Below are 243,793 nucleotides of genomic sequence, written 5' to 3'. Positions count from 1 at the left end.
GGTTTTCCTTAGTGTCTGACCGTCACCTGGCTGTCGGGTGCTTGGTAACCACAGCATAAGGGGTGTTGACAGCCCCATGCTTAGTACTTACTCTGGGAAGTCTAAGGACCAAAACATTGGCAGGATTTAAAAAAAAACTCTCACAATGTAGTGAGAACTATGGTAAAAACTGAGTTTTAAGAAAATATGGAGAATATAATACAATGTACTTGGAAAAGAATATCTTGGGAAACCATGGAGGGAAGTCCTGGGATTCAGAGAATCCTATGTGTAGAGCGTCTAAGATTTGAGTATGATAATTGTTAAAAGCAAAAATGCACACACACACACACAAAACATTAGGAGGACACCAGATTGGGGAGATGTGTTTTAACTAGGGGTGGCCAAAGCATGCTCCCAAAAGGAAAAAAAGGCAATGCATCTAGAACATACCCATTTATTGATGGGAAGGAAATGCTCCAACAGCAACACGAAATATAACCTCCAATCTTACAAAACCATAAACAAAATGTCTTAAAAAGGCAATATAAAGCGATCCCTATGAAACCTATGTACACTTAGTTCAACGGTCTTTTGAGAGTTTAGACGCGACCAGCTTCCTGGAATTTCTTCAGCAGGGGTTCGTCTGCCCGGAGGGCAAAGGTCAGGGTGCATTTCTGGTAGTACTGGGAGTCACGCTCCAGGTGGTCTATCACATCCGAGAGGAGGTGGGCTCGCTCCACGGAGCATCCAGGAGCGTCGTAGCTGAGGGCGGTGAAATGCACATGAAGGTGGTAGTAGGAGGGCTGGTAGTGCAGGTAAACTCGCAGCTGAGCCCCACCAATGCCAAAGCGCTTCACTATGGCTTCCTGGAGGGAGGGGGAAAAAATGCTTGAAACCAGCAAGAGCCAACCTTTTCTGCAACTGCACCACAAATCATGCCAAGATTATGAGATGTTCGCCTGCATTTCATACACCAGTCCAAATACTTTTTAAAGTGGCCATTACATCAGCACAAAACAGAAGAGTAAAAAGTGGTCTCAGTAAAGACTCTGGCCCCAGGAGTTAAAAGTCCAGGGCAAATGAAAGCAGACTCAGCTGGCACTTAGAGGACATCTAACTTTGGCCTTCGGCCACACCCACCACAGGTGTATGGCCTGCAGAAGCCACCCCTGGTGGATCACTTTGGCAGGAACAAGAGACAGAGCCTTTTTGGTGGTGGCCCCAGATGTAGAGAATGCTCTTCTTAGGATGGCGACCAGATGTTGGGGGGAACGCTCCCAGACATTGACGGACTCCAACTCCCACAATCCCTCACCATGGGCCACACTGGCTGGGGCTGCTGGGAGAACCACAGGTCACATTTCCTTGATCTAGATCATTTCCCCTGATCTGATATTGTATGTGTAGGTTGCATTTTATGTGTGCGGAAGTTTCACAAACACAAACAAACTCACTCATTGTCTCCCTGATACTCAATAGCCGTACAAAGCAGAAAAACCCTGCAACAGACGTGTCACGTGGGGCTCCTTCTGTTCTGCTCATCTGTTTTAATTCTTATTTCCCTTTGGCTACCTCAATCACAAGGCCCACTGGGTTGAGACCATGGTGGGTGGAAAAGATGAATTGCTGGCATATTTCCCTAAACAGGGACCTTGCTTGGCTTTTATTGCGTTCCATTCCAACTTTTATCACACTGGAGGGTTTGGCGAGTTACAGGCTCCAATTACCGGAAAGTGTAATCAAAGCGATAAACAGCCGCACTGAACTTGTCAGATCCCCTTCAGAAATACCAGGGCTCTTATTTTGCTTGAGAATGCAGTGAGCCTTGGCCCAGTCTCAGACTTCATCTCCTGGGAACTGTGTTGCAAGTCTAGTCTGAATTCTTCCAGGGGGGTAAATATGGGGGGTGGGAGGAGAATAACTACCCACATTGGTTTTAGTTCCCTGACCCTAACTATGCATTTTACTTGAAAGTAAATCCTATCAAATTCAAGAAGGGAATCGATTCACACCACTTGACCCCCCAAAAAGAGGTTTGAGGCAGCACAATGGGGCAAGGAACACAAATAGCTCAGTGCATAGCCAAGGCCATCAAGCAAAAACCATTTTTGTCTGCCTCCAAGCGGAGGCAGCGTATGTCAGCTGACCCCTACGAAAACTCAATTTGAAGCTATATTAGGGAGGGAAAGTGAGAGAAAAGCAGTGCATTCCAAAATAAACACTCCATGGACAATCTCATTGGTTCTGGGAGGGGCAAACTCTGTTCTAGCTGAGGATCCCAATTCCAGCTTATTCCCCAGAATGAACCAGAGAGGAACTGCGTCGTTTTCGCTCTACAGCCTGATAACCCTGAGCACCGTCTTCTTCTTCCCCAGCCACTCTGGGCGGCTCCAAATCAAATGTTAAAAATACAATACAACATTAAACATTAAACACTTCCCTAAACAGGGCTGCCTTCAGATGTCTTCTAAACGTCAGATAATTGTTTATTTTCTAGACATCTGATGGGAGGGCGTTCCACAGGGCGGGCGCCACTACCAAGAAGGCCCTCTGCCTGGTTCCCTGTAACCTCACTTCCTGCAGTGAGCGAGCCACCAGAAGGCCCTTGGCACTGGATCTCAGTGTTTGGGCTGAACGATGGGGGTGGAGACGCTCCTTCATGTAGTGTTCTGTAAAGTAAAAACCTTTTTTTTTTTGAGGGGTTTGTGCGTCATTAAACCATCACCTTGTGAGAAAACCTATATATGTAAAGTATGTATAAATAAAACCTTGGCTTTACAGTGAGATGATAGGAACAGACATGTAAAGGAGGCAGTTTTATGCACACAGGGATCACAGGAAATAGCCTGGGGCGGGACACAAAGGTGCTGTCAAACACGCCAACAGAGCAGAAAAATACAGTAATGGTGTGACTTAAGGCTACAACCCTCTGCTTGCTTGCAGCCAATACTTCCCACATTTACATATAAATTATTTTGTTTGGCACATACCCTTTATGCCCCATAGATTACTGTAATTTATGTGTAAAAGCGGAAAGGAGTGGCTGAAAGTCTCCAGCACACAAACGACTGTGGGGAAGGAAGGAGGCAGAGAGGAGTTTGCACGTCTGGTACTTAGCCAGGTAAGTCTCTGGAAGGAAGCCTGTCTTTTATGTAAAGAACTCTCCTATGTACAAATCCTCTCCCAGCATGACAGTCTAGGGCAGGCATGTCCAACAGGTAGATCATGATCTACCGGTAGATCACTAGACATCTGCAGTAGATCACTGGTAGATCATTGGCTCCCCCCAAAGAAGCTGAACAACTGTGGCTCCCCTAAGAAAAGCTCAAAATTTTACCTCCTCCTTGAAAAAACTCAACAAATTTGGCTAGAAACCCCCCCCCAAGGGGGGTAGACCACTGCCAGTTTTTAACTCTGTGAGTAGATCACAGTCTCTTGGGAGTTGGCCACCCCTGGCTAGGGTAACTGCTATCAGGAAAGATAATCCCTTGAATGGGACATCAGTTCTCTGACTTGCTTTGGAGATTTTCCTCTAAGGCAACAACCTACAGGAAACTGATCATGTTGCTCTATTCCTGGGATGCGTAACCTGCCCTGTTGACGTTTCAACTTTGCATAGAAATGTTGTAAAGTAGAGCTCTTGCATCTCTTAGTATTTTGGTCCCACGCTCCACCCCAGCATACACAGCGAGAACTCTTGTTCAGATGGAACTCTGCTCATATCCTGAGACTATGTGTGCTTTTTGGCTTTCCCCTGAACAATGATAGTTTCAAAAAACCCCACAAAACCTGAGGAAATCAGGATAGCTCAAGCTAAGTATTTGTGGGAGGAGGGTATTTTCCTGTCTCAGCCAATATGCATAATGGAGTGCCCCCAGAATTAGTCCCCAGAATGTAAGTAAGTACGTCCATGCCCTTTTTCAGATATTAATTAACTCTAAGAACATTATAATCTAGCAGGCACCTTTCCCAGAAATTGTATTAAGCCTGGGGTACCTCAGTCAGCTGGCTGGGAGCTCAGATTGTTCCGAGGACTCTTGTGACCAAGCTACCACTGTATGGTGGGAAAGTTTCATTGATACGGCTGTAACAACTCTGTGCTTGATTTAACACAGTTGTCATTTGCACCCAGCGTTGTCCTCAACAAGATCCCCTTCTATGTCTGACCCCAAATCCATCAGGAAGTCGCTTTCCTTTAAAGGGGCATTTCTCTGAACCCACTGTGTCCAGCCTTTCCCCACTGAGGCTCTTTCAAGCTCCACATCTCTGTCCAATTTAGCTTTGCAGAACACTCAAGAGGCTGCTCTACGCTACTCTGTTCCAAGATTCTCTGACCCTGTGGATTACTGCCAGAGGTCTGTCTTCAGATTTAGTTGGATCCCTACCCTTGCCTCCTCTCCTAGGTCTCTCTGTGATGTTTGTTGTTTCTCTGGAGCCAGTGAGGACCCTTGGGGGAAGCACAAACCAACAATGTCCCAAAAAGAAACTTTCTTCTATACTGAAACTACGTAAGTGAAATTCCAAGGAACCCAGAGTGGATCTGGATGTGGCTGAAAGAAGCAAAGATGCTGGCATGAAGGAAGCCTGACAGCTTGTTGAATTTCATGGCAGGAAGCAGAAGCAGATTGATCTGGCTCTGTTTAACTCCACTATCACCCAAATCAACAATTTAGCCATTGTTAGGACCCAGTCATAGGTGATGGAGAGAAAAAATGTGGAAAATGGAATAAAGGCTACTTTTTGGTTGCACTGGTTCCAAGTTGCTACCTGTCATTTATACAAAGGCAGCCCCCTCCCACACTGGATAGAATATTTAAAAGACAAGTGAAAAGCTCATACAATTTTCAGCTGTGTGCCTCTACTATAACTGGCCGAACAGGAAGCTAAGCAGGAAGAAGGAATTAGAGAGGTTTTCCCACTTGTACACAGGACAAGAAGGGGATGGATACATATTAAAGCTTCCATTTTTGTTCCCACAGATCACTTCAAAGTATTTTAGAAACAAGTCTACAAATGCAACCTAGAGAAGGTAGACATTGAAAGTAGTACGGTTGCAAGTAGGAAAAACGTATCTTATTCCGTCTTCCTGTTCAGCTATGTGCCAGAATCCCTGGGATTTTATTGGTACTTTGGAGCACCTTGTGGTCAGGTTCGAAGGAGGGAGCAGGTCTCAATCAGGGTCTCCAGTAAACCATCTTCAGCTCCTTGCTTCCTGCACCACCAGTGCCATAGCCCCTTCTGTTCCAGCCTGAGCACTGTCAGCTGACCTCACAGGCCAAGGGGGACAACATACTTGTGGCTGATTGATTCAGAAGAGCACAATGCACCTACCAACCCTTGCTGGACATCTTCTATATTCACAGAAATAACCAGAAGACCTTATCAATGATATGCAGCTAAAATACACCATTAGCTAGGAAAAACCTCTAGGTTTCTAAAGCGATTTAGTGATGCACGTGTCATTTCCAAAGCACAGATGAAAGCTGGGTGAACAAGAGGGTGGATTTCTTGCACCTTTAATACTGTAGTTGTACGCAAGAGAGAATTAAAATTAAAGAGGCAGGAACTCAGTCCTGCTTTTCACCTGCCCACCCTACACACTAGGTGGGCAGAGAAGGGATAGTTTTTTTGCAAAACAGATTTATGCAGCTCAGTTCTATATCCATGTTTCCTTCAATGCAAGCCCCAGAGCTTGCTCCTGAGTTCAATGTGCACAGGATTGCCGTCTCTCCCAGCCTTTAAGCCAATTATTCCAGAATTTCCATGTGGGTGCCAGCTGCTTGGCACGGTGCCACTCAATTCTGAAGAGTTCTGCGCAACATCTGGCCCCAGAGAGACACATTTCATTTTGTCAGTTTTGTCTGGCAACAGGCAATTCATCACTAGGGAAAAATAATTGTCCCCAGAAGACTAAGAAGTGGTGGCAGAGAGAAAGGAAATGGGGAGGCGGCAGAGGGGGGAGGGCAGACCATAGACAGGAGAACCGGTAGATCCATACCATGGTGTAGAAACTGCTGGGTCTGAAATATTCAAAATAAATTGTGACGAGTAAGCATGAATTCTTCTGGATTGCCAGCTGAGATGCTGACATGGGCCAATGCCTCAAAAAATTCACAGGAAATGAGTAAGCAACTAAAGAGGAACAGAGGGCCTTTCAGATGCCACCCCCCCAACCCCCAAATTTCCTCTTGCTTCTGGTGCCAGTAAAGTTGATGTGCGTATCACACATGTATGCTGGGGGATGGGGATATGCTATAATCCTTTTCACAACCTTTGGCCCCAAATGCGGGTGGTGGTAAGATATGCTTTCTAGCCCCAAAGAGGGAGCCCCAAATAGTCTTTCAAAAGCAAAACCTTAAAGAAAAGTTCAAGGTTAGCACTGTTGTGAAGGGTGGAGAAAAGATGTAATGAAGAAAGCTGTGCTGTACCAAGTCAGATTTTATTGGTCCATCTAAGCTCAATGCTGTCTACATGAACTGGAAGCGGCTTTCCAGAGTACAAGGCAAAGGGCTCTCCCATCCTTATCTAGAGTCTCCTGCGTTCAAACAAAGTGCTCAACCACTGAGTTGGACCCTTCCCCAACTAGCATGCAGGTATTCACTACCTGTGTGTTTGTGGTTACTTACGTTGCGTGCAATTAGATCATTCATTTGGTCCTACAATGGAGAGACACAACACCACCTGCTTGTCTTCAGAGGAGGTTTCCTATCACAGCTCTGGATTCATCACTGCAGTGGGGAACCTCCTCCGAGAGCAGATCTTGCTGATCATCTCTGCATTTGGAGCCACTAAATCAGGTAGGGGAAAATTTTGGTCCCCTGGATGTTGCTGAACTACAACCCCCACCATTCATGGCCATTGAGTCTACTTGCTGGGGCTGATGGGAGTTGTAGTTCAGCAACATCTGGAAGGGCAATGGCTCCTCACACCTGGTCTACATGAATTCCTCTTCTTCTTGAATACCCCCGTGTGCTCAAGCAGTACAGTGGTGACTTAAATGGCCTTTAAAAGTAGCATAATACAAACATTTTTTTCAAGCTGTAGTAGGGGTCCAGTATCATACTAATGATGTGTGGAAAGCAGGACTTTGTCACCACGACACTATCATCTTAATTGCCTCCAAGGTGGGCAGCTTCAGTTGCAGCTCTCTGTTTAACAGCAGTGTGGTCCACAGCTATGAGCTCCATGCCACAAAATACTGTTTCTTCCTGCTGTTTTTTCTTTCTTTCTACATCAGGCCACTGTTAAATGCATAGCAGTAGGCTAGGGTCCCCCCTCTTTCATTTCCTTTATCTCCTTCATCAGTTGGCAACTCTATTATCCATTAATTTTGGGGGAGCAGAGATTGCAGTTCCCCACAATGAAACAGATTTGGTAATTGGAGGGAAAAACACCCTGTTACTAAAATGTGACCTTCAGGAATGGCACCTGGATTGCCACAACTGCCTGCTTATTTCGTATAGAAGTGCAAAGGTGTGAGAGAGAAAGAGAAAGCAAGCAGATAGTCAACAACGAACGAGGGAGCTGGTGTGAGCTCCGCTAACGCAGAACCAGGAAAGGGGGGGGTCAATTAAAAAGAGATGAGGAGGCTCACCTTCCCTTCTTGTGAGATGTTCCTCAGCAAAGGCAGGTGCTCAGCAGTAAGATCCCTGAGTGACTTGATTCCCCGGCAGTGGCAGATAGCAATTAAGTATAAATCGTGTACCTGTAGAGACAGAATAGACGACAGAGCTTAAGATACACTGAGAAAAGATTATTAACTTCTGCCAAAGCAAATCATGAATTCCAGGCACCCAAATAAAGATGCAAGGCAGAGGCCACCTACCTTTTCGGACCCAAAAACATATTTACCATCCAGAGCACGTTTATTGGAAACCACACAGCAACTGCAACCAAGCACACACTTTCACCTAGAAGTAGCCAATATGGTGCCTTCCAGATGTTGAGGAATACACCTCCCACCAGCCTCAGCTAGTATGGCCTCTAGCCATGCATGGTGGGAGCATAGCTGTCAAGTTCTCCCTTTTTTAAAGGGGAATTCCCTTATGCTGAATAGGCTTCCTCGCGAGAAAAGGGAAAACTTGACAGCTATGGATGGGAGTTGCAGTCCATAGCATCTGGACAGTTACCTCTGCTGTAACCTATTCTATTGGCTACATGAGAACGCCTCTTTCAAGCCTACCCCAAAACACTCTGGGTGCCAAGGAAGGCCTCGGTGGCAGGGAAGGCCCAGCTGACCGTACCCCTTGGAAGGCTCAGCATTAGTAAGAAAGGGTCCTTTGGCAGCATCATAGCTGCCAAGTTTTCCCTTTTCTCACGAGGAAGCCTATTCAGCATAAGGGAATTTCCCTTAAAAAAAGGGATAACTTGGCAGCTATGGGCAGCATGTTCCCCTTCACCTGAATGGGATGAAGACACCCTGAAGGCAGGGTCAATGACAGCTAAGACAGTGGCTCCCAATGAGTGATAGTTGGCTGTTGAATGCATGCATAAGTGTCTGCATGCAGACATACATTAAACACTCGCAGCAGCAATAATAGAAACTACCTTGTTAGGAAGACAGACTGGTTTTCTAGACACACGGGGTTGTATCAAATGTTAGTCATACAAAGACGCACTGAAGTTAACGGACATGACTAATTTAGGTCCATTAATTTTAATGGGTCTATATTGAATAGAACTTAAGCAGAACCCACTAACCCAGCAGGCTAGCAGAAGCCGGTCCAGGGGCTCCTGCTAGTGCAATGGGGCTTCCCCTGCTCTCCCCCAAATCTGCTCTGGAGGGTCAGGAGAACCCGCAGAACAGTGGATGGGGGAAGAAGGAAAGGAGGATTATTCTGTCCGGCAAGCAGAAATAAAAAGTGCCATGCTGAATTCCTACCATTATGTTTTTTTAATGGATCAGCACTTAATTCTGTAATACCATAGCAGTTTTACCATAGGATCTGCTGTTTGCGCTAAACAGGCCTCGGCGGATTGCGGAGGTTTCCCTTGGTGGCATTTGCAATAAAAGTTGGAGAGGCATCTTTGGGGTTGTGTGAGTTGCAGCAGGTGGCATGAGCGAACATCCCTTTTCCTGGGTAACGCTGCCTTCCTGGACGATAAAGGCAGAGCTTGTTCCCCAGGTATTTTCCAGCAAGATCTCCAACATTCTGAGAGAGCAAATGCGGAAAGTGAAACATTTGATATCTTCTGAGATTGCAATACTGAAACTCTGCGATGGGCTCCAATCACTAGGGTGCTTTAAATAACTCTTCTCAATAATGAATGGATCGTTTGACAATGTCAACTTTGTCAGAAACGTTGCTTAAGAGCATATTTTGGCTAGACTTCCAGCATTTCCCTGAATACGTTCAGGAATGAATGTTAAAACATCTGGATATAAAAGTTGTTTAACTTCCAAAGGAATGCTGCACATCACCGTGGCCCACTCAAGGTGCACAAAAGTTGCTACAAGAAAACCGATTACAATAATTAGAGTGAGGTGGTGCTGACAGCACATGTAATTTGCCTAGCTGGGGTAAGCTTTCTTAGCATTTTTCATTGTCCGGTTCAGGTTTCTAACCTCTAGGCATGTGGGAAGTAGGTTTGGTTGAGAGCATTCTTCAATCACTTAGCTTGGAAAGGCTTCCAACTCATCCTCCTCTGTTGCAATATTGATATCTTGCATGGTTTTGATTGGTTTTATGACCTTTTATTGAATTTTACCAGGTTGTTTTTTTTAAAAAAAACTGTTGTCCTCTGCTTTGGGGGACTGCCCCGTAAGCTTCACCCCTCATTGACCCTGCTTCCCCCCCCCCAAGGTTTTTGGCTGGTTGGAATGTGTGTAGAAGCTAACCAACTTATCAAGGTACATATTTACATATTTTGCTCTGCCTACTTTCCCCTCTGCCGACCCCCCACCATGTCGTATAACCCCCCCATAAAGGAATGAGAAAAAAACCCTACTTCTGCAACAACACAAAATATAGTTGAAACATTTCCCATCATGTCAGAGAATGGGCGACCCAACATCTGGGCTGAAATACCAACTTCACTTTGGACCCCAATATGGTGGCATTGGGAAGAAGGCCACCTTTCAGATTATGTTTCCCCACTTTTAAATTGAAAGCATTAAAAGAAAGGCTTGGAAATCCCGGGCTAAGCAAGCATACAATGAGATGATGCTCTGTATCCAGATAATCTGAAATTCTGTGTTGGGAAAGCTGAATCCTACAACCTGTACCTTAGCTGCCAAGTATCCCGTTTTTCACAGGAAACCCTCGGATTTTAATCCGTTTCCTGCTGTTCTCCCGAATGGAGAAAAATCTCAGAAATCCCCCGGATTTCCTACCTGCCAGGGAGCCTCCATTTTGGGTGCTGCTTTGCCCATGTGTGGGCACCCGAAATAGGGTAGAGCGGCACTGGAAGTTGCTTCTACACAACTTCCGGTGCCGCGACGCCGCTAATCCCACATTTTTCAGCAGGAGACTTGGCAGGTATGACCTGTACACATTATGCAAATTATGTCTTTCTTTCTAGTGTATAGTTGTTAATTGGGCGTAACTTATTCTGATTTGGCTAGTCATGGAGCAAGGGGGAAGGCAATGAAACCATACCCTCAACCATTAGCTATCTTATTCAGCTTTCCTCTCCAGCTTCTCCGATTTCAGCAGGATTGTGCTCCCTCCAATCAATCTTTCTGTCAAGTCTCAGAATCAATAATAGATTATTCAGAAAGCCTGGAGGCACCCTCGTGAAAGGGTTTGTTGACCATGCCATACAGTACCTACTCAGGGGCATAACTTGAGATAAGTGTCAGAGTGTGCGTGTGCAGAGGAGGACTGTCTATGGAGTTCCTTGGAGGAAAAATGGAATATAAATGTAATAATAATAATAATAATAATAATAATAATAAACATTCCAGTGATCTACATCGCACAGGCAGCCTCCATGAGTAGGGGAAACTCCCTGCTTCAGATAGCTGCCCTCCAGCTTGCAGAGGACCAAGGGGATGGGACTGGGTGGGGGGAAAGCTATCCCACTTCTCTATGCAGTCCCCTCCCCAAATATATGTGAAATTCCCAAATCAGAGTAACTCCTGCAGAGGGCTTAAGAAAGTGGGGTCGGGCACACACCTGTAAACCAGCTGGGAGGTTTCTTTTTTAAGCAAAAAGGCCTTATGGTGGGTGGCTGGAGGAGACAAATGGCTAAGCTTCCTGGGAACTACCGGTATTAGGCAATGCAGAGGCAGAGGAGCATGACTGGAAAGTTAAACCATAGAAATTGGATGTATACATAACACAGGTATAGAAATCAAACACTAAAGCACTTGATGTGCAGCCAAGTAGGCATATAAGCTCTACGTACAATGGCCACACTCTGAATGTTAATCTATGAAGAAGTGTGCATGCACACGAAAGCTCATACCAATGACAAACTTAGTTGGTCTCTAAGGTGCTACTGGAAGGAATTTTTTTATTTTATATAATTCGCAGTGGGTTTTGAGCAGGGGCAGATTAAGACTTTTAGAAAAGGGGGAGGAAGGACGAGACACATAGATATAACAAGGGCAAAGAGAGCCATCCAGTTTCCTGGCTCACACACCAAGAATCTATATTTGGATATTCCCAGGGAAAGAGCCGTCCAAATAATCCAATGGAAAAATCCAAGTTTCTAATGTAACTGAGATAGTATACCTCTCTCTCTCTCTCTCCCAAAAATCTCAAAATGGAGCATAAATATATTCCCAAAACGGCACCATGAGGATTGTGCATGCTCAGTAGGTACAGAATGCTGTTGACTGTTGGAAGGGGTGGGAGGAAAACAGGGACTGGGGCTGCCAGGGAGAACAGAATGCAGCAGCTTGAACCAGGAACAGAAGTATATGACATGGCAACTTTTTGTTGTTGTCGTTATTCTTAAACGCAACTACCGAAAATTTTCTTAGTGCTATAGAGATATTAAAATATATCTGTACAGTGCTCCTACAATCCTTGCTTGCGGTTCACAATCTAACAAACATGATACAAAAGGGGAAAAGGCAAGGGGAAGGAAGAGAAAAACAAGCATTGAAGTCTCTGGTCCTTCGCTGGAGGACGGATAGGGACAGGTTGCCCTCCTTCTGACCACAATACTTTTCCTGGGGGGCAGGAGGTGGCGTAATGGCTGCAGATGACATAATGTGCAATGCTAAAGGCCTCATGCAGCTTGAGGGGGTTGGGAGCTAACTGTGAAAACTACCCAAGGGGTGTGTTATTTGCTGTGTTTCACAAAAACAAATAAACCATGTGTAGTCCAAATTTCATGTGCCGAAGTCTTCTAGCACTGAAAGAAGATTTCTACATTTGAGGCCATCAATGTGATCCAGCAGAAAGTATGCAGGATCTGGGAGCTCTTCTTTCAAATGTGGGTCTCCCCAGGATTTCAGGAGTTCCCCCATTCTGATCCCCACTGTCCTCAGTCCCACCCCCACCCCCAATTTCTGCACTGTAGTTGTAAAATCATGACATCCCTCCTATAACAAATGGGATAACAAAATCCTGTTAACTGGTCTGAACCCAAGGGGAAAAGGGGGGTATTCTTACCTGTAAGCACCCAGAGTGGCTGAGGAAACTCAGCCAGATCGGTAGGGTATAAATAATAAAATTATTATTATCATTATCATTATTATTATTAAACTAAAGTAAATAACTATTTTTAAAACCACCCAAATGCAATTGCTCTTTGGGTTATTTCTTTTAAAAAAACCCCAAATCAGATAAAAATGAGGAATGCGGTCTCTATCCAAAGTGTTAGAAACTTACATGAAAGAGAAGTGGAACTTCCAGCTGTTGCTCAAGCACTTGCTCAATTCCTAGAAGCGCTTGCAACTAAAAATACCTCTCACCCTTTCAAGTCTGGAACTGGCAACAATCCAAGGTGAGATTTGGAGCTCTGACCGGATGCTGCTCTGCACTGGAATCAGGGTAACAATTAGTCATGCTGAGAGAGCAATGAACCAGCAGCTAAGTCTGAGGAGTGTGAGAGACGACCCTTTGCAGAGTTCAGATTGGTCAAGTTCCAGCCAGAATAAAATTATATATTGGCCCCAGATTGGGTCCACAAAGAAGGGCAGTTTACAGCTACTGCGAATGCTGTTTATTTCACCCTGGTAGGTCCTCAATGAGCCTTCAAAAAGCTTTACAGAGCAATCCAATTCCCACCTTGCACCATAGCTGCCAAGTTTTCCCTTTTCTCACGAGGAAGCCTATTCAGCATAAGGGAAAATCCCTGTAAAAAAGGGATAACTTGGCAACTATGCCTTGCACAGGGCTGGGGTGGAGGTGGTCCTCCCTTCACTGGCGGAGGAAGAGGAGTGCTGGGGGAGTGCACCGCCCCCAGCAGCACAATCCCAGCAGGGTGCCATCGTGCCCCCCCCAACTGCTCTCCACACACACACCCCAGTGCCGGAGCATAAAGCTCCGCCACTGCCTCCCTTCAGCTCTCTGGCCTGAGCTGGCTTCCCACTGGCTGCCACAGTGGCCACGGCCACCATGAATGACGAGGCTGTGGCATTGGCTCCTTCCACTACTCCACAAAACCTTGGCAGTGGAAGTTCTGATTATGCCCTGAATCTGATTGGTCTCCCGTTCTCCCTTCCCCACTGCATGGCGATCCCCTTGTTCGCTTCCTAAAAAGTAAAGGGACCCCTGTTAGGTCCAGTCGTGGACGACTCTGGGGTTCCGGCACTCATCTCACTTTACTGGCCGAGGGAGCGGGCGTACAGCTTCTGGGTCATGTGGCCAGCATGACTAAGCCGCTTCTGGCAAACCAGAGCAGTGCACGGAAACGCCGTTTACCTTCCTGCTGGAGTGGTACCTATTTATCTACTTGCACTTTGACGTGCTTTCGAACTACTAGGTTGGCAGGAACAGTGACTGAGCAATGGGAGCTCACCCCATCTCAGGGATTCAAACTGCTGACCTTCTGATCGGCAAGCCCTAGGCTCTGTGGTCTAACCCACAGCACCACCCGCACCCCTTTGTCCTCTTCCTAGTCGGAAACAAATCACAATTTACTGTTTTGCCTGACCAGCCATTTTGCCTGGTTTGAGAAAGCAGAGCCCACCGTTTCAAACTAGCTTATGATGGTTCGCATGCGCTCTACAAACCAGGTTTGGAAACTGCAATCAAACCCTGGTTTCCAAGGCAAGCACAAACCATAGTTCACTGGCTGATATGACACAAAACTATACTATTTGCTTCAAGCTAAGTGTAAGCCAGTCACAGGGAAGGGGCACCTAGGAGATGCTGCGATCCATGGCCCTATTGGGAATAGGCCAAAATGGAAGAACCAGTTAAGAGCAAGATAGCTTAAAGTACAGAAACTTCAGCTATTTATTGAATTTAGGCTCTTTGTACAGATCCAATCTCACAGTCCATTCCCTGGGCAAAACAGGCTCCATTTCCCCCTGAGAGCAATAGCAAGCTCTCCCCAAACCTTTCTCCAGGCTGGGGTCTTCTCCAGTAAAATCAGCTGTAGATTCCAGGAATTCAGTCTTGTCCCAGTAAGATGGACAGTTCTGTGAAAGGAATCACCCCAGCTTGTGAGATCTGTGGTACCCCAATAGTCTATTTCCCAGAGCTATACTACTTAGGGATCAATTGGTTCAGTGGATCTCTTGTTGGCTTTTCCTTGGGAGATCCTAGGTCACACCTAGTGACCCTGCCCCAGGTTTTTCTCTGAAGAAAGCTGGGGTGATAGGGGGAGATTCTTATCAGAGGCCCCCAAAACTCCTTGCAGCTTCAGTGGTGTCAAGAAATGACACCCTCGGGGCTCTGCTCCTCATCCCTCCTCCAGCACTCAAAAACATCCATAGCTGCCAAGTTATCCCTTTTTTAAAGGGATTTTCCCTTATGCTGAATAGGCTTCCTCGCGAGAAAAGGGAAAACTTGGCAGCTATGAAAACATCTGCCTCTGGGCTATTTAAATCCAATGGCTTTTCATCAGTCCAAGGTGAAAGCTACTGTTCCCGGTCCCTCCCATCTCTTGACTGAGCTGCTGCTCACTCCTACAAAGGTGGATTGGGGACTTCTTAAAGGGGCAGTCATGGTTGATGCCAGTCTGCCTGAGATGATCTCCTATGATGGTCTACTACAGGCATCCCCAAACTTCGGCCCTCCAGATGTTTTGGACTACAATTCCCATCAACCCTGACCACTGGTCCTCTTAGCTAGGGGATCATGGCAGTTGTAGGCCAAAACATCTGGAGGGCTGCAGTTTTGGGGTGCCTGGTCTACTAGGAAAGAAGAGAGGGGTGTCTGTGCATGAGGGGATGAGAGGAAGAGAGTGAACAAGCTCAAAGCTCCTTGAAGGCTCATCCTTGTAGTCTGAACCAGCAATGCATGAGCAATGACTGCTGAAATCCAGATCAGTAGCTGAAATGGATTTTCATGGTGGGGCTTTGGCTTCCTCCTACATCAATGTCCCTCTAGTGAAAGGTAGCAAGCCTTACGACCACATTACAACTATCAAAAATTAGGAAATGTTAGCTCCAACCTTAAAAACTGCCAGTGTTTAAAACTAATAAAACTGCTAAATATTACTAAAAAGATCCAGGGAAAAGAAAGAAAGAAAGAAAGAAAGAAAGAAAGAAAGAAAGAAAGAAAGAAAGAAAGAAAGAAAGAAAGAAAGAAAGAAAGAAAGAAAGAAAGAAACGTCTGGCGCCAAAAAGATTGCAAAGAAGGCATCGGGTGACCTTAATTGGGGAACAGCATTCCATAGGCTGCATCTGGGGCGATTGACCATAATTTATACAAGTCACAGAACTGATCTTTTCCTGGTACAGAATGCTGCTGGATTTTTTTCTTAGCACAAAGTACACACATCCCTGAGCACAAGCTGTTCCTTACTCTGGGCAGAGTTCAGTAAGTACTCCAGCTGAATCTCCGCCACACATCCTTCCCATTTTAGCTTCAGAATCTGCTGTTGGCCCAAGCCCACACTAATGGCATGGCTTGGACATTGGACCATTGGCCGCCTGCATCCTGCCATGGCAGAACTGGCCGCTTTGGTTGCCCTTCAGGCCCCTGGATGGAATAAATCTCCTTTTTCTGTAGTACAACTATTAATTTGATTGACGTGGACTAATCCCCTGGGATCCCACCTCAACACACGGGCTGGATGAGATGTCTTCTAATTCCACCCGGCAACATCTGTTGCTTTGTTTAGCAAGCAGCTCCCGTGAAAACAGCTTGTAGAGATCGCTTGACAGTTCAAATAACATCAGCTCCAAGGTTACTCTTCTTTTATTGAGGTCACAGGTCCTCTGAAGAATTTCAATTGTCAAGGCACACACACACACACACTTATTGCTGCCCTCCAACAATTAAAGGCCTGCAATAAAGTCCCCTGCCTTTCCCAATTACGCCCCCCACCCACCCGGGGAAAACTCCCCAGTGGAGTATGTTTCGAAACCCTACTGTATTAGGCTTGCTTTTGAAATTCTTCTGGATCCTCCCCTGTCAACTGGAAGCTCAGAAAGCCATGGGAGCAAGGTGCGCCTTCCCCCAGCTCCAGATGATTTGTCAGTTCCTGCCCCTTTCGGAGAAAAATGACTTAGCCACGTACTCCATGCACTAGTAACTCCCAGACTGGATTACTGCAATGCGTTCTGAATACTGATCACTGACTGTAATAAAGAGATTGACTGCAATGTGCTCTATGTGGGGCTGCGCCATGGGCTGTTCGCATCAGGAGGATGCAGGTGGAGGGTTTGCCAAACATCCAGGGAAGGGCTCCAGTGGGATGTGGAAGCCTGACAATGAATATCCAGGATGTATATCCTTCAACCTCCTCCCTTGCCTCATCCCACCTCCTTCTCAGCTGTCAAAGTCTCTCTCTGACACTTCCATGGTGCCTGTCACGCCACCTACCCTGGTGGCATCAGACACTAGTTGTAGCCCTGCCTCTCCGGGGATATTTTGCTGGCACCATCTGCCTCCCTAGGGAAGAGACAACTTTCCCATTACCTAGATCCAAGAAGCGCCAAAGGTGGCAAGAACAGATGGCTCTGTCTATTAGGCATAGAAGGAGATTGCAGAAATGCTTGCTGTTGCTGCACTATGTTGAGCCTGCCCCATTCCTATATATAGGATACCAAGAGGGTGTGCCAGTGTTGGATCAACATCTAAAGCTTTGAGTTTTGGATCACCTGCTTTTGTTGCAGCTGTAGGTAGGGTTCATTATGTGCATTGCCTCAAGTGCCGCATGCCAGCGATTTGCATATGCATTGCAGCAATATAAACATGGAAGCCTTTTGAAAGAATTCTTGTTCTTCAGCAACTGGGAGCCAGGACAGGCTGCCCTTTGAAGATGACTTGGAAACTTCAACTGGTCCGAAAGGCATCAGCCAGATTACTGGTTGGGGTTCCACTTGGAAGTCACATAACCCCTGTTTCAAAGCAGTTACATTGGTCACCAGTTCGTTTCCAGCCCCATTTTGAGGAGCTCATGCTAGAGTTTTAAACCCCAAATGACTTAGAGAGACCATGTCCTTCCCTACAGACCCTCCTGGGTGTTAAGGTCAGCAATGGGGGAGCCCTCTTGGTAGTTCCACCCCCCTCAGAAACTTGTGGTGTGCTTGCCCAGGAGAGGCCATTCTCTGTGGCAGTCCTAAGTTTTGGAATTCCCTCCCCGCAGAGCTGTATCTGGCACCTTTATTGTACGGATTTCATTGTATGCTGAAGGCACACCTCTTTACCCTGACCTTTTGACACTTGATAAATATGTTTTTAGGAGCCACTCTACTTGTGATTGCAATTCATTTTAAACTGTCTCTAATGTTGTATTTTAAATTGTTGTGAGCTGATGTGAGGGACTGGCTGGACGATGAGGAGTGGTGGGGAAGTCTCAGAAGGGAAAGGCTCTGAGCCAGGAAAGTGGTGGTGGTGGGACACTGAGGACAGGTCAGAGGAGGAAGGAGGGGGCAACAGGCAAGCAGCATGCTTGAATGAGAGAGCAAGGAGAGGCAGAAAGCACTGCAGATGCAAGACAGGCAGCTGAAAAGGAAGTGGGGGCTGAGACTGCAACAGATTCACAGGAGCCTGCCGGTCCTACTGTATTCAGCTCCCCATCCTCCCTTGTCTCCAAGGGCACAGAGGGCTTTGCATGTAGCACAGCAAAGAGCACAGAGAATAGAGAGGGCCACTCCCTGATGGAGTTTAAGACTGCTGGGAAAACAGCTGAATGGGTAGGAGATTTAGGGAGGCACAGATCATCAGTTCGGGCAACTGCTTTACTGGAGCCAATCCTGCCCGTAGCTTTCTCCGTTTGTATTCTGTTTCCTTGAATGAAGAATCAATTTGCCTGCTCTCTGAGTCTCCGTGCTGACCTGCATCTGAACCAGCCCTGACACCCACCTTGGGACCTTCTGGAGAAGGGCGTGTAATAAATCTAACAACAGCAACAATTTGTTGCATGATCGGTACCCGGATTTGAGGCTATCCTGGGCAAGCAGCCATCCAGTGCCTACCTCCAAGGTTTACAGGGGGGGGGGGAATGGGAGGGTAGAAGGTTATGGGCAGCAGTGCTGAAAACCCTTAGTCCAGTGCTGTATTTATCTACACAGGCTGGTAGTGGCTCTCCAGGGCTGCAGAAATGAAGTTTCTCCCTGTCCTAATTGAAGATGCAGGGCATTGAACCAAGGACCATCTGCTTGCAATGGCAGCTGCTCTACCGCTGAGCTACACCCCTTCCCCAGAAGCTGCAGAAGTCGCCGCCCTCATTTTCTACATTGTCCCGGAACTTCATCCTAATGTAGTGTGTGTTGGGGCTGGGACTGGAGAGGTAGCCAGTAAATAAGGTATGGCAGCAGTCACCACCTGATACAGGGGTTTTTTGTTCATTTTTTTCCAGTGCCAGCCCAATTTTAAAAATGGCAAGGGCTGGGAGAAGTCAGCATCAAACACAGTGGCCTCCTGAAACCCCTGGGAGCTTTCCACGTGGATCTTTCCACTTGTGCAGCTGACAGCACTTTGCCAGACTGAGGCCACAGTGCCTGCTTTCTTATGGACCAGCCTCTTTTCCAGGGCTTAACCTGCAATGCCCATTATGTTGACATGATCCAGCAAGAAAGTAATTAAGAATTAGTGGCACAACCTCAGCACCATGTTGGGAAAAAGGTTATTACTTAATGCCATTTTGGATGTATGGCATTTTGGTTCCCCAGAAGTAAAACATTTTCATTCTGATGATTGTGGAAATCTAGTCTCCACTGTTTAGGAAGTAGAAAGGGGGTGGAGGAGGAGAGAGAGGAATTTCTGTTCCACACAGGCAGGCAGCACTCATTATAAAAGGCACATTTAGAACAAATTGAAATAATGAATCAAAAATACAGGTACAATTTCCCTGTGTCTCTTGCTACTCACAAAAGCCTTTCAAACCCAATTTAAAAAGCAGCAGCAGGTGTGTGTAAAAATAATAGTTAGAGGCAGGAAAATCCAAAGGTGACGTACAATCACTGTTAGCAAAAAAAACCCTCTCAGCGGACCAAAATGATTTTGATGGAGAAGGAGCATAAAGGAGATGATCTCTATGATATAAAAGACCCAAGCTTATGACTGCTTGTTTGTTGAGAGTGCAACGGTGCCAATTGGTCATGGTGAACTTCTCTAATCGAGAAGACCAAGTTATGCTTTTAGAAACAGGCAACCTTTTTTTCTGGTAGTACAGCTGTTTATAGGGCACCTGTCCTTCTATATAATACCTTAAGGCAGAGTGAAAAGCTCTCAGGCATTATCAGGAATGGAATGATTAATTTGGTCAATTAAAAGCATTGCTGCAAATCCAAGCAAGCACTTTATGAAAATGAGGCTTTGGCAAGCCAAACATTAACAGAAATTGTAAGAGATAAAATAAAAACAATATTTCTGTTAGATCTGTCAGGATCCTAAGAATGTTACCATATGGAGCTTAAATGGGCATCTATACGGATGACCACTTCCTAAACTTAGTAACAGTCAAATTTCGTTGGTTTTTTTTTACTGGAAGTTGGATGCATTACACAACAAAAAGAAAATGCAGCATATCTGGTACTGCATGCTGCTCTATATAAAGGAGGTTTTTCCGCAATTAAACAGGCAGCTATAAACAGGTATTTTCAGAAGTCTCATTCTACAGATGGCAAAGCATTGTTCCAAAAGAGCAGGGGAAAGGGAGTAGAGCTTCAAGTCAGGACTCGTGCAATGTCCTCAAGAGATTGAAGGGTAGAGTAAGCACAATGAATGCAAAACCGCATGTCCTCCAAAATTACACAGATCATCAGCAGGGAGACTCATTGAATTCCTAGGATCCCTGTTCTCCTATCAAGGACAAGCACACCCCACGAGTCCATTTCTCACTGTTGAAATCCCCTCTACCTACTGTACCCTGAAGCAGCCTATCTCAAAGGGATTATAAAAGCAAAGAGCTGTTCTGTCCTTTTGGTTAAAAGAACCAGATAACCTGTTTACAGGCTTCACATAGGCATCTGTTTGGCCACTGTAAAAACAGGATGCTGGACTAGATGGGCTTCTGGCCTGATCCTGCAAGGCTCTGCTTTGGTTTCCTTTCAAGGTGTAGCTATAAAGGTGAAAATATCCATATTCTGGAATGTTATCTTCCACAATTAAAGATAGCAGCTGTCCCTTCAAAGAATAAAGAAAAAAATCTTAACTAACCTGCTTTTGATTCCACTTAAAATCTGGTATGAGAACAAACCCATGGGCAGGATCCGGGTTTTCGTAGATTATTTGATCAGTCTCAGCCTTCTTCTCCAGGATGTTGTATACCCACTAAGGGAAAAAGAAACACGGGAGGGGGGGACGACAAACCTTATAAATTGTCAACATCAAATAATGCATCTCTCTATCCCGGGCTATTTATTTATTAGATAGATAGATAGATAGATAGATAGATAGATAGATAGATAGATAGATAGACGATAGATAGTTTTGCTCTCTCGCTTGTGGAAACCTCATTACAGGTATAAAAACTGCATTTGGATTCACAAAGGAGCCAAACGATTTAAAAGCTAATACAATTTGAGGTTAATTATCCACAAAACAATCAAATGTCATGTGTCAGGACCCTGGTCGACAGCTAAGGGGCAAGAGGGAATTACTGTTCAGGGAGGCTTTTAATGTTTAATAGATTATTGTGTTTTTATATTTTTATGTATCCCTCTGATGCCTTCAGTTTTATATGTTTATCTTTGTATTGAGAAATGTTTTTTTGTTTCTGACTATCGGTCGAATAAAGTATATTGATTGATTGATTATTGTGTTTTATTTTTCTGTTGGAAGCCGCCCAGAGTGGCTGGGGAAGCCCGGCCAGATGGGTGGGGTATAAATAATAATGATAATAATAATAATAATAATAATAATAATAATAATAATAATAATAATAATAATAATAACAACTCTCTTCATGTGCCATCATTGCTCTCTTGGACAGATGAATTAGTGGGGAGGATGTATTTGCCTCCCTCCAAAGGGTTATGCATCTGCTGTCTCTGAAAGCAGAACCCCCACACTGAATAGATTCTTAAGACAGCAAGTTTCTGAAGCACAATTGCAGCAGTCCTGTGCAAGAGAGTTTGGAAAGGGATTATCCTTGAAATTGACTTTGCTGCAAGAGAACTGCTTAAGTGCAGTGTGTGGGGAGGAATAAGAGATCGTTTTGTGAAATAAAACAGTAATGACCAGGGGCTTTGTGCCAGTCATAACCCTGGGATGAAATTGAAGACTCTTGAGTCAGAAGGGGAATTGCAGGAGGCTGGTTTAAAGAGAGAGGATTCCAAGAAGGGAGAGGTGGGACTTTTGTCTGCTAACAACTAGCACCTGGATCACAGACTAGGCAGGCATAAGGGTCACCTTGTCATAGTCTTGCTTCCCACTATGGTGGCAGGTGCTACTGTATTTCCATTTAAATGGCTGTGATATGGAACTATCTTTGGAACAGCACTTTATGTAAAAATATTGTTCGATATACAGTAGACCCACGACTTACACACATTTAACTTGTGTGCATCCAGCTTTATGCACTTGGCATAACAGCAACAGCAACAACAGCAACAGCAATAGCAACAACAACAGCAACATTTGAAAGGGGATGGGCATCTGGGGAAAAAGCCTTTGGGAATCCCACCTGCCATTGCACCTAATGTGTTTTTCGACTACTGTATATACAATTTTGGCTTTAGATGTTACCCCTGGAACGTAACTGCACTGCCCCCCCCCCCAAAGTTGCGGGTCTAGTGTATTTACTCAATGCCTACTTTATAAAAGATCTCCGTGGAAAATATTTGCCGGGTTTATTTGCAAGAAGAGCTCTGTTACACCTAGTGCTTTCCCCCCCCCTTTCTGCCTGATAATGAAAACTAAGATACTTTGCATGTTTCTTTATTTGCCCTCTTAGACAGGAAAGTAATAACTAAATTTGTAGCTCAACTCTTGAGTTTTTTTTGCTTTCTGTTGCCATGGCTTATAGCTAAACAAATAAAAGCTATTGCTTACCTACCTGCATATTTAAAGGAAAGAAATTGTTTCTAAACGTCATCTCTACATATAAATTAGGACATGCAAATTTTATGCATATCTGTGCCCTCTTTCGCCCTGTTTTTTGGTGACGAACCACCGGCCACCCGAACTAAACTTGTAGTATGTGAACTGTTTTTGCATCTGCCCCCTAATGAGAAACACACACGGAGGCTGCTCTGTTCCTGGGACTTAAAACAGTAATGTGAGGAACAGGCCTTGAAGGGGGGGGGAGTGCACAGAGCCCAATGTCTGAGCAGCCTGATGTCACTTCCTTCCAGTGTCAGCACTCGCCTGTCTCTCTGTGGGAGGCTGTTTCCTGCTGAGAATTAGCATCAGTAAACACTGTAAGAATCGCCACAAGTATAGTTGCAAAAAAATCCCAACAAAAATAATAAGGGAAACAATGTTTGAGAGCACATTTGGTGACTGCGAAACCAACTCCATTACAGACTTTTGCAGCAGCAAATAATTAGAAACATATCACAACAGTGATGCTGCATTTAGCCATGGGGAGAATGTAAGCAAGAGAGAGGGAAATATGTTTTCCCCCCCTTCCACATTTTCCTAGCAATAAAATACTCAAGTTCGTCTGCAAGAAAATGCAGTATCTCTATGAGAGAAGGTCGGAGAAGGGAGGGTGGATCTCGATCCTCTGAATTAAACAAGCAATAATTGCACATTTATTATGATAAAGATTTTTCTGCAAAGGTCTTTAGAAGATACTTGCAGGGCTAGAATTACAAAGTGGCGGAAGAGTGGGGAGGCAGCAGTAGCCATCAAAAATCACAATGGAAGAGGGCTAGGTGTCTGGAAAGATGAAAGAACCCTCATTATAATTAGCCTAAAATGTGCCTTTCTTCATCAAAACTCTGTGCAAATAATAACTAATTAATTAATCATGCACCACAGCGGTGTGGCATTTCTGAAACAATTATGCTCCCCCTGGCGCAATCAGCAAGCGCTTCTCCCATAAGAGCCACCTGCCTTATTCCTGTAAAACTCAAATGTTTGTGTCCTTTTAGTCTTTAAGGAGAAAGGGAAGAAAACTTATCAGAGTATGGAGGCGCTAACTGATCCCACACACAGCCTCCCCACTAATCCCTCACCCTGCCCTGTCCTGGAGGGAAAAACAACAACCCACAAATCTTTACAATCTAAGAAACTTGTTGCAGAAGGAACAACGAATGGAGAAATAAAGAAAAACAAGTGAATTCAGGCACCAGCTTATGACTGTTGTAATGAATGGGGATCTAGGAAAACATTGTCGCAGGGTGGGTTTGTGCAGAATTACAGCCAGCCAGCTACACTCCCTTTCAGGATACTCAATTTCAGCCCCTCTTCCCAAGGGCTTTCTGTTTCCCCTCCCTGTCAGCCAGCATTCTGTGGTTCTTGAACATGCTCACCTGACTGCAGTTGCACACGCACACACACACACACACACACACACACACACACACACACCCTTGCACATGCTGATACCTGCCTCTTGGGTGCAGATGGCGACATCTTGGCTTTGCAAGGATCCACACTCGGTGGATGGGTTTATGAACAGGTAGAACAACCAATGAGGGACACATTTCTGAGACAGGAGGAGCCACTGGAGTGGGCTGTGCTTTCTCCCCTGCCCAGTAGCTGTCAGTGGTGCTGTGTTGACCTCGCTGCAGGTTATCAGGAGGAAGAGGTGGAGACAGAAACGAGGTGCAAATGCACAAGCAGAGCCAATCCAATGCTCCTGATCTCTCCTCCTCCTTGCCCATCCCCTTCCCGATAAACCACAGTGATGCAAGTGATAGGAGGTCAAGGAAGTGCTGCCACTCTGCTGACTGCTACTGCTAAAGACAAGTGGAATATTTGCTGTTGGTGTCCCTGTCTGACTTTCTCGTTCTTCCTTCTTCAACCCCAGCTCATGCCCCACCTCTCCCTAAAGTTTTTAGCTCTCAGCCAAATTAGAATGGATTGCATTACTCATATTCAGCCCATGTTCATCTTCTCTTATCCCTCTCCTCTTCCTTCCCCCAAACACTCTCCCAATTCCCACTTATTGCAACTGTAAGCTCCTAAAGACCTGACTATTTAGCCATGTGTGAGCCAGTGTGGTGTAGCGTTTAGGGTGTTGGACTAGGACCTGGGAGACCAGGATTCAAATCCCCACTCACTGGGTGACCTTAGGCCAGTCACCATCTCTCAGGCTAACCTGCATCACAGGGTTCTTGTGAGGATAATATGGAGTTGGGGAGAGCCATGAATGTCACTTTGAGCAGGATATAAAAAGTATAAATAAAATATTTTTATGGCACTCAAAGATAATACAGACTTCGTGAAAAGACACAATTATTGTGCATCAAATATCTACCCATGGTCTCTTGCTCAATGCAGAGGGCACAGAAGTCATATCCAAGTGGGAAAATATATCAGGAAACAAAAACAAAACCTACTGTACACTGAATAGTGCCAGAAGCCTGATGAAATTACATCCATTAGAAGAAGAAAAAAGCCAAACCAACTGCTAAATCTCGTTAAGTACTCATAATTATTCCTCTAAAAGCCTGAGTCACAAAAGCCTCTCTGAAAAGCCTGAGTCAGACAAAGTCTGCTTGCTAAACTCAGCGAGATATCCCCAAAAACAATTCATTAAAGGCTCACCCAAGTGATGTTTGTGCTTCTGAACAAGAGCTCTCCCCCCATCCTGTCCCATCTTTTCTGAACTGAGGGGAGCTTCATAAATAGCTTGTGGTAGAACTTTTGGGGGGGGGGGTGTCAAAGTAGGAAAAATCTGGGTTTTCCCCCAACGTCTTGGGCGTGCCCACTTTTTAATCTCCTTGAATTGCAAACAAGGACCGTAATGAGAAAGATTTATAATGAGTGGTTACATTCCATACCTGAATGCTGAAGCTCTGCGACTCGATAAAAGGAAGAGTAATTTTTTTGTAATCCTCCCCAGTCTCCTGGATGAGACACAGTTCCTGACGCAAATATTTCTGAAGGTGTTTCTCTGTTGCTGGGTAAACCACAGTGGTTTTTATCTCTGAAATTGTAAATACAAGATTGCTATCAAAGAGTAGTAGTCTACATTCTTCCTTCTGTGTTCTTGATCAATTTCTCAGAATTGTCTGCATGGCGTCTGAAAAGCTAATGGTGTGGTTGCCACTTAATCCTGCTTCCCATCAGGCCACAAGTTCACAAGTCCTATCAAATGACTGAATACGCCATAAAGTTAAGCAATAAATTTCAGGTATAAAAACCACAAATTGGTTTTTGGACAGCATAGGAGGGCATAATGGGATGTGAAACCGGAAATATGTCTTACCATTCAGTTCTGGTCAATGGAAGGAAGTTCAGAGAGATCAGCCACAGCCAAATGAAGCCCCAGGCAGCCTTCACAGCAGGGGTGGCAAACCTGCAGCCCATAGGCCAAATTTGGCCCACAAGGTCTTCTCATCTGGCCACAAACCATGCCCACCTGCCCCACACTTGGCACCATATGAGACATCAGGTGTGGGGTAGGTATAGACACAGTTGGATCGCTTGTGCTCTGCAAAAGGTAGGACTGGGCTCCCCGTGCACCAGCCGATACCTGGGGAGTTGAATCCTGCGCCATCGCTATCTTCTCACCACCCCGTGAGCAGTCTTTGACAGAACACCCACCTGTGAACCACCTGGCATCATATAATTGACAGGTAAGCGGCCCTGCTCTCCTCTCATAGTTGACATTTGGGGTGGGGAGAGGTAAAGATCTGGCCCACCTGGACAAAAAGGTTTCCCACCCCTGCCTTACAAAGTTTCTTCTCAAGGAGATATTGTAGCAATCGCTTTTAAGTAATCAGTTTACTGGGCAGTTTTACAAGGGCACAGAAACAAACACAGAGTTAAGTGGTGTCAATTTCCAAAGCAACAACAGCACCATGGAGCCCCCAAAGCAGCGCCTATCAAACTTTGCTTGCATAGCCTCTGCTACACCCATCAGGTTTGAGTTCCCACCCTGAAAAATGGATCTGGCTCGCAATCCCGGAGCTAGAAAACGGACAACATTCTGTTATCACCTTCTCTGTTAAGAGGCTGGGCAGCATAATACACTACACCAGACTTCCCCACCCTAGTTTCCTCCAGATGTTTTGGACTGCAAGTCTCATCAGCCCCACCAGAACAGGGAAATGGAGCTTGTGGTCCAAGAACATCTGGAAGCCACCTGGTTGAGAAAGGCTGTTCTAGTCTACACCATTCATCCTGTTAATCATGGTATCCCTTCTGGGCTTGTTGGGTTTGGTGAGCACTGTTTTAGGGTGATTCCTGGATAGCATATCTCAGAAGGTGGAGCTGGGGGGACTGCTGCTCTAACCTGTGGGCTTTGGCTTATAAGATTCTTCAGAGTTCTACAATTTCTCCCATGCTATTGACAATCTACATGAAAAGGTTGGGCACAAGTATTCAAAGATCTGAGGTGTGCTGGTTTGATAGGCTTTTATTATACGGTATTTGGGTTCTGCAAGCTAATTTGAGTATCTTTATTTTTTAAAAGGCAGAGCAGAGATAGTAATGCTAGCAAAAGGAAAAATCAACAACAAAGGCACCTTCCAGCTATAGACCTGTTGGGAAACTTGCACAAGACTTTCAAGAACTGGCTGCCCATGACAACTCAGCTGTGCTCCTCACAAGGACTATGTGATATTCAAAGAAGAGAAAGGAAGGTTGCCTCCACCCTAGATGCAAAAAAATGCTAGTTTGCTAGAAAGGTTTGCATAGATGTTCCCAGCGAAAGATGGGTGGGAAGGGACAAACTGGGGAGAATTATTTGTTTGACTCTTATATTTCCAATGAGCAAAGCTGAACAACAACAAATTATGGACATTCAGGACAGGACAGGACCACTTCCAAGGGAGAGGCTCTTAGACATAAGATGGATAAAAAATGTATACAACCCAGCCCTCAGAGAAAACAGTTGGTCCAAATAAAACCCAACTCAAATCCCTAATGGCACATGAGTACATGGAAATGGACACATCAAGCAGATGTCCAGCCTGGATTGGCAAAGGCTTCGCTTTTGTTTGTCCTGGACTTGATTCATGCGGTCACGTTCTTTTGGTGGAAATCCAACCCAGGTGCACTAAAAGCAAGCTGTCTGAAGTAAAAGCAGCAGATTGGACATGTTCTCTTTTTACTCGTGAGGAGGGGGAGCAAACTATTGCCACATACATACAATAGGACAATTCATCTCAACCCCATGGTGGTCCCCACAGCTGGGTTGCTGTGAGAGCCCAGATGCGCGAAGCCAGTTCTGCCTTCAGGAAAGGAGATGCAGAATTTGCCATACTATTCAACACCTTCCAATTCATAACACTGTTAGAGGAGGTTTAGTAACAATATTAAGATGGTCCACACGGCTTCAGCATGGAATCCTTTGTTTCCTCTATATAGAACTCTTTGTTGCATCTCAATATGTGAAACGTATCTTGCTTGACACTGAGATTCTTGATTGATGGATGACAGATGGGGTGCTTGTTTTTCGACCTCAGGTTCAGGGTTGAGTATGGAACAATATTAGATCTTGCTTGTTAATTACAAGCATTTATCCAATAAGCAAAAATCTGTTAATAACCTTTTTAAACTTTCTGACAGCTCAGCAAGAAGGACGATGCAGATGGCAGGAAGGAAATGGTGAAACTAGAAATTTGTGAGAAGTCATGCCGAAGTTTAACATTTCTAGGAAGACAGCTCAGCAGTGAGGAAAAGACTGGCGTCTCCCACATGGGCTGCGAGGCATCTGGCAAAACCCTGCTTTCTTTTGTCCATGCTGCAGATCTGTAAGGCTGGGTGGTTTAAACTGTGTCATTGATAGGAAACCTGATTGGGCTGGGCTACCCAAGGTGGTCCTCATACTTACATAATTAGCCATAAAATCACAGAACTGGTAAGTACCTTCAGGGATCATCTAGTCCAGGGTTTCCTAAACTTGGGTCTCCAGCTGTTTTTGGACTACAATTCCCATCATCCCTGACTACTAGTCCTGCTAGCTTGGGATGATGGGAGTTGTAGTCCCAAAATAGCTGGAGGCCCAAGTTTGGGAAACCCTGATCTACCCAACCACCTGCTTGGGATCGTTTTCTTTTTGTAAACTGCTTTGAATTGTTGATACGGTATTTCAATCAAGCGGTATATATATTTTTTATTAAATGAATATATAAATAAAGTTTAGTGCAGAAAGCAACTACAGCTTTCCTGACAGAGGCCTGGACAGCCTTTCGTTAAATACCTCCAGCGCCTGAAAGCCCACCTCTTCCTGAGCCAGTCTGCTCCACTGTCAAAACAGTTTGCACTGCTACCGTAGGAAAGTATCTCCTGATGTTTAGCTGAAATCTGCTCCCCTGCAGTTCCCACCTGTTGGTTCTAGTCCTGGCCTCTCAGCAAAAGAGAACAAATCTTCTCCATCTTTTGCGTGACACCCTTTCAGATACCTGAAGGCTGGTATTATGCCTCCCTCTAAATTTCATCTCTCCCACCCCCAACCCTGTGCCCATGGTGCCAAGTGACCCAACTCCAAATGAAATAATTGTTTACAGTGTGATCCTAATTCCTTTCCTTCGTTCCTCTGAACTTAAACCGGGCTGCAAAGGAAGATTCAGTTGCAGGAATCAGCTGTGCTTGGCAGTTCCTGAGTTGGTCTGCCTTGCTTGCCAAGAAACAATTTGGAGTGCATTTTAAGGCTCCTGTTTATTCCCTCATAGCAGCAACTTTACACTTGACCTCATGTAAGACATCAAGTATAGATGGGCACAGTGGAAATGGCTTTGTAGACCAAATCAGAATTCCTATGGAGAGTCCCCATTGCTGTTCTAAACACACCCAACTTTTTCATCCTTTCATCATAAGGACTTGTCTTCCAGATCTCTCATCACCCTGGCCACCCTCCTCTGGACACAATTCAACGATGTCTTCCTTAAAATGTGGCATCCAAAACTGGACCCAGGACTGCAGACATGGACCAGTGCTGAGTAGAACAAAACTATTACTATGAGACTGAGAGCTAGGGCAGTGAAATGGTTCGGGTGTCGGACTAGGACCTGGGAGACCAGGATTCAAATCCCCACTCATCAATGAAGTTCACTGGGTGACCTTGGGCCAGTTGCTGTCTCTCTGTCTAACCTTCCTCACTGGGTTGTTGTGAGGGTTAAATGAGGAAGGGGAAAACTGTGTACGCCACCTTGAGCTCCTTGGAGAAAATGGTGGGATAAAAATGCAATACATACCTACATACTTCTCATGATATGGACACTATTCTCCTGTTAATGCAGCCTAAGACTGCTCTAGCCTTTTAATGCCAGAAAATGGATGTAATACCTTCAGAAATGTAGCACGATTAAAAAAAAAAAGTCAATTCTTTCCTTTCCGGTATTACAGTTTCTTGCAATCCTTCCTCTTTGTCCCATTTCTGCTTTCCGTCCTTGCACATGTTCCTTCATTGCTTGGAACCAGCTGCCATCCCTTCTGACCAGAGTCAGTTGGGTGACTATTCTTACACATCTGATTCCATTTGCTGCACTAATAAACAACAAAGAATGCGCCTTTTTGCATGCGCTGGAATGCTCATTCAGCTGCTGCTTGCAGGTCACAATAGCACTGGGAACATGGAAGCCCCATAACTGTTTCCATTTCAATGCAGAAATGCATTCATTTCATCTCTAGCTATCCGTTTAACCTGCAGACCAAGCTTGTTGCTAATTAACGTATTTCTGAGTATCCCTGAGGATTGCTAGAGCAAAAAACTGAACTATCATGACTGGAGGCTGCTTGCTACCAGTCCAGACTGAAAATTCCCAGTAGGAAACTGGCAGGCTCTACTAGCAAAAAGAGAGGGCCAGGGCAAATGTCAGCACCCTTCATCATAGCAGCTGCTAATTAGCTAGGCTGAAATAGAAGGTGGAGCAAACCCCTGGGTGAGTGACCCGCCCAATTTCCCAAAATTGCAAAACAGCTAATGTGCCAGAGGAGCCTGAAAGTGTTTGCTACAGTCTGCAAAATAATCTGGACATTTCCGGACCCAGAAAGTGCAGCTGAGTGCTTTTTCTCTTTGGTTCATCCCATTTATTCTGGTGTGGGGCTTGATATTTATTTATTTATTGTAATTTTAATGAATGTTTTGTTTATATGTTATGTATTGTACCCTTCCCAAGTATTTGCAAAGATGAATGGTGGGTTAGAAACATTTTAAATTAAAAAATAAATAAATTTATATTCACCTTCTACAGAAATCAGAGCAGCACACCTGATAATGCCAGGTGGTCTCTTGTACTGGCTCTGTTCAGACAGAGACTTGCTGAGGTTAAGCAAAGTGGCTGTATAAGTCTAAGCCAATTTGGAATGTTTCTTGGCAACAAAGAAAGAGAAGGGAAGAGCAGAGCAATGCAGTGGGAAATGCTAAGGCAGGGGAAATTCACTTGAGGGATGGGAAAGGGCCATAGCTCTGTGATAGAGCACCTGTTTTATATGCAGAATGCCCCAAGTTCAGTCCACAGCATCTTCATGCAGGACTACCATAGGAGGAACTCCTGTCTGAAACCTTGGAGAGAGGCTGCCTGTCAGTGTATGCAGTCCTGAGCTAGATGGACAAATGCTTTGACTCCAAATAAGACGTCTTCCCATTTTCTTCCTATGGATTATGTGGAGAGAGCTGTCCTGCTCACCTAATATGCCAACAGAGCCCTCTAAGTTTAAGTCTTTAACAGATACTTGCTACTCATTTTCAAACTTTGCCTTCCATCAATGAAGACTAGGATCTTGAGCCTACATGAAGAAACGCTGAGGTGCCCAGGAGTCCATATACACCTCCCCTCACATACTGTGATACTGTATCTAATTACTCGTTAATGGCATGGGATTTAGCACCCTGCCTTTTCCACTCTCATTTGCTCCAACCTCTGCACCGTAAGAAACATGCAGCATGATTTAATAGATGCCAAGAGGTTGTTTTGTGCTTAATGAAACACAGCTAATATTCTCAGTTTATGAAACCATCAAACTCATGCAAGTCAACCTTGGATAAATCACAAGGCATTTTAATTTCCACAGCTACACGCCGTTGGGTTCAGATTAAAATGGAAGCCATGGAAAGCACACACAGATTCAGCTAATAGCAAAAACAAAACAAATAGCCCCATATCAAAACAGTGCAGAGAGAAGCCATGCCAAGCAATCTCTTCCCTATAAGCAAAAAGGCTGCCACTAATACTATTAGTGTTAGAAGTACAGAAAGGATTGCAATTGGAAAAAGTCAACAGGATTCCAGGGAGATGCAGAGCACAGCATGAACTTATAGAATGTAGTATTGTAAGATGTGGTGATTGTCCACTGGCTTAGATGACTTTCAAAGGGACTCAGACAAACTCATGGAGGAAGAGAAGTCTTTCAATGGCTATTAATCATGATGGCTAGATAGACCCTCTAGGTTTAAATCCAGCATCACCTGAGCTCTGTGAGTGCGGCTTTCTCCCGATTGAAGTGCAGAGTGTTTGAGGACTGGGACATTCGCAGGGAAACCAAAATGCTTGTTTACAAAGTTATTGTGCTACCAACCTTACTATATGCTTGTGAAACATGGACCACTTATAAATGCCATCTCCAACTCCTCGAAAGATTCCATCAACGGTGTCTCCGAAAAATTCTACACATCACTTGGGAAGACAGGCAAACTAATATCAGTGTACTGGAAGAAGCAAAGATCACCAGTGTTGAAGCAATGATTCTTCAACATCAACTTCGTTGGACTGGTCATATTGTGCAGATGCCTGATGATCGTCTTCCAAAGCAACTATTCTATTCCGAACTTAAACATGGAAAGCTGGTGGTCAACAAAAGACTTTCTCAAGGCAAATCTAAAAAAAATGTAGTATAAACACTGACAACTCGGAAATACTGGCCTGCAAGCGCTCCAGTTGGAGAACAGCCTTTACCAAAGGTGTCATGGGCTTTGAAGAAACTCAATCTTAGGACGCAAGGAAGAAACGTGCTAAGAGGAGGGCACGCTTGGCAAATCCACACCGTGATCAACTCCCGCCTGGAATCCAATGTCCCCACTGTGGAAGGATGTGCAGATCCAGAATTGGCCTCCACAGTCACTTACGGACCCATTGTTAAAACTGTGTTTATGGAAGACAATCTTACTCACCAAAGAAGAAAGAAAGAAGAAAGAAGAAGAAGAGTGGCAGTACAGAAGGGAAGGGCTGTTGCTTTCATGTTCTTTGGGCTTCCTGGAGGTCTCTAGTTTGGCACTGTGAAAAACTGGATGCTGGAAAAGATGGGTTCTTGGTACGATCTAGAACTCTGTTCTTATACTAGATCAGAACTTCTCCTTGCTTTTGCCAAGAAAGTAACCAGGGAGTGATTGCAAAGAAATAACAAATGTTCCAGGTCCAAAATGGGAATGTGAGTGATGGTTGCAAATTAGACCTTTCCCCAATATTCCACCCTTGCCTGTTAAGGCTCACTTGCAAAGCTGCAGCTGCCCTCCAAGAAAACTCCTGATAGCAGATTGGAGCTCCACCTGATGGAAAGGCAAGCGAATGGAGTTTCTGTCTCTTTGCCATCCATTATCTCTGTGCTGTTACATGTATGCTCAAATGCATGTAAAAGTTGTAAGCCAATTGTCTGCCCCTGAATCTAGGTTCCCACGCATATAAGCTGCTTATCAGCTCTTGTATCTAAAGGCTTGGGTGTACTTCAAGCATAATTTATCACCCAGACAGATAATAATCGGCAGAGTATTTGGAAACTGTTCACCTGTACCAGCACACAAACCATTAATCCTTTGGAATCAAGTTCCAAGTTTAGGCAGCGTGCTTTAGGTTCGGTCCTCAAAGACTTCAGCTGAAGAATCAGCCAGAAGAGGGAAGAGATACTAGCCAAGACCACAAATCCTCCTGCCGGTGAACCCTTTGTCTCGCTTCTTCCTTATTTTCCATTGTTTACAAAGTTGCAAATCCCTTCAGAAATAACTAGAAAGTTATGAGTACTGCGGAAGAGTACTGTGCCACAATAAATAAAACAATACACACAGAGAGAGGAGGCTGCCTGGTGTGTTTCTGCATGAGTTAGTGTTTGCTGGCCTTGCTCTTTCCAACTAAGTTGTATCCAACTAGATTCACTGGAATTAATGGAACCAAGTTAGTTATGTCCATTATTTTCAGTGGGCCTACTCTTAGTAGGATTAACATTGCTAGGGGTGGGTTATCCTGCTGGTTTCTCAGTGCTGGGCATGATGGGATAACTCAATTGGTCTTATGCACCACAACTGTACAATCACAAGGGAGGCTGCCTTCTGCATCTCTGCACGAGTCACTGCTCCAGCCTGGCCTCCTTCTAGCCAGTCTTAGCTGTGAGCAGGCTATTCCGTTGTGCTCCCACACTGGGTGTGATTAGAGCAGGGGTCCCCAAACGAAGGCCCGGGGGCCAGATGCGGCCCAATCACCTTCTAAATCCGGCCCACGGACGGTCTGAGAATCAGCGTGTTTTTACATGAGTAGAATGTGTCCTTTTATTTAAAATGCATCTCTGGGTTATTTGTGGGGCATAGGAATTTGTTCATTCCCCCCCCCAAAAAAAATATAGTCCGGCCCCCCACAAGGTCTGAGGGACCGTGGACCGGCCCCCTGATGAAAAAGTTTGCTGACCCCTGGATTAGAGCATTCAATCACTCCATTCAGGAGCAATGTTCAGAACGGTGACTCATGCAGAAAAAGAGCAGGTGGGCTCTTGCAGTAGGAAGTATTATTATTACTTTTACATTCACAAGAAGTAGACCTTTAAGCTCTAAAACTCAAATCTAATGTGCTATTTTATTTAAACCCTTTCCCCATGTTCTGTACCCCTAACTCAAATTATCTCTCTTAAACACACTATTATTAATATTGGGGGGGGAGGCAGCAACAAGTAGGAAGGAACATCAGAATCAACCTAATTAGGGCAGTCCTCATTGCCCAGTATTGTCTACTTTTACTCTTCAGAGTTCTGGCAGAAGATGCCAAGGACTGAAATTTGGACCCTGATGATAAGAAGTCCCAGGCTCATATGCTCACCCCTTGCTGGGGCAGCTGCAAGGAGGAGTTTAGCAGCTTCCACTTCTCGCTTCAATTAACCACAGTTTAGCATTATGTCTACATCCGAAAATGCGGCTGATCTAAACTATGGCTTGTTGAAACAAAGAAGCTTCCACCTTGAAGTTAGCTTGTTTCTCCCAAAGAGAGAAATAGTTAAGATTAACCAGTTTGTTGGGTTCAAACATCACAGCTAGGTGTGATGAATAAAAAATGGAAGCAAAAGCTTCTGATTTTCCTCCTTGCAGCCATGCCAAATGAAACATTTATAAAGCTTCTTTGGTTAAAAGCGCAGTTAACCAGGATTCTGAAGGATGCATCTGTGTGGTGTGATTATCAGATGCATGTTGCTCTCCTCATATCCACTCTTGGTAAATGCATCAAAGAGAAAAATCAAGCTCATTTAAGGGACCACTCCAAGATTAATGCAGGTACAGGAAAGTCTCGGGAACTGCAGCTGCAGCAATTGGACGAATGCTCCCAGAACATGTGGAGAGTGTTTGTAGCGAGTTTACAGTAGGCAATGTAAAAAAACCAAGGCCCGTTTAACTTTAGATTAAAATTCTTGGCAAGTACTTTTGCTGGAAAGGGGATGTAGGCTTTTACCTCCTGAGTCTGATTGTTCTGACTTCAGGAAGTGTAAACCAACTAAAGCATTCAACCAATAAAGAAATAACAAGAGGGGTGAGGTAAAAAAGCTTGTTGAGCTCTTCTAAGATGGAGATGATCCACAGATGACTGTGGCTCCAAAGGAGCTATTACTAGCTGCAGGGGAAACGCCATAAAATTGAAGCGCTGTACATGGAAAATATACACAAATACAATAAGCTATCCTGTTCATTTTTTAAACAAAAGCAGTGGATGTTTTCATTCATTCTGGAAAAATGAGCAGATTTCAAACAAAACCCACTTGCACACCTTACAGCAACTCGCAAGTGTCCTCTTCTTAATCATTGAATAGAGAGCAAATTTTGTGTGTTAATTCCTCCTGCCATCAACTTGGCAGCAACCCTTTCCTCACGCTGCAGCAGAGGAAGGGAAGGGAAGCAGGACCACCATCAGGACCACTGAGAGACAACATTTGACTTCCCCGCCTCTTGAATTTTTCTGCCCAGCTGGTTATGATAAGAACTCTGCTTTCCCCCCTCTTCTCTCCCATTCAGGGCCTGCTCAATACCTGAGGTGAAGGACAAGATGGTGCCCTCTCCCAAGACACATACAGAAGCCAACAGGACTAGTAGTTGAATTTTACTCCAATATTGATGAAAGGACTTTGTCTTCCACTGCACATTATATCTTCCATTTCCACTAGCACAGGAGGTACAGAGCAGGCTACATGGCACTCATAGCTCTGCCCACTGCCTGCACCACAACATCTACCACCTGCTTCACCCTGCCTCATTGTAGGGCCAGCCCTGCTCCCAAACCCCTTTCCTTTTATGTCATCTAGGTTTGACTGTAAGCCTGAGGTCAGGGACCATCTTATTACTGTTCTTGGTCAGGTGCTATGGGAGCCTTTTTAATCTGTCAAGTGAAAATTAACAATTCATGCTAAAAACAGGGTTGCTGCCTTGCAACATGAAGATGGGGAACACGGACTTTTCCATTTTCCATTGCCCTCTTTTACCAGGGCAATTAATGTCTATATGTAGCATCCAGGTTGCAAGGTGTTGCAGTTGCACATTTGATCCAAAAAGGAGGGCCTTGCAGGGAGACCTATGCACTCATCGGAGTCATTTTAGTCACAGGTCACAATGGCCCTATGCATGATTGAATGAAGCTCCTTTGAGGAAAGATATATACGGTAACAAGCAACCCAGGTGCACATGATTTTGATTTCTCTTATAACCCCGCCCACCTGCCCCAAATCACACTTGATATTGTTTCTTTACCCCAATGAATCTGTTCATTCACATTTCTTTATTCCTATAGCTCAAGTGACATCAGTAAGAGATAGCTCTATTCTGGAACTGGCAGATCCTCCCTGGGGAATTCTCACTTACATGGGGGTTCTGTTCTGGGTTGCCATGCGCATCCACGGGATGTGTGCAAGTCCCTTCCTCCCTGTTTCCCACCCACCCCCCATCCTGCTAGCTACCCCTGAATTGAAATATGGAGACTGTAGAAACTACTAGCAGATCAGAGAGAGCCAGTTCTACCCACCAAATATGCCAGCATGTATTTATAGGTATCATCAATACTCATTTCTGCTGCTGTCTCCCCAAGTTAAGTTCACACCAGAAGGTGGGACATTACTACACAATCCCTTTCCCTGGAGCTTCTTGCTCCCACTAGAGAGCACCAACCAGCCATTCCTCCCCCTGTATTTCCTGTCTCTGAGAAGTTTCCCCTTTCTTGTCTCCTTGGACAATATAGCCAGGATTGGGGAATAGCTTGCGAGTACAAAATGGAAACAATTTCGAGGGGTTTCTATGTGGTAATCAGATGTAATGCATATGTATAATGATGTGCTAACCTAAATAGCAATTTGTTTCAAAACCAGAATTTCATGGGGGAGGTTTCCCTCTTAGCCCAGAGTCAGACAGCCTGGCAGGGTTGAGCTTTTTCATTCCGTGCCAGAACTCTGGCTTGATGGAATTCACAGGAAAAATCCTGCTAACGCAAAATGCAGAAAAAGCCACAGAGGCAGTCTGGTCCAGTTCCCACCATCCACGTGTTCGAGGGACAGCCTCCCGGCGTCTGTGAATTCTTTTGGAGGAAGTTGGAATGAATGAAAGGCAAAGCCAGGCTCCCACTCGCCGGAACATAGCTATAACAGAACATGCAGAGACCAGGAGCATTAGGGAGCAGGGCGGTGGCGGGGAGCCCTTGCTGTCATGGCGTAGACTAGAGCAGGCATCCCCAAAGTTCGGCCCTCCAGATGTTTTGGACTACAATTCCCATCTTCCCTGACCACCGGTCCTGTTAGCTAGGGATCATGGGAGTTGTAGGCCAAAACATCTGGAGGGCCGCAGTTTGGGGATGCCTGGACTAGAGGGATGGGAACAGACATTCCTGTAGGTGGGAAAACTGGAGCTCTTGCCTTGAAGGGAGGGAGGAAGAAGGGATGGAGAGCAACTGAAATCTCAGCAGAACTAAGCTACACGAGGTCATTCAGGCCTGGTCTACACTGGCGTTCTTCAATCTTGGGTCCCCAGGTGACTACAATTCCCATCATCACCCTTCAAGAACACATTTCAGCCACACACAAATGCTTGAGGAAAGCATGGAATAGGGCTGGTGACGGATGTGGCCTAGGGAGAGTTCTGAGGGCCAGGTAGAGAGGGCTGGAGGGCCGCATTTGCCCCTAAGGCCCGAGGATCCCCACCCTGGCTGAAGGCTCCTATTTTCTCAACATTACCAGGTCTGCTCAATTGTTCCTGCAGATGACACAGCCTTATTATTATTATTTATTACCAAAGCAAACCTGGGCAGTAGGCAAATCATAATTATTTAGAGAGCCGAAAGTGGTCTTGCTCAGGCAGATGCAGAGGCCTATAGTGTGTGCATTTCATACTACAGACAGCTATCAACCCACTGTCATCTCTATTGATATGGATTTTACAGGGGGGAAATCCCATACAAATTAGAGCAATGGACATAGGAATTTTTTTCTGGTTTGGACTTCAACTCTCACCATCCTCTATGTCTGGCCATCCTGCTGGGGATCCTGGGAGCTGTAGGGCAAAGCAGGCTCTGCATTGTTTCCCCCAGCCTTAGAGTAACCTAATTTCACATGTTTATTTTGTTTGTATTTACTAAACAAAGCTAAAAGCCTCGGAACTGCAGGGCTTCCCATTATGTGCTTGCAATTGGCACATGTTCATTGTCGCTAATGAACTTACGAAATGGAAAACATTCCACCACAGTGTATAACGTTCACCCCCCTCCATTCCCATTTTATCTTCACAAAAGCCCTGCCAGGCAGGTTGGGCTGAGAGATATTAAAATGGCCCAAGGTCACCCAGTCAGCTTCATGGCTGAGTGGGGATTCGATCCTTTTCTTTCCAGTCATAGCCTGATACAGAAAATCCATTATCTGTCTTACCACTTTTGTCTCTAGCCACGGAGGCAAAGAATAAGGGGTCGTGGCCAACTACTCGGAGTAGACCCATTAGTCATGTCCATTAATGTCGATGCATCTATTCTGAATGGGACTAGCATTGGGTGCAGTCCATGATTAAAAAGCACCAAGGAGAAAAACCTTTCATGGGCCACCAAAGTCGTGTCTCTGGCAAATCTGTTTCTATGATTCACTCTCTCAAATGTTTCGATGCCCTCAATGGAAAAGGGGAAATTGGCACTTGCCATTTTGGGACATCTTACATCAGTGGAGGTTGCCATTTGATGTATATATTTAGACCACCAGGGAGTAAAGTGGAGCAAGAATAGCCCATAGCCACGCAAGAGCATCTCACATAGCAAAAGATGGGACAGACTGGTTTTCTCTGATTATGGCTTTTCTAAGATTATGGCTTTTCATCCTCAACTGCAAAAACAACCTAAGACCACTAATTAGCACACATGACTCAAGCAAAAGGTGGCAGCCAGCTGGGGGGGATGGTGTTTTAAAACAAGAGCCCATGTTCAGACAGGCACTTCACTTACAGACCTCACGGCTGGCCAAACCTAACCACAGTAGCAGGGTAGGACAGCTTTTTAAAAAAGAAAATCACATTTGGCAACCAATGCACCCCTTTGGTTTCAGATAGAACATAGGTAGACAAGTCTAAAAAGCCTGGGACACAAATGTTCACAGCCCTCTAGCAGCTATGGTGGCTCATTTAGCAGAAGTAAAGGGTTTAGCGATAACTCTGGACGTGTTGGGTTCTGACCAAATTAAGCCTCCTGAAGTATATTGTGCTCTTGGAGGCTTAGTTTGGTCAGAATTGAGTATACACTTCTAGCAAGAGTGTAAATACATTACAGTTGTACCTTGGTTGCCGAACGCCTTGGAAGTCGTACGTTTCGGCTCCCGAACAATCGAAAACTGGAAGTGAGTGTTCCGATTTTTGAACGATTTTCGGAAGCCGAACGTCCGGCACAGCTTCCAATTGGCACTCCTGCAGCCAACTGGAATCCACGTCTTGGTTTTCGAACAGTTCTAGAAGTCGAATGGACTCCTGGAACACATTCTGTTCGAGAACCAAGTTACGACTGTACTTCTGGTAAATGAGTCACCATAGTCGCTAGAGGGCTGTGAACATTTGTGTCCTGGGCTTTTTAGACTTGTCTACCCATGTACTATCTGAAACCAAAGGGGCAAATTGGTTGGCCAGATGTGAAATATATTGGCATTATTTTCAGCTCTCCTACCCCACCAGAGGAACAGTTCACTTACAGAAATCACAGAGGCTTTGCTGCCATTAAGACTCTCCATATGACAGTAGCCTAAAGTGTCAGTACCTAATTTTTAAAAAAAGGAAAATGAAAAAGGCACTTGTTTAGCTCCAGGGAGCCTAGGTATTTAAGAAGTACTGTCATACCTTGGTTCTCGAACGGCTTAGTTGTCGAACAAATCAGTTTCCGAATGCCGAAAACCCGGAAGCAAGTGTTCCAGTTTTCAAACACTTTTCCAGAAGCCAAACATCCAACGCGGCTTCCACTTGAGTGCAGGAAGCTTCTGCAGCCAATTGGAAGCCGTGCCTTGGTTTTTAAATGGTTTCGGGAGTTGAACGGACTTCCTGAATGGATTACGGTAAGTTTGAGAACCAAGGTATGACTGGGATCCAGTTCTCCACAACCACATTGGGAATGCTCTGTGCGGTTTCGGGAACCACCTCTCCAGAAAGGAGATTACAGAGCTGGATGGGAAAGGCAGATGAAAGGGCAACTAAAGCTACAAGCCTTCATCCACCTGCTGCCCTCCAGCTATTTTGAAATACAATTCCCATCAGACCCAGCCAGTTTGAGTGTGCTGATGGGAGTTGTGGGCCCCAAAAATCTGGAGGGCACCAGACGCAGGAAGGTTGTTATTCACATTTAAGCAGAGAAAAAGTTCCAGAAAATGCAGTGGGTACAATCCTAGGCCCAGCAATGCACTGGATATCGGCCAAGGGATTGGAGCATCTTCCCTGCAAGAAACGCTAAAGCAGGGGTCAGCAAACATTTTCAGCAGGGGGCCGGTCCACTGTCCCTCAGACCTTGTGGGGGGCCGGACTATATTTTGGAAAAAAATATGAATGAATTCCTATGCCCCACAAATAACCTAGAGATGCATTTTAAATAAAAGGACACTTCTACCCATGTAAAAACATGCTGATTCCTGGACCATCTGCGGGCCAGATTTAGAAGGCTATTGGGCCGCATCCGGCCCACGGGCCTTAGTTTGGGGACCCCTGTGCTAAAGCACCTTGGAGCTTGTTAAAATAGAAGATGGGTTTTTATACAGGATTGGAATTTTAGGATCCACTGTGGAATTTTTATTGTATCATGTTCTAACTGATTTTGCCAAAGTCTAGAAAAACTTGTTTTACAAGGCGCCCCACAAAGATAATAAAGGCAGAGCATTTTTCCTGAAATACAGCTTTCCAAAACATGCACTCCTGCAATGCATATTTGCAGGGGGCTGTAAGTTGGGTCAGGCTTTCAATTAACAGGAGTTGACCGCAAGGTCAGGCAACTTCCATTCTGTGTCATAAGTCTGTCTCTTATTTTCTGTGGATTTTTCAAATTGCACCAAAATCCACATATAAATGGAATACGTTTTATACACACTTTCCCCTAAATACACATTTTGTACGCATTTCCCCTCAAATCACACATTTTTGTAAGCTTTTTAAAGAACCCCCCCCTCCCCAAGTATGCATTTTGTGTGCATTTTTCCTGCAAAAAAAACCTGGAACTCACAAAATTCTGAGAAGTGCAGAATCGAATTAGCAATTGCATTCTGATTTGTATGTACGGTAAGTCTTGGAACTATGAATGAGGCCAGCTCACTTTAAAATGAGGACCAAATAAAATTATCCTCCATCCCTAAACCTGAATGCCTATCAGGCCATATCGTTTGAACCTATGCTCAGCCAAGAATCCTCCGCAATCTGGAGATCTGTGGCAGATATAGAAAGGTTCCCCAATTGTGGCAGATGTTCTGAAAAAGGCTATTCTACAACCACTGACTAAACATATCCCTTCCCCACTGGGTTAGGAGGTATGGAGGGATTCTAATAAACAGTAGGCATCATTAGCTTCAATTTATTGATGCTTCAATTTATTTAGCTTCAATTTATTTAGGCTTGTATCCCATCCCACCAGGTAAACATTAGCTGTGGTAAGTACATAATCAAACCAAGTACAGGTACCCAAAATAGTGTGTCAAGGTAACTGTGGTCAACAATACAGGGGACCTCTTGATTTGACTGCTGAAATAGGTATCATGTAAACCTCATGTTGATGAGAATGTAAACCAAGATCAATATTTTAAGCTGCAACAGTACACCTGTTTGCATGGGCTCGTGTCAAAAATAAGTGAATTGGACATATTTAGGACCAGAGTGGTAGCTTCGGCTTTTAAGCAGATCCTATTTGGGCAGTGTAAACAAGCCCCTACTAGGGAACAGAACAACTACAAAGTCATTCTAATTTCAGATGATAGGGGAACTCATATGAACAAGGTGGTGTGTATGCTGTGATTCCACATGTCCAAACACACACAAAGGGAAGAAAAGACGGAAGTTCGATATTTAATTGCTTAAGCTGCATCTCTTTGGGGTTATTCATTTATTTAAAGAATTTTTATCCCACTCTTCAGCCAAAAGAAGCTTTCAGAGCAGTTTAAAGATCAATGAAAGCAAGACAGTCCCTGCCCTCAGGCCTATACTCCAAACTACACTACAGAAAAGGAAAATAGATTGGGAAATATGCATACCCAGGTACCAATTTTTATTTACAAGTTCCTCTAATGACCAGCTGGGTTAGAAACTATTCTAGATGCTTAAATGATAACTGTGTTAAATAATGGTAAATGATTTGAAGTGTTAGTAAGGTTTGATTAACTATGTGTAATTATTAGAAAATTGGGTAAATAGATATGGAAATGTAAGAGAGTGGTACCTCGCAAGACGAATGCCCTGCAAGATGTATTTGTTGCAAGACGAATGCATCTTGCGATCTGATGGTGACTTGCAAGACGAATTCGTTTTGCGAAAAATTTGTCTTGCGAATCGTGGTTTCCCATAGGAATTCATTGGAATTTAATTAATGCGTTCCTATGGGCAAAAAAAGAACTTTCAATGCATTCCTATGGGAAACTGCGATTCGCAAGACGAATTTTTCGCAAAACGAATTGACTCGTGGAACGAATTAAATTCATCTTGTGAGGCACCACTGTATAAAGAACCCGAAGAAGGGATGGAAGGAGGTCCGAAGAAAAAAAGGTTTTGAAAAGATATTGCAACACATGGGGAATGGGGGGTAAAAATGTTCCTTTTTTTATTGGTGTTAATGTGGAATTAAATTGTGGAAAATAATAATAAAATATTTAACAAAGAAGAAGAAATTATTCAAGGAAAAGAATGAAAGGATGAGGACCCTACTTTCTCTCTCTCCCTCCCCTGCCCCGCTCCCAGCTGATCTGCATGTTCATCCAGGAAGTGCAAATAAAGTCAGTTTGTTTAAAAATGTGGATTGAACAAAATGGTCAAGGATCCTTAACCTCCAAATCATCATGCCACAAAATTATAAAAATGATGAATCTCCTTGTTTTTAACTTAATTCTAGCTACAGGCTCTGAATTATGCTAGGTAATTTGATGCTTTTGGCAATGGCAGTGGGAGGCAGCACTTTGGGAAAGCACAGCAAAGGTTGGTGGACAAGCAGAGCAATGGCCCTGAGAAGTAAGAAAGCTTTGGGGAGGGACTAGGCATTTGTTGAAGGAGAATGACTCATGAGCTGATGTTGCTGTTCCTCCCTCTGCCCAGCCAAGGACAATGTCTGGATTTCCAAAAGGTTTGTCTCACTGCCTGCCTGATCCTTCCAGCTGGCAACAGCTGTTGAGTCTTAGCACTCATAATGTGCAGCCACAAGCACTGCCTTGGAAAACGGAAAGAAAATTCTCAAATTCTGCCAAAATTTCCAAGACCACAACTATGGTTCTTCTCTCCCTAATGCAAGCAGAGCTTCTCACTCTTCTGCTGAGGCACACTCATTTTCTCAAATAAGACTGGAGTGACGCTTCTCTAGTCTTACTTAGACTGTGCAAAAAGGGCACAGAGAACTGCTGGAGCCCAGGGGGAGACCAGTCCACTCTGTTTTGGCATGCATCAGGGTTCTGGGCATGCCTCCACTTTGGAAGAAGGGAAGCCATGTGCACCAAATCGTGCAGAAGCACAACAGGGAACCTCCCCAAAGAGCAGGTTGTTTTGCTGCATCATTGCATTCAGAATGACTAAATGATCCTGTCTTACTTCATACTGAGATGCAGAAGAATTACTTGCTCCATATGACCAGAGCACAGCAAGGCCAGAAGGTGCAAATCATGTAGCGATGCAGCAGACAGCCTCCCCTGGAGATGGGTTCTCAAGTACAGTGGTGCCTTGGTTCTCAAACGGCTTGGCTTCTGAAGAAATCGGCTCCCGAACGCCGCAAACCCTGAAGTAAGTGTTCCGGTTTGCGAACGTTTTTTGGAAGCCAAACGTCTGACGCAGCTTCTGCTTGAGTGCAGGAAGCTCCTGCAACCAATCGGAAGCCACGCCTTGGTTTTTGAACGGTTTCAGGTGTTGAATGGACTCCCAGAATGAATTAGGTTTGAGAACCAAGGTACCATTGTACTTCTAAAAGGAGATCATGATCCCAGTTGGTATCTGCATTGGATTTGAATTGATTTTATACATGTGCTGGAGCTGTTTTAAACAGTGTTGAGATCTAGCTAGATCTATCTATCTATCTATCTATTTTTAAGAAGTGTTTTTATATATGCAATTGTTATTAACAGTTTTTATATACATACCTTTTTTAAAAAATAAGTTCGTATTATACATTAAATTGAAGTCATCCATAAACAAACAATTTAGACAAATTCGCAGGGGATAAGGCTATCAATGGCTACTAGCAAGGATGCTGTGCTCTGCTTTTGCAATTGGAGGCAGTTGCTGGAAGCCACAGGCGGGGAGAGTGCTCTTCTGCTTGGGTCCTGCTTGGTTAACCACAGGCATCTGGTTGGTCACTGTGAGAACAAGATGCTGGGGTCAATGGGCAACTGGTCTGATCCAGGAGGCTCTTCTTATGTTCTTCATAGCAGCAGGAGCAACACAGCAACCTTTAATTACTTAATTTATTTCTTGGATCATGCCGTTAATTCTCTTAGGGCACGTAGCTGTGGGTTACTGTCCCAATTACTAATGTCTACATGTTCAAATCTGTACCCTGGGGCCTCCCCCCCCCCTATTTCCCCCCTTCTGTATTAGGTGTAGGCATTGTGCAGACCGTTCTGAAAAGCTGGAGTCTTTCTCTTAGGTCCCGCCTAGGAAGATTTAGACTTCTCCCCACAATCCAATATCCTTTAACTGCAGCACGGTACATCAAAATTGCACGCAGCTGCACACTGCTGCTTACATAAGCCTGCCGTAATGGGGTTCTAACATACGCCAGTGCCTGGCTTTTACAGAGCATTAACCACCCAGTGTTTCTCCTGGACACACTGTACCTTTCTACGGCTAAACTGGATTAGATTGCCTCTTGCTGGAAATTGCATCTACTGTTCACAAAACACATGCTGTCATAACAGGGAAGTGTGACAGACTCTGGAAGCTGGCCTAACAGAAACCAGATGTTAAGTGAAACAAATGGACTTGTGCAACTTAAATATTATTAAGAACCACGTTGCTTAATGGATCTGACGTTTACTGATGGATGATGGGAGTGCTGAGCTGTTGCTTTTTAGAAATATATCATTCTGCTATTGACCGCCAAGTTTGCCTGCTTCTTAACTCAGGAAAGCAAAGCTACAGCCTTGAGCTTGGGTTCAGCCAGCATTTCAAGCTTTCCAATGTGCCCCATCAAATTGGAAATTGGTCGAGGGGTGCTCAACTGCGTCCATTTAGGGTAGTAACTGCTCCCGGGCATTGGTTTCGGGAGGGGAGGAATCAATTCATACCAATTTTCTAAATGGGTTGAGAGAATATCGGAAGTTTGCGTTGACAGATCCATATACATGGATTTGCAGTGGTTGAGCCACACTGACCCTGTTCAAAAATCAATGCCTGATTAAAAGTAATAATTACAAGAGCACAAGCTTTTAAATGTTAAATAGTGGTGCCTTCCGCTGGATTACTTCAGCAGTTGATGGCTGGAGCACAGCTAAGAGACGGCCCCTGTCAGGATGCAGGAAAGGACAGAAGAGGACAGAAGTCAGGTGGAGGCAAACTTTAGAAAGCAAGAAGAGAAGAGTACCTCTACTTGCTTGACCTGGAAGCTTTTATACAGGCCAGGAAGCAACACCTGATCCACTCCAGCATGTTGCATTAAAGAGGCTCTTTCACTGATCTATTACCGGTATTTCCACCTTTGTGTAAAGCACAATGGGAGCACAATGTCAGAGTTCAGGAACGTAGCTGGGAGTCAAAGTCAAGGAACATGCAAAAACACACCACTGAGTCAGGAAGGCGGCTGTTGCCCAGGAAAGCCCAAAGAGAACAAAAGAAGTGCCCTTACTTGTCTATCTAGTCCAGCATTCTCTTCTCACCATGATCTATGGGAACCATGCAGCAAGTGGGACCTGAGTGTAACAGCACTCTCCCAGAAACCAGTATTCAGAGGCATAGCACCTCTGACAGCGGAGGAAAAACATGGCCACTGTGACTAGTAGCCATTGGAAGCCTCATCCCCCACGAATTTGTCTAATCCTCTGCTGAGGCCACACAAATTGAGGGCCATCACTACCTCTTGTGGGAGCAACTTCCATAGCATGGTTGTGTGCTATCTGTCCTTTATCACCCTCCGAGTCTAGAAAAGCCCAATGGCCTGCCTGGGAGGGCAGGGCATGTCTCTAGTCTGCGAACACTTTGCTGGCCTAACAACAGCCCCAAAACCTGCAGCTCTGATAGCTCACACCACACACACAAAGGAAGGCTCCCAGTTCTAGACCTGGCAATTCTAGCTTAATCCATGCAAGAGGAATCCCCATTTGACATCATGTTAAGTCCTAAATTCAAGATGAAATATGGGTGCTAATCCTGGCACTAATCTATGCTTTGATGTGTAAGGCCAGCAGATGGAAAAGAAGGGGGGAACCGTGGGCCTCTCTTGCATCCCTATGGTCTTCTCCATTTAGGGTGTTATTTTCACAGACCCGTACTAAGTGTGGGGGGTGGTGGCAGGAGATGGGATTTTGTCTGAAGCAGCTCCGGGTTTACTTGCTTCCTTTACACCAGTGCAAGTCACTGCTTTCCCAGCTCATGAATAATGTCCAGTTTCCAGAACTACCAATCAGTTCAGGTGCCAACTGCCATATTTTCTGAACATAGCTTTGGGAAATTGAGCCAAATCAGAAGCCATTCGGAGGCAAGGTGTACACACCAACAGGCACGCAAACCAGGTTTTTTGTGCTTTTAAGAGGAGTTTCTGCTGGAGCAGGAGGTAGTTAAGTGGCACAGCAAATGCTTTGCATACGCAAAGGTCTCAGGTTCAATCCTAGGCATCCCCAGCTAGAGCTGGAGAAAATTCCAACCTGAAAACCTGCAGAAGCGCTGACAATATTGAGTTAGGTTGGTCAATGATCTTCCACTGTTCCCATCAATAGAGATCAAATCAGGCATGTACGGTGTTTCTCCTAAAATAAGACACGTCTTACATTTATTTTTCCTCTAAAAAAATACACCGCGGCTTATTTTCGGGGGATGTCTTATTGTTAAGTATGGTACAGGGCTTTCTTGCGCCGCCCACTGAGCCTGCTGCTGGGTCCCAGGGCTTCACGCGGCACGGCTGTGGCTGCTGCCGGCTCCTGCCGTGTCCTGCAGCTTTGCGCGCCGCCCGCTGCTGGGTCCTGGGGCTTCACGCAGCGCGGCGCGGCTGAGGCTGCTGCCGGCTCCTGCCGGGTCCTGCGGCTTCACCCGCCGCCCGTTGAGCCCGCTGCCGGGTCCTGGGGCTTCGTGCGGCGCGGCTGAGGCTGCTGCTGCTGCTGGCTCCTACGGCTTCGTGCGCCGCCCGCTGCCGGGTCCCTGGGCTTCACGCGGCGCGGCTGGGGCTGCTGCCGGCTCCTGCCGAGTCCTGCGGCTTCGCGCGCTGCGCCGCACCGCACCGCATGAAGCCCAGGGCCCCAGCAGCGGGCGGCGCGCGAAGCCGCAGGACCCGGCAGCAGCCCCAGCCGTGCCGCACCGCGTGAAGCCCAGGGACCTGGCAGCGGGCGGCGCGCGAAGCCGCAGGACCCGGCAGGAGCCAGCAGCAGCAGCAGCCTCAGCCGCGCCACGTGAAGCCCCAGGACCCGCTGCTGGGTCCCTGGGCTTCACGCAGTGCAGCGCGGCGCGGCTGGAGCTGTTGCCGGCTCCTGCCGGGTCCCGCGGCTTCGCGCGCCGCCCGCTGCCGGGTCCTGGGGCCCGTTCAGTCGGAGCTCCGCGCGTCGCTGGGCTGGGGCTCCCGCTGGGCTGGGGCTCGGCACGGCGCGCGCTGCTGCGTTTGCCGGCTCCCTCTGGGTCGTCCCGCTGGCTCCCCCAACACGTCTTATTTTGGGGGGATGTCTTACATTTTTTGGCCTTTCAAAGATCGTGCCATGGCTTATTTTAGAGGCACGTCTTATTTTAGGAGAAACACGGTATATACAACCACTTGTGGGCAAATGTGTGAATGGCCTTTGCTGAAAAGTGAGGGAACAATGCAAAAACTCAGCCTATTTAGTTGGACTTGTTTCACGCCTGCAAGTTTACACAATGCTAAAGTCATCAAGTGATGGAACAGGCCTGCAGTAATTCATACCTGAAGTCAATGCCAAGAGAGATGACATGGAAGAGAGAGGTTTTCCTCTATGTCATGTGACCAAGTCCAAGTGCCAGTGAAGTCTAGCCTCCCGCTCTTTGGGAAGAGGCGAAATACCTGGAGCAGACAGAGCAAACAGCCACCAGGCAACCAAATCAGAAGTGCAAACAGACAGACACTCTAGTGGCTTTCCTTACTGATGAGTTGCCCAGACTAAGGAAGCAATCCTCCGCACACGTATCTGGGAATCAGGGATTTACTTCTCAGTAAACATGCACAGGATTGCATGGGAAGAGTGTAGCAAAATTTGGAATTTTATAATCAGACAGAGGGACTTGACTGGCTCCCTGGGATGACCAGGTTCCCAAGCCCTGGAGAGTTTTCGGGTTCCCAGGCTATGGTCCACAGATCACTAGTGGTCCACAAGCTTCATTCAGATGCCTGCGGCATGTCCACATTAGATATTCATATTAATTTTTATCTGTTCTATTACAATTTGAATTCTGTGGAATGCCAATTGTAATAAAAGAAGCAATAAAGATACAATTAAAAATCATACAGCATCTGGTACAATGCATTAAAATCACGAGAACAGGCAGAAAAATCAGTAAATGATCTGCCAGGACCCTGACCTATTTTCAAGTGGTCCATGGAGGAGTGGGGGACTTGGGAATCAGCCGTCTATGTTAGGATCTTGGCTTTAAGGGCTTACATTTCTCTTATCAGACCTGGTTAAGTAAGGAGTATGAAGTGGGTCTATGGATCCCGGTTCAAGGCCAAGGGCACCAAACATTGCCGCTGCTGCACCTTTCACATACGTCAGTTCGGTGTAATCTACCATCTGTCTCATGGAAATGAGCTTTTCATGAGATATTTTAGGCATATGGCTGATGCAAATGCTAAATGGGATTCTCTTATGGAAAATATCCCTTTGCGGTGAAGCCTTGCTGCCTCTCGAGGACTAATCAAGATTAGCTTGTGCTGATCAGCTTGGAGTAACAAGACCTAATCACAGGACGAACTGATAACAATTGGCTTAAACAAAAAGACAGGCTTGCTATTCAGATAACGTCTGAGTCAGTTACTAGAGGTGAGAAACCAAGCGAGTGACCCCACCACACACACTTCACCTCCCTGTTGCCATAAATTTATCTCCTTCAGATAATTGATTTAACAGCAGGCACTTAGATTTGCCAAGACTTTGTTAAAGCAAATCCCCAGCAGAAATGTTTACAAAGGCTTACTTCATTTTGATTTCAAAAGAGAGGCAAAAAAGTAACACACCTACTAAGTCCGGAAGCTGCTTTTGCATAAGCCCATAAGCGAAATAGCAACTTTCAAATAACTCAAAGAGACAAGATCGTCAGCACATGTGTGTTTCAGAAGATTTCTGTACTAAATAGTGGATCATGAGGCATTAATCTGCGTTTCCCTCTAGCCATCGGTGCCAAGAGTGTCGGAGTGCAGAGAGAAGTAGATAGATAGGGGCAACAGTTCTTTAACTCCCCCCCCCATGGACCACTTAAATTGCTGTGGATTTCAGCAAACCACTCAATTAACTCCCCCCGCCCCCACTAGAAATCAAAGCACTCACATTTCAAAAACTGTAGCCCTGTCTTTCTAAGCAATGGGTATGCCTGTTTTCATAAGCAAAGTTCTGTGAAGTCCATCTCCATCACCATCAGAAAGAAACATAAGCCAAGCACAGCTATTCGTGGCGGTTCCACAACCTATCGTACCTACAGACACAACCTCAAGGGACCTAGCAGACCACAAGCAGTCCATGGACCATAGTTAGAGAACTAAAAGATTATTGGTTTTGTAGTATGGCACCCATTAGACCACAAAGCATAACCTCAAACCCATTTTGCAAACTTTTCCTGCCTAGACATTTTCGGCCAATTCACAAGCCTGGAGTTCCACTCTTATTTCAAACCATATCATTAAACAAAACAAAAAGGTTGAGGAGCTATAAATTCTGGATCAGCTGTGTGCAAGCTCAGATGAGCTTTAAGAAGTCTCTCTCTCTCCCACCTTTACTCTCCCATCCTGCACAGGCAAGTGATTAAATGCCATCGATTTCTGAAGCCAAAAGCAACCTGTAATAAATCCTGGGGAAATCAAGAGTGAGCTGCAGGATTCAAGGCAAGAGGAAATCTAGGTTTACAGGCTCTACAGGGAGCTGAGCAGCTGGCACCTCAAGGACCCTTTGCTTTCCTGACAACTCTCCCCCCTTTTGGGGGGGGGGCTAAAGGAATTAAAACTCTGGAATGATCCCCAAACTGTTAAAAATGACTGGAGGCTGGGCAGAGCCTTACCCTGGCTGAGTTCATGATTTACTCTGCCTGCACACTTTCCTCCCTGAAATTTTAATGAGAGGTTTTTAACGTCAAAAGCCAAAAGAGATTACAAGCCGTCCCATAAGTCATCCATATTCTATTAAGAAAAGGAAAAAGGAAAAAGAGGCTTCCCAGGTTCTGGAGCTGTGTCACAGCAACAGCTTTGGAGTCAGAAACCAAGGGCAGCTGCAGACAAATGGCAGGGAGCAACTAATTCACAAACTACCGTACAGCTTGCTGATCAGACGCTGGCAATGCGGTGGGTGGCTGTCTAGCCCCTGCTCCACTGCTGTGCAGGCAATAATATATGCAGGCAAGACTTTGTATGCAAAACAACCTCATCTGTTTAAAAACAGCCTGGGAGAAAGCTGAAACGTTCGGATAATCAAATATTTGGATAAATGGAAGCGCTGGAGAGCAGCCTTGGAGATAAAACTCCCCTTCCTCCCACTGCATACATACAGCAACTGCACCAGCTCAGCGGCTCATATTTATTTGAGAGTTACAGGATAGCTTCAGCAGCCTGACAAGCCACTTAATCATAAAATAGCTTTACTTGCCCTAGAATAATGGATGAGGGCTTCCTAACTTGAAAGCAAGCTGCCAGGATTGCTTTCATGTGGCGCACTTCCACAGCACTGGGGGGGGGGGGGTTTGAGAGTGAATAGTACAGTCATGTCACTGGAGCCCATTATGTGGGTCTTTCTTACCTGACTGGCAGGGCCTAAGCTGTGGGATTTCCTCCCCACAGAGGTGTATCTGGCACTTTCACTGCACCACTTTTGACTAAGCTGAAGATGCACTTCTTTCCCTTCTTCTTTCCCTGGCTTTGAACACCTAAGAAACAGCACATATATTTTAGGACCCACCCTAACTGGGATTGCAATTTGCTTTAAGATGTAATTTGTTTTAATTCTGTGTCTTGCTATAATCTGCCTTGGCACTTTCTGGGGAAGGGCAGAAGTGATCATCATCATCATTCAGGTGAGAAACAGCCACCCAAAAAGACTTGTCCATCTGATTCCAATAGGGAAACGCTCCCCGGAACTGTGGAACCACAGCAAACAGAAGTTAGGACAATCCACTGTGTGTGTATGTGTGCATGGGAACACAATGTAAGTGAGGAGCTTCAAGAGCCACTATTTAAATTTACACACACACACACACACACACACACACACACTGGTTTTTCAAATTAGAATTTTATCTAACATACAACATAAAAACAAGATTCCAAAGAATTTCCTGGACTTTCCTCCTCCCCTCTGTGGGTCCTATTATTAATCATTTCCTCCTGCATCTTTTATAATAATCCAAATATTTTACATCTCCATTATATCCAAAATTCCACAAGAGCCACCATTTCTGGGAGGCACCAGCTGCCCTATCCAAGGCTATGCATGGCAGAGAAAAGCTTTGAAGCCAGGTCTCCAACTTGGGAGCAGAATTCTAAATCGTGGGGAGAGGAGGCTCCTACAAGAGGCAGTGATGGCCACCAACTTGGATGGCTTTAAAAGAGGATTAGACAAATTTAATAGAAGACAATGCTTTTGCTGGGGCGAGTCCTGCAGCACTCAGATCCTGCTTGTAGCCTTCCCATAGGCAGGTGGCTAGCCACTGTGAGAACAGGATGCTGGACTAGTGTTGGCCTGATCCAGAAGGCTCTTTTGTTTTTCATGAGGGCCTTGAACCCAAGTCTTGACTTGCACTCACAGGATCTTACTAGCTCTGTCACATACACAAAAAAGAGGTAGACATCAGTTCTAACCTAGGAGAAGAAGAAATGGTATCCCCTTTTAAAACAGAGGCAGAGAGCATAATGGCTCTCTTCCAGCTCGCACAGTTAAGTTTGGTCTAGCGACAGCAACAGTACCAAGGGTGCATCACAGGCAACCGAAAAACAACAACACACCCGCAAAAGCTATTAAAAATTAAAGCCGTGCTTTATAGCCTCATAATGGCTTCATTATACCCGTTAGGTTATGTAAGCTCAGAGGAGACACACCTTAAAAGGAGCATTAACTAGATAATAAAGTAAGTGTTTCACACATGCCTCTGAGGGATGCTGGCGAACAAGCAGGAAGGTGGGAGAGGCAGAAGGCTGCTAGAACTTGCAACTCTTCAATGCCATCAAAAGGAGAAAAGTGTTCTGCTTCAAATGTCCTGTGGGCTTGGCAGCTTGGACAGGCACACTTTTCACTTTCGGCCTACCGACCGACCAAAGCCAAACCATTGCATTGTAAGAAGCCAACTAAGAAGCCAAACCATTGCATCGTACTTTTTGTTGTTGTTGTTCTGGTTGGCTCAGCACCAACAAAGTTCTGTTCTTCTCCTGGTTCAGGCCTAGACAAGGTTCCATAATCAGTACGGCATACTTGAACTGGTTCAGTTTTGCTTCCCAAACCAGGCTAAGTATTCAGAAATACTACCATCTACCCTATTCCTCCAGTGGTGGATTTATGTTCCTAGTATCGCTTCAGTATGTGTATGTGTGTATAATAACCTGCTTTTCCTGCAAGGAGCTCTGGGCAAAGGACATAGTTTGTCTCCCTTTTTAGTCTCTCACCAACCTTATGAGGTAAGTTGAGCTAAAAGACAGGTTTGCTCCAGGGTTACCCATTAAGCTTTATAGCTGAATGTGGATTTGAGCCTGAGTCAATTTAGCGGCATCCCATGGTTGATGCTCTGCTTTAAGCTGGATGTTGAAGCCACCTTGGGTAGTATTCAACTAAGTTCCACGCAGAGTAGACCCATGGAATTTAATAAACCTAAGTTGGTCAAAGCCATTCATTTCAATAGACTTACCCTGCACTGGACTAGAATTGCAAATAACACTCCGCTTTCAAACTTCTAGCTCTGTATCCAACTGTCAATGCAGACCATTTCATGCTAATGGAGCAAGCCACTCAGAGTGGACATTCCCACCACCAATCAGCCCTTCCCCCTCCATCAAAGTTGACCAGCAGAGGGTGGAGAACTGCGGGATCTGGCCCACCAGCTGAATCCAGTCCCCTGACCCCACCGTATTCTGTAACTGCAGTATCACCAAGGGAAAGACCTTTTTTGTAGCACTGTCCTGTCATACTTAACATAAACCTGGACACCAGCTTGACTCAAATCTAAAACAGTGGTCACCTTAAAACCTGGTTAAGACCCAGGGGAGGTATCATCATACAGGCCCATTTCATCTCCAAATCAAGATCAGAAATCAGTTTGTCTCTATTTTTGCCGCCAGGCTGAATTCCATTGTTTCAGATCTCGTGGACATGGAGCAAAGCAGTTTTACCTGTGGAAGATACTTTTTGACTTCTGTGTGTAGACTCCTTAATATCACAGGGCACAATAAATCCACAAAACAACAGTTGGTATTATATACCCTGGACACCTTGCCCTTTTCAGATTAAATCCAGAGCATGCCTGTCTGTCCTGAAATGGATCTCAGAGAGGTTAATGGGGCTTGATCCAAGGGAGTATCCTTGGAAATGCCGACTTAGTTGACTAGCATGCACCTGCAGGCCTTCTGGACAGTTGCACCGTTGCTTTACCCTCAAGCTGCTCATGTATTCAGATTTTGTGGTTTTTATTCAGTATGTTAATTGTTTGTACTGTACAGTGGTACCTTGGTTCTCGAACTGTATCTGTTCTGAGAGTCCGTTCGATTCCCGAAACCATTCGAAAACCAAGGCGTGACTTCCAATTGGCTGCAGGAGCTTCCTGCAGTCAAGCGGAAGCTGCATCGGCTTCCAAAAAGCGTTTGCAAACTGGAACACTTACTTCCGGGTTTGCAGCGTTCGGGAGACGATTTGTTCGAGAGCCAAGCCGTTCAAGAACCAAGGTACCATTGTATTTTATTGTAAGCTGCCCAGAGATCTTGTGTATTTGGGTGGCATATCAATATAGAAAATGAATAAATTAATGTTACAGAAATCAAATAACCCGGGGGGGGGGGGGGGAGAGAGGACTGAACCAGCAACAGGTCATTCTTCCTGCCATTCAGTAACAGTTGCGGCTTAGAATGGTTCTTGGATTCTTGTCCAAGGATGCCACCTTGTGGAAATTGCAGCATATTGTTAGAAGTCACTGAAAGGGAGAAAAGCGCTCACAGTTGCAAACAGGATGCCTGTCTATTCCATTGGTCTGCACAGAGGTCTTCTGAACAGCACAAAAAGATGTGCCTGTTGTAATAATACCACTAACACCTAGTAGAATAGCAGTTGAGAACTTTACCAATGTCAAGCCAAGGTTTAAATTCTGATTCTTGCCTGGACTAAGGATTGATAACAAACAGAATTATATGGGATGCTAAACTAAAGCAAGTGCTTTTCCCCAAATGAGTCATGTCAGAATTGCTAAAACTGCAGAGTTAGGGAACATCCCCCAATCCAATACAGTATGTTAACAGCAGATATATCTCATGATTGAACACCTGTGTCTCATTGGTGACTGCCTTGATGTTTTCCTACATGCTTCTCTCAAGCATAGGAGGCAGCGTTCTGGATGAGTCTTATGTCCAATAAATGATTTAAATCCTTGGGGAAAGCATGCAATGTGACCCCCTGCTAGGAATATATCAGTTCAAGACACAGGCAGGGAAAGGGTACATATCTAAAGGCTTCCTCCATGAAGGTGGGGAGGATCCATGCCTATGGAAAACTAGCATATCAAGTTCCTAGCCTAGTCCTTCCTCTTGACATTCCGTTTTTTTCATATGGGTTTAAATCAAAAGGTGATCCTGCACTTGCATTCTGAAGTGACACAGTTCTAACAGAACTATGCCATGAGGGCAAATCTGAACCAGGGAATAACCAGCTCACACTTGCCCTCTACACTACATGCTAAAATATATTGGCTTCTACCAGAATATATGAGAACATGAACTGTTCCTGTATTTCACTGCAGAAACAGCAGGCACCTTTATACACCTGCCAGGGTCCCAGTACTGTCTTGGAACCACTGCATTATGTAACTAAGTCTGTGAGCTGCCCTTTTATATTTCCCCATAAGGCTTTTGATTGGTGCTTATGTTGGATCCTGAAGCATTGTGCAAAATTTTAAGTGCTGGCTTGTAGCTGCCCACTATACAGTACACCAAGGTTTTTGGGGGTATGTGGGTAGGATTGAGGACAGCTTGCCAAGTGTACTCTCAAACCTGGGGCCAGCCCTAGAGAAGAATTCCAACTTTCAGGGTAAGAAAACCGTTGGCTAAATTCAGCATAACGGAAGCAGGACATAACCTATCCCAGATAACCCATTGATAGCAGGGAGGGCACCTTAAATGGTATTTTTTTGTTAAGACCTGGAGGAACCTCACTGCAATCAGCCTGCATAAACTGATGGATGTCAGGGAGGCAAGCCTCCCTAGCCAGTCACTTACCGTTCAGCTCAGGAGGCAGGTAAAGGTGGTAAGTGCTGTAGATGTCATTGGACATCTGGAGCTGGAGCTTGGTGTGTTTCTTCAGGAGTTCAGCTATGTTCTCCTCCTGGAAGGGTGTCTTCTCCAGAATCACCACAGCATCTGTCCCGTCACCAGAAGCGCTGTTCACCTAGAGAAATAAGAACAATAAGAGTTGCCTTACTGGCTTGAACCAAGGAACCTGAGGCCATCCAGGTGTTGTTGGAATTCCAACTCCCATCAGCCCAGGCAGTACAGTCAATGAAGGGAAGGGCCGTAGCTCAGTGATAGTGCATTTGTTTTTCACACAGAAGGTCCCGGGTTCAATCCCCAGTATCTCTAGGTAGGGCTGGGAAAGACGCTTGTTTGAAATTCTGGAGAACTACTGTTGAACACTGCAGACACAGTGTATGATCCTGTTCTATGTGGCCAAAGAAGTGAGCCCAAGGAGTAATAAGGGAAAGTCAGTATCCTTACCAAAGTAGTTTCACTTTCCATTCTTACTCCACTTTTTGACTTACACCTGAATTGGACACCACTCTGTTTCCAACCATTGCTGGTCAGATGAACTTGGAAGCTCAAGGCACCAATGTCATTCCCTGTTTTAACCCAGCAAGTGGTAATTAATAGGATGATGCCTTTTGGCCACTGGAGGTCCTATTCAGCTATTAGTCATTTAATTTTCTGCGTCACCCTTCTCCAAGGAGCTCAGAGAGTTCCATGGCTAAGTGGGGGGGGGGGGAACCAAGGCCTCCTTGGTCCTAGTCCAACTACTCTTATCAACTACACCACCCTGGCTCTAAAGCAGGCACTCCCAAACTGCAGCCCTCCAGATGTTTTGGCCTGCAACTCCCATGATGCCTAGCTAACAGGACCAGTGGTCAGGGAAGATGGGAATTGTAGTCCAAAACATCTGGAGGGCCGAAGTTTGGGGATGCCTGCTCTAAAGCATCATGACAACCACTGATGAACCCATTCTCTGTGAAATAGTCTCATCATTTCTTAAAAGCCATCAAAACTGATGACTGCCGCTACATCTAGTTCAGGGTGTGCCATATCCAGAATCACTAGAAAGAGCCAAGAGGAAATCGGGACCTTTCCTTAGAACTAGTTCTGCTGTCACAAGATGATGTCGACATGAAGAGAATGGTGTTTGTGCACATCCAGCTGAGCAGAACTGCAGGACAAAGGGGCATGCTTAGTCCCACCAACTTTCTATGAGTAAACCTGCATCCATACTGCAAGGCCCTACTTTATCATGAGGGACTGATGGCTACAAACGCAGCCTAAATGTGGGTTGTTGCCAGGCAGCAAATGGGGATGGAAAAGAAACAGTGCCATTGCTTCACATTAGGAGGTGTGTGTGTGAGAGAGAAAAATGGGATATATCGTATTTTTCGCTCCATAGGACGCACCTAGTTTTTAGAGGAGGAAAACAAGAAAAAATTTTTTTGCCTTCTTGAATTGTCCTAGGCATAGCAGCCAACTCCTGGAAGCCTAGGTGCCTTTGCCCCCCATTAAATATTTGAGGAAGCTTCTTTTGGATCAGCTCAAAGTTGTGCAGCTTTTTTTGCAAATGGGAAAAGCACCGTTTTGGGGGGGGGGGTCAGCTCAGAGTTGTGCATCTTTTTTGCAAAGGGGGGAAAGCTCCATTTTTAGGATCAGCTCAAAGTTGCTGAGTTTCCTTGCAAAGGGGAAAAATCCTGTTTTTATGGGGTTCAACTCACAGTTCTGCAGCTTCTTCTAAAGGAAAGGAAAGGGACCCATTTCTACAGTTTCCAGACAGATAATCTAATCAGCCAGTCACATGTCTCCCTCTGCAGACAACATTTGAGGCCTAGGCAAGGGGCCGGGAAGGGAGCTCGCTCTCTTATCTCCCTCCCTGATCTCTTGCAATCAGCTGCTGAGCAGGTTCCTTTCAGCTCATTTCCTCTTGTTAGCCTTTAGCTCAGGCATCCCCAAACTGTGGCCCTCCAGATGTTTTGGCCTACAACTCCCATGATCCCTAGCTAACAGGACCAGTGGTCGGGGGAGATGGGAATTGTAGTCCAAAACATCTGGAGGGCCAAAGTTTGGGGATGCCTGCTTTAGCTCTTTCTCAAAAAACACACAACAACAATCTGCCTTTAGCCCCTGGGCTATTCGGCTCCAGGGACCATGTATTTGCTCCATAAGACGCACAGACATTTCCTCTTACTTTTCAGGAGGAAAAAAGTGCCTTATGGAAAGAAAAATAAGGTAGTGGATGAATGGAACTGATTGATGACATTTCACACACATTAGTCAAGTTTGTACAATCAAATTATGGCTTATTAAGCATGAGCTTCGCGGAACAAGACCCAGGAAGTTGCATTTCACCACAGCTTCCCATTAGTATGATTCACGGCTTCCAAACACACCAGGATCCAGAAGCCAAGGGAGGGAGCAATGGGGGAAGCAAGCAAGCTGGAGCATAATTTACCGTACTAAGAATCTGAAGCAGGCCATCACATGGGTCATCCCAATCTTTACAAGAGCCCTCTACAAGTGCAACGAAGATGCCTGGGATCCACAGGACTGTAGGAAGCTGCCTTCTATAGAGTCAGACCATTGATCCATTTATTTTAGAACTGTCTACACTAGGGGCAGTAGATGTGTTGCCTTCCCATTATTGTGGACTCCAATTCCCATCGTCAGGGATGCTGAGCGCCCAACAACATTTGAAGAGCAACAGGCTCCTCATCCTTTCCCAGCGGCTTAAAGTGAGCTTCTAGGAGGTGGGGGCTGATTAGGATGGATGGACATGTGTCATAAGGTTCCAAATTCCTATACTATACAGGGATGCAACCTGGTGGGGACACAGATAGACTGCAACACTTTGTTGCAGGTCCCACTTACATCTATTAAATCTGACCTTGGCTGTTCCAACGCACACACATTATCTGCTGCTGCTGGTGCCTTCTAACTCTGGTTTATTGATCCTCCACACCTTGAAAAGTTTCCCCTCCTCCTCCCCACCCTGAATTTGACCTAGAGAGTCTAATCCATTTTCAAGTCCTTTCGAAAAGCCATTCATCTAGAATTTACATGCTACTTGGAAATTATAGAGATGCCGTGCAATTTCCTGACACTTCATCATGTGCCTTGGCTATCTGGGAAGAGGATTTACAGAGGACAATAAAAGAACTAACCCAACTGTATACCCCCGCCTGCACGGAAGAACCTGCCTCCTGAACACTGTACAGCTGTAAACGGTGAATTAAAAGAGTACTTGCAAATTTCCCATTTTTATGGCCTCCTAAGTGACAACTCCATCCATCTTATTTACAGCATTTCAGTTAACTGCTAGTTTGCAATTCAATTCCACTTTAAACACTAAACATGAAAAACTGATCTCCAGGCTAAAAGCAATAGATATGCTAATAAGAAAAAAATAATCTAAGCTTCAAGATAGGTATCTAGTGCTTTTGTTAGGTGGAACAATGCAACCTGTACCCCCTTCCACACACAGTCCCCCCTCCTGCACTGCACAGTATAATAAGATTGCCCTCTAAACCTCTCATTTATTCCTGGCTGCCAAACCCAGAAGGCTGCCGAACCCGATCCAGTTCCTGAATTTCAACAGCAGCCACAACTGGGGAAAGATGCTTGAAAGGCAGTGCACACAGAGATTTAGAGATGCTTGAAAGGCAGTGCACACCCAGATCAGGATCAGACTGACCAGTACCTTTGTGGGTGGCTTTCCTCTGTGTGAAGCCTGGCTTATTTGCATGAGCCATCCTGAAGTACTTGCTCTGAAATAGTAGCACATCTGTTCTGTCTTCCGCAGCAACTGCTAAGGGTAAAAACAGAACAGGTGGATCTGGGGAGGACGGAGGCTGGTGAGCGAATGGATAGCCCTAGGGAACCTTTTGATCCTCTCCAATATTACGATGATCACAGTTCCTCTTCCACCTCTTTCTGGTGCCCATAGAACAGGAGTAGGAAACCTTCTTGTCTCTATGGCAGGCTGCCTACCTGTCAAAATGAGCCTGAAGTTGAGACTTCAATGCACCATGTGCACTCAATCCAGCAGGCTGTGCTTCTACAGATCACTGGCTGGTGGGCAGTACAGCCAAAGCCTGTTTTCCCTTGTACTTTAAGGCTCCCGGCTGGCATCCAAATCTCCACTATGCCAGGTATGAGGCAGGTTTAGGAAAAAGAGCCTTGTAGGCCAGGCTATTCTTGCATCCTTGTAATAGGATGTTCCCCTTTCTTTGGATGTTGCAGACAGAGTATGTACAGTATTCCACATCTACTTCATTGCAAATACAGTGGTATCTCGAGTTACAAACGCCTCAGGTTACAAACACTTCAGGTTACAAACTCCGCTAACCTGGTAAAGTTACCTCGAGTTGAGAACTTTGCCCCAGGATGAGAACAGAAATTGTGTGCCGGTGGTGCAGCAGCAAGAGGCCCCATTAGCAAAAGCATGCCTCTAGTTAAGAACAGTTTCAAGTTAAGAACGGACCTCCGGAACGAATTAAGTTCGTAACTAAAGGTACCACTGTATGTAAGTGGTTTATAATATGTTTATAATAAATATGGTAAAAAATGAGAAAGAAAATATTTTTGCATCCAAATTCTGGGGCCTATATAAAGTGTGCTCCCTAGCCTTTGCAAATGGGTTGGAAATCAGTTAAAAATTTAGAGAGTGAAGAAGATAACGTTGCATCTCTGCCCTGACCACAGCAGATGAGGATTCCCTTCTGTCATTATCCACTCATTATCACAGAGATAAGTACCCACCATAAAAAAGAGTTAATATTATAATAACCACAGCTATAATTCTACAAATTCCAATTATAACTTATTACCCATGATGGCAATAACCATAATCGGTGTTGCTGCGTGACCACATAAAAACCAGTGGTGTTCAATTATACTAGTGCCACTTATCTTAGTGCTACTAAACAAAGTACACAGGGTCTCAGAGCTCCATAGCTTCTCTAAGTAAAGTTTTATTGAAAAGTAGTTTTATTTATGAAGGAACAAGGGGTGGCGGTGGTGGGTGGAATACCTCTGAAACACCTTTGAGTTCTTATGCGCTAGCATCAGATTTGTAAGTAGCAGCTCCTAACAACTGAATCAGCATTTCACATTTGTAAGCACAAAGATAACATTCATTGGTGCCTGGTCAACCAGGGTACTGGGATTTTCCACAACCCTTATCCACAGGAGGTAAAGATGATCACTACCTTACAATTGCTATCATTTTAGATGATTAGGACTTTGGTGTGGTTCTATTTTGAAATACTTCCTGCATTTATTATTTATTATTTTCATTATTATTTTCGTATAAGAAATATCAAAAGGTGGCATACAACCTAAAAAGACAGTATTGCCACAGTAAAAAATATTTAAAATGTCAAATGTTTAGCCTATGTGTGTCTCTGGCAATTTATCCTCTTTACAAATGTGCCTATGGGCCCTGAAAGGTTGACAGCACATGTCATTATCTATGTCCGACAGTTTACATTTTATACCGTATCCTGAATGCATTTAGTTATATTTCAAGGTACCACTCTCCGTACAAATATGCCCCAGGGCAGTTTATTATGAAAAAATATAATACTATACAATCACACCAGGCAAAAGCATTACTCTTCTCCTGGGCCTTTGGCTATTTAAACAATCTATGGCCTTTTAAAACTGTGTATGTATGGGGATATTGTTTTTGTTTGTTATTACGGTATGCATATTTGCGTTTTTATATTGTAAACTGTCCTGAGATCTTCAGATGAAAGGCGGTCTAGAAATAAATAAATAAATAAATAAATAATAATACCAAAATACCCCAAACAGGATCAAACATATACACACATTTCAAGTTCACTGTAGCGCACTGGCTACACTGTAAAAATACTTGGCGTGTGTGAATGTTTGTAGTATCTCATAATCCGCACCGGCGCTATTATAATTTTCATGCAGGGAGATCTCTGTGAGATCAGGAAGGTTGTATGCATAGAAAAAACAACTTTATGTTTACTCACAAAAAAGTCACCTACTTTATGCAAGGGTATAAATTTGGCACCCGGGGGCTCCTTTGGAAGTAAGGGCAGGATATGATAAATGCAATAAAATAAAAATAAGCACAGCATCCTCTTAGAAAATAAAATTGTCAAATTTCTCAACCTCCCCCCCTTTTGGCACAGTCCACTTTCCCACGGCTTCCCCTGGAGATAAAGAATGGGATCTTCCTAAAGAGGTGGGGTAAAATAGTGCCGTTACTTCTAGCCCCGCCCCTTGAATTTGATTGGCCCTCAGCGGCTCCAGAACCAAACGTTACTACCTGTCCGTGAAGAAAGATGGCCTTGTCGCGCGCAGACTCCCTAAGCACTTTGCGCACGGAGATCTCAGCCAAGGGGAAGGTGCCAGCGCCGGGGCCTTCACTTTGGGACTCGGTGGTCCCGTTCTCTCCATCTTTCGCCTCACGCTTTCGCTTAGCGCTAGGGGACTCCGCCATTTCTCTAAAACCTGTTGGCGCGCATGCGCTGTGGTCTCGAACTCTTCCCGCGCTCGCTCGACTATGGAGCGTCAGGGCGGGCAACTCCCTCTGCTGGCAGGGAGGTCTCAACTACCAGGGGTGGTGGAGAAAGGGGCTTTACCAAGTCATTGTACGCATGCGTTAGAGTGCGGTAACATTCCTAATGTAGATGCAGGAAAGGGTGGAGCTGAAATCCAATGGTATGCACGTAGAACTTCAGGGCCACTTTAGGCACTTTTCAAAACTTCTGAGCTGGGCAGGAAATAACAGCGGTACATAAACAAAAATCTCAGGATCTAATTGTGTGTTCAGATTATTTGCATGCAGAAGCCTTGAGTTTCATCGGTTTGTGAGCAGGCGCTTTGTGATTTGAAATTATTAAAGCAAAACTAATCCATGCAAACTAAAGAGTTAGGTTGATTTTTACCGCTATCTTTTTTGGGGGATAGAGGCAGTGCTGCTATCCAAATCACCATTAGGCTAGGTTCCGTGTTTTTCTAAGCTGTTTTCAAAAAGCAGCTCTCACTTCTGTCCAGGAAAGACCAAATTTTGCAGGCAGATTCAAACGAGAAGCCACAAACTCCATACAGTGGTACCTCGGAATCCATCCCAGAAGTCCATTCAACTTCCAGAAACCAAGGCGCGGTTCCGATTGGCTGCAGGAAGCTCCTGCAGCCAATCGGAAGCTGCGCCGGACATTCGGGTTCCAAAGAAGGGTTGCAAATCGGAACACTCACTTCCAGATTTGCAGCATCAGGGAGGCAAAATGTCCGATTGGCAAGCTATTTGTCAACCAAGGTACGACTGTACATACATTCCTGGTCGATCTAGTCTAGCATCCTGTTCTCATCAGATGAGCCCATCAGGTGCCTATGGGAAACCAGAAGGCAGTATCTGTGCAGGAGCACCACTTGTGATTCCCAGCAACTTGCATTTAGAGGCATACTAAAGTAGGGGAAGAACATAGTCATCCTAGCTAGTTACCCCTATTTTCCAATAATTTATTGAATCCCCGTTTAAAGTTACCACTGCGTCTTGTAGGAGCGAATTCTATCGCTTTAAATAATGTATTGTGCATGAAGAACTACCTCTTCTAACATTCAGCTTCATTGGATGACCCCAGGTTCCGGTTTCAAGGTGGCAAGTCTCTCCACTTTCTTTAGCATCTCTGCTGTATTCTGTGGTACAAGATTCTTCCTTACCACCCATATCCCTTGGGCATTGGATTAAGAACAATAATTTTCAAATTTCTTTTGGAATTTATTTCTTAAATTTCCAAATCGTTTCCATCCCCCTAGGAGTCTTGCTTTCTTATCAGGACAAACTACACTGCAACCCCTGCATATCTACTCAGAAAGCAGCTTGCAGATAAATTGGTATAGGACTGGATCCTTAATTTCATGCAACACGCAGTACAACCATATGCACGTTTTGTTGTGTCCAACAGGACTTACTCCCTAGAATTTCAATGGTACCGCATTTATATGTTGTCTGAATTTTCTTCACAACCTGGACCACCACCCTGAAATAAATAAATGGTAAGCCCACCTGGGACCGTAGAGTGAAGAGCGAGTAATAAATAGTAAGTACACTATGGATTGCAGACTACGTGCCAGCTTTTTAAGAGTTGCACACAGCCAGAACTTCTAGTGCATCATATAGAACTGTCCTCTCCAGGGATCCCATTGACCATGAATTAGTACAGGGAGGAGGAGGGAAGGATTTTATCCCTCTATCTCCATGGTGAACATCCTGTTTGCCAATAGTAGGCAGGTAGAGTGGCACGCAATTCAATAAAAGTGCCAATGAAGAGTACTGTAAACTGAAATCAGTTCCAAGTCACACAAGTCACAATGCACTCAAAGCGCAATCTGTGGACATATTAGCTGATCTGTTCATTCATAATTATTTACATGTAACATGCAACACGTTTACAGTCCGTGTACACCGTTGCTTATCTGTACCAATAAAGAAAGATGTATTCCTTTGCACAAACAATTATACATGTGTACAGAAGAGCCTGTAGCTGCATTCAGTATAATGCAGGGTCCCCAAACTACGGCCCCCGGGCCGGATGCGGCCCAATCGGCCTTCCGTTCCGGCCCGCGACGACCCCCGCCGCCCGCTGCCGCCGCCCGCTCTCACGGCGCGCGGCGCAGCGACGATCTAAAAAACCGGCAAAAAATCGCCGAAAATCCTTTGTGCGCATGCGTATGGGCCTCTCCCGACCCGGAAGAGGTCATTTCTGGTGCACTTCCGGGTCGGGGGAGGCCCATACGCATGCGCACAAGCGATTTTCGGCGATTTTTCCCCCGCGCGTGTGCGTGTGCGCATGCGCATGGGCGCACACTCCCCCGCCCTCCGGCCCGCTGCGCGCGCACTCCCCTGCCCTCCGGCCCACTGCGCGGTCGGCGCGGCGGGCACCGGCCCACTGCGCGGTCGGCGCGGCGGGCACCTGTGTGCACAAGCCTACAGACTTAAAAGGGTTGGTGTGTTGCGTTGTCTCTGTCATTTATAGTTGCTCCAAGGGTTTAACTGGGCCAGTGATGAATTAGAACAGGGTGGGTGGAGGAGGTTTGAAATAACTGCTGGATCTGAAGAGTTTGGTGCCTGAAATCACGTGACATTCCAACAAGGTTCCTTAGTTATAAGAGGGAAATCTGGGCTGTTTTTAAGCCAGTCGGAAGCTCTGTGGGAGAATCACCAGAACTACATTCTGAAGTTTTGGTTTGTTTAAAGACTTTGATTTGCCTTGTCAAAAGATGAGGTTTCTACCGTTGCTTTCGGTATTACTCAGTGCTCCGTGTTACACAACGGCCTTCAACTCAGAGAAGCAAAAAGGAACCAAAACTGCTATGGTTTCATAAGGGTTGCTAAGCAAAATCATGTTAATGCGCCATGCTGTCCAGAACAACAGAGGACGACACTAAACGGTCTATTCCAAATACATTTACTTAGAGAAAAGTTAAGTGAATGAATTAAGTTTTGACTTAAACAAACAAAAATCACATTCTATAACATTACAAAAATAGGCACCGACAGCAAAAAGTCTGCCCTTATCTCTGCTTCTTGGCGAAGTGGCCTGCAAAACAAACTAAACATCCAAATAATACTTTGAGACACCCATTACATAGGCTGTAACAGGGATGGAGAACTTCTGGTGCTAGACTAGAGTCTTTGTCATCCTTGGCCACTAGCCATGAGGGCTGATGGGAGGTCCAACACCATCTGGAAGACCACAGGGTCCCCACTTCCTGGGCTAAAATTTGTAGCAGACGAGAAAATTGTTAAGTATTAGATGGAGTATTCACTTTCTTCCCACTCTATCCACTCACTGGCCGATTCATCCAGGTCATGTGGTAGGGAAGAAATGCAGAACGCAGCTTATTATTTTCATCCAAATTTGCATGTGGTGGATTGAAGGAGAGGTCAGAATAGATTAAACATGTCAGGGGTGGGGAATGTCAGGCCTGGGTGTCCCCAATGTGGCTCTCATCTCTGTTTGGCCCTAGAATTTGCTCCAGGCCACACCCCTCACAGCCTCTCCCTCACAGCCCATGTGTTTTTGCTTGGCTCAACTGTGTCCTTGAACTCTGATAATGCCCCTTTTATTGCCTGGATGGAGGACAGAGAGGGGTGTGTGGGAGAGTCTGCAGATACTAGCTTAAAGGTGATACAGTATTTTTGTTTATTGCTCCTCCCACTTTTTCCTCTGCCCTCGGCCATCATTAACACTTGGCCTTTAGAAGGCTTCCTAGAAGGGAATGTGGCCTTTGGGCTGCAAAGGTTTTCCCACCTATACAATCTTGAACAGCAGCATAAGGTCATTTGGTCTTGGTATATATCAGGGTGGTCCAACCTTTCATACCAACTGGGCTGCAAGGGTAATTTGACACATAACCGGCAGGTCACACACTGCCTTGTTGCATGGTGCAAGGAGGGTGAATGGAGCAAGGCCAAAAATTGACAGCCCTCTCCCAGCCCTCAAACTGCCTTTCCAATGCACTGGGCTTTGGAAAGGAGGTGCAAGGCAAGGCTCGGACAGGGTCCCAGAGCCCTCCTACCTCCTTCCCAAAGCTGGGAGAGTATGCTAACTACCCTTTGGGAAGGAGGCAGGAAGATGCTAGGACCCCGTCAGAGCCCTCCCGCCTTCCTTTGGGAAGGAAGCGAGAGGGGAGGGGGATCAAATGTTGCCGAAGGCTGCCAAAAAGGGCTTCGAGGGCCATGTGTGGCCCTCAGTCCACGTGTTGGACTGCCCTGGTGTACAGTGGTACCTCGACTTACAAAGGCGATCCGTTCCGCGGCGCTCTTCGCAAGTCGAATCCTTCGGTTGTTGAAGCATCCATTTTGTGCATGCGCGAAGCGAGATTTTGCGCTTCTGCGCATGCGCTGACCGCGCGCACCACTTCTGCGCAGGTGCAGAACATGCACGCGACGAAAAGACTTCCAGGTTTGCCGACTTCGTAAGTCGAAACCTTCGGAAGTCGAGTCATTCGGATGTTGAGGTACTGCTGTACGTATATGATAAAAGGCAAGTGGGGGAAAATGAATGTGCCTTCAACCCAAGCGTGATAGATAAGGTCCAAATTTCAGATACAATTTAGCAGTCAGGCCTATGATGAAACCTTGTGTCAGATAAGACTTCTTTCAAATTTCTGGCTAGTCACAACCTTTCTGGAGGGATTCTGGGGCAAAAATGGTAATCCTTCACCGAGGGAGATACAAACTTAAAAAAAGAAGAAACTCAAGTGTTTGCTTTCAGGGTTGAGAGAAGCTAAATTTGACACAATGAGAACCTGGTATCTACAATGGGCACAGAATTACTGTTGTGGCAAAGAGTGAGAAATTGGGGGATGAGAGGGAATGGAATGGAGTATCATAAAGGAGGGCAGGGCTGGAGCAGCTCACACTGCAATATTTTCCAGCACGGCCCAAGTGTTAATATTAGTGTCCCTATGGTTGTGGTGGGCAGAACTAACACTATCGTTCCAGTTAGGACTATCAGAGCATAAAGCACACCAGAATGGTAACCAGTTTGTGCTCTTTCCAGACTGTGAACTGCAAACTAGGATGGGATCTGCCCTTCAAAAGGTATGAGAGGCCAGGCCCACTAGAGAGAGAGAGCACCACGAAGACTTCTTCACCAATCCCAGTTGCACAACGAGGTGTTCCTTTGGCCCAGCCTTTATTTCTTCTGTTGCAGGATGTCCGGTTCGCCTATTCTGCTTTTGTTCTGACAGAGCTCCTGAAGATCTGAGAGAGACACAAAAGCTGTTAGGAGCTTTGAACCAGGCAGTTATGAAACCTCAGACAACCTTCACCCATTTATAAAAACTCCATGGTTAGCACCCAGTAAACAGGCATTGCTTTCTACCATTTTGCCACAAGCAGTTGCATCTACTAGCTTGCAGGGCTGTACGTAGGAAGTTGTCTTAAACCAAGGTGGAGCATTGCTTTCTTTAGCTCGGTACTGTCTACAAGGGACAGGGAACCTGTGGCCTTATCAATGCTGTTGGACTAAAACTCCCACCATCCCTGACCATTAGCCATACTTTTTTGAGTTCACGGCTCCCAACTACATTCTTTCTGCGGCAACCCTGTGGGGCTCAGGAGCCCAGCTATGTCACCTCTTGCCTGCAGAGCTGTCAGCCTCTCACCCTTTCTCGAACACCCTTCCTTGTGGAGTGTTCCCTCCTCTCCCATCTCCTTGGGAGTCCTCCAGGCAGCCGCTGCTGCCGCCCCTGGTCTCTGAGCTGCCCTCCTCCCTGGTCTCAAAGAAAGGTGCCTCCTCTCACTGGGACTTGTCTGTCCATTCCCAACAGCAAGGGCTGGTGGACTGGCTGGCTGGGCTCCCTCAACCACTTGCTTGCTTACTGTGAGGGGCCGCTTCAGCTCCTGGCAATCAGACTCACCCACCCCCAACCAGCCCCAGAGACACCATTCGCCTGGGGAGCTTGTAGCCAGAGCTGGTACAACAAACAGCTGTGCAAGCCTTTGGGAGGCAGAGACACAATAAGGCATTTGGGGGGGGAGGAAAGAAGGACAGAGGCCAGTGTTGCCCACAGCACCCCTGACCATCATTCAAGGCACCCCAGGGTGCCACAGCACATTGGTTGAAAACCACTGATGTATTCCATAAGGTTAGTTACCTGGTAAAACAGGAAATTAAGGGTGAGAGTTCTGGGCAAAGTGAAAGTGCTGGTTTTGCCATAAAGGCTTTAGTGACTCAGGGCCACAATACCTCAAGGACCGCCTCTCTCCATATAAACTGGCCCGGACTCTGCAGTTATCATTTGAGGCCCTTCTTCATGTGCCTCCTCAACATGGGGTCCGAAGGGTGGCAACACAAGAATGGGCCTTTTCTGCAATAGCTCCCCGTTTGCAGAATCCTCTCCCCAGGGAGGTTCGACTGGTGCCTACGTTATGATTATACATCTTTCAGCACCAGGCAAAGACATTCCATTACAACCAGGCCTTTGGCTAACAAACATCCTATATCCTTTTGAATGTGTTTGTGGGAATGGGTGGAAGAAGGGTAGTTATTGTTTTGTAGGGTTTTTGTTTGTTTGTTTCTTGCTTCTTCTTATGCATTTTGTGGTTTTATCTTGCGTTTTTATGTTGCGAACCGCATAATTTAATAAAACAATAAATTTAGCCACCAGACTGGAATGCTGAGAAAGGGGCAGCTGAGGCAGTTATGACGGGGGGGGGGAGAATAGGACTGTCAGACCAGCAAGGAATAAGAAAGTATGGTTGTGAATTTGTGGAGTACAACCGATGCGCTGTCAGGCTTCAGGGAATCAGCTTCTCCACACACACCCCGTGGCAGTAGATAAGCAGGACAAAGGAAAAGGAGTCTTCTTACCAGTTAGAAACTTTAATGATCACAGCGAGAGAACTAAGAACCCATCTACTAGGAATGGCGGTGCTCCCAACTAAGAATTCCACCCCCTTATGTCCCTATCATCCACGTCACTCCTACATCTTGTAACCCGAGCTTGTACCCTCTGTGCTTTCTGTTCTGCCACTTTCTCAGCTCTTTTTGACCTCGGGGAAAGCGGATGAATGCTTTCCAGAGACAGTGAATCTGTTAACACACACACTCTCTCTCTCCCAGTCTTTATTCTCCTTGCTGTTCCCCATCCAGTATTTCCCAGCTTCTGCCTTCTGAACTGTGCCCCTCTGCAAACCACTGTTCCAAATCCATACTGTCCTCCTGCTCCTGGGAAGATTCAGGATCCTGATCAGGAGCAGGGGGAGGCTCCCACTGTTCTTCCTCAGTACAGCCCTCCTCAGCACGGTTCCTGACATGCACCCACAGAAGTGGTTAAGCTGCTAAGAAACCCTCTCTTACTTACAGCGCAGCACCGTCTCTCTGATTTGCCTGAAGCTGGTATCTTGGAGCGTTACGCTGATGTAATAGAGGCATCGGAGCTCCCGGGGATAGTCTTTGCGGTCCATGTCCTTCAGCACCGGTATGGTGCGCCCGTTTGCCATGGGCGCCTCCGTCAAAGCGTGGTGCATTTGGTAACGGCACCAGGGATCCTTGAGGAAGTTGGGTGTAATGAGCAGCACCCAGCAGTGGCTGTTCTGGACGGCGTCGCACAGCTCCGTGACGATGGCACCCCCCGGAGCAGAGTCCCGGGGCTGAAGAAAGCAACGGAAGTGTTCCGGCTGGCTCTCTAGGTAGGAGACCAGCTCCTCCACAAACCCAAGGTCGCCCTCGTTGTGGCAGATGCACACGTCATACAACTTGTTCCAGCGGGCGCTGCCTGAAATGCTCACACTTACCTGAGAGGCAGAGGGCACCTGTTTGGGGCTGGCTGTCAAGTTGCTTGTTGGGGTGCTGGAACTACTCAACGGAGGAGGTGAAGGCGAATGTTTAGAAATATTGTTCAAGTGGCATTTTGTGGAGCTGGAAGTGTTCCTGGACTTCTGCAGAAGTGCCTTGAACCAGCCTGTAAAGTCACCAATTCAGAATCAGGCTAAATTGAACAGCAGCCAGCAGAGAGAGATCTAACCAAGACAGGTCCATGTAATGGTTTTAATTCTTTGATCAACCAGTCATTTCATGGATCGTTTTGCCCTTTCTTTATGGTATTTTACATTTTATTGTTAATATCGTTGTACACTATGTTACACTGTATGACTTGGTGGTCTTAGTGTGTGTACACACAGAGATAGAAAACAAACACAGATACAGTGGTACCTCGGTTTAAGAACAGTCCAGTTTAAGAACGATTTGGTTTACAAACTCCGCAAAACCGGAATTAGTGTCTTGGTTCAAGAACTTTACCTCGGTCGAAGAAAGGAATCCAAACGGTGGAAGGGCCCCGGCGGTGGGAGGCCTCATTAGGGAAAGCACGCCTCGGTTTAAGAACGGTTTTGGTTTAAGAATGGACTTCGGGAATGGATTAAGATCATAAACCGAGGTACCACTGTACACACAAAATGAGTTTGACATACTGACCTGCCATCCCAATAGCAAGACTATCTTCTAGGGATGGACTGATCAGTTCTGGCTCGCAGCCGTTTTGCGTGTATTCATTCACAAGGCTGTTCCATTCCGTTTCTGCATCGATCTGTAATTTTTAAAAAAGCACAAAAATTATCATTATTTCTGTTCATGCTTTAACCAAAAGTTAGAATTTTTGTATGCTATTTTCATTATTATATGCCCTTTGATGTGCACTTGATCTCGGTATATGAGTTTTTATATGCCTGTGCTCCAGAACTGCATTGCAAAATTCAAGGAAGTGTGAATTTTGAAAGGTGCCTGGGTTTTGATCTGCGCCCTATTTCAGATAGTGACATTTAGGTAGGTTTGCCTTTAAATGTGACCTGAATCAAATTTCTCCCCATCACTATTCAAAGCAGAACTTTATTGTTTGTCTAAATCTCCCACCCCACCAAACCAGCTACTTGAGCCAATTTCTACATCAGGGATGGGCAACCTGTGGCAGTAGGGCTGCCCTGGCCCAGTTTCAAAAGACCCCTGGAAGCAATCAGTTCAGACCTGAACTCTTGGAAGACAGTGAGCTAATTCATCTAGTTCACTGGGCAGGGAAGAAAAGGGTAGGCGGGGAGAAAAAGATCTGGCCCCACCCACAGTTGTCTTTGGTCCGCCCACTGCCACCACATGGCTCCCTCAGGTCCTCAACAGGCTTGCCCTCTGACCTACACAAAAAGGAGCCTGCAATAAGGGTGGGCAGTATACTGCAACCTATGGATTATCGTTTGCTGTCAGGTCATTTTTAGTACAGACATATGGAGTGTGTGTCAATTCCCAATTTTCTGTTTTAGACTTCCAATTGCAGAGAAGAGTGTACTGCAATAAAGTCTAAAGATTCAGGGGGGAAAGGCAAATTATAAGCCCTACACCTCTCCGAACTAGCAAAGCAGCTTGATATTTAAAAAATAAATACTGTATCATAAACCAAAATCTTAACAACTCACAAACAAATACACTCAATAAATCCTACATGCCCACATTCCTGTTTACTCAGCATCCAGCATGCTCCCATTGCTGATTTGGGAAGAGGTGTGCCGTAGGATGGAAAGACATGGCTGAGCCAAAGAGGTTTTGCAAGCACCACCAATCAGCTGATCAGCACCACCTCCAAAGCACAGGACTCTGAAAGGGTGAAGATCAGCTGACTGCCAGTGCTTGCAAAGCACTGCCCAGCTAGTGGTACAAACTTCAACATGACGACCAGCTGGTTGTCAAGGCTTGCACAACTCTGGGAACCTTGCTTTGAGTGACAAAACTTTGTGGGCAAAAACAGGTTTGCCCGACATTATAACCTCAAGCGCATAATCCCACCCATCTGTCAAGCCTGGTCCAGGCAGCACCCAGTTCAACTCTAACCTAATTGAGGTGTCTTTCTGGATCAAAGGGCACATTTGAAAATCTGAGCAACTTTTTTGGACACCACAAAAAAACACATTTCGCAGAAGAAAAATTGATGATGCTCAGAAACCTGTCCCTCAGCGTGCTCTCAAACTAAAAAAACACAGGGGAAAAAGCATGCTGGACACCCCAAAGGCCAAAAAGCCACCCCCTTTTTTAAATGTGGGGGCAGGGGTCCTTGGGAAGAAACAATGTGGGAGTGGTATCTGAGGACAACATGATGGGGCCCCCGAGTCTGAATGCAGCAGAGCAGACTTACTTGGGTGTAGGTCTCACAGGCTGCAAACACATCATATATTTCAAACACGTGGCTTCCCCAAAGAATCCTGGGAAATGTAGTTCACCCCCAGAAAGATACAATTTCCAGCACCCGAAGCAAACTACAGTTCCCAGAACAGAAGTCATGTATGTAATTTATGTATGTGATTTATATGTAATTCGTATAATTTGAATTAATTAATTAATAATGTGTTTTAAATGCATGGTGTGCAGATGCAGCCTCCGTGGACCTAATTTTAGGCAAACATGCAGAGAATTGCAATGTTGTAAGATTTTAATTTTATGACTGTTATAAATCTGCTTCCAAGGGAAAGTTTAAAAACCCTTATCTAAATGGAAGTGCATCAGTTTGCATTCCAAGGCATACATTGGGGGGGGGGGCTAGTGGAGTTTTAGAACTGTGTACCCAAACTGCTGCAATCCGTTACAGTATTTCATAATTAAAGTCAACAGTAGTTTTGCTATATGGGGAAAAAGTAAGTGCTGCACCCAGATTTACCCCCATCTGGCTGCCTTATGTCACCATTCAATCTCAACCCTGAACTACTTCTGTTCCTTCTAAAAAAGGAACAGGCTCCCTCGCCCCCCAGCGTGGACCCGAATGTACACGACTACCGGTAATATCGGTGCATAGATTTCAGTGGGTCTGCTCTGAGCGGGTAGACTTTGAGCAGAACTTCGTTGGCTACAAGCCATTGGATTTGAACGGCGCGGTCTACGAATGTGTGGCACAAAGAATTAAAAAACTAAAAGCCAGGAAGAGAGGCCAAAATTGATTGGAGTCCTCCTCGCCCGCCTGGGCGCGGAAGGCAGCGCTTCCTCCTGCATTTTGCAACTTTATTTAGGAAGTACTGTACAGTAACTGCTCAAACCGCGGCTCTGCGGCCGCCTCGCCCCTCTTGCGTAGCGGAGGCATTGGCGAGAAACTGCGATCAGAAAGCGAGAAGAGGAGGATGGACCGGCAGCCGGAACCCTATGCAAGTTTACTCCGGAAAAAAAGGGCAGTCTAAATTCGATGAGGCGTACTCCCAAGCAGGGGTGCCAACTTGAATATGGAGGGGGGGGTGTAAACAACCCCTACCCTGCATAAATCGACGTGGTGCACGGACACCATTTGAATGACAATGCCAATACAATTGGGGAGCCTCGGCCCCCAGGAGTTGGCTCCTATGCTCCTATGCACAGCATCCTAACTAGCCGGATTAACCAACCTTTCCTTCTGAAAGTGAGTTCGGGGCACAGCGAAGCTGCGTAAATTCCTGCGCGATGGTCACAATTCGGCCCGGTTGCCTTTCCTTCTGGCGATCGTGGAACCGGGGCGAAGCAGATCCCCTCCGAAGTGGGCGCGCGCGATCGGTCTCTGCTGCCTCCGGAGGAACTCGCCTGGGCTACTTCCCTCTTCGCCTGGGTGCTAAGGACCTCTCGGGTGCCCCCTGACGCTGCTTTTTTTTTTTTTTTTGCAAGGAGGAGGATCTTGTGGCGCTTTGCAGGTTTTCCAGACTACTCGAAAGCGCTCAAACGCACGCCTACATGGAAGTAAACTCCGTTAAACTCGGTGGGACCTACTTCCGATAAAACACGCCCAGGAGACTGAACTGAAGGTTGCGATCCTCTATATCCATTTTTCTGGAAGTAGGCGGTCCACTGAACACAGTGACTTGGCGGACAAGCCTAACAATGCCTACTCAAATAAAAAAATTCCTTCAGTAGCACCTTAAAGACCAACTAAGTTTTTTATTTTGGTATGAGCTTTCGTGTGCATGCACACTTCTTCAGACGAAAGCTCATACCAAAATAAAAACTTAGTTGGTCTTTAAGGTGCTACTGAAGGAATTTTTTTTATTTTGCTTCGACTCAGACCAACACGGCTACCTGCCTGTAACTAATGCCTACTCAAAAGTAAGCCCTATTCAGTGTAGTTTTCTCCCAAGCAAATGGTGTTAGGGATTGCAGCCTTCCTTCTGAGTTAGCAGGTATAGAATTACACTACTGTATTGCTACGTATTTGCTATTCTTGGAAGTTCCGGGGCGATCACTAATTTAAATAAAAATTCCAGAGCAAAAAAACAACAGCACCTGAAAAGCGGTGCATTTCAATCGCCTTGCACCCCGCCTTTTTTGGGGTAGCATTTTAAAGCTCCTCTGGCATCGCTTCAGCCCCCTTTTCGGTGGTTAAGTCCAACCGGTTGCTGGGCATCTTTAATCAGAAGTACGTGCCAATGAGGCCAATTGGACCGGCCCCGATATGTGCTCTGGGCTGCAACTGCAAAGTCTGCAGCGGTGAAAAGAAATGGCAATCCTATTTTGTCTAGCGAATGGAAAAGAGTAAATTCCATTCCAGCATGTGATAATCTAACTCTCCCCCCCCCCACATCCCTCTTCATTGCATTCAAAAGACACGGGCTCTCTTTCACAAGAGACATTGAGGCTGCAAGTCTGCAGGCTAGATTCAGGAGTACAAAAACCTGTTGGGTATATGCAGTGGTATATTTCCTAGAAAAGCAGTTTAAGATCAAGTTGCCAAGGCTGCGATCCAGAGCACGCTTACCGAGGACTAAGGCTCCATTGAACTCAGCGGGACGTCCTGTCGCGTCACTGTGCCTAGGACTGGGGCAAAACCCCGATTTGCACGGCACGTGTGAATACTACTCATGCCCGATGACTCTCGAGTAACGGGCGGGAGCTCCGTTTATTTAACCAATTCAGAGTAATGGAGTATGCGGGAGGGGCAAAGGGTAGGGAGAGGCTGCAGTAGCAGGAAGTCACGCCCCAGAGTGACGGCGGCAGTTGTGTAACTTCTCGGATGCTGTGAGGTTGGGCATCACTAAGTTACGCAAGTATAGCCGGTTTGCAAGAGCCGAAGTGCGGTCGGAGAGGGTGGAGAGAGAAGTTAGAAATGTCTCTTTATAAGATTTTTCTCCTCTGCCTGGAAGAATCAAGGTGGATTAACCTAACCCTGCAGTCCTATACATGCCTACTCAGCTCTGAATCCTACTGAGTTCAATAGATCTTACTCCCAGGTAAGTGGAGATATAGGCTGGCAGCCTGAGGCTGGTTGGAGGTGCGTTGCAGTTGCAGAATAAGCTAGCTGAGTGCTGTACTGCTTCAGACTGCAGATGGGGAATGTCCCTTTTAGCAGCTGTTCCCCGCAACCTTCCAGCAGTTTGACTTCACCCCAAAAGGCACACTCCTCCATTGTCTCCCCAGAGGGAGGGATTGCAACAGTTGCAACAGCAATTAAAGGCGGGGTGGGGGGAGCCTCCCAGCTCAACTAGAAAACTAGCACATCAGCAAGAAAGTTTCTAGCTCAGCTCTTTTCCTGATGCTTTTGTCTTGCAGGAATTTATTATTAAATGTGTAGAAATATAAAAAAATATGATTTCTCCGCACACTTACAGTCTGAAGTTGTACATGTTCAGAATTCTACTCCCTCATTTCTTTCAAGGAAAGGGAGCCTTAGCTCTGGGATAAGGCGCTTGCTTTGCCTGTACAGATTCCAAGACTTCTGTCTGAAGCCCTGGATATTTGCTGCTAGTCATTGTGGATAATATTGACCTAGGAAGCTGCCTTATTGGCATTGGTCCATCTAGCTCAGTACTATTTACACTGACTGGCAGCTGCTCTCCAGGGTTTCAAGACAGGTTTTCTCCCCTCCTTGCCTGGAATTGCCCAGGATTAAACCCTGGACCTTCTACCTGTGAGGTAGATGCTTTAACCACTGAACAATGACCCTTTCTTGACCAGAACAGAGCAGTGACCTAGGCTTCAAATCCTCATAAGTATTCTGTGCAGAATAGCTCTGAGCGTCTGCTCCGCAAGGGTCAAGTGTAAAACAAGATTTTGAACTTGTGGAGGATAGATGATTTAGATGCACACAATTGCTGTTGGCATTGTGTAAGCAGAAGATCCATTTGACATCGCTGTGTGCATCGCTTTGTTAATGCTTGCATAAGACTGAAGTTTTGCATGCCATCAAAACATTGCTGAATGTGGGCTGCCAGTGGTTTGCCAAGAATGAGAGCCCGCACATGCTGGATCGTGCACAACTGCCTCCCCGTAGGCTGATGGCAGAAGAGGCGCCTGCTGGAATATTGAGATTTGGTTAATTAATTTGGGCTCCGCAACTGTGAATCCAACTGCACACAAGCTGAAGCTTCGAGGCTACTGTGTACGATGCATATACTGCTATTTATTTTTTTCAATGTCCTAAGGATCGTTTTCAACTGGCTTCCTCCCTGTATCTGCAATGCAGAAGTATTTTTTAAAAAATATATTTTTATTAGTTTTCCAATATTACCCAATAAAAGTTCAAATATAACCATATCAATTAATTTGCAATGCAAAAGTATTGTCCACATGCACCATTGCTTTTAATTTGTATTTCATTTAAAGCTGAAGCTCTAGTATTTCTCCGTTTAAAACATCCGCCCATTTCAAAGTAGTGCAAAATATGTTCAAGTGCATTTTTAAGGCAGTAATTCTACACCCATCCACCTGGGAGCAAGCCCCATTGAACTTATTGACATGTATTTCTGGGTGAACACATTGCACTGTGTTATATTTTTTGGGGGGTGGGGAACCCTACTGGAGCCTAGTCTTGAAGAAGATGAAGCTTATTACACATGTTGCTTAGCTTCCACATCTTTTTACTGCATGTGGAAGACCATCCTTTTGTACTTGATGTTAATCAGACATACTGATTGGCCTCTTATTTTGGTGCTCAGAGCAAACAGATTAAACAATCCACAAGCATTCACTGAAAGGGTTGGGAAAATTCACTCTTTGATCAACCAGATTGTGAACATGGGCAAAGTGAGGCAGCCACCCTGGGCATATGCCCGCCAGAGTCCTGTGCTGACCAGGATTCATTTGAAACCAGGGTTGTAGCAAGTTTGAAACCCTAGTTAAGAGCATAGCTGCCAAGTCTCCCGTTTTTCATGGGAAACCCCCTTTTTAAAGTAGTTATCCCGAATGGTGGAATATCCCATAATTCCCCTGGATTTTCAAACCAGCTCCTGCCGACCAGGGAGGCTCCTTCTGTGCATGTCTGGACATGCGCAGAACCAATTTTGGGTGCCGCTCTGCCATGTCTGGGCACCGGAAATAGGGCAGCGCCGGCACTGGAAGTCGCTTCTACACATGTCTGGACATGTGTAGAAGCGACTTCCGGTGCCGCACTGCTGCTGATCCCGGATTTTTCACTCCGGGAGTTGACGGGTATGGTTAAGAGGGAACTGGGTTAACCTTCATTGTGACTGGCATCAGTGCAGACAGCAAACAGAGGGCAGAATTTGAGATGGAGCATGGGAACCTCGAGCTTCCTCGCTTCAGAACTCTTTTAACTACAGTGGTACCTTGGTTCTCAAACTTACTCCGTTCTGGAAGTCTGTTCCAAAACCAAAGCGTTCCAAAACCAAGGCACGCTTTCCCATAGAAAGTAATGCAAAATGGATCAATCCATTCCAGACTTTTAAAAACAACCCCTAAAACAGCAATTTAACATGAATTTTACTATCTAACAAGACCATTGATCCATAAAATGAAAGCAGTAAACAATGTACTGCAGTCACACAATCAATCAGTAGCTGAACTGGTTTCCACACAGTCGCAAAAACAAAACAAAAAGAGCCACAAAAACGCAAAATAGGGAGAAAAAACAGACAGACCTCAGCATAACACTCAAATTGGAAGTGTAACACTCAAATCAGAAGTGTGGCACTTAAATCGGAAGCGTAACACTCAAAACGGAGCATGTTCGGCTTCCGGAAAAAAGTTCGCAAACCGGAACACTTATTTCCCGGTTTGCAGTGTTTGGGTTGCAAGTTGTTTGGGTACCAAGGCGTTTGAGAACCGCTGTATTGTCTTTAAGTGCCTCAGTGTATGTGCCTTTGAGTTTGCCCATCTGAAAGGTCTACAAGTTAAATCCATGTGTTTCCCTAAATGTTTATTTAGTGGGGGTTGAGTGAGGTCAACCTTTGTGGCAGGACAGGGAAGTTGTGGCCCTCTAGATGTTGGGTCATATTGCATCACCCCCATCCTGCATGGCCAATGGTCAGGGATGATTGGAGTTGTAACTCAAGAAACACTTGGAAGACCACTGGTTCCCCATTATTGCCTAATGAGAAAGCTTGTGTACCACTGTCTTTGTAAAAAAAGTAAGAATATTCTCCTGTTCCCACCTAGCTTTTTCCTGCTTGGACACTGCTCCTAATATAAAGTGGGGAGAAACAGGCTGGTGACGCAACAGAATGACTCATATTTCGATCCATTGGTTCCGCAAGGCACTTCGCCTCCATGATAACCCTGCCTTGCTAGCAGCTATGAAGGATAGCGCTGAGGTCTACCCTATCTTTATCTTTGACCCCTGGTTCCCGAAGAATATGCGGGTCAGCGTTAACCGCTGGAGATTTCTGGTTGAATCTCTGAGAGATCTGGACGAGAGCCTCAAGAAGCTGAACTCAAGGCAAGTACCAGATGGGCCAGTTTTCAAAATACTGTACACCAGGGTGATTGAAGGGGCCATTTCTACAGTACTTTCCCCAGACCTGAATGGTTTTCTATGGAGAGGCCAAATGGGGAGGCGTGGGGGTCAAATTGGCCTACTAGGATGCAGGTGCTAAAAATACAATTCTGGCACACAGTGCTCTCTGTCAGTTTGCCATACTGTCCCCTCCCAGATCCTAGTCCTCTCTGTCTTGACCTCAGAAACTCACCTAGTCTTGGGTGCTTTCTTGGTTTCTGAGCAATCAAAGGTTGTGTTGTCTCCTCAGGCTGTTTGTAGTTCGTGGCAGTCCTGTAGAGGCATTCCCAGAACTATTTAAGAAATGGAAGGTCACCCTGCTCACATTTGAAGTCGACACAGAACCTTATGCAAGGCGCCGTGATGCTGAGGTGGTGAGGGTGGCAGCTGAACATGGAGTCCAAGTTGTTCAGAAAGTGTCCCACACTTTGTACGACACTGAAAGGTGGGTACAAAGAGCAAAGGCCATTACAATTTTGCATGCATTTCTGGAATCCACCAGGTAAAAGTTTCTTAGAGATTATTATTAATAATTGTGTATATCAGTCATTTTTATTTTATTTTTCCACAACAAAGGAACTCCAAGCAATTTCCAAAGGGGGAAAAATCCATTGCTGGACATTCCTGATAATGTATTGTCATCATTTCCAACAGAATCATTATTGAGAATAATGGCAAGGCCCCTCTGACTTACACTCGGCTGCAGACGGTCTTGGCTTCTCTGGGTCCTCCAAAACGGCCTGTTCCAGCTCCTAGTTTGGAAAACTTGAAGGGTGAGTACAAGTCTCTCTGGACTTGGGGATGCAGGCAATGGGTATTTATGGATTCTGACAAGTACTGTGGGCCCTTTGGAGTGTGTGAGAGAGCTGTGACTTGGATAGAAATGCTGTGGAATAATCTGCCTTCTTGGGATGGGTGGCCTAAAGGTAAAGGTACCCCTGACTGTTAGGTCCAGTCGCGGATGACTCTGGGGTTATGGCGCTCATCTCGCTTTACTGGCTGAGAGAGCCAGCGTATAGCTTCTGGATCATGTGGCCAGCATGACTAAGCCGCTTCTGGTGAACCAGAGCAGCGCATGGAAATGCCATTTACCTTCCCGCCAGAGCAGTACCTATTTATCTACCGTATTTTTCGCTCCACAAGACGCACTTTTTTCCCTCCTAAAAAGTAAGATGAAATGTCTGTGCATCTTATGGAGTGAATGCGTGGTCCCTGGAGCCGAATTGCCCAGGGGCGAAATGCAGGGCTTTTTTTTTTTAAAGAAAGAGCTAAAGGCTAACAAGAGGGAAAGATAGTGTTGAAAGGAACCCACTCAGCAGCTGATTGCAATAGATCGGGGAGGGAGATAAGGGAGCTAGCTCCTGCCCTGCCCCGCCCTGCCCCCTTGCCCAGGCCTCAATTGTTGTCTGCAGAGGGAGGCTGTTTTCTCAACGACATGTGACTGGCTGATTAGATTATCTGTCTGGAAACTGTAGAAATGGGTCCCTTTCCTTTCCTAGAGAAGCTGCAGAACTGTGAGTTGAACCCCATAAAAACAGGATTTTTTCCCCTTTGCAAGGTAAGCTCAACAACTTTGAGCTGATCCTCAAAAATGGAGCTTTCCTCCTTTGCAAAAGAAGCTTCCTCAAATATTTAATGGGGGGGGGCAAAGGCACCTAGGCCTCTAGGAGTTGGCTGCTATGCCTAGGACAATTCAAGAAAGCAAAAAAAAATTTTACTTGTTTTTCTTCTCTAAAAAACTAGGTGCGTCCTATGGTCAGGTGCGTCCTATGGAGCGAAAAATACGGTTCTTGCACTTTGACGTGCTTTTGAACTGCTAGGTTGGCAGGAGGAGGGACCAAGCAACGGAAGCTCGCCCCGTCGCGGGGATTCAAACTGCCAACCTTCTGATCGGCCTACCCATACCCAATTTACATTTTTCAGTGCTTATGTTTGTTCTAGGCAGCATTTCATGGTTAGCAAGGGAAGAGCTTGACCATAAGCCTAACCATGGATGATGATAAGAATAATAATTTTATTTATACACCACCCATCTGGCTGGGTTTCCCTAGCCACTCTGGACAGCTTACAGCACATGCTGTGATGACATGCTAAGGTTTGTCTGAGCAAAGCATGAGGAGTAAAATAGAACAGAGAGGAGCAAAGTGGTTGTGAACACCTCTCTGGGAATCCACATGTTTGCACAGGCCCAGTAAGCCATAGTTGGTTCACTGTGTTGTGCAGATCAGGCCAGTGAATAGCACGTCACAAGGGTGCTTAGCTAATCAGATCTGGCGACTGCTGAAGGCAAATAATACTAAGCCAAAGTGACAATGAATGGACAAATATTTTGCCAATGTGATACAAAAAATGCTGAAAAGAGGTGCGTGATTTACAACGTAGTCAAAAAAGTTAGCATAAAAGGTACTGGTACTTTGACTTGGCCTTGTTATGAATAATTAGACAAGTTCTTACATTGATTGAGTCATCGGGGATTGAGAGCGGCAAGATTTGGGCACAGGGAGCCAGACGAACCAGAGATGCCCTGTTCCGTACGAGCTTTGAATCTGTCGGATCAATGTTCTAACCTAGAGTGCAGCACATCTGTCAAAGAGGACCATGATAAAGAGTATGGCATCCCTTCTCTTGAGGAACTGGGACAGGATCCAAAGACAGCTGGCCCCCACCTTTATCCAGGAGGAGAATCTGAGGCCCTTGCTCGGCTGGACTTGTATATGAAGAGAACGGTAGAGTGACTGAAATGTCTGTTGCTTTTGCCCAACAGACTTAGCTTCGCTGGTGGGGAATCTCTGGCCTGGTGGCCAGATTTGGCTAGGGTTGGCATACATCCGGAATTTCCCAGACATATCTGGAATACTGCAAGTCGGAAGCAGTGTCCGTGCAAAAAAAATGTCCGGGAAAATCCAGACGTATGGCAATCCGTGTTGGCAACGTCGTATTTGGGGATTTTCTTTTTTGCTCAACAAATTTGGGCAAAACTTTAAAAAAACTCAACAACTTTGCAAAAAAACATAAACAAAACCAAAAAAAAACTCAACAGCTTTTTTCTGGCTGTTCCTCCCTGCATGGCCTGAACATTACCTGAAGTCGTGCTCCAGATTCATTGACCCTGGAAAACATGAGTGGCGATAGCTAGTGCTATGGCCTCTTCGGTTGCTACACCCACCCTGTGGAACACATTGCTAAATGTGAAATGCTGGGCCCATTCACTGTTGTCTTCGGCAGCTAGTTAAAAACATGGCTGTTTGTCACGTGCCTGTGTGATCAGACTGCTACCTGATTTTGACTGCTGTGGCTCTATATTGGCTTCATTGGGTACTTTGGATTTTGCTACAGTCAACATTTGTGATTTTAATGGGGATTGTTATGTTTGATTTGTAAGCTTTCTTGAGTTCCTTCGAAAACTCAGTGGGGTATGCATTTTAAAAATAAGTAAATAAAATTACAGGGACAACAGAACAGGGTGTTCTTTGGTGCCTAAAATATAGTAAAGAAAGCAACTGGCACATACAAGGCACAGAACTGTCCAATGCAAGGGCCGCCACCAAAAAGCCCTCTTGTCTAATAGCCACAAGGCAGCCCTTGGGACATATCTAGCCCCTCAAAACTCTCAATGCATTATTCCCCCCTTTTTCTTTACAGTCATGGGTATGCAATTTTAAGAAGCCTGATACATCCCCCAATTCTTTGACTCCTAGCACCACGGTGCTCAGCCCCTACGTCAAATTTGGGTGCCTGTCTGTACGGATGTTCTGGTGGAAGCTGACTGAAATCTACCAGGGGGTAAGAAGAGGAGCTTTTTTATATATATTCTAGAGTTGTCATATAATCACAGAATACTGCCTTTCTGTTTTCATTGATACAACTGCTGGATACTATCTGTTCCAACAAGTGCCATTTCAGAAATCTGTAGGCTGTGGACCTAGATGGGTGGGTGGGGGGTGTTCCGTTGCATATATGCTGCTTGTAGATTTCCTCAAAAAGACTTTTTTTAAAATCTGTCCCAGACCAAGGCTGTCAAAACTCTCTCTGATATAAAGTTGCTGTGACAAATCTACATGGCTAGGGCTTCTGTGACACTAGAGGCAATCAGCCACCCAAGGCAAGGTGGACTGCAAAAGCTACCTGCAATATTTAATTCGACCATATGCATGGCTACTGTGCAGGTGGGACCTTAGACGGCTGCATTTAGAAGCTCCTCTTGCTAGATTGTACCACTGAACATCACTCTGCAGTAAATGTGTCTTCTTCCGACTCTCTGAAAAGTGGTCCTCCAGCTGTTGTTCGACTCCAACCTGCATTATCTCCAGCCACCATGACTAGTGGTCGGGGTGGTGGGAGCTGTGCTCTAGGGCCCTGCTCTAAAACAATCCAAAGAATAATTATGGTTCCTTCTCTACTGTGCTTCTCTAGAGGAAACACTCTGACCCACCGGTATCTCTGCATGGGCAACTCCTGTGGCGGGAGTTTTTCTACACGGCAGGAGCTGGGATCCCCAACTTTGACAAGATGGAGGGCAATCCAGTTTGTGTGCAGGTGGACTGGGATGACAACAAGGAGCATCTCAAAGCCTGGCGTGAGGCATGTTCTGTTTGGCAAAGTTCACGACCTACCCAAATATTTGCAGATTAAGGCAATCTCCTCCCTTGCCACCAGGGTCAAACATATTACCCACACTTATATGCACTTTTCATAGCACTGTAAAAAAAGGTAAAAGGTAAAGGACCCCTGGACAGTTAAGTCCAGTCAAAGGCGACAATGGGGTTGTGGCGCGCATCTCGCTTTCAGGCCGAGGGAGCTGGTGTTTGTCCATAGACAGCTTTCCAGGTCATGTGGCCAGCCCAGCATGACTAACACTGTGACGGAAGCCAGAGTGCACAGAAATGCCATTTACCTTCCACTGCAGTGGTACCTATTTATCTACTTGCACTGGCGTGCTTTCAAACTGCTAGGTTGGTAGGAGCTGGGACAGAGCAACGGGAGCTCACCCCATTGCGGGGATTCAAACCGCCAACCTTCTGATCAGCAAGCCCAAGAGGCTCAATGGTTTAGACCACAGCGCCACCCACATCCCAATATAGCACTGTAGACCAATGGGACTAGTGGTGTTGCTATTTCCTACAGTAGAAAAGGGTGAAACTCGGGTTGTTCCACGTAGGGCTGAGAAAGATTCCCATCTGCAATTCTCAATGCACACAAGGGCTACAGAGGTGGCCCTTCAGGCTTCTCTGTCTGGCCCTCAGAACTCTTGCCCTAGGTCACAACCACCCAAGTGCTTTTGGCTTGCTGGAATGTGTGATGGTGCCTCACTTTGCATGGATGGATGGATGGATGGGTTGGTGTGCATGTAGAAACCCAACTTTTGCATGGCAGTAATGTAACCTACTGTACCAAGAGCGAGTCACCCACTTTTGTATCAAGCCCCACCCAAAACAGGTATGCGGCCCTTGGAAGGTTGACCACAGGGGAATGTAGCTCTCAGCCTTGGTGTAGACTCTACTAAGCTTGACATGCTGGTAGTTTGTCTCTAGATAAAGTCAGCTTTCTTCATTCCTTCTTACGTCAACTTCTCTCCAAGTTTTGACATGATATTACAGTAATTCTGTTAAACATATTTTGCCTTGCTTCAATGAAATTGAGCTGCAAAATTGATATTATCTGTTTTTCCACATTTGATCTAGAATGGTTTATTTCCTTTTATTTGGTACATGTGATCAGAATTTCCTGACTGATTTAACATTTTGGGGTGGCATTTATGTTTAAAAGAATGTTGCTATATATAACATGCACCACTTAAGTTTTGCTTGAGTGAAGAACTGGGAAAATATGAATGAAAATAGGAGCGGGGTAGTGGTAAGGGAAAACCTGAGCTTCCTCTCCCTTTCTTGCTGCCAGGGCCGGACAGGCTACCCCTTTATAGATGCTATTATGACGCAGCTGCGCACAGAGGGCTGGATCCATCATTTGGCACGTCATGCGGTGGCTTGCTTCCTGACGCGAGGAGATCTCTGGATATCCTGGGAGGAAGGGCAAAAGGTGAAGGCAGAAGTTGCAGAGTTCAGAACATTCTCTGTAGCCAGAGGAAAGCTGGATTTATTGGCGGGTCCATAGCTAGTTAGTGGCTGAACTGTTAAGTTGCCCCTGAGCACACACTCCATTCAAAACTGGGAGATCTCCCCTTACGCCATTCCTAGCAACATGCTTAAGTTGCCCTGCACGTTTATTCTGCATACAAACTAGATAGAAACCTCTGACTTACTGAATGACAGGAAGACAGGCTAACGTTCAAAAGGGTAAGTGTCCTATCCATTGCATGCCGACTACTGGCATGCAAACCCCAGAATGTTGCCTGTGAGGGTTGGCAGCCCTCAGGTTGAAAAAAATTGTCGCCTCTTGCCCTACGGCTTCCTCCCTACTGAATTGTGGAATACATGACAAGGGTTCACCGTCCCTTTAAGTAGTCAGGCCACTGTGACCTCTTGATACAGATGCCCCCATTACACCCGGAGCGTAGTTAAAATGTAACATTACAAAAAGCTTGTCGAGCATGCGGAAGCTACGACTCTTGGACTGGACTTCTTTGCGGTTCCCAAAAGGCGTTCGTTTTCCAAACTTCTCCTATTTCAGGTCTTTGAAGAACTGCTGCTTGATGCCGATTGGTCCTTGAATGCCGGTAACTGGCAGTGGCTTTCTGCAAGTGCCTTTTTCCACCAGTTCTTCCGTGTCTACTCACCAATTGCCTTTGGCAAGAAGACAGACAAAAATGGAGAGTATATAAAGTAGGTGTAAATAATATAGCATCACTGCACTTAAAACAAGCATTAAGTTATCCGGCAGAGTTTATGTTTACTACTGGGAACAGTAATCATGTCTATAAATGTGATTAAGGGAAAGCTAAATGGGTGGAATGGTGAGAATCTCTTTTTAGCTTTGCCTGTGCCTAAGAGGCAACTGGTATAAGTGCAGGAGTAATCTGGCTGATTTTTAGGTATCTACAATCTGTAATTTCAGAATTCTTTGACGTCGCCACGCTTAAAAAATTAATCCAAATTCTGCATTGAGAAAAAGAATTTTGCTGTATGTATAGAGCAAAAAGTGCATTACTTTGTCCAATTCCAGGTTTTCTAATCATAGAAATTAGCAAGGTGCTATTCTCTGAACTACTGAAAGTATTATTCAACCACTTCTCTGACTTCTGAGAGCCAAGTGCACAAGGCTCACATATTTTCAAGCATATACTGTACACTACATATATTCTCAGGCAAATTAATTCTACACCCACAACATTGTACACATTTTCCTGGACTCCAGTAGACCTGCATGATAATCACATTGCTTTGGATCAGATGTAATCTCCCTTGCAGGTGCTATCATGACCACAGAGGGCTGTTACCCTGTTCCAGTGCAGACTTGGACGTAACAATATTGATTTTAACTCTGCAAAGCATCAGGCTGTCATACTATGCCACTAAGTCCTGAGCTTTCCCCCGTACACACCTGACTTCCTCCTTTATCATTACAACCTATGCAGGAAGTACCTCCCCTTCCTCAAGAAGTTTCCAAGTGACTACATTTATGAGCCTTGGAAAGCACCACGGAGCGTGCAGGAGCGTGCAGGCTGCATAATTGGCAAAGACTATCCCAAGCCCATCGTTGCTCACGAAGAAGTGCGGAAAAAGAATCTCGAACGGATGAAGGCAGCGTATGCACGGCGATCACAGAGTGCAGCTGCCGAAGCGCAGGATGAAAGAAGTAAAAAAGGTAAGCTTGTCAAAACAAGAGTGCTGTTATGGCTTGGGGTACCTGTACAGGTAATGTTTAAAACGACAACTACCAGCTAAAAATCAGGAAGAGGAGTAATAACAATTTCAGCCTCCGCACTGTGCCCCGAGTGTCACAACCCATCTTTCCAATCTCAGCAGGTGGAGAATTCAGTGGCCACATTGCTCACCAGGGCATGTAACACCAATCTTAGTCCAACTGCATTGGCTGTCAATCCGTTTCCAGGCCCAATTCAAAGTGCTGGTTTTGACCTATAAAGCCTTCAATGGATTAGGACTGCAATAGCTTAAATACTGCCTCTCCCCATATGAACTGACCTAGACTGACCTGGAACTAGCAATCATCATCTGAGGCCCTTGTTTGTGTGCTCCCTCAACGAGAGGTCCAGAGGATAGGAGAGAATAGGAGATTTTTGTGGTGGCTCAGTTTGTGGAATGCTCTCCCCAGCAAGGCTCACCTGGTACCATCATTATACAGGGTGAGTCCTTTAAAAGAGGCCCCATGGATACAAAGTACACATGTTCCACGGAGCCTCTTTTAAAAGACTCACCCTGTATATCTAGGTGCCAGCCAAGAACTTCCCTCTATATCCAGGCCTTTCACTATGGACTTTTAGAGTGGGTAAAAAGGTAAAGGGACCCCTGACCATTAGGTCCAGTCGTGACTGACTCAGGAGTTGCGGCGCTCATCTCATGTTATTGGCTGAGGGAGCCGGCATACAGTTTCCAGGTCATGTGGCCAGCATGACAAAGCCGCTTCTGGCGAACCAGAGCAGCACACGGGAACACCGTTTAGCTTCCCGCTGTAGTGGTACCTACAGTATTTATCTACATGCACTTTGATGTGCTTTTGAACTGCTTAGGTTGGCAGGAGCTGGGACTGGGCAACGGGATCTCATCCCGTCGCGGGGATTCGAACCGCCAACCTTCTGTTTTTTTTTTTAAATATATTTTTATTAATTTTCCAATTAAAACCAATTATATCACATTCGTTATTTCAAATTATACACATATATATCAATCAAACCGAATATTATGCCAAATCATCTAAAAAAATTTTTTTTTTTTGGGTTCCCATGCTTCAAGAAATTGGGAATTCCTCGCAACTGTCCACTGCCGTCTTTTTTCTAAAGTTCAAATCGTCTCTCCAAGTTCATAATAATCCGTATCTTTCCCTTATAATCACATAGATGTTTTCCACTTTCAACCGATTGTTTCCCAGCTGCTGAGATAAATATCAAACAAGGTTTCACAAATGTTCTTTCTCCTGTGTGGGTTAATCAGTCCAGCCTCCCCATAAATCTTCTTGGTCTGGAGCTCCCTGTTGCGTCAACACGAAGCAGCGCCATCTTAAAAAAAACTCAAAACACTTTCGTTTTCTCTCATAACCGGGTAGATTAACGATCTTTATAAAATTTACAGCTTTTCCAGGCAGAAGACCCAAACATCAAACCATAGACTCTTGGTAAATTAATGGATCTCCTTGCCCTATAGCTGAACTTAGCTTCAGGTCGCTGCTCCAATTCAAAGTGCGTCACAGCTCATAAATCCTCCGAACGCGTCCAGGACTCCTTCCGTCCAACTAGAGGGGGGCTTTTCTCGTCGGCAACTCCACATCTTTAAAAAATATGCTCAGTAACAACAGTTTATAAAGTTGAACTCACACAGTCTTTTGCTTCTCTTTCACTCCAAACAAACCAGGACATCGCGTCTGGGAAGGTACGAAGTAACTCATATGAAGAAAAATAAAAAAGGACTCACTTCCCTTATCGCTCCGTCCCCATCAATCCTTCTTTCAGATGAAATACAGCCTTTGACTCCTCTCCCTCAGCAGCATAAATTTCTCAGCAGTAAACAGCGCTTCTTCCCCTCCTTCTGAAGTATGTCCATAGATTTAAGCCTAATTATCTTCTTTAACCATGGAAATCCCCGCCATGCAGATTAGCGTCCGGGAGTCCTGGCCCTCGTAAGTGCTCAGCCCAAGCTCCCCCCACTCCAAAAACAGTCGGAGTGGGTCTGGGGGCATCGCGGGCCAGCGGCCCCTCTCCGTAACCCCCGGAGAGGGTAGGGGGTTGCCATTTACTCCCCTAGCAACCGCCAAATTCCTTACGAAGGTCAGAGAGATGGAAAACAGGTCCGCCATTCCTGCCGGCGGAAACCGGAACCCTCGAACCGCCAACCTTCTGATCGGCAAGCCCTAGGCTCTGTGGTTTAACCCACAGCGCCAAATGTTATTTTCCCCCTCCGCACACCTTGGTTTTAATATATCTATGTGGGTTCTTTGTTTTTAAGTTGCTTTGGGTTGTCTTGGGCAAGATAAAACGACCAACAAATTTAATTAATAATAATCTCTAATTACTGTAGTTCTCAAACATCTAAGACCGGTGACACCCACCAACAAACTTTTAGGCTAAATTCTAATACGCAAATGATCTGGATTATTATTATTTAATTGTGAAAAGGAATTAGCCACCTTTCAAGGAGGCAGGTCTCCATGTTAATGCAGGAATCACTGTTTAGGAAACAGGCTGTGAGCAGTGAGAAATAGTGAGGCAACCTCAGAGGGCATGCAGTTAGTTTGCATTCGGTAGAATGGAATTAACGCTGTCCAACCTGGAGATGTAGTGCAATTATCTGCCCTAACAGAGGCCAGCTGGAAGCCAGAGCAGATAATCATGCACAAGCACAGCAGCAACCTATGAATGCTTTGAACTCATTGACCTTTAAGATAATACAGTTCCTTAGTGCAGTGTTTCCCAACCAGTGTGCCTCCAGATGTTTTGGGACTACAACTCCCATCATCCATAGCTAGCAAGACCAGTGGTCAGGAATGATGGGAGTTGTAGTCCCAAAACATCTGGAGGCACACTGGTTGAGAAACACTGCCTTAGTGCATGGCACACTGAGGTCTTGCAGCTCAGTGTGGTTATTGGAATTGATGGCCTTTCCCCCCAGATATAGGTTAGAGGATTCCAGCAGAGTGACAGAAATGGTAGTTTAATTCTGATCTTCAAGCATCCCTATGTCAAATTTTGGAGCTTCATTTGAGGGAAGTTGGATCCCAGCTGTTTGCATCAAGCTATGAACACAGCGTGATCTAAATGGAAAACGGAGAACAGGGGCCTTATGGCAGAAGGTGGCTGGGATCAAGTATAAGCCAGGCTGTACATTGAAAAGTGCTACACAGAAATCAACTTGGATTGTTTTTCTTTTAGATGCCAACCAGAAGCGGCCGGAGGCTCCATTGAAAGCTGAAGTGCGAACAAAGAAAATGAAGATCAAAAGCACCTAAAAGTGGCTCATGTTGAAAACTGTGGCTTAAAACTAAAAAGACAACAATACCCACAGTATAATAACTTTTCAAAATGCTAGAAGTGGTGGTGAATGGCTAAGCTAAATACTACCCCTGTGTTATACTCTGCCTTTAGATGGCAAGCGCAACTAGGGAGAAAATGAGGTCACACAACCCAACAGGGTTTCCATGCTTATCTTCTATGGGGGGGGGACACACACCTTTGGCCAAATTTGGCCTGGCAGGGTAGCGTCAATATGGCCTGCAGGGCCATTCCCTGAAGCCCACCAAACACCTGATCTTAAAGTGAGTTTCCAATTGTTCATTTGCTGGAGTACAGTATGCTTCCGCTGACCATCAGCTGACGGGTGCTGGGAGTGTGGCTTGTTCAAACAGCACAAAGCTACTAAACTGCTACTAAAGGCAAATCTTGTTTCTTCTGTTTTACCAACAGTTTCAATGCAAACCACTTCATGCTACTGAACTACAGGAAGGTTTTGTTTTGTTTTTTTTTAAAAAAACAAAAACATTTAAATTTTAATATACCATATCCCTCTACATCCTAAGCTACTATTCTCCCAAAACAGGTATATCTTGTGGATTTTCAGATTAAGTGACAGAAAGGAACAGCTACTGAGAAGACACACTAGACTGCGATTAAGTGACAATTTTTTAATTATGAAGTCACCTTGGCATTTGGGGGGCTGGAAAGGTAACTTGCAATATTCTAAAATAAAATTGCTCAAAACGATATCTTGTATTCACAACTCTCTCCCTCGGTTACCTTGTGAATATCAATTTTTCTATCATAGCATGTTTCTGAGGAACTTTTCCTTCCCTCATTAAACTCTTGTTGCCATTAAGCTTTTTATGCAATCTTCCCTTCTCAACCAAAATTAGCAAGTGCCGGTTAGGCTGAAGGTACAGTTCTTCAGAGCTGGAACTGTTTGAGAGAGACTGCTTCCCATAGTACACCCCCACATGTCTTTTGCCTCACTGTCAGCTCTTGCCGGGAAAATGAATCAAAATTGGTTCTCCGTTTTAAACTGCCTTCCACTCTTTGAAATAACTTTACAGACCTCCTTTCCTTTTCTACCTCCAACTGTAAAAAAAAAGGAAACTCATTCTTTTAACCCCCAATAATGCTGCTTGTTTTTTTTAAAATGGTATATAGAAACAGTAAAAAGTCAGCCTGATTTCTGGGATAAGGGTGAAAAAAGTTCAGTTCCTGGAAAGGAAGGGCACCTTCACCATGCAAGGGAATAAAAACATCAATTATTGTACAAAGCTTAATTGCTCAGGTCATGACCATTTAGTCATTATTTTATTCATTCATTTACTGCATTTATATCCCACTTTTCCCTCCAAAGAATTCAAGGTGGTGTGCATGGTTCTCCCCTTCCTCACTTAATCCCCACAACAACCCTGTGAGGTAGGTTAGGCTGAAAGGCTGTAAAAAAAGGTGCTGTTGCATCTTCTCCATGCCCCCAAACATACTGACAATCTCTTGCTCAGTAGGCTATTAAAAACCCCATCACAAATCTTTTAATGGCAGGTAGAACATAACAGCACAAACTCCATATTCTGAGGTGGTTTACCTCTAAATACCAGATGCCAGCAAAAAGCAGAAAGCTATTCCTTCAACACACTGCTTTTAGGCTTCCTAGAGCCACCTGAACAGCTGCACAACAGCAGCAGACTTGAGGGACCCCATTAAGAAGGACTCATGCTCTTAGCCTGTAACTGGCTCAATGGAGACACCCACTTGGCTCTTGCGGCCAACGTGGTATGAAAAGTTGGATCACCCTGATTGAGAGCGTCTTGATCTATAGCTGTAGTCATACCTTGGGTTACAGCTGCTTCAGGTTGTGTCTTTTCGGGTTGCGCTCTGTGCCAAACCCGGAAGTACTGGAACAGGTTACTTCCGGGTTTCGGCGCGCTCACATGCGAAAAACTGCTAAATTATGCTTTGCGCATACACAGAAGCGCCGAATCGCAACTCAAGCATGCACAGGTTGCGATCACAGCGGGTTGCGAACGTGCCTCCCGCACGGATCACGTTCACAACCCAAGCGTCTACTGTATTGGACTTCCTGTTTAGGAATTTTTTTAATGTTTGAAGTTCTATTCTGTTTTTAGTCCTCTGTTGGCAGCCGCCCAGAGTGGCTGGGGAAACCCAGCCAGATGTGCGGGGTATAAATAATAAAATGTATTATTATTATTATTATTATTATTACTTGAATTTTCAATTGTTTCATGGGTGAAAATGGAGAAGCGACAATACTACACAAGGAGTTTATCCTGTCTGAGGCCCACTCAAATGATGTGGAGCTGTGCAATGTAACACTTGTAGGAACAGTATGGGAATCTGAACAGTCTTCACGAACTGCTGCATGGGCATGTAGCCATTAATCTGGGAAAAATAGGGAAGAAAATAGGAAAGAACAGTAAGGGCTGGGACTCACCATCAAGATACCCAGCTCTCTAAAGCACTTAAATGATATTCCTTTCTATAGCCTTGTTTCCTTTAAAAACCCTGTTGAAGGAGAATATACTTAGGTCGATGATCTTGAATCTCCCATCAATTATGAGCTCAGCTAGGGCTTGGCCCACAGCTGGTGACTGCTGGAGTCCATGTCCACTGAAGCCTGTGGCAAAATAGAGGTTTTCCACCAGTGGGTGCACACCAATCACAGGACTCTGGTCAAAGATGTTGTAGTCATAGTAACCAGCCCAAGAATTCTTCACCTGTCATGAGATAAAGATAAAGCTCCGTCAGTCGCAAGATACAGTCCCTAAACTGTCAACAGCAGGACTAACAGCGGATCTCGGGGACAGATCTACAGAAACAGACAAGGCTGCCCTCTTAAACCCACCAGTAAAATATAATATACTACAGTACTTAGATATTGAATCCTAGCCAGTTATTCCTAGCTGAACAAGAGGGATAAAAGGCTATGTCTAGAACTCAAGAGGAAAAAGGAAAAATAGAGATGAAAGGTCTAAGACCTTTGTGATTTGGTGATAACCCACAAGAATTGCAGAGTTCGACATCCTAAGAATGTGACATTTACTTTAAATATGTAATGGATGGATGGCCTACAATTGCCCTGGGTAATCCAGAAGGTTAAAAACCAAATTATTTTATTATTGGAGTGGTTTACAAGATGTGCACAAACATGAAACAAACTGCCATTCTCACAGCTAGGAGAGAAGGAACACCTGAGCCCAGGAGTGGGGAAACTGCGGCTCTCCAGAAATTACTGGACTCTAGTTCACATCAACTAGCATTATGGCCAATGGCCAGGGATGATGGGAGTTGAAACCTAGCAACATCTGGAGGGCTAAATGTTTCCCGCCCCAGAGGTTTAGTGTAATATGTGAAGTGAAATAGTGTCAATGGCTGCGAAACACCCTAGAAGACAAGTCTTGCTAGCTAGATTGCAAACTCACTGTGGCTAATGCACAGCAATCAACTCACCCTACAGGAACAAGGAGGAATAAGTTGAAACAGTTGTATTGCTTGCAGAGAAGGATTATACCAGCAGAGGACCACTAGTCCCTTCTGAGCTCATCACAAAATTCACCGAAGGAAACATACCCAGTCCAAATTCAAAACCTATACAGTCGTACCTTGGATCCCAAACGCCTTGTGGGTCGAACGTTTGGCTTCCAAACACCGCAAACCCAGAAATGAGTGTTCTAGTTTGCTAATGTTCTTTGGAACCTGAACGTCTGACACTACTTCCGATTGGCTGCAGGAGCTATATGCAGCCAATCGGAATCCGCACCTTGGTTTCCGAATGTTTTGGAAGTCGAACAGACTTCTGGAACCAATTCCGTTCAACTTTCGAGGTACCACTGTACTGTCAAAATCAAAGGCAACGAGGGGCCTGAAGACTAATGATGTAGAGGAAATGTTGATCATAGTTAGCTCAAAACAGAATAAACAGAAGGGCCACACAAGATAGGAAGAAGTGAAACCTGCAAGGTACTCCTGATTGCTTAACCGTAAGTGGACAATATGTCTGCACCAGGCCCCAAAATAAAGTTTAAGGCGTTAACTCCTTAAACACCTCCTTGAGATAGCCAAACATTACCTTCAAGCTTTGAAAGCTTGGCACCCGGTGAGCCAGCTTGGGCCAGACTTTATTCTGGAAGAACTCATGATCTACTTCCAGGTCCTGGATATCTGGCTCTTCCTCCTAAGAAGAAAGCACAAGCAGCTGAATTCTGGGCACCAGAAAATTACAATCATGGCAGTTGAAAAACTTGTTTGCATTTTGAACCTCCCTAGAAAAGTGCAGCCACAGGGCAGATAGGAACTCAAAGGCAGTAGCCAAGTCCCAAACTCCAGCATGCTCAGGTAGGCTTTGGGTAGATTTCAGCTGTCAGTGTGGAGCAGCGAATAGCATTGAGCTTTGACCAGGACAGATATGGATTGAAATCCCTGTTGAACCGCAATGCTTATTCAGTTCTTACCCATCGTTCTGCCCGGACACTGAGATCCAGCACCGAGAGCCTTCTGTTGGTTCCCCCACTGCGAGAAGTGAAGTTACAGGGAACCAGGCAGAGGGCCTTCTCGGTAATGGCGCCTGCCCTGTGGAACGCCCTCCCATCAGATGTCAAAGAAATAAACAACTATCGGACTTTTAGAAGACATCTGAAGGCAGCCATGTTTAGGGAAGCTTTTAATATTTGATGAATCATTGTATTTTAATATTCTGCTGGAAGCAGCCCGGGGTGGCTAGGGAAACCCAGCCAGATATAAATAAACTATTGTTGTTGTTGTTATTATTATTATTATTATTATTATTATTATTATTATTATTATTATGCCACTAACTCAAAGCCTAGCCTTCATCGGAATGGTGGTGGAGAGAAGTGACAACATGTGTCAAGTCATCCAGAGCTCTTTAGAGAAAAAGAGTGATAAAGACTTAATCAAATTTTAGATGCTAATCAAATGATAAACAATATGGTCAGTATTCCAGTGGTCCCATTCCACTACTGCAAGACTTGTGCTAGCACAACAGAGCTTTCCCATAATAAATCAATTCCCCTTGCAGTGTTCTTACAGGAAGACATCCTTACATGCGAGTTAACATGTGCACCATCAGAAACACCCAGAGCTCTTCCTCTCTGGGGAGCTGGTGTCCCTGCAGTGGCTTCCTAAGAGTCAGCTCCCAATAAAATAATGGTAAACTCACTTCCGCAGGGCTTAAGCCTCCAAGGTAGTTGCCACCCATGCCTTCCCTCCGGAAGTAAGCTCCTGTGGTGTCGATTAGCATAGGACACTCCAAGCCAGGTCCATCAGGGCAGTGCCAGACATAGACATACCTAGCAGAACAAGGACAAAGAGAAAATAACTCCTGCATTTAATTAAGACTGAAATACTAGATCTCCATGCAACCAAAGAGGGATAAAGAGTAGCTACAGAGCATGACACATGGGCTTGGACATTGAAATTACAATAGGCTAGGTAAGAGCTGGCTTTCATTTCATTTCTTCTTATTAAATTTCTATACCATCCTCCATCCAAGGATCACAGGATGTTTTACAATATGAAAACACAAAAATGCAGACCGTAATAACAAAAAAACCCAGTTTAAAAGCCCATAGATTGTTGAATTAGCCTGGGAGAAGAGGAATACTTTTTGCCTGATGCATTCCACAAATAGAAAGGAATCTCAGCAAAGACCCGTTCTTCATGTTATCCACCTCTGGACCTCTTGTGGAAGAGGCACACAAAGAAGAGCCTCAGATGATGATTGCTAAAGCTGCCTTAGAAACAAAGCTATCAATCCTTCTGGCCTGGCACTGTTTAGTTCAATTAGGAGCAAATCTCAGGCAAAGGCCTCTTTTCCAGCTCTGCAAGCAAAGATCCTTTCAACTGGAAAATCCGGGACTGAGCAAGGGAAATCTTGCATACAAGGCTCTTGGTATGGTTCATCACACACACCACACACACACACACACACACACACACACAGAGAGAGAGAGAGAGAGAGAGAGAGAGACAGACAGACAGACAGACAGACAGACTCTGAGATTTAAGGGTGAAATATGAAAGAAGGCAGGTGTTCTAGGAAAAGTTACCAATTCCAGTTATCTATGTTTTACTAGCAAAGTTTAAATAAGAAGGAGCAGTAAGTATCTAACCATTTGGATCAGGGGCAGGGAAGCTGTGGCCCCACCAGATGTTGATGGACTACAACCGATCTGCAGAGATTTAGATCTCCGATTTAGAAAAATAAGTAGTGTAGGTCTATCATGTGTGGCAACAGAGGAACAGGACAAAAACTTTGGCCCTAACTTCAAAGTGAATCATGCTGGCAGCCCTCACAAATCTGAGCTTCACAACATATGGTTACCATTTAACAGGATTTAATAGGTATTTAACATATGGACTACAAAGCGGCATAAATACTATGTTTAACCATACCTTTTCTTGGGCTCCACAGGAAGCCTGATGCCCAGCATTGAGTCTGGCCTCCCAGTTCCAATGCCAGCCATCTCTGCCACTCTGCCTGACCAAGCTCCTGCTGCATTCACTACAAAACCACATTCTATTTGGGTGGATTCTATACTGTCGGGCATCTGGACCTAGAGGATAACACAGTAGGGAGGACCTGGTAACTGTTTCATTAGGCAAGCAAATACCCTCTCTGATACGGGTTTTCCAGATGACAATGGAGAATACAAAAGCAAGAAGGAAAAAAGCCAGAGAGATGTCATAGGATCTATGACCAAGCATTTGCTGTATCGTGGAAGCAACCGAGAGCTTTCTGATTTACTTCTTGTTCCATTACAAAAAAAGTTGGGATTTCCTGTCTAGTTGCTATTGTGCATTCCACCTCCTTTTCATGTCACACACAAGCCTGGCAAAGTACACCCCAGGGGACATGCCAGAAAACTCCACAGAACACTGCCAGGCATTGTTGGCATCCATGTATACCTTCAGTACATTTGCATGGCAGTCTTAAACTGAGCTAACATTGGAGCCACGTTTTTTTTTTGGGGGGGGGGGAGAGTGCAGACTATTGAACACATACCTGTATCTTGGATTGGCTTTTCCTTTAGGCTAGTGGAGCAAGGCTGGGGAACCTGTGGACCTTCAGATGTTGCTGGACTGTAACTCCAATCACCTGCAACCACCAGCAACCAACATCTGGCAAGCCACAGGTTCCTTAGCCCTGTAACAGAGCCAGGGGAAGCAGGTGGCACTGCAGCATGGGATAGACAAGGAGGCATGAAAGCCTGAAATCACATCAAAGCCCCATTTCTATCCCTTCTACTGCCCAGTACAATACTTGCCCTTGAACAATTGTTAATATGTAATACTGCCTTCTAGGAAGTCAATTGCCCCAAGCCTGCCTACTTTATCTGTTCTGTCAAAAGTTCAAGGGCAGATCATACTGTACTACAGCTCCTTTTAGTTTTGTAAGTTCTCGTTAGCTCTGCAAAACTACAGAAGAACCTCATAGGAACAGGAGTTTTGAGAGGCCCTCACATCAAACATAAATGATAAGTAGAAAAGACTACAACCTAAAAATAGAGACCATGAACGTATTTTTGTAACCCAATAAAACCTTTAATAAAAATTATATATATATTTTATTTTATTTTTTAAAAATGAGGGCTTTCTGTGAGCTTCTCCTTGGAACCTTCTACTCAGAACATCTTGCCCTACTTTTAACTGAAGTAGTTCAAATAATGACTTACATTAACACCCTTGATACGGGAGAAATTAATACGATCCCCCTCATGCGTCACCAGTTCTTCAGTATACAAGTTGAAAGCTGGGGAAGAGGGAAAGGAACATACAGAAGCAACTTTGCTTTGGCTCAACTTTGAAATCTAGGACTTGGAAGAATGATGTCTTCCAATCCCATGGGTAAAATATTTGAAACATTTTTGTAGCCCCCCCCCCCCAACGACTTCATTCAGATTTCAGGATGGTATATGGCAGCTGTGTGTAACCTTTGGTCCTCCAGATGTTACTGGACTGCAGATCCCATCAACCGCAGCAAGCATGGCCAATGGCTAGGGATAATGGGAGTTGTAGTTCAGCAATATTTGGAGAGCCAAAGACTCCCCACACCTAGTATACAGCATAAAACAAATATAAAAAACAGTAAAACCTTTAATTTTAAAATGGACTAATACTTGCTCAGTTTAATCATTACAATCTACAGAACTATCTGGTAAATAATAATGTTTCTGCCTGGTGCTTAAACGATACGGTTGGAGGGGGGCATTCCACTGCTCCTGCAGCCAATTGGAAGCTGCACCTTGGTTTCTGAATGGTTTCGGGAGTCAAATGGACTCCCAGAACGCATTCTGTTTAAGAACCAAGGTAAGACTGTACTGAATAGGGTTTCTGCCCCCTGGTGCCAGGAGGCTGAGCTGCTCAACACAATTCAGTGCTAATGATGGCATGTGCTTGCAATAGCAAGTGGGGGGGACGGACTCACATGTCACTTCGCCGCGGCTTTGGTAGACGCCCAACGATATTGCTTTGTTCCGGAAAGCGTTGAGTAGAGTCCAGGGGTCAAACCACCCCTCATTTTCCAAGCCTTAAGAAGACAAAACAGAGAATGCAAGAAAGACAATCTAGTTTAGAATTACAATGCCATGACAATTATTCTGCAGCCATACTCTGAACATTTCTGAATAGCACTCTTGGTTAGCTAAGAACAATTGATCTTTCCCAACAGGCAAACTCAGTAAAAAAAAACCCAGAACAAAACAGAACCCCACCCTGCAACCCTGCAACATTTCTTGTACAGTCAAACCTCTGTCGTTGAACGTAATCCATTCCGGAAGACAATTTGACTTCGACAACTGAGGCGTGGCTTGAGAGCTTCTTGCACTCAAGTGGAAGCCCCATTGGACATTTGAGTTCCGAGGAACGTTTGAAAACCAGGGCATTTACTTCCGGGTTTTCGGCATTAGGGAACCGTAATGTTTGAAAACAGAGCTGTTTGAGAACCAAGGTTTGACTGTAACAAGTAACCTCCATCGTACTTTGCCAAACAGCTAGCAGTGTCAGGAGAGGCAGATTGGTCCAGGTTTGCTCTTATCTGCAGCTTTGTCTCAGCTTTCAGTGGTTTAATTGCCTTTGCAGCCATTGGATAGATGTGTGAATAAAAGCACATCTTATGAAAATGTATTTTTTCTTTAAAATTATTGAATAAATGAGATAATTATGCTTATATCCATGGGTTGTGCCATTTTGCCCTGACATAGGATTCTCCAACATTTGACTATGGATCTGAGAATGCAGCTCCAGATGGGGCAGGGGTTGAAGGACTAGGACTGGACTAGCTATTCATGAAGAAGCTGTTAGGAGAAAATAGAAGAAATGGGGGCTTGTTCATTCGAGAGTCCCCGTAACTTAAGCATACAAAAAAGAAGAACAGAGCATTCTGATTTTAAACTGTTTACTTGAGATAGCAGTGCTATTAATCTTTAGGAAAGATGGAGATTTAGCAGTCTAGTACCAATGGAAGCCAAAGCTACGCCATCTGTATTCAACCACGGATACTTCTTTTTCAGTTGTGCTGGTGACAGTAGTGAGATCTCTGCTCCTTCCTTCCTGAAAAAAGCAAGCAAACAAACCATGAAAGAACTCTCATCAGAATGCACAAGATGGGAAAGAACATTTTGTCAATTTAAAAGTTGCTCTAATAAAGGCAGGAAGGGGCAATTTATGTTATTATTTTTAAAGTCAAAAAGTCTACTTTCCCCCAAAAATATTAATTTTCAAATAATCTGTGTGAGCAAATAGGTAAAATTACCACAGGTGATCTCAATGCTGGGGGAAGAAAACCACTATGGCTTTACAAGAACATAACATTCTCATTCATACCTCATACATACATACATGCCTATCACTGTTTCTTCTCCCTAAGCACCTTTCACCAAAAGGATCCTCAGAACCCCATACCTTTGAATTCCAACATTCTCCTCCAGCACAGCAGCTCCATCCTCTGAAGCCAGGAAGAGATAGCCCGATGGGTTAAACTGAATATCTATGGGTGGCTGCGTGACAACACCAAGGTATTGCTGGAACAAAAAGATAATCTGTTTACATTTCAAGGATTGCTGTCTTCAGGATGGGATGAAGTGGGAAAATTACAGGAATACATATCACTGCTATAGCTCTTTTCTTGAGAGTTTAAAGAGCTTTATGGTCACTGTAGCCCTTACACAGCAATGCATTATTTTTATCCCCATATTCTAGATGAGAAGCTGTGGGGGAGGGGGGCAATGGCTTACCTAGGACTACCTGATCAATTCATGGCAAAGAAAATATCTGAACTCTTAAAAGTGTGATTCCAAGCATGTTTACTAAAAAATAAGTCAGAGAGAGTTTTTTCTTCTTATTCAAAGCATTTGTACTCTGCTCGTCAACGGGACATTCTCTAATAAGTGTGCTGAGGACTGCATACTTGACCATTATGATATGCCAACTCTTAGCATATCTCAAGCATGGTGGTGTTTCCTGCTTGGCAGGGGGTTGGACTGGATGGCCCTTGTGGTCTCTTTCAACTCTATGATTCTATGATTCAAGCACACATGATGTAACAATGACTGGAGGATTTAAGAGAAAAATAATAGACAAAAGAAACAATCCATGTATGTATATGGGGCGATAAATTAAAACCGAGAAGCTTCAAGAATGTCACTTATGTCCAAAATTCCCAAGATTATATAAACAGAAATGTACAACTTTAACTTCTGATCTAGAAAGTGTACAGTGCATGGGTACTGGGTAAGCAAACTAAGGCCCGGGGGCCGGATTTGGCCCACAGATGGTCCGGGAATCAGCATGATTTTACATGAGTAGAATGTGTGTTTTTATTTAAAATGCATTTCTGGGTTATTTGTGGGGCATAGGAATTCGTTCTTCGCCCCCCCCCCAATAGTCCACCCCCCAAGGTCTGAGGGACAGTGGACCGGCCCCCTGCTGAAAAAGATTGCTGACCCCTGGTATAGTATACCCTACAGCACTCTTAATGGAGTTAAGACCAAATCAGGAAGAAATACCAGTATTTTCTGAGTGAAGAGCTTGCTACTGGGATGCCAATTGATAGATTCAGTATCTGTATGTGGATGCTAGGGTGACTAACTTATTAGGACAAAAGCAGTGGTGCAAACTGCACAGTGGTTATTTAATGCATTTAAGCACTCTGTAGATATCTAATTAGTTGCACATTGTCCTATTTTGTCTCCTTAAAGATGGCCCGATGGCCCATTTGCCTGTTCCAGAGGTTGCAAGGCAGGCCAGTGACAGAAGCAAGAGTGAGACTCCTCCACTTCAGCATTCCCACAAACACCCAGACATCATGACATACGTTGATGGTGCGGAGGAAGTTTGCTGAAAACTGGCTCATCTTGATATTCTCTGGCATTGAATACTGCTGCCGTATTCCCCCCGCAGAGAGTACTGTAGATGCTTTGGAATACTGCAAAGAAGCAAAAGAGAAAATGATGCTGTCACGTAGCTCCATAGTCAAATTCCCTCTCCCAGAAACATTTCAGAAATGTAAAGAACAGCAAGAAAATAAAAGGCAACTGGGGAAGAGATTCCCTGGCAGGACAAAATGGTGAATGCCCATTTATCCCTGTTGCAGCATTATCAATCTGCAATTCAATAGGTCACCTACTATTTCTACATTTAACATAATGAACGGCCGCCCTGATTACTTATTACTTTTTTATCCTGCCCTGGCTCCAAGAAGTACAGGGCAGAATGCACAGTTCTCTCTCCCTGCCCTTCTGTGAGGCAGGTGAAGGTGAGAATGTGTGGTTGGCTTTGAGTCACGCTTGATGGCTGAGTAGAGATTTGAAGCAGGTCTCCATCGGCCAAGTCTGACACTAAGTACTACAGCACACCTTCAGCAATGCACTTTAATGCAATTCATCTTTCTGGAAGGGACCTGAATACAGTCAATGACCATTTTGTGCGGGTGTTCTGTCCCTGTTGGTGGAGGGGGTATAAGAGCCCTCTTGCCCCCTTCCACACCAATTCCTCCCTATTTGTGACGTTGTCCTGTCACTTCCGGGTCTGTCACCATGCATGTCTTTTGGATGCACATTAATCACTTGTTGCCTCTATTGCACAAAGCAAACCCGACACTTAACAAACTTGATGTTTGAAACCGTTCCCCAAGCCCCCCATTATTGATCTCAGATGGTAAATGACCGTCATGTCTTTCTCCAACACCACTACTCGATAGGCATTTCTCTGTGGTTCTTTCATCTTCAGCCAGAAGGCAATAGACCAGCCTATTACTCCACCCCCAACGATGACCACATCAGCATGATCAGGAGGTAAACCTTCGGTAACATGCCCGGGCTGCCAGTCACTGCCGGGAAGGAAGTCTTTCATCTTCTTGTAGGCATTGATGACTCCCTTCTGCATATCTGAAAGAAGCCAAAAATAATACCATGCAGTTAGTGTTCAGCAGACTCAGTTGAGAAAAAAGCCACCACCTTATTGCTACCAAACGTGTCCAATATATCAAGTTTGGAGAAAGCAGAATCGAGCATTTCATGAATCTCAACCCTTATGGTAGAAAGGTATGCTTGAAAGGCTTGGCAATTCTCAGATTCAGACAGATGTCAAATCCACGCTGTGCACTATTTTAACAGTAATGGCTTCGCCCAAAGAATGCTCAGCTCTGTAGTTTGCGAAGGGTGCTTCAACTCTGTGAGGAATCTCCTAACCACTCTCACTCAATGAACTGCAGTTTCCAGGATTCTTTGCGGGAAGTCATGATTGTTAAAGTGGCATGCTACTGCTTTAACTGTATGGCGTGGCTGAGAACAGAATGGTTGAATGTGTTTCCCAGTGGCTTCAAAGCCTCAGCCTCAATGCTCCATATAACTTATTCCCTTTCCCCCACAAGATACAGTGGTACCTCATGTTGCGAACGGAATGTTCCGGCAGCCCGTTCGCAACATGAAAAAGCCGCCAATATGAAGCACTGCACCTGTGCACGCATGTGACACAATGTGGTGCTTCTGCGCATGTGCAAAGGGCGATTTAGTGCTTCTGTGCATGTGCGCAGGTCACGGACGCACCAAACCAGGAAGTAACCCATTCTGGGACTTCCGGGTTCAGTGCGTCCATAACCTGAAAAGACGCAACATGAAGCAGACGTATCCTGAGGTATGACTGCACGTAGATTTATGAAGAGAGAAAGAACATCCATGTTCTCCACAACAATTTACGCAGGTTGTAGAAAGCAGCTTTTCATGTTAAAAAATAAAAGCAAAGTTACGATGGCTTTTCTGTTTATAGAACACATCATAGCTCTAATTTAAACCATACTGATTGAAACAACTAAACAGTTACCGGGTATCAGTCTTCGTAATGAAAAGCCTTTCAGGTGCCCTTTGCACTTTATGCACCAACAGTTGTACTCCTGGCATTTCTAATTTCAGCAACACAACCAGCAGTTCAACCGTTAGGTTCAAATTGCTGTTTGCGTTGCTTAAATTTTTACCTTGAGATGCCAGGCATGAGCCAGGACTACAATTATTGGTGCATGACATACCGTACAAAGGGCATCTAAAAGGTTTGCCTTCATGAAGACTGATAACTGTTTGGTTGTTTCAATTATTATGGTAACAATTAGAGCTATGTTTTGCTCTAAAAATGAAACGGCCATCATAATTTTTTTAATGACCTATTTGTAAAAGTATACTCTGCTAATGAGGCAGTCTTTTTTTTGAAGACTAGTAATTATTTTAAATACAAAAAACTTACAAAAATGCAGGTACGTGGTATTACCTTGGAATATGTGTTTTCCTGCTCACTAAGGCTGAAATGCTAAGCAGCATACCAGGGAGGTAAACTCCATTGAACAAAGTGGAATTTATTTCTGAAGAAGCATGGACAGAATTGTGCTACATTGCTTTTACTTTTGGATTCACATTACATACTTACTGAATTCATTACTGTCATTTTATAGGTTCAAACCAAAGAAACATGTGATAGTTATTGTACAATGCACTATATCTTTTATTCAATTAAATAAGGAAATAACAGACTTCAACCTCCTCACTTGTAGTTATCAAGTGTCGTGAGACACACTTAAGAGCAACTGAAGCAGCCCACTTTTTAAAGTACTTACGGTACATTAAAAATAATTGAAACAAAATAAAATTTTCCTTCCAGTAGCACCTTAGAGATCAACTAAGTTTGTCATTGGTATGAGCTTTCGTGTGCATGCACACTTCTTCATATTTGAAGTATGCATGCACACGAAAGCTCATACCAATGACAAACGTACTGGTAGTTGGTCTCTAAGGTGCTACTGGAAGGAATTTTTTTTATTTTGTTTCGACTATACCAGACCAACACGGCTACTTACCTGTAATTAAAAATAATGTAATTATGTGTTGTTTGCAAAAAGGAATCAGGAATCATCTAAAAAAGGCATGAAGAGTCTCCCACTTCAGAACTCTTCTGTTAAGATGCACACTGCACAGATTTTAGTCAGTTAAATCATTCAATTAATCAAATTTGATTTTAATAAGCTGACAATTATTTCCAAGTACTTGCATTAATCATAATTTTTTTTAAAAAAAAATTCTGTATGCACAGGTATGTAGATTTCAGCCAATCGGCCATCAAGTCAGTCAATTAATTAAACAAGGCACACCTGTAACGGGGATTAAAAACTGTCCCTTTTTTTTAAACAAACACTTAAAAAAATTACTTTAAGTTCTATTTAATTAACATCCACTACCAAAGAGATCTTAGCCAATCAACCATTCCAATAAAGTAGGAAGGATTGGATGAAAATGCCAATACCAACCCACTCGTCTTTAATTCGATTTTTACTTTTCATCGAGAGACTCTCAGCCCTAGATTATCCTCATGACAACCCCGCGAGGTAGGCCAGGCCGAGAGAAGCCACCCCCGCCTGATTCGCACCTTGGACGGGGTCGTAAAGCCGGGGCTCCCCTGTACGAAACGGCCGGCGAGGCTCCGCCGGGCTCGCTGAGGGACTTGCCGCCCCTAGCAGAGGACGCAGCCTGCCCAGCAGCCTCCGCCCGCGGATCATGCTGCCGAATCTACTCCCCTCAGGTCGACTGAGACAAGCCCGCGCGGACACCGAGACGCCCTCTTTTTACCTCACCGCCTCCTTTTTTAACGCGTCACAGCAAACGCCCCGCCCCCTGTCTGCCCTGATAGGACCTGTTGGGTTCAGAGTCCGGGAAGCACCGCCCACTCCGTGGGGGACCTCCACCCCTTCTCAACTGGCCAATAGAGGGCCTCCTTCTTTGCCCCGCCTCGCTAAAACCCGCCGGGGTCAGAACATCGTAAGCACCGCCCACTCTTCAAATAAGTCCCCGCCTACTTTCCTCCGTCCTTGACCAATCCGCCGCCGCGATGCAATCCCCACCTCCTCCTCCTCCACAACCAATCCTGTCTCTCCTCATGACAGGCCATCCTTAGTTTTGACGTGGCCCTTCCATACTCACCCACCGGAAGCTCTTATCACCTAAGAGCCAGTCGGCTCGGCTCTTCTCGTTCCCGCCCCTTCCGCCGTCAGTGTTGTGTCAGACACAAGCGCGTCGTGCCTCATCATCGCAATCCCCTCTTGGGTTTTAGACTACTGTAGGTACTGTCTCTATGTTGCGACAACCTTATTAAAAGTTGTTGTTTTAAAGCACATTTGCTTCGACCACTCTATTGTTTTGCTACGTCTATGGTCCTCGCTTCCTTTTCCGGAAGCGAGGCCCAATCGCTCTCCCCCTTTCTCCCCTTGTTCCCGCCTTCTATCCGGAAGCTCGCTTCCGGCGGAAATGAGGCGCGCAGTGAAGAGAATAGCCTGACGTGGGTAAGGAAGTCGGGCTGGTTTCCCGGCGTCTCAGGCTCCCCTCCCCGGTTCCCCCCTCTCTTCCCCCCCTCCCGGCTCCACCATGCTCGACTTCTTCACCATCTTTAGCAAGGGAGGCCTCGTCCTGTGGTGCTTCCAAGGCGTGCGCGGCCCTGCGGCGGCTTGCACTGCGCCCGTGAACGCGCTTATCCGCTCGGTTCTACTCCAGGTGAGTTCTCGCCACTTTCCCTTTTACGCGTCGGCATCCTTCCGCCGATTTTGGGTGCCTCCCTCTCTCTATTCCCTTCCCGCCGCCATCCCTGACTTTATGTTATTGTTGTTCTTTAGTCGTTTAGTCGTGTCCGACTCTTCGTGACCCCATGGACCAGAGCACGCCAGGCACTCCAGTCTTCCACTGCCTCCCGCAGCTTGGTCAAACTCATGTTCGTAGCTTCGAGAACACTGTCCAAGTGGGGAGTTTGATCCACCATCAAACTCCCCACCTTTATTCTCTTCTGGGGGGGGGGCAGGTAACGATTTCCTCTTAAAAAAATAGAAACAGGAAACATAAACTCAGCAGCTGTTCGACAGTGGAACGGTCTCCCTCGGGAGGTTGTGGAGTCTTCTTCTTTGTAGCTGTTCATCTGCCGTGGATTCTTTAGCTGAGATTCCAGCTAAAAGGGGGCTGGACTAGATGTTCCTAGGGGTCCCTTCCGACTCTTAAGGTTCTGTGAAATAGCCTGGAAATGGTGGACAGCCCAATTCTGTGCAAGGTGCATTCACTACAATGTGGGAATCAATAACCTAGCAGGACAAGACAATTCCCATGCTTTCCCCGTGTGGAGAAACAACAACAACATGGTTTTCTTAATTGAATGTGCTTAATTGTGATGCCCTATGGAACGTTATAGATCCACACGTGCTGAAAAGAGAAGACTTTTTTTGAAAATGTCAGTTAAAATCTGCTGTCATGGAAGAAATCCGCAGGTGGGTCACCTGTGGCTCTCCAGATGTTGGATTCCAGACCTAATCAGCCCCAGCTGCCAACAGCCAGTCTGAAGGGATGATGGGAGTTGTATGGTAGTCAGGCAACATCTGGAGGGCCACGAGTTCCCCAGCCTTACCTTACAAGCTTGCTAATGAATGTGAAACGTCTTAAACTCCTGAAAGTGAAATTCAAATGGTAAATATGCCATATATTTTGTGAGTGAGAATGTAACCCAAGTGGGATGATCCAAACACAGAAGAGGGGGTGGTATCCTTAGCATTGGGAGAAACTCAGTGTTTGAAGAAGTGCACCGAATCTTTAGGTGGAAATAACTCTTAATGGTGGAATACCCACCCACCCCCGCTCAGGACTGAGTATGCCCAGTGGGCACAGCATGATTACTTGACTGCTGGGGTGTGTGCTAAAATCCAGCGAAGAAGGGGTATGGAATAGGGTATCTTGGAAAAGAGCGTGATCTAGGAGCAGTTTGTACTGCAACATTTTGTTGCAAGCTCTGCTTGTTCATTATTACAAACTGCTTGAGTTCAATGGGGCTTGTTCCCATGTAAGTGCGCATAGGATTGCAGACTTTAATCTTAGGAATGCCTACGTAGATGTAAGGCCAGCTTAGTTTAATGGAATTTACTCCTTAGTATTTGTAGCCCCTTAAAATACCAGCACATTTATTTTGGCTAACACAGCTACCCTTCCAGATGCTACACTTCCAGAAAGCCTTATGACAAGCACTACTTGTTTGCTCCTGACCCTGACCACTGCATTTTGCAAGGAGGTTTCAAGAGACAAGACCCATATGGTGCAATTGTTACTTAATAAGTAATTCCCAATGTGTTTAAGTTGTTTTCATCTGCAGAAATTATTTAGCAGCTGGCTAGACACAAGTTGCATTTCCCTGTAGAACCTCGTAAAACATATGTTGTGTTCAAGATTCCCTGTTGAATTGCAAGCCCAAACAGGAAAATATGTTTCCTATTTTAGTAGATTTCCTGTTTTGTAGTGCCTGTTTCTTATTTCAGAAAGTCACCGGTGCATAACTTATATTTCCTTTTTTGTACTTATGTGCATGCACCTGCTATATTCCCAAGGACCTAATACAAAATACAAATTGTTGTTCCATAAGCTAATAGTCTGCGCTAGACAATATGTGATGGGAACATAAAATGAAAAGGTGCAAAGGATGATGCTATCTAGTCATCCCTCTCTCCCACTCTTTCTGGCTTGGATCTCATCCCGTAGCCATGGCTACTACAACCTTCCATTTCCCCTAAGCTTTCTCTAACTCTTTATCTGTTTCCATACACTAATTGGAATTGGAGAATGGATACTACTTAAGCTGATTCCAGGTACAGGAGACAGGATGATCTGATAGTACATCCAGTTCTGGCAGCATGTTGTAATCGGGTCATTTGGATCCTGTCATGGATCACAACTGTAAGCATTAAGATTCCATAAAAGCAGGTCTGTTTAAGTCAGATAAATAACTTAAGAGTTCTATTTTGTGATTTTGCATCTGTACAGAAAGTTGTAAGTAGTTTTTTAAAGCAGTTTTTAAAATTTACTGGGTTTAAAACCTGACTATTAGCTATAATTTGTCTAACTTCTAAATATTCCTTTATATTATTGGTTATATCAAGCTCTGCTGTCCATATATTTCAGAGGTTAAATAACCATTCAAAATACTTCTTTAAAATAATGTGAATGTCAGCGTTTTCTTGGTGTCACTAAAGCTCATTTTTTCGTCATATAAATTGTGCTTTGGGGGTGTTGATATTTATTTTTCTTAGTGTGTAGTGTTTCACAGTTGGCACCATGCTGGTCCTGTTTTTCTTTATATGTAAGAAAAGGACATTGGATTGAGCGTTGATTTAGCTACCTTTTGTGTCTTGCCCAGGTCTTTCAGGTCTGAGATTAAACACTATTTGCCATTCCTTTTATTTCTAAATTTCAAAGACTGTTTTCCAAGCCAAAAGGTGATATTTAATCAGTTTCCCTCTGTCCTGGGGTGTCCCGTGGTTCTTTGTTCCATATTTCAGAGCACTTTTTCATGGATTATAGAGCAGTGCAGTATTTATCTTTGGATGTTTGAAAGCTTTCTTGAGTAGCCACTCATATTAGTAGTTTGCACATCGATGTGACTCAACAGATGGTGGGAATTGCCAGTGTGGTGTAGTGGACTTGTAATCTGGTGAACTGGGTTCATGTCCCCGCTCTTCCACATGCAGCTGCTGGGTGACCTTAGGCTAGCCACACTTCTCTGAAGTCTCTCAGCCTCACTCACCTCACAGAATGTGTGTTGTGGGGAGGAAGGGAAAGTGAGCCGCTTTCAACTCCTTAGGGTAGTGATAAAGCGGGATATCAAATCCAAACTTCTTCTTCTTCTTCTTCTTCTTCTTCTTCTTCTTCTTCTTCTTCTTCTTCTTCTTCTTCTTCTTCTTCTTCTTCTTCTTCTTCTTCTTCTTCTTCTTCTTCTTCTTCTTCTTCTCTGTTGTGTTGTGCAACATGGGCATGTTCTAGGTAAGCTGCTAGTAGGTGGTACTTGCCTACTTCTGGATTTCTTCACTTTGCTGGTATTTTCTCTGCCTTTTTGCTTCTTGTTCAAGAAGACATGCCATTGATGGGTGGTTAAGTGAAAATGTAGCTGTTTCATACTAAGGCAGACTAGTGACTCAAGTAGCCTATCAGAATCTGTCTTGATTTATCATAGCTCTCCAGGGTCTCAAATAGAGATATTTCCCAGATTTATGGCTAGGGTGCCGTTTAACTATAAATTCTGCTTCAGAACATTTCCCTTAACTTATATTTTCTGTCTGATTTCTGTAGAAGCAGGCTGCTGCTGCAAGATTCTTTGTGTTAATTATAGGAAGTCAGGGCTGTTCAAAGAAGTTGTGTGTATGCTAGCTAATAAGGTATTTGACTATTCTGACAACAGAAATAGGAGTCCGGGATATGATGGGAGATATCTCTGACAGCATGTGAGCTACTGTGTCTGAACAGCAAAAAGTCTAAAATATTTGTGTGGTGGAAATGCATATTGCTGAATGAATTACAGTATAGCTGTAGTGTGAAGTGTACTGTGTGTCTTGAAACAGGTGCCTGTAAACATGTATAGAATATGAAGATTGGACACTGTTTCCTAGAATTTGAATTGTACCCACAGTTCTCTTGCAAAGCTATAGCAGTAAACGGGATGATTATTCTTTACCAGAAAAACACTGAATCTCTACAACTCCTGTAATGTAGGGTTTCTATCTCATTAGAGGTGCTGCCAATGTTCTCTTTCTCTCTCTCTTGCCTTTTCAGGAGCGAGGTGGCAGTAACTCTTTCAACCATGAAGCCCTTACGCTTAAATACAAGCTGGACAATCAATTTGAACTCGTTTTTGTGGTGAGTTATTCTGTGTGAGATAAAGACCTCAGACAGGTGGAAAACCTGTCTCCAAGAGTCTCCATAGCAAAGTGAATAGAAAACTTTTCTCAGCATTGATGTATTGTTTTCGATGTTGTGGAACATTACTTCCTTTTCCTTTGATTGGGATCAGAAGAGCTTGTTCCTCAGTCTTGCATCACACACTGTCATTACAGCAACACCTTAGAATTGTTCCTTAAGAGCAATGAGGCTTCAATCAAGGAGCAGTTTCTCTTTCACAAACAAATATGTAGAATTGTAATGTTGGAAGGGGTCCCGAGGATCATGTAGTCCAATCCCTTGCAATACGGGAATCATAGAACGCAGAATCATAGAATTATAATGTGGTTACTTTTGCTTGTCTTTAACACCACTGCTCTCCTTGCAGGTTGGGTTTCAGAAAATTTTAACTCTAACCTATGTGGATAAGTTGATAGATGATGTTCATAAGGAGTTCCGAGACAAATATCGAAACGAGTTCCAGCAGAAGGGAGCTCTTGGGCTTCTCAATGGCACCTTTGATTTTAAGGAAGATTTTTTACGTCTCCTACGGTAATAGGATATTTTCTTTCATCTTTTGCTGCTGATCCTGTTGTTTTGCCTCAGATACCTTGTATTTTGGAGCTGTAAGTTGGGGGTTTGGCTCAATAAGAGTGACACAATCTCCCTCAGTAGAGGTGGGCAGGAAGGAAGTCTGCCCTGGTAGAAACTGCTTGTGTGAACTTCTCTGTGCTTAGCTTTTGGCTGCTTCCACCCGCAAAGCTGCATATGTTACTTATGGTTTTGGAGGAATCCATTGAAACCTAACCATGGCAGCATCAGCATCCCTCCCATAACCCAACATGACTTTATTGTACTCCGCAACATGGGCAAGGTTTGTTGATGGGTATTGGCACTACAGTGCTAGCTAGCCAGCCTAGATGTCTCATTCCTTTGGGGGCAAGGGGTCCTATGGCCACAAAGCCCAAGATCATATCTTAAAAGTTGCTTGTTAGAAGAAGCTAGGGAAACAAATTCCATGCAGTAAATATGCATCTGTGCTGCCTCCAGCCAGGCCAGCTCTAAAATACATTTATTCATTGTCTGGCATTGAATGAGCACGATTAGGTAAACCTTTTCCTCTTTGCAAACAGGGATGCAGAGGAGAGCAGTAAAGCCCGAGCTCCCACTGCCATGAAATCGTTTGAACAGTCGGCAAAATCCCAAAAAACCGTGAAGTCTATGATAGAAAATCGAGGGGAGAAACCAAAAGAAAAAACCAAGAACAAGAAAAACAAAGGTCCCAAAAAGGAAGGTGAGTTAGTGTTGTGATGCAAGCAGCAGGCCATGCCAAACCATAGGCCTGCTGTGGTGAGGAACTGTGGAGTTTGTGCTATTTCTGGTGGCTTCCACTCGGGAGCAGAATCAGTAGCAGTCATATCGCATGTCCTGTTCGTTAAAATCAGTTTTAAAGGTTCAGTCTGACATGCAGTTGCTCATTTAGTGACAACTGGGGATACCCTGTTAGCTGAGGAGTTGAAGCAGAGATGGAGGTCCTCTGGCTCCTTCATTTGTTGTTGGACTACAACTCCCATTATCCCCCGGCCATTGGCCATGCTGGCTAGGGTTGATTTAAACCCCATCCCTGGTTTAAATGTTTCATTTTACATGTTTTTGTTTTGGTGGAACATGGAATTTGCTCAGCACATATAGTAATTAATTATAAAAACTTATGGTTACCTAAAAACCTCAAAAGCAGGACTTGACCCTTTTCACTTAGAACATTGGATGTTATTAAAACAGTGCTTTCCGCCTCCCGCCCAGCTCCAGGAAATGAAGCAGCTACCGTCTCTAAAGCAACCGCAGCTGTTAAGCAGGATCCTCCCGTTGCAGCTGGAGACAGGGAAGAACTGACCAAGGATGAGATCCTGCAGAAGAACCGTGAGGAATTCTTTAGGAAGCGCATGAAGGGGGGAGAGAAGTCCAAGTAAGTAAGGCCATTGCTAATGAATAATGCTATCGGATCTTCCTTGGCTTTGAATCCAGAGAGGTGAAGTTGGGTGGTTACATAGAGGAAGGACTATGGCTTGGTGGCAGAGCATTTGCTTTATATGCAGCAAGTCCCAGATTCAATCTCTAGTAGGGCTGGGAATGTCCTCTCTCTAAAACCCTGGAGAGCCACTAGCAGTCCATATATAGCCCAGACAAAGGTTTACTGCTTCATTGAGGACTAACTTAATTTGAGCTGTCTTCTTGGCAGGTGACTATTCTGGAATGAATTGGAAAAACAAACCCAAAACCTATTTTTGAGCCAGGGCTTGAGGGAGGCTAGAATCACTTTCTGAACTGGGCAGCAGCAGGCCTGGGAGCAAAGTGGACTTCTGAGCACCAGTTTGTTTTACAGTCTTGGGAGTACACTTCCTTGTTTTTCTAGAGAATGGTGTTTTCTTGGACTGATAGGTAGAAGAAATTATAATGCACAATGCACACTCAGTCTTTCCTGCTATGATTGTTTGTGACCCAGCAAAGTTCAGGGTTGACTGATGATTCAGAGGAGGAATTTTGTTCAGTTTTTTCCTCCTTGACTGCTAAGATCTACTGGAGTTTCTGTTCTGTCTTCCTTAGCAAGTCTCCAAAGCCAGACACTCAGAAAGACAAGGGGAAGAAGCCCAGAGTGTGGGAACTGGGAAACTCTAATGCCAAAGTACTTGACTATAGTAATTCCACTACCAATGGAAACACAGATACTTGTCCCATGGAGGAGTATGATCCAGAAATGGTAAGATCCCCAGTCACTAGACATCCTGATGGTTCTGTTTCATGCCTGTGCATAGTTTTGCAGAGCTACATTAAGATGCCTTGCTCTCAAATCTTCAAGAGTTTACCAGGGCAGCTTGATTGTGGGGTTTTCATGCAGTTCTTGTCATCAAAGCAGATTTGGTTTCCTAACCAATGACCAAGCCACACTGTACAGAAGATTAATTGGGGCCATTGATTAGTTAAATTGAATGTAGGAATTTACTGGGAAGAACTGCAAATGGATGAAGTATAATTCTTAGTGTCTCCCTTTCACAAGTGCTGCTGCTAGCAGTAATCTTGTAACACAATAGTGTTGCCAAAGTAGCCTCAACTGTTAACACGATGTGACTTGGGGCCCCATTCGCACAAAGACTTGACTTTTATTTTGCCTATCACATTTTGTTTTTTGATCCCCTTGATTTTTAAGTCTTTTGTTGGGAGAGGGATAAAAACAAAAAAGGAACAGAAGTGCAGGTTCCCTTTTAAAAGAAGAATGCATAAGAAGAGCCTGCTGGAATCTGACCCATGGCCCATCTATTCCAGTATCCTGTTCTCACAATGGCCAGTCAGATGCCTGTGGGAAGCATGCAAGCAGGTCTTGAGCTCAAGAGCTCTCTTCACTTGTGATTCCCAGCAAACTGTGCCATTGTGGTTACTAGATGCGGATGGCCCTCCATGAATTGGTTTAATCATCTTTTAAAGCCATCCAAGTTGGCAGGCGTCACTGCTTCTCATGGGAGCAAATTTCAAGTTTAACTACTCGTGGTATGAAGTAGCAGTTCCTTTTATCGGTCCTAAATCTTTCAGGATTCATCTTCACTGCGTGCCCACTCCTAGTGTTATGAGAGAGGGAGAATTAACTTTACCTACTTTCTCTGGGCTATGCACCACTCTGTAATATCTGCACTATGAAACAAAAGTATGCAGGTGTGCCTGTGCTGCTCTCTCTGCTTCCCAGAATTCCCTGTCCCATCATAGAGCAGAAGGGGGGAGGAGCCTTTTTCAGCCAAGAGCCACATTCCCTCATGGGAAACCTTCCTGGGGCCATAGAATGGGAGGAGCCATGGATGTGACCCTGAGCTTCCAGACACACAAATGCCAGAGGGACACATTCCAGTTGAGCAAAAGCACTTGATGAGAGCTCAGAGCAGAGATACTGAGGGGCTTGGCCTGGGGAGACCCCTTAAGGCTGGACAGAGACACTGAGGGCACCATATGATCCACAGGCCAAAGGTTCCCCATCCCCTATAGAGAATGTGGGGCAACTTTTACTATAGAGCACTGATTCTGGGATATCCTCTGCTGGATGTGCTCATCAAGAAGAAACAGCACCGTGAGCCTCTTGTTCTTAGAACTTGTGTAAAGTGTACAGAAGGAAGATGCACCCTCTAGAAGTAACTTATGGTTCACATGGAGGCAGCCTGAGCTGCTTAGAGTAGTGAGACACAACAAAGAAGGCTTATGTAATTCCTGGCCTTTTTTATCCACCACCACAGGTGCTTGGGGACCGCAACCGTGAGCCTGGCCGTCTCCGTGATCTTGAATATGAGAGTGAAGAGGAAACTGAAGAAGAGAAGGTGGTTCAGAACTCTTCAGGTGCAAGGTAAGTTCCCTCACTAAAGCTGTTCTTCTGTGTCGACTTAAATGAAACTTTTTGTTTAATTGACATTTCCCCTCCTGTAACATCATAACACTATCTTCTTGTTGCCAGTGCAAAGAAGGGAGGCCTTGGAGGCATGTTTGGGATGCTTAAGGGTCTTGTGGGCTCCAAAAGCTTATCCAGAGAGGACATGGACCCTGTGTTGGAAAAAATGAAGGATCACCTGATTGGTACGTTTGGCTTCCTCTGGAACTAGGCTGATGGGGGCTCAATTTGGTGGCAATGGGCTGGATGCTGCCCACTTCCCATGCCATTTGTGCTGAACTGTGCTTATGAAGGGTCCAAGGTTGACTATGTCGTTAGTTGGGTTTTAGAAAAGGTCACGGAACTTTCTGAAGGCTAAGCAGAAGGAGACTTGGAAGGAAGCCTGGGACAAGGATGGCTAGTTGCTGAAGTTCTTACAAAGTAGATTCTGTGCTGTTCGTACCCTAAGCTCCTTCTTTTATCCTGTTTTCAAAACCCCATTCTCTACTTCACATCCTTGTCAATTGTAGCACCCAGACATTCACACCGAGATGGCTTTAAGGCTCTGCAGGCTGTCAGAATTGGCCACTCCGGCGCTGTGGTCTAAACCACTGAGCCTAGGGCTTGCCAATCGAAAGGTCAGGGGTTCGAATCCCCGCAATTGGGTGAGCTCTCGTTGCTCAGTCCCAGCTCCTGCCAACCTAGCAGTTCGAAAGCACCGGTACTGCTCCGGCGGGAAGGTAAACGGCTTTTCCGTGCGCTGTTCTAGTTTTGCCAGAAGCGGCTGAGTCATGATGGCCACATGACACGGAAAAACTGTCTGCAGACAAACGTCGGATCCCTCGGCCAGTAAAGCGAGATGAGCGCTGCAACCCCAGAGTCGTTCGCGACTGGACATAACTGTCAGGGGTCCTTTACCTTTACAATCCAAGCACATTGGATGTTGGGCTTGTAAGCAGCCACCCTAGTGCTTAGTGTAAGCTTATTTGTTTTGAAAGCTTATTTTTACAATATCAGAAAGTTCAGCAAGTGGGCTGTGAGTGCTCCACATTTCCCACACCGGTCATAAGTAAAGTGGATTGAATTTCAAACAGGGGTTTCATACCCCTTTACTGGAGACTTTAGGTGTCTTTTAATAGAGCATATCTGTTGGTGACAACAGCAGCTTAGTAGAATTGTCCATTGGCTGCAGGTCCTTTTCCTCTCTTGGGGGCTAGTAACGCCTTCTACAGCCACCTGTCATATCTTTTTCTTTCGTTTCTCATAGCAATACTTCACACTTCCTCTATGGAGCTTGAGGCAGCCTACATATGGACCCTAGATGCTTTTTGTAACTACTGTCTGAATTTCTGCGTCCTATGATGCCTGGCTGAATTTTGCCTACTAGGTTTGGAGGTGCAGTGGGATGACTTGGATGTGAATATTCTAAGTTCAAATTGCTGTTGAGCATCTCCCACCCTAGGTTAGTCACCACAGGATGCTGAAATTTAGGCAGTAATTGCAGGTTTCACCTAGGGCCCCTACGTAGGCTGGATGTGAGCAGTGTACTGTCAACATTGCCATCCAGTATGGTTGCTATGTGATTAAAATGTCATCTCCCACCCTTGGAGAAGCATAAACTACCAGAGTTAATATAAATTTTCATTTTAGAGAACATTAATCATTCACCAAATAGTGTGAACTTAGCAGCATAACAATCTTAACTTGCTGTTTTCCCTCCCCCCTCCTGCCCAAAGCTAAGAACGTTGCAGCTGAGATTGCTGTCCAACTCTGTGAATCAGTTGCAACAAAGCTGGAAGGGAAAGTGATGGGCACCTTTACCAGTAAGTTCCCCTTTGTTTTGCTTTGTTTTTTTTGTTTTTTTTGCATGCCTTAGCGTGTACTGTAGTCTGGTGACATTACTTTCCTCGGATATATGCCCAAATGCTCATGAATTCAAAACAGAATCCTTGGGTGGTGCCCAACAAAGTAAATTCACTAGAGCCAAGATCACAGCAGAACTCCTGCTTTCTCTCTTTTCCCAGTGTGGTGTAGTGGTTAAAACTCGTAGACTCCTTAATCTGGGGAACCGGGTTCGCGTCTCCACTCCTCCACATGCAGCTGCTGGGTGACCTTGGGCTAGTCACACTTCTTTGAAGTCTCTCAGGCCCCCTCACCTCACAGCAGGCACCCCCAAACTTTGGCCCTCCAGATGTTTTGGACTACAATTCCCATCTTCCCCGACCACTGGTCCTGTTAGCTAGGGATCATGGGAGTTGTAGGCCAAAACATCTGGAGGGCCGCAGTTTGGGGATGCCTGCCTCACAGAGTGTTTGTTGTGGGGGAGGAAGGGAAAGGAGAATGTTAGCCGCTTTGAGACTCCTTTGGGTAGTGATAAAGCGGGATATCAAATCCAAACTCTTCTTCTTTCCTTCCCAAATCTGCTCTGGAGAGTTGAGGAGAAACCCTCAACCTCACAAGAAAAGGTTTAGTAGGGCCCATGGGGAGAAGAGAGAGAGACAGGAAAGTTGTGTTGCTCAGCCAAAAGCCCTTCTGCAAGCGGATCTACTTCACTGGATACTACCCGTTGTGTCTAAAAAACCCAAATTAGATTGTGAGAGCAGGTCTTTAGTGAAACTGACAATCTCACACCAGGAAAGTCTGTACAGCAGCCACATACTCTATAACATGTGATGCCAGTGTGCCAAAGTCCACTTGTATGTTTGTGTGTGTCGTTATTGTTCCATCCCTGAAAAGGATTAGGAAGGGTTGTGGAAGTCCATGACATCATGCACAAAAGTAAGATGGTAGCACTACACATTGTACAGTATGTGTGGGACACTACACATGCCTAAGCCCACTTATAGGCACAGTGTTTCTAGAATGTTACCAGGCTGTGCCTTCGTTTTACTCCAATATATTTTGTTGGTACCCTGTACCAATGTGTTCCTTCCCAGTTTCACCATTTTCTGCTCTTGTGGAAGCAAATTCCTCACTCAGTAAATGTGGGCAGGGTCAGGGTGCAACTGCTGCTCACCAAATGTGAGTAGTTACTATTTTTATTATTGTCTTTCCAGCTGCCTATGCTAGAGTTTTGTTGCTTGCTTAACCTTGTCTCTAGTTGGCTTGTTTGACTTCTGCTGCTGCTGCTGCTGCTGCTGGGATGGGGGAAGAAATAACCCAAAGTGGATTTGTCCATTGGGAATCTGCTTCCCTGTGGGTTCACGAATGCTTAGCCTTCTGCATTTCCGGATGCCACCAGTGTGTGGCAGACTCATTTGAAAGCACGCCCTGCAGGATTTTGTGAAGGGCAAATTTATATCCTTGGCATTAGTAAGTTTTGACTTCTCTCACAGAGAAGAGAGATTGATTCCTCTGGCCAAGAAGGCTGACATTGTCAGAGAATGCTGATGCAACTTAACATGTGGTAGAAATGGATTTTGGACGCAGAAGCATTTGATTCAGATGGCCCATTTTCTGTTTTTCTGTTTCTTGTGTTGTGAAGCTGCTTTGCTTGCCCAAAGGCCACAGGAGCAAACTGTACAAATATATCACTTATTAAAGAAGAAAAATCAATGTTACTCCAGAAAGGTGATGGCTTGTAAGGGGCTGTGAGAGTGACTGAAAATCATGAGCCCTGGAGTGTCCTGTCAGTTGAATACTTGCACAGAATACTGAATACAATCAGATGCTGATACAGAGAGAGTGGTAGGCCAATGGTCCTCAGAGAAGGGTAGGTCGAACCTAAGACCAGATGTGGAGAAACCAAGCTCGTTTGGAGAGAAAATGGGAACTTTTGCATTCCTGTTGTCCAGATGCTTCATCCTAGTCCTCCTGAAATGGACACAGCAACATTTCTGCAAGGAAAGCAGAGCTGGGCCTGTTCACATCACAGTTTACTTCGATTCACTTCTGAGTATAAGTGTGGGAAAGAGTATGTGGGGCCCTTCAATCTAAAAATGACAATGTGCTTCCAACTTCCCAGCGGTGACCTCAACTGTGAAGCAGGCCCTTCAAGAATCCCTGGTGCAGATCCTGCAGCCTCAGCGCCGGGTGGATGTCTTGCGCTCTGTGATGGAAGCCCAGCGTCACCGTCGACCTTATGTCATCACTTTCTGTGGTGTCAATGGAGTTGGCAAGTCAACTAACTTGGCCAAGGTACTTGGAAGGGGCTGCATGTGCGTGGATTTTGGGAAATGGGTGAAGTTGGGAGGGGAACCAGCTCAGGTTTGGGTAATGCAGGATGGTAGAGCACCGTTGCTATTGTGCAAGGAAAAGAGGAAGATGGTGGCATGTCTGGTTATATCATGGAGATCTAAATGGAACCCTTGCTCAAGAGATCTCCTGATATATAAAGCATTGCGCTAGCAAACATTGGTTTATCCAGCTCAGTATTTTCTGTGCTGATTGGGGGGGACTCTCAAGAGTTTCAAGGGAGAGGCCAGGGATAGAACTGGGAATCTTCTGCGCTCAAAGCAGATGCTCTGTGACTGTACATGTTGTCCACTTTTCTCTCTCCCTGTTGAAATCTAAAATTTATTCTGTCTAATTAGGAAGCATCAAGAAGGTAACTTGAAGTTGGACTGAGACCTGAAGTGCTACAAATTAGCATTTTCCTGGGTGGCCACCTAGTAGCCCATATCTAGCTTCTGAAGCAATGTTGTTTCACCCACAGCTTCTTGGTAGAATTCTCAGTCTCGGCTTCTAAAGTACTATGGCATTTGCAAATGTCGCAGCTGTCAGTGCGCCCATAAAATCTCTAGTCTCCCGTTCTCAGCATTTTATGTTCTCAGACATAAAATTCATGCGTTTATCTTCTTCACACATCGACTGCAGCATAAACACATGGCTTGGCTGCATGGATGTGATGCTACCGACGGAACATTCATATCCATCACCATTGTCCATTGTACATTCACCTAAGTGTCATCAAGTGTTCAGTAATTCAGTGGTGCACATGCTATGCACCCACCAGCCCTCGCCTGTGTGGGGGCATGTGTTCATTTTCACTTTCCAGATTTTGCAAGGCTCTCTGCCCATATTCCAAGCAGATCTTTCTAGCAATAAAAGTTTATTTGGACGCCAAATTTCTGCATCTGACCAGCTTTAGGGGGACTGGCACAGCAGATGTGCTGCATATCTACAGCCTTGTTATTACTTGGCAGGAAGCAAAGCTGCGAGGTGCCAATGGGAAGTCGCGTAGAGATGCTGGATGGTGGGTGATGGAAGAGGTAACATTCTTCTGCCTGCCCCCCAGATCTCGTTCTGGCTGATCGAAAATGGTTTTAGTGTGCTCATTGCGGCCTGCGACACATTCCGTGCTGGTGCTGTAGAGCAGCTGCGGACTCACACTCGCCGCTTGAATGCTCTTCACCCTCCAGAAAGCCACAGCGGCCGCACAATGGTGCAGCTTTATGAGAAGGGATATGGGAAGGATGCGGCCGGCATTGCCATGGAGGCCATTTCGTATGGTGAGGCCTTTCTCCCCGTTTCCTCCTTATTTCTGAACCCCTTATTTCTTGTCTTCCTTAGCAATTCTAGTCACTGCATGCCTGTAGCTGAAATCTCTTTTTCCTGTTGCTTCCCCCTCCCCTCAAAATCTGGGGATATTCCAGATGCTAAATACTCTCCTCTCCAGCTAATAGGAAGCAGTGGGACTGGCCTGTGGGAACATCTCAACCATCCTAAATCCAGTTCCTTCTCGTCCTCTGCAAGAGAAGGAATCTGATTTATAACTCTGCCTAATCTGTCATTCTAGCCATAACCAGGAAGGCTTCAGGTTGAGTGAAAAGAAGGGTCTCTGACAGTCATAAGGGATAGAAACATCCTCAGTTTGGGAATCATGTATAAAGAACAGTATTTGGCATTGTGAGAAACAGACTTTTTTTTTAAAAAAGTTAATATTTATGGCTATGAGGGCAAGCCTGAAAACGTTTGGACAATTGGCTTGAAATCTCAGAAGAGAGATTTGAGGAAGGTGTAGAGTTTTAATCTGTGGGTAGGAGAAATGAAACATTAGGGAGATCTGATTCATTTGCAGAATATTGCAGTTTCTGACATACCATAGGATTATAGAAAAAAACCCTCGTTTTGTACTCGTTTCCACTAGAAAATTTACCAGACCTGCCATGCCATACACACTCAGAAAACTTACTTTGGAGGTTTGCTGGCTCTGCTTTGCACTTACTCTCATTCAAAGCTGTAGGCTTGGATATTTCCCCCCAGCTGTTGCTGGATTTATTTATTCCTTCAAATAAATATATCCTTTTTATCTTCTCAGCACGCAACCAAGGTTTCGATGTGGTCTTGGTGGACACAGCAGGCCGTATGCAAGACAATGCTCCTTTGATGACAGCTCTGGCTAAGCTCATTGCAGTCAACACCCCTGACCTTGTCCTGTTTGTGGGGGAAGCCTTGGTGGGAAATGAGGCTGTGGATCAGCTGGTTAGTTCCTCAGATTACTAGTTAAGATTCAAAACTCAAGAGGTGACAAATGCATACCTCCTTTTGAGTGCTTCTTTACACAACAGTGGTATACCTAGAAGTAGTCATGTCTGTTTGCATGCAACAAATATGTAGTACAGTGGAACCTCTACTCACATACGGAATCCTTTCCAAAGTTCCGTTCGTGAGTCGATCTGGGTCACTGGGAGAAGCGCCGTTCTGCATATGTGTAGACAGCGGCAGCTGCTTCTGCGCATGTGCAGTCTGCAGAAGCCGCTTCTGCGTATGCGCAAAACGCAGCAAACCCAGTATTGGCTTCCGGGTTTGTTGCGGTCGCGAGTTGGATTGTTCGTGAGTAGGGGTGGGGGTAAGTTGTGGTTCTACTGTACAGTCATACCTTGGATCCAGAATCCCTTGGTCCTCGGACGTTTTGGCTCCCGAATGCCGCAAACCCGGGAGTGTTCCAGTTTGCGAATGTTCTTTGGAACCCGAACATCTGATGGGGCTTCCGTGGCTTCAAATTGGCTGCAGGCAATCAGAAGCCACCCTTTGGTTTCTGAATGTTTTAGAAGTCGAACGGACTTCCGGAACGGATTCCGTTTGACTTCCAAGGTATGACTGTACAGGCAACCCTCCTCTTACACTGGGGACATGGCCCAGGGGTAGCGCCTAAAGCACTTTGGGTTCAATGACATGTGAGATTGTGAATGTCCCCCCACCCCCTTCCAATTTATTTATTTATTTGCCAGGTATGTAAAACTGAATGCACCCAAGTCAAATGTGTGTGTGTGTGTTGCAAGTTGCTTGTATGGGCACATGCATCATAGCATGGGGGAAGTGCTGGGGATCGCCAAAGGATTCCCCCCCCCCCGCATTTGTATTTGGTGGCAAATATGACTGCAACATGAATTGTGTGTTAGGAGACATGCATACAGCCCATCAGTGAGCCTTGTGCAAGAACATTGCCAAACCTGTTTCACCACTTGCTTCCCCTACAACCAGGTCAAGTTCAACAAAGCCCTTGCCGATCACTCCATGGCTCAGACCCCACGCCTCATTGATGGAATTGTGCTCACCAAATTTGATACCATAGACGACAAGGTAAATGGGGCCCATAGGTTGCAATTGTTTGGGGCTTCGGTGGGAGGAGTTTTTCTTTTTTGATGAAAAAAGCAGCATTTTTTTTGGGGGGGGGTATGGCTCCGGGGAGGTGGCCAATGTTAGGCCTTCAGGCCTCCTGTCTGCTACGGGCAACCTCCACTCTCCCCAGGCTGCACCTCTCACCGGCTTTGCTCTACTCTTGAGTGCTTTTGCCTGGTTGGAATATGTGGTTGAACTGTGATAATGCCTCTTGCTTGCCTGGATGGAGAGGTGTTGGGGAGGGAAGACTTGACCTTCTCATATGGGTGGAATGTAGCCATTCCATAAAGGGAGGAGTCACATGTTGCTCCGCCCACACACGCCTTTGGGCCTGTCCACCACTGGCATGCCCCCCCCATGCTCAATGGATCGCAAGGTAATGTGGCCATTGAGCTGAAAAGGTGTCCCCCCCCCTCCTGCTTTGGCAGTTTTTACCAGCTAATAAGCTTTTTCTGTGGATATTTTAGTAAACACAGTTCTCTGAAGAACTGAATAGAATCAAAAAGCACTGGATAATTTTGGAAGGCTTACTAAATACATCTTTCTCCCATCCATAGAATTAATCCCTTCCAGTTTTGTGCTGTTCTGCCACCTGGAGCTTTTGATGGCTTCTAGATTATGATCCGCCAAGCCTCTTTTAAGTTACAGAAGGGCTTTTGGGGGCCCGTAATATGTTTCCCTTTCTAAAATGTTCAGTTAAGTGCTATGCCACATACTGTTGAACCTTTCTCTTGGATTTTTCTTCTTCTTCAAGCAGCCTTGTGATATGGCTGCAGGGGAGGCATAGCTGGAACCTATACACTAGGACCGGGGCGACATTTGGTTTTCAACATTGAGATAGATCGGCAGCTAAATACCAGTATATGCTGATTTATCACGCTGTCTGGAATGTTTGTCAGCTGTTTCTTCCTCCCAACCTTAGAGTAGGAAGAACAGCTGAGATACATTGCCCAACCCTATGACAGTGAATGAGCCCCGGAGGCCTTTTTGGCTCATGCGTGAATTGGAGGGTCACTGGAGCTTCCTTGTTGGGGAACAGTATTCCACAGTGGGGGCCATCTTCTTTTATCGAGGTGGAAGTCTGAGCAGATGACTAAGGATCAAGGCAGGTTCATTGGGGGGGGTGCCTTTTTAAAATCCCCATATGGTAAGAGATGTACCTTTAGGAGGGGGAAAAACTGGCTAACATCAGTGGGTGTATCTCCCACATCCTAGACCAGCCTTCTCCAACCTAGTGGACTAGACACAAGGCACATTTAGTTTTAGTAGCTTTTTTTTAAAAAAACGAGAGGCTGTAACCATGGAAATAGCAAGGATTTCTTTAAGAAAAAACCAATGCAATTTCACTGTACACAAGGATACTATATCGTCCTTTCCTACACTAACAGCTGCTTCTTTTCTCCCCAGGTTGGCGCAGCAATTTCCATGACATACATCACTAGTAAACCAATCGTGTTTGTGGGTACTGGACAGACCTACTGTGACCTGCGTAGCCTTAATGCCAAGGCTGTGGTTGCTGCTCTCATGAAGGCCTAACCACCAGTTATTGCACCAAATTCCTGTCTGCAGATGTCTCAGAATGTGCTTTCCGGCGTGACTGTTTTTAGGAAACCCCCCCCCCCGCCCCGTTTTTGGCATAGTGCAACACAAAATGGAGGGATGCTAGAAAAAAGCTGCTTACCTGGCTTTCGGTCCTTCTCCTCTTGATTTTGCTAACACACACCTTCCTTGATGTGATGCGTGGGTTTAATTGCAGCAAGAGGTGCCTGTCTTCCTTTGAATTCTACTTACTTTCATACTCATTGGCTCTAAAGGTGTTCCGGGGTTGTCTTCACTTTTCCCACTGAGCCCTCTTTCCTGTTTCCCTTCATTCTGCCTGCTTGGACAGTCCAAAGCCAGAGCTTTGCCCCCCCCCCCTCCACCCCAGGTTAGCAGGTGCGATAAAGTCTTTGTGGGGCGGGGGATTGTTCTGTCACTACCTATGAACTCTGCTGTCTTTTAAAACCCTTCTCTCCAGCCATGGGGTAGAGCGGATACTGCCTAAGGGCAGCTCTGCTCTTATCAAGCTTCACATTTGCTGATTTCAGTAGATCACAGTAGTTCACCAAAGCTTTCAAACCAAAAAAAAGGAAGATAGATACCAGAGTGAATTCCTGCTTAACAGGGTGGCTGTTGATGCCTTAAAATGGTCCTCCTTTCTACTGTCAGTGGGACTCCTTACAGCAGGGCCCTCCAGACACTGCCCCAGACTGTAGCATTTGTGTGAAAAATGCAGGAACCCGTGATGCCATCCTAATGACATATTTGCAAGTGGGTGTGGTGTGTGACATCCCTTTCTTTTTCTAATGATGTGTCTCCAGCTGATCAGTGAGCTGCTTCATGGTGCATTTTTTTTCCTTTTTTTGTGGTGGGAATTGAATTACAGGCCCATTCTCATACAACGGTAGTGCTTGCTGCTGGCTATCAAGACTCTTCCGCCCACATGCTATAAATTTGCACACTATTGAATGTGTATGCAAAATGGAAGCTTGCAGCTTACGATGCTTCAGATAATCCCTTTGCCCAGCACAGTCCTGATTCAAACCAAGGGAGGGGGAGGAAACATCTCTGCCTCCAGGAAGAGCTGGTTGTGTGAATAATTTGAGGAGGAATTGCGGGTATATTCTGTACTGAACAACTGCCCTTGCTGCTGACACAGGATTCTGGTCCCATAACTCACGGCCTCACCTCCCACCTAATCATCAGAGGATGGAATGAAACTGGTCAACACAAGCCTTTGCATGCTCTCCCGCCTGCACTGGCTTTTGCTTTTCTAAACCAGTCTGTGACAGGAATTTTCTGGTGGGTGCTTGCTGCTTTTCTGCCCCCCCCCCCCTTCAGAGTGCCTCTTGATCCTGGTATAAAGTGCTATGTTAAATACTACAAAACTCTCTATGAAGATGTCTCGTAGCGCGGTATTGCAGATGTGCTCTAGTGCAATAAGTTGAATGCTGTCTGCTAAAAGGTAATTTATATAATAAAACTTCATTTTAAAAAAAGAAACACACTTGATTTCCTTTGTTGTTAGGCGCAGCAGCATAAAAATCCAGGGCTTCAAACTGTTCCAGAAAACCCTCAGCTAGCTTCCAAGAGACCAGGCAACAAGCTTCCTAGGGATGATCCCTTTCCTGCTGATCTTTTCCCTGCAATGCATGGCTGCAGGCAAGTTCTCTGTGAACCTGATGTACATCTTTGAAAGCTCCTCAGGATCCTCTGCAAACAGAGGTTTCTTTTAATGTGTGGCAGTGGCTGGTTTGTGAATTTAAAGTCTGTTGCCTCAACTCTTGTTTCCCAGAAGAAGGCTTACAAGACCCTCTCATTTAGCCCAGTTTCATGTCACCAGTGAGCTTCCATACAATCCAGAGAATGTAGGAATTCTGCTGCAGCAGATGAAAACTGCACCACATGTAACATCACTTTCCCACCCTTCATACATTGCCTCTCTAGCCATCGCTTCCACCATGAATTTGTCTAAAGTGACTCTTAAGCCAGAGATAAGTGAACATCCTTTTTTTATTATAGCTCCAAACATATAAAACACTGTATAAAGAAAAGACTTAGAAAACTAGAGCTTCAAGTAATTTTTTTAAAAAATGCTTGCATTTTAGTTGAAACCCTTACAGAATACAAAAGCACTAGTAGCAAACTCTTGCTCAGTGGGAGAGAGGACGGATCTCTCTGCAGATACAACCTTAAATAGAAAAACAAAACAAAACACGACATCACATTGATAAGACAAATCTCCATGCCCAGATCCAAAGGGTCCAAGACGAGTTGCCGAGTCCAAAAGTATGCTTTACAGTTTCATGTTGATGGGGCAGCAGCTATAATAAAAAATGGGCCCTTCCAAGAACCAACTGCGGCAAAGGCAGCGCTTTTTCTTCCCTAAGCAACGTTTGAGATAGTCATGTCTTACAAGGAGCTTGTCAGCATCTTGCTTTTAAATCATTAGCAGAAGGGTTAACCTGTACGACGGTGTTGCTCTGCGTTCTCGCCTGTTGTACCCTGTGTAGAATTAGTGTCTTCAGATGTCACCTGGGCGGATATTTTGGACACTGGCCTTAAAACCGAAGGCAGTAGGAGAGATCCTAACAAAACCCATGGACAACTAGAGAGGGTTAGTAACAAAAGGAGCTGGTTAAAAGGGGGAACGGGGTTGGATGACAAACCAGCTCTTGGAGAAATTAAAACGGCAGACACTCAAGATCACATGTGACTGGGCAAATGCCCCCCTCCGTATTAAGTCACATTATTCATATGGCTTCCATTCTTAAACATTTGGGACTAGGCTTGGCCCTGTTCAAAGCACAACTAAGGGGCACTGGGGGCGTGCATCCCCACCCTGACCTCCCAGCATTGAGCAGGAAGTCTAAAGGGGATTTCCACATGCACCTGACTGCTTAGAGGCTTATGTGAGTATGAACCCCACCTGCTCAAGACTCATGATTATGCAGAGGCTCCTAAGAGCACTAGGTCAAAGGCTCTTGCAAGCCCCTTCAAACCACCATTCAACACAGAGGTTTTTTTTTTTTTTTGAGTGGGTGGTAGGAAACATTGGAGCTGGCGCAGACGGGAAGGCTAGGAGCAGGGCTAGCATGTGTGCTCTCCCTACATTCCCTGCTAGTGTTTACATTCCCAATTCAGGAATAATGCCTGCACAGGGGTTTGTGGAGTGTTATTCAGCCTTGCAATGGGTACAGGAAGACATCGGAACACTTGCCGCACATGCTCTGTTGCATCCCAACTATAATGTGCACTTCCTGTTCCCATGCCCATAAGGAGGGAGAGGATTCACTAATCTGGAACAATATGGCTCAAAATGGATGCAAGTTGCATCCAACATAGTGCTAAGTTAGAAGTTGCTTAGCGGTATGCTTGTCACACAAGGAGAACACAAGCACACTACCAAAGGTGGTTGGGCAACAGATTGCACAAGAATCGGCCATTGCACAAGTTTCCACTAGCCCAAGTGTTGCACATTCTTTAACCTCTGATCCACTGGTGTTAGGGCCCTTGTGCTAGTGGATAAGAGAATGCCAGATAGGATCCTCAGTTGCTAAGTATCACTCCACAAGGATTTTCTATGGTCTAAGGGGAATCTTTGCCTCTCCAGATATTGTTGCTCTCCTATCGGCTCCTATCATTCCGCACCATTCGCCATGCTGGCTGGGTTTCATGTGAACTGGGAGTTCAACAACATCTGGAGGGCCACAACTTCCCTCTTCTCTGGCGCAATCTGGCAAAATTAGCTGCCAAGGCGTCCCACTGCTTCCAGCTTTAACAAAGTTCTTACCCAGGCCGAGCTGAATTGTGATAATGTGGAAATTCCCTTTTAAAAAAAACCTTCCACCTTAAGAAACAAGACAATTTTCAAATTAGCCCACACGAATTGCAGAACGAATCCTCACTGGTCTCACTACTGCTTTCCTTTCCAGAAGCCTGCTACCACCACAGCTTGAACACTGCATGTTGCAGTTTGGAGGCAGGAAGGTGTCCTCACACATTCTTACTAAGGAATCTTCCACTTTCTGCAAGATACCTTCTTAAGTCATGAGCTCTTATCATGCATGAGAGAGCACCCAATTCAGGGTGGGTGGTGGTAGCTGCAGGTTAGCAAAATTTGTCTCTCCAGAGCTGGCCTTAAGGAGTGTCGAGTATTAAGTAAGCTCCCTACCTTTGATTTCCGTGTGCGCTGCAGCCACACCATTTAGCTGGCCCTCCCGAGGTGGACCTGGAAAGGGGGTTGGGAATCAAAGTTATTTGGAGGTGACACGTTAGCAGTGACCCACAGAAAATGTGTGAGAGCATCTTGCATCTATGCTAGCCTCCCAAACTTCACCAGCAGTCTTGAGTTGTAGCCGATGCTAGTCCTACTCTGAGTAGACCCGTTGGGAGTACATGTCTTGACTTACTTGGGTTCAGGCATTTCTATGGTTCTACCCCAAGTAGAACTTAGTGGGATACAACCCCTTTCCCCCCAGAATAGTTTCCCTTTGGATTGAGCCCATTTATAAAAGGTACTATGGGGGGCGGGAAGTGGTAAGTCGTTTGCTTAAAATATTGTGACAAGGAGACACCCACAGGAATCTTTGGAAAGGCTGCGTCCTGTCCCTTTTGGCAACTTCCAATTCTAAGCTGTCATTCATTATAGAAAGGGAGTGTGTTGGTGTGGGAAGCTTTCCATGCTTCTGGAATTTCATTGGGAATATATTTATTTTACAAAGAACAGGTGGTATTGGAGAAAGGAGGTGGTAGCTGACAATTGGCAGTTGGGGGTTGGTTAGTAATCTTGTTCTATCATGACTTTGAAGGTGAGAGGTTTGGAGACTCAATTTAGACTGCCTAGAGGAGTTTGCAAATAATACTTGTTGTCAGCCTGACAAGCAAAGATTTATTTTCAACTATTTGTGTAAGGCACATATTTTTCATAATCACAAATAGCTAACAAGTGTGTCGGTGCAGGAAGCATTCCATGCTTCTGACCTCTTGTATAAAGTTGTGCAAATGCACTTAATTTGCTTAATGTATACAGCTTGCATACATTGTGCTGGTTTTGCTACGATGAGGTGGAGCAAAGAGAAATACAGGACACAGAAGCCCCTCTTTTTCCACCCAACCTCTAAAAGTCTTACTTTGTTCACCTGTCTGGCTTCTTGCTTTTTGTTTTCAATGAAAGCAAAGGTGCTCAGGGGAGCTAAATTGTGGGTCCGGTACTACACATTCGTATTGCCCACACATAAGTTTCAGTGCTCTGAAGGCATGCGAGGCCGTAACCTGGCTGAAACTAAGCAGATCTGGATCTGGTGAGTGCCTAGACAACAGACCCAGGGGGAATCCCTTCTAGGCCACCTCAAGTTAAAGGGAAGCAACATGAGTTATGAATGTGATAAAGTCAAAATCCAATAAAAGACGCAATGTTAGAGGGCTACAGATAGGTTTGGGACTTCAATTCCCATCAGCCCCAGATGGAATGGTCAATGGTCAGGGCTAATGGGAGCTGGAGTTCAGCAACATCTGGATGTCTGCAGGCTCCCCTTCCCTGCACTAGGAAGACTGCCAGTCCTCTTACCTGCTCGACCCCGGTTGGAGATTTCGTTTGCCAGCCTCTCAAAATAATCAGGCAAATCTGCATATTCGTTCCCGTATGAGATCACTTTAATCCCTTTGTCCAGCATGTTTTCTCGGAGCTTCTTGAACTCATCCACGTCCCCACGGCGCACTAGCATAAAATGCTCCAGATCAGATTTGTGCTTCACAGCTTCTAGGAAGAGGGCTTGGAAAGTTGTATCGTCCACAGTCCAGCCACAGCCCAGGAACAGGAACGACTTGGCTTCATACAGCTTTTGGATCTCTTGCTTTAGGAAAGAAAAGGGGAAAGGGAAAGTGTACAGAATCTTGACTTTCATTAGGACTGTGGAGTTTTAGAATTGGAAGGAACCCAAAGGTCAGCTTGGCTAGCTCCATGTAACAAAAGCAAGAATTATATGATGCAGGGATGAAGAACCAGTGGACCTCCAGGTGTCCTACCATCTCCCAACATCCCTGACCATTTGTCGTGTGGGCTGCAGCTAGTGGGAGTTGGATTCTAGCAACAGCTGGAGAGCCATAGGTTCCCCAATCCTTCAGGATCAACAAGAGCACTACAACGTCCTCATCCCTGATTTGAGTGGCTAGAAAGCCCAGCAAAGCCTTGCCCACTTTTGAGAGAAGCCACGGTGGACAGGAGAAGTCTAACTCTCCTTATATCTACACATAAACAAAAACAAAAAGCCGTCGAGTCACTAGTCAATCTGAACTTGATAATTCCTTTCTGGCCTCAAGTGCAATAAATTAGTAGTAGTAGCAATGATGATGATGATAATAATAATAATAATAATAATAATAATAATAATAATAATAATAATATTGTTTGTATGTCACCCACCTGACTGGGTTAGCCCTGTCACTCTGAGTGGCTGCTAACAAAATTAAAACACAGTAAGACATCACACATTAAAAACTTCCCTATAGAGGGATGCTTTCAGATGTCTCCAGTTTGTGCAGTTGCCTTCATGCATCAGACCATCTGCCATTCCAGTCACTTGCTACTGAGCTGTTAAATTTGTTGATAGTTAAAAGCACTAATTGGTATCAACTCTATATCCTGATCCAGCTCTCTGTATGCATAAACAAGAAGTTAATATGCGACTTAATTACGCAAGAAGATGCGTGTGTGTGTGCGCACATTTGAATTAAAAACCAATATAGTGCAGATAAGACTTGTACTCATAGTATGCACACCTGGCATAAGCAGGCGCTGCACATGTGTAAAGTCTGTTTATGCACAATCACTTTTTTTATATATTTAAGGGAACCTGTCTTGTTTGGCAGGTTCTTTAGAAGACATTCCTAGTTGTTTTGAAGCATTCAGGGCTTGATACTCATGTCAGCAATGAGGAAATGGTACCCTCCAGATGTTGTTGTATCATCCCCAACCAACAGCCTTGCTGACTGGGACTGATGGGAGTTGGGAGTCCAACAACATTTGGAGGGCCACAGAGTCCTTATCCCGGACTTATATACTGGCAGCACTTGTCCTTCAGCAAGAGACAACAAGGCCCAGAGACGGCTGCAAATCTCACCATGACTTCTGTGTTGCGTAGCACATTCTGGTAGCCGGCTGGGTGGAGCACTATCCCACTGGGGTTTGTGTACACACCGTGGATATGTAGGACACTGAGCTTCCTTTTCTCCTGCGCCCACTCCAGCACCTGTATGGGATTTCAAAAGAAGCGCTCAGCATCAACACTCCCAAAAAATACAAAAAAAAATTAGAACCCTTTGGCTAAAAACCTCCCAAAAAATTAGAACCCTCCCAAAAAATTAGAATCCTTTGGCTTCTACAACCTACTGGGCTTTGGTTGAGTGAGAAGTGAGTGGCCAGTAGGGCAGAGTGAAGAGAAGGAATGCCTTTATTTATTTTCAAGCCCACATTCCAGGAACTGAGCACCCTGCAAATATGTTTATAGACTTCCTGCCTCAGGGGTGGGCGGGAGGGCTCTCGTTATCTATAAACACAATAAATTTCACACACATGCAAGCTATCTCAGCCCAGGGAAGTATTTATCTGAACTTCTCGGCATCAGACCCCATGCTGCTGCACACAGATGGGTTCCTTTATGAAGGATGTTCTCAGGATTATGGTGGGACAACAGCTGCAGCCCACGCAGGGTAAAGAATGGGATCCTTTGACTGCTACAGCTTGAGTCAACATTGCTGCGCAACATTGACATTTGCCCCCCCCCCCCTAAAGACTTTCTTGAGGGAAGACCCTCCAGTTGCCTTTTATTTCTATAGCCCTTTCCTGTATACTAGGTTTCGAGCTAATGAAAACAGAGATCCAGATCCATCGCCAGTGCGGCACCTGTCCATCTCTTCCACTCTGAGGATTCTCTACAATGTTGTGTGCAGCAGGAGACTCTGCTGGGGAGAATTCTCCAATTCTCCAAACAGCAGATTTTCAGAGTGTGCTGGGAGCTGCAGGAGAGGGGAAATTGCATTGTGCAAACAGAAGTCTGCTATGCTAGTGGAACAGCACCTACTCTTCAAATCTTTGCTGTTCCGTTTCTTGCTCAAAATATTGTTTTCTGCATTTTGGAAGCACACAATAAGCAACTCTAGGTCCATTTGTTTAATAAGCATAATGTTATTATTATTATTATTATCTAATTTTATCTTCTTCTTCTTTGGCACAAATGCATCCCATTCTGGGTTTTTACCCACTAGTACATTCATGACTGTTGAAGGCAAAAAACTAAATTCAGAATTGCACACTGTAGGGCAATATTCTCCCCCAGCTCTCTTTACATTCCTTCCCTGAATTTTAGTACTTTCCCTCCCTAAAATAGGAGTTGCAGAGCCTTCTCTAAACCAAGTTTGGCACAGGGGAAGTTTTCCAAATGCACTTCAACAGGTACTATCATTACACTTCCACGATTTATTGTGTTTAACATTTCATTCTCATGTAGCTCATCTTCTGTTTAGTCTCCCTTGCCCCAGTCAGGAGTATTATCACACTGAAAAGTTACACAGGAAACAGAAATCAAGGACGTGCATGGAAAACTTTGCCTAGTAGGCAAAGGAACTCGCAAGAAATAACTCTCCTTTTGCTGTTTACATGGCTTTTTGGAGTAAACCAGGCACTCGGTCTATTCCAACAAAAGAGGAGCTGGTTATAGGAATTTCAACTTTTGGAAGCTGAAAACAGGGATGAACTTTGGAAAAAGGCCCAAGCTCAGTGGTAGAGCAGGCGGAAGATGTCTGGTTTAATCCTCATCCTCTCCAGGCAGGGTTGGAAATGTCCTCCATCTGAAACATTAGAGAGATGCTGCCACTCCACGTTGAAAATACTAAGCTAACCTGCCTCAGAATAAGGCAGCTTTCCCAGGTTGCTTCTAACTTTATAGGGTACTTTGTTAAGCTCCACTTTAAGTCAACACCATAAATACCCCTGGAATTTGCCAAAGTGCATTAATAGCCTTGGGAACTGGAAAAGGAAAAAGGAACTTCCCATGAGTATTAACACTTGCAGACAGGAGAAGATTACGAGAGAAAGCAGAGCTGCGGGGTGTAATCATTTGTGTGTGTGTGTGAAAGAGGCTGCTCGGTAAGGATGCATATAGGGGCTTTAGTATTGGATTAAAGTTACATTAATTGATTCTGCTTTGGATAAACTCAAAAAGGTACTCTTGACTCGTCTAGCAATATTAATTAATTAATTAATTGAATGATTGATTAATTGCCGACCACCCTCCATCATAAGATCTCAGGGCAGTTCACAGAGTAAAATCCAGGATAAACCAGCCCCCAATATTTTTTGAAAATATTAAAACTAATTGTCACAGTGGCCGGATGGGGCTACTTCAGAGTAACGACTCTACACCGCTCTGCATTTTATCTTTTTATTGGTGCTGCGTATTTACAGTGCTAAAGGTAGAGCTATTTACAGAGACACATCTTCTCAGCTTGAATCAGTACCTCCGAATGGCGTTTGGCGCGTCTTTCGCCAGCATAACAACTTGGGGAGACCCATCCTCTTTCCCCTACGCTTTTTGCGCAATTCCGGAGTTGGGGGGATGGGTCTGCCCCCCTTTCTTCCTCCTTCCTGTCCCACCTGGGACGATGGCTCCTCTACCCTGCTAGAGCCTTGGACACCACTTCCTGTTTCCCCACTTGAGCTGGAGCTTTCCCTGCTTTCAGCCGCGCTCTGGGCTGGGCTGGAACTCAGGAGGGGAGGGACTTCGCGATAGCCCCTGTCCCTCACACTAATGAAATAGGTTTTTTTAATAAAAAAAACCAACCCTCTTTTTTATAATAGAATGTGCCACTGTAGGAGGAAAACACCATTTAGAAGGGACCCTGCCTCCCTTCTCTTCTCTCCCCCTGCCTGACAGTGTTGGGGTTAGTCCTGTCTTCTTACTGAAAGTGACACAACACAGTGTGTTCTACCACCACAGCCAACAGCTAAAATGGCACTTAAGGCCTGAGCTGCGGGCACCATTGAGAAATGAATGGGCTCACACGCTAGACTGGCCACCATTCGGAGGCATGAGCTCCCGCCAATTACCTTTTTCTCATCGGTCAGGTCAAGCGATTCAAGCCTCTTTCCTTGGTCTGCCGCGTAAATTTCCAGCAAGTTGTCAAAGTTTGTGGTCAGCACGAGAGCGCCATTTTCCATCAAGTGGAGCACGGACTGAAGGAGCTGTTTCCCGGTGTCTTCCATTTTGGACTCCAGGTCATCAAAGACCTCGTATAGGCAGTCCTTGAAAAACGTGGAACGGACATTGCTTGTGCGCTGCCAAGAAGATTGGGGGGATCTAAGATCAGAATCGATTTATTTGTATTTATTTTATTAAGCGACCATTAAAAAAAAACAGCAGCAGGGGACTTGAGATGGGTGAGGCATAAACAGTTGTCTGAACTGTTTGCTGAGATTCAGCAGAGGCACAGCTGGAATTAAGCTACTATGCTGTGTCCACTTACCTGCGAGAAAACACCCATGGGCTTACCTCCGAGTAAACACAGAAAATCACATTACTGGAATTGCAATTCTTGCATTAGAGTCCTATTTCTGCCCAAACCATCACACCATAGAGGGTTGTCCAACAGCCCAAGAAAGTGCTTGGACACTGAACCTTCTCAAGAAGAGGAGGACAGTATAGATTCAGAACAGTGGTTTGCAGAAGGGCATAGTTCAGAGGCTACAGAGGGGAGAGGCTGGGAAATATTGGGAGAGTAGCAGCAGGAAAAAGAAGCACCAGGGGAGAGACAGCTGACAGACTCGGTGTCCTTGGAAAGCATTCCTGAATCACTCCCCTCTCCCAGGAAAAGGCGAGCATTGAGAGCAGCAGAACAGAAAGCTCAGAGGTAGAAAGCTCAGATTAGCCGACGCAGGGGTGATGTAGAATAGGAGAGATGGAGGGGGTGGGACTTTACTTGGAGCAATGCCATTATCTTAGGGAGGCTGCATTCCTTCGTCTCTCTCTGTGAATAGTGAACAAATTACATGGTAAGAACTCTTGTTTATCTGCTTTTTGGCTGCCACTGTGGGTGGGATTGAATTCCCTGAAACCGGACAGATGCCTAACTGCCTGCCTCAATTCCCTACAATAGACTGGAATGCCTCATGCTGCCTTGTTGGACCTAACTGGGAACCTGAACAGGAGACCACTGCAAGCCCCATCAAAGCAGCGGGATAGAAGGTCTTCAGACTGGAGGAAAGATGATGCATTCTGCCCAGTCCGATACGGGGTTTTTTTATAGGGAAGGGAAAGCATAGAACAAAAGGGAAAGGGTCATAGCTCAGACATAGAGCATCTGCACCAGAGTAGATAAAAATCAATGATTTTTTTAAAAATGGATTTTTTAAAATTTAAATCTGATGTTTAAAATAAGATGCTTTTGGAGGAAAAAATCTTTCTAAAGATAATTTTCTATTTAAGTTACATTATAGTCCAAAGGCTATTCATCAGGAAATAAGGATTTGTTTTTTTATAAAAAATGGAAAAAAGTTTAACCACATCAGTTAACAAACATGGATACATATGCTATAATGTTATTGTTCTAGTTAAATAAATTGTTTAAATTGTTATTAAGGAAATGATTATTTTCTCCTTCCAATAAAGCACAGCAGAAATGTTGTCCAAATATAAACAGTTAACTTATTAAACCTCACAATAATTTCATAATTATCTGTCTATGTATTTCTAATAGTATAACCAAATCAGTAATTTTTGATGTAACTGTAAATGCTACTCTGAAAATTTATTATTCCGAAAATGAAACCTTCATCCAGTTGTAAATATTAAGATTATACCAGCAAGAATAAGTCTGTCTGTTAAAAAAATGATTTAAATCAAGTCTTAATGACTAGTGATTTAAATCATTATTTAATTCGATTTGATTTAAATCAAATCCACCCTGATCTGCACACAGAAACTCCCTGGTTCAATCCCTTGCATCTCCAGGCAGGGATGGGAAAATCTGCTGGAGAGGTGCTACCTGTCAGAGTGGACAACACTGACCTAGATGGAACAGTGATCTGACTCAGCATAACACAGGTTCCCATGTTCGTAAAGCATGGGTGGGCAAACTAAGGCCCGTGGGCCGGATCAGGCCCAATTGCCTTCTGGCCCGTGGATGGTCCGGGGATCGCCGCGTGGATCGCCGCGTGGATCGCCAGTGCACACGTTCTTTCCCTCTCCCTCCCTCGGCAACGGCGGCGGAGCCCTTTCCCTCCTTCCTCCTGGCTTCTTCCCACCCTGCCTAGAGGAGGAAGGGGGCTGGGCTTAGTTGGTGCCAGCAGCAGCAGTGCTCAAGTGGCTCCCATTTTAAGCAGCCCCTCTCCAGACACCTTCCACGTGCTGCTCATCATCCCTCCGCCACTGCCACCAGCCCCTGCGGCTCGCAAGACACAGGTAAGCAGCCACAGGGGCTCGTGGTGCTCTTGCATAATTCCCCCCCCCAAATAGTCTGGCCCCCCAACAAGGTCTGAGGGACAGTGGACTGGCCCCCTGCTGAAAAAGTTTGCTGACCCCTGTCCTAAAGCTTAGAAGAGCATGTGCTATCAGACTCGGTGCCGTGAACAGAGGCAGGCCCTTCCACCACCGCACAAAACAGTACAATCTATTAACACTTTTTTGCCTGAAGCTTGCAAACCCTTCGCTCTGTGGCTCATCGACTCACTGGCGACAGCTTCTGGATAAGGTCGTGGGCAACGTGGATGAGGTTCTTATCGTCGCGGAGGCATTTCTGAAACTTCTTCCGCTCCTCGTCTTCCAGGAGGTCAAAGTCTATAGCAGCATCCAGCAGGGCCTGGATCAAGCCCTTCCAAGACTTCAGGGCTGGCACTTGGGGAGCGACTGCGGCACTTATGCCCGTCCCAATCACCAGAACGAGCTCCTGGGGCTTCTTGGTTTTTAGGCTCGGCAACAGTTTCCTGCAACCAAAAAGAGAGGGAAAGATGTCTATGACCTGCCATCAGCATGCAGAAATTTATAGGGAACAAGGCTCGACATGTGCCGATACGGCCAAGGCCCTTAGGCTAGCTAGTGGGGTGCCTTCCTGATGGTGTTGGGCTCCAGATGCTCCCATCATCTCAAAACAGATTAGCCATTGGTCAGGGATGATGGGAGATGCATTCCAGCAACATTCGGAGGGCACTACATTGGCTACCACTCCCATATACGGTAGCTAAGCTTGCAGAGGACCACTGGCCGAGTAAGGATTCACGCCAGGCAACTGTGAAGGCAAGCTTTTCAAAATGTCAAATATTCGCTTAGTTCTTTCAGCTTAACAGCAGGCTGTACAAATGGCTAACAAAGCAACATGGGGGCACCAAAGAACCACCCTGGGATCTCTTGAGAGAGCGAGTGTGGTCTAGTATAGAAAAAATTGCTAGAATTTTGTTCCGTGTCAGATTCCTTCCCCTTGTCTGTGGGAAAATTTGGGTCCATCTGAAGAGGCAAGTATATTAGCACAGTTACTAGCTAACCTTGTAGAACCACCCAAGCCTGCGTTATGGAAGTTATCTTGATCTTCTTTTATACTTTTGACTGTGATTCTCTGTCTTTCTTTGTGTCATTATTAATAACAGCACTTTCCAGTATCTAGGCATGCTCATAGGAACCAAATCAGGCCACTGGTCCATCTTAGCTCAGTACTGTTGATATTGACAGGCAGCAGCTCTTCGGGAATCCAGGCTCTGCTTACCTAGGTTTCTTGGCAGGTGGCACCCCATCCTCCAGCAACGTTTCTTTATCCAGATTCAGGCTCACATTAGAAGCCATCCAGTTTCTGGAAAGAAAAGGAAAAATGAAAGGCGATGGAAGGGCAAAGTTACAAAGAGAAACCTGGGATGTTTGCACGTTGAGCAAGAATAAATTTGCCAAAGTTTACCCAGACAACTTCGTCGAGGAGGAACAAACACACTGAGCCCATTATCTCTCATCACATCACCTGTTGCAGTGTGTCTCTCCTCTGTTGCTAAATACACCATGCAATGCATAATGCAAAAGGTTATCTTCAGGAAATGTGGGGCCAGTTTCAAATTATAGTATGAATACCACGGCAATTTTATTTTCAGTCCTTTTCCTAATGATACTTAGCATAACATTCGCCTTTTTCATAACTGCCACATACACTGGTTCAACATCTCCATCCACTACATCTCCAAAATCTCATTCCTCGTCAATCACTGATAGTTCAGACCCCAGAATGATAAATGTCAAGTTAGGATTTTCTGCCCCAGCATGCATCACTTTATACATTATCCATTTTACTGCTCATTCTGCCAGTTTGGAGATATCCTTTTGGAGTTACTCACAATCAGTTTGGTGTCATCAGCAAATCTGGCTCACTGCTCACTCCCAACTCTAGTAGATCATTTATAAAGATGCTTAAAAAATGCACAGCTCCCTATACAAATCCTTGGGGTACTCCATTTTCTACATCCCTCCATGGTAAGAACTCTCCATTTATTCTGATTATATATTTCATATTATTTAACCAGTCACCAATACATTAAATGATTTGTCCCCTTATCCTATGATTACCAGTAACTTTTCTGCAAACCTAAAATCCTTTGCCCAAAACTTTTTGAAAGTCTAAACATACCATGTTTTCTGGATCCCTTCTATAGAATGAGGTGAAAGTAGCACAGTCTGCTCTACTTCAGACTGCAGGTGGGAGACGCCATATTTTAATGCTCAACATAAATACCATGAGCAAAAGTCACTCAAATAACTCAGATGGAGCCCAATGCCTTGGTAACACTTTCCTGGGCAAACTGGACAAAAACAGTGCAATTTGAGGAAAAGGGAACACACAGGTTTTTTCTCTCTTGCTTCAGGCATACATACAACCAAACACGCAGAGACATACAACCAAACACACAGAGGAAAAACTTCCTCAGAACTATCAGAGCACATGCTAACTCAGTGAAGATCATGCCACGCTGCTTGGTTGCCAAGCAACACCTGCAGCTTGGTTTGCTGACTTCAACACTAACAGAATTAACCACTAAGTTGCACACTGAATGATATCTGCTGTTGCATTTCTACCAATTTCTCTTAACAATGGAATCCCTACCTGCAGTCTGAAATGTTTCAATCTGTTCTACTCCTTCAGGATTCTTTCTACCCCCCCCCCCAATTCTGTAGCATGTGTAAAAGATGCCTATGACAAGTTGAACACATTATATCAAAATTCCTTCTTCTGCACATCCACCCAAAGAGTCCTTGTCCTCCTTTCTACCTGGCCAACCCAGCAAAAAGCTATTATTAGCAAAGGATTACTGCTCTTAAGAAGCTCTTAATTCTTGAGTCAAGAAACTTAACTCTGCTAGTTGTTTGCCAGGGCAGAAAAGGCTGCTCTGCAGAAGCAGAGAATGGGGAGATTGCGTGAGAACGAAGGATCAGCCCTTTGACCAAGTTACCAAGGGCTGAAATTACATTGAGACCCAATGCACTTCTTCACAAGGAAACCAACAACACAGAAATGATTAAACTTCCCACTGAGAAGATGTTGCCTATCGCTTCTCACTAACCAAAATTATCTTGAAGACTGAGCTATCCAAGCTCATTTGCTTGCTTCTGTTCCAAGGCCTTAGAAAATGTCTTCCCTCATATAACCAGCTGTCCACCAAGGATCCCCAACTGCGCGATAGATTTAAAGCATGATACCACTTCAAACATGGCTTATCCCAAAGAGCAGTACTTTGTTAAGAGTTGTTCAGAGATCCCTAGACCCCTCATAGAGACACAACCCAGGGAACTCAGAACTGTAGCAGGCTTCTCCTAACAACCCTCAGCACCCTTATAACAAACTACAGTTCCCAGGATACTTTGGGGGGAAGCCATGACTGTTTGAAGTAGTATAATACTGGTTTAAACCCTTTGTGCAGATGGGACCTAGATTGGGGGTGGAATGGTGAGGACATTAACATAGGAAGCTAGTTTATATTAAACCAGACCACTGGTCCATCCAGCTCAATACTAGTGTCTACAACAGGGGTCAGTGAACTTTTTCATCAAGGGGCCGGTCCACTGTCCCTCAGACCTTGTGGGGGGGGGGCAGACCATATTTTGAAAAGGGGGGGGGATGAACAAATTCCTATGCCCCACAAATAACCCAGAGATGCATTTTAAATAACAGCACACATTCTACTCATGTAAAAAAAAAACAGGCAGGCCCCACAAATAACCCAGAGGTGCATTTTAAATAAAAGGACACATTCTACTCATGTAAAAACATGCTGATTCCTGGACCATCTGCAGGCCAGATTTAGAAGGCGATTGGGCCGGATCCAGCCCCCAGGCCTTAGTTTGCCTACCCATGGCCCTCCAGATGTTTTGGACTACAATTCCCATCATCCCTGACCACTGATCCTCTTAGCTAGGGATCATGGGAGTTGCAGGCCAAAACATCTGGAGGGCCGCAGTTTGGGGGTGCCTGGTCTGCAATGACTAGCAATGGGTTTCCATGGTTCTAGGCCAGGCACCCCCAAACTGCGGCCCTCCAGATGTTTTGGCCTACAACTCCCATGATCCCTAGATAACAGGACCAGTGGTCAGGGAAGATGGGAATTGTAGTCCAAAACATCTGGAGGGCCGAAGTTTGGGGATGCCTGTTCTAGGCCTACCTAGAGAGGCCAGGAATTGAACTTGGGACTGTCAGAATGCAAAAAAGGTGCTCTACAGCCATTCCCCCAAAGCTATAGCTGAGTAGTAGGGGTCAGAGGCAGCTTGGCCACATCCTCTGAACATTTTGTGCCTGTTATGTGTTCCTTTGAGCACACGACTGCAGAATTTCAGGATGTCTTCTGCAACATTTTATTACTTATTATTTATTACTTATTATTACTTATTATTTCAAGTCATTCCCAGGTCACTGGTGTTTTCAGAGGATCCCGCAACTCATTTACCTGTGGGAATCTGAAGTACATGATATGTTTCCCTGCACGAGGGGGAATCAAGTAAGTGAATCAAAGAGCCCTTGATTTTTTTCAGGAAGCAGAGAATCTTTCCCTCTCCTTCAGGTCACTTCAGCTTCTGGCTTACCCCTTGATACTAACTCACAGTTTAGGTTCCAGAAAGTTACAGTAATGGCTAACAGCCAGCACAGGGTGCGGTAGATAAGAGTGCTAGAGTTTGTCCCGGGAGCCCTGGACAGCCTAAAAAAAAGTCACTTTCTCGCAACCTCACTGAGTTGTGAGGATAAAATGGGATAGATCCATTTTGCCACTCTGTGCTATCTGGAGAGTGGATAGAATAAAAAAGTGATTTATTTTATTTATTTATTTATTTTAAAAAGGATAGCTATCCCACAAAAACAGCTCGTAATAAAATTCTAATTATACCATGATTCTTATAAATGCTAATAAGAATGTAAAAATCTGGTGCATTTGTTCACAGCCGTATGAGGTTATAGTTATCTACCGTAAGAGAGGTTCTTTGCTCCATCACAAGCAGATCTATACAAAACATTTTTAAAAAACATGGAAGCAACTTGCAAAAATGAAAAAGTGAAGCCACTTCCCCCTGTATTTTAGCTTTTAACAAGTCAAATAAAGCATTAAGCAAACTTGTTAAAGTAGATCATACTCAGGAAAATCAATGCTTCCGGAAGGAACAACTTGTTATTTTTTAGCTGCATGAGTAATGTTGCCAGGAGCTAAATAGATTTGTAAGAATCTGTAACTGGCCTCGAAACAGATACAAATGAGGAAACAGTATTTAATGTTCAGAGAATACAGGAAAAACAAAAAACCCCAAGCATAACCTTTGCAATACAAGTAATTAAAAGAGAACCGTGCCTGCTATATGCAAATAACTTTTAACCAGAAAGCAAATGAAAATACTGATGTAGTACACTTCCTGGTTAGAAATGTGGAAATCTGTCAATTTCAGTTTCTCTCAGTTTTCCTAATTTTTCCAAACTTCTTCTTCTTCTTTTTAAATGATATTTATTCATTTTAAAAAAATACAGCATACAAAAAAATACAAGAAATAAATTTAAAAACAACAGCAAAAAAGAATACAAAAAGGAATAGGAAAAAGAAGAAGAAAAACGTATCAATAACAACAATCTTTCTTTTTACTTAACATTGTGGACTTCCTCGACTTCCCCCTCCCTGGGTCCATTTTTAGTTCCATCTTAGCAATTTTCATATTATATCTTAAATCATTTTCAACATCACCTTTAATCATCAAATATTCCTCACCCAGAAATTAATTTCCCAACTAACCATCTTCTATTTCATCCCTTAGCCTAAAATTAATTCCCGAAAATATCCATAAAATCAAACATTACTTCTTATATCCTAATAACATTTAAGCACTTACATCTAATTCAGCCCCCCCCCTCCCCTGGTCCCGGTATCTCCCAGACGGCTCAGCCTGTTCCATTTATCAATCCGGTTTCAGACGTTCTTAAGCATCTCTTATTACTTCCCATCCCACTCCCACTCTATTGCCTGTCAGTCACAGTTACTTCTCCCTCCCCTGCTATCTCCCCCAGTTCATTAACAACTGCACGATGCCAACCACTTAAGTTACCATGATTCAACCTTCCCTGCTGTCTCCCAAGTTCCCTAACTATTGCACGGTGCCTTTCTCCTAAATTTCCACTTTTCATTCCTTTCACCACTTTTATTCCCCTTAAATTCTGACCCCTCTTCTATAGGCTGGGTGGCTCAACTTGCTTGAGGGAAGCAGAGGCTAGTTCAGGGGTCAGCAAACTTTTTCAGCAGGGGGCCGGTCCACTGTCCCTCAGACCTTGTGGGGGGCCGGACTATATTTAGAAAAAAAATTGAATGAATTCCTATGCTCTACAAATAACCCAGAGATGCATTTTAAATAAAAGAACACATTCTATTCATGTAAAAACACCAGGCAGGCCCCACAAATAACCCAGAGATGCATTTTAAATAAAAGAACAAATTCTACTCATGTAAAAACATGCTGATTTCCAGACCGTCCGCGGGCCAGATTTAGAAGGCGATTGGGCTGCATCCGGTCCCCAGGCCTTAGTTTGGGAATCCCTGGGCTAGTTCATCAAGGTTCATCATTTTTAACACTTGCAATGAAAACAATCACCCAGCTGAAGAGGCAAGGTGGTTTTAAACAAAAACCAATTTGCCTTTTCTGCAGCAGCAACAACTTTCAAAGCATCTGCAGCTGAGCAAATACTCATCTGTATATACGGCATATCCTTTGGCATATCTACACTTTGTTCACTAAAGTTTTTACAGCGCATCTGCACAATGCTGTGAACAAAACATCTCCCTCCGTTTCCCCCTTTTCAGCTTCCTTCCCCTCTCCCCAAGGCTGTGAAAATCCAACTTTTTAAAACCCAGTGGAATAGCTGCACAATTTCCTTAGGTGTCCTATTTCACTGCCATTCTGGCCAATAATGGCTTGCATATATTGCTCTAGCCCAGGGATAGGGAGTCTGTGGCCCTCCCTATTTTGTTGGATTTCCATCATGTCTGCCTGTTAGTCATGCAGGATGAGGCCCAAAGAACCCTAAAACACCTGGAAGGCCACAGATCCCCTACCTCTGCTTTATAGCCTTGTGCTGCCTTGTACTGGAAAACAGAATGACATTTGACATATCCATACAGGATTTCTCTACAGTCACTGGGGAGCAGGACACCTAAAATACATTAAGGGTACCTCCTACATTACATTGCCCTAATGGCGTTTTTGAAAAGGGTACAGAGACGGAAGCTGGCGAAGAACAGGCGCCTTAGGGTGAGGAACTCAGCCATGAGCCACACAGTGCTTTAAAATCTTGACACGCCTGCAATCAGTGATGGGGGTTTTCAGGAAAAAAATTGAATTGGAAAACTCTGTGCAGATTAAGAGTAATTTGCATTGGCAACCACTCTCATGCCCTAGAGCATGATCTAATCAAGAATACTTTACTTGCGGTTAGCAAGCAATGCTAAAAACTTTGAAACTGCCAATCTTGCCTAATAATGTGTGTTGCAATTTGCAACCATTCATTGCCACCGATGAACTTATAAAACAAGAGATTTTCTGCCCTGCATCACTGCCTGGAATAATTATCACTTGTCAGAAAGCTCTTGGAATCGTGGAAGAGAAGGGGGATGAGAAATGGGGGCAACGGGATACTTGTGGTGGGATACAGGTAACTATGTCCTTGTGCAGTTACAACAGACACCTGGTAATTTTTCATGCAGGTCCTGTGTGCTACTCCAGATGTTGTTGGACTAAAAAACCCCATCATTCCTGTTCATTCCTCCTGGGACTGATGGGAGCTGGAGTTCCGCATCTCTGATTTAGTTTTGCATTTTCCAGAGCCCACCTGCTAACAGGCAAATGGAAGAGCCCAAGATGAATGAAGACCTTTGCCAGATGAAGTTTCAGTGCAGAGATGTACATCTTGGGACACAATTCTCTGGTCCCTTGCCTGCATGTGTTTTTTTTCAAAAACACATTGGGAAATATCTGAGATGGGCCTCCAGAAGAAATGTTTTCCAAAGCTAAAAGCTCCAGCTTCTTTTCCTTATTCTTAAAAAAGATAAAAACTAAGAACACCGTGTATTCTGCACATGACCTTTTACCTTTTTAGGAGGAGAAGTCGTCCTCACAGGGAGATGAAGCCGGTGTTATGCTAGATAAAAGAAATAGATAAATCTGATGTCAGCAATCTGAAAACTCTACTCAAATTTATACGTATAATTTAAAGGGGGGGGGAGACGAGGCAACTCAGGAGCCTATCTTGTTTCTTTTGTGAAACATTCATCCAGAATTAAACATTACAATTCATTAGACAATGCGACTCCTGCCTTAAAAGCAGAGGACCCTGCAAAACACAGGATCTACTCTATAAAGACAATGCTCAGCTAGATAGTCCAATGGTCTGACTCACAATGGCAGCTTCCAACGTTACTTCTATTCCCTGACTATGATCATTATTTTTCTCAGATTGAAAGGCTACAAACACGTGTGCTGTGCAGGTCTCAGTGAATTTAGATACTTAATATCAGTATTAATAATATTTATAATAAATTCATTTATTCAGGCATTGATCTGGAAAAAAATGAGTTAATAGGTTTTAATTTTACTCATCATGTAGATCAGGCATGGCCAAACTTGGCCCTTCAGATGTTTTGGAACTACAATTTCCATAATCCCTGACCACTGGTCCTGTTAGCTAGGGATGATGGTAGTTGTAGTCCCAAAACATATGGATGGTTAAGTCTGGCAATGCCTGGTGTAGATGGTCTTGTAGTTTAATGAGTGGTTGGAAATGCCCACTACTAGAAAGGCTGAAATTGTAATCTGATGGACACTTGTCAAGTCGGGAAGGGGCAGGGTGACCTGTGGCCCTCCAGATATTGGTTGAGCTCCAGTTCTGATCAGCCCCAGCCAATAGCCAGGAATGGCTGGGGATGGGAAACAGACAACATCTGGATGACCATAGGTTCCCCACCTCTGGTTTATGAACAAGTTGAACTTTGAACTGCCAACTTCTAGCTCATAGCTCATGCTCTGAATCAACATGCTCTTCTGGTTCTCTTTCCCTTTTTTTTTTGGAAGGAGGACAACAACCAGAGATTACTTACTGCTGCAGAGGATGGAAAGAGAATAAATTTCTTAGTTTCAGGATTAACCAGAACAATAACCAGCCCAATGTTGATGGAGACTTTCTTATTACAAAGTTTTTCCACTTCCTGCACTGGAGAGAAAGAAAATACAATTTCAGCTCAGAAAGCCTTCTCTTCAAAAGAGGCTTTTAAACCCTCCGCACAACAGACAAATACACACCACAGAAGAATGAATGAAAATATATTTTCCATAATGAAGTCATTTTTCTGCACAATGATGGGAAGCATAAATTCTAATGAGGTCCTTCCCCCGCAATTCCACTATGTTTCTTCCATGGCTCCTATTAATTCTTGTGCCAAAACACATTGTTCATTTTTATAAAGCACCTTGGCAGATGCATAAAGTGTGGATATGATCACATAGAGGAGGCGGTGTGTCACCCTGGCTTGCAGATCAACTCATAAAAGTTATGAGCACACTTGCTCATGCAAATCCAAATTCAGGATTTGTATTGCACTAATGCCTGCCTGGTTACCCGGAGGTACCCTTTGCTCGCCACAAACAGCCAGGCAAGAGGCTATTTATGAGCAAGCAACCATCACTTCTCCAACAGCATTTTAAAAGAAATAATTGTGGCTGTCTGTGCAGGACTGAGCACATGCTCGCCTACAGGAGCAAACATGTGCGTGCAATGGTTCTTGCCTACTCAAAGAGAGCAAATACGGAGCAAGACTAAGGGGAGAGAAGGAAGCTTGAATTTTAGGGTCAATCATCTGCCTCATTCTGAATCTTGCAAAAGAAGTCATCAGGAAGGAAGATTCAACTAAAAACATTTGAAAACTTTCCTTCAGGGCTTTCAATAAAAAAGCTGGACTAACCTTTGTGTTTGGGGTTGCTTTAGATCCCTGATTAGCAAAGTGTTTTACCAGATGCTCCCTGAGAAGATTGTAGGTGGCGGGCCAACCCCTGTCCCTTATTCCCCAAAGTTTAGTACCACAAAGTGTAAAACACATGTCTCTGCGTGGGCTTCTGGTTGCCAATTCCTACTTTAGCTATAGGAATCCTGCCTTAATGCAGGGGGTGGATTTGATGGCCTGTTTGGCAAATTTGCTTTGAAGGTGAAGTTTGGACCTGCAGTATTTACTATGAGGGCACAAATCTTACATTTGTAATTGTGTCCATTGTCCCAATTAAAAGTCACCTACTCTATTCTAGCCAGGAGCTGGAGGGCTCTTTTTCTTCACTCTGTCTGAAATTGCAGTAACTGTTGAATCAGGCAGTGTTTGTATAGAAAAACAGCTGACTAGGATCCTCAAAGGCAGCTTCATTTAAGCCATGGACATGATATGGAAAAGAGGGCCCCTGAGCATAAACAGAGAGCTCCCTACACACCAGTGTGCAATGACAAAACTCAATGGTGGGCCTCCCTCCCTCTTTCCCCTTTATTACTATCATAATGAAATATGGTAGAATGCTGATACCATGTCGATTAAGGATTGGCAGTGTAAGCTTTGAAATATAGCTGTAAAGAAAAGACCGAAGCGATCACCGTTTATACCAAGGGTTGAAAGCAATCCACTGAACCCATTTCAAAACAAGAAGCATTTATCCGGAGACACTCCAGACAGACCTAGGCTTTGAAAAATGCAGTTACACACGTGAGGAAATGCTTCACCGTCATGTAATGCAACATATATACAACATCAATTTTTAAAAAAGCAGCACAGAAATATCCTACCAAAAAAAGGAAAAAAGCTGCAAGAATTCAAATCGAAATCTGTTTAAGATACATCCCTAAACCCACTTAAGTGGAAGTAAAGCTCATGGGAGGGGGTGGGATTAACAATGAATTACACTTCCTCCAGAGTAAGGCTGGAAACGGTGGGAGCAGATGACGGCTATGCACAACATTATCATATTATAGGGAATGAGGGGGCGGGAATCAAGATAATGGGAAAATTTATCCCCTGGAGGGGAGTACAGTATAGGAATCAGGCTACCGCATTTCAGCTGCAAGGAGGAGGCCGGCTGCCCAATGCAACCAGAGAAGCCTTGGCCAAGCCTTCTCCTTGGATTCTGCAAGAAGCCGCACCGGCGGCAGCAAGCGGAGGCTGTTCCCTCTCCGTCTTCCCACCGACCCGCAGCTGCTGTTCCCCACCGAAACCGGCTGAGCCCCTCTGGGTGCCCCTGGCTTCCCTCTCGCCCCGCACCCCTTCAGGGCTTCAGCTGCGGCTGCGAATGCCTCCGGGACGCCTGGGAAAGGGAGGCGGCGGAGGAAGAGGACGACGACTCACCTGCCAGGACAGCGCGACCGCCAACAGCAGCAGCAAAACAGCGGGCAGGAAGCAACCGCATCTCTCTCCCTCTCGCGCCCGCTGTCTCCGCCTAGGCATCGAGAGGACGGGGCTAGAGTGTCCTCCCGCCCTCCCACGCCGCCGGGCACTTTCTTGTGCACTTCCTCTTCTCCTTTTTCCGTTAGCCGAAAGCCGAAGTTCAAGTCTCTCCTACTGCAGTAAAGAGCCAGGAACTTAGAGATAGGAAAAGGGAAGAAGGGGCAACCCAACGGTCTGAAAACGAAACTCCCGGGTTCCTTTCCCCCCCACTTTCCCACACACCTTGCAAGTAATATTTAGAAAGGAGGAAAAGAGAGACAGCCAGTCTTCAAAGTGAACCCGGAAGGTGGTACGTCTGCAGCTAAAAGGCTGCAGTCAAATGGTGGTGGTTTCCCCACCCCAGATAAGCGAACGTAGCTGTGTTGTCCAATAATATTTCTGAAATTATTTTAATTTCAGTGTCTTTATTGTGCAAACCGAAACAGTATGCAGCTCTCCAGAATTCTTAGTAGGATAGTAAGGGTGGGGTGGATCATGGGACGGGGGAGAGAAAAGTAAGGTGCAGCTGATCATCATTTCCCTCTTACAGTATTTAGTTTTAGAGAGCATGGCACAGCTGCTACCTCATTCGTTCCACCCCTTTTTGCATACTGCTTTCGCATAAAGCATATCACAGCAGTTTAATTAAAGTTCCATTAAATCAGTAAAGCAGCATGTCACTGTTAGAAGAATTCTAAGGTCTCAAATATAGAATAAATATTCATTAATGCACACAGGCGTAAGTATATAAACCACATGTCTGAAATGGTACAGGAGAGCAATCCTGAAGCCATTTTTACTCTCCCAGTGGCCTCAAATATTCCTCTGCAGCGAGGGAGCCAAATGGGGAAAGCTTTCCCATTGTCTTTTCACTTAGAAATCCTTCAAATCCTGTCAAGGGTGTATTTGTGTATGAATAGAGTGAGCTTGTGACCTGGATTCAGGAACTAAAGTATTCACCGCCACAAAAGAATAGCCAGGCTGCCCAGGTAATGCAATCAGCAACCATTATCACTTATCCTGGCAGACAAGATTTCTGCTGCAGACTGACTCCTGTGATGTATGTATGACGATTTTAGGGTGGTCTTTGGCTAAGGAGTTGGGCAATGTCAAAAGTCCTTAAAGGTTCCTGCACACTGTGTTCTTGAAACAAAATAAAAAAATTCCTTCCAGTAGCACCTTAGAGACCAACCAAGTTTGTCATTGGTATGAGCTTTCCTGTGCATACACACTTCTTCAGATACACTGAAACAGAAGTCTCCAGACCCTTATATATAGTGAGAGGGTGGGGAGGGGTATTCTCAGAAGGGTGGTGGGAATGGGTGTTTGACTGATAGGTGTGGAAACTCGTTGTTGACTGTTAACGACTGCAATTTGTCTTACAGGAAAAAGCAAGGGGTGAGACAGCTAAATATAGCTTTATCATGTATAATGACAGGTAGGTAGCCATGTTGGTCTGAGTCAAGCAAAATAAAAAAATTCCTTCAGTAGCACCTGAATGACCAATTGCAGTCACCAGCAGTCGTTAACAGCCATCTACAGGTTTACCACTCCCATCAGCCCATCACCCATTCCCACCCACCCCCACCACCCTCTGTATATACATAAGGGTCTGACTCTTCTGTTTCAAGTGTATCTGAAGAAGTGTGCATGCACACGAAAGCTCATACCAAAATAAAAACTTAGTTGGTCTTTAAGGTGCTACTGAAGGAATTTTTTATCATGTATAATGAGATAAGAATCCAATGTCTTTGTTCAGGCCAGGTCTCTCCATGGTTCCAAGTTTGGTAATGAGTTGCAGTTCAGCAACTTCTCTTTCCAGTCTGAAATTCTTTTGTAATATACAGGTACTTTGAGATCTTGTATAGAATGTCCTGGGAGATTGAAGTGTTCTCCTACTGGTTTCTCTGTCTTGTGATTCCTGATGTCAGATTTATGTCCATTTATCCTTTGGTGTAGGGTTTGGCCTGTTTGTCCAATATAGAGAGCTGAAGGGCATTGTTGGCATTTGATGGCATTCACAATGTTAGAAGATGAGCAATTAAACAGTCCTGAGATGGTATGTTTGATGTTGTTGGGGCAGGAATGGTGTTGTCTGAATGTATGTGGCAGCAAAGTTGGCATCTGGGTTTATTGCAGGCTCTGGTACCAGTGTCCATGTTAAGTCTGGTGGTTGTATTATTGTGGGTGAGGAGTTGTTTAAGATTGGGTGGCTGTCTGTAGGCAATGAAAGGTCTTCCTCCCAGAGCTTGAGAAAGAGAACTGTCATTGTCATGGAGAGGTTGTAGATCTTGGGAGCTGTATGTGATTACTAGTAGTGTTCTGTTATTTTCTTTTTTTGTTTGCATGCACACGAAGGCTCATACCAATGACAAACTTAGTTGGTCTCTAAGGTGCTACTGGAAGGAATTTTTTTTATTTTGTTTCGACTACGCCAGACCAACACGGCTACCTACCTGTAACTAGAACTGTGTTCTTGGTCTCTCTTACCTCCTTTCAAGGAGGGGAGGGAACTCTGTTGCAACAGAAAAATAAAGATCTGCCTTGCTTTTGCTGCATCCTGCCTCCATCCATTCATCTCTGACCGATCGTGGACTTAGGGGACTCAGTCCCTTGGACAGCAAAAGCCAACCCCCCCCCCATTTTTCTATAACATCACTAAAACAAGGCAAAGAAATCTTACCCGAGATCAAGTGAATAAAGTGAATAAATTATGGGAAAACTAGTTGCCCTTTGTACAATATAGTCAATAATTACTTAATATGAAGGCAAATTCAAGCAGACTTTGATTATTTATTTATTTTAGAATGCGTGCTATTGTGCTAACCCACATTTATTTGTGCATTACTGTATTATGATATGAAGTAATTTCGGAGGGACAGAGCTTTGTCGATGACCAATCAGAACTATCAAATGAATCAATCAAAACATAACATAACAACAGACAAAGAGAAAAACAAACAGCAAAGCAGAAGAGTTATAAGACATGAACTCCAGCACTCAGCTTCAGTTTTCAAAAAGGCAAGCTGGAATGCACAGTTTCTTATGAAAACCCCAAAAAGGAAGAGATGGTACCAACTTGTAAGGGAGTTCTCTGTCTTCCTTGTGGGTTCCCCTTGGCCACTCAAGAACAGTGTGTTGGATGAACCTCAGAGAGATTCACCCCATATCTCAGAGAATCTCTCCTCAACACTTATTAAATAATACTGCAGTCGAGAGAATGTGGTAGCAGAGAGCACAATCTTTCCATTTTTTCCTTATATTTCCTTATATTTAACTGCCTGCTTCAGTAGGGCAGCTAGGATTAGACCAGGCATAGGCAAACTCGGCCCTTCAGATGTTTTGGGACTACAACTCCCATCATCCCTAGCTAACAGTACCAGTAGGCAGACATTTGAAAAAAAAAATTACACAGGATATTTTCATGAATAGAAATAGAACAAGTGTAACCTGCAACAAAATGTGGCAGCATGGATTGTGTGCCAGTTCAGGATTTCAGCCAAGTCATGCCCTTTTCAGGATACTCCGTTCCCTAGTTTTATACCCCTCAAACACTTAGCCAGCATTCCATGCCCACTAAATATAGTCTGAATATAGTTGCTCCTCATCAGACTGGGTTCACCCTCACCTCCTTTTTAAAATATTTTTTTTGGGGGGGGGTACTGATACTGATACGTACTGAGATTCCTCCAGGCCTCCTGATACTTCCCTTTTGTGGATGGATGGTGCGGTTTAGGCCGTGTAAAGACCCACACTTGAAGCATTAGTGCACTATTAGTATATAGGATTGCAGAACTGAGAAATACAGACTCTGTTAATAGATCATTTTGATGCAGAAATGTGCACTCGCCACACACACACACACACACACGGTGTCTTTCTGCACTTCAAACAGCAGCCGAAATCGGGGTGCATTTTTCCCCCTTTCATCCTCTGAAAGCTAAATGGGCCTCTGCATTCTATGAAGACTCTTGCTTGTATTCTATCCTCTCATGATGATTCTACTGTTGCATAGCAGCACCTTGTGGCTCAATAAAAGCACCACACTGTCTTAGAACACTGAAGGAAGGTGTTTGTCTACTTGGGATGGAAGCACAGAGTCCACAGATAGAAATGTCAGCTTCAAGGACCACAGAAGCATTGATTGATTGATTGATTGATTGACCGAACTTTGTTATATCCCACTTTAGGAAGCAGTAAATCTACATACAATCTAAATCAAAGCCTGGGAGAATAGACTTCACAACAACCTGGATGATACCAATGAATGCATCATATGAGCACTTTCTGAGGAGCGTGTCCCCAAGCTGCAGCACCATCACAGGAAGCTGCCTTATATTGAGTCAGACCATTGGTCATTTAGCTCAGTATTGTCAGCACTGACTGGCAGTGGCTCACCAGGGCCTCAGAAAAGAATCTTTTCCCGCCCTTCCAGAAGATGCTAGACATTGAACCTGGGACTCTTTGCATGCAAAATATGTGTGGTTCCAACAAAACACATGCCCCCCCCCCACGAAAGGCCTTGATTCTCACTTTTCTCCTGCCTAATCCAGGACAGGCCCTGTTATATATAGCAAGGTGAAGTGACGTGATTCAGTTAGCACCATTAGTGTGGGATAGATAAATTCAGGAACTGATACCTGACAAGTGCAATAAGCCCTTTTTTTGGAATAAATATTGATCCTACTCAAACCGGAGGCAGGACGAGGAGGATAGCCACGTCATTTGGGCTGGCAATGAGCTAACGTCTAAGGCCGAGGCATCCAGAGTAGGGCTCCAGCAGTGATAAACAGGATTATATGACAAAGGGAAGAGGGAGCAATCTGAGACAGCTTGAGAACTGAAAGATAGCCATTTTGGGAAATTAGCACTTCTTTGAATTTTGCCATTCAGTTCAATAAAGTGGTCCTAAAAACGCACATTTTTCTGTGAAAATAACATGTACAAAAATGCATTATTTTAGGAGAAATTGCTTTGTGAAAATGTGTATAGTAGGTAAAATTGCATATAAATATGTGTATATTAAGATAAATTCACATTGAAATTTTTATGAGACCTTTAATTATTATTATTTAATTATCAGTATTTAATTATTGTTATTATTATTATTATTATTATTAAAATTATTAAAAAACACAAATTGATGTGGAAATGTAGAGAACTGGAACTTAAGATTGGGAAACTGAGAAGATGAAAGAAACTGAAATTGACAGATTCAACCATCCCTAATATTAGAGGAGAAAATTTTAGGGATACCCTTAACACAGGAAGTTTGTAGAAGAACACATACTTATTAACATAGACTTGTGTTGTTTGTTTGTGGACTGAAACAGGATGTTCACATGAATTTTGAAGTACTTGTCTTAAGAACTGGCCCTATCTGTAGCCTATCTTGATTTCAGCAAGGCCTTTGACAAGGTGCCCCATGATATTCTTGTAAAGAAGCTGGTAAAATGCGGGCTAGACAATGCTACCATTCAGTGGATTTATAACTGGCTTACTGACCGAACCCAAAGGATGCTCATCAATGGCTCCTCCTCATCCTGGAGAGTAGTGACTAGTGGGGTGCCACAGGGTTCTGTCTTGGGCCCAGTCTTATTCAACATCTTTATCAATGACTTGGATGATGGGCTTAAGGGCATCCTGATCAAGTTTGCAGACGACACCAAATTGGGAGGGGTGGCCAATACCCCAGAGGACAGGATCACACTTCAAAATGACCTTAATGGATTAGACAACTGGGCCAAAGCAAACAAGATGAATATAGCATCTAGATCAAGGGAAGTAATAGTACCACTGTATTCTGCTCTGGTCAGACCTCACCTGGAGTACTGTGTCCAGTTCTGGGCACCACAGTTCAAGAAGGATACTGACAAGCTGGAACGTGTCCAGAAGAGGGCAACCAAAATGGTCAAAGGCCTGGAAATGATGCCGTATGAGGAACTGCTTAGGGAGCTGGGTATGTTTAGCCTGGAGAAGAGAAGGTTAAGGGGTGATATGATAGCCATGTTCAAATGTATAAAAGGATGTCATATAGAGGAGGGAGAAAGATTGTTTTCTGCTGCTCCAGAGAAGCGGACACGGAGCAATGGATTCAAACTACAAGAAAGAAGATTCCACCTCAACATTAGGAAGAACTTCCTGACAGTAAGAGCTGTTCGGCAGTGGAATTTGCTACCAAGGAGTGTGGTGGAGTCTCCTTCTTTGGAGGTCTTTAAGCAGAGGCTTGACAGGCATATGTCAAGAATGCTTTGATTGTGTTTCCTGCTCAGCAGGGGTTGGACTGGATGGCCCTTGTGTTCTCTTCCAACTCTATGATTCTATGATTACTGGATAATATAGTGCTATATTAAATCTGCTGTGTGGAACTTCATTTTAATTCCACTTCTAATTAATGAAAAGCAATGTGCTTTGTGGTGTTAAATGGCTCTAGGAAGAAGCAGTCCATCATTACCCCTTTACTGTAGTGTGATGAAGGCAATGGAGTTCTGCAGATAAATTGAGAAGCGGAGTCTGATAGAAAGTCCCATTTTCGTGTGGAATGCCATGGACATGGTGTACTGCAAGCATCCCCAAACTGCGGCCCTACAACTCCCATGATCCCTAGCTAACAGGACCAGTGGTCAGGGATGATGGGGATTGTAGTCCAAAACATCTGGAGGGCCAAACTTTGGAGATGCCTGGTGTACTGTATCTTGATTTCAGTAAGGCTTTTGACAAAGCCCTCCATGATATTCTTGCAGAGAAACTGGTAAAACGTGGGTAAAATGTGGGCTGGATGAGGTTACTGTCAGGTGGATTTGAATCTGGTTGACTGACCCAACCTAGAGTACTCATTAATGGGTCCTCAATAGGGACAAATGTAAGGTTCCGTACTTATGCGGGGATAACCAGCTGCACAAATAGAAGATGGGACACCTGGCTTGCTAGAAGTATATGCGAAAAGGATCTAGGGGACTTAGTAGACCACGAGCTTAACATGAGTGTGATGCAGCACATGGAGGAGGGAGCAAGCTTGTTTTTTCCTGCTCCAGAGACTTAGATTTCAACCAATGGCATCACGTTATAAGAAAGGAGAATCTGACTAAACATCAGGAAGAATTTTCTGGCAGAGCTGTTTGACAGTGGAACAGATTCCCTCAAAAGATGGTGAACTTGGAGGCTTTTAAGCAAAGCTTGGATGGCCATCTGTCATGGAAGCTTTAGTTGAGATTCCGGCTTTGTAGGGGATTGGACTAGATGACCCTTGGGGTCCCTTCCACCTCTACAATTCTATGATTCTATATATGGTCAGATTAGCACTTTGTCACAGGGACAGTATTAAGCAGAGTTTAAGAATCAGAAGCCCTCCACACAGCAATCCACTTCTTTGTGCTTTGTGGTTGTTCTGGAAAAGAAGAAGAAGAATTTACTGGAGTGAGGAGTTGATTCCCATTTCCCATTAATAGGGCAAATGCCATCTGCAGATGAAATGTAAGATTAAAGTGGCACTTGATACACAATGCCATGGCAAAGAGGAGCCAGGGCAGTCAAGGGAAATTTCTTCTGGATTGGTGGCCTACTGAAGTTGCATATAGTCAACGAACGCATGCTTCTTATCCTTTGAGTGGATTGTGTACACAGCCCTATCTGTATCATACATTTAAAGCAGTAATATACCACCCAGTGTGGTATAGTGGTTAAGAGCGGTAGACTCGTAATCTGGGGAACCTGCTTCGCGTCTCCGCTCTTTCACATGCAGCTGCTGGGTGACCTTGGGCTAGTCACACTTCTCTGAAGTCTCTCAGCCCCACTCACCTCACAGAGTGTTTGTTGTGGGGGAGGAAGGGAAAGGAGAATGTTAGCCGCGTTGAGACTTCTTCGGGTAGTGATAAAGCGGGATATCAAATCCAAACTCTTCTTCTCTTCTTAAACACTCATGGCTTTCCCAAATGATTTATGGGAACTGTAGTTGGTTGGGGTGCTGAGAGACCCTTATTCCCTTCATTGAGCTACAATTTCCTGAGTCGTTTAACAATCAGTCCATTTCTCCATCTAGTTCAGATATTATGGACAACAACTCCCATCATCTCCAATTGTTGGTTGTACTGGCTGAGGTGTATGGGAGTTATACTCCAGAATACCTGGAGGGCATCAGTTTCCTGCCCATTATCCTGTTGTTATAAGAATTTTGAGGTCATATCTATATATATATAATAATGGTTCATAAAACATGTACATGAATGTACAGAAACATGTCTGAAGCAGCACAGGAAAACAGGCCTGACTGACACCATTTTGACTCTCTCTCTCTGACCAGGTGTTCCTCTGCAAGGAAGAAGTGGGGTGGGGGGAACCTTCTCATTGTCTCAGGAATTAAAGTGATAATCCCTGGCATCCTGATACCTGAGTGCCAGACAAAAGGGTGTGATTAACTTGGCTGGGAAACAGGGAAATGTAAATATCTCTCAATTTTGTTGATTAGATTTTGGGGGGCAGGGGGCAGGGTCCAGACTGCTCAGATTACTGCCACCAGACCTCCCCTTTCATGATGTACCTATGATGAATCTAGGGAGAGGGGTCTTGGGCTACACCCCTTCTGTGACATATGGATGATGCTTCTGGGGGGTGGGCTGAAACCAATTTCAAATCTCTTTTTAAGGGCAAGACGTCTTTGTTTGGGGTTCCTTCCTTGTTCTCCTGTGTGAGAGGAAGGACCCTGTTGCAACAGCAAAAATAAAAGTGCCTTGCTTCGCACGTCCTGGTTTGGTCTCTGTTATTTGGTGGGCAGGAGACGCTTAAACTTTGTCTGCTTGCCAGGATACCTGGACTCTTCCTGGGTCAAGGATCCACTTAATTCTAGGGCCGTGTAGCTCTGCAAAATTTTTACAACAGTTTGGCGACCACTTCGGGGACCCAGTTTTGCCTTGAGCTCCGGGTTCACTGAGGAAGGGGAGCCCAGCGCGCCCTTGCCTCTTTTGCAGGGGGGTAAACCAACCTCAGGACCCGAGGCACTTGGTAGTAATTGAGAGTCCAAGCGGGACCCCCAGGACGAAGCAACGTTTAAAGGGACAAGGCTGTTTTTTTTTAGGAACCAGTTGGAAGCTGGAGACAACGGGATTCGACTGAAAGGATCGGTCGTGAGTATTAAAAGGGGACACCTTGGGTGAGCTAAGAACCACAGCAACTAAAAATCTATTTCTCCACTTGGACTATCCTTTTCTACTCTCCTCTTTGGACCTTAGTTGCAGCAAGGCTGCCAGGCACAGTTACAAGGTAGAACTGAGGTCCAGGGCAACAGTCTTTACGTTAAACGCAGAGCTCAGAAAGACTGTCCCAGCTCCCTTCTGCCAAACTGAGCAGAAGTCTGAGCAAACTGTCGCTTTTCTACCAATCTGGGAATCTGGCTATCCCAGCTCTGTTTCCTATTCCTCTGCTCTTAATCTTCGGGTGAAGACGCCCCCCTGCCATGGCGACCCATTGTTGGGTATGACCCATGACCAGGGAACGCAAGTGCACCCGTTCTTTTCCAACCTTTTATTCCTCAGTTCCGACCTGGCATTGCATAGGCAAGCGTTCAGTAGGAACTGAGTTTAGTGTGTAAGAGGCAGGGAAGTTGCTGTGGAACCCTCAGGCAATTGATGACCAGTGGGAGGGTTCCAATAGGGTTTTAGCTGCACCAGGCCGCCTAGTAGTTAGTGCACGCGAACGGCAGGCAGGAACACCACTAGGACGTGGGGGTGAGTCATAGACTCAGGAGGTTAAGAGTGTCCAGGAACAGGGTCGGGGACCCAGAACTGCAGTATAAAAAGGCTTAAGTAAAATGGGTGCAACCCACTCTAAGGAATTCCTTTCCCAGACTCCCAACCGAGGCAAAGCACAACTGAGGCTTGGCTCCGGTAAGGACTTTGAGGATGAAAGTCCACTCCAATTCGTTCTCTTAAATTGGCACGAAATCCCCGGGGCGGACAAGCTTGAAGGGAACCAATTGCAAAAACTTTGTAAGAAAAAAACACTGGGTCCGCTTTACTATGGACCACCCAGATGAGGGGAAATGGCTACCAGGAGGTTCCTTTAACATACAGTGAATCTCCGCTTTAAAATTAACCCTGGTGAACTCTGAATGAGAAAAGTTTTGTGAGGAATCCTACAAAGTATGTTATGGTATAAAATTATATATGTTTGCATGTTACATGTTGTCTGTGTTGTCTGTGAAGTGTATGTGCGTCTGATCCTTGTGTCTGCTATAGTTCATTGTTCCCCTTAAAGTAAATGAGAGATATAATCCAGGTTTAGGAAATTAGGGGTTTGTGTTTAAAATTTGGCCATGACACCCACAGACTGCCTTTTTTAAAGCATGCATAGTTTAAAATAATATAAAAATTAAGGCAAGCTTGCTTAAATAATCTTATGTAAGGGCTTGATCAACCCAAAAACATGGCAAATATTTAAAAGAGTGGAGGTAGTGTGTAAAGGTTTGTTTTAAAGAGGCTGTAGAAGGCCATTGTTTCCTCTCCAAAAGTAAAAAGAGGGGGCAGGATGAAGGAAAATAACGAGCTGTAAGTTTAAAAATGCTTGCTCAATGCTTTGAAAATATTTTAAACTTGAAAATGTTCATAAACTCCAGCTATAAGTGGATAAGAGATGTACTCAAGGTTTAGAATGTTATGGGGTGTGTTTAAATTGGCTACAACATCCATAGACTGCCTTCTTAAGTGTGCATAGTTAAAACTGCCAACTTGTTTAAATTTCTAGTATAGAAACAATGTTGAACCGATCAATCTTAAACATTATAAATATGAGAATGAGGTGTGCAAATGTTTGTTATTGAGAGAGGCTCCAAAGGGGAGTCTTTCTCCAAGTGACTAGATGAATATTGACTAAAGGAAAATTGAACAGCTATTCCAATAAAGGTGATTTGTTTGTCAAAGGTAGAGCTTCCATAGCCAGGAATTGTCTATCTGAGTCTAGTTTTAACTTCAATTGTGTTGGACAGAAGGGTTATTGTTGGGCTCCTAATATCAGTCTCTTAAGGAAAAAACTCATCTGCTAAAGGGTTCTGTATAAAGTTGGTATTTTCATTCAAATCTTGTGAATCCTGTATCTTAGAGGGTTAGACTAAATGACCTCAGGGTCCCTTCTAACCCCCATTTTAGAGCTATGTGAAAGGCAATGTGTCTGATGTGGTGATGGGTTGAAATTCAGCCCAGCTCTGCTTTCTGGCAAGGAAAGATTATTGGTTTTCAGAGTTGGAACAAGAGTGTCATTGTTGTTTTTATGGAGTGATTATATAAGTTTTTATCACTTTCTCTATTAAGGTTTAAAGTCTAAGCACATATGAAAGTCTTGAACATTTCCCAATCTTTCTCTAGAGAGTAAAAGAGGGGTGTATGTGCATACCTACCCCTTTCTGTACAGAAAGGGGGAGCGGGAAGGGAAAAGGGAGATTGTAACCTTGAAAATGTTTGTTTGTGAACTCACAATATTTAAGGTCTGTGTCACAAGGGAGCCATGTGCTCTGTATGTAATATTTCACCATGTGACTATGAAATATGGTGTTCCTTCTAGGGAAATGCTCCATAGCCAGCAAATGTCTATCTGAGTCACTTTAACCTTGATTCAAATGGACAGAATGGTTTTAGTAAGGAAGTAAATTCCCTCTTAAACTGTTTATCCAATCTTAAGGTTTGCTAAAGGCTTCTATATAACGTTGGTACTTTTAATCTTCCCCTTCCTTATTTTTCCCTTAGTACACACATGTGCTTCCGTGATAGGGCATAGCCTGTGTTTCCTTCCCAGTCAGGCGTCTGTACTCAAATGTATGTGTATCCTAAGGGCAGTGATAGTGTTGAGATCCCCATATTTCAGAAGGGGGGGACTAGATTACTCAAGATCCCTTCCAACCCTTTCCAAACTTAGAAAAAGGAGGGAGAGAAAATGTGTTTGTAAGCACTGAAAAGTGAGTTTAAACCCTGGTGGTATAGTGAAATGGCCTGAATTCAGTCAAGCATTACTCTTTGGTGGAGAAGGATGGAAAGATAGATTTTTAAAGTTTGGCATGAAGAGTTTGAGGTGCCATTCAGAAAGAGGTAGAGATGGTATATCATGCATTGGAAATGAATGTCTGGTGTTATTTTTTCCACCATATTGTCAGCTATTTTTTTTAACTGCAAAACTCCAGCCAACAGTTCAAGTATTAATTAAGAGGTTCAAGGTTATGCTTTGCACATGAAACTTAAATTTAAATTTCTTTATGTAAAAATAAATAAATAGATAAAGAACCATTGAGAACCATCAACTGTTTAGAAGCTGCCAATTCCAGTTCAACATGCAAAACTCTGTACATTTTAGGAACATTTCCTGACTGATTTTCACATGAAATAATTTTCCCTTTCCAGCAGGATACTGAGATTCAGTGTGCAGAGAAATTCTTTCAGAACCTTAATGCAAAATTATCTCCCAATGGGGGGGGGGGACGCCACCTAAACAAGCCCCCTCCACACTTGGAAATTCATAGAAAATTGCTGTCTACCAGTTGACAGACTATGCAAACAAAAGGCTCCATTTCTTTCCTAGCAGGTACTCAGGATGGATACTTATCTCTCATTTGCATTTCACCCCGAAGCATTACCCTATGTTAATATAACCCTCCCTTTTCTAATGTAGCAATGATTGAGTGTTTTGCCAATTTTTTTCTTCCACAGCACAAAAAAAAAAAAAGAAAGAAAAAGTGAGGAGTGAGGAGATACAAACAGTAATTTCATTTCTCTTTGGCGCTTCTCTTTAGCTTATAAATAATCTGCTTCCATTTATTAAATCAGTTTTTCCATTATGTCTATGAAATTATTCTAACAATAACCAGGTATTGTTTTGTGACTGTATTTTGTCAGGTAGTCTTGCCTGAGTATTTCTTATTATGATGAATTTCAAAGCTTTTTCCGTTATTTTACCATTTTTCCATCTTAATTGGATATTTCACCTTCAGATCTTTAAGGTTCCTCTCCAATTTATAATGTCTTTGTATTATTTAATGATAATTCTTTTTTTAAAAAAATCTGATATCTTTGTGTCAAGTCCAATTTCATTTGAAAAATTGTTGTGTGAGTGGTAATCTAAATTTTATTTTGTTTTATTTTTGTATCTTTTTTTTTGGTATTTCTACTTTTTCTTTCTGTACATACAAATGTAGCATCTAACTCATTCTTTCCTGTAAATAATAATAATAATAATCCCTTTCAAACAAGATACATGAACCTCAAAGAGAATTCAGAACCACATAAGGAAAATGTTAATAACTTATCGATTGTGTCCTAATTAACAAATTTTTTGTCCTTTGTTTCCTCCACAGCCAAACTAGGTGAAGTAAATTAAACTGACTGAGTAGACAATAACAGCAGTAATTAAATAACTATGATCTTATATTATTTGCAGCTCCCCAAGAAGAAATTTCTAGAATATTCTCCCCTTTCTTGACTATTTATCATTATTATTTTTTAACTAATTATATCTTCAGGCCCCAACCCCCTGCAGGCCTATTTTCAAAAGGATGTTTTACAGGAAATCAAATTGACATTTTATCTCTTTGATCACAACCTAAGAAGGAGGACCTAGAAAGCTATAACGTTTCAGCAAGGTTTAGAAGTGCTGTTATAGAAGTACTGTTAACTTCCTCCCAGTGACTCGAAGGCAGACAAGAAAACCCCCTTGTTGGAGATACATGCAAAAGCAGCAAGAATTATCTCAAGTTCACCTGAATCCTCAAGATATACAAATGGCGTATAATTAATAATTTGAAGGTTTTGTGCATTATGTGTTATATAGGAATACTGAAATGTGTCAAATGACTTTGGGACAAAGGGGGAAAGTGAATTGCAAGGACATTCTCTCTCCTTGACCTCAAGACTCTGTGCCCTAGGATTTAAAAGCAGCCGGAATTGTCTCAAGATCATGATGGCCTCAAGACATACAACTGATATATGATTATGTTTTATGTTGTGTGATATTCGACAGAAACATTGAACTATGTCTGACAGTATGTTATTTCCACAAGGAGGGGGGGGGGTGAACCAATTTTGTGTTTAATTGTTTTTTTATGTTTAATGTATAGTGTCCCAATGATTTTTTTTGTATTATTGTATGCCTTTTAAAGGATCAGGATATTGCATAGTCCAGTATTTAGATTAGATCAACTTATGACCACGTTTTCTTGTCCCACCTGGCACTCTGCAGTGTGCCAGCCTTCTTACACAATTTTAGATTGTTTTAAATCATTTTACCAAGAATAAGCCCCAAGATCCATGAAACACCAGATAAATGAAGGTATTTATGTCTTGATTTAACAGGAATGATCCCTTTTAGAGTTAAATTTGACTAATTTGGACATGTTTTATGGGGCTGTATAAATTCTAATTGGGTCAGTTCTAATTGGGCAAGTGTATCCAAGGTGCAAGTAGCTTTCTTCCTTTAAGAGCAACTGGGCAACTCCCTACAGTGCAAGGCCAGAGCCTATAATAAAGGCCCATAGGAAGCCCAAGGCAAAGGCATCTCTCTCATGACATGTCCAAACCTGTGGCAGCTATGGGGGGTGCCAGGCGACATGGTCAATATGAAAGCCCTAAGGGGATTCACCAGGGATTGTTGCTGTTGTGCCACGATGGAGGTGTGCAACCAGAGGAGAGCTAGCTTTTGACACCTGAAGAACACACAAAAGGGTAAACAAACAAACTGCACTTTCCAGTCAATATTGGTGGACCATCCTGTTAAATGAAATACGTAGACCATTTTTGAGAAATGCTTCTCCCAAAGTACTAAAACAACACATCTGGTTATTCTTTTGTGGGGCAACAATTTTTAAGAAAAATTATAGCCCCAAATGGGGAATTGTTATAAGAATTTTGAGGTCATATCTATATATATATAATAATGGTTCATAAAACATGTACATGAATGTACAGAAACATGTCTGAAGCAGCACAGGAAAACAGGCCTGACTGACACCATTTTGACTCTCTCTCTCTGACCAGGTGTTCCTCTGCAAGGAAGAAGTGGGGTGGGGGGAACCTTCTCATTGTCTCAGGAATTAAAGTGATAATCCCTGGCATCCTGATACCTGAGTGCCAGACAAAAGGGTGTGATTAACTTGGCTGGGAAACAGGGAAATGTAAATATCTCTCAATTTTGTTGATTAGGTTTTGGGGGGCAGGGGGCAGGGTCCAGACTGCTCAGATTACTGCCACCAGACCTCCCCTTTCATGATGTACCTATGATGAATCTAGGGAGAGGGGTCTTGGGCTACACCCCTTCTGTGACATATGGATGATGCTTCTGGGGGGTGGGCTGAAACCAATTTCAAATCTCTTTTTAAGGGCAAGACGTCTTTGTTTGGGGTTCCTTCCTTGTTCTCCTGTGTGAGAGGAAGGACCCTGTTGCAACAGCAAAAATAAAAGTGCCTTGCTTCGCACGTCCTGGTTTGGTCTCTGTTATTTGGTGGGCAGGAGACGCTTAAACTTTGTCTGCTTGCCAGGATACCTGGACTCTTCCTGGGTCAAGGATCCACTTAATTCTAGGGCCGTGTAGCTCTGCAAAATTTTTACAACACTGTTGTTGTTTTTTACAGTAGCCAACTAGATGCTTCTTGGAAACCCAAAAGCAGGACCAGATGCCAATAGGCCTCTCCTATGGAGTCGGGGGGAGAGCTAGTCCTACCATCAGTTAGAATGAAGTTTTGGGTGTCACAAAAGGGCAGATTCTTTATTTAATTCTTTATTTTAGCCTAATTTATTTTCCCCTACGCCCCATCTCTTCTTACCTGTTCATATATGATTAAAAATAAATTAACAAATTAATGATAAATTTTTTTTACACATATGCCTACATGTCCCTGCGTCCAGATGTCCCGTGTGTCCCTGGGTCACTGCGCATGTGCCCCAGGGATACAGGGATTGGACAGCAGAGACTGCGCGCGCGCACTCTCCCCCCACTCTGCCTCCTCCAACCGCCGCTCCCGCCGGGGTGGAGGCCGGCGAAGGCCTCCTCACAACCCTCCCTGGCCGTGAGGAGCGGCGGTTGGAGGAGGCGGGGGGAGGAGAGTGCGCGCGTCCTTCCTGTCGGCGGCTGGGGGAGAGGAAGGAAGGAGGAGAAAGCGCCGCTTTCTCCTCCTCCGTTCCTGTCCCCCTGCCGCCGACAGCAAGGACAGGTCCCAGGGTTCGGAGAAGCGCTGCGCAAGCGCTTCTCCGAACCCTGGGATATCTGCTTCCTGTCGGCGGCTGCGGGAGAGGAACGGAGAAGGAAAAAGCAGCGCTTTCTCCTCCTCCGTTCCTGTCCCCCTGCCGCCGACAGCAAGGACGGGTCCCAGGGTTCGGAGAAGCGCTGCGCAAGCGCTTCTCCGAACCCTGGGATATCTGCTTCCTGTCGGCGGCTGCGGGAGAGGAACGGAGAAGGAAAAAGCAGCGCTTTCTCCTCCTCCGTTCCTGTCCCCCTGCCGCCGACAGCAAGGACAGGTCCCAGGGTTCGGAGAAGCGCTGCGCAAGCGCTTCTCCGAACCCCAGGATTCTAGCGCCCGTTATTGAACGGGCTGAAAACCACTAGTGCTTACATATAGTTCACACTGAAATAATCCTTACTTTTGATATTATTTCATTGTCACTTGGGTTCCTCTGACTTTTTCTTTTCTTACTTACTGGGGGGATGGCACTATGCCGTTAATCATTATAACTTGATCTTTTCAGTGAATGTATAATCCAAAAAAATGGCAGTATTTTACCTCAGCCCAGTATACAGGGACATCACTGCAGAGGATATTCACTGTGGTTCCTAGAATTGTGCGATCTGCCAGTTCTCCTTGCTTGAAGCTGTAGGACACATGGTCCTCTCCTGAGCCCTTGTAGGAAGCAAGGTGAAATTTAGTATATGGGTAATGCAGATTTCCACTTAGATGTCAAGGTGTCAATGCTTTGGTTCCTTGGTTTTGAGGAAGGCTCACAGTGGTGCAGCTAATTTTAGACCTTGGATTTAGTGGTCTTATCCCCCCACCTGCGGTTTAGACAGTAATTTATTTTGTGAAGCATACAATTAACATTTCTCTTCTCCTCCCGCCAACCAACGCTTGCTATTCCAGCTTTACAACTTCTTCTACATTCCTAAAACATTAGTGCAAAAAACCCCGCAAACAAATCTGAGGTTTTTTTAAAAAAATAAATAAAAAAATACAATACTTTAAGCACCTGCAGTTTCATAATTTCAACTCCCTTAAATTATAGCACCAGCACTAGCACGGGAATAAAATGGGGTTCGCTTCTCCTGGCCTGATGCTTAAAGGTACATTTAGCAACGTTTCATTGTTGTAAATATATGTGTGTGTGTGTGTGTGTGTGTGTGTGTGTGTGTGTATACACACACACACACACACACACACACACACACACACAAATGAGGATCTGCAATTATGTCCATGCCTACCAGGCCATCTCCTGACAATACAGTGCTTTTTAAAATAGGAAGAAAGGAAGGATGCTGTAGCGAACAGTGCCAGGAAGAGAGCTGATGATGGGAGGCCTGTTTGCTGCTGCCCCCATTATCTTCCACTCTCTGGGCTTCCAGACCCTCCAAATGTCCCTATTTTTCAGGGCCAGTCCTGGAGTTACAGAAGCCATCCCAGTTCTGATCCCAGAATGTCCTGCTTTGTCCTTAGGACATCCATATTTTCATTGGAGAAATGTTGAAGGGTATGAAGTTATGCGATCCCTGAGCCAAGGAGATAAGTAACTACTATACAACACTTAGGAGACATCTAAAGGCAGCCCTGTATAGAGAAGTTTTAAAAAAATGTTTAGTGTTTCATTATAGCTTTACTGTATATATGTTGGAACCTGCCCAGAGTGCCAGAGTAGCAGATGGGTGGGGTATAAATGATAAAATAATAATTATTATGGAATAGGATATCCTGATTTTCACTGCAGAAATTTTGGAGGGTATGGGCTTCTGGCTCAAGGTCTAATCCAGGCATAGGCAAACACATCCCTCCAGATGTTTTAGGACTACAACTCCCATCATCCCTGACTACTGGTCCTGGTAGCTAGGGATGATGGGAGTTGTAGTCCCAAAACATCTGGAGGGCCGAGTTTGCCTATGCCTGGTCTAATCCTAGCTGCTCTACTGAAGCAGTCAGTTAAGGTTTATGGTACACATCACAATCTACATGAAATATAAGGAAAAAATGGAAAGATTGTGCTCTCTGCTACCACATTCTTTCAACTGCATTACAATATTACTTAATAAGTGTTGGGGAGAGATTCTCCATGCCCCATAGCTTCTTACTTGTTCATCGAAGTGCTCTATTCCTTGGGTGATTTCATGTAGGCTGGGCACATCAACTGAATCCATTGCCACCACTGAGCACTGTTTTCTGTCCTGAATTCGGAAGCCGATCAGACGCTAGGAACAAAGCAGGAAGCAGAGAAGATTTTGGGATAAATTAAGGAATGCCCTCCTCCAAGTGTGCAGCTGGGGCTGTGCTTTAAACACAGGGTGGGTGGGTGGGAGGCAAGTTCCTTGCTAGAGATGATTAGGAAATCACAACCTCCAGTTTGTAATTAAAGGTAAAGGGACCCCTGACCATTAGGTCCAGTCGTGACTGACTCTGGGGTTGTGGCACTCATCTCATATTATTGGCTGAGGGAGCCAGCGTACAGCTTCCAGGTCATGTGGCCAGCATGACAAAGCCACTTCTGGCGAACCAGAGCAGCACACGGAAACACCGTTTACCTTCCCGCTGTAGCGGTTCCCATTTATCTACTTGCATTTTGATGTGCTTTCGAACTGCTAGGTTGGCAGGAGCTCACCCCGTCACAGGGATTTGAACCGCCAACCTTCTGATCAGCAAGCCCTAGGCTCAGTGGTTTAACCCACAGCGCCACCTGGGTAATTAACTTTCCATAAAAAATAACTTTTGTGTCCTGAATTTTACTTCTAGAAATATGGCAACCCTAAATTACCGGTAACACCAAGCCACAATTCTTTGAAAGCAAAACTAAACTCAGCAGAAGTCCTCCTCCTGGGAGGAGGAAAATGGAGGAGGCAGCACGTGAGCTCAAAGCTTTGTTTGGACGCATAGAAGCTCATCTACATACTGCTAAACCAAGCTTTAGTGCCCCATGTGTACTGGGCTGTGAATTAAGAAAGGCACCATGGGTTCCAGTGTAATGTGACAGAAGATCCTGTAGGGACAGAACTCCAAGACTATTCAGTTCAACCACCTGAGATGGTAAAATGTCTTAGAACGTTTTGATGTCCACCACCTAGAATATATTTGACACTTACGTGTTTATAGTCGTAGACAACAGTTGCTGAGGTTGCATTGCTCTGGATATGAAAGGCAGCAACACTTTCCTGTTTGTTCACCATCACAGTTTGCTCAACCACTTCGCCATCTCCTGTACTACTAATGGTTTTAATTATCTACAAAGGAGACAAGTTTCAACAGGGAAATGCATTTTCTGTGGTACTTTGCATGGTTGATCTCAAAGCACAAATCTGAAGCATTTTAGCTGGTGCTACAGAGTCATATCAAAATAAAGGAGACATGGCGAGAGGGTGTGATCCTGCTCCCCACCTCATGCATTTAATAAACACACCAGCACTTTCCAGATGATTAATATGTGTGTAGCAGTGATGGATTAAATTTTTAATCACTAAATAAATGCCGAATTAGCAATCATAGAGAAGGGAAGTTGTCTGTTCCCATAATTCCTCCTGTCTCTGTGTACATTACTGAGGTCCAATTAAATTCCTTAACAATGATGTAAGCATTTATTAAAGAGAGACTTAATTCTGGTGTTACTATTTCCACCTTCAAATAACTTGTGGAGGGAGGAATCATACTATTCCTTCCACCGTGTCCCTGTGTGCAAGGGCAAAGATTTTCTCCACTTATGCTGCTAGAGATCTTTTAGTTGGAGGACCTGGTATTTAGAACTTTGGGCTGGTATCTGGCAATTTGTGCACTTAAATCCTAAACTAAACAAAGTCCCAAATAACCCAATAGACCAGGGAATAGGGAACCTGTGTCCCTCCACATATTGTTGGACTACATTTCCCACCCACCTTGACCCTTGTCTATGATGACTGGGGCTGATGGGAGCTGGAATCCAACAACATCTGGAGAGTCACAGGTTCCCCACCCTTGGTCTAAGGATTGCAGAGATAATAGGTTGTATCCTGCTAAATTCTTCTCAGATTGGATCCATTGAAATTAATGAACCTAAGTTAGTCATGTTCATTAGTTTCAAGGGATCTACTTGGAGTGGGATCAGCACTGGATACAACCCAATGTATGTGAGACACTTTGAGCACCCCAAAACACTTTATGAAATGGTAATATGATGATATCCCGATGGAAACCCCACATTGAGAGGACGTATACCTCTGAATCTCAAATACCATCAACAAAAGTCAGTTGACTACATGACCTCCTTCTCATCCAAAACTAGACTGGCAGGGTTCATCGGCACCAACGCTGGCCCTGCACCTCACCCTATGGAATGAGTGGCTGGTCTGCAGGCCAATGTTTAAATTTCCTATAATCTGTCAGAGTGATTCTCCCTTGGACACTGCGAGGAATTTCAAAGGATGATCAGTAGCTTAGCCGCTGCTGTGGCCAATGATCAGCCGACATAGGAAGGCACTTCACCCAGTGTGTGGCACAGCCTTACACTTTTGCATGACACTCGCTTTCTTTTCATTTTTTTTTAAATTGATTTTTATTATTTTTTTCCTTACATCAGTATAAATCAACACAATACAAACACAAAATTATAAACCAATCTCGTGAATACACCAACTAATTGCACCTTCTCTTAAAACCGTTCTGCCGAACTTGACTTCCCCTTTACATCGTTTTGGTTTTATTTGGTCAGAATCTTGATTATCCGCTTTTTTACCTTCTTTACACATTATATCATCATACATAATCCAGTCTTCTAATCAGACCATATTTTAACAGCTGTAGATATTATGTCAATCCTGTAAGTGATTTTACCATATTACAATGCCTTCTAAGATATTCCCAGAATTTACTCCACTCCTTGTAGGTCTTTTGATCTTTTTGCTCTCTTAACCTTCCGGTCAACCTGGCTAATTCTATATATTCCGTCATCTTTCCTCTCCACTCTTCTACTGATGGTATTTCTGTTGTTTTCCATCTTTGTGCAAGTAGGATTCTAGCAGCAGTGGTGGCATACATAAATATTTTTACATCCTCTTTTTTAATTTCATTCCCTATTAAACATAATAGAAACAGTTCTGGCTTTTTAGGGGGAATGTGTACTGTAACATTTTTTTGATCTCATTATATATTATTTCCCAGTACGGTCTCACTTTTTTACATTGCCACCACATGTGGTAAAAATTACCCATTTCCTGCTTGCACTTCCAACACCTTTTGTCCTTTATTTTATAGATTTTTGCCAGCTTAACCTTTTTTGCTGCCATAATACCATAATTATTCTGTAATCTCTCCACCTCTTTTTTGCTTAGATTTTTAACCAACATTTTCGTTTTTGTAGTGTTCAGTTTGAAGCCCGCGAGATTGCCAAATTCGTTTAACTCTTTCAGAACCTCTTTCATACTATCTTGTGGGTCCGCCAACATCAGAACAAGGTCGTCGGCAAAAGCCTTTTGTTTAAATTCCTTCCGCCCTACTTTTATTCCTTGTATACTCTTGTTTTCCCTTATATTTTTCAATAACACTTCCAATACTGAAATGAATAACAAAGGTGACAAGGGGCAACCTTGTCGAGTGCCCTTACCAATGCTCAATTCCTCGCTTAACACTCCATTTACTATCAATTTAGCTTTTTGTTCTTTGTAGATAGCTCTGACCCCTTTCAAAAAAATTTCTCCCACACCCATTGCCTCCAGAATTTTTTCCATAAATTTCCATGAGATATTGTCGAACGCCTTCTCAGCGTCGACAAAAATTAAGGCAGCTTGTATATCAATTCTTCTATCTAAATATTCAATTACATCAATCACGGTTCTTACATTATTTCTCATTTGGCGCCCAGGCAGAAATCCTGATTGATCTTTATGTATAGTTTCATTCAATACCTTTTCCCACCTGTTTGCCAAAATGTCTGCGTAAATCTTATAGTCCGTGTTAAGCAGCGAAATAGGGCGATAGTTTTTAACATTCATCAAATCAGTATCTCCTTTTGGGATCAATGTAATGAAGGCACTTTTCCAAGAGTTCGGGATCTCCCCCCTTCTAAGAATATCGTTCATTAATTTCAACAAAGTCGGGGTTAATTGTTCTGACAATTCTTTATAAAATTTCGCTGAAAGGCCGTCAGGCCCTGGGGCCTTTCCCACCTTTAGCCTTACAATTGCTTCAAGTAGTTCTTTCATTTCAATAGGTTCATTTAGATATTGCCTTTGACCTTCAGATATTTTCCCCAACATATGAGATTTTAGATACTTTTCTATATCCTTCTCCGCCTCTTTACCCTTTTGATATAAATCTTTGTAAAACTTCTGAAATTCTTTTCTAATTTCTTTGGGGTTTTCAGTGATCTTACCACATTTCATTATTTTATTCACAGTATTGTATTTCTGTTGTTTTTTAAGTTGCCAGGCTAGAAGTTTACCACTCTTATTAGCATATTCGAAGTTTCTTTGCTTTATCCATTTCAGTTTCCACTCAAGCTCTTGACCTACAAGCACTGAGTATTGTGTTTGCAGTGTTACAATGTTTTGTTTTATCTGAGAGTCTCCCGGCTTACCAGCTAGCATTTTTTCATTTTCTTTCAACTGTTGCAGTATTTCTAATTTTTTCTTTTCTCTTTCCCTTTTCTTAATACTGCTTTGCTGAATTAGGAAACCCCTTGCGACAGCTTTACCCGCATCCCAAACAATGTTCAAATCTGTTCCTTTGTCTAAATTTAACTCAAGGTATTGTCTTATCATTTCTCTCGCCTTCTCCACCACAGTTTGATCATTAAATAAACTTTCGTTCATTCTCCATCTATATGATATCTCTTCTCTTTTTAGTTCTAGATATATAGGATTATGGTCGGAGAGGGTTCTTGGCTGAATTTCTACTTTATATATTTTTGATATCAATTCTTTTGACACCCATATGTGGTCTATTCTCCCTGCACTCTGATTTGGATTGGAGTAATAAGTAAATTCTTTTACATTAGGGTGTTTGTACCTCCAGATGTCAATCAGATCCATGTTTTCTACCATCCTAAAAAAACTTTTGGGTAACTTCCCCTCAAACATATCTTTACCCCTGGCAGTTCTGTCCAATTCTGGGGACACCACACCGTTACAGTCACCCATCAGAATTATTTTTTGGTCCAAATACTCTTGTAGGTTTTTCTCCATTTTTTTGTAAAATTCTGCTTTCCTTTGATTGGGAGCATAGACTCCTATAATCAAAATTTTCTCTCCTAGCACTGTTACTTGAACAGCTATAACTCTTCCCTCATCATCCTTGTAAATCAAACTGGGTTCATATTTCTCCTTTATATATAAGACAACACCTCTCTTTTTTTTCACATCCAATGTTGCAAAATCTAAGCCTAATTTCTTATTAACAAGAATTCTTCTATGTTTTTTTGAAATGTGAACTTCCTGTAAACAAATAATATCTAGTTTTTGTTTTCCTAATACATATTCAAATTTATTCCTTTTACTTTTACTATTCAAACCATTAACGTTCCAAGACTGTATTTTCAATGCCATATTTTTTATTCAATTAGTATCAATATTATATTTATTTTTCTTCTTTTTCGTTTGGTTATTACACTTCATTTTCCTTATCCTTATTATCTTCTATTTCTAATTCTCTATCTATGTCCTCGTCCTCTGGTACTTCCTCTCCACTCTTTTCCCCTGCATCCTCTTCCTCTCCTCCAATTGCCCCTTCTTCCTCCTTTCTTACCCATCCTAACACGTCCTTGTATTTCCTTCTAAATTTTTCTATGTCAAGGGAGCTTTTAGGTGTAAACCTCTTTCCTTTAAAGTAAAATGAGATCCCTTCTAAAATTTCCCACCTGAAGCTGATATCATTTTTCCTTAGAACTCCAACAATTTCACGATATTTTTCTCTCTTTCGAAGGATTTTGCTTGGGATCTCTTTAAACACAATAATCTCTTTCCCATCTATAACCAATTTTTTTTACAAAGCTCTGACTTAGGATGGCATTTCTTAGATCCATAGAGTTAAACATTACCAAACAATCCCCCGGCAACTTCTTGGCCTTCACTTTAGGGGACTTCACTTTGATTCTGAATGCATTCAGAATTTTTGCCTCTACTTCATCTTTATTTAAGCCCATCCAATTAGCAATTTCTACACACAACTTCTCTCTAATATTCTCATTTGCTTCTTCCTTTATCCCCCTAAATTTTAGATTCATTTGTTTCTGTCTTTGTTCCAACAAGGCTAAATTGTCCAGGATATCTTCCTTTATCTTATCTAGTTTTTCTATTTCTCCTTTTACCCACTCTGTTTCTTTCTTATTTTCTCTTACCTCTTTTTGAACTTTTTTAGTGGTCTCTTCCACTGTCTTTGTCTTCACTGATAGGTCTTTAATCTGTTGAGACATTTCCTCCACTACCTGTTCAAACTTTTGATCAATAGAGCTTTGCATCTCCCCTAATCTCTTTTCTATATTCTGCTCACTTTGTCTAATTTCTTTTTTAATCTCTCCTAAAAGCCCTTCCCAATCCTTGACTTCTTTGCCCTCCTCCTGCTTAGATCCCCTTCTTTCTCCAGGGGTTACTGCTTTTGCGCCTCTCATCTTAGTTTTTTAACTATCTTCCTGTGTGCTTTCCAGGAAGGAGAGGTTTTAAAATTTAGGTGTAGTTATTCCTGTTGCCACCAGGGGTCACTTCCCTCTTTCTATTATACACACCTGCTCTTATTTCCTCTGCCTTGACCAATTAGTTCTTGTCTTTTTTTTGTTACTCTTATTAGAGTTATTGCCCGAAGCAGAGTTTTAAGAAACCATATAACTCTACCATATAACACTATTCTAACTTTGTTGCCCAGCACTCTGTAAAGATACAGTTATTACATATAATGTCATTGATACAAATGAAACAAATGTTTCCCCCCCCTAGTCACTTTTCCTTGCAATAATTTGTTTCTTTTCCAGGTCTCTTTCTATCGTCCTTCTTCTCAGTCTTCCTTCTCTGTATCTCTGTTTCCTTCCCCTTTCTCTTAGCACACAGTCTCTTTCAGCGCACAGACCCCTTTAACGCAATTAGTTCTTTCTATTACCGTAACTTTGTTACCATCCTCTGTGAGCAGTTCTTCTTTTTATTTTGCAAAGTCCCAAGCCCGCCGTCTAAGAAGCAAACAGTGGACCTCACACCAGAGGCAGACAAGCAGAGTCCAAGGAGAGTTCTTTTAAGTCAACAAAACGAGGCAAAGGAAAGGAGAGTTCACGCTTCTCCCTTAAGGTTCTTTTACAGACCTCAGCATATAAAAAGATGAGAAAATTGTTCGTCTCAATGGAGTTTTGAAGACTGCCTCCAAATCCTTTCCACTTTGAAGTAATTTTCGGACTTTCAGCCCTTTCAAACCTCCTTTGGATACCGATTAAACGGTATCAGCTCAATTATCATCCGCTTCTCAGTTCATGAACCGCAATCTTTTTTCCAGACACCCCCAAAGTTCTTCATACAGTTTAAGCAGGACAGCCATGGGAGCTCCTTATTTCAAGGAAAGGCTTTTCATGAGGAAGGTTATATTTTAATACTAAAAAAAAGAACCCTTTCTTGAAATACGAATCAGGTAACAAGACTAGAGAAGGCAGAAATCATTGTTTTAATTTCTGTGCCTACCTTAGAATGGTAGGATTTGCAGGATTGTGCCTTGCACACAATTAAAACTTAATATTTTGGGATAATTGGTGAGTAATTTTAGCTGCAATTCTATGGCCCATGGGATTGTGCCCAAGGGGCCATAGGATACGCCAGAGCTCCTTTTGCAGTCTTGGAGATTGAGACTAGCAGTGGCTTTTCATGTTTTCAGGCAGGATTTTCCCCCAGCCCTAACTGGGGACATATGGGAATTGACCCCAGGACCCTTTGCATGCAAAAAATGTGCCCAACCACTGAGCTTTCTCCTGTGCTCTTCAGGGAAGCAAGCTAGTTTAAGAGGGTGCAGACCAGGCTACGTAGGACGCGGGTGGCACAGTGATCTAAACCACTGAGCCTCTTGGGCTTGCTGATCTGAGGGTTGGCAGATTGAATCCCCACGAGGGAGTGAGATCCTGTTCCTCTGTCCCAGCTTCTGCCAACCTAGCAGTTTGAAAACATACTAGTGCAAGTAGATAAATAGTTAGGCTACCGCTGTGGCGGGAAGATAATCAGCATTTCTGTGCACTCTGGTGTTCCATTGCACCAGAAGCGGTTTACTCATGCTGGCCACATGACCCGGAAAGCTGTCTGTGGACAAACGCTGGCTCCCTTGGCCTGAAAGCGAGATGAGCGCCACAATCCCATAGTCCCCTTTGACTGGACTTAACCATCCAGGGGTCCTTTACCTTTTACCTTTTGCCTTTACCTTTTTACACAGGACACACAGCTCTGTCACCTTCATGGCTACCCCTCATCCTCCATCAACTGCAACCTGAAGCTGGTGCCTCATCCTGCCTAATATGGCAGACCATACTTGGCATTCTGTGTCAGTACTTACTATGGGTTCTGATGACATGTTGACCTGACAGCCGACTTTGGAGTCCATCTCTGCTGCAATGTCAGATGAAAACTACCATAGACAGTTCACTTTTATAGGAAGATCTATGGGCAGGATGAGGCTAAAGGTTCCTGACAAACTCGATTATGGGAAATATGATCACTAGTAATTGCATTTGACCTGGCATTTGACCTTCCTTTAGCTGAAGGGGGACTTTCTATTTGAGCAGTATACCATGGAGAGAGCTTTAGAGAGCACAGGAACCCCCCCTCCCACAAAAACTAGAATTTTCACATTTTTAACAGCTGAGCGAGAACATTGGGAATTATAGGAACAGAACTACCTAAATTGTACATAAATTTATTTCTGTATGCTACTACAGCAGCAAGAATGCTGCTTGCCCAAAAGTGGAAAGAAGCAGAAGTCCCAGCAAAGGAAAAATGGATACAAAAACTGATGCAGAAATGGCAAAATGGAAGAAATCAAGATAACAAGCTTTTTTTAAATAAAAGAATGGAAATGGTTTATTGAATACTAGCTGTACCCGGCCACGGGTTGCTGTGGCTCAGTCTGTTAAATGGAAAAGAAAGAAAAGAGAAAGCGCACGTTTCTAATACCATATTTTCCGGCGCATAAGACGACTGGGCATATAAGAAGACCCCAACTTCTCCAGTTAAAATATAGAGTTTGGGATATACTCGCCGTATAAGACTACCCCTCTTCCTACGATCGTTTGTGGGCCGAACATGCCTGCGCTGCCCATATCCAAAATATCAGCACCGCCAAAAATAGTTTCTGCGCATGTCCGGAAGCCAAAAATCGCGTTTGGACATGCACAGAAGCGATTTCCAGCGCTGCACTGCCCATTTCCAAAATGTCCGCAGTGCCAGAAATCGCTTCTGCGGCTTCGTATAAGACGGCCCGGCGTATAAGACGACCCCCAACCTTTGAGAAGATTTTCCTGGGTTAAAAAGTAGTCTTATACGCAGGAAAATACAGTATGTTTAATTTCACAATGGTTGTGGGTATGCAATATTTTTTGTTGTTCCATTGGCTGTGGAGATATAGATATTGTCTGGTTTGCCAACTCTAGAACATGCAACATAGAATTGTCAATGCGAGAAGTAATCGTGTCTAGATGTAAAGCGTACAATTCCAAAGATTGGCCCTGAGCTTTGTTATTAGAGAAGACACACACACCAGGCTTCCATTGAAAGCATAGAGTGCCCCCTCCCACCCCCACCTTCAGAGTCCCCCTTCATTTTTCAGACTACCTCACCCACGCGTGTTCTGGAAAATCCACCCACCCAACCCACCCCAAAAATAAACCGTGGGGAAACCTCGCCCCACCCTATATATTTTCCCCAAATCCACTCCCCTCCTCCACTCAACGCCCCTGTCCCCCCACCCCAGCCACATTATGTCACAACACCCCTCTCTCTGGTCCCCCTGCTGGGTGACACCATCTTCCTACCGAGTGACGTCACCTGCCACCCCGACCCCCCCTCTCCCTCACATACCCCATGAGCATCTTGGGGAGGGCCTGGCCGCTTCCCCCAGCGGGCGAGGGGGCAGGCGGCCCAGCTGCAGCTGCTTCTCCAAGGTGGACATAGAGAGGACGACGGGGAGAGGCGAGGCGGCAAAGCGGCAGGGTCTGGCCCCTGCCCTCCCAGAGGGAACCGCCGGCCAGCCGCTCCCAGCAGCCTCTGCCCGCTCGTACCGGAAGGACGCCACCCAACACCCCAAGGCATCCTGGGAGTAAAATATTTAGTATAGTGTGTGTTGCTTTGACATCCAACAGGTGGCGCTGTTTTTCAAAAAAGCATGTTTTTACCTGTCACAAGTGTGACATCTGTATAATATAGGTATATAAAAACACGTGCGTATTCGAGTGCAACTTTCAAAGATTTAAGATTTTGAACAAACGAACATTTACATTTGTATTTATTTATATAGATTTACAGATAAATTGCAAACGGATAAAAACATTGGCAGGATCATTGTAATAATCTGCAGTTCCATAAGAGCATATATTCAAAGTAGATAATGAAATGAGCAACTTAAATGAATTTGGATATGCAGAAGGTATTAAAAAATAAATTTAAGCTGCAGAGAGAGGGGGAAGGAAGTCAAGCTTTGAAATGTTCAAATGATTGTAAAACTAATGAAATGTATAAACCTGAAAAGTATAAATACATTTTTTAAAATAATAATAATAATAATGATAAAAAAGCAGGCCCAGCCCCTTTCCCACAAAGATCGAAGGGGCCAGAGACACACCTGGCCCCTAGAGTTGGTGCACCTGCGCAGGGTTTGCATCACACCTGTTTCAGCCCTTGGCAGACCCTGCCCATGTGTCAGGAAGACTGCAACCATGTCGTTGTTTTCCCTTGCTCCCTCTCAATACGCATATCAGCTACAATACTGGGAAACAAGAAGAAGTTACAATGGTTATCTTATCAGATGGCCAGTTTAGCAGCTTTTACAGACCTAATTATTGGGAAAATCTACCTGTATACACAACTGATAAGCATATGTTTATGATGCTGAGTGCAACCAGGAAGTCTTCCATGTGGAACTGTAAAGCGTCAGCCTTTACAAATGGAAATTGCTACCTGCATACAAAACCGACAAGGTTACATATTTTGATGCCGCACCAGAGGCTACAGACCTCCATTTTCTGCGTTCTTGCTGTCACACGGAAGAAGAGATTCTGCACACATATCTGTCTACTCCTGTAGATAGCTATTTTATTGGACACCTCTATATACAGGCACACACACAAGTGGGGGTTTGCCTGTATATAAGAAAAGCAATTCAAATAATTATCCACCACTTTTCGGTAGTCGCACCCACCCTCCTGGCAGATGTCAAGGAGTTAAACGACTATACAACCTTTTGTAGACATTTGAAGGCAGCCCTGATTTGGGAAGCTTTTAATGTTTGATGTGTGTGTGTTTTCTCTTTCACTCTATATTTTTGTTGGAAGCCTCCCAGAGTGGCTGAGACAACCCAGTGAGATGGGCAGGGCATAAGAAATAAATTGTTGTTGTTAGATGTATTACTCTCTGTCTCACAAAGCATATTATGCTAGCAAATGTGTTTGTTTTTTGTATGTTTTTTATTTTTATTTTATTTTATTAGATTGTATTGTTACCATTCACATTAACACGCCATACAGAAAAAGAAAATAAATTTCCATCACCACCGAAGAAAAAGGAAAAGAATCAACACATCAACTAATAACCTTCAAAACATAAAATAAAAGTGGTCTTTTTCTATTGACCAAACTTCCCTTCTATTCCTTATTACAGATTCTGTATTATTTATTCATTGTCATTGAATAACTAGTTTTGTTCAAATTTAATATCCCTTGATTGATTCATATGTTCTACAACATTCTTAATACTGCTACTGAAATTATTTGAACACTGCGAATGACCTTAGACTACAATTATTATCTTTCAAATATATTTTTAAAACTTCCCATTTTGAAATAAATACCAGTTTTGGTTTATTTTTTATTTTTTTCTGACATGCTATCTAATTCCGCGTATTCATCTAGTTTTGGAATCCATTCTAATTTGACAGTTAAATCCAGTCGCGAATGACTCTGCGGTTGTGGCACTCATCTCGCTTTACTGGCCAAGAGAGCCAGCGTTTGTCCACAGATAGTTTCTCCGGGTCATGACTACGCCGCTTCTGCCGAAACCAGAGCAGCACACGGAAACGCCGTTTACCTTCCTGCCAGAGTGGAATACTTATTTATCTACTTGCACTTTGACATGCTTTCGAACTGCTAGGTTGGCAGGTCAGGGACCGAACAACGGGAGCTCACCCTGTCACGGGGATTCGAACCACCAACCTTCCGATTGGCAAGCCCAAGAGGCTCAGTGGTTTAGACCACAGCGCCACCCACGTCCCCGTCTGAAATAGTACCACAGCACACTGGTTGAAAACCACTGGCTTAGCCAAATATGAGACGTGAGAATAAACCAAACTTTATTGCTGCAATAAAAGCTGAATGTACAAGGCACTTATATGTTGGTCTTTATAAGAGTAGCTGGACATTTATATTTCTGTTCCTATCTTACCCTGTCCTGCCTAATCTACCCATTACTCTGCAGCACCCACACCAGAGAGGAACAGAAGGGCACGGGCGCTGCATGACAAAAGAACAGGTTTATATCAATACCCTGACACGGAACTGAAATTCTTCCAGGCTGTTTTGGTCTTCTGTGGATATAATTCAGAGCTCCAACATGTCCCGAGCTGAGGCAGAAGAATACTTTATTGAGAACAGAAAATTACCTTGTAATTAATAGAGTAGATCCAGATTGTCCCTAGATATTGCTAACCTGATTTTTCATGCCCAGATGACTGCCTCTATTTCCTTAAAGAACACAATATAGCATCCCTTCCCTTGGTACTGGACATTCCCATTGAAGAGTCGCCATGCAGTGTGGTCCCTTCATCCTTCTGTCTCTCATTGTGGGCCTTTTCATGCCCTGGCCTGAGCTGCTGGGCGTCTCTGCATCGGATACAAGTATGAGCTCTCTTTCCTCTTACAATTTCTAAATCTTATGTGTATCATGGCTGTACCTCCCCCTATCTCTCTCCAATTCTTTAACCTGCCTCTCTACATAGGGTTGCCCCCTTCCATAAGGCCCAAGTGATGTGGAACTTGCTTTTTTGTAAGCAACACATGCACCCAATTATATTGATCATGCTATGGGAGTTTGAGGGACAAGGTAGGAGCTTGTGTGCCTACAAAGATTCCCAGGGCTGACTTTGCCCAGTGAGTGATCATGTGACCTTAATGAAGCCTGGATTTTGAAAGGAGCTCAATGGATTCTCCATGGTGGCTCAAAATGAAGAGCTGTGGAGTTGTATCCAACATATTTCTACTCAGAGTAGATCCATTCAAATAGATGATTCTAAGTTAAACATGACAATTCATTTCAATGCATCTATGCCAAGTATGACAACTTTGTATGTCCTTGCTTGTGGTCTGTGTCAACACCTGGAATTCTCATAAAGATGCTGACATTCTAGCACTCTGCCCAAGGCCATAGTAGACCAATGATACTCTGGTTGTTCTGTGAGTCACTCTTTTAAACTTTATACTATGATCCCAGGGAAGCAACATTCTGGGAACACTCAGATTTGGAGTAAACCTACCCTTGAATAGTCTGATCTCTCTCTTCAGCAATCTTTGCCAACTAAGCTCAAATGGGTCATGGCTCAGGGTGTGGATATATGAGTCTTGTTCATGGTTAGTGTTGACTTCTGGCATCCTCAGGAATATGGTGTTGTTTCACTATGCCAGCCTAGATACCTGGCAGGTGGTACTCACCAGAGTGGCAGAGAGCGGCATGATGTTTGGCCCATGTTGGTTTTGGCACAACGACTCCCATGAGGCACAACCTGGGAAACTCTCCGATTTAGAATAAACTTATCCTTGGCTCTGCCGCTTCCCTCAGTTATCTGTCTCAGTCTGCTCAAAGGACTGGAACAGAGCTTTTATGGAATCATGCTCTTCTCAATACAGGACCTGTGGTTTTAATTTGTTGTTGTTTTTGGTCACTCAGTAGACAACTTGGTTTCTTCCAGAAGTCTTGGATTTCAGTTTACCAGCTGACGTCCAATGCTAAACTATTGAGAACCGGAAAGTATCTCTCAGCTAGAACTGGACACAACCCTATCCTCCTTCATTCAGCCAGATGCTGAATAACCAAATTATAGCACTGGAAGAGAAGTGTTTTTTGTTTTTGTGGGGTGGTGATAGTGGTCATTTAGCCCAAAATTGAAGCAACCTCATACTTTCCATTTGAAGTAACTTTCATCTAGCTCCAGACTATCTATTCTTGTTACAACTTTCTCCAGACCCTTTACAATCCTGGTTCCTCTATTCTCCCTAATGACTCTCCAGTTTTCAATCTCATTCTTAAAATAGGGCTTTCAGACGTGGACACAGCCCCATCCTTCTTGATTCAGACAAAACCTGAATCACCAAATTGCACTGGATTACTATTGTCAGGGGTTCACTGAGTCCAAAGTAGTAGCAATCTCATACTTTCCATCTGAGTTTGAATGTTCCCATAGGTTTGTAGGATTTGAGGGTGATGGTCTCTGAAGCCTTTGTCCTCCCATGTATCTCAGTGGTGTTATGCTAAATCCATTTGAAGGGCTATGGAGAAATCACAACAGCAACCTAGTCTCCAGTGGGTTTCTGGTGTGTTAGCAGAACCATTAGATCCCCATTTAGAAGTTCCTTCATTGCATACCTAGATATCTTCAGGAATTGGAGTCACGTGGTCTATGTCATTGCTAAGTTTCAGACTTTGATATTATGTTTATATGAGGCTTGCCTTTGTTTCCTTTTACCCACCAGCTTCTGGGAAATGATCTATAATGAACTGAAGAAAATGTTTAAAATAACTTTTGTTAAAAAACTTGAATCTTTTTCAGTAGGACTGATAGGAACTGAACTCCCTAAAGAACAGAAGAAAATATTTATCTATGCTACAACAGCTGCCCGAATATTGTTAGCCGAAAGATAGAAGGAAGAAAAGATAGTGACTGAAGAAGAATGGCAAATCAAGCTAATGGACTATGCAGAAATGGAAAATTAATGGCAAATCTCAGAGACTATGACAATGAGAAGTTTAAAAAAGAGTGGGAATCGTTTGTTGTTCATGTGCAAAAATACTGTAAACAGGTTGATACATTGCCAGGGTTTTAAGTAAATGCTTGCAACTAGCAGAAAATTAGAGAAATCTAAAGGAAATCATAATTGAAAAAGTTTAAGAATGGATATGCCTTACCTTCCAAGTTCCGGACTGCAGAATCCAGGACCGGCAGCCATTTGACACCGGAAGTTGCGTCGATTTAACTTCCGGTGTCGCTTTGCCCTTCTATGGGCACCCAAAATGGCTGCCGCCGGCTTCGAAAATCGCTTGCGCGCATGTCAGGAAGTGCTCCGACGCAACTTCCGGTGACGCTCTGCCCATCTATGGGCACCAAAATGGCCGCCGCCAACACCGCACTTCCGGACATGCGTACATGCGGCTTTTGAAGCTGGCGGCGGCCATTTTTGGTGCCCATAGAAGGGCAAATCGGAAAGAAAAAAATGGCCGCCGGCAGGAGAAAATAACGGAGAAAAACGGGAGACGAAGTGATACGGGGGACCACCGGGAAAAGGTAAGTAAAAAAGGGGTTTTCCCGGGGAAAACGGGAGACTTGGCAGCTATGGGATATGCAGAAGAACTTAGTTAATATAAAGAATAAGAAGAGGGTATGGAGGGGAAGTCCTGAGATTTATATGATCTCAAAGAGAAACTTTGTGAAAAGGTATTTGTATAAATTTAGATCTGGTAGAAATGTGCGTTAATTACTGTTTTTATTTGTAAATTGGAGTCACATGGTCAATGTCGTTGCTTTCTGTGTTTCAGACATTGATATAATGTTTATATGATGTTTGCCTTTCTTTGCTTTTACCCACCAGATTCTCTACCTGATAAATGCAAACTCCCTATGGAAGTAGGAAGATGCAGAGCAAGCTTTCCACGTTTTTTTTTCCAATACTGAAACCCTGAAGTGTGATATGTTTATTTATGGTGGCTGTGGAGGGAATGAAAATAACTTTGAAAAGGAAGCTGAATGCTATCAGGAATGTGGGTGCTTTGGTAAGAACAAATAACTTGCTATTTTAGTGCAGGAGCTGTGAACATTTTGGGGCAAATGGGCACATTTCAAAATTTGAGAAACCCTGATGGGTGCATGTCCCATTTTCTTGATAACATGAAAGGCCTCCGAGTATTATCTCTCTCTCCAAACCCCTCCATACAAACCCACAAAGGCAACATCCTCTCCCCTTAAACCCCAAACGTAACTGGTACATTATACATATTGCAAATTTTATTCGAGGCCACTGCACAAGACTTATGGTCAAAAATCATTTGGCTTACTTTTCAGACTTTGTTATTATGTTTATATGAGGTTTGCCTTTGTTTCCTTTTATCCACCAGCTTCTTTACCTGATATATGCAAACTCCCTAAGAAATTAGGAAGATGCGCATTACCATATAGATACTATTTCTTCAATATTGAAACCATGAAGTGTGACCAGTTGCCTTCTGTGGGCTGCATACTCAATGATAATAACTTTATGACTCAAGGAGCTTGCGTTTATGCATGCGAACGCTTTGGTAAGAACAACTAATTTGCTATTTTAGGATAGGAGCTGTGAACATCTTGGTGCAAATGGGCACATTTCAAAATTTGAGAAACTCTGATGGACACGATTTCTCTTTCCTTCAAAACATGAAAGCAATCCAAGTATTATTATCTCCCTCTCCAAACCCCTCCATACAAACGCACGAAGGCAACAACCTCTCCCTTAAAAACCTAAACATAATGGAACAAACAAAATTGTTTGAAATGATTTCTTTGGGTATATTTTACATATTCTATAATTATTTTAGACCACCTATACTTTGTTGTTGTTGTTGTTTAGTCGTTTAGTCGTGTCCGACTCTTCGTGACCCCATGGACCATAGCACGCCAGGCACTCCTGTCTTGCACTGCCTCCCGCAGTTTGGTCAAACTCATGTTCGTAGCTTCAAGAACACTGTCCAACCATCTTGTCCTCTGTCGTCCCCTTCTCCTAGTGCCCTCAATCTTTCCCAACATCAGGGTCTTTTCCAAGGATTCTTCTCTTCTCATGAGGTGGCCAAAGTATTGGAGCCTCAGCTTCACGATCTGTCCTTCCAGGGAGCACTCAGGGCTGATTTCCTTAAGAATGGATAGGTTTGATCTTCTTGCAGTCCATGGGACTCTCAAGAGTCTCCTCCAGCACCATAATTCAAAAGCATCAATTCTTCGGCGATCAGCCTTCTTTATGGTCCAGCTCTCACTTCCATACATCACTACTGGGAAAACCATAGCTTTAACTATACGGACCTTTGTCGGCAAAGTGATGTCTCTGCTTTTTAAGATGCTGTCTAGGTTTGTCATTGCTTTTCTCCCAAGAAGCAGGCGTCTTTTAATTTCGTGACTTAGGATATGTATAAAACAGCAAGAACACATCACAGTATGTCAAACTCGAATGCACTGCATTAGCAGCCATTGACTTACAGGACCTGATTGATGATGGTGTTGGCGTTACGGTGCAAAGCCCAGGATTTCTTAGGCCCCCAAGTACTTGAAGCAATACCCTCCCTAGTGTGAGGCAACCTACATTTTGAGATCTGCAGGGGGGAGACCAGCCGTGGAGCTGGGCAGGGTCTGTTCACCAGGCTGTTCATTCTCCCCTCAGGGACATTTTCCATGCTCCTGAAACCCCCGTGGTGAAAGTGGTTGTTTTAATTGATAATTTGATTTCTTACCTGCCCTTCAGTGTACAGTACCAGGGTGGATTATCAAAATTAAAAATTCAGTATTAGAAAAAGTTTTAATAATGGCGTTGGAAATCTCACGCTATTAGCTAGCAAAGCAGACAGCGCTGGTAAAAGACACTCAGCACAGAAAACAGTTGGGCCTGTGGTGACAAGGATTTATCCAGCCTTTACCTTTACTCCCAAGCTATGGGTCATCTCCTTCAGAGCAGATTGCAAACCTGTTCAGAACAAGGTGTCTTCATACCTCCTGGGATAAAAAAAAGGGAAACAGAACACCTCTGTTTTTCTTGAATCCAGTTTCCATTTGTTGGCCCACATGTAGTCTATCACTGCATCCAAACACCAGTCTAGCCCTTCAGGTGTCATCTACATACTGGCTCAGAGGTTCTACTAAAATGCAATGTCCCCAACTCACATCACCTTGAGTTGCTCCTGAAGGATATTGTGTACAGTGCTTTTAACGTGTTCCTAATGCTGCACCTTTTCTGGGAGAGGAAGGAGAGGGGGTATAAGAATTCTTCTTCTCCTTCTCCTTCGATCCACTAGAAAAATTATCTCTTTCTTCCACAGTGCAAAAAGGTGACCACCCGGTCCAATGCCAAGGCTAGAAATATTTTGGCATCCTCAAAAATGCCGCCAGATCATGTGAAAGAAGACAAAAGCTAAATTCTAGATGTCCTGCCAATCTACAGATGTCCTTCCATTCACCTCAGCTGGAAACCCCTGAATTTTCTGAATAAACGCAACAGTAGTTCAGCATCCTCTGTATTCTGGTTCTTGATTATGGGGTTTTCTTCACATTAATTCATCTTAATTAATTCACCATTAGACATTAACAAGATGTATCTCTCTTCTAGCATCTAAAATGTAACATTTAAATACCTTCATCTTTCAACAGAGTGCATTTTACAACAGGTATAGATAGATGAGTAACACAACTTGAGTGCTGACGGCTAGTGTGAACACAATGAAGGAAACAAAGTATTGCAAAGTAGCCTGGGCAAGTTCTTATGGAATCTATGGCTTGTGAGAACTGCATGAAGGTGTGTGCACCAACCACTTCAGCTAGGAAAGCCAGAGTGGGGGGGGAGGGGAGGTGCAGTCTACATAATACCTGCTGGACATTTTCAGTGTCAGTACCTGGAATTCTTGGGGAGATGCTGGCACCAGACCAGCTTACTTCCAGACATGCTCACGTGGCCATCCAGAGATTAAATAACAATCTTTTCCAGCCATTTCAAGACTGTTCTTTTTCTCTGGCTGAATCAAAATTGGAATTAATAGTTCCAAATCTACCCCCTGCCCCGTGAGCTTTGCGTGCATAACATATTGCATGAGCTTTGTGTTTGCATTGACATTAAGAGTCTGTGGACCAACCTTCGCTGATCTGAGCTGGCAGGGGCTGGTGGGAGTTGTAGTTGAATACATCTGGAGGGCACCAAATTGGCGAACACTGCTGTCGACCGTAAGCACTCTTATGATCTGTTATCAGGCCATGCTAGATGCAGTTGAAAGAAAAAAAAAATCGGAGGAAGGCCATAAACTTTGCATAACCAAAGATCAGGTTTGTATCAACATCGTATCATGGAACTAAAACTATTGAGAGTTCCAATGTGTCCCTATTAGATGCGGAATAATAATAATAATAATAATAATAATAATAATAATAATAATATATTATTTATACTCCACCCATCTGGTTCGGTTTCCCCAGCCACTCTGGGCGGCTTCCAACAGAAAAATAAAATACAATGATCTATAAACCTAAACAGGGCTGCCTTCCGATGTCTTCTAAAAAATCTGGTAGTTGTTTTTCTCTTTGACATCTGATGGGAGGGCGTTCCACAGGGCGGGTGCCACTACCGAGAAGGCCCTCTACCTGGCTCCCTGCAACTTGGCTTCTCACAACAAGGGAACCAACAGAAGGCCCTCAGCGCTGGACCTCAGTGTCCCGGCAGAACGAGGGGGGTTGAAAATGCTCCTTCAGGTATACTGGACCGAGGCCAATAAAGAAGACCAATAAATGATCAATGGTCTTCAATGTCTGTATACTAATGCACAGAGCATGGGAAATAAACAAGATGAACTTGAGCTCTTGGTACAGCAAACTAAATACGACATAATAGGCATCACCGAAACCTGGTGGGATGAGTCTCATGACTGGAATGTAGTAATAGAGGGATACAATCTATTTCAGAGAAATAGACCAAACAGGAAAGGAGGAGGAGTAGCGTTATATGTCAGGGATGTGTATACCTGTGAAGAGATCCAGGATTTAAATCTTCAAAGCCAAATTGAGAGTATCTGGGTCAAAATTAAGGGAGAGAAAAATAACAGTGATGTCATGTGGGAGTTTACTATAGATCCCCAAGCCAAACTGAGGACACAGATGATGCCTTCCTGGAACAGATGACCAAGCATTCTAAAGTTAGTGAGATAGTAGTAATGGGGGATTTCAACTATCCTGATATTTGTTGGATGTCAAACTCAGCCAAGAGCATAAGGTCGAACAGATTCCTCACTGGCCTTGCAGACAATTTCATTGTCCAAAAAGTGGGAGAAGCAACAAGAGGATTAGCCATTTTAGATCTGGTCCTAACCAATAGTGATGACCTGATTAGTGGGGTAGAAGTGGCAGGAGCATTAGGTGGGAGTGATCATGCTCTTCTGGAGTTTATTATTCAGAGGAAAGGAACAACCAAGCATACTAAGACTCAAATCCTAGACTTTAAGAAAGCCGACTTCAGAAAACTTAGGGAAATGCTGGGTGAGATCCCATGGACAGAAATACTAAAAGGGAAGGGAGTTCATGATGGTTGGGTGTTTGTGAAAAGGGAGATATTAAAAGCACAACTTCAGGCAATACCAATACCAATGAGACAGAAACATGGAAGGTGCCTAAAGAAGCCAGGGTGGCTATCTAAAGAACTGAGTTAAGATTTAAAAGGGATATGTGCAAAACATGGAAAAAGGGGGAAATCACCAGAGAGGAATTCAAACAAATAGCCAGCACGTGTAGAGACAAAGTCAGAAAAGCTAAAGCACAGAATGAACTCAGGCTTGCTAGAGAGGTTAAAAGCAACAAAAAGGGCTTTTATGGGTATGTCCGTAGCAAAAGGAAGAACAAGGAAACAGTGGGGTCACTTAGAGGAGAAGATGGTGAAATGCGAACAGGGGATAGAGAAAGGGCAGAAATCCTCAACGCCTTCTTTGCCTCAGTCTTCTCCAAAAAAGAAAACAATGCCCGACCTGAAGAATATAGAGCCGATCATTCAGCAGGGGAAACACAGCCCAGAATAAGTAAGGAGGTAGTACAAGAATACTTGGATAGTTTAGATGTATTCAAGTCTCCAAGGCCAGATGAACTACATCCAAGAGTATTAAAAGAACTGGCAGAGGTGATTTCAGAACCTCTGGCAATAATCTTTGAAAATTCCTGGAGAACAGGAGAAGTTCCAGCAGACTGGAGGAGGGCAAATGTTGTCCCTATTTCCAAAAAGGGGAAAAGAGAGGACCCAAACAATTACCGCCCAGTCAGCCTGACATCAATACCAGGAAAGATTCTAGAGCAGATCATTAAGCAAACGGTCTGTGAGCACCTAGAAAGGAACTCTGTGATCACTAAAAGTCAGCATGGGTTTCTGAAAAATAAGTCATGTCAGACTAATCTGATCTCATTTTTTGACAGAATTACAAGCCTGGTAGATGAAGGGAACACTGTGGATGTAGCCTATCTTGATTTCAGCAAGGCCTTTGACAAGGTGCCCCATGATATTCTTGTAAAGAAGCTGGTAAAATGTGGGCTAGACAATGCTACCATGCAGTTGATTTTTAACTGGCTGACTGACCGAACCCAAAGGGTGCTCATCAATGGCTCCTCCTCATCCTGGAGAGTAGTGACTAGTGGGGTGCCATAGGGTTCTGTCTTGGGCCCAATCTTATTCAACATCTTTATCAATGACTTGGATGATGGGCTTGAGGGCATCCTGAGCAAGTTTGCAGATGACACCAAATTGGGAGGGGTGGCTAATACCCCAGAGGACAGGATCACACTTCAAAATGACCTTAACAGATTAGACAACTGGGCCAAAACAAACAAGATGTATTTTAACAAGGAGAAATGTAAAGTACTACACTTGGGCAAAAAAATTGAAAGGCACAAATACAGGATGGGTGACATCTGGCTTGAGAGCAGTACATGTGAAAAGGATCTAGGAGTCTTGGTAGACCACAAACTTGACATGAGTCAACAGTGTGATGCAGCAGCTAAAAAAGCCAATGCAATTCTGGGCTGCATCAATAGGAGTATAGCATCTAGATCAAGGGAAGTAATAGTACCACTGTATTCTGCTCTGGTCAGACCTCACCTGGAGTACTGTGTCCAGTTCTGGGCACCACAGTTCAAGAAGGATACTGACAAGCTGGAACGTGTCCAGAAGAGGGCAACGAAAATGGTCAAAGGCCTGGAAACGATGCCTTATGAGGAACGGCTTAGGGAGCTGGGTATGTTTAGCCTGGAGAAGAGAAGGTTAAGGGGTGATATGATAGCCATGTTCAAATATATAAAAGGATGTCATATAGAGGAGGGAGAAAGGTTGTTTCCTGCTGCTCCAGAGAAGCGGACATGGAGCAATGGATTCAAACTACAAGAAAGAAGATTCCACCTAAACATTAGGAAGAACTTCCTGACAGTAAGAGCTGTTCGGCAGTGGAATTTGCTACCAAGGAGTGTGGTGGAGTCTCCTTTTTTGGAGGTCTTTAAGCAGAGGCTTGACAGGCATATGTCAGGAATGCTTTGATGGTGTTTCCTGCTCGGCAGGGGGTTGGACTGGATGGCCCTTGTCGTCTCTTCCAACTCTACGATTCTATGATTCTAAGACTTTACTGAACAGGAAACTACATTGGAAATTACATTGAGAACAGGAAATTACATTGGAATCAACAGAGTAGATCCAGGTTTATATCAATACCATGTCACGGAACTGAAATTCTTCCAGGCTGTTTCAGTCTTCTGTGGATATAATTCAGAGCTCCAACATGTCCTGAGCTGAGGTAGAAGAATACTTTATTGAGAACAGAAAATTGCCTTGTAATTAATAGAGTAGATCCAGATTGTCCCTAGATATTGCTAACCTGATTTTTCATGCCCAGATGACTGCCTCCATTTCCTTAAAGAACACAATATAGCGTCCCTTCCCTTGGCACTGGACATTCCCATTGAAGAGTCGCCATGCAGTGTGGTCCCTTCATCCTCCTGTCACTCATTGTGGGCCTTTTCATGCCCTGGCCTGAGCTGCTGGGCATCTCTGCATCGGATACAGGTATGAGCTTTCTTTCCTCTTACAACTTCTAAATCCTATGTGTATCATGGCTGTTATTGTTGTTCTTTAGTCATTTAGTCATGTCCGACTCTTCATGACCCCATGGACCACAGCACGCCAGGCACTCCTGTCTTCCACTGCCTCCCGCAGCTTGGTCAAACTCATGTTCATAGCTTCGAGACCACTGTCCAACCATCTCGTCCTCTGATGTCCCCTTCTCCTTGTACCCTCCATGTTTCCCAACATCATGGTCTTTTCCAGGGAGTCTTCTCTTCTCATGAGGTGGCCAAAGTATTGGAGCCTCAGCTTCAGGATCTATCCTCCCAGTGAGCACTCAGGGCTGATTTCCTTCGGAATGGATAGGTTTGATCTTCTTGCAGTCCATGGGACTCTCAAGAGTCTCCTCCAGCACCATACTGTAATTCAAAACCATCAATTCTTTAGCGATCAGCCTTATTTATGGTCCAGCTCTCACTTCCATACATCACTACTGGGAAAACCATAGCGTACCTCCCCCTATCTCTCTCCAATTCTTTTCATAGCTGCCAAGTTATCCCTTTTTTACAGGGATTTTCCCTTATGCTGAATAGGCTTCCTCGCGAGAAAAGCGAAAACTTGGCAGCTATGAATTCTTTTACCTGCCTCTCTACATAGGGTTTTCCCCTTCCATAAGGCCCAAGTAATGTGGAGCTTGCTTTTTTGTAAGCAACACATGCACCCAATTATATTGATCATGCTATGGTAGTTTGAGGGACAAGGTAGGAGCTTGTGTGCCTTCAAAGATTCCCTGGGCTGATTTTGCCCAGTGAGTGATCATGTGACCTTAATGAAGCCTGGATCTTGAAAGGAGCTCAGTGGAATCTCCACGGTGGCTCAAAATGAAGAGCTGTGGAGTTGTATCCAACATATTTCTACTCAGAGTAGATCCATTCAAATATATCACTCTAAGTTAAACACAACAATTCATTTCAATGCATCTATGCCAAGTATGACAACTTTGTATACCAAGTATACAACTTTGTATATGTGTTCCTCGCTTGTGGTCTGTGTCAGCACCTGGAATCCTCAGAAAGATGCTGTGATGGCCTGGGATTAGGACTCAGATACTGAACCTAAGGTGTCCCAGCCTGCACATGGTTCCCCGCCTCCAGAACCAGCTGAGCTGGGTCTAGGGCAGGCATGTCAAACCTGCGGCCCTCCAGATGTTTTGGACTACAATTCCCATCTTCCCCAACCAGTGGTCCTGCTAGCTAGGGATCATGGGAGTTGTAGGCCAAAACATCTGGAGGGCCGCAGGTTTGACATGCCTGGTCTAGGGCCTGAGCCTGAAGGATCATCACCTGCACAGGATCCTCAGCTGCAGTCATCAGCTGAGTCTGCTCTGGGCCCCAATGTAATGGAGGACCCATTGCCTGCAGCTGCTTCGCTCCCAGCCCCGTCAGGGGAAGTCGAGGCTGACCCTGGGTCTAGTAACCCACCAGTCTCTCCTGAGAGGCGAAGGGAACTAAGTTCTTGCAGGAGGAGTGCTCGCCTCCAGGCCAGAAGGAGAGGCGAGTCACTGGAGTTTCAGGGCTGCCCCATGCCTCGGGGCAGATAAAAGCCAGCCAGACCCAGATCCAAGTTGCATGAGGAACATAGTTGCTAACATGAACCTGCCTGTGGCCTCGTGCCTGTTCCTGACCTGTACCTTGCCCTGCTTTCTGCCTTGCTCCCTGCTGGACTGACCCTTGCTGGACTCCTGGACCTAGGACTGGACTTTGGCCCTGCTTTATGGACAAACCCTTGGCATGTCCCTGACCCCTGACTACCTGGCTAGACCCATGGACTGTTTCCTGACTCTGCTTACAAAAAACTTCTTGTACACAGCCTTATATTTGCACTCTCTTCAAAGTTAACAGTTCTCAGCCTCAAAGAGGTAAACAAATTCCTTCCTATTGTGATGTCATAATGGCGGCTGGCTGATCCCTCCAGGGACCTGCCTCCAGTTCCCGGGGGGCTTTCCCAAGTCCAACTTAAAAATTTTGCAGGGATTTTAATATAGTCAATCCTTCTCCCATTTACCCTGCCTCAGGGGGGAAGTTTTAAGTCCAATCCTTGGAAGTCATTAAATTCCTGTCAAATTGCATCACCGTTCTCTCAATGGGGGAGATCAACTTCCTGTTTAAATCTCCTCCCATGGCCAATTATTTTCAATTGATTTTTCCCCTTAAATTTCTTTCCGTTACTCACGGTGTCCAATGTCTTCAAATCCCCCCCTTTTTTGAAAAATCCACCGCTCCTCCGCTGCCGGCTCAGAGCTTCACTCTGTGAGGGTAGCGGTATACTCAAAAATGGCGCCCACGACTTTGACTCCGCTCTCTCTCTTGGCTCTTAAAAAGAGCTTGCCGGGGAGCAGAGGAGTCACTTTGGGGCGCAGCCGAGTTCTCATGCCCCCCAGAAAGCTCAGTGTGCGGTTCTCTGGGGGGGGCGCATTGCTCTCGTGGCTTCCCCCGTCCCTCACAGCGCCAGGAACCTCAGAGCTTGAGGATTCTTCACTGATCAGCGCTGGCGGTAGACTGGAAGTCTGGGAACAGAGCTTTTATGTAATCATGCTCTTCTCAATACAGGACCTGTGGTTTTATTTTGTTGTTGTTTTTGGTCACTGGGTAGACAACTTGGCTTCTTCCAGAAGTCTTGGATTTCAGTTTCCCAGCTGATGTCCAATGCTAAACAATTGAGAACAGAAAAGTAACTCTCAGCTAGAACTTGACACAACCCAGCTAATTTAAGGGAATGAGTAATTGTATGAAGTTTTTCTTGGGTGGAAATATTAGGCTAGGGAGAGAAAAGTATGATATGTATGTGAAAAATAGGTTTAGAAATATGAGAAATTGAGAAATATGTTTAGGATAGCTAAAAAGTAATTCTATGTCTAGCTAAATGGTTGGGCGGCTCGCTGCCTCTGTTCCTCCTCTACACTCTGGAGCCTCTTGGTGGCAGGGGGTGGTTCGGGGGGGGGAGGTGGGGAGAAGTCTAATTATAAAATGGACCACCTCTGACTGTCCATTCACTCTGGGATCTTTTCGTGGCAGAAGGAGGCCTGGGGATGGGGGGGATAGGAGAAGGTGGACAATAAGTTAAAGTAGAAAGAGACCAATGTTTTAGAAATATGAATAGTTTAAAATAAGGCTGGAATACATGATAATGGTTGAAATTTGGACATATGAAAACTGCTAAGGATTAAAATATATTTAAAAATGAAAATCAGGGCTCCCGGCCGACCGCGAAGCAATGGCGGGCGCCGTTCTCCTCAGCTGAGGAGAACGCGGTGCCTTCTAGGAAAGGGGGGACTGCTACAGCGCAGCAGCCCCCCAGAAGAAACCCCGAATTGAGTGTTTCGGAGATGTGGATCCGGCAGACGCCTGGAGCGAGCTCCCCCCTCCCTTGGTTAGCCTATTTTGGGGCAACAAGAGAGCAGGGGGTCTGAGCTAATGCGGCGCAACGGAGCAAGGCTATCTCGGAGGCAGAAAGCTGTGATCCTGCCAGGCAACAGCGATCGGTTTTCCCTTAAAATTGGAATCTTAAAGGAACTGTACCGTGAGTACTGAAATAATTGGAATCAAAGATTAAATTATCGGAAAAATCAGGCCATGGGAAGGGGTTTAAAAAGGGAGTCAGCCCCTGACCACTGTGTGACTAAGAAGGCAATTACATTATTCCGAACCCCAAAGTTTGATTTTAACCTGAAAACATCTAAGTATTGTAAAAAATAGTTGTCTCCTACCCTGGAAGTGAGTCCCTGATCAGCAGGCGAGAAGCCATTATGACTCATCTCAAAGGAATGTACTTTCGATTTTGAACTTCTAAACTGCCAAGAGTTGCACTGAATATCAGGACCGGCAATATAAAGGGACTGGAAGGGATCTTGGTGGAGAAATTGAAGTAAAAATGCAATTTTGATATAAAACGGATTACAATTTTTGACTTTCGATTCTGGAGCTGTTGTGGATACCATTTCCTGTTTTTCAAACCCTGTCTGTCCCTGGAGAGGGAAAGCAGACAGTCAAAATATGTCCACTTTCCAGCAGATGGTGTTGACATTTAAAAGCGGCCTTGTTCAATATAACCAGAAGGTTGAAAAAAATGAGTAAAATTATTAATGGCACCGATGATAAGGAAGATCTGACCGAAAAGGAAGAAGAAAAAGAGGGAGGACTGGACGAGGGTGAGACCCTCGCGGTCCAGACAGAAGAAAATAAGAACAGCTGGAGTGAGAATCCAACTGTTCAGAAAGAACAAGAAGAAAAAAATCAACAAGAAATACTGAGAAATGTTTCCTTTCTACAGATGAAATACCAACAACCGACATCGGACCAGAGAATGAAAAAGGACATAGAAAAGAGAAAAAGGGCGCCCAGAATTAGAGGACTGATGAAAGATATAGGGCAGCAGGGGAAGGTTAAAGAAGTGGAGGTAGTAAGAAGGGTTAGGAAGGGGGTGGGGGTAAAATAATATACAAATGTATATGTTATAGGATAACCCGGATCAAAACAGGACTGTTTATACGGACTTGCTGAACTGAAATAGGGGCCTTATGACCAGAGGAGGGGATAACAGAAGAAGTTTGGTGTTAAAAGTTATAGGAGTTCTTAGAAGAGACGTGAGGTAGTAGGGAAGAAACTTCTTTAGCTTAGTTTTGTGTTAATGTAGAAAAAGGATTTTTTATAATGAAGAAATATGATTGGATATGTACTTCTTATTTTGTTTTAAATATGGATAGAAATTTTTTCTAGAATATTAAATATGTTAAGAATAATCAATAAGGATAGTATAGAATTAGTTTATGATTAAAAGTGTATAAGTATGTGTCACGGTGGCCGGAGAAGGCTACTTCAGAGTAACGACTCTACACAGCTCTGCATTTTGTCTTTTATTGGTGCTGAGTATTTACAGTGCTAATGGCAGTGCTATTTACAAAGACACATCTGTTCAGCTTGAATCAGAACCTCCAAGTGGCTTTTGGCGCGTCTTGCGCCAGCATAACAACTTGGGGAGACCCATCCTCTTCCCCCGACGCTTTCTGCGCAGTTCCGGAGTTGGGGGGACTGGTCTGCCCCCCTTCCTTCCCCCTTCCTGTCCCACCTGGGATGATGGCTCTTCTACCCTGCCAGAGCCTTGGACACCACTTCCTGTTTCCCCACTTGAGCTGGAGCTTTCCCTCTTTTCAGCCTCGCTCGGGGCTGGGCTGGAACTCAGGAGGGGAGGGGCTTCGCGATATCCCTTGCCCCTCACAGTATGTTTAAGATTGTAAGGAAAAATATAATGAAAGATGATTATGAAGTTGCCACAGATGATACAAGATGAAACACAGGAAGGGGGGCTGTGAGAAAAGATGAAAGGTTTAGAAATATGGCTCTTGTATGTTCATATTTATGTTTTGTTTGTTAATGGTTTTTTTCTTGTTTTGTTTAGGTCTTGTAGGTGTTTGGTAGGTGTTTGCAGTGTCTTGATTGTTGTCTTATTTCTTTTCTTTTTTTTCTTGTTATGGAAAAAAATCAATAAAGATATATTGTAAAAAAGAAAATCAGAAGGGTGGGGTTTGAGGAAGTCCTCAAAACAATGTTAAGCAAAATATGAGGTTAAAAATAGATATATATTCATATGTATGTTTGTATCTTGTTTAAGTGTTTCTTATGTTATTTTTATTATTCTGTGTATTGTTTATATTTTGAATTTTGTGCTGTATTTGTTTTGTTCCTGTTTTATGATGTATTAATATAAAATGAATAATTTTTTGGGGGGAAAAATAGAACTGGACACAACCCTATCCTCCTTCATTCAGCCAGATGCTGAATAACCAAATGATAGCTCTGGAAGAGAAGTTTTGTTTTTTGTTTTTGTGGGGTGGTAATAGTGGTAATTTAGTCCAAAGTTGAAGCAACCTCATACTTTCCATTTGAAGTAACTTTCATCTAGACAGAGTAGCTCCAGACTATCTATTCTTATTACAACTTTCTCCTTAGAACAACTATATCCCACAAGACTTGGTTTCTCCAGACTCTTTACAATCCTGGATCCTCTATTCTCCCCAGTGACTCTCCCGTTTGCGTGTAGAGATCCCCCAAACACCCCCCAATAATTCAGACTTCACACCGAAAATTAAGTTTTCGCATAATTTTGGCCACAACTTTATTTAAATACAAAATGTGAGTGGTTGCTTAAGCATTGGTTATGACTATCTGACTTCCGCCTGTCAGCAGAAGTCAGGGCAAGGAAAACAAGTTGAGGAGAGAATGGAAACGGGGGGCCTGAAACTCTCCTCTCCTCAACTGCTCCCAGGGGCTCTTCCGTGGCCCTAGCCCCTTGTAGGGGTATGGACAAAAACATGGTGAGCCCCTGGATTCCTTTAATGGAATTCCCTGCAGCAGCAGCAGCATTGTAGGGTCCGGCACAGCCAACCATTTCCCCTACAGCAACCATTGGAGGGTCAAGCACAGCCAATCCTGACCACACCACCAACCAATTTATTTAACCAATGCCTAACCGCCCACAATCTTACAAGTTGTGACGAGTTGCCTTGCAGTAGGCAAAAACCAAGTGGCACCAGCCAATCAGCCCAATGGAAAAAATCCTACCAGGCCCCTGCCTCAAAGCAGGTGACCCCATGAAAAGCATAGCAAGGTCAAGCGCAACCGCCTAACTAAAGGGAGGGTGAGCGGGTGTGCCAAAGCTCTCAGCAAAGAAAATCCCCCACCCCTCTGTGGGCCCAGAATATATACCCATGAGGCTGTCCATCAAATTGGCAACATGGAAATCTGCCCAGCAACCTAGAATGTCCAATCCCAGTTGTGGCCATCCAAACGATCCCGCCCCCAACTGCAAGAGGAGGATGTTTTGCCAGCCCCAACCGCAACACGTGCTCTCCATGAAGGAGAACACGCTTTTTCAATCTAATTCTTAAAAATTGGCCTTTCAGAAGTGGACACAGCCCCATCCTTCTTGATTCAGCCAAAAACTGAACCACCAAATTTTAGCACTGGATTACTATTGTCAGGGATTCACTGAGTCCAAAGTAGTAGCAATCTCATACTTTCCATCTGAGTTCGAATGTTCCCATAGGTTTGTAGGATTTCAGGGTGATGGTCTCTGAAGCCTTTGTCTTCCCATGTATCTCAGTGGTGTTATGCTAAATCCATTTGAAGGAATTGGAGTCATGTGGTCTATGTCATTGCTAAGTTTCAGACTTTGATATTATGTTTATATGAGGCTTGCATTTGTTTCCTTTTACCCACCAGCTTCTTTACCTGATAAATGCAAACTCCCTAAGAAATTAGGAAGATGCGCACTGTGCAGCCCAGTGGTGGGAATGTAAGGTTATTAAAAGCTTCAGGGAAATGATCTATAATGAACTGAAGAAAATGTTTAAAATAACTTTTGTTAAAAAACTTGAATCTTTTTCAGTAGGACTGATAGGAACTGAACTCCCTAAAGAACAGAAGAAAATATTTATCTATGCTACAACAGCTGCCCGAATATTGTTAGCCGAAAGATAGAAGAAGAAAAGATAGTGACTGAAGAAGAATGGCAAATCAAGCTAATGGACTATGCAGAAATGGAACATTAATGGCAAATCTCAGAGACTATGACAATGAGAAGTTTAAAAAAGAGTGGGAATTGTTTGTTGTTCATGTGCAAAAAATACTGTAAACAGGTTGATACATTGCCAGGGTTTTAAGTAAATGCTTGCAACTAGCAGAAAATTAGATAATACTAAGGGAAATTATAATTGAAAAAGTTTAAGAATGGATATGCAGAAGAACTTAGTTAATATAAAGAACCAGAAGAGGGTATGGAGGGGAAGTCCCAAGATTTAAATAATCTCAAAGAGAAACTTTGTGAAAAGGTATTTGTATAAATTTAGATCTGGTAGAAATGTGTGTTAATTACTGTTTTTATTTGTGAATTGGAGTCACATGGTCAATGTCATTGCTTCCTGTGTTTCAGACTTTGATATAATGTTTATATGAGGCATGCCTTTCTTTGCTTTCACCCACTAGATTCTCTACTTGATAAATGCAAACTCCCTAAGAAAGTAGGAAGATGCAAAGCAGCCTTTCCACGTTTTTTCTTCAATGCTGAAACCCTGAAGTGTGAGGAGTTTGTTTACGGTGGCTGTGGAGGGAATGAAAATAACTTTGAAAAGGAAGCTGAATGCTATCAGGAATGTGGGCGCTTTGGTAAGAACAAATAACTTGCTATTTTAGTGCAGGAGCTGTGAACATTTTGGGGCAAATGGGCACATTTCAAAATTTGAGAAACCCTGATGGGTGCATGTCCCATTTTCTTGATAACATGAAAGGCCTCCGAGTATTATCTCTCTCTCCAAACCCCTCCATACAAACCCACAAAGGCAACATCCTCTCCCCTTAAACCCCAAACGTAACTGGTACATTATACATATTGCAAATTTTATTCGAGGCCACTGCACAAGACTTATGGTCAAAAATCATTTGGCTTACTTTTCTTAAGGTATCTTAGCACAATGACAAACGGAATGTCTGAGAAGATAAAAATAAATAAAAATAAAATAATGTGTACCATTACACAATAAAAATAACAGCCAAACTCAATGTCTGTATGCAGTTCCTTTTTGACTGACCAGTCTTGTCCAGTAGAAGGTAAACAATACAGAACACAGCAACACCAACTTGAGTATAGCTGCAAATAATATCATATATTTAATTTTATTTTTTCAAATAATTTTCATTCTTTTTCCAAATACAGAATCACAGAAAGCAAAACAAAAATTCAAAACAATATATGAAACAAAGAAAAACAAACCAACAAAAATAAAACATAAAAAAGAAAAACTTCTCCAATCTTATATTGTCTACTTCAGTGTTTCCCAACCTTGTGCCTCCAGATGTTTTGAGACTACAATTCCCATCATCCCCAGCGAGCAAGACCAGTGGTCAGGAATGATGGGAATTGTAGTCCGAAAACAGCTGGAGGCACAAAGTTGGGAAACACTCGTCTACTTGACATTGTTGACTTCCTCAATTCCCCCTCACTAGGTCCATTTTATAATTCAAGTTAAGCAGTTTTCATCTTATATCTTAAATTCATCTAACACATTTTATCATCAACACTCAAATATTCTATTCTAAAAATATCATCCATTTTCCACCAATAATTAATCAATTTATCGAAATTAAAAATTATTTCCCCTTCCTTTATCATCTGTTTCTTAGCCGAGAAATTTTTACCAAGAACTTTCCATAAATTTAAATATAAATTCTTATATCATACAAACATTTAAACCCATTATATCAAATTTAACACCCCTTCCCCTGAACTCCAGGTCTCCCAGATTCTTCATCGAGTTCCATAAGTCATTCCAGTTTCGGACCATCAAAATCAGTCAAGAAAGTTACACCCATTGCTACCCCTCACTGCACTCCCACCCTGTCTCAGCCTACCCACCATTCTTCCTCAATCATCCCCTGATGCCTCCCCAGCTCTTCAAATGCTGTAGTACAAAACCATCCAGCAAAAATTCCATTCTCCAGCCCTTTCTCAGTTTTTATTCCCTTTGTATTCTGACCGCAGTATGGATCCTGCCCTCCCTCTCTCACTGGGAGGACATTACTCCATGCTAGTTCTTCTTTGGTGACTCCTTGGATCAAACAGATGATCTGCCCCCCCTCCACTGGGGGAACAATGTTCCATGTATCTTCCTCCTTTTTTTAAAAAAAATGATTATACTGTCCAAGACTGGTGGTTGTTCCTTTTGCATAACTTCACTCTCTGTTAGAGTTAATCCCTTTTCTCTGTCTTGACAATTCTGATTCCTTTCACGCGATTCTGTATTACTTTTATGCAACAATATATTATTTTGCCTCAATTCATTTCTCAAGTCCAAAACCAATTCCAAAAGATCCTTCTGGAAGTCAAGGCCAGCAGGCGATGTTGTGGCTAGTCATCCTGTTCATCTCAGATTTCATGGGAACCGAGCAGAGCAGGAAGTTGAACAGATAGTATTTCCAAAAACATCAAAAACCGAGTTTATGTCCAAACTGGTTATAGTTCTCATTTTAAAATTCTTTTTCATGTCTTAAAATTCTTGTGCCTATTTATGAAAAGAGCAATATCAGACTTCTTATACACAGCCTTGTGTTTTACTCTCTCTGCACAATTGACAGTTCTCAGTGTCAAAGAGGTAAATGAATTCCTTTCTATTGTGATGTCATAATGGCGGCTGGCTGATCCCTCCAGGGACCCGACTCCAGTTCCCGGCGGGCTTTCCCATGTCCAACTTAAAGATTTTGCAGGGATTTTAATATAGTCAATCCTTCTCCCCTTTACCCTGCCTCAGGGGGAAGGTTTTAAGTCCAATCCTTGGAAGTTATTAAATTCCTGTCAAACTGCATCACCCTTCTCTCAATGGGGGAGATCAACTTCCTGTTTAAATCTCCTCCCATGGCCAATTCTTTTCAAACTGAATTTTTTTCTTAAATTTCTTTCCGTTACTCATGGTGTCCAATGTCTTCAAATCCTTTTTTTTGGGGGGGGGGATCCACTGCTCCTCCGCTGCCGGCTCAGCGCTTCACTCTGTGAGGGTAGCGCTTTACTCAAAAATGGCGCCCGCAACTCTGACTCTGCTGTCTCTCGGGGCTCTTAAAAAGAGCTTGCTGGGGAGCGGAGGAGTGACTTTGGGGCGCAGCCGAGCTCTCATGCACCCAGAAAGCTCAATCTGCGGTTCTTTTGGGGGGCCGCATTGCTCTCACGGCTTCCTCCCTCACAGCGCCAGGAACCTCGGAGCTCGAGGATTCTTCGCCGATCAGCGCTGGCGGTAGACTGGAAGTCTGGGAACAGAGCTTTTATGTAATCATGCTCTTCTCAATACAGGACCTGTGGTTTTATTTTGTTGTTGGTTTGGTCACAGGGTAGACAACTTGGCTTCTTCCAGAAGTCTTGGATTTCAGTTTCCCAGCTGATGTTCAATGCTAAACAATTGAGAACAGAAAAGTAACTCTCAGCTAGAACTGGACACAATCCAGTTAAATTAAGGTAATGAGTAATTGTATGAAGTTTTTCTTGGGTGGAAATATTAGGCTAGGGAGGGGAAAGTATGATATGTATGTGAAAAATAGGTTTAGAAATATGGAGAAATATGTTTAGGATCCCCTTCATGGATCACTGCCTTGTCGTGGTGAAGGGGCTTAAATAACTTGGAGAAGTTATGTTTTGACCAAACGTGATCCACCTGGAGAAGAAATTGGCAAGCCACTCCAGTATCCCTGCCAAGAAAACTCCATGGAGAAAGACAACAGGCATATAAAAGCTATGACGCTGGAAGATGAGCCCCTCAGGTCGGAAGGCGTCCAACATGCTACTGAGGAAGAGCGGAGGACAAGTACAAGTAGATTCAGAGCTGATGAAGCGGCTGGGCCAAAGCCGAAAGGTCGCTCAATTGCGGATATGCCTGGAAGCGAAAGGAAAGTCCGATGCTGTAAAGAAAAATATTGCATAGGAACCTGGAATGTAAGAACCATGAATAATGGTAAGCTGGATGTGGTCAAAAATGAGATGGCAAGAATAAATATTGACATCCTGGGCATCAGTGAACTAAAATGGAAGGGAATGGGCGAATTCAGTTCGGATGACTATCATATCTACTACTGTGGGCAAGAATCCCGTAGTAGAAATGTAGTGGCCCTCATAGTCAACAAAAGAGTGGCAAAAGCTGTAATGGGATGCAATCTCAAAAATGACAGAATGATCTCGATACGAATCCAAGGCAGACCTTTTAACATGACAGTAATCCAAGTTTATGCACCAACTACCGATGCTGAAGAAAGTGAAATTGACCAATTCTATGAAGACTTACAACACCTTCTAGAAATGACACCAAAGAAGGATGTTCTTCTCATTACAGGGGATTGGAATGCTAAAGTAGGGAATCAAGAGATAAAAGGAACAACTGGCAAGTTTGGCCTTGGAGTTCAAAATGAAGCAGGGCAAAGGCTAATAGAGTTCTGTCAAGAGAACAAGCTGGTCATCACAAACACTCTTTTCCAACAACACAAGAGACGACTCTACACATGGATATCACCACATGGGCAGCATCGAAATCAGATTGATTATATTCTCTGCAGCCAAAGATGGAGAAGCTCTATACAGTCAGCAAAAACAAGACCTGGAGCTGACTGTAACTCAGATCATCAGCTTCTTATAGCAAAATTCCAGCTTAAACTGAAGAAAGTAGGAAAAACCACTGGGCCAGTAAGATACAATCTAAATCAAATCCCTTATGAATACACAGTGGAAGTGAGGAACAGGTTTAAGGATTTAGATTTGGTGGACAGAGTGCCTGAAGAACTATGGATGGAGGCTCGTAACATTATACAGGAGGCAGCAACGAAAACCATCCCAAGGAAAAGGAAATGCAAGAAAGCAAAATGGCTGTCCAACGAGGCCTTACAAATAGTGGAGGAGAGGAGGCATGCAAAATGTAAGGGAGATAGGGAAAGATACAGGAAACTGAATGCAGATTTCCAAAAAATAGCAAGGAGAGACAAGAGGGCCTTCTTAAATGAGCAATGCAAAGAAATAGAGGAAAACAATAGAATGGGGAAAACCAGAGATCTGTTCAAGAAAATTGGATATATGAAAGGAACATTTCGTACAAAGATTACCATAATAAAGGACAAAAGTGGTAAGGACCTAACAGAAGCAGAAGACATCAAGAAGAGGTGGCAAGAATACACAGAGGAATTATACCAGAAAGATATGGAGGTCTCGTACACCCCAGGTGTGGTTGCTGACCTTGAGCCAGATATCTTGGAGAGTGAAGTCAAATGGGCCTTAGAAAGCACTGCTAATAACAAGGCCAGTGGAAGTGATGATATTCCAGCTGAACTATTTAAAATTTTAAAAGATGATGCTGTTAAGGTGCTACACCCAATATGCCAGCAAGTTTGGAAAACTCAGCAATGGCCAGAGGATTGGAGAAGATCAGTCTACATCCCAATTCCAAAGAAGGGCAGTGCCAAAGAATGCTCCAACTACCGCACAATTGCGCTCATTTCACACACTAGCAAGGTTATGCTTAAAATTCTACAAGGCAGGCTTAGGCAGTATGTGGACCGAGAACTCCCAGAAGTGCAAGCTGGATTTTGAAGGGGCAGAGGAACCAGAGACCAAATAGCAAACATGCGCTGGATTATGGAGAAAGCTAGAGAGTTCCAGAAAAATATCTACTTCTGCTTCATTGATTATGCAAAAGCCTTTGACTGTGTCGACCACAGCAAACTATGGCAAGTTCTTAAAGAAATGGGAGTGCCTGATCACCTCATCTGTCTCCTGAGAAATCTCTATGTGGGACAAGAAGCTACAGTTAGAACTGGATATGGAACAACTGAGTGGTTCAAAATTGGGAAAGGAGTACGACAAAGTTGTATATTGTCTCCCTGCTTATTTAACTTATATGCAGAATTCATCATGCGAAAGGCCGGACTAGATGAATCCCAAGCCGGAATTAAGATTGCCGGAAGAAATATCAACAACCTCAGGTATGCAGATGACACAACCTTGATGGCAGAAAGTGAGGAGGAATTAAGAACCTTTTAATGAGGGTGAAAGAGGAGAGCGCAAAATATGGTCTGAAGCTCAACATCAAAAAAACCAAGATCATGGCCACTGGTCCCATCACCTCCTGGCAAATAGAAGGGGAAGAAATGGAGGCAGTGAGAGATTTTTACTTTCTTGGGCTCCTTGATCACTGCAGATGGTGACAGCAGTCCCGAAATTAAAAGACGCCTGCTTCTTGGGAGAAAAGCAATGACAAACCTAGACAGCATCTTAAAAAGCAGAGACATCACCTTGCCTACAAAGGTCCGTATAGTTAAAGCTATGGTTTTCCCAGTAGTGATGTATGGAAGTGAGAGCTGGACCATAAAGAAGGCTGATCGCCGAAGAATTGATGCTTTTGAATTGTGGTGCTGGAGGAGACTCTTGAGAGTCCCATGGACTGCAAGAAGATCAAACCTATCAATTCTGAAGGATATCAGCCCTGAGTGCTCACTGGAAGGACAGATCGTGAAACTGAGGCTCCATACTTTGGCCACCTCATGAGAAGAGAAGACTCCCTGGAAAAGACCCTGATGTTGGGAAAGATTGAGGGCACAAGGAGAAGGGGACGACAAAGGACGAGATGGTTGGACAGTGTTCTCGAAGCTACCAACATGAGTCTGACCAAACTGCGGGAGGCAGTGGAAGACAGGAGTGCCTGGCGTGCTATGTTCCATGGGGTCACGAAGAGTCGGACACGACTAAACGACTAAACAACAACAATGTTTAGGATAGCTAAAAATTAATTCTATGTCTAGCTATATGGTTGGGCGGTTCGCCGCCTCTGTTCCTCCTCTACACTCTGGAGCCTCTTGGTGGCAGGGGGTGGTTCGGGGGGGGGGGGAGGCGGGGAGAAGTCTAATTATAAAATAGACCCCCTCTGACTGTCCATTCACTCTGGGGCCTTCTCGTGGCAGAAGGAGGCCTGGGGATGGGGGATAGGAGAAGGTGGACAATAAGTTAAAAAGTAGAAAGAGACTAATGTTTTAGAAATATGAATAGTTTAAAATAATGGTTGGAATAGATGATAATGGTTGAAATTTGGACATATGAAAACTGCTAAGGATTAAAATATATTTAAAAATGAAAATCAGAGCTATGGCGAAGTCACAACAGCAACCTAGTCTCCAGTGGGTTTCTGGTGTGTTAGCAGAACCATTAGATCCCCATTTAGAAGTTCCTTCATTGCATACCTAGATATCTTCAGGAATTGGCGGCCCGTGGTCTATGTCGTTGCTAAGCTTCAGACTTTGATATTATGTTCATATGAGGCTTGCCTTTGTTTCCTTTTACCCACCAGCTTCTTTACCTGATAAATGCAAACTCCCTAAGAAATTAGGAAGATGCGCAGCCCAGTGGTGGGAATGTAAGGTTATTAAAAGCTTCTGGGAAATGATCTATAATGAACTGAAGAAAATGTTTAAAATAACTTTTGTTAAAAAACTTGAATCTTTTTTAGTAGGACTGATAGGAACTGAACTTCCTAAAGAAAAGAAGAAAATATTTATATATGCTACAACAGCTGCCCGAATATTGTTAGCCGAAAGATAGAAGGAAGAAAAGATAGTGACCGAAGAAGAATGGCAAATCAAGCTAATGGACTATGCAGAAATGGAACATTAATGGCAAATCTCAGAGACTATGACAATGAGAAGTTTAAAAAAGAGTGGGAATCGTTTGTTGTTCATGTGCAAAAATACTGTAAACAGGTTGATACATTGCCAGGGTTTTAAGTAAATGCTTGCAACTAGCAGAAAATTAGATAAATCTAAAGGAAATTATAATTGAAAAAGTTTAAGAATGGATATGCAGAAGAACTTAGTTAATATAAAGAACCAGAAGAGGGTATGGAGGGGAAGTCCCAAGATTTAAATAATCTCAAAGAGAAACTTTGTGAAAAGGTATTTGTATAAATTTAGATCGGGTAGAAATGTGCGTTAATTACTGTTTTTATTTGTGAATTGGAGTCACATGGTCAATGTCATTGCTTTCTGTGTTTCAGACTTTGATATAATGTTCATATGAGGGATGCCTTTCTTTGCTTTTACCCACCAGATTCTCTACCTGATAAATGCAAACTCCCTAAGAAAGTAGGAAGATGCAAAGCAGCCTTTCCACGTTTTTTCTTCAATGCTGAAACCCTGAAGTGTGAGGAGTTTGTTTACGGTGGCTGTGGAGGGAATGAAAATAACTTTGAAGAGGAAGCTGAATGCTATCAGGAATGTGGGCGCTTTGGTAAGAACAAATAACTTGCTATTTTAGTGCAGGAGCTGTGAACATTTTGGGGCAAATGGGCACATTTCAAAATTTGAGAAACCCTGATGGGTGCATGTCCCATTTTCTTGATAACATGAAAGGCCTCCGAGTATTATCTCTCTCTCCAAACCCCTCCATACAAACCCACAAAGGCAACATCCTCTCCCCTTAAACCCCAAACATAACTGGTACATTATACATATTGCAAATTTTATTCGAGGCCACTGCACAAGACTTATGGTCAAAAATCATTTGGCTTACTTTTCTTAAGGTATCTTAGCACAATGACAAACGGAATGTCTGAGAAGATAAAAATAAAAATAAAATAAAATAATGTGTACAATTACACAATTCAAATAACAGCCAAACTCAATGTCTGTATGCAGCTGCTTTTTGACTTACCAGTCTTATGTGATTAACCCATGATGAACCAGAATCATCATCAGGCACCATTCCGCCACATCTTGTCCAGTAGAAGGTAAACCATACAGAACACAGCAACACCAACTTGAGTATAGCTGCAAATAATATCATATATTTTATTTTATTTTTTCAAATAATTTTTATTCTTTTTCCAAATACAGAATCAGAGAAAGCAAAACAAAAACTCAAAACAAGATATGAAAGAAAGAAAAACAAACCAACAAAAATAAAACATAAAAAAGAAAAACTTCTCCAATCTTATATTGTCTACTCAACATTGTTGACTTCCTCAATTCCCCCTCACTGGGTCCATTTTATAATTCAAGTTAAGCAGTTTTCATCTTATATCTTAAATTCATCTAACACATTTCATCATTAATACTCATATATTCTATTCTAAAAATATCAGCCATTTCCCACCAATAATTAATCAATTTATCCAAATTAAAAATTATATTCCCTTCCTTTATCATCTATTTCTTCCCTTAGCCTAGAAATTTTTACCAAGAACTTTCCATAAATTTAAATATAAATTCTCATATCATACAAACATTTAAACCCATTATATCAAATTTAACCTCCCTTCTCCTGAACTCCAAGTCTCCCAGATTCCTCATTGAGTTCCATAAGTCATTCCAATTTTGGACCATCACAATCAGTCAAGAAAGTTACACCCATTGCTACCCCTCACTGCACTCCCACCCTGAATCAGCCTACCCACCATTCTTCCTCGATCACCCCCTGATGCCTCCCCAGGTCTTCAAATGCTGTAGTACAAAACCATCCAGCAAAAATTCCATTCTCCAGCCCTTTCTCAGTTTTTATTCCCTTTGTATTCTGACCCCAGTATGGATCCTGCCCTCCCTCTCTCACTGGGAGGACATTAATCCATGCTAGTTCTTCTTTAGTGACTCCTTGGATCAAACAGATGATCTGCCCGCCCCCCGCCCCTCACTGGGGGAACAATGTTCCATGTATCTTCCTCCTTTTTTTTTTTAAAAAAATTGATTATACTGTGCAAGACTGGTGGTTGTTCCTCTTTGATAACTTCACTCTCTGTTAGAGTTCATCCCTTTTCTCTGTCCTGACAATTCTGATTCCTTTCACGCCATTCTGTATTACTTTTATGCAACAATATATTATTTTGCCTCAATTCATTTCTCAAGTCCAAATCCAATTCCAAAAGATCCTTCTGGAAATCAAGGCCAGCAGGTGATGTTGTGGCTACAGTCATCCTGTTCAGCTCAGATTTCATGGGAACCGAGCAGAGCAGGAAGTTGAACAGATTGTATTTCCAAAAACATCAAAAACCGAGTTTATGTCCAAACTGGTTATAGTTCTCATTTTTAAATTATTTTTCATGTCTTAAAATTCTTGTGTCCTTTTATGAAAAGAGCAATATCAGACTTCTTATACACAGCCTTGTGTTTTACTCTCTCTGCACAATTGACAGTTCTCAGTGTCAAAGAGGTAAATGAATTCCTTCCTATTGTGATGTCATAATGGCGGCTGGCTGGTCCCTCTAGGGGCCCGACTCCAGTTGCCGGGGGGCTTTCCCAAGTCCAACTTAAAATTTTTGCAGGGATTTTAATATAGTCAATCCTTCTCCCCTTTACCCTGCCTCAGGGGGAAGGTTTGAAGTCCAATCCTTGGAAGTTATTAAATTCCTGTCAAACTGCATCACCGTTCTCTCAATGGGGGAGACCGACTTCCTGTTTAAATCTCCTCCTGTTTCCAATTCTTTTCAAACTGAATTTTTTTCTTAAATTTCTTTCCGTTACTCATGGTGTCCAATGTCTTCAAATCCTTTTTTTGGGGGGGGGGAATCCACTGCTCCTCCGCTGCCGGCTCAGAGCTTCACTCTGTGAGGGTAGCGCTTTACTCAAAAATGGCGCCCGCAACTCTGACTCCGCTGTCTCTCGGGGCTCTTAAAAAGAGCTTGCTGGGGAGCAGAGGAGTCACTTTGGGGCGCAGCCGAGCTCTCATGCCCCCAGAAAGTTTAATCTGAGTTTTTTGGGGGGGCCGCATTGCTCTTGCGGCTTCCCCCCTCACAGCGCCAGGAACCTCGGAGCTCGAGGATTCTTCTCCAATCAGCGCTGGCGGTAGACTGGAAGTCTGGGAACAGAGCTTTTATGTAATCATGCTCTTCTCAATACAGGACCTGTGGCTTTATTTTGTTGTTGTTTTTGGTCACTGGGTAGACAACTTGGCTTCTTCCAGAAGTCTTGGATTTCAGTATCCCAGCTGATGTCCAATGCTAAACAATTGAGAACAGAAGAATGGCAAATCAAGCTAATGGACTATGCAGAAATGGAAAATTAATGGCAAATCTCAGAGACTATGACAATGAGAAGTTTAAAAAAGAGTGGGAATCGTTTGTTGTTCATGTGCAAAAATACTGTAAACAGGTTGATACATTGCCAGGGTTTTAAGTTAATGCTTGCAACTAGCAAAAAATTAGATAAATCTAAAGGAAATTATAATTGAAAAAGTTTAAGAATGGATATGCAGAAGAACTTAGTTAATATAAAGAACCAGAAGAGGGTATGGAGGGGAAGTCCCAAGATTTAAATAATCTTTAAGAGAAACTTTGTGAAAAGGTATTTGTATAAACTTAGATCTGGTAGAAATGTGCGTTAATTACTGCTTTTATTTGTGAATTGGAGTCACACGGTCATTGTCATTGCTTTCTGTATTTCAGACTTTTACCCACCAGATTCTCTACCTGATAAATGCAAACTCCCTATGAAAGTAGGAAAATGCAAAGGAGCCTTTCCACGTTTTTTCTACAATACTGAAACCCTGAAGTGTGAGAAGTTTGTTTACGGTGGCTGTGGAAGGAATGAAAATAACTTTCTAGAGGAAGCTGAATGCTATCAGGAATGTGGACGCTTTGGTAAGAACAAATAACTTGCTATTTTAGTGCAGGAGCTGTCAACATTTTGGGGCAAATGGGCACATTTCAAAATTTGAGAAACCCTGATGGGTGCATGTCCCATTTTCTTGATAACATGAAAGGCCTCCGAGTATTATCTCTCTCTCCAAACCCCTCCATACAAACCCACAAAGGCAACATCCTCTCCCCTTAAACCCCAAACATAACTGGTACATTATATATATTGCATATTTTATTCGAGGCCACTGCACAAGACTTATGGTAAAAAATCATTTGGCTTACTTTTCTTAAGGTATCTTAGCACAATGACAAACGGAATGTCTGAGAAGATAAAAATAAAATAATAATAATAATATGTACCATTACACAATACAAATAACAGCCAAACTCAATATCTGTATGCAGTTCCTTTTTGACTGACCAGTCTTCTCCAGTAGAAGATAAACCATACAGAACATAGCAACACCAACTTGAGTATAGCTGCAAATAATATCATATATTTTATTTTATTTTTTCAAATAATTTTTTATTCTTTTTCCAAATACAGAATCACAGAAAGCAAAACAAAAACTCAAAACAAGATATGAAACAAACAAAAAAAACCATAAAAAAGAAAAACTTCTCCAATCTTATATTGTCTACTTAACATTGTTGACTTCCTCAATTCCCCCTCACTGGGTCCATTTTATAATTCAAGTTAAGCAGTTTTCATCTTATATCTTAAATTCATCTAACACATTTTATCATTAACACTCAAATATTCTATTCTAAAAATATCAGCCATTTCCCACCAATAATTAATTTATCCAAATTAAAAATTATTTTCCCTTCCTTTATCATCTGTTTCTTCCCTTAGCCTAGAAATTTTTACCAAGAACTTTCCATAAATTTAAATATAAATTCTTATATCATACAAACATTTAAACCCATTATATCAAATTTAACCTCCTGAACTCCAAGTCTCCCAGATTCCTCATTGAGTTCCATAAGTCATTCCAATTTTGGACCATCACAATCAGTCAAGAAAGTTACACCCATTGCTACCCCTCAATGCACTCCCACCCTGAATCAGCCTACCCACCATTCTTCCTCAATCACCCCCTGATGCCTCCCCAGGTCTTCAAATTCTGTAGTACAAAACCATCCAGCAAAAATTCCATTCTCCAGCCCTTTCTCAGTTTTTATTCCCTTTGTATTCTGACCCCAGTATGGATCCTGCCCTCCCTCTCTCACTGGGAGGACATTACTCCATGCTAGTTCTTCTTTGGTGACTCCTTGGATCAAACAGATGATCTGCCCGCCCCCCGCCCCTCACTGGGGGAACAATGTTCCATGTATCTTCCTCCTTTTTTTTAAAAAAAATTGATTATACTGTGCAAGACTGGTGGTTGTTCCTCTTGCATAACTTCACTCTCTGTTAGAGTTCATCCTTTTTCTCTGTCCTGACAATTCTGATTCCTTTCACGCCATTCTGTATTACTTTTATGCAACAATATATTATTTTGCCTCAATTCATTTCTCAAGTCCAAATCCAATTCCAAAAGATCCTTCTGGAAGGCAAGGCCAGCAGGCGATGTTGTTGCTACAGTCATCCTGTTCAGCTCAGATTTCATGGGAACCGAGCAGAGCAGGAAGTTGAACAGATTGTATTTCCAAAAACATCAAAAACCGAGTTTATGTCCAAACTGGTTATAGTTCTCATTTTTAAATTCTTTTTCATGTCTTAAAATTCTTGTGTCCATTTATGAAAAGAGCAATATCAGACTTCTTATACACAGCCTTGTGTTTTACTCTCTCTGCACAATTGACAGTTCTCAGTGTCAAAGAGGTAAATGAATTCCTTCCTATTGTGATGTCATGATGGCGGCTGGCTTGTCCCTCTAGGGGCCCGACGCCAGTTGCCGGGGGGCTTTCCCAAGTCCAACTTAAAAATTTTGCAGGGATTTTAATATAGTCAATCCTTCTCCCCTTTACCCTGCCTCAGGGGGAAGGTTTTAAGTCCAATCCTTGGAAGTTATTAAATTCCTGTCAAACTGCATCACCGTTCTCTCAATGGGGGAGACCGACTTCCTGTTTAAATCTCCTCCTGTTTCCAATTCTTTTCAAACTGAATTTTTTTCTTAAATTTCTTTCCGTTACTCATGGTGTCCAATGTCTTCAAATCCTTTTTTTGGGGGGGGGGGAATCCACTGCTCCTCCGCTGCCGGCTCAGAGCTTCACTCTGTGAGGGTAGCGCTTTACTCAAAAATGGCGCCCGCAACTCTGACTCCGCTGTCTCTCGGGGCTCTTAAAAAGAGCTTGCTGGGGAGCAGAGGAGTCACTTTGGGGCGCAGCCGAGCTCTCATGCCCCCAGAAAGTTTAATCTGCGTTTTTTTGGGGGGCCGCATTGATCTCGCGCCTTCCCCCCTCACAGCGCCAGGAACCTCGGAGCTCGAGGATTCTTCTCCGATCAGCGCTGGCGGTAGACTGGAAGTCTCGGAACAGAGCTTTTATGTAATCATGCTCTTCTCAATACAGGACCTGTGGCTTTATTTTGTTGTTGTTTTTGGTCACTGGGTAGACAACTTGGCTTCTTCCAGAAGTCTTGATTTCAGTTTCCCAGCTGATGTCCAATGCTAAACAATTGAGAACAGAAAAGTAACTCTCAGCTAGAACTGGACACAACCCAGTTAAATTAAGGGAATGAGTAATTGTATGAAGTTTTTCTTGGGTGGAAATATTAGGCTAGGGAGGGAAAAGTATAATATGTATGTGAAAAATAGGTTTAGAAATATGAGAAATATGTTTAGGATAGCTAAAAAGTAATTCTATGTCTAGCTATATGGTTGGGCGACTCGCCGCCTCTGTTCCTCCTCTACACTCTGGAGCTTCTTGGTGGCAGGGGGTGGTTCGGGGGGGGGGGGAGGTGGGGAGAAGTCTAATTATAAAATAGACCACCTCTGACTGTCCATTCACTCTGGGGCCTTCTCGTGGCAGAAGGAGGCCTGGGGATGGGGGGATAGGAGAAGGTGGACAATAAGTTAAAAAGTAGAAATAGACGAATGTTTTAGAAATATGAATAGTTTAAAATAATGGTTGGAATAGATGATGATGGATGAAATTTGGACATATGAAAACTGCTAAGGATTAAAATATATTTAAAAATATAAATCAGAGCTATGGAGAAGTCACAACAGCAACCTAGTCTCCAGTGGGTTTCTGGTGTGTTAGCAGAACCATTAGATCCCCATTTAGAAGTTCCTTCATTGCATACCTAGATATCTTCAGGAATTGCCGGCCCGTGGTCTATGTCGTTGCTAAGCTTCAGGCTTTGATATTATGTTCATATGAGGCTTGCCTTTGTTTCCTTTTACCCACCAGCTTCTTTACCTGATGAATGCAAACTCCCTAAGAAATTAGGAAGATGCGCAGCCCAGTGGTGGGAATGTAAGGTTATTAAAAGCTTCTGGGAAATGATCTATAATGAACTGAAGAAAATGTTTAAAATAACTTTTGTTAAAAAACTTGAATCTTTTTTAGTAGGACTGATAGGAACTGAACTCCCTAAAGAACAGAAGAAAATATTTATCTATGCTACAACAGCTGCCCGAATATTGTTAGCCGAAAGATAGAAGGAAGAAAAGATAGTGACTGAAAAAGAATGGCAAATCAAGCTAATGGACTATGCAGAAATGGAAAATTAATGGCAAAACTCAGAGACTATGACAATGAGAAGTTTAAAAAAGAGTGGGAATCGTTTGTTGTTCATGTGCAAAAATACTGTAAACAGGTTGATACATTGCCAGGGTTTTAAGTAAATGCTTGCAACTAGCAAAAAATTAGATAAATCTAAAGGAAATTATAATTGAAAAAGTTTAAGAATGGATATGCAGAAGAACTTAGTTAATATAAAGAAACAGAAGAGGGTATGGAGGGGAAGTCCCAAGATTTAAATAATCTCAAAGAGAAACTTTGTGAAAAGGTATTTGTATAAACTTAGATCTGGTAGAAATGTTCGTTAATTACTGCTTTTATTTGTGAATTGGAGTCACACGGTCATTGTCATTGCTTTCTGTGTTTCAGACTTTTACCCACCAGATTCTCTACCTGATAAATGCAAACTCCCTATGAAAGTAGGAAAATGCAAAGGAGCCTTTCCACGTTTTTTCTACAATACTGAAACCCTGAGGTGTGAGAAGTTTGTTTACGGTGGCTGTGGAAGGAATGAAAATAACTTTGTAGCGGAAGCTGAATGCTATCAGGAATGTGGACGCTTTGGTAAGAACAAATAACTTGCTATTTTAGTGCAGGAGCTGTGAACATTTTGGGGCAAATGGGCACATTTCAAAATTTGAGAAACCCTGATGGGTGCATGTCCCATTTTCTTGATAACATGAAAGGCCTCCGAGTATTATCTCTCTCTCCAAATCTCTCCATACAAACCCACAAAGGCAACATCCTCTCCCCTTAAACCCCAAACATAACTGGTACATTATATATATTGCATATTTTATTTGAGGCCACTGCACAAGACTTATGGTAAAAAATCATTTGGCTTACTTTTCTTAAGGTATCTTAGCACAATGACAAACGGAATGTCTGAGAAGATAAAAATAAATAAAAATAAAATAATATGTACCATTACACAATACAAATAACAGCCAAACTCAATATCTGTATGCAGTTCCTTTTTGACTGACCAATCTTCTCCAGTAGAAGATAAACCATACAGAACACAGCAACACCAACTTGAGTATAGCTGCAAATAATATCATATATTTTATTTTATTTTTTCAAATAATTTTTTATTCTTTTTCCAAATACAGAATCACAGAAAGCAAAACAAAAACTCAAAACAAGATATGAAACAAACAAAAAAAAACATAAAAAAGAAAAACTTCTCCAATCTTATATTGTCTACTTAACATTGTTGACTTCCTCAATTCCCCCTCATGGGGTCCATTTTATAATTCAAGTTAAGCAGTTTTCATCTTGTATCTTAAATTCATCTAACACATTTTATCATCAACACTCAAATATTCTATTCTAAAAATATCAGCCATTTCCCACCAATAATTAATTCATCCAAATTAAAAATTATTTTCCCTTCCTTTATCATCTGTTTCTTCCCTTAGCCTAGAAATTTTTACCAAGAACTTTCCATAAATTTAAATATAAATTCTTATATCATACAAACATTTAAACCCATTATATCAAATTTAACCTCCCTTCTCCTGAACTCCAAGTCTCCCAGATTCCTCATTGAGTTCCATAAGTCATTCCAATTTTGGACCATCACAATCAGTCAAGAAAGTTACACCCATTGCTACCCCTCACTGCACTCCCACCCTGAATCAGCCTACCCACCATTCTTCCTCGATCACCCCCTGATGCCTCCCCAGGTCTTCAAATGCTGTAGTACAAAACCATCCAGCAAAAATTCCATTCTCCAGCCCTTTCTCAGTTTTTATTCCCTTTGTATTCTGACCCCAGTATGGATCCTGCCCTCCCTCTCTCACTGGGAGGACATTAATCCATGCTAGTTCTTCTTTGGTGACTCCTTGGATCAAACAGATGATCTGCCCGCCCCCCGCCCCTCACTGGGGGAACAATGTTCCATGTATCTTCCTCCTTTTTTTTTTTTAAAAAAAAATTGATTATACTGTGCAAGACTGGTGGTTGTTCCTCTTGCATAACTTCACTCTCTGTTAGAGTTCATCCCTTTTCTCTGTCCTGACAATTCTGATTCCTTTCACGCCATTCTGTATTACTTTTATGCAACAATATATTATTTTGCCTCAATTCATTTCTCAAGTCCAAATCCAATTCCAAAAGATCCTTCTGGAAGGCAAGGCCAGCAGGTGATGTTGTTGCTACAGTCATCCTGTTCAGCTCAGATTTCATGGGAACCGAGCAGAGCAGGAAGTTGAACAGATTGTATTTCCAAAAACATCAAAAACCGAGTTTATGTCCAAACTGGTTATAGTTCTCATTTTTAAATTATTTTTCATGTCTTAAAATTCTTGTGTCCATTTATGAAAAGAGCAATATCAGACTTCTTATACACAGCCTTGTGTTTTACTCTCTCTGCACAATTGACAGTTCTCAGTGTCAAAGAGGTAAATGAATTCCTTCCTATTGTGATGTCATGATGGCGGCTGGCTTGTCCCTCTAGGGGCCCGACTCCAGTTGCCGGGGGGCTTTCCCAAGTCCAACTTAAAAATTTTGCAGGGATTTTAATATAGTCAATCCTTCTCCCCTTTACCCTGCCTCAGGGGGAAGGTTTGAAGTCCAATCCTTGGAAGTTATTAAATTCCTGTCAAACTGCATCACCGTTCTCTCAATGGGGGAGACCGACTTCCTGTTTAAATCTCCTCCCGTTTCCAATTCTTTTCAAACTGAATTTTTTTCTTAAATTTCTTTCCGTTACTCATGGTGTCCAATGTCTTCAAATCCTTTTTTGGGGGGGGGGAATCCACTCCTCCTCCGCTGCCGGCTCAGAGCTTCACTCTGTGAGGGTAGCGCTTTACTCAAAAATGGCACCCGCAACTCTGACTCCGCTGTCTCTCGGGGCTCTTAAAAAGAGCTTGCTGGGGAGCAGAGGAGTCACTTTGGGGCGCAGCCGAGCTCTCATGCCCCCAGAAAGTTTAATCTGCGTTTTTTGGGGGGGCCGCATTGATCTCGCGCCTTTCCCCCTCACAGCGCCAGGAACCTCGGAGCTCGAGGATTCTTCTCCGATCAGCGCTGGCGGTAGACTGGAAGTCTCGGAACAGAGCTTTTATGTAATCATGCTCTTCTCAATACAGGACCTGTGGCTTTATTTTGTTGTTGTTTTTGGTCACTGGGTAGACAACTTGGCTTCTTCCAGAAGTCTTGGATTTCAGTTTCCCAGCTGATGTCCAATGCTAAACAATTGAGAACAGAAAAGTAACTCCCAGCTAGAACTGGACACAACCCAGTTAAATTAAGGGAATGAGTAATTGTATGAAGTTTTTCTTGGGTGGAAATATTAGGCTAGGGAGGGAAAAGTATGATATGTATGTGAAAAATAGGTTTAGAAATATGAGAAATATGTTTAGGATAGCTAAAAAGTAATTCTATGTCTAGCTATATGGTTGGGCGACTCGCCGCCTCTGTTCCTCCTCTACACTCTGGAGCTTCTTGGTGGCAGGGGGTGGTTCGGGGGGGGGGGAGGTGGGGAGAAGTCTAATTATAAAATAGACCACCTCTGACTGTCCATTCACTCTGGGATCTTTTCGTGGCTGAAGGAGGCCTGGGGATGGGGGGATAGGAGAAGGTGGACAATAAGTTAAAAAGTAGAAAGAGACGAATGTTTTAGAAATATGAATAGTTTAAAATAATGGTTGGAATAGATGATGATGGATGAAATTTGGACATATGAAAACTGCTAAGGATTAAAATATATTTAAAAATATAAATCAGAGCTATGGAGAAGTCACAACAGCAACCTAGTCTCCAGTGGGTTTCTGGTGTGTTAGCAGAACCATTAGATCCCCATTTAGAAGTTCCTTCACTACATACCTAGATATCTTCAGGAACTGGCGTCCCGTGGTCTATGTCGTTGCTAAGCTTCAGGCTTTGATATTATGTTCATATGAGGCTTGCCTTTGTTTCCTTTTACCCACCAGCTTCTTTACCCGATAAATGCAAACTCCCTAAGAAATTAGGAAGATGCGCAGCCCAGTGGTGGGAATGTAATGTAAGGTTATTAAAAGCTTCTGGGAAATGATCTATAATGAACTGAAGAAAATGTTTAAAATAACTTTTGTTAAAAAACTTGAATCGTTTTTAGTAGGACTGATAGGAACTGAACTCCCTAAAGAACAGAAGAAAATATTTATATATGCTACAACAGTTGCCCGAATCTTGTTAGCCGAAAGATAGAAGGAAGAAAAGATAGTGACTGAAAAAGAATGGCAAATCAAGCTAATGGACTATGCAGAAATGGAAAATTAATGGCAAAACTCAGAGACTATGACAATGAGAAGTTTAAAAAAGAGTGGGAATCGTTTGTTGTTCATGTGCAAAAATACTGTAAACAGGTTGATACATTGCCAGGGTAAATTCTTGCAACTAGCAAAAAATTAGATAAATCTAAAGGAAATTATAATTGAAAAAGTTTAAGAATGGATATGCAGAAGAACTTAGTTAATATAAAGAACCAGAAGAGGGTATGGAGGGGAAGTCCCAAGATTTAAATAATCTCAAAGAGAAACTTTGTGAAAAGGTATTTGTATAAACTTAGATCTGGTAGAAATGTGCGTTAATTACTGCTTTTATTTGTGAATTGGAGTCACACGGTCATTGTCATTGCTTTCTGTGTTTCAGACTTTCACCCACCAGATTCTCTACCTGATAAATGCAAACTCCCTATGAAAGTAGGAAAATGCAAAGGAGCCTTTCCACGTTTTTTCTACAATACTGAAACCCTGAAGTGTGAGAAGTTTGTTTACGGTGGCTGTGGAGGGAATGAAAATAACTTTGAAGAGGAAGCTGAATGCTATCAGGAATGTGGACGCTTTGGTAAGAACAAATAACTTGCTATTTTAGTGCAGGAGCTGTGAACATTTTGGGGCAAATGGGCACATTTCAAAATTTGAGAAACCCTGATGGGTGCATGTCCCATTTTCTTGATAACATGAAAGGCCTCCGAGTATTATCTCTCTCTCCAAACCCCTCCATACAAACCCACAAAGGCAACATCCTCTCCCCTTAAACCCCAATCGTAAAGGGTACATTATATATATTGCATATTTTATTCGAGGCCACTGCACAAGACTTATGGTCAAAAATCATTTGGCTTACTTTTCTTAAGGTATCTTAGCACAATGACAAACGGAATGTCTGAGAAGATAAAAATAAATAAAAATAAAATAATATGTTCCATTACACAATACAAATAACAGCCAAACTCAATATCTGTATGCAGTTCCTTTTTGACTGACCAGTCTTCTCCAGTAGAAGATAAACCATACAGAACATAGCAACACCAACTTGAGTATAGCTGCAAATAATATCATATATTTTATTTTATTTTTTCAAATAATTTTTTATTCTTTTTCCAAATACAGAATCACAGAAAGCAAAACAAAAACTCAAAACAAGATATGAAACAAACAAAAAAAACCATAAAAAAGAAAAACTTCTCCAATCTTATATTGTCTACTTAACATTGTTGACTTCCTCAATTCCCCCTCACTGGGTCCATTTTATAATTCAAGTTAAGCAGTTTTCATCTTATATCTTAAATTCATCTAACACATTTTATCATTAACACTCAAATATTCTATTCTAAAAATATCAGCCATTTCCCACCAATAATTAATTTATCCAAATTAAAAATTATTTTCCCTTCCTTTATCATCTGTTTCTTCCCTTAGCCTAGAAATTTTTACCAAGAACTTTCCATAAATTTAAATATAAATTCTTATATCATACAAACATTTAAACCCATTATATCAAATTTAACCTCCCTTCTCCTGAACTCCAAGTCTCCCAGATTCCTCATTGAGTTCCATAAGTCATTCCAATTTTGGACCATCACAATCAGTCAAGAAAGTTACACCCATTGCTACCCCTCAATGCACTCCCACCCTGAATCAGCCTACCCACCATTCTTCCTCAATCACCCCCTGATGCCTCCCCAGGTCTTCAAATTCTGTAGTACAAAACCATCCAGCAAAAATTCAATTCTCCAGCCCTTTCTCAGTTTTTATTCCCTTTGTATTCTGACCCCAGTATGGATCCTGCCCTCCCTCTCTCACTGGGAGGACATTACTCCATGCTAGTTCTTCTTTGGTGACTCCTTGGATCAAACAGATGATCTGCCCGCCCCCCGCCCCTCACTGGGGGAACAATGTTCCATGTATCTTCCTCCTTTTTTTTTTTTAAAAAAAAATTGATTATACTGTGCAAGACTGGTGGTTGTTCCTCTTGCATAACTTCACTCTCTGTTAGAGTTCATCCCTTTTCTCTGTCCTGACAATTCTGATTCCTTTCACGCCATTCTGTATTACTTTTATGCAACAATATATTATTTTGCCTCAATTCATTTCTCAAGTCCAAATCCAATTCCAAAAGATCCTTCTGGAAGGCAAGGCCAGCAGGTGATGTTGTTGCTACAGTCATCCTGTTCAGCTCAGATTTCATGGGAACCGAGCAGAGCAGGAAGTTGAACAGATTGTATTTCCAAAAACATCAAAAACCGAGTTTATGTCCAAACTGGTTATAGTTCTCATTTTTAAATTCTTTTTCATGTCTTAAAATTCTTGTGTCCATTTATGAAAAGAGCAATATCAGACTTCTTATACACAGCCTTGTGTTTTACTCTCTCTGCACAATTGACAGTTCTCAGTGTCAAAGAGGTAAATGAATTCCTTCCTATTGTGATGTCATAATGGCGGCTGGCTGGTCCCTCTAGGGGCCCGACTCCAGTTGCCGGGGGGCTTTCCCAAGTCCAACTTAAAATTTTTGCAGGGATTTTAATATAGTCAATCCTTCTCCCCTTTACCCTGCCTCAGGGGGAAGGTTTGAAGTCCAATCCTTGGAAGTTATTAAATTCCTGTCAAACTGCATCACCGTTCTCCCAATGGGGGAGACCGACTTCCTGTTTAAATCTCCTCCCATTTCCAATTCTTTTCAAACTGAATTTTTTTCTTAAATTTCTTTCCGTTACTCATGGTGTCCAATGTCTTCAAATCCTTTTTTTTGGGGGGGGGGAATCCACTGCTCCTCCGCTGCCGGCTCAGAGCTTCACTCTGTGAGGGTAGCGCTTTACTCAAAAATGGCGCCCGCAACTCTGACTCCGCTGTCTCTCGGGGCTCTTAAAAAGAGCTTGCTGGGGAGCAGAGGAGTCACTTTGGGGCGCAGCCGAGCTCTCATGCCCCCAGAAAGTTTAATCTGCGTTTTTTTGGGGGGCCGCATTGATCTCGCGCCTTCCCCCCTCACAGCGCCAGGAACCTCGGAGCTCGAGGATTCTTCTCCGATCAGCGCTGGCGGTAGACTGGAAGTCTGGGAACAGAGCTTTTATGTAATCATGCTCTTCTCAATACAGGACCTGTGGCTTTATTTTGTTGTTGTTTTTGGTCACTGGGTAGACAACTTGGCTTCTTCCAGAAGTCTTGGATTTCAGTTTCCCAGCTGATGTCCAATGCTAAACAATTGAGAACAGAAAAGTAACTCTCAGCTAGAACTGGACACAACCCAGTTAAATTAAGGGAATGAGTAATTGTATGAAGTTTTTCTTGGGTGGAAATATTAGGCTAGGGAGGGAAAAGTATGATATGTATGTGAAAAATAGGTTTAGAAATATGAGAAATATGTTTAGAATAGCTAAAAAGTAATTCTATGTCTAGCTAAATGGTTGGGCGGCTAGCCGCCTCTGTTCCTCCTCTACACTCTGGAGCTTCTTGGTGGCAGGGGGTGGTTCGGGGAGGGGGGAGGTGGGGAGAAGTCTAATTATAAAATAGACCACCTCTGACTGTCCATTCACTCTGGGATCTTTTCGTGGCAGAAGGAGGCCTGGGGATGGGGGGATAGGAGAAGGTGGACAATAAGTTAAAAAGTAGAAAGAGACGAATGTTTTAGAAATATGAATAGTTTAAAATAATGGTTGGAATAGATGATGATGGATGAAATTTGGACATATGAAAACTGCTAAGGATTAAAATATATTTAAAAATATAAATCAGAGCTATGGAGAAGTCACAACAGCAACCTAGTCTCCAGTGGGTTTCTGGTGTGTTAGCAGAACCATTAGATCCCCATTTAGAAGTTCCTTCACTACATACCTAGATATCTTCAGGAACTGGCGTCCCGTGGTCTATGTCGTTGCTAAGCTTCAGGCTTTGATATTATGTTCATATGAGGCTTGCCTTTGTTTCCTTTTACCCACCAGCTTCTTTACCCGATAAATGCAAACTCCCTAAGAAATTAGGAAGATGCGCAGCCCAGTGGTGGGAATGTAATGTAAGGTTATTAAAAGCTTCTGGGAAATGATCTATAATGAACTGAAGAAAATGTTTAAAATAACTTTTGTTAAAAAACTTGAATCTTTTTTAGTAGGACTGATAGGAACTGAACTCCCTAAAGAACAGAAGAAAATATTTATATATGCTACAACAGTTGCCCGAATCTTGTTAGCCGAAAGATAGAAGGAAGAAAAGATAGTGACTGAAAAAGAATGGCAAATCAAGCTAATGGACTATGCAGAAATGGAAAATTAATGGCAAAACTCAGAGACCATGACAATGAGAAGTTTAAAAAAGAGTGGGAATTGTTTGTTGTTCATGTGCAAAAATACTGTAAACAGGTTGATACATTGCCAGGGTAAATTCTTGCAACTAGCAAAAAATTAGATAAATCTAAAGGAAATTATAATTGAAAAAGTTTAAGAATGGATATGCAGAAGAACTTAGTTAATATAAAGAACCAGAAGAGGGTATGGAGGGGAAGTCCCAAGATTTAAATAATCTCAAAGAGAAACTTTGTGAAAAGGTATTTGTATAAACTTAGATCTGGTAGAAATGTGCGTTAATTACTGCTTTTATTTGTGAATTGGAGTCACACGGTCATTGTCATTGCTTTCTGTGTTTCAGACTTTCACCCACCAGATTCTCTACCTGATAAATGCAAACTCCCTATGAAAGTAGGAAAATGCAAAGGAGCCTTTCCACGTTTTTTCTACAATACTGAAACCCTGAAGTGTGAGAAGTTTGTTTACGGTGGCTGTGGAAGGAATGAAAATAACTTTCTAGAGGAAGATGAATGCTATCAGGAATGTGGACGCTTTGGTAAGAACAAATAACTTGCTATTTTAGTGCAGGAGCTGTGAACATTTTGGGGCAAATGGGCACATTTCAAAATTTGAGAAACCCTGATGGGTGCATGTCCCATTTTCTTGATAACATGAAAGGCCTCCGAGTATTATCTCTCTCTCCAAACCCCTCCATACAAACCCACAAAGGCAACATCCTCTCCCCTTAAACCCCAATCGTAAAGGGTACATTATATATATTGCATATTTTATTCGAGGCCACTGCACAAGACTTATGGTCAAAAATCATTTGGCTTACTTTTCTTAAGGTATCTTAGCACAATGACAAACGGAATGTCTGAGAAGATAAAAATAAATAAAAATAAAATAATATGTTCCATTACACAATACAAATAACAGCCAAACTCAATATCTGTATGCAGTTCCTTTTTGACTGACCAGTCTTCTCCAGTAGAAGATAAACCATACAGAACATAGCAACACCAACTTGAGTATAGCTGCAAATAATATCATATATTTTATTTTATTTTTTCAAATAATTTTTTATTCTTTTTCCAAATACAGAATCACAGAAAGCAAAACAAAAACTCAAAACAAGATATGAAACAAACAAAAAAACCATAAAAAAGAAAAACTTCTCCAATCTTATATTGTCTACTTAACATTGTTGACTTCCTCAATTCCCCCTCACTGGGTCCATTTTATAATTCAAGTTAAGCAGTTTTCATCTTATATCTTAAATTCATCTAACACATTTTATCATTAACACTCAAATATTCTATTCTAAAAATATCAGCCATTTCCCACCAATAATTAATTTATCCAAATTAAAAATTATTTTCCCTTCCTTTATCATCTGTTTCTTCCCTTAGCCTAGAAATTTTTACCAAGAACTTTCCATAAATTTAAATATAAATTCTTATATCATACAAACATTTAAACCCATTATATCAAATTTAACCTCCCTTCTCCTGAACTCCAAGTCTCCCAGATTCCTCATTGAGTTCCATAAGTCATTCCAATTTTGGACCATCACAATCAGTCAAGAAAGTTACACCCATTGCTACCCCTCAATGCACTCCCACCCTGAATCAGCCTACCCACCATTCGTCCTCAATCACCCCCTGATGCCTCCCCAGGTCTTCAAATTCTGTAGTACAAAACCATCCAGCAAAAATTCAATTCTCCAGCCCTTTCTCAGTTTTTATTCCCTTTGTATTCTGACCCCAGTATGGATCCTGCCCTCCCTCTCTCACTGGGAGGACATTACTCCATGCTAGTTCTTCTTTGGTGACTCCTTGGATCAAACAGATGATCTGCCCGCCCCCCGCCCCTCACTGGGGGAACAATGTTCCATGTATCTTCCTCCTTTTTTTAAAAAAAATTGATTATACTGTGCAAGACTGGTGGTTGTTCCTCTTGCATAACTTCACTCTCTGTTAGAGTTCATCCCTTTTCTCTGTCCTGACAATTCTGATTCCTTTCACGCCATTCTGTATTACTTTTATGCAACAATATATTATTTTGCCTCAATTCATTTCTCAAGTCCAAATCCAATTCCAAAAGATCCTTCTGGAAGGCAAGGCCAGCAGGTGATGTTGTTGCTACAGTCATCCTGTTCAGCTCAGATTTCATGGGAACCGAGCAGAGCAGGAAGTTGAACAGATTGTATTTCCAAAAACATCAAAAACCGAGTTTATGTCCAAACTGGTTATAGTTCTCATTTTTAAATTCTTTTTCATGTCTTAAAATTCTTGTGTCCATTTATGAAAAGAGCAATATCAGACTTCTTATACACAGCCTTGTGTTTTACTCTCTCTGCACAATTGACAGTTCTCAGTGTCAAAGAGGTAAATGAATTCCTTCCTATTGTGATGTCATAATGGCGGCTGGCTGGTCCCTCTAGGGGCCCGACTCCAGTTGCCGGGGGGCTTTCCCAAGTCCAACTTAAAATTTTTGCAGGGATTTTAATATAGTCAATCCTTCTCCCCTTTACCCTGCCTCAGGGGGAAGGTTTGAAGTCCAATCCTTGGAAGTTATTAAATTCCTGTCAAACTGCATCACCGTTCTCCCAATGGGGGAGACCGACTTCCTGTTTAAATCTCCTCCCATTTCCAATTCTTTTCAAACTGAATTTTTTTTCTTAAATTTCTTTCCGTTACTCATGGTGTCCAATGTCTTCAAATCCTTTTTTTTGGGGGTGGGGGGTGGGAATCCACTGCTCCTCCGCTGCCGGCTCAGAGCTTCACTCTGTGAGGGTAGCGCTTTACTCAAAAATGGCACCCGCAACTCTGACTCCGCTGTCTCTCGGGGCTCTTAAAAAGAGCTTGCTGGGGAGCAGAGGAGTCACTTTGGGGCGCAGCCGAGCTCTCATGCCCCCAGAAAGTTTAATCTGCGTTTTTTTGGGGGGCCGCATTGATCTCGCGCCTTCCCCCCTCACAGCGCCAGGAACCTCGGAGCTCGAGGATTCTTCTCCGATCAGCGCTGGCGGTAGACTGGAAGTCTGGGAACAGAGCTTTTATGTAATCATGCTCTTCTCAATACAGGACCTGTGGCTTTATTTTGTTGTTGTTTTTGGTCACTGGGTAGACAACTTGGCTTCTTCCAGAAGTCTTGGATTTCAGTTTCCCAGCTGATGTCCAATGCTAAACAATTGAGAACAGAAAAGTAACTCTCAGCTAGAACTGGACACAACCCAGTTAAATTAAGGGAATGAGTAATTGTATGAAGTTTTTCTTGGGTGGAAATATTAGGCTAGGGAGGGAAAAGTATGATATGTATGTGAAAAATAGGTTTAGAAATATGAGAAATATGTTTAGAATAGCTAAAAAGTAATTCTATGTCTAGCTAAATGGTTGGGCGGCTAGCCGCCTCTGTTCCTCCTCTACACTCTGGAGCTTCTTGGTGGCAGGGGGTGGTTCGGGGGGGGGAGGTGGGGAAAGATTGAGGGCACAAGGAGAAGGGGACGACAGAGGACGAGATGGTTGGACAGTGTTCTCGAAGCTACCAACATGAGTCTGACCAAACTGCAGGAGGCAGTGGAAGACAGGAGTGCCTGGCGTGCTATGGTCCATGGGGTCACGAAGAGTCGGACACGACTAAACGACTAAACAACAACAATGTTTAGGGTAGCTAAAAATTAATTCTATGTCTAGCTATATGGTTGGGCAGTTCGCCACCTCTGTTCCTCCTCTACACTCTGGAGCTTCTTGGTGGCAGGCGGTGGTTCGGGGGGGGGGAGGTGGGGAGAAGTCTAATTATAAAATAGACCCCCTCTGACTGTCCATTCACTCTGGGGCCTTCTCGTGGCAGAAGGAGGCCTGGGGATGGGGGGATAGGAGAAGGTGGACAATAAGTTAAAAAGTAGAAAGAGACTAATGTTTTAGAAATATGAATAGTTTAAAATAATAGTTGGAATAGATGATAATGGTTGAAATTTGGACATATGAAAACTGCTAAGGATTAAAATATATTTAAAAATGAAAATCAGAGCTATGGAGAAGTCACAACAGCAACCTAGGCTCCAGTGGGTTTCTGGTGTGTTAGCAGAACCATTAGATCCCCATTTAGAAGTTCCTTCATTGCATACCTAGATATCTTCAGGAATTGGCGTCCCGTGGTCTATGTCGTTGCTAAGCTTCAGACTTTGATATTATGTTCATATGAGGCTTGCCTTTGTTTCCTTTTACCCACCAGCTTCTATACCTGATAAATGCAAACTCCCTAAGAAATTAGGAAGATGCGCAGCCCAGTGGTGGGAATGTAAGGTTATTAAAAGCTTCTGGGAAATGATCTATAATGAACTGAAGAAAATGTTTAAAATAACTTTTGTTAAAAAACTTGAATCTTTTTTAGTAGGACTGATAGAAACTGAACTCCCTAAAGAACAGAAGAAAATATTTATCTATGCTACAACAGCTGCCCAAATATTGTTAGCCGAAAGATAGAAGGAAGAAAAGATAGTGACTGAAAAAGAATGGCAAATCAAGCTAATGGATTATGCAGAAATGGAAAATTAATGGCAAAACTCAGAGACTATGACAATGAGAAGTTTAAAAAAGAGTGGGAATCGTTTGTTGTTCATGTGCAAAAATACTGTAAACAGGTTGATACATTGCCAGGGTAAATGCTTGCAACTAGCAAAAAATTAGATAAATCTAAAGGAAATTATAATTGAAAAAGTTTAAGAATGGATATGCAGAAGAACTTAGTTAATATAAAGAACCAGAAGAGGGTATGGAGGGGAAGTCCCGAGATTTAAATAATCTCAAAGAGAAACTTTGTGAAAAGGTATTTGTATAAACTTAGATCTGGTAGAAATGTGCGTTAATTACTGCTTTTATTTGTGAATTGGAGTCACACGGTCATTGTCATTGCTTTCTGTATTTCAGACTTTTACCCACCAGATTCTCTACCTGATAAATGCAAACTCCCTATGAAAGTAGGAAAATGCAAAGGAGCCTTTCCACGTTTTTTCTTCAATACTGAAACCCTGAAGTGTGAGAAGTTTGTTTACGGTGGCTGTGGAAGGAATGAAAATAACTTTGTAGCGGAAGCTGAATGCTATCAGGAATGTGGACGCTTTGGTAAGAACAAATAACTTGCTATTTTAGTGCAGGAGCTGTGAACATTTTGGGGCAAATGGGCACATTTCAAAATTTGAGAAACCCTGATGGGTGCATGTCCCATTTTCTTGATAACATGAAAGGCCTCCGAGTATTATCTCTCTCTCCAAACCCCTCCATACAAACCCACAAAGGCAACATCTTCTCCCCTTAAACCCCAAACATAACTGGTACATTATACATATTGCATATTTTATTCGAGGCCACTGCACAAGACTTATGGTCAAAAATCATTTGGCTTACTTTTCTTAAGGTATCTTAGCACAATGACAAACGGAATGTCTGAGAAGATAAAAATAAATAAAAATAAAATAATATGTTCCATTACACAATACAAATAACAGCCAAACTCAATATCTGTATGCAGTTCCTTTTTGACTGACCAGTCTTCTCCAGTAGAAGATAAACCATACAGAACATAGCAACACCAACTTGAGTATAGCTGCAAATAATATCATATATTTTATTTTATTTTTTCAAATAATTTTTTATTCTTTTTCCAAATACAGAATCACAGAAAGCAAAACAAAAACTCAAAACAAGATATGAAACAAACAAAAAAAACCATAAAAAAGGAAAACTTCTCCAATCTTATATTGTCTACTTAACATTGTTGACTTCCTCAATTCCCCCTCACTGGGTCCATTTTATAATTCAAGTTAAGCAGTTTTCATCTTATATCTTAAATTCATCTAACACATTTTATCATTAACACTCAAATATTCTATTCTAAAAATATCATCTATTCTCCACCAATAATTAATCAATTTATCCAAATTAAAAATTATTTTCCCTTCCTTTATCATCTGTTTCTTCCCTTAGCCTAGAAATTTTTACCAAGAACTTTCCATAAATTTAAATATAAATTCTTATATCATACAAACATTTAAACCCATTATATCAAATTTAACCTCCCTTCTCCTGAACTCCAAGTCTCCCAGATTCCTCATTGAGTTCCATAAGTCATTCCAATTTTGGACCATCACAATCAGTCAAGAAAGTTACACCCATTGCTACCCCTCACTGCACTCCCACCCTGAATCAGCCTACCCACCATTCTTCCTCAATCACCCCCTGATGCCTCCCCAGGTCTTCAAATGCTGTAGTACAAAACCATCCAGCAAAAATTCCATTCTCCAGCCCTTTCTCAGTTTTTATTCCCTTTGTATTCTGACCCCAGTATGGATACTGCCCTCCCTCTCTCACTGGGAGTACATTAATCCATGCTAGTTCTTCTTTGGTGACTCCTTGGATCAAACAGATGATCTGCCCGCCCACCCCCCCCTCACTGGGGGAACAATGTTCCATGTATCTTTCTCCTTTTTTTTTTTATAAAAAAAATTGATTATACTGTGCAAGACTGGTGGTTGTTCCTCTTGCATAACTTCACTCTCTGTTAGAGTTCATCCCTTTTCTCTGTCCTGACAATTCTGATTCCTTTCACGCCATTCTGTATTACTTTTATGCAACAATATATTATTTTGCCTCAATTCATTTCTCAAGTCCAAATCCAATTCCAAAAGTTCCTTCTGGAAGTCAAGGCCAGCAGGTGATGTTGTTGCTACAGTCATCCTGTTCAGCTCAGATTTCATGGGTACCGAGCAGAGCAGGAAGTTGAACAGATTGTATTTCCAAAAACATCAAAAACCGAGTTTATGTCCAAACTGGTTATAGTTCTCATTTTTAAATTATTTTTCATGTCTTAAAATTCTTGTGTCCATTTATGAAAAGAGCAATATCAGACTTCTTATACACAGCCTTGTGTTTTACTCTCTCTGCACAATTGACAGTTCTCAGTGTCAAAGAGGTAAATGAATTCCTTCCTATTGTGATGTCATAATGGCGGCTGGCTGGTCCCTCTAGGGACCTGACTCCAGTTGCCGGCGGGCTTTCCCAAGTCCAACTTAAAAATTTTGCAGGGATTTTAATATAGTCAATCCTTCTCCCCTTTACCCTGCCTCAGGGGGAAGGTTTTAAGTCCAATCCTTGGAAGTTATTAAATTCCTGTCAAACTGCATCACCGTTCTCTCAATGGGGGAGACCGACTTCCTGTTTAAATCTCCTCCTGTTTCCAATTCTTTTCAAACTGAATTTTTTTCTTAAATTTCTTTCCGTTACTCATGGTGTCCAATGTCTTCAAATCCTTTTTTTTTGGGGGGGGGGGAATCCACTGCTCCTCCGCTGCCGGCTCAGAGCTTCACTCTGTGAGGGTAGCGCTTTACTCAAAAATGGCGCCCGCAACTCTGACTCCGCTGTCTCTCGGGGCTCTTAAAAAGAGTTTGCTGGGGAGCAGAGGAGTCACTTTGGGGCGCAGCCGAGCTCTCATGCCCCCAGAAAGCTCAATCTGTGGTTTTTTTGGGGGCCGCATTGCTCTTGCGGCTTCCGCCCTCACAGCGCCAGGAACCTCGGAGCTCGAGGATTCTTCTCCGATCAGCGCTGGCGGTAGACTGGAAGTCTGGGAACAGAGCTTTTATGTAATCATGCTCTTCTCAATACAGGACCTGTGGCTTTATTTTGTTGTTGTTTTTGGTCACTGGGTAGACAACTTGGCTTCTTCCAGAAGTCTTGGATTTCAGTTTCCCAGCTGATGTCCAATGCTAAACAATTGAGAACAGAAAAGTAACTCTCAGCTAGAACTGGACACAACCCAGTTAAATTAAGGGAATGAGTAATTGTATGAAGTCTTTCTTGGGTGGAAATATTAGGCTAGGAAAATGAACCATGTCATTTGTTTCTGAAGGAAAGTCTGTCCACCTCTTATCACCTTGAGTCGCTCCTGAGAGATACTGTGTACAGTACTGTGCTTTTACCTTCTTCCTAATGCTCCTCCTCCCTCCTCCTCCTCCTCCTCCTTCTTCTTTTCTTTGTATCATTTGATCCACCACAAATATTCTCTCTTTCTTCCAGAATAGAAAAAGACCAGTAATATGTTGGCATCTTCATACATTCCTCCTGCTCATGTGAAAGAAGACAACACCTAAATTCCAGATGTCCTGCCAATCTACAGATGCCCTTCCATTCACCTCAGCTGGAAACCCCTGAATTTTCTGAATAAATGCAACAGTAGTTCAGCACCCTCTGTATTCTGGTTTTTGAGTATGGGGTTTTGCATGCACAGCCAGTGCAGACCTTTTAACAATTCTGTCACCCTTTTGCACCAACTGGAGCTTTACACTGGGAGCCAGTATGGTGTAGTGCAGGCATCCCCAAACTTCGGCCCTCCAGATGTTTTGGACTACAATTCCCATCTTCCCCGACCACTGGTCCTGTTAGCTAGGGATCATGGGAGTTGAAGGCCAAAACATCTGGAGGGCCGCAGTTTGGGGATGCCTGGTGTAGTGGTTAAGAGTGGTAGACTCGTAATCTGGGGATCTGGGTTCGCGTCCCCGCTCCTCCACATGCAGCTGCTGGGTGATCTTGGGGTCGTCACACTTCTTTGAAGTCTCTCAGCCCCACTCACCTCACAGGGTGTCTTTTGCGGGGGAGGAAGGGAAAGGAGAATGTTAGCCACTTTGAGACTCCTTAAGGTAGTGATAAAGCGAGATATCAAAAATATTTATGCGTATACTGCTATATCATCTGAATATCAAAGTGATTTACATTATCTACATATATAATCAAACATGTAAAAAAATTAGATCAGAGAGCATCAACTAACCATTAAGTATTTTGTTAAATGCTGACATAAAGCCACTTATTGGAGTGTAATATATAAAGTAAAAATAATATTGGGAATGACTGGGTACTAAACACAAATCACCCAGTTACCAGTGGCCCCTTAAAGTATTCTTCACGCAGAGTATGCGTAGTTAGCTAAGCAAAACACCACCAAGAGTGTAGGTATAATCTGCCTTGTGTGAAACCCCTTACTAGTTGTATGCTTGTCAAAGCATACAGATGAAAAACTAACTGTTGGGTTTCTTCAACGTAAAAAAACAAACTGACTCTAAAGGCTTTAAACTAAATATAAATACTTTCTCCCACATCCACAACCTCCCACAAAACCTCCCACAAAAACCCTCATTAAACTACCCGAGAACTATCAGCAAACAAAGTAATTATACTAAGGTTTAACTAAAGGGGATCTCTTAAACTAAGAACAAACAGAGAATGATCCATAACGAGATGTATCAAACTGTAAGATCTAGCAAGAGATGCAGAAGGCTTTCTAGCAGAGCCTTATATACAAAAAGCCAGAGCCCACGCCTGTGAGCAATTAAGAGAAACGTTTGCACCTGTTTCTCTTAAACAGACAGTGTTTACATTAGACCGGCACTAAAGTAATGACTATTCAAAACAAAATCTGGGCGGCTTCCAACCGAATATTAAAAATACAGCATCAAACATTAAAAACTTCCCTAAACAGGGCCACCTTCTGTTGTCTTCTAAAATAAAATATTTTCTTATGGTCTTGACATCTGCTGGGAGGGCGTTCCACAGGGCGGGTGCCAATACCAAGAAGGCCCTCTGTCTGGTTCCCTGTAACCTCACTTCTCGCAATGAGGGAACCGCCAGAAGGCCCTCGGTGCTGGATCTCGGTGTCCGGGCTGAATGGTGGGTGGAGACGCTCCTTCAGGTATACAGGACCGAGGCCGTTTAGGGCTTTAAAAGTCAGTACCACCTCAAGTACCACAACTTGAGTGCTGACGTCTAGTGTGAACACAATGAAGGAAACAAAGAAACATCCTCTGTCAGATGTGCAGAAATGCTCTTGGGCTAATGCCAAACTGCCACAGACTCCAAGCACTTCTTTATGGCCATCCCTGGCTGCCATGCCCAGACAGTCCAGAGTTCCGGTAATATGTGACTCCCCTCCTTAGAGAACAGCACACACATTCCCCTGCTCCATGCAGTAGGAAAGAATGAGCCAAAAGTAGATCTAAAGCTACTTTTTAGTAGGCTATTTACAAAGTCATTTCAATGTTTCTCTGCTCATAAAACTCCGACAGAACAGAGCTAGGCATCTTGCTTCTTACTCCATTGAGAACCAGAAGCGAAAGATAAAGAACACAATAACATCACATGGTAGAAAGGAGATAAAACACAGACTTCCTTTCTCATGCTGAACACAGACACTCACATGACAAAAACACAAATCATACTACTCTTCACTGGAGCAGCTCAGAGTACAATAATCTCAACAATGGATAGGTGACTAACACAACTTGAGTGCTGATGTCTAGTGTGAACACAATGAAGGAAACAAAGTACAGTACTGCAAAGTAGCCTGGGCTAGTTCTTATGGAATCAATGGCTTGTAAGAATTGCATAAAGGCATGTGCACCAACCACTTCAGCTATGAAAGCCAGAGGGGGGGGGTGCAGTCTGCAACTCACCACCCACCTGGAATGTGTGGATAAAAAGCACAGGGGGAGCAACACCTTTGCAAAACAAGCTTTCACACGTTACACTCCCTCCCCAATAGGAGTCTGTGGTCACACCCACACTAGACATCTAAATCAGACTTATACCATGTTGCCAGTCCTGGCTTCCCCCAAAGAGTACCGCCCGGGAATCATAGTTTTTAAAAGGTGCCGAGAGTGGTTAGGAGAGCCCAAACTGAGAAATAATTTTGAGAGCCCTCAAGCAACTTCACGTTCCAGGATTCTTTGTGGAAGGACCTTGGTGGTGACAAAGAATGAGGACATAATGTCTGCTGGAGATTTTAAGTGTCAGCACTTTGAATTCTTCGGAAGATACATGCATCAGACCAGCTTACTTCCAGACATGCTCATGTGGCCATCCAGAGATTAAAACATCTTTTCCAGCCAAGTCAAGACTGTTCTTTTTCTCTGGTTGAATTTAAAATGGAATAAATAGTTCCAAATCTACCCCCCCCCATGAGGTATGTGTGCATAACATATTGCATGAGCTTTGTGATTGCATTGACATTAAGAGTCTGTGGACCAACCTTCGCTGCTCTAAGCCGGCAGGGGCTGGTGGGAGTTGTCGTTGAATACATCTGGAGGGCACCAAGTTGGCGAACACTGCTGTCAACCGTAAGCACTCTTACGATCTGTTATCAGGCCATGCTAGATGCAGTTGAAAGAAAAGAAAAAACCGGAGGAAGGCCATAAACTTTGCATGACCAAAGATCAGGTTTGTACCAACATCGTATCATGGAACTGAAACTTTTGAGAGTTCCAATGTGTCCCTATTAGATGCGGAAGAATACTTTATTGAGAACAGGAAATTACATTGGAATCAACAGAGTAGATCCAGAGTGTCCCTTGATATTGGTAATTCATTTTTTCATGCCCAATTGATGGGCTCTATTTCCTTGAAGAACATGATATAGCATCCCTTCCCCTGGCAATGGACATTCCTATCAAAGAGTCGCCATGCAGTGTGGTCCCTTCATCCCCCTGTCTCTCATTGTGGGCCTTTTCATGCCCTGGCCTGAGCTGTTGGGCATCTCTGCGTCAGATACAGGTATGAGTTCTCTCTTCTCTTACAACTTCTAAATCTTACGTGTATCATGGCTGTACCTCCCCCTATCTCTCTCCAATTCTTTAAGATGCCTGTTTGCCTGGGGTGGTTCCCCCTCCATGAGGTCCAAGTGACATGGAACTTGATTTTCCTAAGCAACACATCTACCCACTTATCTTGATATTTCTATTAGAGTTGGAGGCTCAAGCAGCAACCTGAATTTGCCTAGTGAGCAATTACATGAGCTTGATCAAATCTGGATCTTCAAGGAGCTCCATGGCTTCTCCATGGCTTGGTGGCTTAAATCTGTGGTGGCTCAAGATGAAGACATGTGGGGTTGTAACCAATGACAGTTCACTCAGAGTAAGGTAAAAGTAAAGGGACCCCTGACCGTTAGGTCCAGTCACGGACAACTCTGGGGTTGCGATGCAATAGATGACTCTATAAGTTCAACAAGACAATTAATTCCAATGCATTTTTGGATAGTTGAATTTCATGACAACTTTTGACCCCAGCCGTGGTCCTTGCTTGTGGTCAGTGTCAGCACCTGACAGATGCTGATTAACCAAATTATAGCACCGGTAGAGAATTTATTTGTTTTTGTGGGTTGGTGATGGTGGTCATCTAGTCCAAAGTTGAAGCAACCTCATACTTTCCATTTGAAGTAACTTTCATCTAGACAGAGTAGCTCCAGACTAGCTATTCTTGTTACAACTTTCTCCTCAGAACAAACTATATCTCACAAGACTTGGTTTCTCCGGACCCTTTAAAATCCTGGTCCCTCTATTCTCCTCGGTGACTCTCCCGTTTGTCAATCTCATTCTTAAAATTTGGCTTTCAGAAGTGGACACAGCTCTATCATTCTTCACTCAGCCAAATGCTGATCCACTGAATTATAGCACTGGAAGAGAATTTGGGATTTGTTGAGTCTAAAGTTGTGGCAAGCTCATACTTTCCATCTGAGTTGGAATGTTCCTATAGGTTTGTAGGATTTCAGGGTGATGGGCTGTCAAGCCTTTCTCTTACCATGTATCTCAGAGGTCTGAGGTAGCTCTGTAGCCCCAATCCCCAAGAGATTTCCACTCCATTTATTATGATTGTAATTATGCTAAATCCATTTGAAGGGCTATGGAGAAATCACAACAGCACTGAAGTTTCAACTGAGCTGCTGGTCTGTTACCATAACTATTAGATCCCCATTCAGACGTTCCTTAATTGTATAGTTAGGAGAGCTATCTTCAGGAGAACTATCTTCAGGATTTGGAGTCACATGGTCAATGTCGTTGCTTTCTGTGTTTCAGACTTTGATATAATGTTCATATGAGGCTTGCCTTTATTTTCTTTTACCCACCAGATTCTCTACTTGATAAATGCAAACTCCCTGTAAGTATAGGAAGCTGCAGAAGAAGTATTCTACGTTTTTTCTTCACTACTAAAACCCTGAAGTGTGAGGAGTTCATTTTTGGTGGCTGTGAACCGAATGCAAATAACTTTTTGACGTATACCTCTTGCTATCAGGAATGTGGTGCTTTGGCTGATCCCTCCAGGGACCCGACTCCAGTTCCTGGGGGGCTTTCCCAAGTCCAACTTAAAATTTTTGCAGGGAGTTTAATATAGTCAATCCTTCTCCCCTTTACCCTGCCTCAGGGGGAAGGTTTTAAGTCCAATCCTTGGAAGTTATTAAATTCCTGTCAAACTGCATCACCGTTCTCTCAATGGGGGAGACCGACTTCCTGTATATATCTCCTCCCGTGGCCAATTCTTTTCAAACTAAATTTTTTTCTTAAATTTCTTTCCGTTACTCATGGTGTCCAATGTCTTCAAATCCTTTTTTTGGGGGGGGGGGAATCCACTGCTCCTCCGCTGCCGGCTCGGAGCTTCGCTCTGTGAGGGTAGCGCTTTACTAAAAAATGGCGCCCGCAACTGTGACTCCGCTGTCTCTCGGGGCTTGCTGGGGAGCAGAGGAGTGACTTTGGGGCGCAGCCCAGTTCTCATGCCCCCAGAAAGCTCAATCTGCGGTTCTTTTGGGGGGCTCGAGAATTCTTCGCCGATCAGCGCTGGCGGTAGACTGGAAGTCTGGGAACAGAGCTTTTATGTAATCATGCTCTTCTCAATACAGGACCAGTGGTTTTATTTTGTTGTTGGTTTGGTCACTGGGTAGACAACTTGGCTTCTTCCAGAAGTCTTGGATTTCAGTTTCCCAGCTGATGTCCAATGCTAAACAATTGAGAACAGAAAATAACTCTCAGCTAGAACTGGACACAACCCAGTTAAATTAAGGGAATGAGTAATTGTATGAAGTTTTTCTTGGGTGGAAATATTAGGCTAGGGAGGGGAAAGTATGATATGTATGTGAAAAATAGGTTTAGAAATATGAGAAATATGTTTAGGATAGCTAAAAAGTAATTCTATGTCTAGCTATATGGTTGGGCGGCCTGCCGCCTCTGTTCCTCCTCTACACTCTGGAGCTTCTTGGTGGCAGGGGGTGGTTCGGGGGGGGAGGTGGGGAGAAGTCTAATTATAAAATAGACCACCTCTGACTGTCCATTCACTCTGGGGCCTTCTCGTGGCAGAAGGAGGCTTGGGGATGGGGGGATAGGAGAAGGTGGACAATAAGTTAAAAAGTAGAAAGAGACTAATGTTTTAGAAATATGAATAGTTTAAAATAATGGTTGGAATAGATGATAATGGTTGAAATTTGGACATATGAAAACTGCTAAGGATTAAAATATATTTAAAAATATAAATCAGAGCTATGGAGAAGTCACAACAGCAGCCTAGTCTCCAGTGGGTTTCTGGTGTGTTAGCAGAACCATTAGATCCCCATTTAGAAGTTCCTTCATTGCATACCTAGATATCTTCAGGAATTGGCGTCCCGTGGTCTATGTCGTTGCTAAGCTTCAGACTTTGATATTATGTTCATATGAGGCTTGCCTTTGTTTCCTTTTACCCACCAGCTTCTTTACCTGATAAATGCAAACTCCCTAAGAAATGAGGAAGATGCGCAGCTCAGTGGTGGGAATGTAAGGTTATTAAAAGCTTCTGGGAAATGATCTATAATGAACTGAAGAAAATGTTCAAAATAACCTTTGTTAAAAAACTTGAATCTTTTTAGTAGGCCTGATAGGAACTGAACTCCCTAAAGAACAGAAGAAAATATTTATCTATGCTACAACAGCTGCCCGAATATTGTTAGCCGAAAGATAGAAGGAAGAAAAGATAGTGACTGAAAAAGAATGGCAAATCAAGCTAATGGACTATGCAGAAATGGAAAATTAATGGCAAAACTCAGAGACTATGACAATGAGAAGTTTAAAAAAGAGTGGGAATCGTTTGTTGTTCATGTGCAGAAATACTGTAAACAGGTTGATACATTGCCAGGGTTTTAAGTAAATGCTTGCAACTAGCAGAAAATTAGGTAAAACTAAGGGAAATTATAATTGAAAAAGTTTAAGAATGGATATGCAGAAGAACTTAGTTAATATAAAGAACCAGAAGAGGGTATGGAGGGGAAGTCCCGAGATTTAAATAATCTCAAAGAGAAACTTTGTGAAAAGGTATTTGTATAAATTTAGATCTGGTAGAAATGTGCGTTAATTACTGTTTTTATTTGTGAATTGGAGTCACACGGTCATTGTCATTGCTTTCTGTGTTTCAGACTTTTACCCACCAGATTCTCTACCTGATAAATGCAAACTCCCTAAGAAAGTAGGAAGATGCAGAGGAGCCTTTCCACGTTTTTTCTTCAATGCTGAAACCCTGAAGTGTGAGAAGTTTGTTTACGGTGGCTGTAGAGGGAATGACAATAACTTTGTAGAGGAAGCTGAATGCTATCAGGAATGTGGGCGCTTTGGTAAGAACAAATAACTTGCTATTTTAGTGCAGGAGCTGTGAACATTTTGGGGCAAATGGGCACATTTCAAAATTTGAGAAACCCTGATGGGTGCATGTCCCATTTTCTTGATAACATGAAAGGCCTCCGAGTATTATCTCTCTCTCCAAACCCCTCCATACAAACCCACAAAGGCAACATCCTCTCCCCTTAAACCCCAAACATAACTGGTACATTATACATATTGCATATTTTATTCGAGGCCACTGCACAAGACTTACGGTCAAAAATCATTTGGCTTACTTTTCTTAAGGTATCTTAGCACAATGACAAACGGAATGTCTGAGAAGATAAAAATGAATAAAAATAAAATAATGTGTACCATTACACAGTACAAATAACAGCCAAACTCAATGTCTGTATGCAGTTGGTTTTTGACTTACCAGTCTTCTCCAGTAGAAGATAACCCATGCAGAACATAGCAACACCAACTTGAGTATAGCTGCAAATAATATCATATATTTTATTTTATTTTTTCAAATAATTTCTATTATTTTTCCAAATACAGAATCACAGAAAGCAAAACAAAAACTCAAAACAAGATATGAAACAAACAAACAAAACCATAAAAAAGAAAAACTTCTCCAATCTTATATTATCTACTTAACATTGTTGACTTCCTCAATTCCCCCTCACTGGGTCCATTTTATAATTCAAGTTAAGCAGTTTTCATCTTATATCTTAAATTCATCTAACACATTTTATCATTAACACTCAAATATTCTGTTATAAAAATATCATCTATTCTCCACCAATAATTAATCAATTTATCCAAATTAAAAATTATTTTCCCTTCCTTTATCTTCTGTTTCTTCCCTTAGCCTAGAAATTTTTTACCAAGAACTTTCCATTAATTTAAATATAAATTTTTATATCATACAAACATTTAAACCCATTATATCAAATTTAACCCCCGTTCCCCTGAACTCCAGGTCTCCCAGATTCTTCATCGAGTTCCATAAGTCATTCCAGTTTCGTACCATCAAAATCAGTCAAGAAAGTTACACCCATTGCTACCCCTCACTGCACTCCCACCCTGAATCAGCCTACCCACCATTCTTCCTCAATCACCCCCTGATGCCTCCCCAGGTCTTCAAATGCTGTAGTACAAAACCATCCAGCAAAAATTCCATTCTCCAGCCCTTTCTCAGTTTTTATTCCCTTTGTATTCTGACCCCAGTATGGATCCTGACCTCCCTCTCTTACTGGGAGTACATTACTCTATGCTAGTTCTTCTTTGGTGACTCCTTGGATCAAACAGATGATCTGCCCCCCACTCACTGGGGGAACAATGTTCCATGTATCTTCCTCATTTTTTGAAATTGATTATACTATCCAAGACTGGTGGTTGTTCCTCTTGCATAACTTCACTCTCTGTTAGAGTTCATCCCTTTTCTCTGTCCAGACAATTCTGATTCCTTTCACGCCATTCTGTATTACTTTTATGCAACAATATATTATTTTGCCTCAATTCATTTCTCAAGTCCAAATCCAATTCCAAAAGATCCTTCTGGAAGTCAAGGCCAGCAGGCGATGTTGTGGCTACAGTCATCCTGTTCATCTCAGATTTAATGGGAACAGAGCAGAGCAGGAAGTTGAACAGATTGTATTTCCAAAAACATCAAAAACCGAGTTTATGTCCAAACTGGTTATAGTTCTCATTTTTAAATTCTTTTTCATGTCTTAAAATTCTTGTGTCCCTTTATGAAAAGAGCAATATCAGACTTCCTATACACTGCCTTGTGTTTTACTCTGTCTGCACAACTGACAGTTCTCAGTGTCAAACAGATAAACAAATTCCTTTCTATTGTAATGTCATAATGGCGGCTTGCTGCTTCCTCCCGAGACCCAACTTCAGTTTCCAGGGGGATATTCCCCAATCCAAATTAAGAACTTTTGCAGGGATTTTGATGAATTTAATCCTTCTCCCCTTTACCCTGCCTCCGGGGGAAGGTGTTAAGTCCAATCCTTGATAATTAAAAGGTTCTTTCACTTTTCTGGCTATAGGCAAGTTAATTGCATTACGGTCCTCTCAATGGGGGAGATCGACTTCCTGTTTGAATCTTTTCCCATGGCCAATTCATTCCAATTACTAAAAAAAGTTTCTTAAATTTCTCCTTTTACTCACAGTATCCAATGTCTTCAATTTCTTCAGTTTTTAGGAAGAACCGATCGCTGTTGCCTGGCAGGATCGCAGCTTCATGCCTCCGAGACAGCTATGCTCCGATGTGCCGCGTTTGCTCAAAAACCCCTGCTCTCTCACCACCCAAAATTAGGCTAGCCGAGGGAGGGGGGACTTGCTTCTGGCGTCTGCCGGATCCACGTCCCTGAAACGCTCAATTCGGGTTTTTTACTGGGGGGGGGGCACTGCGCTGAAGCATTCCCCCCGTTCCTTGAAGGCCCCGCGTTCTCCTCAGCTGAGTAGAACGGCGCCCGCCATTGCTGCACGATCGGCCGGAAGTCTCAATAATATCATATATTTTATGATGTGCTGCAACATAAGTATCTTTCCAGTTTTTGAAACTGAGAAATCTAAAGTATTGAGCCCACTCTCCGGCAGCCATGGCAAATCAAGCTAATGGTCTATGCAGAAATGGAACATTAATGGCAAATCTCAGAGACTATGACAATGAGAAGTTTAAAAAAGAGTGGGAATCGTTTGTTGTTCATGTGCAAAAATACTGTAAACAGGTTGATACATTGCCAGGGGTTTAAGTAAATGCTTGCAACTAGCAGAAAATTAGATAAAACTAAGGGAAATTATAATTGAAAAAGTTTAAGAATAGATATGCAGAAGAACTTAGTTAATATAAAGAACCAGAAGAGGGTATGGAGGGGAAGTCCCGAGATTTAAATAATCTCAAAGAGAAACTTTGTTAAAAGGTATTTGTATAAATTTAGATCGGGTAGAAATGCGCGTTAATTACTGTTTTTATTTGTGAATTGGAGTCACATGGTCAATGTCATTGCTTTCTGTGTTTCAGACTTTGATATAATGTTTATATGAGGCATGCCTTTCTTTGCTTTCACCCACCAGATTCTCTGCCTGATAAATGCAAACTCCCTAAGAAAGTAGGAAGATGCAGAGGAGCCTTTCCACGTTTTTTCTTCAATACTAAAACCCTGAAGTGTGAGGAGTTTGTTTACGGTGGCTGTAGAGGGAATGACAATAACTTTGTAAAGAAAGCTGAATGCTATCAGGAATGTGGGCGCATTGGTAAGAACAAATAACTTCCTATTTTAGTGCAGGAGCTGTGAACATTTTGGGGCAAATGGGCACATTTCAAAATTTGAGAAACCCTGGTGGGTGCATGTCCCATTTTCTTGATAACATGAAAGGCCTCTGAGTATTATCTCTCTCTCCAAACCCCTCCATACAAACCCACAAAGGCAACATCCTCTCCCCTTAAACCCCAAACGTAACTGGTACATTATACTTACTTACTTATCAAACCTTTATTAGGCATTATGCAAATAAAACCATAAAAGAGAAAATAACATATAAAAGCCTTGAAATATATATAAAAAGGCAGCAGTTGGCTACACACACACACACACACACACACACACACACACACACACACATATATATACACACACACACATACATATAGAATCAGTGGTTTTCCTTGTTAACCTGCTCCTTGGAGGACTGCTACCAAAAACTCGGCTACCCCCGCCGTTACCCTTTGGTCAACATCAGATAGGCAGAATCCCACACTTTCACGTAGCTGGGGTTCCAGACCACCCAAAAGAGGGGACAGCACGCTTTGACGGAGCGTACTGTGCAATGGGCAATGAAAGAGAATATGCTCTACAGTGTCCGGGACATTCATAGAACATCTGCAGAATCTCTTGTTTCTAGGAATGTTTTGATATCTTCCCCTGACAAATGCTGAGGGAAAAACATTCAAATGGGCCAGCATAAAAGCCCTACGTTGGGCTGGGATTATTAACTTAGTGACGTAATTGGCTCTGCTATCTAAGATATTTAAATCATAGAATATGGGGGGGCAAATTTTGTTTACAGCTGCCATAATATTTTGTCTCTCGACATCCTTTAGTCTAGTTAGGATATTATGGAAAATGTATTGCTCGTTAGAATTGTACAGGGGCTCCAGCTCGATGCCTAAAGATTCAATCTTTTTTTCAAGGTACTGATACCATCTTGATTTATAGGAGTCTTTGAGCAAATCAGCGAGCAGACTTGATGGGGGGCAGCGAAAATGGCAGCGTAAACTGGTACATTATACATATCGCATATTTTATTCGAGGCCACTGCACAAGACTTATGGTCAAAAATCATTTGGCTTACTTTTCTTAAGGTATCTTAGCACAATGACAAACGGAATGTCTGAGAAGATAAAAATAAATAAAAATAAAATAATGTGTACCATTACACAATACAAATAACAGCCAAACTCAATATCTGTATGCAGTTCCTTTTTGACTCACCAGTCTTCTCCAGTAGAAGATAAACCATACAGAACACAGCAACACCAACTTGAGTATAGCTGCAAATAATATCATATATTTTATTTTATTTTTTCAAATAATTTTTTATTTTTTTCCCAAATACAGAATCACAGAAAGCAAAACAAAAACTCAAAACAAGATATGAAACAAACAAACAAAAACCACAAAAAAGAAAAACTTCTCCAATCTTATATTGTCTACTTAACATTGTTGACTTCCTCAATTCCCCCTCACTGGGTCCATTTTATAATTCAAGTTAAGCAGTTTTCATCTTATATCTTAAATTCATCTAACACATTTTATCATTAACACTCAATATTCTATTCTAAAAATATCATCTATTCTCCACCAATAATAAATCAATTTATCCAAATTAAAAATTATTTTCCCTTCCTTTATCATCTGTTTCTTCCCTTAGCCTAGAAATTTTTACCAAGAACTTTCCATAAATTTAAATATAAATTCTTATATCATACAAACATTTAAACCCATTATATCAAATTTAACACCCCTTCCCCTGAACTCCAGGTCTCCCAGATTCTTCATCGAGTTCCATAAGTCATTCCAGTTTCGTACCATCAAAATCAGTCAAGAAAGTTACACCCATTGCTACCCCTCACTGCACTCCCACCCTGTCTCAGCCTACCCACCATTCTTCTTCAATCATCCCCTGATGCCTCCCCAGCTCTTCAAATGCTGTAGTACAAAACCATCCAGCAAAAATTCCATTCTCCAGCCCTTTCTCAGTTTTTATTCCCTTTGTATTCTGACCCCAGAATGGATCCTGCCCTCCCTCTCTCACTGGGAGGACATTAATCCATGCTAGTTCTTCTTTGGTGACTCCTTGGATCAAACAGATGATCTGCCCCCCCCCCGCACTGGGGGAACAATGTTCCATGTATCTTCCTCCTTTTTTAAAAAAATTGATTATACTGTGCAAGACTGGTGGTTGTTCCTCTTGCATAACTTCACTCTCTGTTAGAGTTCATCCCTTTTCTCTGTCTTGACAATTCTGATTCCTTTCACGCCATTCTGTATTACTTTTATGCAACAATATATTATTTTGCCTCAATTCATTTCTCAAGTCCAAATCCAATTCCAAAAGATCCTTCTGGAAGGCAAGGCCAGCAGGTGATGTTGTTGCTACAGTCATCCTGTTCAGCTCAGATTTCATGGGAACCGAGCAGAGCAGGAAGTTGAACAGATTGTATTTCCAAAAACATCAAAAACCGAGTTTATGTCCAAACTGGTTATAGTTCTCATTTTTAAATTCTTTTTCATGTCTTAAAATTCTTGTGGCCATTCATGAAAAGAGCAATATCAGACTTCTTATACACAGCCTTGTGTTTTACTCTCTCTGCACAATTGACAGTTCTCAGTGTCAAAGAGGTAAATGAGTTCCTTCCTATTGTGATGTCATAATGGCGGCTGGCTAATCCCTCCAGGGACCCGACTCCAGTTGCCGGGGGGCTTTCCCAAGTCCAACTTAAAAATTTTGCAGGGATTTTAATATAGTCAATCCTTCTCCCCTTTACCCTGCCTCAGGGGGAAGGTTTTAAGTCTAATCCTTGGAAGTTATTAAATTCCTGTCAAACTGCATCACCGTTCTCTCAATGGGGGCGACCGACTTCCTGTTTAAATCTCCTCCCGTGGCCAATTCTTTTCAAACTAAATTTTTTCCATGAATTTCTTTCCGTTACTCATGGTGTCCAATGTCTTCAAATCCTTTTTTTGGGGGGGGATCCACTGCTCCTCCGCTGCCGGCTCGGAGCTTCACTCTGTCATGGTAGCGCTTTACTCAAAAATGGCGTCCACAACTCTGACTCCGCTCTCTCTCGGGGCTCTTAAAAAGAGCTTGCTGGGGAGCAGAGGAGTCACTTTGGGGCGCAGCTGAGCTCTCATGCCCCCAGAAAGATCAATCTGAGGTTCTTTTGGGGGGCTGCATTGCTCTCGCGGCTTCCCCCCTCACAGTGCCAGGAACCTCGGAGCTCGAAGATTTTTCGCCGATCAGCGCTGGCGGTAGACTGGAAGTCTGGGAACAGAGCTTTTATGTAATCATGCTCTTCTCAATACAGGACCTGTGGTTTTATTTTGTTGTTGTTTTTGGTCACTGGGTTTTTGTTGTTGTTTTTGGTCACCTTGGCTTCCTCCAGAAGTCTTGGATTTCAGTTTCCCAGTTGATTTCCAATGCTAAACAATTGAGAAAAGAAAAGTAACTCTCAGCTAGAACTGGACACAACCCAGTTAAATTAAGTAATTGTATGAAGTTTTTCTTGGGTGGAAATATTAGGCTAGGGAGGGAAAAGTATGATATGCATGTAAAAAATAGGTTTAGAAATATGAGAAATATGGAGAAATATGTTTAGGATAGCTAAAAAGTAATTCTATGTCTAGCTATATGGTTGGGCGGCTCGCCGCCTCTTTTCCTCCTCTACACTCTGGAGCCTCTTGGTGGCAGGGGGTGGTTCGGGGGGGGGGGAGGTGGGGAGAAGTCTAATTATAAAATGGACCACCTCTGACTGTCCATTCACTCTGGGATCTTTTCGTGGCAGAAGGAGGCCCGGGGATGGGGGGATAGGAGAAGGTGGACAATAAGTTAAAAAGTAGAAAGAGACTAATGTTTTAGAAATATGAATAGTTTAAAATAATGGTTGGAATAGATGATAATGGTTGAAATTTGGACATATGAAAATGCTAAGGATTAAAATATATTTAAAAATGAAAATCAGAGCT

At 43.5% G+C, this 243,793-nt stretch overlaps 7 protein-coding genes and 1 long non-coding RNA gene across 14 annotated transcripts; 3 read left to right on the top strand and 5 right to left on the bottom strand.

Annotated features, from left to right (window-relative positions):
* Positions 1–420: 420 nt before the first annotated feature.
* DCPS (decapping enzyme, scavenger) lies at positions 421–62,745 on the bottom strand. Of its 2 annotated transcripts, XM_035139045.3 has the most exons (6): positions 62,547–62,745; positions 56,219–56,387; positions 25,400–25,545; positions 20,661–20,774; positions 7,577–7,687; positions 421–848 (listed from the first exon to the last, which is right to left on the bottom strand). In XM_035139045.3, exons 1-6 carry the CDS (start codon positions 62,718–62,720, stop codon positions 582–584), a joined length of 981 nt encoding a protein of 326 aa, XP_034994936.1. In that variant the 5' UTR covers positions 62,721–62,745; the 3' UTR covers positions 421–581. The 2 variants fall into 2 exon arrangements, with proteins under 2 accessions (XP_034994936.1, XP_088513803.1); XM_088657677.1 differs by lacking the exons at positions 421–848; positions 7,577–7,687 and adding an exon at positions 8,925–9,134.
* On the top strand, positions 3,055–4,736 carry LOC148683505 (uncharacterized). Its single transcript, XR_015946982.1, has 2 exons — positions 3,055–3,103; positions 4,386–4,736. It is a non-coding gene; the product is annotated as an uncharacterized LOC148683505 (long non-coding RNA).
* Positions 62,746–65,674: 2,929 nt separating the features above from the next.
* TIRAP (TIR domain containing adaptor protein) lies at positions 65,675–75,701 on the bottom strand. 2 transcript variants are annotated; one of them, XM_035139910.3, is made up of 5 exons: positions 75,479–75,701; positions 74,142–74,456; positions 71,212–71,323; positions 70,100–70,699; positions 65,675–67,994 (listed from the first exon to the last, which is right to left on the bottom strand). In XM_035139910.3, the coding sequence occupies exons 3-5, from the start codon at positions 71,216–71,218 to the stop codon at positions 67,927–67,929; spliced, it is 675 nt and encodes a 224-aa protein (XP_034995801.1). In that variant the 5' UTR covers positions 71,219–71,323; positions 74,142–74,456; positions 75,479–75,701; the 3' UTR covers positions 65,675–67,926. The 2 variants fall into 2 exon arrangements, with proteins under 2 accessions (XP_034995801.1, XP_034995802.1); XM_035139911.3 differs by lacking the exon at positions 74,142–74,456 and having other exon boundaries at positions 75,479–75,686.
* A 50-nt stretch (positions 75,702–75,751) lies between these two features.
* On the top strand, positions 75,752–91,386 carry LOC118096890 (cryptochrome-2). Its single transcript, XM_035139239.3, has 11 exons — positions 75,752–75,950; positions 79,114–79,393; positions 79,701–79,895; positions 80,105–80,223; positions 82,022–82,176; positions 83,093–83,233; positions 83,864–84,031; positions 85,346–85,486; positions 86,078–86,229; positions 86,982–87,211; positions 90,447–91,386. The coding sequence occupies exons 2-11, from the start codon at positions 79,179–79,181 to the stop codon at positions 90,521–90,523; spliced, it is 1,593 nt and encodes a 530-aa protein (XP_034995130.1). The 5' UTR covers positions 75,752–75,950; positions 79,114–79,178; the 3' UTR covers positions 90,524–91,386.
* A 434-nt stretch (positions 91,387–91,820) lies between these two features.
* FOXRED1 (FAD dependent oxidoreductase domain containing 1) lies at positions 91,821–106,285 on the bottom strand. Of its 2 annotated transcripts, none has more exons than XM_060268369.2 (11): positions 106,031–106,285; positions 102,738–102,958; positions 101,887–101,997; positions 100,476–100,594; positions 100,030–100,124; positions 99,001–99,102; positions 98,249–98,325; positions 96,969–97,129; positions 95,734–95,863; positions 94,624–94,728; positions 91,821–93,271 (listed from the first exon to the last, which is right to left on the bottom strand). In XM_060268369.2, the coding sequence occupies exons 2-11, from the start codon at positions 102,954–102,956 to the stop codon at positions 93,017–93,019; spliced, it is 1,374 nt and encodes a 457-aa protein (XP_060124352.1). In that variant the 5' UTR covers positions 102,957–102,958; positions 106,031–106,285; the 3' UTR covers positions 91,821–93,016. The 2 variants fall into 2 exon arrangements, with proteins under 2 accessions (XP_060124352.1, XP_034995131.1); XM_035139240.3 differs by lacking the exon at positions 106,031–106,285 and adding an exon at positions 105,480–105,705.
* An 80-nt stretch (positions 106,286–106,365) lies between these two features.
* On the top strand, positions 106,366–125,786 carry SRPRA (SRP receptor subunit alpha). Its single transcript, XM_035138981.3, has 14 exons — positions 106,366–106,597; positions 110,675–110,758; positions 111,168–111,331; positions 111,913–112,073; positions 112,583–112,745; positions 113,384–113,537; positions 115,054–115,160; positions 115,269–115,387; positions 116,918–117,004; positions 119,146–119,318; positions 120,418–120,631; positions 121,441–121,604; positions 122,607–122,705; positions 124,152–125,786. The coding sequence occupies exons 1-14, from the start codon at positions 106,472–106,474 to the stop codon at positions 124,278–124,280; spliced, it is 1,944 nt and encodes a 647-aa protein (XP_034994872.1). The 5' UTR covers positions 106,366–106,471; the 3' UTR covers positions 124,281–125,786.
* Positions 125,787–126,278: 492 nt separating this feature from the next.
* On the bottom strand, positions 126,279–148,280 carry SIRAL1 (SIR2 antiphage like 1). 4 transcript variants are annotated; one of them, XM_088657675.1, is made up of 10 exons: positions 147,898–148,280; positions 145,915–146,022; positions 144,910–144,959; positions 138,033–138,116; positions 137,007–137,259; positions 134,389–134,616; positions 131,405–131,533; positions 129,853–130,138; positions 128,458–128,514; positions 126,279–126,891 (listed from the first exon to the last, which is right to left on the bottom strand). In XM_088657675.1, the coding sequence occupies exons 4-10, from the start codon at positions 138,107–138,109 to the stop codon at positions 126,872–126,874; spliced, it is 1,050 nt and encodes a 349-aa protein (XP_088513801.1). In that variant the 5' UTR covers positions 138,110–138,116; positions 144,910–144,959; positions 145,915–146,022; positions 147,898–148,280; the 3' UTR covers positions 126,279–126,871. The 4 variants fall into 4 exon arrangements, with proteins under 4 accessions (XP_088513801.1, XP_034994874.1, XP_034994875.1 ...); XM_035138983.3 differs by having other exon boundaries at positions 145,915–146,027; positions 148,192–148,280; XM_035138984.3 differs by having other exon boundaries at positions 148,192–148,280.
* A 6,095-nt stretch (positions 148,281–154,375) lies between these two features.
* LOC118096798 (gastrokine-2-like) lies at positions 154,376–185,868 on the bottom strand. Its single transcript, XM_035138985.3, has 6 exons — positions 185,734–185,868; positions 184,528–184,603; positions 167,566–167,703; positions 166,564–166,680; positions 165,011–165,127; positions 154,376–155,656 (listed from the first exon to the last, which is right to left on the bottom strand). The coding sequence occupies exons 2-6, from the start codon at positions 184,549–184,551 to the stop codon at positions 155,576–155,578; spliced, it is 477 nt and encodes a 158-aa protein (XP_034994876.1). The 5' UTR covers positions 184,552–184,603; positions 185,734–185,868; the 3' UTR covers positions 154,376–155,575.
* Between the last annotated feature and the right edge of the window lie 57,925 nt (positions 185,869–243,793).

This window comes from Zootoca vivipara, chromosome 14, assembly GCF_965207765.1.
Source record: "Zootoca vivipara chromosome 14, rZooViv2.hap1.1, whole genome shotgun sequence".
In the NCBI taxonomy this organism is placed as follows: Eukaryota; Metazoa; Chordata; class Lepidosauria; order Squamata; family Lacertidae; genus Zootoca; species Zootoca vivipara.
This window is presented reverse-complemented; position numbering and strand designations above follow the sequence as displayed.

Coding starts and splice junctions, on each gene's coding strand:
- FOXRED1 (XM_035139240.3), bottom strand. CDS start 105,609: ATGATCCGCGGGCGGAGGCTGCTGGGCAGGCTGCGTCCTCTGCTAGGG. Junction 100,125..100,475: donor GAGAATGTTGGAATTCAAAG/GTATGGGGTTCT, acceptor TGCTTTTTTCAG/GAAGGAAGGAGCAGAGATCT. Junction 95,864..96,968: donor CCTGTGGAGCCCAAGAAAAG/GTATGGTTAAAC, acceptor TTGTTCTGCTAG/GTATGTCTATGTCTGGCACT.
- SIRAL1 (XM_088657675.1), bottom strand. CDS start 138,109: ATGGCTTCTAATGTGAGCCTGAATCTGGATAAAGAAACGTTGCTGGAG. Junction 130,139..131,404: donor TACGCAACACAGAAGTCATG/GTGAGATTTGCA, acceptor TCTTTCCTAAAG/CAAGAGATCCAAAAGCTGTA. Junction 128,515..129,852: donor CTCCAACCGGGGTCGAGCAG/GTAAGAGGACTG, acceptor CCCCCTTTCCAG/GTCCACCTCGGGAGGGCCAG.
- SRPRA (XM_035138981.3), top strand. CDS start 106,472: ATGCTCGACTTCTTCACCATCTTTAGCAAGGGAGGCCTCGTCCTGTGG. Junction 113,538..115,053: donor AGGAGTATGATCCAGAAATG/GTAAGATCCCCA, acceptor CCACCACCACAG/GTGCTTGGGGACCGCAACCG. Junction 120,632..121,440: donor CATGGAGGCCATTTCGTATG/GTGAGGCCTTTC, acceptor TTATCTTCTCAG/CACGCAACCAAGGTTTCGAT.
- TIRAP (XM_035139910.3), bottom strand. Junction 67,995..70,099: donor CAGAGAGACGGTGCTGCGCT/GTAAGTAAGAGA, acceptor TGTCTCTCTCAG/ATCTTCAGGAGCTCTGTCAG.
- DCPS (XM_035139045.3), bottom strand. CDS start 62,720: ATGGCGGAGTCCCCTAGCGCTAAGCGAAAGCGTGAGGCGAAAGATGGA. Junction 25,546..56,218: donor CCTGCCTCCTGAGCTGAACG/GTAAGTGACTGG, acceptor TTACAATTTCAG/AGATAAAAACCACTGTGGTT. Junction 20,775..25,399: donor CGCAGAGCTTCAGCATTCAG/GTATGGAATGTA, acceptor TTTTTCCCTTAG/TGGGTATACAACATCCTGGA.
- LOC118096798 (XM_035138985.3), bottom strand. CDS start 184,551: ATGACCCATAGCTTGGGAGTAAAG. Junction 167,704..184,527: donor CCCATAGCTTGGGAGTAAAG/GTAAAGGCTGGA, acceptor TCTCCTTTGTAG/ATAATTAAAACCATTAGTAG. Junction 155,657..165,010: donor TCCCTGTATACTGGGCTGAG/GTAAAATACTGC, acceptor CTTCTTTTCCAG/AACAACCACAAAGCACAAAG.
- LOC118096890 (XM_035139239.3), top strand. CDS start 79,179: ATGACTCATATTTCGATCCATTGGTTCCGCAAGGCACTTCGCCTCCAT. Junction 79,896..80,104: donor ACTTTGTACGACACTGAAAG/GTGGGTACAAAG, acceptor CATTTCCAACAG/AATCATTATTGAGAATAATG. Junction 86,230..86,981: donor AAAAATGGAGAGTATATAAA/GTAGGTGTAAAT, acceptor CAACCTATGCAG/GAAGTACCTCCCCTTCCTCA.